General features: G+C 46.4%; 3 protein-coding genes and 1 long non-coding RNA gene across 13 annotated transcripts; 2 read left to right on the forward strand and 2 right to left on the reverse strand.

The window, feature by feature from the left end:
* The first annotated feature begins 45,381 nt into the window (after positions 1 to 45,381).
* On the forward strand, positions 45,382 to 142,869 carry SUPT20H (SPT20 homolog, SAGA complex component). Of its 9 annotated transcripts, none has more exons than XM_069758943.1 (25): positions 45,382 to 45,489; positions 53,421 to 53,496; positions 55,967 to 56,002; positions 57,566 to 57,624; positions 64,206 to 64,272; positions 66,027 to 66,153; positions 66,494 to 66,597; positions 67,863 to 67,979; positions 73,067 to 73,120; positions 76,441 to 76,580; positions 80,574 to 80,733; positions 80,876 to 80,932; positions 89,013 to 89,084; positions 97,987 to 98,144; positions 99,600 to 99,632; positions 99,820 to 99,937; positions 100,027 to 100,132; positions 108,856 to 109,011; positions 116,205 to 116,511; positions 120,957 to 121,123; positions 122,986 to 123,041; positions 130,522 to 130,650; positions 132,998 to 133,103; positions 140,155 to 140,282; positions 142,390 to 142,869. In XM_069758943.1, the coding sequence occupies exons 2-25, from the start codon at positions 53,494 to 53,496 to the stop codon at positions 142,489 to 142,491; spliced, it is 2,562 nt and encodes an 853-aa protein (XP_069615044.1). In that variant the 5' UTR covers positions 45,382 to 45,489; positions 53,421 to 53,493; the 3' UTR covers positions 142,492 to 142,869. The 9 variants fall into 9 exon arrangements, with proteins under 9 accessions (XP_069615044.1, XP_069615049.1, XP_069615048.1 ...); XM_069758944.1 differs by having other exon boundaries at positions 45,385 to 45,463; XM_069758951.1 differs by lacking the exon at positions 45,382 to 45,489 and adding an exon at positions 45,559 to 45,578.
* EXOSC8 (exosome component 8) lies at positions 142,797 to 199,401 on the reverse strand. Its single transcript, XM_069758952.1, has 11 exons — positions 199,253 to 199,401; positions 195,828 to 195,864; positions 194,096 to 194,159; positions 191,405 to 191,478; positions 191,187 to 191,232; positions 169,048 to 169,153; positions 168,813 to 168,858; positions 162,186 to 162,282; positions 155,654 to 155,774; positions 152,712 to 152,818; positions 142,797 to 143,008 (listed from the first exon to the last, which is right to left on the reverse strand). Exons 1-11 carry the CDS (start codon positions 199,267 to 199,269, stop codon positions 142,893 to 142,895), a joined length of 831 nt encoding a protein of 276 aa, XP_069615053.1. The 5' UTR covers positions 199,270 to 199,401; the 3' UTR covers positions 142,797 to 142,892.
* A 19,148-nt stretch (positions 199,402 to 218,549) lies between these two features.
* On the forward strand, positions 218,550 to 267,019 carry ALG5 (ALG5 dolichyl-phosphate beta-glucosyltransferase). 2 transcript variants are annotated; one of them, XM_069758953.1, is made up of 10 exons: positions 218,550 to 218,802; positions 224,808 to 224,979; positions 226,712 to 226,758; positions 238,278 to 238,346; positions 242,999 to 243,091; positions 247,286 to 247,399; positions 248,853 to 248,912; positions 255,553 to 255,704; positions 257,313 to 257,398; positions 266,493 to 267,019. In XM_069758953.1, the coding sequence occupies exons 1-10, from the start codon at positions 218,737 to 218,739 to the stop codon at positions 266,606 to 266,608; spliced, it is 975 nt and encodes a 324-aa protein (XP_069615054.1). In that variant the 5' UTR covers positions 218,550 to 218,736; the 3' UTR covers positions 266,609 to 267,019. The 2 variants fall into 2 exon arrangements, with proteins under 2 accessions (XP_069615054.1, XP_069615055.1); XM_069758954.1 differs by lacking the exon at positions 242,999 to 243,091 and having other exon boundaries at positions 218,587 to 218,802.
* LOC138671069 (uncharacterized) lies at positions 264,677 to 275,002 on the reverse strand. The gene is made up of 3 exons (XR_011319423.1): positions 274,948 to 275,002; positions 267,537 to 267,598; positions 264,677 to 264,786 (listed from the first exon to the last, which is right to left on the reverse strand). It is a non-coding gene; the product is annotated as an uncharacterized lncRNA (long non-coding RNA).
* Positions 275,003 to 288,358: the final 13,356 nt, after the last annotated feature.

Genomic DNA, 288,358 nt, shown 5'->3' on the forward strand with positions numbered 1-288,358 from the left:
TTTTCCCCTTGCTCTGATGTCAGAGCGCTCAGCTTGGTGCCGCCCACAATGACACGCCCCCTGCTGCTCCCACCCACCGCGCTCTGTAATGGCGGATTCTGAAGTTTTTCAGTTAGACTGGGGCTCAGGTGATGGCGTAGCTCAATTAACAGTCTCGTGCCTAACGGTTATGAAGTGATTACCTCAGGGGATGGCGGCCATCTTTACTCCATTATAACCAATGGGGAAAAGTCACTTTCAATAGTTTTCAATGGGGAATGGATTTTTCTTTAATAAAGTCAATTTTCAAGATTTTTCATCCCAGTTTTCACAGTTTTGGGCTCCAATCACGGCACACAATACCCGGTATACGGGCTGGCTAGATCCTGTTCGTGACGCCAATTGTGACGCCCAGGAGACCGGGATACCCAGCACCGGACCAATGGAGTCTGTCTCTTGAGGGGGATGTCACGGGTGGCTTGACCCGGTGCTGTGGCCTCAGGCAATGCACAGTGTAAGGGGTATCATGAGGGGACAGGCACTTACTTGATCAGCAGCAGGTTCTCCCAGCGGTGACGATCTCGATCCTGGATAGATGGCTATTGTCCAAATGAAAGACTGAGGCACTGAAACGTTTAACCAGTTTACTTTAACATAAAAGGATTTACAACCAGTCCTGTCACCGGAGTCTGTATGGGAACTCTGAGTTACTTTGACCCTGCCGGGGTCTTCGCCTCTTATTGTGCGCAATTTCTGTGTGGCCCTGCTGCTGTATGTGAACTGGCTGCCGGCCCAATCTGTCCCCTCCGGGTCCTGGTTCGACGGGCAACCCGAGTCCTTTTATCGGTTTACCCCCTCTGGGAGTACCGCTGAACTCTGTGTCTGTTGCTGCATCCGACCCTAGTGAAGCTGATATCACCTCACGTTTTTCCGGTTGCTGTATTATATATAATGAATACAGCCACGGATCCGGTATCCGTCTTTGCGCCTGTTCTGGGTAGTGATTAATGCTACCCGGTTCTCACAATGTCCTTTTTCTCTATCCCTCTTCTCCTCAGGCCGGTGATTTAGGTCTGGTAACAGTCACAGGGCTTTTAGAGATTCAACTGTATGACCTCTCACTATCAGCTCCTTGGCCCAACTGCCATTTCTTCTCTCAGACCAGAATGGATCAAGGGGAGTCTCTGGAGCTCCCCCTTCTGGCCGGAGGTGGTAGTGCAGTTTTGCTATCTTAATATTTGTATTTAGTGCCAGTAACTATTTTTGTGGCAAATACCCCTAGGGGTGCCACACAAGCACAGGGTTCTCAAGTACCACGGAGGCCAGGACCATGGATCGGCTCAAAGAAAAAGCAACAGGGAGAACCAGGGAGAAGAACTAAGAGGGAAGGAACGGAGGGAAGCCAGGCAAGGAAAGCAGGAAGGAAGAGACGGAGGAAAACCTGGGTGAGTAGTAATGGAGCTGAGGACAAGGGGAGCCAGGAACTGAAGGAAGAGACTGATGAGGAGATGAGAACCGGACTGAGGAAAGGAGAACGCTGGAACCAAGGAACATGGGAGCAGGAAATGTAAGAGAGGAAGGAACACGAGGGGTTAAACAACTAGACTGGCGAAGCACAAGGTAATAATGCAGCCTAACCATGGCAGAGAAAACACGATAATCAGGCGCCTCCACTATGGGAGGAAGGCCTGAAATATCTGACGCCTGTCACCGATTGGCCAGGATGTTCTGCCGGGTCAGGTCACGCAGGAAGAGAAGAGCAAAGGGAGCGCGCACATTCAGAACCTACTGCGCCTGCGCAACCCACAGGAGCGTGCAACCGAGTGCAGGGAGGACGCATGCCGGGATGTCAGCACCGAGCCCCGGAGTGAAGAGGATGCAGCGGGGACAGCTACTGACCTGGACCCGGCGGAAGCAGGCGGAGCACCAGGAACATGAGCCAAGGTAACACACAACTTTTTTTTCACAGACATCACAACATTTCCACTTGTTTAAAGAGGTTATTCAGGCTTGGGGTACAAGTCTGCAGTCACTTTATGTGACTGCAAACATATGAATCCTCACAGCACTCCCCTGTGCCGACCAGATGTGCGAGCCCAAATGTTATGATGGTTCGTGGCCTATTGCTACTCACACTGGTGAGGCTATCAACTATGGAGGTATCCTACTTAGGACTTCTAAGCCAGAGCAGAGCTACTAAAAAGAGGGCATTTTTTGCTCTTGTTTTATTTCTGCTGCTAATATGAATATTCAGAGTTTTTCCTATTTTTTTTAATTCGGCCATTTGGTTCCAGTGATATACAGTGGGCACGGAAAGTATTCAGACACCTTTAAATTTTACACTCTTCGTTTCATTGCAGCCATTTGGTAAATTCAAAAAGTTCATTTTTTTCTCTTTAATGTACACTCTGCACCCCATTTTGACTGAAAAAAAACAGAAATGAAGAAATGTTTGCATATTTAATAAAAATGAAAAACTGAAATATCATACCAGTTGTGATAAATCCTACCAAAAAATCTTTGTGAGGTCAAGGGTATCTAAATTATTACAAAAGAAAAGCTCTAAGGTCAGAATTTTGAGTATTATAATCCCATATGCCATTCTTTCTGATACGCTGGTTAAATTAACAACCAGTATGAGCAGTATTACAGAAACATTTTGTTATCTTGAACATAATATTCATTGTAAAGTAACACCATTTGCAAATTACCACACAAATGAGCCTTATATTCATCATATGCCAAGAACAAGGTAACAAACAAAGTGTTCTGTGCATTGTACGAGCCGAAACTGTTAACTTGAACATTGTGAACTGATGAGTGCATTTTACGTAACATCTGGCAGCGAGGGCCGGAATACACATCAGCATAATGACCTTTTTTAACATCTTTTTAAGTACAAGAATTAAAGTCAAATTTGGGAAACAATAAAGATCCCACCACCTTCTTCTAAGCTGTATTTTTTGAAGTGCTCTACATTGAATAGTCTCTAGTAATTGTGCTTCAGTACATGAAGAGTTTGCAAATAATAATAATAATTTTATTTCTATAGCATCAACATATTCCTCAGCACTAGTGCATGTACTGACAATAAAGACATTACAAAGTAACACATAATTCAACACTTAGGGTATGTGCACACGCTGCGGAAAACGCTGCGGATCCGCAGCATTTCCGCAGCTGCGGGTCCGCAGCAGTTTCCCATGAGTTTACAGTTCAATGTAAACCTATGGGAAACAAAAAACGCGTGCACATGCTGCAGAAAAAACGTGTGGAAACGCAACGGTTTACATTCTGCAGCATGTCACTTCTTTCTGCGGATTCCACAGCGGTTTTACAGCTGCTCCAATAGAAAACCGCAGTTGTAAAACCGCAGTGAAATCCGCAGAAAAACCGTGGTAAATCCGCGATTAATCCGCAGCGGTTTTCACTGCGGATTTATCAAATCCGCTGCGGAAAAATCCACAGTGGACCAGATTACGTGTGCACATAGCCTCATAGGAGGAGTGAGGATACTGTTCACAAGCTTACAATTTGTAAGGAAATAGGGGGGAACAATAGGTAGAAAGTCTTTGTCATGGTTCAGCCATTATTATAATACACTAGATGGTAGCCCGATTCTAACGCATCGGGTATTCTAGAATATGTATGTAGTTTATTTATGAAGATTTTAGAATAATACATTGAATACACAGGATTCGGCCGGTCGCGACCAATTAGCTGGACTGCGCCTGTCGCTGATTGTTCGCGGCCGGCCACGTAGTATTTAGCACAGCCACATAGTATATAGCACAGCCCACGGAGTGTATAACAGCCCACATTGCATATAACACAGCCACGTAGTATATAACAGCCCACGAACGCAGTATATAACACAGGCCACGTAATGTATAACACAGCTTACGTAGTGTATAGCACAACCACGTAGAATATTGCACAGCCAAGTAGTATATTGCACAGCCCATGTAGTATATTGCACAGCCCATGTAGTATATTGCACAGCCAACATAGTATACTGCACAGCCCACATAGTATATTGCACACGCCACGCAGTATATAGCACAACCCACGCAGTATATTGCACAGCCCACTGTTGTGAATTCTGTTTTCGAACTCCCTCCTGTGGTCATAAATGGTACTTCGGCGAGTTCTGTCCATGCACTCCCTCTGGTGGCTGTGAGTGGAGCTGCTGCTTCTGAGGTTCCTTCCACAGGTGACGTAGTTTATTCTTTGGCTGGCTGTTCTATTTAACTTCACTCAGATCGTTACTCCATGCCAGCTGTCAATGTTCTTGTACTGGTTCAGTTCGTTCTTGGATCTTTCTGGTGACCTGTCTACTCCAGCAGAAGCTAAGTCCCTGCTAGTTAATTATTTGTTCATTGTTTCCTTGTCCAGTTGGCTATCATGATTTTTCCTTGCTAGCTGGAAGCTCTGGGATGCAGAGTGGCACCTCCGCACCGTGAGTCGGTGCGGAGGTCTTTTTGCACACTCTGCGTGGTCTTTTGTAGTTTTTTGTGCTGACCGTAAAGTTACCTTTCCTATCCTCAGTCTGTTTAGTAAGTTTGGCCTCCCTTTGCTGAAACCTGTTTCATTTCTGTGTTTGTGACTTTCATCTTAACTCACAGTCAATATATGTGGGGGGCTGCCTTTTCCTTTGGGGAATTTCTCTGAGGCAAGGTAGGCTTTATTTTCTATCTTTAGGGCTAGTTAGCTCTTAGGCTGTGAAGAGGCGTCTAGGTCGTGTTAGGTACGCTCCACGGCTATTTCTAGTTGTGTGATAGGATTAGGGGTTGCGGTCAGCAGAGCTCCCACTTCCCAGAGCTTGTCCTGTGTGAGTTTAACCATCAGGTCGTTCCGGGTGCTCCTAACCACCAGGTCCATAACAGTACAGCTGGCCCAAAGTATTAATGCATCTCAATAGAGGGATAAGAGAAGTTCTGAGACCATTTTTTTTTCTCTGCAGTGTTTTTTGTCTTTCTTTTCCCCTTAACCTCTGGGTGGTTCAGGACACAGGTGTAGATATGGACATACAAGTTCTGTCCTCTTGTGTGGATCATCTCACTGCAAGGGTACAAAACATTCAAGATTTTGTGGTTCAGAATCCGATGTTAGAGCCTAGAATTCCAATTCCTGATTTGTTTTCTGGGGATAGATCTAAATTCCTGAATTTCAAAAATAATTGTAAACTGTTTCAAGCTTTGAAACCCCGCTCCTCTGGTGACCCCGTTCAACAAGTAAAAATCATTATTTCTTTGTTGCGTGGTGACCCTCAAGACTGGGCATTTTCCCTTGCGCCAGGAGATCCTGCATTGCGTGATGTAGATGCGTTTTTTCTGGCGCTTGGATTGCTTTATGATGAACCAAATTCAGTGGATCAGGCAGAGAAAATCTTGCTGGCTTTGTGTCAGGGTCAGGATGAAGCGGAGGTGTACTGTCAGAGGTTTAGAAAGTGGTCTGTGCTTACTCAGTGGAATGAGTGTGCCCTGGCGGCAATTTTCAGAAAGGGTCTTTGTGAAGCCCTTAAGGATGTCATGGTGGGATTTCCCACGCCTGCTGGTCTGAATGAGTCTATGTCCTTGGCCATTCAGATCGATCGGCGCTTGCGTGAGCGCAAAGCTGTTCACCATTTGGCGGTATTCTCTGAGCATAGGCCTGAGCCTATGCAATGTGATAGGACTTTGACCAGAGCTGAACGGCAAGAACACAGATGTCGGAATGGGCTGTGTTTTTACTGTGGTGATTCCACTCATGCTATCTCCGATTGTCCTAAGCGCACTAAGCGGTTCGCTAGGTCTGCCACCATTGGTACGGTACAGTCTAAATTTCTTTTGTCCGTTACTCTAATTTGCTCTCTGTCGTCCTATTCTGTTATGGCATTTGTGGATTCAGGCGCTGCCCTGAATTTGATGGACTTGGAGTTTGCCAGGCGCTGTGGTTTTTTCTTGGAGCCCTTGCAGTATCCTATTCCATTGAGAGGAATTGATGCTATGCCTTTGGCCAAGAATAAGCCTCAGTACTGGACTCAATTGACCATGTGCATGGCTCCTGCACATTAGGAGGATATTCGCTTTTTGGTGTTGCATAATCCGCATGATGTGGTCGGTTTGGGGTTGCCATGGCTACAGGTCCATAATCCAGTATTGGATTGGAAATCTATGTCTGTGTCCGGCTGGGGTTGTCAGGGGGTACATGGTGATGTTCCATTGCTGTCAATTTCGCCTTCCACTCCTTCTGAAGTCCCTGAGTTTTTGTCAGATTACCGGGATGTATTTGAAGAGCCCAAATCCGGTGCCTTACCTCCTCATAGGGATTGCGATTGTGCTATTAATTTGATTCCTGGTAGTAAGTTTCCTAAGGGCTGACTGTTTAATTTATCTGTGCCAGAGCACGCCGCTATGCGGAGTTATATAAAGGAATCCTTGGAGAAAGGTCATATTTGCCCGTCATCATCACCGTTGGGAGCAGGGCTTTTTTTTGTGGCCAAGAAGGATGGCTCTTTGAGACCTTGTATTGATTACCGCCTTCTTAATAAGATCACAGTCAAATTTCAGTACCCTTTGCCGCTGCTGTCTGATTTGTTTGCTCGGATTAAGGGGGCTAGTTGGTTCACCAACATAGATCTTCGAGGGGCGTATAATCTTGTGCGAATTAAACAGGGCGATGAATGGAAAACAGCATTTAACCCTGCTGTTCTGTTGGTCAAAAATGACCGACTTTGAACTTCAATATTCTTTAAAATATTCAAGATGCGGCTCTGAAACCCGTGGCCGACCGACCCATCCTCATTTAAGTCAATCAACCACAAGTTTCAGAACCGCATCTTGAACACCCCAAAAAATACCAAAGTTCAAAATAGGTCTCCCCAGACCGAACAGAACAGCAGGGTTAATACGCCCGAGGGCCATTTTGAGTACCTGGTTATGCCATTCGGGCTTTCTAATGCTCCATCTGTGTTTCAGTCCTTTATGCATGACATCTTCCGAGAGTACCTGGATAGATTCATGATTGTATATTTGGATGATATTTTGGTATATTCGGATGATTGGGAGTCTCATGTGAAGCAGGTCAGAATGGTGTTCCAGGTCCTTCGTGCGAATTCCTTGTTTGTGAAGGGGTTAAAGTGTCTCTTTGGAGTTCAGAAGGTTTCATTTTTGGGTTTCATTTTTTCTCCTTCTACTATCGAGATGGACCCTGTTAAAGTTCAGGCCATTTATGATTGGACTCAGCCGACATCTGTGAAGAGCCTGCAGAAGTTCCTGGGCTTTGCTAATTTTTACCGTCGCTTCATCGCTAATTTTTCTAGTATTGCTAAACCGTTGACTGATTTGACCAAGAAAGGTGCTGATGTGGTCAATTTGTCCTCTGCGGCTGTAGAGGCTTTTCAGGAGTTGAAGCGTCGTTTTTCTTCTGCCCCTGTGTTGTGCCAGCTAGATGTTTCGCTCCCGTTTCAGGTCGAGGTTGATGCTTCTGAGATTGGAGCAGGGGCTGTTTTGTCGCAAAGAAGTTCTGATGGCTCGGTGATGAAACCATGTGCCTTCTTTTCTAGAAAATTCTCGCCTGCTGAGCGCAATTATGATGTTGGCAATCGAGAGTTGTTGGCCATGAAGTGGGCATTCGAGGAGTGGCGACATTGGCATGAAGGAGCTAAACATCGCGTGGTGGTCTTGACGGATCACAAGAATTCGACTTATCTCGAGTCTGCCAAACGGTTGAATCCTAGACAGGCTCGATGGTCGCTCTTTTTCTCCCGTTTTGATTTTGTGGTTTCATACCTTCCGGGATCTAAGAATGTGAAGGCTGATGCCCTGTCAAGGAGTTTTCTGCCTGACTCTCCGGGTGTTCCGGAGCCGGCGGGTATTCTCAAAGAGGGGGTAATTTGGTCTGCCATCTCCCCTGATTTGCGGCGCGTGCTGCAGAAGTTTCAGGCTGATAGACCTCACTGTTTTCCAGCGGATAAACTGTTTGTCCCTGATAGATGGACTAGTAGAGTTATCTTTCAGGTTCATTGTTCGGTGTTGGCGGGTCATCCTGGAATCTTTGGTACCAGAGATTTGGTGGCTAGATCCTTTTGGTGGCCTCTTTGTCACGGGATGTGCGTTCTTTTGTGCAGTCCTGTGGGACTTGTGCTCGGGCTAAGCCCTGCTGTTCTCGTGCAAGTGGGTTGCACTTGCCCTTGCCGGTCCCGAAGAGGCCCTGGACGCATATTTCCATGGATTTTATTTCTGATCTCTCTGTCTCTCAAAGGATGTCGGTCATTTGGGTGGTTTGTGATCGCTTCTCTAAGATGGTCCATTTGGTACCCTTGTCTAAAATGCCTTCCTCCTCTGATTTGGTGCCATTGTTTTTACAGCATGTGGTTCGTTTGCATGGCATTCCAGACAACATCGTCTCGGACAGAGGTTCCCAGTTTGTTTCGAGGATTTGGCGGTCCTTTTGTGCTAAGATGGGCATTGATTTGTCTTTTTCTTCGGCTTTCCATCCTCAGACTAATGGCCAAACCGAACAAACTAATCAGACATTGGAAACATATCTGAGATGCTTTGTTTCTGCTGATCAGGATGATTGGGTGTCCTTTTTGCCTTTGGCTGAGTTCGCCCTTAATAATCGGGCCAGCTCGGCTACTTTGGTTTCTTCTTTTTTCTGTAATTCTGGTTTCCATCCTTGTTTCTCTTCAGGGCAGGTTGAGCCTTCGGTCTGTCCTGGTGTGGATACTCTGGTGGACAGGTTGCAGCAGATTTGGACTCATGTGGTGGACAATTTGACATTGTCCCAGGAGAGGGCTCAACGTTTCGCTAACCGCCGGCGTTGTGTTGGTCCCCGACTTCGTGTTGGGGATTTGGTTTGGTTGTCGTCTCGTTATGTTCCTATGAAGGTTTCCTCTCCTAAGTTTAAGCCTCGTTTCATTGGTCCGTATAAGATTTCTGAAGTTCTCAATCCTGTGTCATTTCGTTTGGCCCTTCCAGCTTCTTTTGCCATCCATAATGTGTTCCATAGGTCGTTATTGCGGAGATACGTGGCGCCTATGGTTCCCTCTGTTGATCCTCCTGCCCCGGTGTTGGTCGAGGGGGAGTTGGAGTATGTGGTGGAGAAGATTTTGGATTCTCATGTTTCGAGACGGAAACTCCAGTACCTGGTCTAGTGGAAGGGTTATGGTCAGGAAGATAATTCCTGGGTTTTTGCCTCTGATGTTCATGCTGCCGATCTAGTTCGTGCCTTTCATTTGGCTCATCCTGATCGGCCTGGGGGCTCTGGTGAGGGTTCGGTGACCCCTCCTCAAGGGGGGGGTACTGTTGTGAATTCTGTTATCGAACTCCCTCCTGTGGTCATGAATGGTACTTCGGCGAGTTCTGTCCATGGATTCCCTCTGGTGGCTGTGAGTGGAGCTCATGCTTCTGAGGTTCCTTCTACAGGTGACGTGGTTTATCCTTTGGTTGGCCGCTCTATTTAACTCCACTCAGATCGTTACTCCATGCCAGCTGTCAATGTTCCTGCATTGGTTCAGTTCGCTCTTGGATCTTTCTGGTGACCTGTCTACTCCAGCAGAAGCTAAGTTCCTGCTAGTTATTATTTGTTCATTGTTTCCTTGTCCAGCTGGATATCATGATTTTACCTTGCTAGCTGGAAGCTCTGGGATGCAGAGTGGCATCTCCGCACCGTTAGCCGGTGCGGAGGTCTTTTTGTACACTCTGCATGGTCTTTTGTAGTTTTTTGTGCTGACCGCAAAGATACCTTTCCTATCCTCTGTCTGTTTAGTAAGTCTGGCCTCCCTTTGCTTTTTCATCTTTACTCACAGTCAATGTATGTGGGGGGCTGCCTTTTCCTTTGGGGAATTTCTCTGAGGCAAGGTAGGCTTTATTTTCTATCTCTAGGGCTAGTTAGCTCTTAGGCTGTGAAGAGGCATCTAGGGAGTGTCAGGAACGCTCCACGGCTATTTCTAGTTATTGTGATAGGATTAAGGCTTGCGGTCAGCAGAGCTGCCACATCCCAGAGCTTGTCCTGTGTGAGTTTAACTATCAGGTCGTGCCGGGTGCTCCTAACCACCAGATCCATAACAGGAGAGCTGACAGATCCTCTATATACTACACCACACAGGAGAGCTGACAAATCCTCTATATACTACACCACAAGGGAGAGCTGACAGATCCTCTATATACTACACCACACGGGAGAGCTGACAGATCCTCTATATACTACACCACATGGTAGAACTGACAGATCCTCTATATACTACACCACACAGGAGAGCTGACAGATCCTCTATGTACTACACCACAAGGGAGAGCTGACAGATCCTCTATATACTACACCACACGGGAGAGCTGACAGATCCTCTATATACTACACCACATAATTCTTATGATCTGGTGGTTTAGGAACAACATGAGACAAGCTCTGAAGGAGGTGGTATCTGTACTGACCGCAGACCCTGAACCTAACAGCGCAACTAGAAATAGCCGTGGGGGGTACCTGACGCTCCCTAGACCCCTCGGCACAGCCTAAGATCTAACTTCCCCTAAAGATGGAAACAGGAAACCTGTCTTGCCTCAGAGAAAATCCCCAAAGGAAAGATAGCCCCCCACAAATATTGACGGTGAGAGGAGGGGAAAATAACATACGCAGAGATGAAAACAGATTTTAGCATAGGAGGCCAGTCTAGCTTGATAGATAGGACAGGAAAGGATACTGTGCGGTCAGTATAAAAACTACAAAACAATCCACACAGAGTTTACAAAATCTCCACACCTGACTAAAGGTGTGGAGGGTAAATCTGCTTCCCAGAGCTTCCAGCTAACAGAAAAAATCCATAATGACAAGCTGGACAAAAATAGAATGCACAGAACAATAAGTCCACAACATGTGGACTGAAATGAGCAAAGCCAGAACTTATCTTTGCAGAACTGGTCAGGAAACCAGGAGAATCCAAGCAGAGATGTGAATCCAGCCAGAGAACATTGACAAGTGGCATAGGCTGAAGACTAGAGCCAGGTTAAATAGCAGAGCCAGGAGAGACAATTAGTGAAAGCAGCTGCTAAAGCTAAACCCAAGGAGCAGCAGTTCCACTCAAAACCACCAGAGGGAGCCCAAAAGCAGAATTCACAAAAGTGCCATTTACAACCACCGGAGGGAGCCCAAGAACGGAATTCACAACAGTACCCCCCCCTTGAGGAGGGGTCACCGAACCCTCACCAGAGCCCCCAGGCCAATCAGGACGAGCCAAGTGAAAAGCACAAACCAAATCGGTAGCATGGACATCAGAGGCAACAACCCAAGAATTATCCTCCTGGCCATAACCCTTCCACTTGACAAGATACTGGAGCCTCCGCCTCGAAAAACGAGAATCCAAAATCTTCTCAACCTCATATTCCAACTCTCCCTCAACCAACACCGGGGCAGGAGGGTCAACCGAGGGAACAACGGGCACCACATATCTCCGCAACAAAGATCTATGGAAAACATTATGAATGGCAAAAGAGGCTGGAAGAGCCAAACGAAAAGAGACCGGATTAATAATTTCCGAAATTTTATAAGGACCAATAAACCGATGCTTAAACTTAGGAGAAGAAACCTTCATAGGAACATGACGAGAAAACAACCAAACCAAATCCCCCACACGAAGCCGGGGACCAACACGCCGACGGCGGTTAGCAAAACGTTGAGCCCTTTCCTGAAACAACGTCAAATTGTCCACCACATGAGTCCAAATCTGCTGAAGCCTGTCCACCACAGAATAAACACCAGGACAATCAGAAGGCTCAACCTGCCCAGAAGAAAAACGAGGATGAAAACCAAAATTACAAAAGAAAGGTGAAACCAAAGTAGCCAAACTAGCCCGATTATTAAGGGCAAACTCGGCCAACGGCAAGAAAGACACCCAATCATCCTGATCAGCAGACACAAAGCATCTCAAATAGGTCTCCAAGGTCTGATTAGTTCGCTCAGTTTGGCCATTAGTCTGAGGATGAAACGCCGAAGAAAAAGACAAATCAATGCCCATCCTAGCACAAAAGGCCCGCCAAAATCTAGAGACAAACGGAGAACCTCTGTCAGACACAATATTCTCCGGAATGCCATGCAAACGAACCACATGCTGAAAAAACAATGGAACCAGATCTGAGGAGGAAGGCAACTTAGGCAAAGGTACCAAATGGACCATTTTAGAGAAGCGGTCACAAACAACCCAGATAACAGACATCTTCTGGGAAACAGGAAGATCCGAAATAAAATCCATGGAAATATGCATCCAGGGCCTCTCAGGGACCGGCAAAGGAAAAAGCAACCCACTAGCGCGGGAACAGCAAGGCTTGGCCCGGGCGCAAGTCCCACAGGACTGCACAAAAGCACGCACATCGCGAGACAAGGAAGGCCACCAAAAGGACCTAGCAACCAACTCTCTGGTACCAAAAATCCCAGGATGACCATCCAACACCGAACAATGAACCTCAGAAATTACCTTACTTGTCCATCTATCAGGAACAAACAGCTTCCCCCCAAGACAGCGGTCAGGCCTATCAGCCTGAAATTCCTGAAGCACCCGGCGCAAATCAGGGGAGATAGCAGAAAGAATCACCACCTCCTTAAGAATGCCAACCGGCTCAAGGACTCCAGGAGAATCAGGTGAAAAACTCCTAGAGAGGGCATCAGCCTTAACATTCTTAGATCCCGGAAGATACGAGACCACAAAATCAAAACGGGAGAAAAACAGGGACCATCGATCCTGTCTAGGATTCAGCCGCTTGGCCGGCTCGAGGTAAATCAGATTCTTATGATCGGTCAGGACCACAACACGGTGTTTAGCTCCCTCAAGCCAGTGTCGCCACTCCTCAAACGCCCACTTCATAGCCAACAACTCCCGATTGCCGACACCATAATTGCGTTCCGCAGGCGAAAACTTTCTGGAAAAAAAAGCACACGGTTTCATCAAAGAACCATCAGACTCCCTCTGAGACAAGACGGCCCCTGCCCCAATCTCAGAAGCGTCGACCTCAACCTGAAAAGGAAGAGAAACATCCGGTTGACGCAACACAGGGGCAGAAGTAAATCGGCGTTTAAGCTCTTGAAAGGCCTCAACAGCCTCAGAGGACCAATTCGTCACATCAGCGCCCTTCTTCGTCAAATCAGTAAGGGGCTTAACCACAATGGAAAAGTTGGCAATGAAACGGCGATAGAAATTAGCAAAGCCCAAAAATTTTTGAAGACCCTTCACAGATGTGGGTTGGATCCAGTCATGAATAGCTTGGACCTTAACAGGATCCATTTCTATAGACGAGGGAGAAAAAACAAAACCCAAAAAAGAGACCTTCTGAACTCCGAATAGGCACTTAGACCCCTTCACAAATAAAGCATTATCACGAAGGATCTGGAACACCATCCTGACCTGCTTCACATGAGACTCCCAATCATTGGAAAAAATCAAAATATCATCCAAATATACGACCATGAATTTATCAAGATAATTGCGGAAAATATCATGCATGAAAGACTGGAACACAGATGGAGCATTAGAGAGCCCAAATGGCATCACAAGGTATTCAAAATGGCCTTCGGGCGTATTAAATGCAGTTTTCCATTCGTCACCCTGTTTAATACGAACAAGATTATATGCCCCTCGGAGGTCAATCTTAGAAAACCAACTAGCCCCCTTAATCTGAGCAAACAAATCAGTAAGCAAAGGCAAGGGGTATTGGAATTTGACCGTGATCTTATTAAGAAGACGATAATCAATACAGGTTCTCAAGGAGCCATCCTTCTTAGCAACAAAAAAGAAACCCGCTCCCAATGGTGACAAAGAGGGCCGAATATGCCCTTTCTCCAAAGATTCTTTAACATAGCTCCGCATGGCGGCATGCTCTGGCACAGACAGATTGAAAAGTCGGCCCTTAGGGAACTTACAACCAGGAATCAAGTTAATAGCACAATCACAGTCCCTATGTGGAGGAAGGGAACTGGACTTGGGCTCATCAAATACATCCTGGAAATCCGACAAAAACTCAGGGACCTCAGAAGAGGGGGAAGAGGAAATTGACATCAAAGGAACGTCACTATGTACCCCTTGTGTTATGTCTGCTAATGAAAGGTGTAATGAAGGCAATCCAGAGACACAGTGTGCCTAGCGATCCGAGCGCACACAGTGATCTGACAAATACCCAAAAACAAAAGAACGAGCTCTGAGACGTGGAAACTCTGTAGACTGCACACTGATCCTATCCTAAACACAACTAAAAGCGGCTGTGGATTGCGCCTAGCAACTACCTATGCAACTCGGCACAGCCTAAGAAACTAGCTAGCCTGAAGATAGAAAAATAGGCCTGACTTGCCCCCAGAGAAATACCCCAAAGGAAAAGGCAGCCCCCCACATATAATGACTGTGAGTAAGATGAAAAGACAAAACGTAGGGATGAAATAGATTCAGCAAAGTGGGGCCCGATAATCTTAGACAGAGCGAGGATAGTAAAGCGAACTTTACAGTCTACAAAAAACCCTAAAGCAAAAACCACGCAAAGGGGGCAAAAAAGACCCACCGTGCCGAACTAACGGCACGGCGGTACACCCTTTGCTTCTCAGAGCTACCAGCAAAACAAAAGACAAGCTGGACAGAAAAAAAGCAACAAAATAGCAAAAAAGCACTTAGCTATACAGAGCAGCAGGTCACAGGAACAATCAGGAGAAGCTCAGATCCAACACTGGAACATTGACAAGGAGCAGGGATAGCAGCATCAGGCGGAGTTAAGTAACGAAGCAGTTAACGAGCTCACCAGAACACCTGAGGAAGAAAGCTCAGAAGCTGCAGTACCACTTGTGACCACAGGAGTGAATTCAGCCACAGAATTCACAACAGTACCCCCCCCTTGAGGAGGGGTCACCGAACCCTCACCAGAGCCCCCAGGCCGACCAGGATGAGCCGCATGAAAGGCACGAACAAGATCGGGAGCATGAACATCAGAGGCAAAAACCCAGGAATTATCTTCCTGAGCATAACCCTTCCATTTAACCAGATACTGGAGTTTCCGTCTAGAAACACGAGAATCCAAAATCTTCTCCACAATATACTCCAATTCCCCCTCCACCAAAACCGGGGCAGGAGGCTCAACAGATGGAACCATAGGTGCCACGTATCTCCGCAACAACGACCTATGGAATACATTATGTATGGAAAAGGAGTCTGGGAGGGTCAAACGAAAAGACACAGGATTGAGAACCTCAGAAATCCTATACGGACCAATAAAACGAGGTTTAAATTTAGGAGAGGAAACCTTCATAGGAATATGACGAGAAGATAACCAAACCAGATCCCCAACACGAAGTCGGGGACCCACACGGCGTCTGCGATTAGCGAAAAGTTGAGCCTTTTCCTGGGACAAGGTCAAATTGTCCACTACCTGAGTCCAGATCTGCTGCAACCTGTCCACCACAGAATCCACACCAGGACAGTCCGAAGACTCAACCTGTCCTGAAGAGAAACGAGGATGGAACCCAGAATTGCAAAAAAATGGAGAAACCAAGGTAGCCGAGCTGGCCCGATTATTAAGGGCGAACTCAGCCAACGGCAAAAAGGACACCCAATCATCCTGGTCAGCAGAAACAAAACATCTCAGATATGTTTCCAAGGTCTGATTGGTTCGTTCGGTCTGGCCATTAGTCTGAGGATGGAAAGCCGAGGAAAAGGATAGGTCAATGCCCATCCTACCACAAAAGGCTCGCCAAAACCTTGAAACAAACTGGGAACCTCTGTCAGAAACAATATTCTCAGGAATGCCATGCAACCGAACCACATGCTGAAAGAACAAAGGTACCAAATCAGAGGAGGAAGGCAATTTAGCCAAGGGCACCAGATGGACCATTTTAGAAAAGCGATCACAGACCACCCAAATGACTGACATCTTTTGAGAAACGGGAAGGTCAGAAATGAAATCCATCGAAATATGTGTCCAAGGCCTCTTTGGGACCGGCAAGGGCAAAAGCAACCCACTGGCACGAGAACAGCAGGGCTTAGCCCTAGCACAAATCCCACAGGACTGCACAAAAGTACGTACATCCCGTGACAGAGATGGCCACCAGAAGGATCTAGCCACTAACTCTCTGGTACCAAAGATTCCAGGATGACCAGCCAACACCGAACAATGAAGTTCAGAGATAAGTTTATTAGTCCACCTATCAGGGACGAACAGTTTCTCCGCTGGACAACGATCAGGTTTATTCGCCTGAAACTTCTGCAGCACCCGCCGCAAATCAGGGGAGATGGCAGACACAATGACTCCTTCCCTGAGGATACCCGCTGGCTCAGATACACCCGGAGAGTCGGGCACAAAACTCCTAGACAGAGCATCCGCCTTCACATTTTTAGAGCCCGGAAGGTACGAAATCACAAAGTCGAAGCGGGCAAAAAATAACGACCAACGGGCCTGTCTAGGATTCAAGCGCTTGGCAGACTCGAGATAAGTCAAGTTCTTATGATCAGTCAATACCACCACGCGATGCTTGGCTCCTTCAAGCCAATGGCGCCATTCCTCGAATGCCCACTTCATGGCCAGCAACTCTCGGTTGCCCACATCATAATTACGCTCAGCGGGCGAAAACTTCCTGGAAAAGAAAGCACATGGTTTCATCACTGAGCAATCAGAACCTCTCTGTGACAAAACCGCCCCTGCTCCAATCTCAGAAGCATCAACCTCGACCTGGAACGGAAGAGAAACATCTGGCTGACACAACACAGGGGCAGAACAAAAACGACGCTTCAACTCCTGAAAAGCTTCCACAGCAGCAGAAGACCAATTAACCAAATCAGCACCCTTCTTGGTCAAATCGGTCAATGGTTTGGCAATGCTAGAAAAATTACAGATGAAGCGACGATAAAAATTAGCAAAGCCCAGGAACTTTTGCAGACTTTTCAGAGATGTCGGCTGAATCCAATCCTGGATGGCTTGGACCTTAACTGGATCCATCTCGATAGTAGAAGGGGTAAAGATGAACCCCAAAAATGAAACTTTCTGCACACCGAAGAGACACTTTGATCCCTTCACAAACAAAGAATTAGCACGCAGGACCTGAAAAACCATTCTGACCTGCTTCACATGAGACTCCCAATCATCTGAGAAGATCAAAATGTCATCCAAGTAAACAATCAGGAATTTATCCAGATACTCACGAAAGATGTCATGCATAAAAGACTGAAACACAGATGGAGCATTGGCAAGTCCGAACGGCATCACTAGATACTCAAAATGACCCTCGGGCGTATTGAATGCAGTTTTCCATTCATCTCCCTGCCTGATTCTCACCAGATTATACGCACCACGAAGATCTATCTTAGTGAACCAACTAGCCCCCTTAATCCGAGCAAACAAGTCAGATAACAATGGCAAGGGATACTGAAATTTAACAGTGATCTTATTAAGAAGGCAGTAATCAATACACGGTCTCAGCGAACCATCCTTCTTGGCTACAAAGAAGAACCCTGCTCCCAGTGGTGATGATGATGGGCGAATATGTCCCTTCTCCAGGGATTCCTTCACATAACTGCGCATAGCGGCGTGTTCGGGCACGGATAAATTAAATAATCGACCTTTAGGGAATTTACTACCAGGAATCAAATTGATAGCACAATCACAATCCCTATGCGGAGGTAGGGCATCGGACTTGGGCTCTTCAAATACATCCTGATAATCAGACAAGAACTCTGGGACCTCAGAAGGGGTGGATGACGAAATCGACAAAAATGGAACATCACCATGTACCCCCTGACAACCCCAGCTGGATACCGACATGGAATTCCAATCCAATACTGGATTATGGGTTTGTAGCCATGGCAACCCCAACACGACCACATCATGCAGATTATGTAGCACCAGAAAGCGAATAACTTCCTGATGTGCAGGAGCCATGCACATGGTCAGCTGGGCCCAGTACTGAGGTTTATTCTTGGCCAAAGGTGTAGCATCAATTCCTCTCAATGGAATAGGACACCGCAAAGGCTCCAAGAAAAACCCACAACGTTTAGCATAATCCAAATCCATCAGATTCAGGGCAGCGCCTGAATCCACAAACGCCATGACAGAAAACGACGACAAAGAGCATATCAGGGTAATGGACAGAAGGAATTTGGACTGTACAGTACCAATGACGGCAGACCTAGCGGACCGCTTAGTGCGCTTAGGACAATCAGAAATAGCATGAGTGGAATCACCACAGTAGAAACACAGCCCATTCAGACGTCTGTATTCCTGCCGTTCAACTCTGGTCATAGTCCTATCGCACTGCATAGGCTCAGGTTTAACCTCAGGCAATACCGCCAAATGGTGCACAGATGTACGCTCGCGCAAGCGTCGACCGATTTGAATGGCCAAAGACAAAGACTCATTCAAACCAGCAGGCATAGGAAATCCCACCATGACATCCTTAAGAGCCTCAGAGAGACCCTTTCTGAACAAAGCTGCCAGCGCAGATTCATTCCACTGAGTGAGTACTGACCATTTCCTAAATTTCTGACAATATACTTCTATATCATCCTGACCCTGGCACAAAGCCAGCAAATTTTTCTCAGCCTGATCCACTGAATTAGGCTCATCGTACAGTAATCCGAGCGCCAGGAAAAACGCATCAACACTACTCAATACAGGGTCTCCTGGCGCAAGAGAAAATGCCCAGTCTTGAGGGTCGCCGCGCAAAAAAGAAATAATAATCAAAACCTGTTGAATAGGATTACCAGAAGAATGAGGTTTCAAGGCCAGAAATAGCTTACAATTATTTTTGAAACTTAGAAACTTAGTTCTATCTCCAAAAAACAAATCAGGAATAGGAATTCTTGGTTCTAACATAGATTTCCGATCAATAGCATCTTGAATCTTTTGTACATTTATAACGAGATTATCCATTGAAGAGCACAGACCCTGAATATCCATGTCCACACCTGTGTCCAGAATCACCCAAATGTCTAGGGGAAAAAAAAAAAAATGAACACAGAGCAGAAAAAAAAAAAAATGATGTCAGAACTTTTTCTTTCCCTCTATTGAGAATCATTAGTTTGGCTCCTTGTACTGTTATGTCTGCTAATGAAAGGTGTAATGAAGGCAATCCAGAGACACAGTGTGCCTAGCGATCCGAGCGCACACAGTGATCTGACAAATACCCAAAAACAAAAGAACGAGCTCTGAGACGTGGAAACTCTGTAGACTGCACACTGATCCTATCCTAAACACAACTAAAAGCGGCTGTGGATTGCGCCTAGCAACTACCTATGCAACTCGGCACAGCCTAAGAAACTAGCTAGCCTGAAGATAGAAAAATAGGCCTGACTTGCCCCCAGAGAAATACCCCAAAGGAAAAGGCAGCCCCCCACATATAATGACTGTGAGTAAGATGAAAAGACAAAACGTAGGGATGAAATAGATTCAGCAAAGTGGGGCCCGATAATCTTAGACAGAGCGAGGATAGTAAAGCGAACTTTACAGTCTACAAAAAACCCTAAAGCAAAAACCACGCAAAGGGGGCAAAAAAGACCCACCGTGCCGAACTAACGGCACGGCGGTACACCCTTTGCTTCTCAGAGCTACCAGCAAAACAAAAGACAAGCTGGACAGAAAAAAAGCAACAAAATAGCAAAAAAGCACTTAGCTATACAGAGCAGCAGGTCACAGGAACAATCAGGAGAAGCTCAGATCCAACACTGGAACATTGACAAGGAGCAGGGATAGCAGCATCAGGCGGAGTTAAGTAACGAAGCAGTTAACGAGCTCACCAGAACACCTGAGGAAGAAAGCTCAGAAGCTGCAGTACCACTTGTGACCACAGGAGTGAATTCAGCCACAGAATTCACAACACCCTTGACAACCCCAACTAGTCACAGACATAGTTTTCCAATCCAGCACCGGATATTGTTCCTGTAACCATGGAAATCCCAGCACAACAACATCATGCAGGTTATGCAACACCAGAAAACGGCAATCTTCCTGATGTGCAGGAGCCATGTACATAGTCATCTGTGTCCAGTACTGAGGTTTATCCTTAGCCAAGGGTGTAGCATCAATGCCCCTCAAAGGAATAGGGCTCTGCAAAGGCTGCAAGAAAAACCCACAGCGCCTGGCGAATTCTAAGTCCATTAAGTTCAGGGCAGCGCCTGAATCCACAAATGCCATGACAGAAAAGGACGACAATGAGCAAATCGGGGTCACAGATAAGAGAAATTTAGGCTGTATCGTACTAATGGTAACAGACCTAGCGACTCTCTTAGTACGCTTAGGGCAATCAGAAATAACATGAGCAGAATCACCACAGTAAAAACACAGCCTATTCTGACGTCTGAATTCCTGCCGTTCTATTCTAGTCAAAATCCTATCACATTGCATAGGTTCAGGACAATGCTCAGAGGATACTGCCATATGGTGCACAGCTTTGCGCTTGCACAGACGCCGATCAATCTGAATGGCTAGAGACATAGATTCGTTCAAACCGGCAGGCGTAGGAAAGCCCACCATAACATCTTTAAGGGTTTCAGAAAGACCTTTTCTGAAAATAGCAGCCAGAGCCTCTTCTGTTGTGAATTATGTGGCTGAATTCACTCCTGTGGTCACAAGTGGTACTGCAGCTTCTGAGCTTCCTCCCTCAGGTGTTCTGGTGAGCTCGTTGGCTGCTTTCTTATTTAACTCCACCTGATTCTGTCTTCCTTGCTCCTTGTCAATGTTCCAGTGTTGGATCTGAGCTTCTGGATCTTTCCTGTGGCCTGCTGCTCTGCTTAGATAAGTGCTTCTTGCTTTTGTTGCTATTTTTTCTGTCCAGCTTGTCTATTCGTTTTGCTGGAAGCTCTGAGACGCAAAGGGTGTACCGCCGTGCCGTTAGTTCGGCACGGTGGGTCTTTTTGCCCCCTTTGCGTGGTTTTTTGCTTTAGGGTTTTTTGTAGACTGCAAAGTTCTCTTTGCTATCCTCGCTCTATCTAGAATATCGGGCCTCACTTTGCTGAATCTATTTCATCCCTACGTTTTGTCTTTTCATCTTGCTCACAGTCATTATGTGTGGGGGGCTGCCTTTTCCTTTGGGGTATTTCTCTGAGGCAAGCCAGGCTTGTTTTTCTATCTTCAGGCTAGTCAGTTTCTCAGGCTGTGCCGAGTTGCATAGGTAGTGTCAGGCGCAATCCACAGCTGCCTTTAGTTGTGTTTAGGATAGGTTCAGGTATTGCGGTCTACAGAGATTCCACGTCTCAGAGCTCGTTCTATTATTTTTGGGTTATTGTCAGATCACTGTATGTGCTCTGATCGCTGGTACACTGTGTCACTGGATTGCACTCATAACACTCTTCATTCCATTTAGTGAGCACAGACCATTTTCTAAATTTCTGGCAGTATAACTCTGCTGCTTCCTGACCTTGACACAGGGCCAACAGTGTTTTCTCAGCATGCTCTACAGAGTTAGTTTCGTCATACAATAATCCGAGCGCTTGAAAAAATGCGTCTACATTCAATAATGCCGGATTTCCTGTTTCAAGAGAAAAAGCCCAGTCTTGCGGATCACCACGCAGCAAGGATATGATGATTTTCACCTGCTGAATGGGATCACCTGAAGAACGGGGTTTCAAAGCAAAAAACAATTTGCAGTTATTTTTAAAGTTCAAAAACTTGGATCTGTACCCAAAGAACAAATCCGGAGTAGGAATTCTGGGCTCCAAAGCCGGAGTCTGTACAACATAGTCCTGGATACTCTGTACTCTTGCAGCCAGTTGATCCACACGAGAAAACAAACCCTGAACATCCATGCCAGAGCATATATCCTGCACCACCCAAATATCAAGAGGAAAAAAGAGGCAAACCAGAGCACAGAAAAAAAATGGTTCAGAACTTTCTTTTCCTTCTTTTGAGATAAATTTAATTCATTTTTGGCCACTTGTACTGTTATGATCTGGTGGTTTAGGAACAACATGAGACAAGCTCTGAAGGAGGTGGTATCTGTACTGACCGCAGACCCTGAACCTAGCAGCACAACTAGAAATAGCCGTGGGGGGTACCTGACGCTCCCTAGACCCCTCGGCACAGCCTAAGATCTAACTTCCCCTAAAGATGGAAACAGGAAACCTATCTTGCCTCAGAGAAAATCCCCAAAGGAAAGATAGCCCCCCACAAATATTGACGGTGAGAGGAGGGGAAAATAACATACGCAGAGATGAAAACAGATTTTAGCATAGGAGGCCAGTCTAGCTTGATAGATAGGACAGGAAAGGATACTGTGCGGTCAGTATAAAAACTACAAAACAATCCACACAGAGTTTACAAAATCTCCACACCTGACTAAAGGTGTGGAGGGTAAATCTGCTTCCCAGAGCTTCCAGCTAACAGAAAAAAATCCATAATGACAAGCTGGAGAAAGATAGCATGCACAGAACAATAAGTCCACAACATGTGGACTGAAATGAGCAAAGCCAGAACTTATCTTTGCAGAACTGGTCAGGAAACCAGGAGAATCCAAGCAGAGATGTGAATCCAGCCAGAGAACATTGACAAGTGGCATAGGCTGAAGACTAGAGCCAGGTTAAATAGCAGAGCCAGGAGAGACGATTAGTGAAAGCAGCTGCTAAAGCTAAACCCAAGGAGCGGCAGTTCCACTCAAAACCACCAGAGGGAGCCCAAGGGCAGAATTCACAAAAGTGCCATTTACAACCACCGGAGGGAGCCCAAGAACGGAATTCACAACAGTACCCCCCCCCCCCTTGAGGAGGGGTCACCAGACCCTCACCAGAGCCCCCAGGCCGATCAGGACGAGCCAAGTGAAAAGCACGAACCAAATCGGTAGCATGGACATCGGAGGCAACAACCCAAGAATTATCCTCCTGGCCATAACCCTTCCACTTGACAAGATACTGGAGCCTCCGCCTCGAAAAACGAGAATCCAAAATCTTCTCAACCTCATATTCCAACTCTCCCTCAACCAACACCGGGGCAGGAGGGTCAACCGAGGGAACAAAGGGCAGAATTCACAAAAGTGCCATTTACAACCACTGGAGGGAGCCCAAGAACGGAATTCACAACAATAGCAGAGCTGACAGATCCTCTATATACTACACCACACAGGGAGCTGACAGATCCTCTATATACTGCACCACACAGGAGGGCTGACAGATCCTCTATATACTACACTGCACGGGAGAGCTGACAGATCCTCCATATACTACACCACACAAGAGAGCTGACAGATCCTCTATTGTTGTGAATTCTGTGGCCAAGCTCCCTCCTGTGGTCGTGAGTGGTACTTCGGCTGGTTCTGACTATGAGCTTCCTTTGGTGGATGAGAGTGGCACTGCGGCTTCTGAGTTTCCTTCCTCAGGTGATGAGGTTAAGTCGTTAGGTGCTGCTCTATTTAACTCCACCTGGTGCTTTGATCCTGGCCTCCAGTCAATGTTCTAGTATTGGTCTTGCTTCCTCCTGGATCGTTCCTGTGGCCTGTCTTCCTGCATAAGCTAAGTTTTGCTTGTGTTATTTTTGTTTGCTATTTTTTCTGTCCAGCTTGCTATATTGGTTTTTCTTGCTTGCTGGAAGCTCTGGGACGCAGAGGGAGCACCTCCGTACCGTTAGTCGGTGCGGAGGGTCTTTTTGCCCCCTCTGCGTGGTTGTTTGTAGGGTTTTGTTTTGACCGCAAAGCAATCTTTCCTATCCTCGGTCTGTTCAGTAAGTTGGGCCTCACTTTGCTAAATCTATTTCATCTCTGCGTTTGTATTTTCATCTCAACTCACAGTCATTATATGTGGGGGGCTGCCTTTTCCTTTGGGGTATTTCTCTGAGGCAAGGTAGGCTTATTTTTCTTTCTTAGGGCTAGCTAGTTTCTCAGGCTGTGCTCGAGGCGCATAGGACTGGTCAGGAGCGCTCCACGGCTACCTCTAGTGTGGTTGGATAGGATTAGGGATTGCGGTCAGCAGAGTTCCCACGTCTCGGAGCTCGTTTTATGTTTTTGGTAATTGTCAGGTCACTTTGTGTGCTCTGTACTTCAAGGTCCATTGTGGTTCTGAATTACCTGTTCATATCAGTACTGGAGGCCCAAAGTGCTAATGCTTCTCAATAGAGGGAAAAGAGAAGTTCTGAGACCATTTTTTTTTCTTTGCACTGTGTTCTGTCTTTCTTTTCCCCTTTACATCAGGGTGGTTCAGAACACAGGTGTGGACATGGACATTCAAGGTCTGTCCTCTTTGATGGATAATCTCGCTATAAATGTACAGAATATTCAAGATTTAATGGTTCAGAATCCTATGTTAGAACCTAAAATTCCTATTCCTGAGTTATTTTCTGGAGATAGAGCTAAGTTTTTGAATTTTAAAAATAATTGTAAACTATTTCTGGCTTTGAAACCCCGCTCCTCTGGTGACCCAGTTCAACAAGTTAAGATCATTATTTCTTTATTACGTGGCGACCCTCAAGACTGGGCATTTTCCCTTGCGCCAGGAGATCCTGCATTATGTAATATTAATGCGTTTTTTCTGGCGCTCGGATTGCTCTACGATGAGCCTAATTCAGTGGATCAGGCAGAGAAAAATTTGCTGGCTCTGTGTCAGGGTCAGGATGAGATAGAGATTTATTGTCAGAAGTTTAGAAAGTGGTCCGTGCTCACTCAATGCAATGAATGTGCGCTGGCAGCTATTTTCAGAAAGGGTCTCTCTGAAGCCCTTAAGGATGTCATGGTGGGATTTCCTATGCCTGCTGGTCTGAATGAGTCTATGTCTTTGGCCATTCAGATCGGTCGACGCTTGCGTGAGCGTAAATCTGTGCACCATTTGGCGGTATTATCTGAGCATAAACCTGAGCCTATGCAGTGCAATAGGACTTTGACCAGAGCTGAAAGGCAAGAACACAGACGTCAGAATGGGCTGTGTTTTTACTGTGGTGATTCCACTCATGCTATCTCCGATTGTCCTAAGCGCACTAAGCGGTTCGCTAGGTCTGCCACCATTGGTACGGTACAGTCGAAATTTCTTTTGTCCGTTACTCTGATTTGCTCTCTGTCATCCTATTCTGTAATGGCATTTGTGGATTCAGGCGCTGCCCTGAATTTGATGGACTTGGAGTTTGCTAGGCGCTATGGGTTTGTCTTGGAGCCCTTGCAGTGTCCTATTCCATTGAGAGGAATTGATGCTACGCCTTTGGCCAACAATAAGCCTCAGTATTGGACCCAGCTGACCATGTGCATGGCTCCTGCGCACCAGGAGGATATTCGCTTTCTGGTGTTGCATAATCTGCATGATGTGGTCGTGTTGGGGTTGCCATGGCTACAAGTCCATAACCCAGTATTGGATTGGAAATCTATGTCTGTGTCCAGCTGGGGTTGTCAGGGGGTACATGGTGATGTTCCATTTCTGTCTATCTCATCATCCACCCCTTCTGAGGTCCCAGAGTTCTTGTCTGATTACCGGGATGTATTTGATGAGCCCAAGTCCAATGCCCTACCTCCGCATAGGGATTGTGATTGTGCTATCGATTTGATTCCTGGTAGTAAGTTTCCTAAGGGTCGACTGTTTAATTTATCTGTACCTGAGCACGCCGCTATGAGGAGTTACGTGAAGGAGTCTTTGGAGAAGGGTCATATTCGCCCGTCATCGTTGCCATTGGGAGCGGGGTTCTTTTTTGTGGCCAAGAAGGATGGTTCGCTGAGACCTTGTATTGATTACCGCCTTCTAAATAAAATTACGGTCAAATTTCAGTACCCCTTGCCGCTGCTGTCTGATTTGTTTGCTCGGATTAAGGGGGCTAGTTGGTTTACCAAGATAGATCTTCGTAATGCATATAATCTTGTGCGTATTAAACGGGGCGATGAATGGAAAACAGCATTTAATACGCCCGAAGGCCATTTTGAGTACCTGGTTATGCCATTCGGGCTTTCTAATGCTCCATCAGTGTTTCAGTCCTTTATGCATGACATCTTCCGAGAGTACCTGGATAAATTCCTGATTGTATACTTGGATGATATTTTGGTCTTCTCGGATGATTGGGAGTCTCATGTGAGGCAGGTCAGAATGGTGTTCCAGGTCCTGCGTGCTAATTCTTTGTTTGTGAAGGGGTCAAAGTGTCTCTTTGGTGTTCAGAAGGTTTCATTTTTGGGTTTCATTTTTTCCCCTTCTACTATCGAGATGGACCCTGTTAAAGTTCAGGCCATTTATGATTGGACTCAGCCAACATCTCTGAAGAGTCTGCAGAAGTTCCTGGGCTTTGCTAATTTTTATCGTCGCTTCATCAATAATTTTTCTAGTATTGCTAAACCGTTGACTGATTTAACCAAGAAGGGTGCTGATGTGGTCAATTGGTCTTCTGCTGCTGTGGAAGCTTTTCAGGAGTTGAAGCGTCGTTTTTCTTCTGCCCCTGTGTTGTGCCAACCAGATGTTTCGCTTCCGTTCCAGGTCGAGGTTGATGCTTCTGAAATTGGAGCAGGGGCTGTTTTGTCGCAGAGAAGTTCTGATTGCTCGGTGATGAAACCATGCGCCTTCTTTTCCAGGAAGTTTTCGCCTGCTGAGCGAAATTATGATGTTGGCAATCAAGAGTTGCTAGCCATGAAGTGGCATTCGAGGAGTGGCGTCATTGGCTTGAAGGAGCTAAGCATCGCGTGGTGGTCTTGACTGATCACAAGAACTTGACTTATCTCGAGTCTGCCAAACGGTTGAATCCTAGACAGGCTCGTTGGTCGCTGTTTTTCTCCCGTTTTGACTTTGTGGTTTCGTACCTTCCGGGCTCTAAAAATGTGAAGGCGGATGCCCTGTCTAGGAGTTTTGTGCCCGATTCTCCGGGTTTGCCTGAGCCGGCGGGTATTCTCAAAGAGGGGGTAATTTTGTCTGCCATCTCCCCTGATTTGCGGTGGGTGCTGCAAAAATTTCAGGCTAATAGACCTGACCGTTGCCCAGCTGAGAAACGGTTTGTCCGTGATAGGTGGACGAATAAAGTTATCTCTGAGGTTCATTGTTCGGTGTTCGCTGGTCATCCTGGAATCTTTGGTACCAGAGATTTGGTGGCTAGATCCTTTTGGTGGCCGTCTCTGTCGCGGGATGTGCGTTCTTTTGTGCAGTCCTGTGGGATTTGTGCTCGGGCTAAGCCCTGCTGTTCTCGTGCCAGTGGGTTGCTTTTGCCCTTGCTGGTCCCGAAGAGGCCTTAGACACATATCTCTATGGATTTTATTTCGGATCTCCCCGTCTCTCAAAGAATGTCGGTCATTTGGGTGGTTTGTGATCGCTTCTCTAAGATGGTCCATTTGGTGCCCTTGTCTAAATTGCCTTCCTCCTCTGATTTGGTGCCATTGTTTTTCCAGCATGTGGTTCGTTTACATGGCATTCCAGAGAACATCGTTTCTGACAGAGGTTCCCAGTTTGTTTCGAGGTTTTGGCGAGCCTTTTGTGCTAGGATGGGCATTGATTTGTCTTTTTCCTCGGCTTTCCATCCTCAGACAAATGGCCAGACTGAACGAACCAATCAGACCTTGGAAACATATCTGAGATGTTTTGTTTCTGCTGATCAGGATGATTGGGTGTCCTTTTTGCCTTTGGCTGAGTTCGCCCTTAATAATCGGGCCAGCTCGGCTACTTTGGTTTCGCCGTTTTTCTGCAATTCTGGGTTCCACCCTCGTTTCTCTTCAGGGCAGGTTGAGTCTTCGGACTGTCCTGGTGTGGATACTGTGGTGGATAGGTTGCAGCAGATTTGGACTCATGTAGTGGACAATTTGACTTTGTCCCAGGAGAAGGCTCAACTTTTCACTAACCGCAGGCGCTGTGTGGGTCCCCGACTTCGTGTTGGGGATTTGGTTTGGTTGTCATCTCGTTATATTCCTATGAAGGTTTCCTCTCCTAAGTTTAAGCCTCGTTTCATTGGTCCATATAGGATTTCTGGGGTTCTTAATCCTGTGTCTTTTCGTTTGACTCTTCCAGCTTCTTTTTCCATCCATAGCGTGTTCCATAGGTCATTGTTGCGGAGATACGTGGCACCTGTGGTTCCATCTATTGATCCTCCTGCTCCGGTTTTGGTTGAAGGGGAGTTGGAGTATATAGTGGAGAAGATTTTGGATTCTCGTGTTTCGAGACGGAAACTCCAGTATCTGGTTAAGTGGAAAGGTTATGGTCAGGAAGATAATTCCTGGGTCTTTGCCTCTGATGTCCATGCTGCCGATCTGGTTCGTGCCTTTCATGTGGCTCATCCTGGTTGGCCTGGGGGCTCTGGTGAGGGTTCAGTGACCCCTCCTCAAGGGGGGGTACTGTTGTGAATTCTGTGGCCAAGCTCCCTCCTGTGGTCGTGAGTGGTACTTCAGCTGGTTCTGTCTATGAGCTTCCTTTGGTGGATGAGAGTGGTACTGCGGCTTCTGAGTTTCCTTCCTCAGGTGATGAGGTTAAGTCGTTAGGTGCTGCTCTATTTAACTCCACCTGGTGCTTTGATCCTGGCCTCCAGTCAATGTTCTAGTATTGGTCTTGCTTCCTCCTGGATCGTTCCTGTGGCCTGTCTTCCTGCATAAGCTAAGTTTTGCTTGTGTTATTTTTGTTTGCTATTTTTTCTGTCCAGCTTGCTATATTGGTTTTTCTTGCTTGCTGGAAGCTCTGGGACGCAGAGGGAGCACCTCCGTACTGTTAGTCGGTGCGGAGGGTCTTTTTGCCCCCTCTGCGTGGTTGTTTGTAGGGTTTTGTGTTGACCGCAAAGCAATCTTTCCTATCCTCGGTCTGTTCAGTAAGTTGGGCCTCACTTTGCTAAATCTATTTCATCTCTGCGTTTGTATTTTCATCTCAACTCACAGTCATTATATGTGGGGGGCTGCCTTTTCCTTTGGGGTATTTCTCTGAGGCAAGGTAGGCTTATTTTTCTTTCTTAGGGCTAGCTAGTTTCTCAGGCTGTGCTCGAGGCGCATAGGACTGGTCAGGAGCGCTCCACGGCTACCTCTAGTGTGGTTGGATAGGATTAGGGATTGCGGTCAACAGAGTTCCCACGTCTCAGAGCTCGTCCTATATTTTTGGTAATTGTCAGGTCACTTTGTGTGCTCTGTACTTCAAGGTCCATTGTGGTTCTGAATTACCTGTTCATAACACTCTATATACTACACCACACAGGAGAGCTGACAGATCCTCTATATACTACACCACAAGGGAGAGCTGACATATCCTCTATATACTACACCACATAGTAGAGCTGACAGATCCTCTATATACTATGTTGTGAATTCTGTGGCAGAGTTCACTCCTGTGGTCACAAGTGGTACTTCGGCTGATTCTCTCTGGGAGCTTCCGTTTGTGGAGGAAAGTGGTACTGCAGCTTCTGAGTTTCCTCCCTCAGGTGATCTGGTGAGGTCGTTAGGTGCTTCTCTACTTAACTCCACCTAATGCTTTGATCCATGCTTCCTGTCTATGTTCCAGTGTTGGACTTGTTTTTCCCTGGATCATTCCTGTGGCCTGCTGCTCTGCATACTAAGTTCTTCTTTGCTATTTGTTTGCTATTTTTTCTGTCCAGCTTGTCTATTTGTTTTGCTGGAAGCTCTGGGACGCAAAGGGTGTACCTCCGTGCCGTTAGTTCGGTACGGAGGATCTTTTTGCCCCCTTGCGTGGTTTTCTTTAGGGTTTTGTGTAGACCGCAAAGTTATCTTTCCTATCCTCGCTCTGTTAAGAAAGTCGGGCCTCACTTCGCTGAATCTATTTCATCTCTACGTTTGTCTTTTCATCTTAACTCACAGTCATTATATGTGGGGGGCTGCATTTTCCTTTGGGGTATTTCTCTGAGGCAAGGTAGGCTTATTTTTCTATCTTCAGGCTAGTTAGTTTCTCAGGCTGTGTCGAGTTGCATAGGCAGAGTTAGGCGCAATCCACGGCTGCCTCTAGTGTTGTTTGGAGAGGATTAGGGATTGCGGTCTGCAGAGTTCCCACGTCTCAGAGCTCGTTCTAGTATTTTGGGATATTGTCAGATCACTGTATGTGCTCTGACCTCCATGTCCATTGTGATACTGAATTGCCTTTCATAACAATACTACACCACACAAGAGAGCTGACAGATCCTCTATATACTACACCACACAAGAGAGCTGACAGATCCTCTATATACTACACCACAAGGGAGAGCTGACAGATCCTCTATATACTACACCACATGGGAGACATTTATTAGCATCCTGGATAGGACCTGTGCACAGTATATACCGTATGGGAATAAACATACTAGAAATAGGAGGAAACCAATATCGCTAAATAGAGCTGTAAGGGGCGCAATAAGTGACAAAAAGAAAGCATTTAGAGAATTAAAGGAGGTAGGTAGTGAGGAGGCATTAAATAAATACAGAAAATTAAATAAATTCTGTAAAAAGCAAATCAAGGCAGCAAAGATTGAGACAAAGAGACTCATTGCCAGAGAGAGTAAAAATAATCCTAAAATATTCTTTAACTACATAAATAGTAAGAAACTAAAAAATGATAGTGTTGGCCCCCTTAAAAATAGTCTGGGTGAAATGGTGGATGAGGATGAGGAAAAAGCCAATATGCTAAATGACTTTTTTTCATCAGTATTTACACAAGAAAATCCCATGGCAGACAAAATGACTAGTGATAAAAATTCCCCATTAAATGTCACCTGCTTAACCCAGCAGGAAGTGCGGCGGAGTCTAAAAATCACTAAAATTGACAAATCTCCGGGCCCGGATGGGATAAACCCCCGAGTACTGCAGGAATTAAGTACAGTCATTGAAAGACCATTATTTTTAATCTTTAAAGACTCCATAATAACAGGGTCTGTACCACAGGACTGGCGTATAGCAAATGTGGTGCCAATATTCAAAAAGGGGACAAAAACTGAACTCGGAAATTATAGGCCAGTAAGCTTAACCTCTTCTGTGGGTAAAATCCTGGAGGGCATTCTAAGGGACGCTATACTGGAGTATCTGAAGAGAAATAACCTCATGACCCAGTATCAGCACGGGTTTACTAGGGACCGTTCATGTCAGACTAATTTGATCAGTTTCTATGAAGAGGTAAGTTCCGGACTGGACCAAGGGAACCCAGTGGATGTAGTGTATATGGACTTTTCAAAAGCTTTTGATACAGTGCCACACAAAAGGTTGATACATAAAATGAGAATAATGGGGATAGGGGAAAATATGTGTAAGTGGGTTGAGAGCTGGCTCAGGGATAGGAAACAAAGGGTGGTTATTAATGGAGCACACTCGGACTGGGTAGCGGTTAGCAGTGGGGTACCACAGGGGTCAGTATTGGGCCCTCTTCTTTTTAACATATTTATTAATGACCTTGTAGGGGGCATTCAGAGTAGAATTTCAATATTTGCAGATGACACTAAACTCTGCAGGGTAATCAATACAGGACAATTTTATATTACAGGATGAGTTATGTAAACTAGAAGCTTGGGCTGATAAATGGCAAATGAGCTTTAATGGGGATAAATGTAAGGTCATGCACTTGGGTAGAAGAAATAAGATGTATAATTATGTGCTTAATTCTAAAACTCTGGGCAAAACCGTCAATGAAAAAGGCCTGGGTGTATGCGTGGATGACAAATTCATATTCAGTGGCCAGTGTCAGGCAGCTGCTACAAAGGCAAATAAAATAATGGGATGCATTAAAAGAGGCATAGATGCTCATGAGGAGAACATAATTTTACCTCTATACAAGTCACTAGTTCGACCACACTCAGTTCCGGCGTTTGGCACAGGCAGACCAGGCAGTCGCCTGGGGCCCCCACCTAGAAAGGGGGCCCCCTGCCTCTGCAGCCCCTGTATGAAATGCCCAGAGGGTGTACAGCAGTGAAGCAGCAGTCCCAGAACATGTCTCCCAAACCCCCCTTGAGACCCCCTCAGTGCTGTGATTTACTCCTTTGGTCCCGGAGCTCTGTGATGATTGCTGTAGGATCAGGTTTCACAGTCACATACAGCAGGGATCAGCATGGGCTCTGACCAGTCACTAAATCATTGCTTGTAATCTGATAGGGCGATGTCCTGTCACTACTGTCTGGATGACACAAGACAGGAATATTGTCTGCTGAATCAGGGCATTTATTATATAGAAATAAATGAATTCCCACGTGAAATAATAAGGATAAACCATACACTTAGTACAGGTGTGCATAAGAATCAGCGTTTTTGGTGCATTTTTCTTTTTTTGCAGCCAAAGCCTGCTCTCTTGGCAGTAAAAACACTGCTTTCAAAACACCCATTTTTTAGGGTATGTGCAGAGGATCCGGAAATGGCAGCCCTTTGGATGCAGCGGACATGTGCTGCGTCCAAAGTGCTGCCATCTTTTGAACACTGGTGATTCCGCGTGTGTTCATTGAACCGTGTGGAATCCCTGCGTCCTATACATTGCAGGGGTGAGATTTATCTTGCGGAGACTCGCGTCTGCGCAAGATAAATTGACATGCTGAGGTCTGGAGAGACGCAGTTGCGTAATTTAGTCAACGGAAAATAAAAGGGTGTGCAGGAGATTTCTGAAATTCTCAGTTTTTGCTTATGTTGTAAACTGCTGTAAACTTATTATTTGCAGAAGAAAAAGCTGCAAAAATTCTGCCTATGAACATGGCCAACAGCTGCTTTTCAAATGTGCCAGCAGTGACCCTGCATACAGCTAATAGTGGCAGACCCATTGGCCGATATAAGGCCCCTAAATATGGGGGCCACAGTGCAATGTTATCATTTGGGGCCCCCACTTTAAATTTTTGCCTAGGGCCCCACTTTGTCTAAAACCGGCCCTGACCACACTTAGAATACTGTGCACAGTTCTGGTTTCCGCTGTATAAGAAAGACATAGCTGAACTAGAGCCGGTGCAGAGAAGAGCGACCAAGGTTATTAGAGGTCTGGGGGGGTCTGCAATACCAAGATAGGTTATTACACTTGGGGCTATTTAGTTTGGAAAAACGAAGACTAAGGGGTGATCTTATGTTAATGTATAAATATATGAGGGAACAGTACAAGGACCTTTCTGATGATCTTTTTAATCATAGACCTGAAACCGGGACTAGGGGGCATCCTCTACGTTTGGAGGAAAAAATGTTTAAGCATAATAACAGACGTGGATTCTTTACTGTAAGAGCAGTGAGACTATGGAACTCTCTGCCGTATGATGTTGTAATGAGTGATTCATTACTTAAATTAAAGAGGGGACTGGATACCTTTCTGGAAAAGTATAATGTTACAGGGTATATACACTAGATTCCTTGATAGGGCGTTGATCCAGGGAACTAGTCTGATTGCCGTATGTGGAGTCGGGAAGGAATTTTTTCCCCCAATGTGGAGCTTACTCTTTGCCACATGGTTTTTTTTTTGCCTTCCTCTGGATCAACATTTTAGGGCAAGTTAGGTTAGGCTATGGGTTGAACTAGATGGACTTATAGTCTTCCTTCAACCTTAATAACTATGTAACTATGTAACTATGCAGGGCCGGCTCCAGGTTTTCGAGGGCCCCGGGCGAAAGAGTCTCAGTGGGCCCCCCCCCTTTAACACATACCCCGATTTATGATGCACAGATACGGCAGAGAAATGTATAGTACAATGCCAGATTTCACTTCTTACATGAGTGACAGCTATTGTAGATTCTGCAGTGTATATATACAGGAGGAAAGGTGCTGTGCAGAGTATATATACAGGAGAGGTGCTTTTCTGTTTTGAGTTTTTCTATGAAACAAAGACTTTTCTACATAAACAACGTTGTTTGGTTTTGCGGCCCCGACAGATCTGTGCTACAAAGTAACAGGCGGCTCGGGCATTAATGAGGGACCTGATGCTGAATCCTTTCCACAAACCCTAATGACCCAATTAGTGCCCCGTCATTAGAAGCTCATTAAACGCCTCCCTGTCCTGAGTAGTCATGTACAGTATGGGGGGATCCTGCAGCCCACCCCCTGACTGCTCCATACCATACACTGCCCTCTGTCGCTCTCACTATTATCCTGTGCATTTCTCTGTCATCGTTACCCCATGTTACACTTGTCACCCCCACTTCAGAGTAGCGGGCAGCCAATGTCACCCCGTCCCGGACCCTAATGGCAGCAGGAAATGTCTGCTCCTCTATTGGGTTGGAACCTGATTTAATCAAGGAATAATGTGGACTTGTTGCCGGTGGCTGCAGGGGAAGGGTTAAGTGATGCCATGTCCTTGGTGGGAGCAGTGGCAGCTGCTGGGACCTGGACAGAGACAACCAATGTTGCTGTGACTGCACAGTGTGATGTGGAGGAGAGAAGCTGAGACTCCGGAGCAGAAATCACCCACATGCCAGCACTTGGCAGAGTCCCTCCAGTCACCAGCCTGGGGCCACGGGGCCCCAACCTACAGCCCACAGCTCAGATTTATCCATGGCAGCAGCTCCCCTTCCTCCTGGCATCTGGTTAACCCCATTTATGCGGGTCGGATTGTTATCTTTAAGGTTCAGCAATAACCTTCATACAGATGGGAAGGGGTTAAGCTTCTTCCTACCCCACTGGTGCAGGTTTGGTGCAGCATGCATGTATTCTGGGAGAGCTGGGTGGCTACAGGCTGCACCCCACCAGCTGCTCCTCCAGACATCACCCACACTTTTAGGCAGCGGAGACAGACAGCAGCAGACTGAGCCACAACTGCAACCACTGCTGGATACCATAGCACTCACTCAGGCACTGATAGGACGGAGCTCCTCTGGAATCTGCCTGATAAACTTCAGCACTGTCTGCAGCCACCCAGGGGGGAGAGCAGAGAACGTGCTCTCTCCGCCCACAATGTCACACTGGCTGCCTTCTGTTAACCCCTATGTGTGCCTGCCTGGCTGCACTGACTGAGTGAGAAGATGCTTGTGTCAGAGCTGGCACATAGGGGTTAAGAGAACGCAGCCAGCAGTGACTTTGTGGGGGGAGAGAGCATGTTCTCCTGCTCTGCTTTCCCAGCTGTATCTATGACAGCATTAGTGGGCCCCCCTCTCTCTCCAGGGCCCCGGCATTTGCCCGCTGTGCCGGGTGCTGACGCCGGCCCTGTAACTATGTAACATAGTAGAGCTGACAGATCCTCTATGTTCTACACCACAAAGGAGAGCTGACAGATCCTCTATATACCACACCACATAGTAGAGCTGACAGATCCTCTATATACTACACCACACAGGAGAGCTGACAGATCCTCTATATACTACACCACACAGGCGAGCTGACAGATCCTCTATATACTACACCGCACAGGAGAGCTGACAGATCCTCTATATAATACACCGCACAGGAGAGCTGACAGATCCTCTATATACTACACCACACAGGAGAGCTGACAGATCCTCTATATAATACACCGCACAGGAGAGCTGACAGATCCTCTATATACTACACCACATAGTAGAGCTGACAGATCCTCTATGTTCTACACCACACAGGAGAGCTGACAGATCCTCTATATACTACACCACATAGTAGAGCTGACAGATCCTCTATATACCACACCACATAGTAGAGCTGACAGATCCTCTATATACTACACCACACAGGAGAACTGACAGATCCTCTATATACTACACCACACAGGAGAACTGACAGATCCTCTATATAATATACCGCACAGGAGAGCTGACAGATCCTCTATATACTACACCACATAGTAGAGCTGACAGATCCTCTATGTTCTACACCACACAGGAGTATATTGATATTGCAATCAATATATTAAAACATTGCAATTACCCGCAATGGACTTTAGACCAGGCATTGAAAATTGTTAATCAAAAAAACAAGTGATGATCTTGTTATACCATCAAACAAAACATCTCAAAAAAACAATATTATTGGAAGTACACCAAAACCCTTTGTATGTGTGCAATATAGCCATCAATTTGGAGATATTAAAAAGATTGTCAATAAATGTCTTCCTATTTTATATGAAGATGAAAGCTTGTCAAAAATCTTACAGTCAGGAGTCAATGTGGCTGCCAGGAGAGCAGCTATCATTGGAAATAAAATCTTTCCGAGTTTATTTCAATCGGGAAATCGCAGAAAGACATGGTTAAATTGTACTGGTCTTTATAAATGCAGCACATATAAATGTAAAATTTGCAAACAGGCAGTGGTGACCAAAACTTTTAATAATCATAACAATTCGGCATCCTATAACATTAAACAGTATATAAATTGTAACTCTATTAATGTAGTATATAAGATAGATTGTACTGCTTGTCATTTATCTTATGTGGGATTTACATCACGCAAATTAAAAAAACACATTACTGAGCATTTGTATGATATAATTAAAACTAATATGTCCAATCATAGTGTTTCAACAATGTCAAAACATTTTATAACTCACTATGCCCGTAGTACATTACATGTTCAGGTTAGTGGTATAGAACAAGTCAGCAAGCCCCCCAGAGGAGGAGATGTCCGGTGGCGTCTTCTCACACGGGAGGCATTTTGGATCTACAATGTTAATAATAGATTTCCTACAGGACTTAACAAAAGGAATTGTCATGATCCAGTCCTGAGTTTGCTTTCAGCTGTCTTGTCTCTGGACTGGTCATGCGGGAGTTAATCCCCTCTGCCTTCTGCAGTCTGCGGGCCAGTGTCAGCTATAGTTCATGCTTCCTGGTTGAGCCCCTGACTTGTATACCTGTATTAGTGATCCTTGTGACTCTGACTGCCTGTACTCGTGTATGAGTCGACCTGATCTCTGGATTTCGCCCCTTGTTTTCCATCTCTGATACCATGCTCCCCAACTTGTTTTGACTCTGGCTTGTACCTCGTCTTCGTCTTATGTCTTACGTTTTGGTTACCACGTTCCCAGTAGGCTCTGACTTCTTGCTTGTCCCTGATTACGTGTTTTGTTATCTTTGGTACTTCGGCTCCTTACAGTTTTGGATTCGGCTTGTCTGACTACTCTTTCGTTACCTGTGGCACCTGTGCTGCTGCTCAGTGTTGCTACACTGTGTGTGCAACCTCTCTTCCCTCACCAGCACCCCCTGGGGGAGGTTACACTATACTGCACTGTATAGTAATTAATTAATGTTTCATTATTAATGTTATTTTAAGATGTATGTTCTTTGTATTTTCATGATTTGTTTTCAATTTACCTTACAATTTGTATTTTGCATGTTTAGTACCTTTATCTTGTCATGTGAACTGTAAAGCGATGCGAAATATGTTAGCGCTATATAAAAATAAAGATTATTATTATGTTTTGAGAGCATTTTCATTTTTGGATAATGTCTATATAACAGTGAATTTACCTAGGTAATATAGCTTGGATAAAGATTGTTACGGATTGAAATGTGTCACTCTTTCCCCGTGTTGGCATCATTTTGGGAGCATTCCACCATCCTTCTGGTTTTAATATGGATTGATAAAGATAAAGAATTAATTTTAAGGAGCTGGATCAACCCTTTTTTTCTTTCCTGCATTTTACTGACGTACAATCAATACGGAGATCCGTGCACCTGCGGTGGTTGTTGGTGAGCTGGCTTTGTGTGTGATTTAGACAGGTGGCTTCCGGGTCTGTGACCCCAACTGTACTTTATGGGAGTTGTGAAACATTAGACAGTAAGCACAAAACCCATGATCTATTGTAGAGCCATGTGCATTGCATGATTTATTCCACTTTAGGGCTAATTTCCACAGTTTTTATGAGGATTTTGAACCGGATTTACTGCAAAATCCCCTTAAAAATGGCTTCAAATACTTTCTGAAGAAGATTATTATTATTTTAACTGTCAAAACCAAGAAGAACAACAAGGATCCCTAAAATGTAACGTTTAATAGAACAAGTTAAAAGACTCTATTCTTTAAAAGATGGTCATCTTTACTACCCCATCTGTATTCCCGGGTTTTGTTGGAAAGCAGGATGGGACACCTCAGCAAATAGATGAGTATAGTGGTGTCATCACATATTGATTCTTTTCCTGAATAAGACGATTGTGTCTTCTTTTTAGATATGTGCAATGCTGGGGTGTGTTCTTTAAAGGGACTCTGTCACCTGAATTTGGCGGGACTGGTTTTGGGTCATATGGGCGGAGTTTTCGGGTGTTTGATTCACCCTTTCATTACCCCCTGGCTGCATGCTGGCTGCAATATTGGATTGAAGTTCATTCTTTGTCCTCCATAGTACACGCCTGCGCAAAGCAATCTTGCCTTGTGCAGGCATGTACTACGGAGGACAGAGAATGAACTTCTATCCAATATTGCAGCCAGCATGCAGCCAGCGGGTAAGGAAAGGGTGAATCAAACACCCGAAAACTCCGCCCATATGACCCAAAACCAGTCCCGCCAAATTCAGGTGACAGGTTCCCTTTAATATTGCTTCCCATCATGTTTGTCATTATTTTTCTGCTACCTGGAAAACCCACTTATGGCTATCATTTATAATCTTTGATTGACTGGTCACATCCTGTGGTGGCGAAATAAACGCCGATTAGTGCTCTGTATATTATCATATCCCGATATTTGATTGTTTTTTTCTAAACAGTATGGGCAATTATATGGGTGCATGTACATATTTATTTGTGATTGAGTGATTGTGCCTTCACATTGTGCACTCTCATGCAGCAGATGGGACTTTGCAGCAGATAGAGGGGTGCATGTAAAATATAAAAAAAAAATTTTGTGATTGAACAATTGTACCTTCACATAGTGGACTCTCGTGCTGTTTAATGTTTTACTTGGACAAATATATACATTTTTGCACTCTGCTTACCCGTGCATCCTTTTGAGTCAAGTTGTAGAACTTTGTATCATTTTGAGTATTATTACTCCCTGAGTGATATCTGTACTATTAATTTTTGTTTTATTATTTTTTTGGGTTACTTTTTCCATTTTTTTCTTTACGGGTACCAGAGGGGTATTTGGGACATTACTTTCTGTCTATCCTGATTGTAGGGATTGTGAGGGACCCTAGGGTCAGCCACCGCTGAGTGGGGGCACCTACCGCAGTAAATTAGGGGGTCTACCTCCACTGTCAGGCAGTTGGTACCATAGGGATTGCGCTTTGGGGCTCACCAGTTTTCCTGTATTGCAGGTACTTTTTAGGCCGGCTTCACACTTGCGAGTTTTACGGACGTAAGAGCGCAGAAACTACGTCCGTAAAACTCGCAAAAAATACGGCACAATTATTCTCTATGCCCCTGCTCCTATCTGCCGTATTTTACTGATCAGTATTATACGGCTTTCTACGGCCGTACAAAATCGCAGCATGCTGCGTTTGTCACCGTACTGCGCAAGAAATACGCCAATAAAAGTCTATGGAAGCCTGAAAAATACGGATTACACACAGACCAGCAGTGTGACTTGCGAGGAATACGCAGCGGTGTTAGAGAGAAAAGCCGGCAATTCAGTGCGGTGTACAGTAAAATCACACTGACAGCTTACAGTAGAATAGGTAGAATAAATGTGTACACATAGAATAGGTATATATATATATATATATATATATATATATATATATGTCAGTGAGACACATATATGTATATATATTAATATTTATTCCAGCGCGATATAGCAGAAAGCCGGTAATTCAATTACCGGCTTTTGCTCTCTCCTTCCTAAACCCGACATGATTTGAGACCTGGTTTACATACAGTAAACCATGTCTTCTCTCCATTTTTTTGCAGATTCCACACTACTAATGTCAGTAGTGTGTATCTGCAAAATTTGGCCGTTCTATCTACGAAATTAAAGGGTTAAATGGCGGAAAAAATTGGCGTGGGCTCCCGCACAATTTTCTCCGCCAGAGTAGTAAAGCCAGTGACTGAGGGCAGATATTAATAGCCTGGAGAGGGTCCACAGTTATTGCCCCCCCCCCCCCCTGGCTAAAAACATCTGCCCCCAGCCACCCCACAAAAGGCACATCTGGAAGATGCGCCTATTCTGGCACTTGGCCACTCTCTTCCCATTCCCGTGTAGCGGTGGGATATGGGGTAATGAAGGGTTAATGCCACCTTGCTATTGTAAGGTGACATTAAGCCTAATTAATAATGGAGAGGCGTCAATTATGACACCTATCCATTATTAATCCAATTGTAGTAAAGGGTTAAATAAAACACAAACACATTATTTAAAATTAATTTAATGAAATAAAAACAATGGTTGTTGGAGTATTTTATTCCACGCCCAATCCAGTCACTGAAGACCCTCGTTCTGTAAGAAAAAAAACATAATAAACCAACAATATCCTTACCCTCCGCAGATCTGTAACGTCCAACGATGTAAATCCATCTGAAGGGGTTAAAATATTTTGCAGCCACGAGCTTTGCTAATGCAATGATGCTCATGGCTGCAAAAACCCCGGAAAATGAAGGTAAAGTAGGTCAATGACCTATAATTACATTCATTTGCGGTGAGGCGCCCTCTGCTGGATGTTTCTAGATCGTGGGAACTTTCCTAGAAAGCTCCCAGGCTCGAGTTCATATGAGGACAACCAGCAGAGGGCGCCTCTTATGATCTCGAGCCAGGGAGCTTTCTAGGAAAGTTCCCACGATCTAGGAACAGCCAGCAGAGGGCACCTCACCGCAAATGAAGCTAAATATAGATCATTGACCTACTTTACCTTCATTTTCCGGGGTTTTTGCAGCCATGAGCATCATTGCATTAGCAAAGCTCGTGGCTGCAAAATATTTTAACCCCTTCAGATGGATTTACATCGTTGGACGTTACAGATCTGCGGAGGGTAAGGATATTGTTGGTTTATTATGTTTTTTTTCTTACAGAACGAGGGTCTTCAGTGACTGGATTGGGCGTAGAATAAAATACTCCAACAACCATTGTTTTTATTTCATTAAATTAATTTTAAATAATGTGTTTGTGTTTTATTTAACCCTTTACTACAATTGGATTAATAATGGATAGGTGTCATAATTGACGCCTCTCCATTATTAATTAGGCTTAATGTCACCTTACAATAGCAAGGTGGCATTAACCCTTCATTACCCCATATCCCACCGCTACACGGGAATGGGAAGAGAGTGGCCAAGTGCCAGAATAGGCGCATCTTCCAGATGTGCCTTTTCTGGGGTGGCGGGGGGGCAGGTGTTTTTAGCCAGGGGGGGGGGGCAATAACCATGGACCCTCTCCAGGCTATTAATATCTGCCCTCAGTCACTGGCTTTACTACTCTGGCGGAGAAAATTGTGCGGGAGCCCACGCCAATTTTTTCCGCCATTTAACCCTTTAATTTCGTAGATAGAACGGCCAAATTTTGCAGATACACACTACTGACATTAGTAGTGTGGAATCTGCAAAAAAAAATGAAGAGAAGACATGGTTTACTGTATGTAAACCATGTCTCAAATCATGTTGGGTTTTAGGAAGGAGAAAGAAAAAGCCGGTAATTGAATTACCGGCTTTCAAGCTGTATAGCGCTGGAAAAAATATTAATATATATACAGTGGGGCAAAAAAGTATTTAGTCAGTCAGCAATAGTGCAAGTTCCACCACTTAAAAAGATGAGAGGCGTCTGTAATTTACATCATAGGTAGACCTCAACTATGGGAGACAAACTGAGAAAAAAAAATCCAGAAAATCACATTGTCTGTTTTTTTATCATTTTTTTTGCATATTATGGTGGAAAATAAGTATTTGGTCAGAAACAAACAATCAAGATTTCTGGCTCTCACAGACCTGTAACTTCTTCTTTAAGAGTCTCCTCTTTCCTCCACTCATTACCTGTAGTAATGGCACCTGTTTACACTTGTTATCAGTATAAAAAGACACCTGTGCACACCCTCAAACAGTCTGACTCCAAACTCCACTATGGTGAAGACCAAAGAGCTGTCAAAGGACACCAGAAACAAAATTGTAGCCCTGCACCAGGCTGGGAAGACTGAATCTGCAATAGCCAACCAGCTTGGAGTGAAGAAATCAACAGTGGGAGCAATAATTAGAAAATGGAAGACATACAAGACCACTGATAATCTCCCTCGATCTGGGGCTCCACGCAAAATCCCACCCCGTGGGGTCAGAATGATCACAAGAACAGTGAGCAAAAATCCCAGAACCACGCGGGGGGACCTAGTGAATGAACTGCAGAGAGCTGGGACCAATGTATCAAGGCCTACCATAAGTAACACACTACGCCACCATGGACTCAGATCCTGCAGTGCCAGACGTGTCCCACTGCTTAAGCCAGTACATGTCCGGGCCCGTCTGAAGTTTGCTAGAGAGCATTTGGATGATCCAGAGGAGTTTTGGGAGAATGTCCTATGGTCTGATGAAACCAAACTGGAACTGTTTGGTAGAAACACAACTTGTCGTATTTGGAGGAAAAAGAATACTGAGTTGCATCCATCAAACACCATACCTACTATAAAGCATGGTGGTGGAAACATCATGCTTTGGGGCTGTTTCTCTGCAAAGGGGCCAGGACGACTGATCCGGGTACATGAAAGAATGAATGGGGCCATGTATCGTGAGATTTTGAGTGCAAACCTCCTTCCATCAGCAAGGGCATTGAAGATGAAACGTGGCTGGGTCTTTCAACATGACAATGATCCAAAGCACACCGCCAGGGCAACGAAGGAGTGGCTTCGTAAGAAGCATTTCAAGGTCCTGGAGTGGCCTAGCCAGTCTCCAGATCTCAACCCTATAGAAAACCTTTGGAGGGAGTTGAAAGTCCGTGTTGCCAAGCGAAAAGCCAAAAACATCACTGCTCTAGAGGAGGTCTGCATGGAGGAATGGGCCAACATACCAACAACAGTGTGTGGCAACCTTGTGAAGACTTACAGAAAACGTTTGACCTCTGTCATTGCCGACAAAGGATATATTACAAAGTATTGAGATGAAATTTTGTTTCTGACCAAATACTTATTTTCCACCATAATATGCAAATAAAATGATAAAAAAACAGACAATGTGATTTTCTGGATTTTTTTTTCTCAGTTTGTCTCCCATAGTTGAGGTCTACCTATAATGTAAATTACAGACGCCTCTCATCTTTTTAAGTGGTGGAACTTGCACTATTGCTGACTGACTAAATACTTTTTTGCCCCACTGTACATATATGTGTCTACTGACATATATATAGAGAGAGAGAGAGAGAGAGAGAGACAGTATATATATATATATATTTTTTTTTTTATTTTTGGGACACATGGATCACTTCTATAGCGGTATGTTGGTTTTGCAAGCCTGCGAGAAAACCATGCAGTACGGATGCCATACGGATTACATACGGAGGATGCCATGCGCAAAAGACGCTGACACACCCTGCCTACGGAGGAGCTACGGACCACTATTTTCGGGACTTTTCAGCGTATTACGGCCGTAATATACGGACCGTATTGTTTTACGCTGTGTGTGACGCCGGCCTTAGGGATTTAAAGGGTGAGCCGTCGAGGAGTGGGGGCGCCTACCGCAGTAAATTAGGGCTCCAACCTCCACTGTCAGGCAGGATTTAGTGTAGCATGACATAGGGTTTTGTGTAGGTACATTGATTGTCTTCTCACTTTTTTAACACGATTATGATGGATAGAGTCTTTTAACTTGTTCTATTAAAAGTTACATTTTAGGGATCCTTGTTGTTCTTCTTGGTTTAGATTTTTTTCTAGGATTCCGATTCATTACATTTTGTTTTTTTCTATTATTTTAACTGGGAAATGTTCTGAATAACATGAAACCCTCTCCCCCAGGTGTTGGTGCACTAAAGGAGCTGGGCAATTCAATCCGAAACTTAGTCACAGAATATTTGACACAGATTTTAATGTGGATTTCAAAGTAGAATTTATTGCTAAATCCTCGTAAAAAAAACAAACTGTGTGACCGTACCGTGAGGTTACATTCCGAGGATGAGCATGTGGTGAACCTTTGCTGTTGCAGATTTTCTGCAGTATTTTGTGCACTTATTAGATAAATTAGTAAGATGCAGCATTTTTGATACAGCGTCAAAAGCTCACCAAAAACTCATCGCGGGCACACAACCATAGGCTGGAATCAGACGAGCGTATGGCATCCAATGCGATATACTAATGACTCTCGGCTCCAGCTGTGCTGCGAGCGTAAGCCGAGTGTCTGTGCGCCGTGCTCTGATCCTCTCGCATGAGAAAATAGCAGCACAGGCGCGGAGGAGACGGCGAAAGTAATTTCTCCGTCTTCTCAATTGACTGTCTCGGCGTACATCGGACTCCACTCGGTTGACATCTGAGTGCAGTCCGATGTTTCACTCGCATCCATAGACTTGTATAGGTGTGTGTGAGCTCTCACGCTGCCGAATCGGCAAGAGAAAATAATCACAGATTTGATCTGCCCCATACAGTAACACTGGGCCGAGTGCTCTGTTTGTCAGCAGAATTTGTATGTATCAGACATTTGTTCTATATTCTTTTGATATTCCTCAAATGTCACAAATGGTAAAAAGATGGTAAAATCCCTTTCATTTTTAGTGCGGCCTCTTCATTGGTTCAGAATGACAATATGGACTAAAAAAAAGTTGTGCCCCTCAGGATTAAAAGGTGCTGAAAAGCCTGAACCTGTGAAGAGCAAGTCATCTTTTACAAAGAAATGTCTATGTTTAATCTTCGGATCGCTTTAGTTAGCGTTTTTTTCAGGAGCAGAATCTGCCTGAAAAAGACATAGGCCCAGATTCACCAGGACCTGTGAATTTCTCGCCAGTCTTGATGAGGGGGCGTGTAGGAATTAGGCGTTCCCGATTCATTAAGAGGCCTCCGTGTCCCACGCCACGGATCCTACTCCAGTCCCCCACATGCTGCGGAAAAAAACGCGCGGAAACGTAGCGGTGTTTATTCTGCAGCATGTCAATTCTTTGTGCGGTTTACACCTGCTCCATAATAGGAGTCCGCAGGTGGAATCCGCACAAAAGAAGCATGAAAACCGCGGTAAATCCGTAGAGCAGATTACCTGCGGATTTACCAAAACCAGTGAGGAAAAATCCGCAGAGTAATCCGCAACGTGTGCGCGTAGCCTCAATGTTTTGCGCCACTCTGAGCTGAGGCCGTTGTGCGCACAGACACTAGAGACTTCAGAAACATTCAGGCCCATGTACCTAGTCTGTCGCTCCCCGTCTCCCGCTTAGATTGTAAGCCCCTGTGGGCAGGAACCGCAGCGATCACAATGCAACAGGCGGCAGAAAACCAACCCTGCGGCCAGATTCCCAGCGGCACAATGCAGTGTCCAGACAGAGGTGCCATGCAGGACTCTAGGAAAGCTGGACGGCAGCACTTCAACCGAAATGAATGGTTTCTCATGGTTTTCCCAGGAATAAATGTACCTAATGCAAGGAAGTTTACTTGCAACTTTGCAAATGTTTTACTTTTGTTAAAAGAATATTTAGAAAATAGGAGTTAACTTTTTTTTACATTCATTCATTTCTATTTTGCTACGATGCAATTACTATAATTTACAGCACAATAAAATGATACAGAGAAAAAAACAGCGGCCTTCTCTTCATACAACTCTTCAGTGACTGAGCAGCAGCTGTGTACATGGAGGCACCTGGAGCTTAGTGTTGTCTTATTGTAAATAAAGCTATCCGCGTTTGACTGGTTCGCCGCAAGGCCTCTCGGGATATGTAGTCTACGCCATGTATTGTCTGCTGTTCCGCCTCTGCCTGCTAGACCGGGACATCACGGATCAGGAAGGCGGGCGGGCTGCCCACACTGGGAAGGTAAGCGGGATGTTACCCCCTATAACCGGCTCGGTGCCGCCTGTAATCGTACAGAGCAGATCTGCAGGCGGTCGCACAGAGGCGGCTCGGTCAGTGCTGTGCATTGGGGTTCCATTGGCCTCGGTAGTAATGGTGGCTTCATTCATCTTCTGCTGTTGGGTGAGCGGGTGTAGGTGGGGGGTCACCCTGATTAACCCCTCCGTATCCGGCGCAGGCAGGTCAGTGGGCTGTGTGTCCTGCCATGATCCGTGCGGAGCCCATTGACTTCTATGGGGGCGGCTCCTGTACAATCACACCAAGCGGTAACTTCAGGTTTTTCCTGGACCAGCCAGAAACATAACAACGCCTGCACCCGACCCCTACACTCTCCTAATGCAATCTCTTGATATCTGGCTACTAACATCACACCGTGGCTCCCGGAGTGTGCGGTAATCCATTAACCCCTCATATTCCCCATCTGGCGGGGGAATTTAGGCCTCTTGGTTCTGAAGTGTCGCCGCTTTCTGGGACCCGCTGATCCTGTGATATACCCCGGAGGTCTGCCCGGCCTGTATTTTGGGGTATATTAAAAAAACAAAACGTCAAAGACAGGTCAGACCGCTCATCGGGGGCCATAGATTGGGCAATCCGTAGACAAAGTCGCCCTGCCGTTAGAAAACTTTTATTTGTTTTTTTTTCCTCCCCATCTTTAAAGAGCCATAACTTTTATTTTTTTTGTTCATGAAGATGAAGGAGGGATTAATTTCTTTTTATTTGAGAAGAATAGTTGATAAAATGGTCATTGAAAACATTCTGTACTGAAGATGGGGGAAGCCAAGTGGGGTGAAAAGCAAAATGCAACTCCGACATTTGATTTCTGCAGTGTTCATTGTGCGGTAATAACGATCCGGTAATGACATGATTCTCCAGGCCAGCGTGACTACAGCAATCCCAAACCTGTTTTAAAATATATATATATATATATATATATATATATATATATATATATATATATATATATATATATATATATATATATATATTTTTTTAATATTGTGAATTTAGGAATTGATAACTAACCAAGCTTTTTTTTTTTTCATACAAAGTCCTATGACTTTTTTTTTTTCTTTTATTAATTCTCCTGTTAATTGTCTTATTACAGACCGCATGTTAATCTGCCCATGTATACCTGTCCTCCTCCTCTTCATCATTTTCTGCTTTCCGGACTGTATGGAACTCTTGCCTGTTGATGCTGTTGCAGGAGGTAGTTTGGATTTTTTGCAGGGTCATGGTTTTACCTTGCTTTCAGCCACTCTTTTCACACCATGGGGTCCTGTAGCTTTCACGCTTTGGACCTCCATGAATTCAGTTCATATGCAGATGTCGTCCCTCCTCCCCCTTATACAGATGTGATTAGAGGCTCGGGTTGTGTGTCCCATTTGTTTATCCTTCCACCAGAATACAATATTATTACAATGGCTCTTGTTTTCAAAACTTTGTGTTTTTAGAGGGATTGTTGTTTCAGGGTTTATTTGTCTTAAAGGGCGTGTCCTGCCTAACGACAAGTCTGCAGTCACTTTGACTGTAGACTTGCTAATCCTCTCAGTGCACGTACTACGCACTGTGAGGAATCGCTGCTGTACACGCCAGGAACAGCAAACACGTGACTGCAAGTATTCGTTGTGGAAACTGCCTCCCATAATCCGACTGGACTGATTCCAGTGAGGCTGGAGACAGTCTCGTCTCATTTTGGCCAGGAATATGCATATCGCATACTTGCAGTCACATGACCACCTTTCTCGGCGCTGACACCAGCGAATCCTCACAATGTGCACTGGAGGACTCGCAAATCTACAGTCAGTGTCTGCAGGACTTCCCCCTTTAAGGTCGCCATACACATTAGGCTAACGTTTGCCCAAACTCTCCATTAACACATGATGTTTGGGGAGACAAGGATCCGACATGTACGAGTTCTGATGGCCGATCCTTTCTCTCTGTGTGGTAAGTCTGGCAGCAGCTCTCTCATAGAGAACATGAACGCGCTCAGAGTGGTCACACTACGTCTTTTTTTTTTTTTTCAGGCAGATTCCCCCTGAAAAAGCTAAAAAGAAAATGCCAAAAATAATGATCATATGCACGGCAAAGTCAAACCGACCTGCTGTGCGCATGTTCCGTCTTCTCACTTCTTTTAACCACCTCAGACTTCGAAAGCCGCATAGCGACTAAGAAGTGACTGCTCCTTTCTTCAGGTGGCTTATATGAAATAATAATAATAATCCCGCAAAGGGTACACTTGAGGAAAGACACCGCCACTGTTTTCCTGAGGCATTTTCAGCTTGAAAAGCGATGCGGGTCCCCTCTTCTGAAAGACTTGGCGCGCACATACCCTTAGCTGACCTTTTCTGGGAAAGGCGGGAGAGACAGCCATGTGATGTGTATGGGGGGCTTTAATCTGACCATAAACATGATGAAAGGCAGCTGAAATTGGTAATTGTGACCCACTAGGCCGACCATTGTTTTGAAAGTACCAGTATTGTCTGACAAAAAAAGTGATCTGCAAGGTCAGAAATTTTCGGTCGTTAACTGAAAATACCTGGGAATAGCAGACCGATGGCGTCCGTGCAGGCCTACTGTGTTGCTTTTTCTTCCTTTTGCCCCCTATTCGGTCAGGTATTTGGTGGGCCGGCCATTTGTTTGACTGCAGTGAGGAAGAATTATTGGATTCTTCGGTTCATGCTGAGCACCAGGCTCGGGCCGCACGGTGACATCTGAAACACAATGTCGCATTGCAATCTGTGACGCCGTCATAAATCTTTCTAAATATCTGACTTTTTTTAAAATTTATGTCGCTGATCACAAGCCGCAAATAGACGTCCGTGCAGTGCGACTTAGACTTGCTGACAAGTTTCACTAATGCATATAAGAAAACAAAGAAAAAGGAGGCATGTACAAAGTGGGGATCACCACAATCTAATTAATACAAATATGATAAATTTTTATTAAAGACGCAAAGCACAAAACACTGCACAAAAACTTTAAAAACACATAAAATAACCATAAACATGGTAAGTACAAAGACCCATAATGGGGTCTATAACCCTGGTTCAAAAAACACACCCCCACATACAATAACGTGTTCACCACCAATATAATATACTGAAGATAGATACACCATGCCCTACCAGAGGCAAAGATAGTAAAATATGCGAACCTATACTTGCATATAAGCAATAAGTGCCCAATCCAATGTACCCATACAGAAAATATGAGCACAAGGGTAACCCCCAGTGAATCCTAGGGATACAGGTCTGGTGTAAGAGCACAGAAAATCTAACATACCAAGGTAGAAGAAGGTATCAACACTGTGTAAGGCTCGGCCCCGGTCCCAATAGGGTATCAAGGGATACTGAAGGACAGGCAAGGAGGGTGGAGAACCAGGGCAGAGAACCGCCCGACGCGTGTCGCCAGAGAATCTGGCTTCCTCAGGGGCAATGAATACAGTGCAAGTGCCCGCATTATAAATGCCCATTAATTATATGAGGCTAGGGACAGCTGGTACCTGATATCCAGCGTGTAAAACATAGCGGCGATGCTGGCCGGAGAAGACCGGAAATGATGAAGGACGCCGGCGTCTGCGCAGTGCAATGGAACTCCTAAAGTGAGAAGTTCTCTACATGCGGGCTGTCCGCAAGTGCGCATGCGCCAATCGGCGCTGAAGGATGCCGGCGTCTGCGCAGTGCAGCGCAGCTATAGAAGGGAAAAGGAGATTTCCTATGTGCGGACTGCTGGCAAATGCGCATGCGCCAGTCGGCGCCTGCGCACTAGACACAGTAAGTCCGTGTAAAGACTCTCGGCCGAGAGTGAAGAAGAGGAGGAACCCCTGATAAATACTGTAGGGAAAAGATAGCAAAATAGGCTAAATGTAGTGCACACAGGGCACAGAACTAGCACACTTCTACCAACAAAGGCATAGTGGTAATGATATTCAAATGAGGGGCAAACTACAAAGAGGTTTAAGGAGATAGCACCAAAAGACTCAGAGGAAAGTGTATTTACAGAATACAGTATTATAGACCCCATTATGGGTCTTTGTACTTACCATGTTTATGGTTATTTTATGTGTTTTTAAAGTTTTTGTGCAGTGTTTTGTGCTTTGCGTCTTTAATAAAAATTTATCATATTTGTATTAATTAGATTGTGGTGATCCCCAGTTTGTACATGCCTCCTTTTTCTTTGTTTTCTTATATACATGTACTTGTGGCATGTGATGGGAGATCCCTTGTAGTGGTGCCCGCCAGCTTTCACTTTTACAAGTTTCACTAATGCAGCGTGTGAGCGGGTAGCCCCGGCCTCATGGCGCCAATTTCCATCAGTCTTTGGTCGCTGTGTTGGTTATTACCATCCGTGTGAAACCAGTGATTTTTTTATGTATGCCAAAAATCAAAAAGAATTTGCAAAGCTTTACAAAGTTAAACACGGAGAACATGCGTGATTTTCACAGACTCGTAGAATTGTATGGGGGCTTTGATCCATGAGCGGATGATAAATGGATGCCTCTGTTTTTGGTCCGCAGAAAATTACGGACATGTCCGATGTAGATCCAATCCCGGGGTCGGAATTTCATGGATTTTCACAAAGGAGAAGACGGAGAACATTTTTTTTTTTTCTTCCATTTAAAAAAAACAAAACAAAAAAAAACGGACCACACATTGATCAAAATAATTGGTTCATCTTTTTGGTACCTGAGATAATCAGACACTTCTGTTTGAGGCCCGTCCGTTTTTTGTGTACAACTGCTAACTGTAGTTTTCACGGTTAGTCCCCCGTACCTGTTTTTTCAATGTGATTTTTTATTTTTTATTTTTATTGGCCAACTAATCATTGCAAAATCATGGAGAAATGTGATCTTCCATGGCATTACTGCAATGATTGATCTAGTGAGAGACTCTGCACAGCCCCTATTCTGACTAATAAAACATTTCTGTGTATTAAAAAAAACAGGTACATGCCTGCACAAGGCAATCTTGCCTTCCGCAGGAGTGTCCTATGGAGGACAGAGAATGAACTTCAATCCAATATTGCAGCCAGCGGGTAAGGAAAGGGTGAATCAAAAACACCAAAACCCCGCCTCCATGGCTGAAGATTGTTCCCTCCAAATTCAGGTGACAGTGTCCCTTTAAGGTCATGCCGCAGCATCTCAAAGGGATTAAGTCCTTAGTGACACCAGGCCAATTTATATTAATGTACAGCTGACAGCTGCTGGATTGTCACCCATCAGTAAAAATACATACTGGTGGTCACTAAGGGTTTAAGGTCATTGCTTGACTAGGCCACTCCAAAGTCTTAACTTTGTTTTTCTTAAGCCATTCAGAGGTGGACTTGCTGATGTGTTTTGGATCATTGTCCTGCTGCATAACCCAAGTGCGCTTCATCTTGAGGTCCCGAACAGATGGCCAGACATTCTCCTTCAGGATTTTTTTTGTTAGCTGAATTCATGGTTCCTTTTACGACAGTCTTGAAACAGCAAAACAGCCCCAGAACATCACACAACCACCACCATATTTTACGGTTCGTATGATGTTGCTTTTCTGAAATGCTCTGTTACTTCTATGCCAGATGTAATAGGACATACACCTTCCAAAAAGTTCAATTTTTGTCTTGTCAGTCCACAGAGTATTCTCACAAATATGTTTGGAATCATCAAACTGTTTTCTGGCAAAACTGAGACGAGCCTTTGTTCTTATTGGTCAGCAGTGGTTTTTCTCTTGGAACACTGCCATTCATTTTTCCCCAGTCTCTTTCATAGGCCCGGGGTCACACTTGTGTGCGCAATGTGAGAAACTCGCACGAGTCTCTCGCATCAATACCCGGCGCTGCCACCGGCACACGGGACCGGAGCATTCAGCTGCATAGAAATACATGTTCCGAGTGTTGGCCGCAGTGCTGGGTATTGATGCGAGAGACTCGTGCGATTTTCTCGCCTCACACTCGCAAGTGTGACCCGGCCTTATGGTGGAGTCATGAACACTGACCTTAACTAAGGCAAATGAGGCCTGCATTTCTTTGGATGTTGTTGTGGGGTCTTTTGTGACCTCTTGGATAAGGTGCCACTGCACTCTTAGGCTATGTGCACACGTTGCAGATTATTTGCGTTTTTTTTAGCGTTTTTGCGCTATAAAAACGCTATAAAACCGCAAATAATCTGCATACACTAAGCATCCTATCATTTTTAATGAAATCCGCAATTTCTGTGCACATGATGTGTGTTTTTCCGCATGAAAAACGCATTGCGGAAAAATAATGAACCTGCTCATTAATTTTGCGTTTTTTTTTTTCGCGGTTTTCCCACTGTCTAATGCATTGGGAAATGTCTGGGAAAAACCGTGTCAAAACCGCGCAAAAAACGCATGCGGATTTCATGCGGAAATCTGGCAGAAATGTCCGGATTTCCACAGGAATTTTCTGCATGAATTCCTGAACGTGTGCACATAGCCTTAGGGTATTTTTGGTCTGGCAGCCACTCCTGGGAAGGTTCACCACTGTTCCATGTTTTCGCCATTTGTGGATAATGTTTCTCACTGTAGTTCGCTGATGTTCCAATGCTTGTGAAATTGCCTTATAACCTTTTCTAGATTGATAGATCTCAATTACTGGTACTTTGTTTCTCATTTATTCCAGAATTTCTTTGGATCACGGCATGATGTCCAGCTTTTGAGGATCTTTTGGTCCACTTTACTTTGTCAGTCAGGTCCTAATTAAGTGATATCTTGATTGATAGTGTTTTAGTAATTTGGTACCAAGTGTGCTAGATGTGTTAGTATTCAGGCTTGCGTGTGGCTAGGCAATTTGAAAGCAGCTTCCCAAAGATTAACCATAGTTAATTTAGATGTAAAGGGGGCGTTTTCCCACAGAACCCTAAGGTTTGGATTTTGGACCTTCCTTTTAAAATCTTCATTTTGTGTTAACGTCTAACATTTACACTGGTTTCGTTATCTGAAACATTTAAGTGTGACAAACATGCAAAACAATAGAAAATCAGGAAGGGGGCAAACACTTTTTTCCTAAACTGTATTTCTGTGCAGCTGTCATGTTCGGGTCGGGAAAACCGTCGGCCAGTCTGTGCAGTGCGTTCCGATGTTGCCATGACTTATACGGCCGTCTGACTCTACCCATATATAGAGTTGTTTCCTTTTATTGAAATCCTGTCTGTGATGAAAATGAGACTGCTGAAACGTCACTAGTGTAAGACAGGAAGTCTATTAGACAACCTGTTTACTTCACAATACTTTTTAAAGGGTTGTCCTGTCCTAAACTCTGGTGATGGCCTATTTTTAAGATTGGTCGTTAATCAGTGGAGGCGCAACACCCATTCAGCTTGCGCCTGTGGCAGCCGGATGTGCAGAGCACTGCTCCATCAACAGACTAGTGCCTGCCAACTAGTACTACATGTCCACTCCCCAGTCACGTCTACATGGAAGACATGGGGTCCATTAGTAGCCCCAATTACAGCAGTGTGCAGGGGCTTAAACTGCTGTGATTGGAGCCATCTCTGATCAAAGCAGCTGTGCAACACACCCTATACCTGACGGAGAAGGCTGAGCTCCCCAGTTTGTCGACCGCTGGTGCCGGCTCTGGGATCAGTCTATATATTGACAATGTATGTATATGGGTCGTTCAGTCCTAGGAGCCAGGTTGGCAGTTCTTCTATTCTAGATGATATAGGAATGGATGACTGAAGGCTAGCTATGCTTTGCAAAATTGCTCTGCACCAGAAGGAAGAAGTCTCCGTAGTGCCACTCTGCACACACGACAGAAGCCATTTCTTCCTTCTGGGGGAGAGCTGGTTTGTTTACGATGAATAAGGAAAAAATGCATGGAGCAAGCCACAGAAACCAATGACTTATTACAGAAATGTCCTGTATACTTTGGTCTTACCTCTGCTTTTATTTCAGCACACTAATCACTAGAGCTGAAGGTGACCATGATGACCCACATAGTGTGACTTGTACCTCTGACCAGTTCACAATGGTGAGTAGCCTTATTGTATAGTTTTGTGACCCTACCGTGGATATAAAAAGTCTTCACACCCCAGTATAATGTCTTGTGTTTAAAAAAAAAAAATTAAAAAATCCTACCAATAAGAATTTCAGAATTTTTTCCACCTTTAATGATGACCATAATCGGTACAAATCTATTGAGGAATAAATTGAAATCTTTTCAATTGGGGGAAAAGAATAACAATGATGAACTAAACTATTGTGGTTGCATAAATATGCACACCCTTAAACTACCGTATTTTTCGGACTATAAGATGCACCCCAAATTTTCAGAAGGAAAATAGGGGGGAAAAAAATGTGTCAAATAGGGGTCCTTTTTAAAGTCTGAATTGAGCTTACCGGAGGGGGATCGGCAGTGCTGGTGGAGCGTGGTCACAGGGGGTGTTCGGTGGTCCGGCGATATGACTCTCTTCCCAGGCTGGTGCGGCAGGTGCGTTGGCCTCCGGGAAATCCCATCCCAGGCAGGTGCGGCTGGTGAGATGGCGATGCAGGGGGGCTCCATCGGCATTTTGTGAAAGTCCGGAGGCGCCGCACATCCATTTCTGCGATGTGGTGGCCTCCGGGATAATGGCCGCCGGGGGCGGCGCATGCTCAGATTGAGATCTCGATCTGAGATCTCAATCTGAGCAAGCGCTGGCCCCGGTGGTCATTTTTCAGGAGGCCACCACATCCAGAAATGGATGTGCGGGGCCTCCTGGCTTTCACAAAATGCCGGCAAAGCCCCCCCCTGCACCACCGCTGAACCTGCTGCACCAGCCTAGGAAGCGAGTGTGATCATTGCCCGGCAGCATCGGACCGGGACCGCCGCAGAATCGCCCGACTCCTGCTGCCACTTAAGTATTTGTAAGTATATTCCGACTATAAGACGCACCACCATTTTCCCCCACAACTTTTGGGTGAAAAAGTGGGTATTAGTCTGAAAAATACGGTAATACTTTGTTGATGTAACCTTAGACTGACTTCTTTCATAGACTCCTGCTGAAATTGAATTTTTTCAGCATGGCACATGTGGAATTGGTGATCAGTAGCGTCCAAAAATGTCTGAGATGATCTGTGTACAGCGCCCTCTTCAGATCAATTCCACAGGTTTTCAATTGGATTCTGGTCTGGGCTCTAGCTGGGCAATTCCAAAACCTTAATCTTCTTTTGGCAAAGCCATTCCTTTGTTGATTTGAAGGTATGCTTTGGGTCATTGTGCTGAAAGGTGAAATTCCTTTTCATCTTTTCAGCAGAGATCTGAAAAAACAGCCCAAACTATAATGCTGCATCCACCTTGCTTCCATGTGGGTATGGTGATCTTCTGGTGATGAATAGTGTTGGCTTTGCACCAAACTTACTTTTTGGAATTATGGACAAAACAATACCTTAATTGAACCTTGGTCTGATAAGACCTTAATACATTTTCCCACATGCTTTTGGCAGACTTGATTTAGGGATTTGGCAAAACATACCAAGGCTTAGATGGTTTTTCTTGGCAAGTTAAAGGATTCAATCTTGCCACCCTACCCCACAAGCCAGACATAAAACCAGTATTCTTCTTATCTCATACAGTGCACAACCATTACTTACAGAAATGCAGCTCCTTTAATGTTGCTGTTGGCCACTTTGCAGCCTCCCGGACCAATTTTCTTCTAGTCTTTTCATCAATTTGTTGTAAGTGACGTCCAGTTCTAGGTATTATCACTGTTGTGCCAGACTTAAACCACTTCTTTTTTTGACTGTCTTCACTAGTGATGAGCGAGTATACTCGTTGCTCAGGTTTTCCCGAGCACGCTCGGGTGGTTCATTACCAACAGGGCTGTCCACTGTGGTGGAGTCGGTATAAAATGGATTGACTATGACTTCCAAAATATATAATAAATTTGTACAGTAGTTCGGTGCAGGATGTGCTGTACATTTTTCATAATTGGGGAAAGTAATGAAATGTCCTATAAATATTTGTTCTGTTCCTGATCTGAGGATCTCGGCTTTTGGTTGACATGAATCTGTGCTGTACTTTATGTATATGCTCAGTAGTGATCAGGGCTGGGAAATTGGAATCTGGGAAATTGAGGAGTCGGAGGTTTGGCTTACTGACTCCACAGCTCTGATTACCGAAAGTGGGAACCTCACCGATATGATATTAATGGGTTGACCTAAGAACTGACCATCCATAACAATCTTCAGAAGCGACCTTTTAAAGGCACAGCCATTGGCTTTGTGTGTTGAAATAAATCTTGCTTCTGTGTCCTGTATGTTCTCGTTTGGTTTACATCGGTGATGGCCGCATGCAGTAATCTCGCTGTGGTATCGTACTGCCGTGGCTGCCCATCACTGACCCGTACAGTAAACCTGTATCAAGGATCCGAGATCAGTTGACAACTCCACAACTGAGACATTTTCAGAGTTAAAAAGCTTATTAAAATGTGAGTTTCTGACTGTTCATCTTATTTTGTTTCCAGCAACAGACGTTGGAGTTGGCCCTGGATCGGGCTGAGGTAATTCTTTTCTATTCTCTCCTTTCTTAGTATATATAGGAAGCCATGAACAGCAGCCAGTTTAGGAGACCTGTAAGAGTATAGACTTTAGGCGTTTCCCATATTGTAGGGCTGGAAGGATGTAAAGAAAATCTATATATAATATTAGGAAGTTGCATATAAAGCAATTCCCTTGTGTTACACCTGAGTTTCTCCCTATAGCAATGCTTACCGTATCTCAGTGTTTTGTAAAAAAAAAGCCTGTGACTTTGCTTCGATAACTCCCCCGAGCCCTGTAAGTGCAGATCAATCTACTGACCATAGAGGGATATTCTTATGCAACTATTGAATCGGTATATACACCGGGTGAAATAAGTATTCAACATGTCACCAATTTTCTGAGTAAATTTATTTCCAAAGCTGCTTCTGACATGAAATCTTCACCAGATGTTGGTAACTTCCCATCCAATCCACACAGTGCAGGCAATGAAATCAATCCATAGATGTCCATAAATTATGTGTAATAATAAGAAATGGCACAAGAGAAAAGTATTGAACACTCTTACTGAAATATATTTAAGCCTTTATTGATGATAACGGCTCCAAAACGTCTCCTGTATGGAGAAACTAGTCGCAGGCATTGCTTAGGTGTGATTTTAGCCCGTTCTTCCACACAAAAACGCTCTTAAAGTATTTCAGGTTCTGTGTGCTCCTTCTATGAACTCTGAGCTTTAGTTCCTTCCATGAATTATTAGATTTAGGTCAGGTGATTGGCTATTTTTTTTTTTTTTTTTTTTAGCAGCTTTATTTTCTTTCTCTGACGCAAATTGCGTTTACTTGGTTCTTTGTTTGGGATCACGGTCTTGCTGATAAGTCAACCCTCGTTTCATCTTCATCAGATGATGTACAGCTCCGCAAGTGAGAACTTGCGGACGCCGGTAACAGCTGATCATCAGGTTTGCTGGGTTTTGGACTTCGGCCCATCAAACATTGATGACTTATCCTGAGGATAGGTCATCAATCAAAAAGTAGTGGTCTTTAATAAATGAAGCATTCATACTTGCCAATTCCACCATGGCTGCTCCTCGGTACTGTTTCCATTGGGGGGGAGTCTTATGACATCAGCAGCCATGTTTTGTCCAAGCCAGAAGAGCATGTAGGGAAACAGTTTCTTGTGGCTCAGATGTAATGTGACTGTGACAGGCCACTGATTTCTGCATTGGTCACCTGAATACCGTGGAGACCGGTGGGGGACACTGGCCGCAGCATCGGGGAGCAGCCAGGGTCATGTTGGCAAATATGTGTTTTTGTTGTTTGAGTAACATAGACCTATTTTTAGGATAATAAAAAGTAGGGGACAACCCCTTTAATTCCTAGAATATCTGTAAAACCATTTTCCTCATATACTGAAAAATGAAGAATATTAATGTTCAGCACATGTGAAAGAGGAAAATTGCTCTCAGAGCTTAAATAAAGTGAGTCTCTTAAAAATGTTTTTACAATATGCTGATCTGACCAGAAGGAGAAAAAAAAACTTGACAATAATGAAATTTTATACCAGAGCTCCTTTTTACTATTTTCCAGTATGTCATCGAGAGTGCCAGACAGAGACCTCCAAAACGCAAGCATTCATCGGGGTCGAGGTGATTTCCAGTCTTCCTTGCCTTTAGTAATGTGTGATGGATGTGGCGGCTATTGTGGTGTACACAAGGAAGCGTCCGTTCCATGCATGTTGGGCCGTTTCCATTTTAAGCACAATTTGGTCCACAAGGTTCTCAGGCTAAAACCTCTTTTCCTCTTGCCTACCAGTTCTCAGGTTTCCTGCTTTTTTTTTTCTGGCTGGTTTCAGCTGCTCATATGGAAATCCAGTTATGTTCAGAGGGAAGCGAGCGCTGAGTGCCAGTAGATGTGTGTTAGTAAGACGCTGCTGTGTGCGGGCCAGGTGTGCACAGAAACAGATGTCACCGCGCTCGCTGGCACACTACTAAATGGGACACCGACCGGACTACGTGGGCTTGGCCTCATCTGGAAACCTCCTTATAGAGCCGTGTTATAATAGATGGCTCCTATATTGTACAAGCATCTGTATAGACCCCCGTGATCGTGCTTCAGAAACTAAGCACACACTCTTTGATCTATGATTTATTCAGTCGCCATGACAGCACAACGAGAGAGGGGATCCGCCCTTCAGGGACAGGAAACCTCAGACATAAAAGGGCGGCACCTCACTCACCCGCCAGTTGGTTTCCTGTCCCTGACAGTGGAACCTCTTCAGACAGGCCCAGAGAAGAGGGTTGAAGATAGAAGCTATCCCACTCCTGACAGGCCGATGCAGGTAGCGGGGGTCCCCTACCTCGGCCTGATCAGGGGGATGGAAGCACCACACGGCAGGGGGACTGTCTGTGTAGGTGACAGCAGGAGGAAGCAGCCCTAAGCGGGGGGCTTGACTTCTGTGGTGCCGCTGTTCACCTGGTACGTGAGGCCCAATGGTGCGCATCTGCCGGAGCTCCTGGGGTCGGTCCGCCGCTGCTGCTGGGGTCTGCGGTGGCTAGGTGAGCGCTGCCGTCCTTGCTCGGCGCGTCTGCTCTCAGCGCCGCGGCCGCGTCCGGAAGGGGCGTGTCCTGATGACGCGGGTGGGGCGATGACGCGGCCGCGCATGCGCGGTAGCGTCTTATCCTGGCTAATGGCGGCGCCCGGCGTCGCAGGGGGGGGATTTTGGCCTCAGGGAGTCTGGCGCTCTACGGGCGCTAGCGGAGGCAGTACCAATTAGCGGTGCACCGAGGGATGTCCCTGCTGACCCCCCATCCGGGGGTGGTACCCAGGGGGATGGATTTAAACGCTGCACTGAGGCCTCAACATTGTTCCTGTGCACCATCTTGGAATGGAGTCTCTGGAAGGAACACCGCAGCTGGGCGGTGAGCAGCAGCAGTTACCTGAACAACCTTTGAGCAGCTCCCAGCGGCGGTCTAGTGGCAGTAGTCGCGCTGGTAGAGCCAAAGAAACTCAGAAGTCAACTAAGTCCTCTGGCCGTAAGAAATCTCCGGCTAAGAAGGACCCCCCGATCACGGTACCATTCACTGCAGGGATGGGTAAGTGAGCTTCGTGAAAGTACATTTCTGATAGCTGTCCCTCCTTGTATTCCCTCTCTCCTTATTAGGGGAGGAAATCTGTGTCCAAATCCAAACATAGAGAGTGTGCCATCTGTACGGAACCTCTTCCGGATGGACATAAAAAGAAATTGTGCAGCATCTGCATTCAACAATTAATTGAGGGTTAACCGCTTAGTCAAAGCTGTCAATAGCACTATGGGCATTGAGGAGACCCAGGCGGAATGTTCCATCCAGGATATAATGGTTAAGGGCATAGATCGCAAATCCAGAAGAGTATTTCCCGTAGTTGATAAAGTTAAGTCTCTGATTACGAGAGAATGGAAAAAACCCGAAAGGAAGGGGTCTCTCCCACCAGCGTTCAAAAGAAGATATCCCTTTGAGGAAGAAGCTTCTTCCCCCTGGGACAAGGTCCCGAAACTGGATGCGGCGGTGGCTAAAGCATGTAAAAAGACGTCTCTTCCGTTTGAGGATCTGGGGAGCCTAAAAGACCCGCTTGATAGGAAAGCTGAGGTATTCCTTAAAGGAGCTTGGGAAACATCAGCGGGTTCCCTGAGACCAGCGATTGCGGCCACCTGCACTGCCCGGTCGTTGATGGTATGGCTGGGTAATCTAGAAAACCAGCTCAAGGATAAGGTTCCTAGGAGCGAGATCCTATCATCTATGTCTATGATTCAGGATGCAGCAGCCTTCCTTGCGGATGCGTCAGCCGATTCTGTTAGGCTAGCGGCAAGGTCATCAGCACTGTCCAATGCGGCCCGTAGGGCTCTTTGGATAAAATGCTGGCCAGGAGACTTGCAGGCCAGATCAAAACTATGTGGCATCCCCTGTGAGGGGGTTCATTTGTTTGGCCCAGTGCTGGATGAGCTTCTAGAAAAAGCAGGTGACAGTAAGAAGCGATTCCCTCTCCTAGCAAGACCCTTCTATAGACGGGACTATAATAGAGGAGGGCCATATCGCCGAAGATCGGACAGGGATTCAAATAGAGAATCGACCAGATACAACTCTTACAGGGGAAGAGGTAGAGGTTACATGTTTAACTCTTCTAGAGACTCTAAAAAGCATCAATGACTGGCGGCCCAGGTGGGCGGTAGGCTTTTGGCCTTCTACCCAGCCTGGGTAAAAATCACCAATAGTCCATGGATACTCAGTATCATTAAAGAGGGGCTAAAGTTCCAATTCCACCATACCCCCCTGGAAAAATTCAAATTAACTCCTATCCGTTCTTCTCCCGCAGAACAGTTGGCGTTGGAGTCAGAGGTTCGAGATCTCCAAAAAAAGGGGGTTCTCGTTAAAGTACCTACGGAGGAACAAGGTACGGGGTTTTACTCCCCTTTATTCCTGGTAAAGAAGCCAGATGGATCTTATCGTACCATCATCAATCTGAAGGGCCTGAATGTATTCCTGCTGGTCCCATCCTTTAAAATGGAATCTGTGAAGTCGGCAATAAAGCTTCTTTTTCACAATTGCTTCATGGTTGTCTTAGATCTGAAAGACGCCTATTATCATGTCCCGATACATGCAACTCATCAGCGCTTTCTCAGGGTGGCGATTTCTCTTGCCGGCACAGTGGAGCACTTTCAATATCGGGCACTCCCCTTTGGTGTTGCAGTCGCACCTCGGGTGTTCACTAAGATTATGGTGGAGGTTATGGCACACCTTCATGAGCAAAATATACTAATAATTCCCTATCTGGATGATTTATTGATCGTTGGGCGCTCAGAGGTACACTGTAAAGAACAGTTGGGGAAAGTGATGGCGGCGTTACACAACTTAGGATGGATTATCAATCTCAAAAAGTCGCGTCTTCAGCCCTCAACATCACAGCAGTTCTTGGGTCTTACTGTGGATTCAGCTCAGCAGGAATGTCGCCTGCCAGACTCAAAAGTTGATACTATTCACCGGCTGGCCTCCAGGGCAATTAGTAATCCCGTAGTTTCCCTAAGAAGTGCTATGTCACTCTTAGGTTCACTTACTTCTTGTTTTCCGGCGGTGATGTGGGCACAGTTTCACTCCAGGGCTCTGCAATGGGATGTTCTGCATAATTTTCGGCGTCTGGGCGCTAACCTTGACAAAAAATTTTCCCTATCTGTAGAGGCCACGGGTTCACTAAGGTGGTGGACACACATCCCTAATCTGCGTAAAGGGGTACCTTGGACATATCATATATCACGGGTAATAACAACGGATGCTAGCCCCACGGGGTGGGGAGCACACTGGGAGGGCAATTGCATTCAGGGTCTGTGGTCCCATTCTGAGCGAGACACGTCCTCCAATCTGAAGGAATTGATGGCGGTGGAACGCGCCTTAGATAGGTTCCTTATACCTCTGCAGGGTAGACATGTTAGGATACTCTCTGACAACCAGGTGACCGTTGCTTATGTGAACCACCAAGGAGGTACACGGTCTAGGTCATTAATGAACGTTACAAATCATATCTTTCAGATGGCCGAAAATCACCTGCTCTCCCTTACGGCCCTTCATATAAAGGGAAATCTAAATACCATGGCCGATTACTTAAGCCGCAACGAGCTCAGACAAGGGGACTGGTCTCTAAAACCGGCTGTCTTCAATCAGATCGTGCGGTTGTGGGGATGTCCAGAGATAGATCTGTTTGCCAGTCGAGGAAACAAGAAACTCCATCAATTCTGTTCCCTAGACCCAAGGGACAACCCGTACGCAGTCGACGCTCTTCTGATCCCCTGGAATTTCAATCTCGCCTACGCTTTCCCTCCTCTGAATCTCATTCCTATAGTTCTGAGGAAAATTCGCGAAGACGGAGCCCGAGTGGTTTTAATAGCCCCATTCTGGCCCAGAAGGTCTTGGTTCCCATGGTTGAGAAGCATGTCCATTTCCCAACCATGGATCCTCCCAGAAATACCGGACCTCCTTTCCCAGGGTCCAGTCTTCCATCCACGAGTAACCAACTTGCACCTGACAGCGTGGAACTTGAGAGGTCACTTCTGAAAGGAAAGGGATTCTCCCAGAATCTTGTAAATACTCTACTTAAAAGTAGGAAAGCCTCCACGACTAGCATTTATGTTAGGGTATGGAGGAAGTTCCTATCAAGTTCAGGAGCACAAATCGATCAAAAACCTGATATTGCTCAGATCCTAGAATTTTTACAGAAGGGCCTAGAGTTAGGCTTAGCCACCAGCACCCTTAGAGTTCAGGTTTCAGCTCTAGGGGCACTATATAATTCCAACATAGCCAGTAATCACTGGATAACAAGGTTTTTCAAAGCGGTCACCAAATCCAGGCCGGTTGTTAAACAGAGAATAGTTCCATGGGACCTAAATCTTGTGCTCTCAGCTCTAACACAAGCTCCGTTCGAGCCTATTGACTCTGTCCCGATCAAGATCCTGTCGGTCAAAACAGCCCTCTTAGTTGCTCTTACATCGGCAAGAAGGGTTAGTGATCTTCAGGCATTATCCAGGCAACGTCCATATATGCAATTTTTGGAAGATAGAGTGGTGATGAGGCCTGACCCTCTTTATCTTCCAAAGGTTGCCTCAAAATTTCATAGATCCCAGGAGGTGATCCTACCTTCATTTTGTCCTAATCCCTCTAACAATAAGGAGCAGAGATTTCATTGTTTGGACGTACGTAGGTGCCTTCTTAAATACATTTCAGTAACAGACACCTGGAAAAAAGACCACGCATTATTTTTATCCTACCAGGGGGTTAGGAAGGGACTTAGAGTGTCAAAAAATACCCTAGCCAGATGGATTAGGGAGGCGATATCTCTTGCTTATACCGCAGGTGGCGTGGAGATTCCAGAAGGTATAAAGGCTCACTCCACTCGTGCGGTAGCCACATCCTGGGCTGAGAGAGCAGAAGTATCGATTGAGGACATCTGTAAGGCGGCCACATGGTCTTCTCCATCCACCTTTCTTAGACACTATAGATTAGATCTAGGTGGCTCCTCCGACCTCACGTTTGGGAGAAGGGTGCTGGAAGCTATTATCCCTCCCTAGTCACCTTTTCACTTCTCTGAAAGTCTCTCGTTGTGCTGTCATGGCGACTGAATAAATACGTACGCTACTCACCTGGTAGCAGTGTTTTTTCAGGAGCCATGACAGCACCCTTATATTCCCTACCCTCTTTGTTTATGGGTTCAACACTTCCTTTAGAAAATTCCTAAGTTTATTCACTGGGTGAATTGTACCATATATTAATATTGTTTATGTGCTACTAACCTAGAAGGTCCTTTCATACTCTGTAAACCAACTGGCGGGTGAGTGAGGTGCCGCCCTTTTATGTCTGAGGTTTCCTGTCCCTGAAGGGCGGATCCCCTCTCTCGTTGTGCTGTCATGGCTCCTGAAAAAACACTGCTACCAGGTGAGTAGCGTACGTATTTTACATATTTGGACGTAAAAAAAAAACTCTGATCCTTTTAGAATGTCTTAAAATTAGACCACTATAACCTCAGATGAAGAACCCATGAGAAATTACACAGTGTCATAATTTATTTAAAGAAAACTAATTGCAGAACGGTGCATGAAAAATCTGGTACAAGTTGCAGACAATCAAAAGTCCTTGATTCATTTTTCATCAGCAAGTGTGACCCCCCCCCCCTCTATAAAAGCAGAAGTTTAGGCATTTTGCTGGTCTGGAGTATGCGGGCGTGTGGTTAATGCAATGCCAAAGAGGAAAAACAGCAGTGATCTTAAAGAAGTAATGGTTGCTAACCATCAGTCTTGGGAGCATTATGTGGACATTTTCAAACGACTTGGAGTCCATCTAGAAGTTCGTTTCTACAGAAATTGCACCATGAACAGTTCCAGTCCATCTTACGAACCAAAATAATGTATTTGATAAAAGGCTGGTCCTGAATATGCAAACAGCCTTTCACGTCTGCAGATGTGACTGTCTCATTTTTGGATACAGCGATCTGAACCCTGCCCAAGGCGGTGGTGTCCAAACTGTTGGTCCTCAGCTTTTCCCAAAAGCTAAATTGCCAGCTTCTTTCTGTGTGCTGTTTTGGGTTAGTGGCTTTGAGGTCCTCTCGACAACATCAGATGTATGTGATATATAATGCATGTTCCACTTTATTAGTGATATATGAAGAAGATAAAAGTCTTTTCTGTAAAATGTCGTCTTTATTTTGTCCCTAGGAAATCTTTGTTCCATAAGCTATATGACCTGTACATCGAAGAATGTGAAAAAGAACCGGAAGTGAAGGTAAACGGGCAGGAATTTTGTAGATGACTCTAAGGAATATAAAACTTTTTGGAAACGTCCTTCAGCCCTTGTTAAAGTTATTGTGCACGAGTGGTGCAAGGTGTCGGAGTTGTTCTTGGACCAGAGCGGTCTTCATGTAGAAGTGCAGTATGAGCTATTTCTCCTGTGCATTAGATTGGGAACATTTCTGTCTGGAGCGTGCTTTCCTCTTCTCCTGCCATTAAATATGATTTCATCTCCTCTCAATGTCAGGCTAACCTCTAGCTCACGCTTTCCCCTTATTGTCGCTGGAAACCATTACTCCCACTGCTTCACCGTGTACATTAATTCAATATATCAGGCATGTATTTTATTGTCTCCCAGGTACTAAGTGAGGCACATATGGACCAGATTAGCTGGACAGGCAGTCACCATTTGGCCCCAGATAGCCACGGGTGGTCTTTAGCTTTTCCTTTCCTTTTTTTTTTTTTTTTTTTTTGCCTGTTCATATTATAACCTTTATGAAAAGTAAGAATATGCAGGGTTTTTGTTTGTTTTTTTGTTTTTTGTCATTCTGTGAGGCCAAATACTTGCTGATGTCCATTGTTTTTGTTTTCTTTTTTTTTTTTAATACAAAAATAGTACAGTTCTGAAATATTAGAACATAAGTTGACTGGCCGATTCGAAGTCATTGGGATCGATTTCAAAATGGATCCATCCGCCAAAGCTGTCTTGGCGCAGAAGAATGGAAGTCAATGTAAAGAGGCTAAAAGGCCTTTTATAAAAGTAACCTGTCGCATTGAACCTGGTGTCTGATCCTCCAGGAGGAGATGATTATTTGGGAAAGCTTGTATATTATTCATTTAAGCCCTTGTTCATTTTGAGCCCAGCAGATGAAAATCCAGGTTATATTGAAAGTTTGTCCAAAGCACTGCGTATCCATCTCCTCCGCACCTCCAGCCCCACTACAGATTCCAATATAATCCACAACTTCATAGATCTGTTATTTAGCTACGACATTATACCTATGGTAGTTATAAATAATAATCTTTATTTTTATATAGCGCTAAGATATTCCGCAGCGCTTTACAGTTTGCACACATTATCATCACTGTCCCCGATGGGGCTCACAATCTAGACGTTATACAGACTATACCATATCTGTGACCGAACGGAAGGCTATAAAGCATCTCTCTGTTCACTGCAACTTAAACCTGAGTGCTGGAGAATGAATGCCGTGAAAAAGCTGGATCAGGCACTCCTTTGATGCCTCGTATTGTGGCAGTATCGCCACACTGTGAGAGCGTTGTGCCGTTTGTACACTTATTACAACTTGAGCATTTACTATATCCGGACATAACCAAGATGAGTCTGGCGTACATTGAAAACATGTCTTGGTTTCCTCCAACATAGCCTGAGCTCCTCAACGTCCTCCCAGCTGCTGAGATCTCACACTGCTAAGTACAAGCTGCAGCAGTCCAGTCAGGCTGGGTGGTCAGAGACTGAAAGCACTTGGACTCACAAGCTCTTACTCTGTAGTTGGACTTTTTAAATGCTCATTTTGATATCCTTAAAATGCAGCAATTTTGACATGGATTTTCCCAGTAAATACACCAACCTCATAGGGTCTAAGAAATCTATTTAATGTATACTATCTGTGTTGTGAAATCTGGTTTCAGATCCGTTTTAAATTGTAGGGCAAAGTGTTAATTTAAAGAGAAATGTTACTTTAACCTAGATGAGACAGTCCCTTTCTCTGAATTTTTCTTCTACAGAAGCTAAGACGAAATGTGAATCTCCTGGAGAAGCTCGTAGCGCAAGAGTCTCTCTCCTGCTTGGTGGTCAATCTTTACCCTGGAAATGAAGGCTACTCCCTAATGCTCCGGGGCAAGAACGGATCAGGTATCCGACTTGTGGAAAACCACTAATGGCAACTGACTTCATGTTTCTCTCAGTGATCTAACTTCGTAGAATTCGAGAGCATGTCCTGTACGGCTTATACAAAGCGGCTGGATTTTTGGAATGAACTATTATCACCCATCTGTTTATTGCAGACCTTTTTTATTACTGAAATGGCTGATAGCATGGGACTAACTCTAATATGAAGATGAATATGGCTTTATTTTATGTCTCTTGTAAGATAAAGCTAATATAATTTGAAAGTAGAATGATTTCTTTTTTTTTCCCATTGTTAATCAAGTTGCATGTTTTTTTTTTTTGTTTTTTTTTTTCTTCTTTTCAGATTCGGAAACCATCAAGCTGCCTTATGAAGAAGGAGAGCTGTTGGACTACATAGATGCAGAAGAATTGCCACCAATTTTAGTAGACCTTCTGGAAAAGGCTCAGGTTTTTAATCTTTTGATATTCTTTTGGCTATAGATTATGATTAGATGCTGCCGCCATAGAACTTTCACAAATGAGTTGTTGTGTACATCCAGATTTTAAAAGTTTCCCAATAAAGTGTCTATTTTTTTCTTTCTAAATCTTTGGGTCCCCGCTAGCTGCTTGAGGAGGGATTTTTTTTATTTTTATTTTTTTATCGCTTTTCAAATTTTATCGCTATCCAGGCAGGTGTCTAGAGAATGGGACTCTGACCAGTAAATTAAGTTCCTCACCTCCACTGCTTTTTAGGCAGTTGTCATGGTATGTAGCTATGCACCCAAATATTTACCTCGCTGTGCCGCCTTTGATGCAGTCAAGATGCAGTGACGACATCCGAATCCAGTAGGAGAATAGCTGTGGGCAAATCAACAATGAAGTCACTGGACAAGGTCTTCATATTGAAGAACATTTCACTGGCGATGAAGCCAGGGCTCGGACATAGTCTGCTCTTATCTGTGGTAACGGGTTTGTTTGAAACATGGACGATAAAGAAACAAGACAGAAGAAGAATTGATGCCATTGAAATGTGGTGCTGGAGGAGGATGTTATCAAGACCAAGGATGGCAAGAAGAACAAACAAATCAATGTTGAAACAAATCTAGCCAGACATGTCACTTGGAGCAAGGATCACCAAGCTACGACTTGCCTACTTTGGACACCTGGTATCAAGTGGGCAATCGCTGGAGAAGAACATCATGGAGGACTAGAAGGAACAAGGTGAAGTGGAACACCAGCAACCTGATGGCTTTATACAATCAAGAAAATGGTCGAGAAGACCTGGTGGACTTATCTAGGCTTGCACAAGATTGATCTTGCTAGAGTTCATTGATCCATCGAGTCACCGTAGCTCGAGATCAAGCTAAAGGCTGTTAAAAAAAAAAAAAAAATGCCTTTGAAACTTTTGTACAGTCAGATAATGCCTATATAACAATGACCGGTTTCCCCAGTAAGAGCACCATGTGATTATATAGTGAAGGGGTTAATAATAAAATTCCTGGTGGTCTTGGGTATTAAAATATGCAAACTTCATGTTCCTGGGATTCCAGATTTTGAGGAAATGCTGTGCTGGTAAGCACCTAGTATGACGCCCGTAATGCCAGGCTTGGCATGAGGCTACTAGATGCTTGGTTCACAATTTACCAAAGTATGAAAAAGAACAATGGGGTGTAGGTTGGTAATATTTACATATATTATTGAGAGGTTAAAAAAATAACATAATTTCTATCCAGGTAAATATTTTCCACTGTGGGTGTGTAATCGCTGAAGTACGGGACTACAGGCAATCTGGCAACTTAAAATCACCAACGTATCAAACCAGGCACGTTCTTCTGAGGCCGACCATGCAGGTGAGCGTTCCATGTGCAAGAGCTTCTCGGATCTCCTATTGTGCAGACACGTTTCATGGTCCCTGGCTGCGGGACGGTAGGATCTGACGTTCATGGATCAGTAACAAAATAGTAATCTGAATTATAAATTAATAGACCAAGATGAGTAGAAATAAGATTTTGTTGACTAGGCATTAATTCAGTTTTCCTGCATAGATGACCAGTGAAGTTGTTTGAAGTGGACCTTTCACCAGGTCGGCTCCGTTGGTAAAGACGTTAAAAATGAATGGGGTGACCGTTCTTAAAGGGAACCAGTCACCAGAAAAACGTTAATCTGTAGGTTAATAGTGTTACCAACCAGCCCACACTTAGCCGAATGCTGCGGGGAGAAAATGATCTTTATTCTCCCCGACAGTGTTTCAGTTACAGGTCCGGCGCAGGTCTAGTCGCTGCGTAGTGTACAGAGCGTCCGCTGCAACCGCAGCCCCGGCCCTGACTGGCCCTGCATTGGGGCTGGCTGTCAGTCAGAGCCGGCCACCACCCTGTATTCTCAGAGCAGTGATTGAACCAGCACCACTTGACTGACTGAAGCCGGACCGTTGCCAGGGAGAATAAAGCTAATCCCCCTGCAGTGTTCGGGTAAGTGCGGGCACCGAGCAGATTATTAACACTGTTAACCCGGACCCCCAGATTGCCCCAATATTTACAAGTTGGTAGTGTTTTTTTTTTTCTGGAGCCCAGTTCAAGACTAGACCGCTTCACCCGCTCCCTTGTTCCTGACCAGGCACATTTTCAGTATATAGAACTATTTCTCTATCGCTGCTCATTGGGGGACACAGGAACCACGGGTGTATGCTGCTGCCACTAGGAGGCTGACACTATGGCTCCTCCTCTGCAGTGTACACCCCACCGACTGGCATTATGAACCTCAGTTTAGCTTAGTGCAGGAGGACACGGGTCTTTCATTAGACCCTTATCTACCTCCATGTGCGTCTTTTTTTTTTTTTTTATACTCTCTTCTCTTATTATTTATTTATTTGCCGATTTCTAGCAATACCCATGAGAGAGGAAAGGATTTGTGTTTTTTCTTATGTTATAATGACTGCAAAGGGCCACTGAAATGCATTTGAAAACATGTCCCTCTTTCTCTAACCAATCATTTTACATATTGGACATATGTTTGGGGGGGTTTTGGTTTCAACAAGAAAAGGGCTAGTAACAGATTTTTTTTTTTTCCTGTATTGTTCCCCCCTCAACTCCACCGCCCCCCCACCCCCCTCCCAGATTATACATTTCTAAGGGACTTTTCAATTATTATTATTTTTTTTTTTACCTGACTTCCCCTACCTATTCTCCCCAGTTACAGGAGACGTTCCGCTTCCTGGCTGTATAGCAGAGCTGATCTGGTTTTCTTTGGACTCGACAGCTAAGGCTACTTTCACACTGTCGTCGTGTGACGTACGTCGCACTGCGTCGTTTTGGAGAAAAAAACACATCCTGCAAAGTTGCCGCAGGATGCGTTTTTTCTCCATAGACTTGCATTAGCGACGCATTGCGACATATGGCCACACATCGCATCCGTCGTGCGACGGATGCGTCGTGTTTTGGCGGACCGTCGGCACAAAAAACGTTGCATCTAACTTTTTTTTGTGCGTCGTGTCTGCCATTTCCGACCGCGCATGCACGGCCGGAACTCCTTTTCTCCTCCCCGGACATTACAATGGGGCAGCGGATGCGTTGTCAAACTGCATCCGCTGCCCCCTTTGTTCAATTTTTTTTCGCAGTTTGCGTCGGTACGTCGGGCCGACGCATGGTGACGGCCCCGTACCAACGCTAGTGTGAAAGTAGCCTTACTCTTCTTCCTTTCACCCAGCCATCACATGACCCCTGGGTTCAGAGGAGGACGCACGGTTAGCACTTTCTATATGCTGTGCTTACATCACTTGGGACAGTAATAAACCATCTCTGCCTTCTCTATAAGGAGTCTGGCTGTGTCTAGCAGTCATTGCCTCCATTGGATAAGTGATCATTTTGTTATTCCCAAAATACCCCTTTTATCTCTAGTCAAAAGCTCCTACAGATGTGAGTTTTCTGTGTAATTGGCATTGTGCATTCATAGAATTTCGTAAAGTGATTTAAGAAGTGTCCTCTATTATTTTTCTTTTTTGCTTCCATCCAATGGAAAACCTAAAATCAGCAACTCGATGTATTTTTATTAGAAACAGTGAGCCTCTAATCAATTTCCTGCGTGACTCTTCAGGCATGAAGTTCTCGGAAACCAGTAGGACCACTACCATATTTCTTCCATCAGTGGTGTCTGTAGCCGTACATTAGTCCATAAGTTCATGTACCTTGGAATGTGAGATCTACTTGTGTAATCCATTTAGCTTCTATTCTTTCAGTCCGGGAGCCGGCAGTGAAGGATGGTGCCAATATTTTGAAACGAAAATATTTCCTTAGTGTGGATTTTTTTAGTTTTCCATAGGGATTATAAGGCCCTGAGGAATGTTCCATGCAGTGTGTGATTCACTGCCCTGAAGTTTGGGACCGCAATTGTGGAAGGGAAGAAAATGAGCCGTTGTGTGAACGTCATTTTTTTTTTTTGGTTGCAGGACACCTTCAGTTCATTATAGATCTGTGTCCGGCAGTCCTATTTCCAATGTATAAAGTGGTGGTGGCGGCCAACACTAAACTCAAGCAGGACTTCAGGTCTTTGTGCTCTCGATCGGTGGGGTTTGTAGTAGTGATGAGCGAACGTGTTCGGATAAGGTGTTGTCCAAGCATGCCCAGGTGATAAGAGTGTCTCCGGCATGCTCGAATATATTTTTGAGGCCCCGTAGCTGAATGTCTCGCATCTGTCCATTAGGCAATCCCTGAATGTCTCGCAGGTATCGGACAATCCCTGCAGCTGTTGTGGCTATCAAACAGCCCCGGGGACTCGAACATATCATTCAAGCACACCGAAGACGCACTATTAGCACAAGAGCATGCTAAGATAACACCTTATCCCTGCACGTTTGCTCATCACTAGTTTCCAGAAATCAGAAACTAATTACCCGTCCTTTGATTATTTGCTAAAGGTACCGTCACACTTAGCGACGCTGCAGCGATACCGACAACGATCCGGATCGCTGCAGCGTCGCTGTTTGGTCGCTGGAGAGCTGTCACACAGACTCCTCTCCAGCGACCAACGATGCCGGTAACCAGGGTAAACATCGGGTAACTAAGCGCAGGGCCGCGCTTAGTAACCCGATGTTTACCCTGGTTACCATCCTAAAAGTAAAAAAACAAACAAACACTACATACTTACCTACAGCCGTCTGTCCTCCAGCGCTGTGCTCTGCACTCCTCCTGTACTGGCTGTGAGCACAGCGGCTGGAAAGCAGAGCGGTGACGTCACCGCTCTGCTTTCCGGCTGACCGACGCTCACAGCCAGTACAGGAGGAGTGCAGAGCACAGCGCTGGAGGACAGACGGCTGTAGGTAAGTATGTAGTGTTTGTTTGTTTTTTTACTTTTAGGATGGTAACCAGGGTAAACATCGGGTTACTAAGCGCGGCCCTGCGCTTAGTTACCCGATGTTTACCCTGGTTACCAGCGAAGACATCGCTGGATCGGTGTCACACACGCCGATTCAGCGATGTCTGCGGGGAGTCCAGCGACCAAATAAAGTTCTGGATTTTCTTCCCCGACCAGCGACAGCACAGCAGGGGCCTGATCGCTGCTGCCTGTCACACTGGACGATATCGCTAGCGAGGACGCTGCAACGTCACGGATCGCTAGCGATATCGTCTAGTGTGACGGTACCTTAACTTTATGCAGCCCCTTTAACTTTTTATTCCGTACCAGTATAACTAATAATGCATTCTTTAATGGAATCCCATTAACATCTTAAGGACACAGCCAATTTTCATCATGATAATTTTCAAGGTGTGTATGTATATGTATGTATGTATGTGTATATGTGTTATATATATATATATATATATATCTATCGCACACACACACACACACACACACACACACACACACACACACACACACACACACACACTTACTTAATTTTCTCTTTTTGTATGTGGCCAACATATTCCACAGCGCTTTAAGTTTTGCACACATTGTACAAACAAATATATGTGTGCATTGTTCTTTGCAGGATGGTTTGTAGCTTTTAATAATCATGTTATATACAGAAAAGCAGGAAGAAAAATTCCAAGGCTGTAGTGTTATTTTTTTTTATTTTTACTGCATTCATTGTATGGGAAGAGACTGGGCAAGCTGATTCTCCAAGTCAGTATGATTCCACCAATACCAAGCATTTATAGTATGTTGGGGGTTTTTTTTGGTTCTTTTTATGCCACAAAAATATTCGGAATGAAAAAAAACAATAAACTAAATGTTTTTTTTTTTTTTTTTGTGTAACTATGCAATCGACTTTTCTTTTTATCATTATCATCATTCTGGCATACAATAAGTCTACTGTAATCAGTCGCCATCAACACTGGCATTTATACAAATTGTAGCTGTAGGAAAAATTCCCCCCTTCCTGGAGGTCCAGTTCGGACATTCTGATGCCAAAATATTGATAGCGACTGGTCTGTTTGCTGGGTTATGTGTTCTTTGGAGGGAAGATCGTATTAGATTTTTTTTTCTTACAGAATGGATTTCTGAATTTCCAGCTAAATTATAAATGTGTGTAAAATTTACACTGTAAGGAATCATCAATGTTTGTCTGTTATTTGACGCCAGTCATATATGATTTGCATAGTTCCAGTCACAGGCCAATTAGCTCCTCTTCCTGTGGTGTGTGTGTTTTTTTTTTTTTTTTTTTGTCGGCTCATTGAGAAGCCAGAAAAGAAGCGATCTGGCATGTGACTGCAAGTATGCAAATTTGTTATGGGTCAAGAATCCTAACAGTGTGAACATTGCACACTGTTGGGGTTCGACATGCAACAGTGCTTGCCAAAACGTTGCCCTGGCATGGAAAAACCCATTTAACCTCGAATATTAACAGAAAAAGACATAAAAAGTGCAAAAAATCTTGTAATCTTATTTGTTAATGTAAACATGTTGTTTTTTTTTTTTTTTTTTTGTCTTCTTTGCTCCCCAGACTCTAGTTTCTGACATACATGCTATCACCAGTGACAATCATAAATGGACTCAGGTAAATGTTTCCACCTCTGAATCTGACATTGTACCATATCGTGTCTCTAGACCGGTCCAGTGATAACTGTGTCCTTTCTGTAAACGGTTATTGAAGATTATTGTAGAAAGTATAATTTTATTTAGACTTCACGGTTCTCTTTGTGACTCAGGTGTTCTGCACAAGCAACAGTTTACCAGTCCTGATCCTTTTAGCAGCGAGTAGCAGTTTTCTTCTGATGAAGGAATGAAGCTGTGTATACAGTATAGGAAGCACTGCCAGTGCTTCCTTCTCCAACACCCAGTGATCATGTGATCACCGATTTCTGAGTAGGAGGAGAAGCTGGGTCCTAACACACTCAGGTCCGCTCTGCTGTCCAAGCATGAGGCTAAATTTACTCTAACTGGAGCTGAAATACCAGACTCCATTACAGGAAAAATCCACAATATAAAAATGGATTTAAATGTTGAAATGCCTACCAATTTTTTTTTCTAATTTTATGGGGGGCATAAATGTGTGAAATTAATAAGCAAATAGAAAAAATATAATAAAGGAAAATGAATTTAAAAAATAGCCTTTCCCAGTCAAAATGGCTTTTTCTAGCACTGCTTTTTCTAGCCCTATGCACCTTTTGAGAATAAGGTCATGTTCACACGTTCCTGATTTCCCTGCTGTTTTTTCTGCACTAAAAACCGCAGCTCTTGGCAGAAAACGCAGGTGCGTTTTTGGTGCGTTTTTTGATGCGGTTTTTAGTGCGGTTTTTTTTATGCAGTTTTCTCTGCAGAGTCTGTGTTTTCTAGGAAGTTTTTTTTAGGGTTAAAATGGCTGAAAATACCCTACCCCTAACCCTACCCCTACCCCCTACCCCTAACCCTACCCCTAACCCTACCCCTAACTGTAGTGGGGGGGGGAAAAAAAAAAAAAATTCTTTATTATTGTTACTACCTATGGGGGTGATAAAGGGGGGGGGGGTCATTTACTTTTTTTTTTTTTATTTTGATCACTGTGAGGTTATCGGAGCATGGGGGGGTGTGATTGGGGCACGGGGGGACAGCCACACTCCGCCCACGCACTTCCTGCTGCAGCGGTTCTGCACCACAAACCGCAGAAAACCCGCAGATATTTTTTTCGTCTGCGGGTTTTACTGCGGGTTTGACCCTCACAATGGAGGTCAATGGGTGCAGAACTGCTGCAGTTCCGCAAAAAGAAGTGACATGGTCCTTCTTTTTTACCGCAGCTATTCAGCGCGGCTTTTTTAGAGAATTTCCGCAATGTGGGCACAGCGGTTCCTGTTTTCCATAGTGTACATTGTACTGTACCCTGCATGGAAAACAGCTGCGGACCCGCAGCGGCAAAATCGCGGCGGTTCCGCAGTAAAAAACGCATTGTGTGAACATGGCCTAAAGGGTCCTTGTTGCAAAAAAAAAAAAAAAGGAATTCCCGTTTTCAATTATTTTCCTGCTATAGTTTTAAAAATGTAAGATGAAGCTCATGGCTTATTAAAGGGAACCTGTCACCCCCCAAAATCGAAGGTGAGGTAAGCTCACCGTCATCAGGGGCTTATCTACAGCATTCTGTAATGCTGTAGATAAGCCGCCGATGTAACCTGAAAGAGGAGAAAAAGAGGTTAGATTATACTCACCCAGGGGCGGTCCCACTGCGGTCCGGTCAAATGGGTGTCTCAGATCCGCTCCGGCGTCCTCTTCTGGTCTTCACGCTCCGGCTCAGGCGTACTTTGTCTGCCCTGTTGAGGGCAGAGGAAAGTACTGCAGTGCGCAGGCGCCTGGCCTCTCTGACCTTTCCGGCGCCTGCGCACTGCAGTACTTTGCTCTGCCCTCAACAGGGCTCTGGACTCACACACAGCAGAGGAGCCGGGAGACGAAGCCGCACGCAGCGCTGGAACGGAGGACAGGTGAATATACTTACCCTCCCTCCTGGCGCGTCCACGGTCCCTGACTCTCCGGTGGAGATCGCGGTGTGCGTTCAGTGCTCCTCCTCTCCTGGGAGCGTCACTCTGTGGGGGCCAGACTGCGCCGGCGCTTGCGCCTGCGCAGTCTATAAAGGCTTCGGACAGAGTGACGCTCCCAGCGTTATATTATTGATTGAGCCCCTGGAAAGTTTCTCTAGACTTCTACAACATTTGATAAATGGCAAAAGATTTATCAAGCTGAATGTAAAAATAAACTCACTCTTACTCATCGCAACCAATCACTGTGCAGCTTTCATTTTACAAAAGTAGAAGGCAAAACAAAAGCTGCGCTGTAATTGGTTGAAATGAGAAATTAGAGCAGGTTTTTCTTTTTGATGGGGAACATTTATGAAACTGTATTTGTCGCCAACCGCAACCAATCACAGAGCTGCTTTCATTTTGTTTGCTTATGTCCTTATATGGTTGCTATAGGCAATAAGACCAAATTTTTCTTTAAGACATTTTTTATAAATCTTCCCCAATATGTTCGGGGAATCGCGTACGTTTCCAATATATGGGAAGAGAGATGACCAAACCAATTTGTGGTGAATCGGATTCATTGCACACTTTTCACTATTTGATCTGAGAACATGACGGCTGACTGGCGGCCTACCAGCTGCCATTTTGCTTCATTACAAGGACTGGAAATGGGTTAAGAAATTCTGTTCTTCTCGGCCCTCCCCGTATCTCTGCTGCCGCCATCGCCGGTGTTCTCGTCCGCTCCCCTGTCCATGTCTTCGCCAGACCTTCTGTTAATCTTTAGGCGTCGTGTGGGGGACATTGACATTAATCCATATGTAGAGTCCCGTGTGAGGCCGTTTCTCCAGCCTTCTCCCTTAGGCTGTGTGCACACGTCACGTTTTTGCCACGCGGATTTCATGCTTTTTTAGATCGTTAATAGACCTAATTGCTCGAACCCCCCACACATAATAAAATGGCGCCCAATGGAGCTTGTTGGACAGCTTTTTATGATTAAATAATTGAAAAAAAAAATGATGTGGGGGTCCCCCCGTGTTTTTTTTTGTTTGGTTTTTGGAACCGCGTGTGTCACTCTGTATTTTGCATAGTCTATGATGAATAAAGACAACATGCATGTGGCTGATCGGCTAGTGGAGGACCACTGGCTACCCCTATCTAAGGGTCAGTGGGATCTCAGTTGATGTACCCCAGTAATCAGAATTAATGATAACTCTTCCCAGTGACACTGTGCATGTACAATGGAAAAACACCGACTATGATGACTAGGGATTCAAGGCAATCTTATCTTTTATTTTAGTGTGTTGTCGTTTCTTTTAAACTATATTTTTAATGTAGTCTGGAATAAAAATGTCGACATTAAATATTTTTCTACTCCATTGTACTCCCCATCTAGGAGGACAAGCTGCAGTTGGAGAGCCAGCTTATCTTGGCCACGGCCGAACCATTATGCCTTGACCCGTCAATATCCGTTGCCTGCACTACAAACCGCCTGCTGTACAACAAACAGAAGCTGAACACGTGGCCCATGAAACGGTGGGAACTGCTTTTCTGGTATTCAGTGGCGTTCTGTGCATGTCTTGTACCGCGCTGTATACATTACGTTGTATGCATACATATACAGGTCCTTCTCAAAAAATTAGCATATAGTGTTAAATTTCATTATTTACCATAATGTAATGATTACAATTAAACTTTCATATATTATAGATTCATTATCCACCAACTGAAATTTGTCAGGTCTTTTATTGTTTTAATACTGATGATTTTGGCATACAACTCCTGATAACCCAAAAAACCTGTCTCAATAAATTAGCATATTTCACCCATCCAATCAAATAAAAGTGTTTTTTAATAACAAACAAAAAAACCCATCAAATAATAATGTTCAGTTATGCACTCAATACTTGGTCGGGAATCCTTTGGCAGAAATGACTGCTTCAATGCGGCGTGGCATGGAGGCAATCAGCCTGTGACACTGCTGAGATGTTATGGAGGCCCAGGATGCTTCAATAGCGGCCTTAAGCTCATCCAGAGTGTTGGGTCTTGCGTCTCTCAACTTTCTCTTCACAATATCCCACAGATTCTCTATGGGGTTCAGGTCAGGAGAGTTGGCAGGCCAATTGAGCACAGTAATACCATGGTCAGTAAACCATTTACCAGTGGTTTTGGCACTGTGAGCAGGTGCCAGGTCGTGCTGAAAAATGAAATCTTCATCTCCATAAAGCATTTCAGCCGATGGAAGCATGAAGTGCTCCAAAATCTCCTGATAGCTAGCTGCATTGACCCTGCCCTTGATGAAACACAGTGGACCAACACCAGCAGCTGACATGGCACCCCACACCATCACTGACTGTGGGTACTTGACACTGGACTTCAGGCATTTTGGCATTTCCTTCTCCCCAGTCTTCCTCCAGACTCTGGCACCTTGATTTCCGAATGACATGCAAAATTTGTTTTCATCAGAAAAAAGTACTTGGGACCACTTGGCAACAGTCCAGTGCTGCTTCTCTGTAGCCCAGGTCAGGCGCCTCTGCCGCTGTTTTATGGTTCAAAAGTGGCTTTACCTGGGGAATGCGGCACCTGTAGCCCATTTCCTGCACACGCCTGTGCACGGTGGCTCTGGATGTTTCCACACCAGACTCAGTCCACTGCTTCCTCAGGTTCCCCAAAGTCTGGAATCGGTCCTTCTCCACAATCTTCCTCAGGGTCCGGTCTCCTCTTCTCGTTGTACAGCGTTTTCTGCCACATTGTTTCCTTCCAACAGACTTACCATTGAGGTGCCTTGATACAGCACTCTGGGAACAGCCTATTTGTTGAGAAATTTCTTTCTGGGTCTTACCCTCTTGCTTGAGGGTGTCAATGATGGCCTTCTTGACATCTGTCAGGTCGCTAGTCTTACCCATGATGGGGGTTTTGAGTAATGAACCAGGCAGGGAGTTTATAAAAGCCTCAGGTATCTTTTGCATGTGTTTAGAGTTAATTAGTTGATTCAGAAGATTAGAGTAATAGGTCGTTTAGAGAACCTTTTCTTGATATGCTAATTTATTGAGACAGGTTTTTTGGGTTATCAGGAGTTGTATGCCAAAATCATCAGTATTAAAACAATAAAAGACCTGACAAATTTCAGTTGGTGGATAATGAATCTATAATATATGAAAGTTTAATTGTAATCATTACATTACGGTAAATAATGAAATTTAACACTATATGCTAATTTTTTGAGAAGGACCTGTATACGCTCACTCATCAAAGCTATACTGATGTTTCAGGTGAATGCACTCGGTGGAGTTTGGCACCCTGGCATTCCATTCTGAAAAAGCTGATGGCCCTCAATTTATTAAGACTCGCATTTTGTACGCCAATCTATAATGAGGGACTTGCAAGAGTACGCTGCACCAAATTCATTCGTGTTGTAGGACTTTAACATTGGCCTATTTTCAGGATAGGTCATTAATGTCTGATCGGTGGGGGGGACGCGGCTGGGTACTACACATCTGCCCCCTAAACAAATCAGTAGTTGGCAGATGTGCAGTACCCGGCAACGACCACTATTCCGTTGACGGGACTGTGCTGTGCAGCTACATAGCTGAGCAGCTCCGGGTGGTGCAGACATCGGGAACAGCTGATAAGCGACGGTGGCGAGTGTCGCACCCCCTCCGATCAGACATTGATGACCTATCCTAAGGATAGGCCATCAATATTAAAGTCACGAAATGGCTCTTTAAAAGGCGCATGCAGCAATATTACTACATCCCCAGCTCCGCCCCATTGTGTAAAAACTTCTGCAACTTTTCAAAGTGTTTTGTGCCAGTTTTCTGATCAGGCCCCCCTCCTTGTATAACAGTGTTTGGAATAATTATTATTATTATTTATTATTATAGCGCCATTTATTACATGGCGCTTTACATGTAAGGAGGGGTATACATAATAAAAACAAGTACAATAATCTTAAACAATACAAGTCATAACTGGTACAGGAGGAGAGAGGACCCTGCTCGCGAGGGCTCACAATCTACAAGGGATGGGTGAGAATACAGTAGGTGAGGGTAGAGCTGGTCGTGCAGCGGTTTGGTCAATCGGTGGTTACTGCAGGTTGTAGGCTTGTCTGAAGAGGTGGGTCTTCAGGTTCTTTTTGAAGGTTTCGATGGTAGGAGAGAGTCTGATGTGTTGTGGTAGAGAGATCCAGAGTAGGGGGGATGCACGAGAGAAATCTTGTATACAATTGTGGGAAGAGGAGATAAGAGGGGAGTAGAGAAGGAGATCTTGTGAGGATCGGAGGTTGCGTGCAGGAGAGTACCGGGAGACGAGGTCACAGATGTATGGAGGAGACAGGTTGTGGATGGCTTTGTATGTCATGGTTAGGCTTTTGTAATGGAGTCTCTAGGTGATGGGGAGCCAGTGCAGGGATTGACAGAGGGGAGAGGCCGGGGAATAGCGGGGGGACAGGTGGATTAGTCGGGCAGCAGAGTTTAGAATAGATTGGAGGGGTGCAAGAGTGTTAGAGGGGAGGCCACAGAGCAGGAGGTTACAGTAGTCGAGGCGGGAGATGATGAGGGCATGGACTAGGGTTTTTGCAGATTCTTGGTTTAAGAATGTACGGATCCGTGAAATATTTTTGAGTTGGAGGCGGCAGGAAGTGGAAAGGGTTTGGATATGTGGTTTGAAGGAGAGATCAGTGTCAAGGATTACCCCAAGACAGCGGGCTTGTGGGACTGGGGAGAGTGGGCAGCCATTTACTGTAATGGATAGGTTCGTTGGGGAGGTCGTGTGAGATGGGGGAAAGATGATGAATTCTGTTTTGTCCATGTTAAGTTTTAGAAATCTAGTGGAGAAGAAGGATGAAATAGCAGACAGACATTGCGGGATTCTGGATAGTAGGGAGGTGATATCTGGAATAATGTAGTCGTCCTCGCGTATATACATTAAACTCATGGGTACATGGCAAAAAAATGTATCGCCTTTTAAAGAGGTTCTCCAAGTATGTGATGTTGAAAAGGGTTCTCTGGGCAAATTGTTTCACGTTTATTCGAACGTATGAGGCAAATTCTTTAACTGAGAGCGGCTGCAGGGTGACAGCAGTGGTGGTCCGTTCTGTTTACATCCAGCCGCTGCCGAGGCTGCTGGACACTGAACAATGAGGCTGCTAGGTGCCGCCACTCCACCTATATTGGAATGTTGGGTCATTCGTAGAGATGAGCGAATTTGCTCGGGCTCCCTCTTATTCGGCAAGCGCTATAGCTGCAGAGGAAACCCGGCTACCTGGATCGCGCCGTCTAATGGGCGCCGCAGCTGCATGTGTCGCGGTTGTGTGACAGTCCCGACACATGCGTGGAGAGCCCAACAAACAGGATCTCCATACAGGACTCGAGCATATTTCTCGATCACGTGCTCTGATAGCACATTGTTCGAGCATTTTCACTCATCACTAATGGTAATCCTTTTGTACAGGCCTCAGCAGCCAGGGTAAGCACTCGTCCATGATAATTGCTGCCAGTCTCTATTGCTGAACGTGGCCTTATATTTTAGGTGTCTGAAACGCTACTCCAGACCAGCTCTGAACCGGCAGCAAGAATTGTCCAACTGTCCCATCCCACCACAGCTCAAACTTCTAGATTATCTACATAAGAGGAAGGAAAGGAAAACTACACAACCTCAGTTTGACCTAAAAATATCCAAAACTGGAAACGTAAGTCTCTGGGATTTATCTTTGATGCTATGAAGTTTGATATCAATAAACAGTCTGTGATTTCACTGACCTATTTTAGGGATATATTCTTATTCTTTTTTTTTTTTTATTTTTTAATTTATTTATTTTTAATTTTTTTTAGTATGTCGATTTATGGAAACAAAATTCTTGCTCCCTTGCCGTGCCCTCTGAAGTGGATGTGAGTATGACCTAGGTCCTAGACTGATCAGCTTCACCAGTGTGGACTTGCTGTATCCAATTAATTTAAGTGTCTCAGTAGGTACACGTAAGGGGTTGTGTAGGTGCTTAATCCGGATCAATCTAATATTTAGAATTCTCTAGGCTTCAGAGATGAAATCTCCCATGATCCTTACTGGCTCAAGGTTCCAATAAAGTTTGCTCTGACGACTTGCATTCTGGTATATGTCCAATTTAACATCAGGTGTATAGTAATCTAATATAGGAAGAGCTAAAGGTGCATGCAGACGGGCTAATCTTGTCTTGGTAACAGGTGTTGGCCGACTGTATAAAGGTTTACCGGCCCTCCTTTGCTGGTCTGTTACCATATGCCAATGAGTACTTATGGAAAGAATAATTAACAGGATACTGTAGGTGAAAAGAACTATCCTATTATCGGCAGCAGATCACCTCTTGGGGTAATGAGCTGCCGAAAATGATAATTTTTTATGCCGGCATAAAAATTATCCTCTCATCACCTGACGATCGAGCATTTTGCACGTTTGTTGGACGATCACCAGCATGTTTACATGGGCCGATACTCAAGGACCAGCAATTCTCAGCCAGTCTACGTGCATCACGACTCTCCACTTACTTCGGGTGTTACTCTTAACCAACTTGTTGGTGGTTTTCTGCAGAAATCGGTATAATATTGGTCTTTGGACTAGAATGCAGCCTAAGAGCCAGCACAACATAAGTAATGCAATGTGTTTACAAAGAACCCTTAGTAATTGCTGATTGTAGCTGTATAGGCATGCAAGTTGTTTCAAGTATTTTCTTATTGCGTCCAACCTCTTCTAGAAAAGGGTGCCGCAGCAAGTCAGACAGGGGAAAGATTACTCTAGCTCATAGAGGTATCCTAAATGGGAAAGCCCCCTTTAACACAACCATATGCCCCTTATGGGGGATATGAATGAGCGTGCCGATCTGGTGTAAGCACTGTTTCTATATTCCTACGTGGATCCTTTTAAAGGGAACCTGTCACCCCGTTTTTTGAGATTGAGATATAAATACTGTTAAATAGGGCCTGCGCTGTGCGTTACTATGGTGTATGTAGTGTACCCTGATTCCCCATGTATGCCGAGAAATACATTACCAAAGTCGGCGTTTTCGCCTGTCAATCAGGCTGGTCTGGTCAGGTGGGCGTGTTCACAGCGTTCTTTTCTTCCCCAGGTTTCCGTTGGTGGCGTAGTGGTGTGCGCATGTCCAAGGTCCGGATTCCCTGTGCCCACGTGAAGACACAGCGCGCGATCTGCGCTGTCATTCCTTTCATCGGTGCGGGCGGCCATCTTCCTGGGGCCGCGCGTGCGCAGATGTAGTGCTCTGCTGCACGGGGCTTCAGGAAAATGGCCGCGGGATGCCGCGCGTGCGCAGAAGAGATCGCGGCGGCCATTTTCCCAAAGCCGAGATGCAAACTCGGCTTTGGGAAAATGGCCGCCGCGATCTCTTCTGCGCACGCGCGGCATCCCGCGGCCATTTTCCTGAAGCCCCGTGCAGCAGAGCACTACATCTGCGCACGCGCGGCCCCAGGAAGATGGCCGCCCGCACTGATGAAAGGAATGACAGCGCAGATCGCGCGCTGTGTCTTCACGTGGGCACAGGGAATCCGGACCTTGGACATGCGCACACCACTACGCCACCAACGGAAACCTGGGGAAGAAAAGAACGCTGTGAACACGCCCACCTGACCAGACCAGCCTGATTGACAGGCGAAAACGCCGACTTTGGTAATGTATTTCTCGGCATACATGGGGAATCAGGGTACACTACATACACCATAGTAACGCACAGCACAGGCCCTATTTAACAGTATTTATATCTCAATCTCAAAAAACGGGGTGACAGGTTCCCTTTAAAGGGAACCTGTCATGTGAAAAAAAAAATGATATAGGGTTAATCTGTAGGTTAATAGTTCTCTGAACCTGCCCGACGCCAACACTTAGAGCCCCGCTGCCAGGAGGAAATGAGCTTTATTCCTCCCGGTAGTGTTTGGGTTTCAGTCCCAGAGCCGGCACTGGTTCAGTCACCGCTCTGTGTATAGAGAGCGGCAGCTGTAACCACACCCCAAGCCCTGACTGACAGCCAGCTCTGATAGTGATCCTGCTGTCAGTCGGTGGGGGGGCGGTGTTACAGCCGCAACTCTCCATACACAGAGCGGTGACGGAACCTTCGTCGGCACCACCCTCTTGACTAAAACCTGAACGCTGCCACATGGAAAAAAGTTAATTTACTCGGACTCCCATGACAGCACGACGAGAGAGGGGATCCGCCCATTAGGAACAGGAAACCTACAGATACAAAAGGGCGGTACCTCTCCCTTGCCTCAGTTGGTTTCCTGTTCCTGAGGGGACGGGTGCCTACAGACAGAAGGCCCAGGCCGGCCGGCCGAATACGGTAGCGGGGGGGTCTCCTACCTCGGCCGGTGCGGAGATCCCTGGAGACGCCACGGTGGTCCTTGCTGGACTTCACGGCAGTGGCGTTCACAGCAGGGAGAGGAGTCCGGAGGATTTCCTGCCTCCATCATGTCAGCGCAGGTAAGTATTCCCATTGGTGGTGCAGCGGTATGGTGGGGCTGCAGATGCCGGGTTCAGGCGTGTGGGTGAGCTCCCGGAGCGCCGCACTCCATCCCCGGCGTCCTGCACAGCTCTCAGCGTGTGCTGGAGCATTTCCGGTGCAGTGACGTGGGGGGGCGGGGTTAGCGGCCGCTTCCGGGTCGCCGGACGTCTGCGCATGCGCAGTCGTTCCAAAATGGCGGCGCCCATCACGTCTGTATGCCGGTCTTCTGTCGCAAGTCCTCCTGCCCTCTGCTGTATCCTTGACCAATAGGGACAGCGCTGACCCATCTGCTGACCGGATCCAAGGGGTACTTATGCAGGTGGAGATGACAATCCCTGCTTTTGGTCGCATTTCGTCATGGAGAGTGGTGGTGAGCAGCAGCAGCTGCCAGACGAGGTACGTCAGAAGCCCAAACAGAAGGAGAGAGGCGACCAACCTAGTCGTAAGAGCTCTTCCGAACAAGGATCCAGAGCTTCGGCTAAAGAGACCCCTCGGATTCCGGTACTATACTTTGGCGCACGGGTAAGTGAGCTACGTGAAAGTTCACTCGGTGACGCAGGCCCCTTTATACTTTATCTTCTAGGGGAAGAAGAGTACGGGGAAGTCTAAGCATAAGGAATGTGCCCTCTGTGGAGTCCCTCTACCTGACTCTTGTGCAAAAAAGTTATGTGCCCCCTGTATACAGCAGACGGTGAGGTCTACAGGAGAGGGTTGGTGGTAGTGACATTAGGTCAGATATTAGTTATCTCCTATATTGTCCTCCCCTAGGTAGCAGAAGAGTCCGTAACTCCGGCAAGTCTGAGGGAAATGATCCGGCTGGAAGTAAGGGAATCACTACGGTCCCTATCCCAAGCAGAAGGCTCAAAACATAGGACTCCCTTGGACTCTAATTCTTCAGGAGAAGGAGAGGAGAATTCCTATCTCTCAAGTCCTCTCTCCTCTTCATCTGATGAGGAGTCAGGACGATTCTGTCTACCCTTGGATAGAATCGACAAAGTTGTCAAATCAGTCAGAGGCACCATGGGTATAGAGGAACCTAAACCACAACCCTCGAGACAGGAGATGATGTTTAGCGGACTTGATCGTAGGAAACATAGATCCTTTCCGGTAAACGAAAAAATTCAGGACTTGATTCTTAGAGAATGGAAGAAACCTGAAAAAAAGGGAGCCTTTCCACCAGCGTTAAAACGCAGGTATCCCTTTGACGATCCGGTTGTAGAGACATGGGATAAAGCTCCTAAATTAGACGCGGCTGTGGCGAAGGCGTCAAAGAAGGCCTCTTTACCCTTTGAGGATATGGGGACCCTCAAGGATCCTCTGGACAGGAAGGCAGACATATTCCTTAAGGGTACCTGGGAGATGGCGGCTGGGTCTCTCAGACCAGCCGTGGCGGCAACATGTACGGCCAGATCTTTAATGGTCTGGCTAGATCAGTTAGAATCTCAACTTAAGGACGGTGCATCCAGAGACACTATTCTGAAGACCCTACCAACTATTCAGAATGCTGCAGCCTTCCTATCGGACGCATCGGTGGACTCTGTCAGAATGGCGGCCAGAGCGGCAGGACTATCCAACGCTGCTCGCAGGGCCTTGTGGCTGAAATGCTGGTCAGGGGACATTCAGTCTAGAACCAAGCTCTGCGCCATCCCGTGCGAAGGTCAATATCTCTTCGGTCCAACACTGGACGAGTTGTTGGAAAAAGCAGGGGATGATAAAAAGAAATTTCCCAATCTATATCCATCTTACCGCCGGCCGTTCAGTCGAAGGAGATTTGGTCGCGGGAAGAAACGCGGGTCCTCTCCCACTAGAGAAAGTTTTAGATGGGAGGACAGACGCGGTAGAGGTACGGGCTATATGTTTCGCCGTTCCTCAAAGGAGCAGAAAAAACCGGACCAATGACTAGCGGTTCCGGTGGGGGGCAGGCTGTCAGCATTTTCTCCAGCCTGGCTTAACATTACCAACAGTAAATGGGTCAGAGGCATCATTACTGAAGGTCTAAAACTGGACTTCAATCTCTGGCCTCGTGACAGATTTAAATTGACCCCATTACGTTCCTCCCCCCTTGAGCAAGCAGCCCTGGAAGCCGAGGTTATCAACTTATGTTCCAAAAGAGTGTTGATTGAAATTCCGGAATCAGAAAGAGGGAGGGGGTTTTACTCTCCTCTTTTTCTGATTAAGAAACCAGACGATTCGTTTAGAACGATCATTAATCTCAGATGTCTTAATGAGTTTCTGGTCAATGAGTCATTTAAGATGGAAACAATCAACTCAGCAATAAAGATGTTGTTTAATCACTGTTTCATGGTAGTGGTAGATCTAAAAGATGCATACTATCATGTTCCAATACATGAACACTTCCAGAAATTCCTGAGAGTAGCTGTGTCAATGGGGGGCCAGGTTCGCCATTTCCAGTTCAGAGCTCTTCCCTTTGGCTTATCATCAGCTCCTAGAGTGTTTACAAAGCTAGTGGCCGAAGTCATGGCACACTTACGAGAGTCTGACATCCTAATTATTCCCTACTTGGATGACTTTCTTATAGTAGGGAGCTCTGCAGACCATCGCCGTTCTCAGCTAGAGTCAGCCACAGCCAAACTCGAGCATCTGGGGTGGATCATAAATTACGAAAAATCTCGTTTACAGCCCCAGAAAATACAAAGATTTTTGGGATTATTATTAAACTCAGAATCCCAACAGTGTTGTCTTCCACCTGACAAGTTGTTACATATCCAACAGCAGGTGTCTAGGGCAATTGACAAACCATCCATGACCCTTAGACAGGCTATGTCTCTACTGGGTTCTTTAACCTCTTGCATTCCCGCCGTCCGTTGGGCCCAATTCCACACCAGACCTTTACAATCCGAGGTGCTGGTTAATGATAGAATCTTACAGGGGTCCCTGCAGAATCAGATTACCTTAGGTCCAAAAGCTCTCACATCTCTTAGGTGGTGGCTGGATAGTAAGAACTTATCGGCGGGAGTTCCCTGGGTGTCTCAGGCTACGCGTGTTGTAACTACAGACGCTAGCCCTACGGGTTGGGGAGCACACATAGATGACATGACAGTTCAGGGCCTATGGTTCCCTCCCCTGACATCAGCCTCTTCCAACCAGAAAGAGTTAATGGCAGTAGAGCTATCAGTGAAAAAATTCCTCTCATATCTGCAGGGTCATCATGTCAAGATCCTATCGGACAACCAGGTGGCGGTCGCATACATAAATCATCAGGGTGGAACTCATTCAGAGTCACTGATGAAAGTGGCGGATCGTCTGTTCCAGACAGCAGAAAGTTACTTCTTATCTCTAACTGCTTTGCACATAAGAGGAAAAGAAAACATCAAAGCGGACTTTCTAAGCCGCAACACCCTGAGACAAGGGGAGTGGTCCCTAAACAATGGCGTGTTCGATCAGATCGTCCACAAATGGGGTCATCCAGAAGTAGACTTATTTGCTACCAGGGACAACCGGAAGACAACAAAATTTTGTTCCCTAAATCCCAGAGAAAATCCTCTGTCGGTAGACGCTTTTCTGATCAGTTGGGATTTTCGACTGGCATATGCATTTCCTCCACTGGGCCTGATTCCCTTAGTAGTCAGGAAGATAAGGGAAGATCGAGCCAGAGTTATATTGATTGCCCCATTTTGGCCCAGAAGGGCCTGGTTCACTTGGCTCAGGACCATGTCTGTGGAGGACCCCTGGGTACTTCCGGACATTCCAGATCTGCTCTACCAGGGGCCGATCAGCCATCCTCAAGTAAAGAGTCTCCATTTAACGGCATGGATTTTGAAAGGGCGTTACTAAAAAGCAAAGGGTTCTCCTCGAGTCTAATTGAGACCCTTATGAAAAGTAGAAAACCGATAACTACAACAATCTACGCTAGGACCTGGCGGAAATTTCTGGCCTCTTCTGATTTTAATTTAGAAGAGGGAATACCTATAAAACAAATCTTAGAGTTTCTGCAGAAGGGCCTAGAATTAAATCTATCCACTAGTACCCTAAGAGTACAGGTCTCGGCCCTAGGGGCTCTATTTTCATGTAACATCGCCAATAATTATTGGATCTCAAGGTTCATTAAAGCTTCTATTAGAGCTAGACCCATACATAAGGATAGATCTATGCCTTGGGATCTCAACCTAGTCCTGTCAGCATTGACTAGAGAGCCATTTGAACCATTACAAACAGCTTCAATTAAGGCCCTATCTCTTAAAACAGCCTTTCTGGTGGCAATTACATCTGCTCGCAGAGTTGGAGACATACAAGCGCTCTCCAGGGTAGCCCCTTATACGGAGTTTCTACCAGACAGAGTAATCCTCAGACCGGACCCAGCCTATTTACCAAAAGTGTCATCACAGTTCCACAGGACACAAGAGATAGTTTTACCATCCTTCCTTCCCAATCCTTCCAACCCTAAAGAAGAACTTCTTCATACATTAGACGTTAGGAGATGCCTGCTAGAATACATTTCTATTACTGACACATGGAAGAAGGATAATGCGTTGTTTCTATCCTTCCAAAACCCTAGAAAGGGACTTAGGGTATCAAAATACACTCTAGCAAAGTGGATTAGGGAGGCTATCTCTTTGGCTTACACTGCAGGTGGAGGTCCGGCTCCGCAGAATCTGAGGGCGCATTCCACCAGGGCCATGGCTACATCCTGGGCGGAAAAGTCTGGAGTATCAATCGACCAGATATGTAAGGCGGCCACATGGTCATCCCCGTCCACCTTCTTTAAGCACTATAGGTTGGATTTGGGGGCTTCCTCTGATCTCACATTCGGGTTAAGGGTGCTACAGGCCATAGTCCCTCCCTAAGGTACCTTACATCTCTGTAATTCTCTCGTCGTGCTGTCATGGGAGTCCGAGTAAAGCATTAAGCTACTTACTGGTAGCGGCATTTCTCGGAGGCCCATGACAGCACCCTTAGTTCCCTCCCTATTCACTGGGGGTTGCACTTCCTATAAATGTATATATTTCACAATACGATACCACTCCCAATAGATGTCTGATATTTTGTATATAATCTGTATATAGTGTATATTTTTGGGTACCACTAACTGCGGTAGTCCTCTCAAGACTCTGAAATACAACTGAGGCAAGGGAGAGGTACCGCCCTTTTGTATCTGTAGGTTTCCTGTTCCTAATGGGCGGATCCCCTCTCTCGTCGTGCTGTCATGGGCCTCCGAGAAATGCCGCTACCAGTAAGTAGCTTAATGCTTTCCTCTCGGCAGCGGTGCTGGCGCCGGGCAGGTTCAGATCGCTACAAACCTATAGATTAACCCCATATCTGCAGGTTAATAGCATTTTTTTCACTTGACAGCTTTCCTTTAATGTGTAATTTTATGTAATATTTGAAAGAATGTCTTGCAAATTTCAACACCCAAAGTTGGTCTGTATCCATATGACCGGATCATCGTTCTGAATGTTCAGCCGTCCCTTATATTCACAGCCTAATTGGCTCTTGGCTCCTATTTTTTTTTTTTTTTTTTCTTTTAGGTTGAAAAATATGCAAAAGTGGAAAAATCTATCAAACTTGATGACTCGCAAACTACAGTCTGGCCAGCAGATGTGAGTAATGCGTTCCCTTCTCTTGCCACGATTTGCTTTATCACTGGTGTTATAGTGGAGGGCATCTGTACAGTGTGAAGCCTCTTGGCTGAACGGACACGTTTTCCCCCCTGGTTACGTCACCTAATTGATATCATTGGTGTTTCTGGCGGTGGTAGCTGCTATGTAAGCAAGACCATTTACATGCTGTAATCGGTTCAATCACAGGTTTTATGGGATTTTACAAAAGGCCTGTGAAGATTTACAGTTTAAAGGTGAGATCCAGTTATAATGGCAGTTTGGCTACGCTGACGAGATCACATTAGCGAAGCCTGATCTCAGACGACCACTGATTTCCAGAGTGAAAAGGCTACACTGAGAGATAAAGGCCCTTTGACACGGCTCGGCAATTACTGTGACTGAAAGCCTGACCTTACCTGGAATGGTTAAATAAAATTTAAGGCAGTGTTGGCCCTCCGGATTCATGCATCAGCTGTATGTACCAGTGGCCATTATTGGAGGGGTGGCTGCAGCAGGAGTCGGGCAGTACTGCGGGCCCTGGGCTTGGAGGAGGGGGTGTTTGGAGGTATACGCTGCGGGGTGATGCTGGTAGGAGGGGGTGTTCGTTGGTGCGGGGGCTCTGCCGACATTTAGTGGAAGCCCTGCACTTCTATGGATGCTATGCGGTGAACTATGAGAAAATGGCCGTCAGAGGCGGTGCATGAGCAGATTGAGATCTCATCTTATAATCCGAGAACTACGGTGTATGTTTATGGTGAACCTGACGGCTGATGTATGCTGGTCATGGATCCTGCAGAACGTATCGGACACCGACTGTATGATTTCAACCAGGTGTTTGGGGAAAAACCTACTGTAAAAGCAGCACCGGTGACAAGTCAGACATCCGGGTCCTCGGCGGCTTCTCCACACCCGATGCGCTGAAGGGATGGGTCTCTTCCTATACACGCGCACACACAGAGAAACCTGTCATTCAAGGGGAGCAGGCAGTAAGAAGCTGCCAGGGACTCGCCTGTCTGACTAGTCACCCATGCGGCTAAATAGCCCTTCTGTTTTTAAAGTAGGCTTTTCTCTGGAATTCTTCCGCTTTTCAAACATATATGACTGTATCCGCTGTTAGGTTCCCTTTAAATGCTTTGGTGTGGGAAGATTAAGGCTAAGTTCACACTGCGTTGGCAGCAGCCCATTCAGCACACACGCTAACTGGCTGCTGTAACGCAAGTGCCGGCATTTGCATCGCGCTAGGGCAGATAGAGCTAGCAGATGCTCTATCTGTGCTAGCAGTGACGGACCCGGAAATGCTGCAGCCCGCGTCTCCGGGTCCGTCACTCAATGACGGCACATCCCTAGCGCACGCCCATTGTGGGCGTGCGCTAGCGATGCGTCCGACATTGCAGTCAATGGCGGCCGTAACGGGCTACGTTACACCGCGTTTATGCCGCGGTGTAACGTAGTCTGTCTAACGGACACCATTGACGCATTGTGAACCCAGCCTAACAACGAGATCGTGGACATTGGATCATGGCTTCTCTCACCAGTGATTCTCATTAGTAAATGCGTTTTCCACAAACTCGAAATATTTTACAAAGCTTCTTATAGTCGACTGTAATCTGATTTATGTAATTGGAGAAATATTCTTGTTTCTCCATTTATGAGCCACTTCTCCCCCACTCTACTAAAATCTATTTTGGAATACTAGCTTACTAAGGGATTAGATTACAGCAGCCTAATAAATTTTAGGGGAGGATCTTAGTGAGAAATGCACTGACATGTATAGACCCACCCGCCTGCTTTCTACTAAGTGTCAACCCAGAGCTGGATTCACAGCTGCACAACTAAGTACTGCTGTATAATGTCCTCGATACTGCTGCTTCTTCTAAACTTGTGGTACAAAGAGAAGAGCAGGAATCTCTTCTGTCTGGGCATGAGTGACATTATAGCAGCTTGTCTCCATTATTTCTCTGTATAGAGAATAAAAGCCCTTTGGAGATGGGCAGCTTGGATGGAAATAAGCCTCTTGTTTCAACGCTGTACCGTCATCTTTTTTAAGTAATTTTAAAGAAACACAGTACAGAGGGGTATTTATAGCCTTAATAATAATAATAATAATCTTTATTTATATAGCGCCAACATATTCCGCAGCGCTTTACAGTTTAACAGTTTCAAACACAAAAGTCATAAGTAACAACGTTAACAATACAATAATTAAAGCAAAATAAGACGACCCTGCTCGTGAGAGCTTACGATCTACAATGAGGTGGGGGAGATACAAAGTACAGGTGTGTATTTACAATGATGTATTTAAATGGGTGCCAAGTTACATGTGGACCACCCAGCTAGAGGTGGGTACAGAAATTGTCAGGGAAAGATATAGTCCAGCTCACCCCGCATGCACTGTTTGAAGATCTGGAGCAAAGGAAGCATCCATGACGTGAATGATTTCATAGAAAGCAAAATCCCAAAGCTCTTCTTTAGATAAGACACCCATCCATTACTAATCCTATAGTTGTATTGTAAATAAAGACACAGCCGGAATGAAGTCCTTTATTAGCAATAAAACAAAACACACTTTTACTTGTTTGTTATTTTTAAATAAAAAAAAATAAAAAAAAACCATTAGGATACTTCTACACGTCAATTTTTCTCCTACGCCTCATTGGGGGACACAGGACCATGGGTGTTATGCTGTTGCCACTAGGAGGACACTAAGTAAACAAAAGATTAACTCCTCCTCTGCAGTATACACCCCTCCATTGGCTACAATTTCACCAGTTCTTGCTTAGTGTCTGTAGGAGGCACTTGGGTCTTTTTCAGACCCCAACTTTTTTTTTTTTTTTTTAATTTTATTTAAATTTTAATTTTTTTTATCTAACGGAGTGAAGGGGGTGACGGAGTCCTTTTTTTTTATAGGGCCCGCTCTCCCCCGAACCAGCGACAGGCGAGCACGGCGAGTATATCTCCCCGTCCCTCTCCTGCGACGCTGGAGCACGCCAATTTTTACTGGGGCAACTGTTCCCATCCTGGGTCCGATCTCCCTTCCCCCCTGCTAAACGGCGAGCACAGAGCCCGCTCTGACGTGTCTCTCCGAGGGCCCCACAGACAAGGCCCACACTATGGCGATGCATACGGCTATTCCAGCGCCCTGCAGGACCTTTAGGCAGGTGCCAGCGTTACCTGGCAGAGGATCTGAGTGGAGCACACAGATGACAGGGGGACCGCCGACCGGAGGGCTCTGTAAGTATACATCCCTCCTGCCCCCCGAAGCTCCAGGGAGGCGCCGGCGTTACCTGCGGGAGTCCCTGGGGAGAAATGCCGGCGGTCGGGGGCCTGCGGTGTCAGCGTCGCTCCTTGCGGCCGCCTCCGCCGCGCATCGCCGGGCAGGCTAAAAAATTTAGTCCCCGGCTTTTCAGCCGGAGTAGGCCGCAGTGGGCAGGTCCCTCCCACGGCCGTAACCCCGCCCCCTCATATCGGCGCTTCTCGTCTGGGACGAGAGGCGCCCTGCAGATCTCGGGGGCCATATTGCTCTACCTCTCTGCAAGGAGCCCACGCGTCCACAGCACTCCAGGAACCGCCACGGCTAATTCCTCCCCGGAGGCACAGGATCGTGGGTAAGCTGCTTCAAGAAAGCTTAACCCCTTCCCTGCGTATACTGCCCGCTCTGTCGCCAAAGACACGATGTCTCAATACAAGGAGACTAAAAAGGGTAACAAGAAGCACACAGTATTTTTCACTGTATGTGCCACTTGCAATGCGGCCCTGCCCCGAGCTCACACTAGTCCTTTGTGTGCGGATTGTGTCCCGGCCTCTGTGCAGCCGCCTCCCGCCGATGATGCCGCCGACCCTGTGGAGCCTAGTCTCCCTGAGTGGGCAGCTTCTCTGTCACGATCTATGGATTCTCTAGTCAGGGTGGTTGAATCCCTCCGGGCCCCCCCTTCAGGTCAGTCCGCGGTGGATACAGGCGACGGTACGGATCCGTCCACCAGCAGGGGGCATACGCCATCTCCTCCTTCTCGGGGTTCCAGAAAACGGGCCCATGTTTCTTCCCCTGACCACGGGCCACTTGGTTTTTCAGCGTCGGCGACCTCTGCGTCCCGGTCCCCTTCCCCAGACAACCCGAACAACTCTGAATATGAGTCTGACGATTCTTACGTTCAGGATTTCTCCCCCTCCCAAGAGACACTCGACTCTCTCATAGAGGCGGTTAACCAGACCCTCAAGGTGACCGAGGAATCCGTGGCTACGCCCGAACACGTGGTGTCGTTCAAAAGACTAAACGTGTCCAAAAGCTTTTTGTCACTCATCCTGAGTTCAAGGAAATTGTACAAAAACATAGAGATCGTCCCGATAAACGTTTCATGGGTCAAAAGCCCATAGAGGCCAAATATCCTTTTTCTCAGGACCTAATCAAGGACTGGCTGCAGTCCCCCTCAGTCGACCCTGCTGTGTCACATCTCTCTTCCAATACCATCCTGTCCCGGTCAGACGGCTCCTCTGTTAAGAACCCCTCTGACCGCCATATTGATTATCTGGCTTGCTCCGTCTTCGAGGCCACAGGAGCTTCCCTCTTTCCTTCCTTCGCTGCCTCTTGGGTGGGTAAGGCTATGACCGCTTGGGCCGAGACGCTCTCCTCAACCATGCAAGCTAGAGACCTTCCTCCTGAAGCGGTCAACCTGGCTAACCAGATAGCCCAGGCTGGGGACTTTGTAGTCAATGCCTCAATAGACGCAGCCAATTACGCGGCACAAGCATCCGCGAATGCAATCTCCATCAGAAGAGCTCTGTGGCTCAGGGATTGGCAAGCAGATTCGGCCTCCAAGCGCTCCTTGACATCTCTGCCTTACCAGGCTGGTCGTTTGTTTGGAGAAAAACTAGACCAAATCATCTCGGATGCCACCGGGGGAAAAAGTAAATTTCTTCCCCAACAAAAGCCTGCCCGGCCGTTTCGGTATCAACAACAATCCCGATTTCGGCCTTTTCGTAACAATACCAACTGGTCTTCCACTCCCTCTACCTGGACAGGGCACGCGCGGCGGCCGAGGCTCCCAGGTCTCTTACAGACCTAACCATAATTGGAAACCCAGACCAAGACCACCCGGGCCTAAGGGATCCACATTCCATAGATCCCCCATGTAAGGACTCCTTGCGTCCTCCGGGGGGCACCAACAGGGTAGGCGGGCGTTTACTTTTGTTCCGCCAGGCCTGGCACTCAGTCGTCTCCAACGAGTGGGTCAGGGAACTGGTATCCACCGGAAACAAAATAGAATTTTCCACCATGATCAGGGCTAGGAAACCTGTTTCCATGCGCTGTTACCACCGTACCTGGCGAATTTTCTTCTCATGGTGCGACGCACAGGGGCGATCCCCTCTGGTATTTTCTATCCCTGCCATATTGGAATTTCTTCAGTATGGACTAGAGTCGGGACTTGCCCTTAGCTCTCTAAAGGGTCAGGTTTCGGCATTCAGTCCTTTTCCAGCGAAAGATTGCCAATAGATTGCTGGTGAGGACTTTTTTCCAGGGAGTCTCCCACGTGGCGCCTCCCTAGAAAATGCCCTTGGATCCGTGGGATCTTAATTTAGTTCTCAGAGCTCTCCAGGAGGCTCCCTTTGAACCGCTACAGGACGTGTCCCTGACCTTCCTCTCCTGGAAGGTAGTGTTCCTAGTGGCCATTAGGCGGGTTTCGGAGTTGGCTGCACTCTCCTGCCGCCCTCCATTTCTAATTTTTCATTCGGACAAGGCGGTATTGAGGACTTCTCCCGCTTTTCTGCCCAAGGTCGTCTCTTCTTTCCACCTCAATGAGGAGATTGTTCTGCCTTCGTTCTGTCCGGCACCGGTCCACCGCATTGAAAAGGCTCGGCACACTCTTGCTGTGGTAAGAGCTCTTCGTCGGTACGTCTCGCGTACGGCTCCCTTCCGCACGTCGGTTGTCCTGTTTGTTCTTCCAGAGGGACCAAGGAAGGGTTCTCCCGCTTCCAAAGCTACTCTGGCAAAATGGATTCGGTTGGCCATTGAAGAATCCTATCGTGCCAAAGGTGTTCCTATCCCAGCTAGGATCAAGGCCTATTCTACCCGGTCGGTGGGCGCCTCGTGGGCCATTCGGCACCAGGCGTCGGCACAGCAGGTCTGCAAGGCTGCGACATGGTCCAGTTTGCATACTTTTACTAAGCATTACCACATTCATTCTCTCTCTCCTGCAGACGCCGCCCTTGGCAGGTGCATTCTGCAAGCGGCAGTTCCTTAGCCGTAAGCCAGTGGTACATGGGGTATTGGCATATTGCTCCCCACCCAGGGACTGCTTTTTGTAAGTCCCATGGTCCTGTGTCCCCCCAATGAGGCGTAGGAGGAAAGGAGATTTTTGTGTACTCACCGTAAAAATCTTTTTCTCCGAGCCAATCATTGGGGGACACAGCACCCACCCTGTTAGCCTGTTTGGCTTGTTGTTACTCCTTGGTTTTGACAGTTTGTCATTTGTTCATGCTCCTACTGCTTTACTACCGAACTGGTGAAATTGTAGCCAGTGGAGGGGTGTATACTGCAGAGGCGGAGTTAATCTTTTGTTTACTTATCCTGCTGCCACTAGGAGGACACTAACACCCATGGTCCTGTGTCCCCCAATGATTGGCTCGGAGAAAAAGATTTTACGGTGAGTACACAAACATCTCCTTTTTTGACGTCAGGCTCAATCTGGCGAATTTTGAAAAAAAAAACTGATTTGTCACAAATTGTGGAAAACTGATGCGATGGATCCGGGGTTTTTTGTTTTGTTTTTTTGCCAGATCCGACTAGCCGATATCCGGGGAGTAGGAGAGAAAGAGAGACAGTCATTATTAGCAATGGATTTCCTCAAGTTTGACGGACTCAAAAACCGTTAATATGTCCATTTTTTCCGGCCGCCGGAAACACTTTTTTTGATGGATCCGGCAAAAAACGGATGAAACTTAAGACAATTCATTGCTAATACAAGTCTATGAGAAAAAAAAAAAACGGATCCGGCGGCAACTTTTGCCAGATCGTTTTTTTTTTTTTTTCAAAATTCGCCAGATTAAGCCAGACAGCAAAAAACTGATGTGTGAAAGCAGCCTTATACTCAACAAAACACCTATTCCACCGAAGCCCTCATTCTCCTGTAATAAACCAAAAATAAAAACAACAATATCCCTCACCTATCCATCGTTGTCCCACTTCGTAATCCATGTCTGGGGGAAAAAACGTTTTTAACCTGGACGGTGCCAAGATTCCCGTCCAGGCTGAGCACCACTGGGGAATAAGCTACTGGGAGCGCAGCATCAGTGACCGGCGTTGAAGTCATAGAGGTTACCTCCGGTCACTGAGGCTGCATTCCCAGTAGGTCTGAACTGCGGTGCTAGCGGGGATCTCACCGAGGTCATGGTCAAGTTCTAAGCCTGGACGGTCGCATCTTGGCACCGTCCAGGTTAAAAACTGTTTTTTTCCCCTAGACATGATTTATGGCGTGGGACAGATCGACGGAGAGGTGAGGGATATTTTTATATTTTTGGTTTATTACAGAAGAACGAGTGCTTTGGTGGAATAGGCGTTAGGGGAGTATAACTGTGTTTATTATTTTTAAATAAAAAAGTTTGTGTTTTGTTTTATTTCTAATAAAAGACTTTATTCTTGATGTATCTTTATTTACAATATAACTATAGGATTAGTAATTGATAGGTGTCTTATAGATGCTTCTCCATTACTAATCCGTGGGCTTGATGTCACCTGATAATATAAAGGTGACATCAACCCCACAAATATGAACTCCACTTGCCACCACTACTTGGTAGTGCGCCTTTTCTTGGCAGCTGCAGGCTGCTATTTTTAGTCTGAGTGGGCAATATCCATGGCCTCTTACCAGTCTGAGAATACCAGCCCCCCATCTGTCTGCTTTAGCAAGGCTGGTTGTCAAAAATTAAATATGGCGTGGGGACCCCTCTATTCTTGATAACCAACCTTGTTGAAGCTGACCGCAGAGGGTTGCAGCCCCCAGCTGTGAATTTTGCCTGGCTGATTATCAAAAATACAGGGGAACCCACATTGGGTGCAGGAGCCGGCTACTGAATATGCCCATCAGCCGCTCTTGCTGTTATTAGCGGCAGCAGGTGTCGGATGATGGGAGCAGTAGTCTCATCTGCTGACACCAGTGACCGAAGGTAAACTTTTATACCTCTGATCACAGCTGAATGCTCACGCTGTCTTTTCAAAGCGTGGAAACCGTGGCTCTCTGACCGGCGGGGATGATGTCACCACCGATCAGAAGCGATGTTTGCTGCACTGTCATGCACATGACAGCGTGGCAAACGCTGGATGTTCAGGCCCCCATTCAAGTGAATGGAGTCTGGGTTCTTGTCCGGGTACTGTTCTGGTACCCGAATCCAAACTTTTTGTAACTGTTCGGCCGGACCCAAACATCCCAAGTGTCCGCCCATCTCTAGTAGTTAGTACAAAATGCAAGAAGAGGAGTTAAAATGGAGTAAAAAGTTTAAAAGTAGTGTATAGAGTGGGAAACGAACTAGAGCATGGTAGTGGAAGAAAAGAGTATAAAAAGTGTCGCTTCTCAGGTAGAGCCACAGAGTGATTAGAGGTAAAGTGAATCCGTAAGATTGTGAAAAAGACAAGAAGGAATTGAGAGATACAAGGGACAGATGGAGGTATAGTCAGTTAGGGAGAGAGTTGGAGACGAGGGTAAATGGATGGGAACTAAACTGGTGTGGAAAAGGGTGGTTCTAGTCTCATGGTCAGCCTGCAATACCAGAGACAACCCATGGACTAGGTCGGTGCTGTTCCTGGAAAGAAAGAGCAGTCTTAATTATTTTTTGTTTTTTTTGTTATCTTGGACAACCTTTTTGGTTGACTGTATCGGATATTTTACATTGCTTTTTGTTTTCACTTCCACAGGAGACTAAAGAGGACTACATCTTTGAATGTGAGAACAGTACTCCTTTCCAGAAGGCAAAGTTAACCGTTTTTCAGAATGTAGGCAATCCTTTGTATTTTGGTAAAATGCAGGCCTCTACAGCTGACGAAGACGATGCCTTCCACAGCCCTCATTCTCAGTGAGTTCAATCCATTAAGAAGTATAATAGGGAGGATTTCCACCCAACATGTAAAAGTGACCAAATGCTAGGAAATGGGCTACAGCCGCCCTTGTAAAACTTGAATTTGAGATGGGGTGTGTTTAGTGAATTAGCTGCTCAGTACCTTGACTACTTCTGTACCTCGCTGATGTCTGGCCATTGGTTGTGTGAAGGATATTCTATTGGAATTACATGGGCTAGTCCCATCTGGGACATTTTGGGCATGGCCACTGATGATGAGCTGTGATTACAGCTGTAGATGTTACCGTCCAGCTCCTGACACTACAGATAATCAGAATCTTTTCAATTTCCTCTTTATAGATGACCAAAAAAATGGTTTTACCTTATCAAAATCTCCTTACTTCCCTGAAACTGCAGCTGTCTTCTGTTTGTCGTTTTTTTTCTCTTCGTTGCCAAGTTGAAGTTTAAAAAAAAACCAAACAAACAAAAAAAAAACCCTCTTCTTTTGGCCCCAAATATGCTTGTGGTCCAACAGGGTGTTAACCAGAGATTTCTCAAGGGACATAGTCCTTCCCCCTGGTTGAACAGTGATCTGACAAACTGAAAACTGTGGCAAGATCAGGGAAGTACGGGAATGTTGGCAAGATGGCTAATTAGATATATATTAATAAAAAAAAAAAAAATATATGTGTATATATATATATATATATATATATATATATATATATATATATATATATATATATATATATATATATATATATATATATATATATATATATATATATATATAATATATTTATTTTGTAATTTCATGACCGGTCCTTTTTTAAATGTGTTTTATGATTCATGGGTGTCTGACTTCTGAAACCTCCACCAATCCTGAGACTGCAGTAAACGCATCGTCTGTTTAGCTCTGGTCCCCTTTCAATGTTTTCCATGCCCCGCGTGGCCTTTTAAGTGCTGCAGCCTATGTTGGATTTAAAATAATGCTTCCATTTAATTTTCAGAATTGGAGGGGGTCCCAGACTTCAGACCTCCACTGATTTATAAAAAAAAAAAAAGATGGCTAGTAGGGATGAGCGAACGTGCCGAGCGACTTCCGCGTGCTCGAATAATATGTTTGAGTTGCAGCGTCTCGCAGGTTTTCGACTGCCACAACACATGCAGGGATTGCCTAACAAACAGGCTGTTGAACAGCCACGAAACATGCAGCCGCGGGGACTCGAGCATGCCGAACACGCTCACTCAGCACCCGAGCATGCTCAGATAACACCTTATCGGAGAATATTCACTCAACACCAATGGCTAGCCATATGTCTTTACTTTGTCATATATTAGGAGTTTTCTCATCTCGCTCTATGTAATCTAATTATATACATTTATTATTCTGCGTAGGAAATTTTGTTTCCACCTTTACAACAAATAACTGAGCCGCTATATATTTTTTTTTTTTTTTCTCCCTTTTCTCAGATTTCTTATTGGATCTAAAAATGACATTGACCGGTGAGTGCGCTTCTTGTGAATAACTCCATGTCTTTAGGATTCATAGTGGATGCAGCTGAGAACCTCTTTTTGTCATTTTCTCTATTAATTATAAACCGTCTTGCATTGTAATCATTAATGATTTCCATCACATTCAGTCCAAGAGTTCGATCCGCATTCACTGAAATCTCAATTTCTCTCCTGACAGAGTGGTCAGTCAGTACCAGGACTTATTTAAAAATGAATCCAAAGGGTTTGTGAAGATGACGTGTTACGCAGGAGGGGTGTCCAGCCACAACCCTCTCTCCCCTGGCAAGGAGATGGAGGTATGTCAGGTGTATACTGTGATCTGCACTCGTGTCCTTTAGCAATAAAATACCAGCAATGACTTTTCATGCCCGTCTTTGTTGTTTAGTCAGATGGCATCACCAGCTCCATCCAGTCCTCTATGCTGGGAAAAGGTGTGAAGCACAGACCACCCCCCGTCAAACTCCCCTCCAACTCTGGGAGCAATTCTTCCGGTAAAATCTTTTTTTACTTTGATCAGTGACTTATATAATGATATGTTGGCTTAGTTCTTATTAGCCCTTATCTACGATGATGGGTCTCATTCGGACATCTGCTTTTATTTTTTTTGTCTTGCCTGGGGAAAAAAAATGCAGATCATTTTTCATAGTGTGCAGAATCCAATTTTCATCCGTTTTTCATCAGTATGGCATGGTTTTTTTTTTTTTGGTTTTTTTTTCTTGTCCGCAAAAAAAAAAAAATTTGTAAGCTTACCCAACCCATTAAAAAGTTAACAGGCTGCAGTCAGATGTCACATGGATGGCATCAGTGTCCTTTTTATTCAGGGACCCGTTGATATAAGTGGGCGAGTTTGATACGTGACTCGGATAAAAATTGGATATGTGGAAAATGAAAGTCTGAATGAGGCTTTAATCTGATGAATCATGTAATGGAATGGATGGTGGGATTGTATAGAGCGAAGGCCGGGAATGCATGCAGGTGTGTATGCATTTATTCAGGTAACCTCTCCTGCCTCCAGATGTTATTTACGGGCAGATATATAGCGTTTTAGTGGAGTTCGGCCGCCTAACTAAAGGCCACTGGGAGGAAATGGTCTCTATTACTCCTGGGCGCCACCGACTTTGTTTTAGAGGCTCGGCCGGCGTGGCTTTAGTCACGGCTCTGTACATAGTGAGTGGCGGCTGAAGGCACACCCTGGACCCTTGACTGACAGCTCACTCTGAAGCACGTCAGTGCTGGGGCGTGATTACAGCCGTCATTCATTATGGACTGAGTGGTGACTGTAGCCACGCTGGCTGTGCCGCTATGACTGACAGCTCCCGGGAGGAATAAAGTTCATTTATCTTGCTAGCGGGCTTTCAGTAAGGCGTCTATTACACTATTACCCTGCAGATTTGACCCTATATCCGCAGGTTAATAACATTTTTGGGACATGACAACCTATGACAATCTATGCAGCAGTTAGTACAACGTGCATGCAGATAACTATACTATATATACACGTGTACAAACCTGTCTATTCACCATGGTAAAATCTGTTTAGTCTGCATCTATTGGGCATTGTGCTAGATAGATTTCCCAATATAAACCCATACATCATCGAAAGGCTTCCATGGTTAAAAACAAACAAACACCCTGAAGGTATCTAATCTCAAGCCAACCACTGTGGTCGCCGTACTTGTGCCTATATTTGACAGCTCACTACATGTTGGATTATGTTCATATCTTGCAAAATCCATAGTCTTGGTAGATATAAAGTTAGCTTGTCACATCAAGCAAATGCTAATTTATGGTTAATCTGGTATTAAATAGCATTACAATGCTGGTCAGCCACACTTGGGAGAAAATGGACTTCTTTCCTCCCATGAGCCGCCGGCTTTCAGTCATTGGGGCGTGCACGGAGCAGTTAGTCACTGCTCACAATAGTGTAAGCACATGCAGCAGATCTGTGCAGAGCGAGTTTTCACCGTACCGGAGAAAGCTGCTGCTCACAGAACAGTGAGCCGTGATAGTAGCCACTCCGTGCACAACCCTATGACTGAAAGCTGGCGGCACTTGGGAGGAATTTAGTTGATTTTTACCCTGGTAAAGGTGGTCAGACAGCATCGTAATGCTATTTACTTCAGAAATCAACCACATATATGCAGGTAAAAAGAAAAAAAATCTTTCCTCAACTTTGACAGCTTCCTTTTAAAGGGAATCTGTCACCCCCAAAATCGTTTGAGCTGCAGCCAACGGCATCAGGGGCTTATCTACAGCATTCTGTAATGCATTCTGTAATGCTCTAGATAAGCCCCCAATTTAACCTGAAAGATGAGAAATAAAGGTTATATTATACTCATCCAGGGGCGGTCCCGCTGCGGTCCGGGTCCGATGGGCGTCCAGATCCAGCGCCTCCTATCTTCATATGACGTCCTCTTCTTGTCTTCTTGCTCCAGCACAGGCGTACTTTGCCCTCTTGAGGGCAGAGCAAAGTACTGCAGTGCGCAGGCGTCACGAAAGGTCAGAGAGGCCCAGAGCCTGCGCACTGCAGTACTTTGCTCTGCCCTCAACAGGACAGACAAAGTGTGCCGGAGCAAGAAGACAAGAAGAGGACGTCATCGTATGAAGATAGGAGGTGCTGGTCCTGGACGCCCATCGGACCCGGACCGCAGCGGGACCGCCCCTGGGTGAGTATAATATAACGTCTTACTCTGTCGCCTCATTGGGGGACACAGGACCATGGGTGTTATGCTGCTGTCCACTATGGCGACACTATGCATAATCTGAAAAAGATTAACTGTGGCTCCTCCTCTGCAGTATACACCCCTGGATGGCGTCAGCCTTCTCCAGTTTTTGCTTAGTGTCGCATAGGAGGCACACCTAAAGATTTTTTTTTTTTACTCCGTTTTTTCCGACGGGATTACAGATGGAAAAAAAGAGGGTCTCCTGTGAGACTCCCGGCATGGCTTCTTCCTCGGCCCTCTATTATGGGGTGCCCAGTTGAAGTACAGATGGCTATTCCCCATGTAGCTCCTTCCCCAGTCCCTCGGGTGCTGGTTCTAAGTCGAGACCCCCCCCTCCTTCCCCAATTCCCTTTGGTTTATGGGTTGAGGTCGAGGCGAGGATAAAGGCCCCTGAAGGTGTGACAACAGCACCCTCCCTAATCCCCCTCTGGGGGCATTAGCTTGAGACACCTCAGGTAGGGCCTGTACAGGCAGCACTCTACAGCTCCCAGCAATGGGCCAGCACACTGCGCCTGCATCCATTGACTCCAGCCCAGCTGCGGGCTCCTGTTGGGGCCGGGGGGAGTGCAGGCAGGCATGGCACAGACAGACACAGGGCTCCCTGCACCCCTGTCTCTGCGGCAGCATCAGCTCTTTACTGCCTCAGGGAGACCCCAACCAGGCTCCCCCTTCCGCTTATAGCCCCACCGCCATCCTGCCTTTAAATCCGGGGGAGTCAGGTTCAGATCCGACCCCCTCCCGGACTTTCGTGCCGGCCTGGAGCCCTTCTGGGCATCAGGCATCTAATTTAGGCCCCCGGCTTCGGCCTAGCTAAAGCCGCCGCCTCCTCTCCGCCCCCCGGCCTGCCCCCCGGATGACAAATATGACACTCTATAGTGTCATAAAGGGGGTGGATCGAGACAGAAAGGGCGCGTTTTCACACAGCCTTGCCGCCTTTTTCCAGCTCTCCGCCCCCTTCTCCTCCTTCCTCTCCTTTCTCAGCAGCCATTTTTCTGCTGTAGATTAACCCTGCATCTCCCGTTCTTTAGGACCAGGACCAGGCAGCCAGTCTCCGGGGGGCACAGGACTGTGGATCTTCGGCGCTGGGCCTAGGGGCACACTGGTGGGGTAAGATCACAGCTGGGTTCTTTACTCAGCTGTGAATTCATATTACCTATAAGGCTCCCCTATAGGTTTTCTCTACCCCTGTAAGGTCCTCTGCCGGCAGCCCTTCTGCACTCTGTGCACTATGCCGGGCTCAAGGTCCAAGAGAACCAGGCAGAACTGCTATTATGCATTCTGCACAGCCTGCGGGACCGCTCTCCCCAGTGGCAGCACGTACCCGCATTGCCAGAACTACATAAAAACTGTGTCAGAGCCCCAAGAAGCCCCTGCCAATGCCTCGATGTCTAATGCCACGCCGGAATGGGCTACTCAGATATCGCAATCTATGACGCAGTCTATAGATAACCTAACCTCCACATTGCTTCAGGCTCTGCAGGGTCATGCCTCGACTATGACCGTTACCCAGCAAAGGGAGAGCTTGACTCAGGAACAAGATGACCCTGGCACATCCACGTCTAAGTCAGGATGCAAGCGGACCCATAGATCGAGTCCATCTGCGTCATCCCATAGCACACGGTCATCCCCCTCGCGGGAGAGACACCGTAGCTCCAGGTCATCTAGACCGTCCCATTCCAGGGACAGACAATGCAGATCTCCGCAGTCCCCGACCAGAGAAGGCCTCCTCCCCAGCTCACCCAGCAGGGGACACCTCAGTGATGCACAGGATTCGGAAGGCATCTGCGACTCTGACTCAGACAGGGAAACGGAAGGGTCCCTGATCCCAATTCCTCCTAGCAAATCAGCGCTAGTTGAGGACATAATCTCTTCCATCCATCGGGTGCTGGACATTTCTGATCCGCCACCAGAGGCCCCAGAACATAAGATTTCCTTTGAAGGACCTCTGAATCTGCCTACGGTTTTCTCTAAATACCCAGAGTTGAAGGCGATCCTTAAGAAGCAGCTCTCACAGCCTGAGAAAAAATTTGCTAATCGCAAATATCTGGAGGCGAGGTACCCCTTCCCACAGAAGGACACCAAGGAATGGACAGATCCACCTTAAGTGGACCCCCCAGTTTCTAGGCTAGCAGCACAGACCCTCCTTTCACTGCCAGATAGCTCAACCCTCAGGGATGCAGCAGACCGGCAGGTAGAACGCATGGCTCGTTCAATTTTCGAGGCAGCAGGAGCATCCCTGGCTCCCGCGTTTGGTCTTGGCAGCCCAAACTGAGGCATTCTGGCCTGGGCAAAAAATTTACAAGCTCTCCAAGCATCCGCTCCTGAGCTGTCGGACCAAGCGGTTCAAATAGCAGTTGTAGCAGACTACATGCTTCATGCAGCTCTGGATTCAGCAAGGGGAGTAGCGGGGATAGCATCAAACGCCATCACAATTCGGCGTATCCTCTGGCTACGGGAATGGAAAGCGGACGCAGCCTCAAAGAAGTCCCTCACGCACCTCCCCTACCTCAGTGGGATACTTTTCGGTGAACAGTTGGACACTATGATATCCAATGCTAACCAGCGTAACCAAACTCGATTCCGATCCTTTCAGAATTCCTCGGGCTGGTCCGTCTCGCGTCCAACACAAAATCGTAACCATTCCCCACGCAGGGACATCTCGCTATCGACACAAAGGTCGGACAAGACCTGGCAGTCAAAAGCAGGCCAGCCTAAGCCCAGAGGAGGAAAATCTCTCAGACTTTCTCCTCATCATGACTCACGGACTCCGGAAGACACCACACCAGTAGGCGGCTGACTTTTGCTCTTTCATCAAGGCTGGCTGCCTATTACAGAAGACAGGTGGGTCAGGGAACTAGTGTCTTCCGGATACAAAATAGACTTCACCTCCAACCCACCAGACCGATTCTTCCTCTGTCCCCCCCAAAACCGCCAGCCAAGGCTCGTGTCTACCACCAAGCGGTCTCCTCGCTTTTTCAAGCAGGAGTCATAGTACAGGTCCCCACGACCGACCGCTTCCGAGGGTTCTACTCCAATCTGTTCGTAGTTCCCAAGAAAGGAGGCAGCGTACGGCCCATACTGGACCTAAAACAGCTCAACAAATATGTACGTGTCCGTCACTTCCGTATGGAGTCCCTTCGGTCCATCATTGCGTCCATGGAGAACAGAGAATATCTCGACTCCATAGACATACAAGACGCATACCTGCATATACCCATTGCACCTGCCCATCAGAGGTTTCTCAGGTTCGCAATAGGCCAGGACCACTACCAATTCGTGGCTCTCCCTTTCGGACTTGCCACGGCTCCCAGAGTGTTCACCAAAGTCATGGCAGCCACCATGGACGTCCTGCACTCCAGAGGCATAGTAATCGTTCCATACCTGGACGATCTACTCATCAAGGCTCCCCCCTTCAAGGACTGCGAGCTCAGTGTCTCAATCACAACCGATACTCTGTCGCATGGGCTGGTTAATCAACCTACAAAAGTCATCACCAACCCCGAGTCAGTCCCTGACCTTCCTGGGAATGCTATTCAACACCTCCAGGGGTCTAGTGCTCCTTCCCAAGGACAAGGCACTGGCTCTCCACCTAGGAGTTCGCACCCTCCTCCGCAAACCCCCTCGATCTCTCCGGTTTGCCATGAGAGTCCTCGGCAAGATGGGGGCAGCAATAGAAGCGGTCCCATTTGCCCAGTTTCACCTCAGGCCTTTCCAACTAGCCATTCTCAAGTCCTGGGACAGGAATCCCTTTTCTCTCGTTCCAGCTAACGTCGTCAACCAGGAGGTCCCTGCACTGATGGCTCAAGCCAACTTCGCTAGCAAAGGGGAAATCCTTTCTCACAGGTCAATGGAAGGTTCTGACCACCGACGCGAGCCTGACGGGTTGGGGTGCGGTGCACCTACATCACAGGGCACAGGGCAAGTGGTCCCCAGTGGAAGCGACCATGCCCATCAACATCCTGGAAACTCGTGCCATCCTCCTGGCATTGAGGGCCTTCCATCACTTACTGACAGCCTCTCACATCAGAATACAGTCGGACAATGCCACAGCCGTAGCATATGTGAATCACCAAGGGGGGACCCGCAGTACCCAGGCGATGCGAGAAGTGTCACACATCCTCCGCTGGGCGGAGGACACAGGGTCGGTTCTTTCAGCGGTCCACATTCCGGGTGTGGACAACTGGGAAGCAGACTTCCTCAGGCGACAGGGAATAGACTCGGGAGAGTGGTCTCTCCATCCCGAAATTTTTCGCCAGATCTGTCACCGCTGGGGAACCCCAGATGTGGACCTAATGGCATCCCACTTCAATGCCAAGGTCTCCAACTTCATGGCCAGAACACACGATCCGCGGTCGCTCGGAGCAGATGCTCTGGTTCAGGACTGGACTCAGTTCCAGCTCCTGTATATTTTTCCACCTCTCCCCCTGATATTCAGAGTGGTGAGGAAGATCAAACAGGGAGTTCCAACCATCCTAATTGCACCGGACTGGCCCAGATGTACATGGTACGCCGACATCGTACAATTTGCAGCAGACGCCCCCTGGCGTCTCCCCGACCGCCACGATCTTCTATCACAAGGCCCGTTCTACCACCAGAACTCAGGGGCTCTCAATATGACGGCATGGCCCTTGAGACCTGGGTTGTAACCCAGGCAGGGCTCTCGCCGGACGTCATTGGAACCATGATCAGGGCACGGAAACCAGCCTCTGCCAAGATTTATTACCGTACCTGGAAAGCTTTCTTTACCTGGTGGGAACCTCGTGGCCAGATCCCACTCCTTTATTCTCTACCCAAAGTACTTGGTTTTCTCCAATCCAGTCTGGAGGCCAGGCTGTCGCTGGGCTCGCTTAAGAGCCAGGTGTCAGCCCTCTCAGTGCTTTTTCAAAGGTGCATTGCTACCAAGCCGCAAGTAAGGACTTTCCTTCAGGGAGTTTCCCGTTTGGTTCCCCCTACAGACGACCACTAGAAACGTGGGACCTTAACCTGGTCCTGACAGCATTGCAGGAACCACCCTTCGAACCCCTTAAGGAGGTCCCGCTCCGCCTTCTCTCCCAGAAGGTGGTTTTCCTAGTGGCAATTACCTCGCTACGCAGGGTGTCTGAACTGACAGCACTCTCCTGCAGACGGCCCTTCCTGGCTTTTCACCAGGACAAGGTAGTTCTTCATACGGTACCATCCTTCCTTCCGAAGGTTGTGTCCAACTTCCACCTCAATGAGGAAATTTCACTACCATCCCGTTATCCGGTCCCGGTTCATAGTGGAGAAGGCTCTGCAAACGCTTGACCTTGCCAGGGCATTGCGTATATACGTGTCTAGGACTGCGTCCTTCCGGAGGTCTGATTCTCTTTTCCTCCTTCCGGAAGGCGGCCACAAGGGTCTGCCAGCTTCCAAAGCTACCCTTGCCAGGTGGATAAAATCCACCATACAAGAGGCCTACCGCCTTAAGAATTCTCCTCTTCCAGCCGGTATTATGGCACACTCTACACGGGCGGTAGGGGCCTCCTGGACCATTCGGCACCAGGCTTCGGCACAACAGGTGTGTAAGGCGGCCACTTGGACCAGCCTACACATGTTTGCTAAACACTACAGGGTTCATACCCAGTCCTCAGCGGACGCAAGCCTGGGTAGATGTGTCCTGCAGGCGGCGGTGCCCTAAGTATAGGGGCCTGTCTGCACAATATTCGTCCATTGCTTCCCACCCAGGGACTGCTTTAGGACGTCCCATGGTCCTGTGTCCCCCAATGAGGCGACAGAGTAAAGGAGATTTTTGTGTACTCACCATAAAATCTTTCTCTTAGCCTCTAATTGGGGGGTACAGCTCCCACCCTGTTTGCCCCTTTCGGGCTGTTGTTACTGTTGAGTTCTCATAATGTTCCTTGAGCTCGTACATAGTGGCCTTCTTATAGGCATGCCTATGTTGTTCATGTTACGTTCCTCCTACTGCTTTTGCACAAAACTGGAGAAGGCTGACGCCGTCCAGGGGTGTATACTGCAGAGGAGGAGCCACAGTTAATCTTTTTCAGATTATGCATAGTGTCGCCTCCTAGTGGACAGCAGCAGAACACCCATGGTCCTGTGTCCCCCAATTAGAGGCTAAGAGAAAGAGATTTTTACGGTGAGTACACAAAAATCTCCTTTTTTCTCATCTTTCAGGTTACATCGGGGGCTTATCTACAGCATTACAGAATGCATTACAGAATGCTGTAGATAAGCCCCTGATGCCGGGTGCCGCAGCTCATATACGATTTTGGGGGTGACAGATTCCCTTTAACAGCTGTGAAGTATTCCTACCATCTACCATACCTCTATGTTGCATCATTGGCAGGACAACCCACCTGCCTTGCGTGGTTCTTTCTGCGATGATAAAGGATGTTGAAGCTAGGCGTTACAATACTGCAGACAGTAATTTGCCTGTAACACTTCTGTTTAGCCCTAGGCTTATGGTGATTTAAGGCCATCACTCATATATAATATTCTTACATTATTTTCAGGTAATATTTTTAGTCCCCAGCAGTCAAGTGGTCACCTGAAGTCCACAACTCCTCCACCGTCCAAACCTCCCAGCATCTCTCGTAAACAGTCCGTGGACCTTACCCAAGTCGGCATGCTCTCCCCCGCAGCTATGTCACCTGCAGGCTCTTCACAAAGTGAGTCACGACCTAAATTCTCCATTAAATCTCCATAGGCCTTTGGTGTAGAGGTCCTCAAGATTAAGCTCTCCTGTCTAATGGATTGGTGACGCCATCGTGTGTGCTTGTGTGCGCTCCAATGCTTGTAAAAGCCTCGTAGACTTTCTAGCAATGTGTTCTTGTGAACTGTATGTATTTGTGTTTAATGTAATTGTCGTCATGTTTTATATATACATTTATATATAATTTTTTTTTTTTGTGTACGTATTTATAACCGTATGATGCCAGAATGACTTGTGTTTTTATGCTTTAAAAAAAAAAAATACAATGCAAACCAGGTATTCGACATGACAAAATGAAGCGTGCCATTACTCCCTTTTGTATGATGATTTGATATTTAGATGCTGCCGTTTTTTAACGAGATCTCGGACTAAGCTTTTCCAGCTTTGCTGTTTTATACATGTGTAACCTGGGTGGTGCAGCATCCTCCATTACGACAATTTGAGCGCTGTCACTTTAATATGTCTTTTTAATATTATTTTAAATCGCCTCAAAAGTATTATACGAGAGCATGAAAGCTGCTGGACATGTGCAAAAATGACTGCAAGTCATCGTAAAATTTTACTACTTCCATATATATTCATTTATTTTTATTTTTTAAAAAAATACTTTGGTTGCATTGAAGTCTGCCAACCGTTTGTAATGCTGTATGTCGCAGGCAAGACTGGCTTTTAATTATGATAGGATTGAAGTGATTTCATGGTTGTATCTCTGAATTTTTAAAGTTGCATGCATTGTGTGAAAATTATTTTGGAAATTGTCATATTTAAAAAAAAAAAATACGAGTGAATTTTTTTTTTTTTGGGGGGGTGGAGGGGGGTTTGGAAACTGAAATGTTTGCTTCAGCCTTTACTAAACAAAACATTATATTCCTATGATTTGTTTTGCCATTAAATGGGTTTGAAGCATTTGCAATCTGTTAACAAGGTGTTTTCTTTCTGTCTTTTTGTTCAGCAAAATTCAATGATGTTACATAAAAAAAACCTAAAAAACACAACCTAAAAAAAAACAACAAATGGTAGATATTCTAGAATAATTAGATATATCCTATAAGGCACATAATTGAAGAACACTCTGTACTGTGTTTTTTTTTTTTTTTTTCCTCCACTTTTAACATTGTGTTTTCTCTAGCGCCTTTCATTGGGGGACACAGGAACCATGGGTGTATGCTGCTGCCACTAGGAGGCTGACACTATGCAAATAAAAAAGTTAGCTCCTCCTCTGCAGTGTACACCCCACCGACAGGAAGCAGGATATTCAGTTTAGCTTAGTGTCAGTAGGAGGTGGACACGGGTCTTTCATTAGACCCTTATCTACCTCAATGTGCGTCGTTCCTTTTCAGGTTTCCTGGAGGGATACAGGGTGAACAGTCACACCTGTAGTCCCACAATGCGGACTATGAGTACGGCGTGTACTGCCACCCCGTATCCTCATAGATCCCACAGCAGGACCAAGACCCTAGCACACAAGCGTGCTCAGAAGTCCGGTCCTGGCTCCGTCCCCCACCCACTCGCCCTCCAGAGCCTGTCGGTTGGAGGAGACGAGGACGTCCATCAGCTCCATGGACGTCTGATATTTTCCCCAGGATGAGGTTAGTAAGGACGGCGTGGGATGTTTTAGGTGAGTATTCCAGTACCTCTGAGTCCTTCCTCAGTTCCAGGGCGTTCATTTGGGGGTCCCTTGGGATATTTTTCCAGGCTGGTTTTTCATTTTCACATGGGGCGGGGGTCTTCGCCCCATTCACATGGCAGCCGCGCTATGGCGGCCGCGCTGTTCTTGGCCTTACAGGCGGCCGCGCTGTCCTTTTTTCCCCCGGCCGCATTGTGCTCTGGCCTCGTGCGGCGGCTGTGTGGCAGCCGCTGCCTCTTTTCCCCTGCGGCCGCACTGTTTCTGCCCCGGCGCGGCGGCTTTAGGTAGCCGCGCCGATTCCCTCTTACGGCCGCACTATTCTGCCCGCTGGCAGCCGCGCCGTTTTCTACGGAGGCACCGTTTCTTCTGGCGCGGCGGCTTTGCTGGCACTGCGCCGCTTCCTCCTCCGGCCACACTGTGCACTTTTGCCTCGGCGCGGCGGCCTTGCAGGCAACCGCGCCGCTTTTTCCGGCGTCGGCACTTTTTCCCGCCGCCGCGGCCCTTCCTGGCGGCCACCGGCCTCAAATTTAGGCCCCGGCTTCTACCGGGGCCTACTTCCGGCTTACTCCTCCGGCCACACCGTGCCCATTTGTCGCGGCAGCTTTGCAGGCAACCGCGCCGCTTTTCCCGGCGTCTGCAATGTTCCCGCCACCGCGGCCCTTCCTGGCAGCCACCGGCCTCAAATTTAGGCCCCGATTATCACGGTAAGCTCCGCCCACCGCCGCCATCTTGGTGCTCCTGGCCTGGCAGTTAAGCCCGCCCACCACTCCCAGGCAGCCACAGATACTTATTTCTGTGCCAGGAACGTTTTTCTTCGCCCATCTTAAGAGCGCAAATTTCTGGCGTCCTCACAACTCCCCACTGGCCTGCAGGCAAGCTACATCGGACAAGAGAGTGCATCAGATGTGTCTGCCTGTTCTCCTAGGGGCTATCGTTCCTGAGGAGCATCTTCCAAGCCGTGCAGCCTTCCATCCGGAAACCGCAGCGTCTGCCGTGAGTACCTCTGCACAGACACCCCCCCCCCCCCCCCCCCGTCCCCTACTCTCCATACATTTCCCTCAGGGGCCCCTTTGGGCTAATTTTAAAGGTGGTCTCTCCCGGCCTCCTACTTTTTCCTGTGCCTTACTGAAACACTTTCAGGGTTCGTCTTGTAACCCCAAGCTTCCCTCAGTCAGGCCCGCAGCAACCCACATTATGTTCACCGCCTAAGACTCCCCTGCTGCTCCGCCTCAGAGCGAAGTCCCCTCCCCAGGCTGGGCCTCCCCTCTATCTCTATCAGTAGCGGATCTCACACGGGTGTCCCAGACCCTTGTGTCCGTGTTCGATCAGTTGCCCCTGCAGACTTCCGTAGTAGCCAGCGGGTCACTAGAAGCTCCGTCCGAGTCTTCCATGCAGGCCGCGAAAGATCCAGACGGGAACGCCGGTCTGAGTTCTCTTCTCGGTCCATCTCGCCCCACGGTCCTTCTCTGTGGTCGACTTCCTCCTGATCCCCTCCCCGGAGTCAGGCGAGGCCTCAGAGGATAATTTGGGGCCGAAGTTGAACCAAATCATAGCATGAGGGATATGGTTCAAAGCCTCATTGGAGCGTCCATTCTGACCTGTGGCATCAAAGATACCTCTACGGAACCTGCAGATCAGGCGGTTTCGTTTAGACGGTCTAAACTACCTCCCAAGGCATTCGCTCCTCATCCTGACTCGAGGAGCTACTGGCCAGAGAAAGAGAGAATTCGACCAGACGTTCTCAAAGAGACGAGCGTCTTGGAGTCTCATATTTCCTTCCTCCGGATCTCATTGCCAACCGGAACGAGAGGCGTTAGAGAACGACCTCTCCCTCTGTGGATCCGCCGACTGCTAGACTTGCCACCAACACAGTCCTCACGCTGTCCGGTGGGGCGAATCTGACAGATTCCATCGATAAAATCATGGAGTCCTTCGCGAATTCGGTTTTCGAAGCTGCCACATCATCCCTGTGCCCGGCTTTCGCTTCCATTTGGGTTTCGAAGTCTATCCAAAGGGGCTAAACAACTCCGTTGGGGAATTCAAGCCGGAGCTCCACCAGACTGGCTGGCGAAAGTTGCCACCCAGATTACTCGCTCTGTTTGGCTCAAGGGTCATCAAGAAGTCCCTTACGAGCCTGCCTTTTTCAAGGATCACGTCTTTTCGGTTCCAAGCTGGACTAAATTATCAAGGACGCCACTGGTGGCACCAGTTCTCTTCTTAGGCAGCAACTTCGGTCCTTTCGGCCCTCTTTTTCGTCGTTTTCACGGCATCTGACCCCTTTTTCGCAACAGCAGAGGCCACAGGCACGTTAAGAGAAGAAGGTATTCTTCGACTCACTCCTTCCTGGCGTTCCCGCTACTCCTAAGGTGGACTCTCCAGGACTGGGAATTCCACCTAGGCAGGACCCACGACTAGGCCCCAGCCCGTCTCCTAGGCCGGGCAGCCGTTCTCCTGTTCCCCAGGGACGTCTTTGTTTCCTCAACAGAGAACGCATGGGCCAGGGAACTTGTATCCTCTGGAGACGAAATAGATTAATTTCACGGTCCTGGGATCGTTTTCTCTAATCCCAACCTCCAAGAGACCCCGTTCTAGTCCTGGGTTTCTTTACAACCATTGTTTCCCTCCTTAAATCCGGGGTAACATTCCCGTTCCTGAACAGGAACGGACAGTTCACAGGCTTCTCTTCGAACCTATTTGTACTGAAAGAGGACGACAAGGTTCGTCCCAGTGCGGATCTCAAATTGCTGAACAGGAAGTTTCGTCTGAGACACTTCAGGATGATATTCCCTCGTTCAGTAATCACTTCCATGGAGGCTCAGGAATTTCGGTTTCAGGCTCCCGAAAGTCTATCCCTCTTTCCCGACACTCTAGCCGTTGCGGTGGCTCGTTAATAGGAAGAAGTTCCGTCTTGTTGCTCCAGGGTTCTCGGCTCCCCTCTTTTCTGATGGACCATAAAGGTCCTAAGGAGGTTGGTTGCAACATCGGAAGCAATTTTTCCCTTCGCCCGTTTCATTCAAGACTTCTTCAGCAGTCTATCCTATCACAGGAGGACAGGTCTGTCTTCTCTTTGCATCGTCCGATCCGTCTTTCTACCGGGATCAAACGGTTCCTCCACTGGTGACCGAGGTCTCTGCTTTTATCCCAGAGCAGATCCTTCCCAGCTTATCCTTCCTTCCAGTTTCCTGGCAGGTGGTGACGACGGTCGCCAGCCTTCTCGGCGGAGGCGTGGGGTTTTGTCACCTGTTCTTTTCATGGTTGTTGGTCGGCACAGGAGTACTCTCTGCCGATCAATGTCCTCGAGTTCCGGATCTTCTTCTTGTCTTTCCTTCACTGGGTAAAGATTCTCAGCAGCCTGCCAATTCGAACCCAGACAGACAATGACACAGCTGTGGCATATGTCAACCACCAGGGGTGGACGTGGAGTTCTCTGGCCTTGGCCGAGATTCCAGGATCCTCCTTTGGACTGAGTCAACGGTCCTGGTGAGATCCTCAGTGCAGGTCACCGGCGTGGACATTTTGGCCGCCGTCTTCCTCAGCCGCGAGGGCCTCGTGGCAGGGGAATGGTCCTTACTTCAGGAGGTCTCTTATCTGATTGCTCTTCGTAGGGGGACTCCAGAGGTGGTCCTCACGGCGTCCCGATTGAGCAGGAAGGTCCCTCGGATCGTCCCAAGGTCCCGCGATTCTCTCGCAGTGGTGTTGACATTTTGGCCATTCCTTGGTCGCAGTTCCTGCTCCCCTATCGGTTCCCACCCCTTCCCTTGCTTTCCAAGCTGTCGAAAAAGATCAGGTGGGATGGGTGCCGGTCATTCTGATCGTCCCAGATTGGCCCAGGAGGTCTTGGTTTGCAGACATCGTCAATCTTCTCGCGGACACCCCTGGTGCCTTCCAAACAGACCCGATCTGCTGTCTCAGGGTCCAATCTGCCACCCAAATTATCGGTCGCTCAGTTTAACGGCGTGGCTGTGGACTCCACAGTTTTAACAGCGTCCGGCCTTTCGGGCTGGATGAGTCACACTATAATCCAGGCTAGGAAGCCTTCGTCTTCTTCCAGGATCTACTATCGTACCTGGAAGGCTTACTTTCGTTGATGCGAGTCCAACTACTTGTCACCTATGTCCTTTTTCCCTGCCTTCCATTTGGTTTTCCTTCAGGCAGGACTGGATTCGGGCTTCGCTCTCAGTTCCCTAAAGGGCCAGGTTCCTGCGCTCTTCTTCCCTTTAAGAAGACTTTATCTTCTCAGCCACAGGTTAAGACCTTCCTTCAAGGAGTAGTCCACGCTGTCCCTCCATACAGGGCCTCTGTGGATTCATGGGATTTAAAGGTTGTTGTTCTTAGGGGTTCCCCCCTTTGAGCCTCTCAGGGAGTTTTCCCTGTCAGTTCTATTTCGGAAGGTGGCTTTTCTCAGGTCCATCTCTTCGATCCGCCGCGTTTTTGAGTTGACGGCCTTTTCCTGCCGACCTCCTTTCTTGATTTTCCACCAGGACAAGGTGGTCCCAGGCCTCCGCCTTCCTTCCATTTCTCGAGATGGTTTTCATCTTTCCACCTCAATGAGGACATCGTTATACCTTCCCTTTGTCCAGCTCCGACTCATCCTCTGGAGCGATCGTTTAACAGGCTGGACCTCGTCAGGGCAGTGAGGATCTCCCTGGCTAGCACGGCCGCTTTTCGAAAGATGGATTCTCTTTTCGCCATCCCTGATGGCGTGCGTAGAGGCCTGCCGGCTTCCAAGGCGACTATTGCTCGCTCTATCAGAACGGCAATTTTGGAAGCTTACCGGGTCAAGCACAGAGGGCCCCCTCCTGAGATGAAGGCTCACTCTACCCGGGCAGTCGGCGCTTCCGGTGCGGTAAGTCACAGGGCTTTCGCTGACGGCTTTGCAAAGCGGCAACCTGGTCTTCCATCCACACGTTTCGCCGAACTACGGTGGACTCCAGCCTGGGCAGAAGGATCCTGCAGGCGGCAGTGATGAATCCTCGGACCTGATGGAAGTCTGTTTTTCCCACCCCAGGGACTGCTTTGGGACGTCCCATGGTTCCTGTGTCCCCCAATGAAAGGCGATAGAGAAAACAGGATTTTTGGTTGCTTACCGTAAAATCTGTTTCTCGGAGCCTTCATTGGGGGACACAGCACCCTCCCAAGTTGAACAGCTCTGTTTACTGGTTACGTTTGAGTTCTTTGAACACTCTTTGGGTGTTTGAATCCGTTAATCTGTGAAGCGCCGTGGATTTTGTTGGCGCTATATAAAGTTTATTATTATTATTATATTATTATTATTTCTCTTTTACATGTTGCTTCTCCTACTGCTTTCTCACTAACTGAATATCCTGCTTCCTGTCGGTGGGGTGTACACTGCAGAGGAGGAGCTAACTTTTTTATTTGCATAGTGTCAGCCTCCTAGTGGCAGCAGCATACACCCATGGTTCCTGTGTCCCCCAATGAAGGCTCCGAGAAACAGATTTTACGGTAAGCAACCAAAAATCCTGTTTTTGTACTAGTGCTCTTTTATTTTTCTCAATGAGCAGGATCTGGAACTCCCAAACCATCTACTCCTACACCAACCAACACCCCTTCATCGACACCGCACCCACCCGATGTTTTGAGCTCCACTTCTCTCACTCCTTCTGTAACCCCCACACCCCAAGATCCAAGTTTTAATTCCCAGCCTACTTTGATAGCACCGTTTGCTCAACAGCAAATGTCTCTGGGTCAGGGGTTACCTGTCATGACCATTCCACTGTCCACCATGGTAACATCTATAACAACTGGAACAGCCTCCACCCAAGTAATGACAAACCCCGCAGGACTTAATATCATCAATGTGGTCGGATGGTAAGTTCTCTGTACTTCTTGACTCCTGTAGTTTTTTGTTTGTCCGTATTTATTGTTTTATCCTCTTATCTTCCTCTACTCCTGTTCCACAGCCTCTGAACAGATATTTAAGACCTATCCCATGAGTATGCCATAAATGTCTAAAATACAGTTGAGGTCACCTGCCTTTGCCACCTAAAGGGTTTTTTTTTTATTTTAAAGTTGACTAACTTTTTTTAAAGCTCCCTTTGCAAAGTAATGATTCTTTACAATGTAATCCATTGCCTTTTATTTCTTCTCTCTCAAACACCATCCTGAAAGTGCTGTTTTAGCTGACCACTTCATGTTACTTTAGAAGCTGCTTTGAACTGCTGCTCTATCAAGAATCCATACGTTATAAAGTGTTTGAGTATTGCTTTTTGCTAGAGCAGCAGTTCAAAGCTGCTTCTAAGGGAGCATGAACTAGGCAGCTAAAATGGCACTTTTAGTATGGCAGAGAGAAGCTAAATGAGTAATTACCAAAAGTCATAACTTTACAAAATATAAAACATTTAGCTACTTTTCAAGTCTAGGTCTATCAAAGATATCTGAAGCACTGTATCATAAAAATACTCTTTGCAAATATGGATTAAAAAATAAATGCATTTTCAATATTGGATATTTTTTTTTTATATAGAAGGCAACCACCAACAAACTAACAAGTCTAGTGGAAGGTGGCGTGTAGCTATGGAGCAGGATAAGCTCAGCAGGGCGATTAGTGTTGTGGGAAAAGATTCTGTATAGCTTGTCTTTTACACATTGAAAACACTGCTCATTCTGGGCCTAGGAGTCCAGTGGGCGGTCCTAATGGGCGATCTTTTCCTCTTAAAAGGAAGGCTGTCAAGCCTTAGTTGCAACCGCCCACAGGGCTCCTAAAGCCAGAATAAGCCGGCATTTCCCACCATATGTTCAACATTCAAGCTCAATGCTCTTATTTTTTTTATTTTTTTTGTTTGCTTTTTTTTAATCTTTTCTAACTCCTTCAACACCAGATGGGTGTTATAGAGTGTTATATAGAGAACTCTCATGGATCGGTTCACTACACATTACATAATCCTCTAGGGCTGTTGTGTGTTCTGTAGAAATAATATTTCCATCAATAAAATTGCCATCGTCTCTCTTCTGGTCTTATTTTCTCAGACTTTTAAGACTTACTGTGTCCTCCTAATAAAACAAGCCTTCCTTCTGTTAGCGTTTCCTTTTATCCTTGCATTTCATTTCCATCTTCTGCACTTGTATGTCCGCTTTCTGGTTCCTCCACCATGGTAGTGTGTGCCTGGCCTATCTCGTCATGGTTCTCCTCAGTCTGCCCTTCGTCTTCCTTTTTACACTTTATATTTAGATACATTGATTTCCTTACTTATCTGCTTTGGTGTGTGTGTGTTTATATTATTTAAAGGGGTTGTCCACTTTATCATAATGTATAAAATGTCCATATGTGGACATTATTTTGTGGCACTTATTAATATATTGCAAGTTCTCCTGTCCGTGCTAGTACAGCCTTCATCACAGACTGGTCAGATCTCATTTTCAATATGGCCGACAGTGGAGGACGTGACCAGTCCTGTCAATCAGCCTCCTCCAATTGGTAAGCGGTTTTACCATGTGCGATGTCTTTTAATTGGAGAAGTCAGATGGAGAGGTCTGGCCGCATGTTCTTCTACTAGCGGCCATATTGAGAACAGCTGAGCTATGCAGTCTGTGAGGAGGTTATACAAAGAAGTGCAGGAGGAGAACCTGTCATGCTTATATATCAGCAAGTGCCATAAAAATAGACAAAGGTTGAGAGTTCAGACCACAATATAATCTAAAGTATTATTTATATAGCACCATTGAGTCCATGATCCTGTACATGAGAAGGGGTTACATACAAATTACAGATATCACTTACAGTAAGCAAACTAACAATGACAGACTGGTACAGAGGCGAGAGGACCTTGCCCTTGCGGGCTTTACTCTACAGGATGGAGACAATAGGTTGGGGGTTGCAGTAGCTCCGATGGTGTTGAGGTGGCCGTGTGGTCTTTACAGGCTGTAAGCTTCTTTGAAGAGATGAGTTTTCAGGTTCCGTTTGAAGGATCCAAATGAGGTGGATAACCAGATGTGTTGGGGCACAGAATTCCAGAGGACGGGGCATATTCGGGAGAAGTCTTGGGGATAATTGGGTGAGGAGCGAATAAGCGTGGAGGAAAGAAGGATCGGAGATTACGTGAGGGAAGATATTGAGAGATTACGGTAGTTTGGAAATAAACGGAGGAGAAAGGTTATGGATGGCTTTGTAGGTCAGTGTTCGTAGATTAAACTGGATACGCTGGGAAATTGGGAGCCAGTGAAGGGATTTGCACATAGGAGAAGCAGGAGTGTAGCGAGGAGAGAGATTAATTAGCCGGGCAGCAGAGTTAAGGATGGACTGGAGGGGTGCGAGAGTGTTAGAAGGTAGGCCACAAAGGAGGACGTTGCAGTAGTCGAGGCGGGAGATGATTAGGGCATGCACAAGTATTTTGGTAGAGTGATGGATGAGGAAAGGACGGATTCTGGAAATATAAAGTAGCATATATAAATCCCTTTAGTCATATGCCAGTTGGTAAGTATGTGTTTTTGGAATTTTAGTAGTTAAAGCAGCATATAGAACTGAAAAGAATAACAAGGTGTCGACCAATTGAAGGTTGGTAGACCACTACATTTTTGGATATAAATAGTGCAAATTGAGTGTAATTTAAATCGGTTGACAGTATTTTAGGGGGACAACCAGACTTAATGATGTATAGCTTACTGTTGAACAATTAAAATGATACCCATGTTGTCCTGATCCATTGCAGAGAAATCCATACTTTTATCCATATGTAAATTATACTGCAAGTGCATGGGACTGGACCACTCTTGGCTGACTGGCAGCTGAGGTTGCGGGGTCTATAGATAATGTCCTAGTCAACAGCTTCTGTCTCTGCTGTCGGTGAAGCAGCATCGGGCTTTGGTGGGCAGGGAGATCTGAATAAGGGTTGTGGGCTGCAAGTGCGCTCATTCAAACATCCGTGCAAGTCGGACTTCAATGCACAGACTGGCCCAACCTGAGTGCGACAGCCTTATCGAAATACTTGAAACTATCACGCTCTGGTTGGGAGAGTCGCGACCAGTCCGTTCTCGGACCAACGTGCTCAGACGTATGAACGAGCCTTTAGTCTGTCAGTCCAATTTGTATATGGAAAGTACAGATTTCTATGCGATGAATCTGGAAAATATAGGTGGTGTTTTAACTGTTGAACAGTGAGTAACTTCTACATCTTTACCTCTGCTTGCCCCACTGAAAAGCTTCTGACAAGTTATCTTACCTTTCTAGTTTTCCAGTTTTTAGTCGGGTACAATTTAAGTTCACAGGATTCAGTGAGGGGAACTAAGAGTCTATAGTACATTTTTTACTTTACACCATAGGGGATTTATTTGTACCATATGGCTCTCTCGTATGGCAGCTCCTGGTACTTTGTTGAAAATCAAAGTGTTAGATGCCCTATTATGCAGGTGTTCTATTCTACAATCATGTATTACTACGGTTTATTTCCAAATTGCCATTTTAAAGGGAATTGTCAGCAGGTTTTTGCTATGTAATCTGAAGACAGCAGGAGATAGAGACTGAAACATAGAATTCAGGGATGTGTCACTTGTCACAGTGAGTGCTGTTGTTTACTAACTGTGAAGGATTTATCACTAAGAAATGATAATACCAGACTAGTCCGACACGCCCCCTCCTGTGATAAGCAGCGCACTGTCTATGGACATTATACACTGAGAGCCTGTGTGGGCGGGGCTAGCTTCCTCAGCTCTGCTTCATTCCAAATCTAAAAGCTCAGAATGTGTCAGAACGGCTGCACCCAGTAATCTAAGTGATATATCGTTGGATCCAGCTTCTCTTTACCTACTTCATGCTGTTCTCAGATGAGGTTGCAAAAACCTGCTGACACATTCCCTTGAACGTTGCATATGGGTCTGATCCTGTGCACCACACCCTCCAGTAAAAACCATACAAATTTGCACTAATTAAAGTCCGTATCTCTGGAAATGTAAGGTGGATTTACAAAAAAAAAAAAAAAAATAAACCTAAATACTAGGCAGAATAAAATAAAGGGAAAAACTGTCCACTTTTGACCCCAAAAAATCAGGTCCCATTTTAAAAACGTGTGTGTATGAAATATGTTTGTCTCAAGGGTGTGTGCTTAGTACTTAGGTTTTTTCTGTTCTGAAAAAATAACACACAAATCAATCTGACTCCAGTGGTGAGACAAGCAAGAGCTCCGTCACCAGTAGCCACACGACACCAGTAGCCACATGTCTAGCACAGACTACACGTAATAAAGTAGAGCTTTAAAACAAACAAAAAATAGAACATTTTGGAATTCTATAGATATTAATTCACTTTCTTTCCTGTTCCACAGTGGCCCACAGGCATTGATGAATGGCTCAAATACCATGCTGGGGTGTAGTACTGGTGCCATTACCCCTGCAGGGATAAATCTGAGTGGCATGTTACCATCAGGAGGCCTGGTGCCAGGTACAATGCCGGGCACATTGCCAGCTACCATGCAGTCTGCCTCTCAGGCAGGTCAGTATCACTTAGTTTTTGGTGATTTTTTTTTTTTTTTTATTTATTTTTTTTTATTTAAAGAAATTATCACTTTAACATAAGCATTCTTCGACAGCAAAATTGACCTTTTTTGTTTTTAGTTTTTTGTTGAATTTTCACCTTGGTTTTTGTTTTAGGTGCCACACAACATGAGTTGTTATGGAGATTTTTGCATAGTCAAATTCCGCCATCACATCGTGGGTTATTTCCTTTATTTAGTGCAAATCTCATATCTAGTTTTTGTTTTCTAGATGTTGGAATATAAGGACATTAGTTAAATCATACACAATAATCAAAAATTGTGTCTTCTTCCTTTAAAGGGAAAAAATAAAATGCAAATTAAAACAAATTTTGATTTTGATTTCTTTATAGTCACTGTAACAATAAAATAATTTCAGTGGCGCATGTAGGGAACAAAATATAACACGATGGTGGTATCGGCTTTTTCAGATTTTTCTCCCCCACCCATCCCTCCAAAGAAAATAATATTAATGTGTTAATATTGATTTCTAGTAAAATTTGAAATTTCACGCATCTACATAAAGAATGTTTATCAGACTAAGGCCGGTTTCACACGTCAGTGGCTCCGATACGTGAGGTGACAGTTTCCTCACGTACCGGAGACCCTGACTCACGTAGACACATAAAAATCAATGTGTCTCTGCACATGTCAGCGTGTTTTCACAGACCGTGTGTCCGTTTGGAAAACACGAAGACATGTCAGTGTTCGTGGGAGCGCACGGATCACACGAACCCATTAAAGTCAATGGGTCCGTGTAAAACAAGTACCGCACACGGATGCTGTCCGTGTGCAGTCCGTGTGCCGTGCAGGAGACAGCGCTACAGTAAGCGCTGTCCCCCCCCGCGTGTGGTGCTGAAGCCCCATTTATTTCTTCTCTCAAGCAGCGTTCGCTGGAAAGAAGGAATGAATATTTTTTTATTTTTGTTTTTAAAATAAAGTTGCCGGTAATCTGCCCCCTCCCACCCCCTGTGCCCCCCCAACTGGCATTAAAATACTTACCCAGCTCCCTCGGTGCTTACATCCTTTCAGCTGCTTGTCCTGTATGAGCGGTGACGTGGTGCGGCACATTAGTGATGAATATGCGGCTCCACCTCCCATAGGGGTGGAGCCACATATTCATTACTGTAATAAGCGGCACCACGTGACGGCTCATACAGGACAAGCAGCGACGCTGAGAGGATGTAAGCGCCGAGGGAGCTGGGTAAGTATTTTAATGCCAGCGGGGGGGGGTGGGAGGGGGCAGATTACCGGCAACTTTATTTTAAAAACAATAATAAATAATAAAAAAAAGATTATTCATTTCTTCTTTCCAGCGAACGCTGCTGGGAAGAAGGGATGAATACCGGCTTCAGCACCGCACGCAGGGGACAGCGCTTAACTCTAGCGCTGTCTCCTGCACGGTCCGTGTGGTCCTCAGTCGGCACACGGCTGCCCCACGTGTGCCACACTGATGTTCAACGTAAGCACACGGACACGGATAATTCCGGTACCGAAATTATCTGGACGTGTGAGACTGGCCTAAAAGCAGGAGCAAAAAAAAAAAATATTTTTTTTTGTATTAGAACATGTTACTTTTGACATTCAGTACTCACCTGGTTGGCATAATAGAAAATTACCAGAATATAATATAAAGCCTATTCTACACAGAAGACACCAACAAGCCAATGTCCTTCTTGCCAAAGCCGGCATAGAAGTAATGGCGCAGTATTGACTGACACGCGACGTTCCAGGCGATCGCGTTGTTTAGAATGCCACTAGAAAGCTTTGCCTTTTCTCAGCCTTTCTGCCGCATTTCTAAACAGACACTTTTCTCCAACAGGTGGTCCTTATGGTATAAAAAACAGTCCCAACCTGAGACCATTAAATCTGCTTCAGGTAATTACGGCCATGTATTTCTTTTTGCATTTTTTGTTTAATGAGGACGCTTTTTCGTTTTTTTTTTTCTTTCCTTTAAAAAGTAAAACTAAAATTCGGGATTCCTTTAAAAAATGTTGGAAATATATACCCCCTGATTCTTGTTAAACCATCTGAGAGCAGCATGATGTAGGGACAGAGACCCTGAATCCAGCGATTTCAGTGTAACCCTTACTTTTTAGTGTTGATAAAATCTCAGTTTTATCTACAAGTTCTCTGAATGTTGCGCTCTGTATAACCCCGCCCCCATCACCGATTGGCAGCTTGCTGTGTACTGTGCATAGGCAGAAAGCTGCCAATTGGTGGTGGATGTGGGCTTATACACAGCTAATGAATATGGAGGACTACATGGCAGCAGGTTTGCTAGTCCTTTAGTGACGATCTCTTGATGATTTAAAAAAAAAAAAAATTAATCTGCACTCAAACAAGCAGTCCAGTAAGTTACCCATCTCTGGAATTGGGGTCTCTGCACCTACATTTAAGGTTGATGTATACATCTGTAATTGTAAGCACTCCCTTTTAAGGCTATGTGCACACGGTGCGGATTTGCAGTTGGTTGGCCGCTGCGGATTCGCAGCAGTTTTCCATCAGGTTTACAGTACCATGTAAACCCATGGAAAACCACATCTGCAGTGCCCATGGTGCGGAAAATACTGCGCGGAAAAGCTGCGTTGTATTTTCTGCAGCATCTCAATTCTTTGTGCGGATTCCGCAGCGTTTTACACCTGTTCTTCAATAGGAATCCGCACAAAACGCAGGAAAACCGCAGTAAACCCGCAAGTAAGACAGTGCGTTTTACCTGTGGATTTTCCAAAAACAGCGTGGAAAAATCTGTAACGTGGGCACATAGCCTAAAGGAGTTGTCCATTATTGGCCAACTCCTTGTTAAGACCAATGGCCACTGATTGGCTGCAGCGGTCACATGATATAACAATGTCATGTGACTTGGAGAAGTGGCAGTGGTTCGGGAGGTTACTTTAGAATTTTTTTATGGTAGGCACTTCAGTTATCAAGAAGGGGTTGTGGTGTTTATACATAATGGAGCAAGACTGGCCAACCCAACTGCCTTATACATACGATACAGGGAATAGAAGAATCGGGCATGTTTCCTTTCAGTGCTCAGTTTTGTTTTGTTTTTCTGGAGACTTATCTTCTACCAGATGCGTCTGGCTGTGTCTTCTTTCCCTCTCTAGAAAATGTATTCTCAGTGAAATGCCAAACCGGGTGTGCGTATGTATGAAAGAATCAGGAGGAGTAAATATCAAAGGTGTAAAGGAGTCTTTTGACAACAGGTTAATTTGCTCCACAAAATAAACATGCACACTTGGCCGATCTGATAGCGTGGAGGACATCTTATACTCCATCTTGGTGCACTATGACCTATATTTTTATTATACGTTGCTACTTTATACTTTTTGTTGGAAAGGATGGAGCTGGCTCATGAACTGAACTCGTGAACATGCCAGGTAGATGCAGGTATTACGTACCCGGTCTCTGCCTGAAACTACTGTGACCACAGTTGGCTCCAATCACTGCAGTATAACCATTTATATGCCAGCATCTGACATTATTGACTGACCTGCATGAGCTCCAACGGCACTACCATAAAGAACTGATGGACTAATTGCTAGAAGGCTATCATAGTGCCATCTGACTCCACCTGTGAAGCTCAGCCCCGGGCTGAACTTCCAAAGATAACGGAGATTTCACTAGATATGATAATACTGTGGTTACTGATAAACCTACCCTAAGGTTACTGTCACACAGTGGCATTTTGATCGCTACGACGGCACGATCCGTGACGCTCCAGCATCGTAACAATATCGCTCCAGCGTCGTAGACTGCTGTCACACTTTGCAATGTACGACGCTGGAGCGATAATTTCATGACGTATGTGCGATGTAGAAGCCGTTGGTTACTATGCGTATATCGTATACAATATCGTGCACACCTTTGTTACACCATGCGATCATGCCGCCACAGCGGGACACTAGACGACGAAAGAAAGTTTCAAACGATCTGCTACGACGTACGATTCTCAGCGGGGTCCCTGATCGCAGGAGCGTGTCAGACACAACGAGATCGTAAGTATATCGCTGGAACGTCACAAATCGTGCCGTCGTAGCGATCAAAATGCCACTGTGTGACGGTACCCTAAAAGAACAAAAAAAAAGGAAACCTATAAACAAAAAAAAAAGTTGGGGAAAAAAATATATATAAATTAGTACAGAGCAAAATTTTGGACACACCTTCTCATTTAAAGTTTTTTCTGTATTTTCATGACTATGAAAATTGTACATTCACACTGAAGGCATCAAAACTATGAATTAACACATGTGGAATTATATACTAAACAAAAAAGTGTGAAACTGAAAATATGTCTTATATTCTAGGTTCTTCAAAGTAGCCACCTTTTGCTTTGATGATGGCTTTGCACACTCTTGGCATTCTCTTGATGAGCTTCAAGAGGTAGTCACCGGGAATGGTCTTCCAACAATCTTGAAGGAGATTCCAGAGATGCTTAGCACTTGTCGGCCCTTTTGCCTTCACTCTGCGGTCCAGCTCACCCCAAACCATCTCGATTGGGTTCAGGTCCGGTGACTGTGGAGGTCAGGTCATCTGGTGTAGCACCCCATCACTCTCCTTCTTGGTCAAATAGCCCTTACACAGCCTGGAGGTGTGTTTGGTCATTGGGTGTGTTGGGGTCATTGTCCTGTTAAAAAATAAATGATGGTCCAACTAAACGCAAACCGGATGGAATAGCATGCCGCTGCAAGATGCTGTGGTAGCCATGCTGGTTCAGTATGCCTTCAATTTTTAATAAATCCCCAACAGTGTCACCAGCAAAGCACCCCCACACCATCACACCTCCCCGTCCATGCTTCACGGTGGGAACCAGGCATGTACAGTCCATCCATTCACCTTTGCTGCGTCGCACAAAGACACGGTGGTTGGAACCAAAGATCTCAAATTTGGACTCATCAGACCAAAGCACAGATATCCACTGGTCTAATGTCCATTCCTTGTGGTCTTTAGCCCAAACAAGTCTCTCCTGCTTGCTGCCTGTCCTTAGCAGTGGTTTCCTAGCAGCTATTTTACCATGAAGGCCTGCTGCACAAAGTCTCCTCTTACCAGTTGTTGTAGAGATGTGTCTGCAGCTAGAACTCTCTGTGGCATTGACCTGGTCTCTAATCTGAGCTACTGTTAACCTGCGATTTTTGAGGTTGTTGACTCGGATAAACTTTTATCCTCAGAAGCAGAGGTGACTCTTGGTCTTCCTTTCCTGGGGCGGTCCTCATGTGAGCCAGTTTCTTTGTAGCGCTTGATGGTTTTTGCCACTGTACTTGGAGACACTGTCAAAGTTTTCCCAATTTTTCGGACTGACTGACCTTCATTTCTTAAAATAATGATGGCCACTCATTTTTCTTTACTTGGCTGCTTTTTTCTTGCCATAATACAAATTCTAACAGTCTATTCAGTAGGACTATCAGCTGTGTATCCACCAGACTTCTGCACAACACAACTGATGGTCCCAACCCCATTTATAAGGCAAGATATTCCACTTATTAAACCTGACAGGGCACACCTGTGAAGTGAAAACCATTCCCGGTGACAACCTCTTGAAGCTCATCAAGAGTGTGCAAAGCAGTCCTCAAAGCAAAAGGTGGCTACTTTGAAGAACATAGAATATAAGACGTTTTCAGCTGTTTCACACTTTTTTAAGTATATAATTCCACATGTGTTAATTCATAGTTCTGATGCCTTCAGTGTGAATTTACAATTTTCATTGTCATGAAAATACAGAAAAATCTTTAAATGAGGTGTCCAAACTTTTGCTCTGTACTGTATATTGTACTTGTTTGTTTTTATTTTTAGTGTATTTTTAGTATTGTGTGTATTGGTATCATGGTGGCCCAAAAATTCCAGTCTACCAAAATATAAAATTTATGCCTTACTTTACATGTCAAAAAGAGAAAAAGAAAAACTGAATACTAGAATTACCATTTTTCAGTCTCCACACTTCTACAAAAAAAATAGAGAAAAAAAAAGCAATCAAATGTTTAAACCAAAATTGTATAAATGAAAGCGTCAGCTCATGGCACAAAAAAACGAGCTCAAATTGCTTCATTGATAACACATTCTAAAAATGTATTTGCAAAAAAAACCTTCCACATTTCTTTTACACCTCTAAAATATCAAGAACGTTGGACAGGTTTGATATTGCAGAGAATCATGTTCCCGGGTCATTTTTTCCCCCCTACAGCGCAGTTAAATCAGAGTCCCAAATGTTAAGCTTACATTGTTTATTTCTTCTACTACATAAAATACTTGAGTTATTGATTTTCCTAATTAATAAAACCAACTAGAGGTATTCAGTTTTCTAGGTTGCTATACCTACATTATTTGCTACTGTTTTGTACCAACTACTGATTGTTATACAAATATTCATCTATAAAAGTTGCTATAGTAGTATAAACTATCTACGCTGCGTACGTAGATCATATTTGTCTTCTTACCTTGTTCTTGTCCCTTCCCGGTGTCCTCATGTGCCTCCCCTTCTCTCTAGCCCCTCGACCCCCACCACTTCCTCCCCTCTCGTGTTATGTCTTGTGTTATGTCTTGTTGATATGGTTGAGAAAATTTTCAATAAAAATTACTTGAATGAAAAGCTATAAAAAAAAAAGTTTTCAAAATCAGAGTCCCAAAAATCAATGGTGGAAATGCAGGAATAATTTTACAATTTCGCAGTGCTTGAAATTTGTTTCCCATTTTTGACTACATTATGTGGCAAAATGCACGCTGTCATTCGAAACTACTCGCCCGAGGAAAAAAAATAATTGATGTTGCATTGCTGATGAGGCAAAAGCTGAAGGCATTTCATGGTTTTCCTCAGATATTACCTGGGTAGCTGGCCATCAGTACAGTAATTTTTATTGAAAGTACACTTCAACTGTGAGAGACAGAATCTTTAAAAAAAAAATCCAGAAAATCACATTGTATGATTTTTACATTATTACAGTATATACTAGTGTATAAGCCAAGTTTTTCATTACATTTTTTTTATGCTGAGAACTCTCCCCTTGGCTTATACTCGAGTGAGGAGCGGAGCACCGGATCACAGGAGGCAGGAGCCAGCTACTGTGGCTAACACCTGTACCTGGTGCTAAAGAGAAATTAATATTCACTGCTCTCCACACCAATGGGAGTGGAGAGAAGTGAATATTCATTTGTCTTTTAATAGTGGACAAGCTGTTGGCCGCAGCCACCTACAGCTGCTGGGTTCTAAAGTGTGCCCATTATGCAAGGGAATGAATATTCAGAGCTGTCCACTCTCATGGGCATGAAGAGCAGTGAACATTCATTGATCTTTAATAGCAGACACACTGTTAGCCACAGCTTCCTGCAGCTGCTGGGCTCTATAAAGTGGACCCGCTAATTAAGGGAATGAATATTCATTGCTCTCCACGCCCATTATCCTGGTGTGGAAAGCAGTGAGTATTTCTGCAGTTGTCCTCTGCTTCTAAGCAGCGCATTACGTCACTGCCATGCACTGCTTACAAGCATATATCGGCTACTGGCATCAGAACAGGATGCTGCAAGGGAGCGCAGGGAAGGTAAGTAGAATTTTTTTTTTTTGTTTTGTTTTTTTTGTGTGTGTGTTTCTGATGGTAGGCCATGCATACCAGGATGGGGGGTGATAGGGCCATACATACCAGGATGGGGCTGAGCAGGACATGCATACCAGGCTTATACTCAAGTCAATAAGTTTTCCCTTTTTTTTGTGTGTGTGTGTGTGGTAAAATTAGGTGTCTTGGCTTATATTGGGGTCGGCTTATACTCGAGTATATATGGTAATTTGCATTTTATTGCATGAAATAATTAATACAAAAGAAAAACAACTTAATATTTGGTACAGAAACCTTTTGTTTGTACACATTGCAGCAGGAACTGCGGACCACTCATACAGATCTTCTCCAGATCTTTCAGGTTTCAGGGCTGTTGCTTGGCAACATGGAGCTTCAGCTCCCTCCAAAGATTTTCTATTGGGTTCAGGCCTGAAGACTGGCTAGGCCACTCCAGGACCTTGAAATGCTTCTTACGAGCCACTTCTTACTTGCCCTGGCTGTGTGTCTCTGATCATTGTCATGCTGGAAGACCCAGCCACAACCCATCTTCAATGTTCTTACTAATGGAAGGAGGTTGTTGGCCAAAATCTTGCAATACATGACCCCATCCATCCTGCCTTCAATACGGTGTAGTCATCCTGTCCCCTTTGCAGAAAAGCCCTCCCAAAGTATGATGTTTCTCCCACCATGCTTCACGGTTGGGACGATGTTCCTGAGGTTGTACTCCTCCTTCTTCCTCCAAACACGGCAAGTGGAGTTGATCCCCCAAAATTCTATTTTGGTCTGCTCTGACCACATGACTTTCTCCCTTGCCTCTTCTGGTTCATCCAGATGGTCATTGGCAATCTTCAAACAGGCCTGGATATGTGTTGGCATGAGCAGGGGAACCTTGCGTGCCCTGCAGGATTTTAATCCATTATGGCGTAGTGTGTTACTAACAGTAATGTTTGAGACTCTGGTCCTATCTCTCTTCAGGTCATTGACCAAGTCCTTCCATGTAGTTCTGGGCTGATTCCTGGTTTTTCTCAGAATTATCCTTGCACCACAATGAGAGATCTTGCATGGAGCCCCAGACCAAAGAAGAGTGACAGTCATCTTCTGTTTCTTCTTATTGTGCCAACAGTTGTTGCATTCTCACCAAGCTGATTGCCTATCATCCTGTAGCCCATCTCTGCCTTGTGCAGGTCTACAATTTTGTCCCTGGTGTGCTTACAGCTCTTTGGTCTTGGCCATGGTGGGGAGGTTGGAGTGTGATTGACTGAGTTTGTGAACAGGTGTCTTTTATACAGGTAACGAGTTCAAACAGGTGCAGTTAATACAGGTAATGAGTGCAGAGTAGGAGGGCTTCTTACAGAAAAACTAAGACATCTGAGAGTGCCATAGTCCTTGCTGATTGGTAGCTGATCAAATACTTATTTCATGCAATAAAAATCAATTATTTAAAAATCATACAATGTGATGTTCTTGTTATTAGTTTTAGATTCTGTCTCTCACAGATGAAGTGGACCTACAATTAAAATTTATAGCCCTCTTCATTCTTTGTAGGTGGGCAAAATTGGCAGTGTATCAAATACTTATTTTCTCCCTTGTATATAACCTAGGGTACCCGGCTATTAGTACTGCTTGGCGCTTACTATAAAGATTTGGTTAGGACAAGGCTTTGTTCATGAGTACAGCTTCACTTGGTAAATAAATATAAAAAAAAATGGTGAAATTGTTAAGACATCAGCGTGTTTCCTATCCTATTACACTATTACATACACTTATTGAAATACGCTGCACTTTTCTGAAACTGGATGTCATCTTTGAAACAGCTTCCCGGTGCTTCACTTATATTCAATCCAATGCAACAACAACAGCAGCCGCAGCTGTCCCAGTATTCTCCGCAGCAGACGGCCACCTCCAGCCCCCAGCAAAACGACCAGCTGGGGCTGATGCCATTGGTAAGAATTTCTTAATTCCTAGATCATTTATATTAAGAAATCGTTCTGGTTCTTAGATGAATGTTCAGATTACTAGAATTCATATTTTGCAAATCTTCCATATGAAGTTAGTGGACAACAGCAGCAAAATGGATAAAGGGGGATAAGATTTAAAACCATGGTACCACCATGCATTTTTTTCCCCAACGTTTTTAGTGCAGAGTTGAACTACACAGCACAGAAGTGTGCCGCTCTCCTGTTAATATTTCCAGAAGTGCTGTGTAATATATCATCAGGGCTTATTTAGGTGGCACACTCCTGCTGACGGGATCTGTGAACCCTGATGACATCACAAGTTCTTCTGCACTTCTATGTTGCTGTCTGCTGGTGATTGGTCAATATCATAAAGGAGGCAGAAGAACACGCCCCCGGTGAACAATAACTAAGACCAACATGGATAGCTAACTCATTAGGTGACAAATATCTTTGCAACGGAGTGGCGAAGTTTAAAAAATAAAATAAAATTGTATTCTGCTCTGCAACGACTATTACATTTTGTATCCAGCTCAAGATGAATAATTTAGTGAAAAGTCCTCTTTAAAGTTTTTATTTAGTTCAAAGCCGGGATTCTACAGTTATAAACAAAACCACGTTACTTGCATTTTTGCAGGCACCCCAACGAAGCAGAAAAAAAATGCACAGTGGGCATACGTTTTTATGAAATTCCCTCCACTTTGCTTAAATTTGTTAATCCAGCAGATTTTGTGCACAACAAAATGAAGCAGAAAAAGCATAGGGCTTATGCAATGTGGGAACATGGTCTTCTGCTAAATGTCTACAGTCATTCTATGCGGCTGTAGCCTTCTGAATCCTTACAGCGCTTGCACCGCATGCTCTCCATATTCCCCAGTGTTGCTGGTGAGAGTGGGTGGCCATGGGACTGCAGGTATGCACTTTGCCTACTACTTCTTGCCACATTCCAACTAGACGTGCGCGGCCGGGCCTGACTCAATTCACATCTATTGGGCGAGGCCAAGCATGTCTAGTCTGCACATGATCACTGGCGACATTTTAGAATCCTGACTACATTCACTGTATGGATTCATCAGTCTGCAGGTGCGCGGAGTGACTGCTGACTTTTTTTTGAGAGGACCGGACAACCCCCTTTAATTTTTCATTCTACAGTATGTCCATACTTTTTTTTTTTTATTTAGATTTCACGCTTTTTCAATAAATCTGGTGACATCTGCAGCAAAAGCTAATGAAATACCAGTCAGATCTGCAGCATACTTCACGACGTCATGTACTTTGCTTATTCAGATTCCACTTTTGGAAATGCGTTTTTAGTTTTCAAATGTGACTGGCATGATATAGATCATAAGACAGGCACTTAAGGCCTTTTTCCATGAGCCGATAATCCGCACATGAACCTTTATAAGAAATGTTCCTGATTATCTATTGGTGTAATCATCTTAGTGTGCAAACCAACGAAATATAAAAAATGGTCGTTAATTAGGCGATTCATTGTCGGCAGCCCTGCGCCCCTTGTAAACGTGTGATGGGCTGCTGATCACAGATGAGGACAGAACGATCGTATTGGCCATTTGTTCTATCTGCATCATTGGTCATAGACTTGTGTAAACAATCGCCAAACGACTAATCTATTCTATCTGCACTTGTTCCAAGTCGGACATTGGCCTGTGTAAACGGGCCGTTAGTCTGGTATGTTATTTATTATTAGCGCCAGCATTAATCTCCTGTTACCAGACTTGTGGTCTACGTGGCATGTTTACACTGGCTTTCCGAAAACGCCTACCCCCGAATCGGCAGAATAGATTGTTTTGACATTGGCTTATCAAGGACACATTTTATACGACACCTGCACGCTGCATTGCTGTGACTAAAGTTACCCCCTCATCGCTGTCCAGAAGATGAACCCTTTGGAGGGGTCTTCACAATGTAGGACAGCTGTGCCTGCCTTGATATGGAAGGAACGCTGCAGTAACCAGAGATTTTCGGCAGGTTGTGAAAAAAAAACGCACTAATTGGATCTGATCTCTGGGACCATGACTCACTGAAAGTTAGGGTCCTCAAGTTCATTTCCAAGTGACTGTGAGAAACGGGCGCGAAGAGTCAGCTGTTCAAATGTTGTATCGGAAATGGCAAAATGTGAGTAGTCGGCACTTTCCGAAGGTCCCATCGTTCTTATGGAAAGTAGCTGGACACGTGGCCTACCCCTGGTGACAACCGTGACTACAACTTTTTTTTTGTTTAGGACTCTCTTACAAACTATGAGATGTAGATGTATATGTGCTATCCATTGTGTCCTTCACTTCAGTCTTCTGCTCTGTTCATGTGTTCTTCGCAGGGAATGGAGCAAGGCCCTAACGGTCAGGAGCAGACATTAACATCTCAGCAAGCCGCAGTTATTAACCTGACCGGAGTAGGTGGCTTCATGCCTCAACAGACAGCTGGTATGTATCCGTACACCCCATCCCCTCAGTGTCTACTCCTAACCATCTCATCTCCGCACACCTGGCCTCCGACTCTAGTCATGCAGCACAAGTGGGAATCCATTACAAGGAACAATCACCACCTGATCTTCACGGTGCGCGGTTATCAGCCACTATCGTAGCCACAAAGTTCTTGAGTAAGATTTTGAAGAAAAGGTTACCTTGCTGACGTCACGAGGCCTAGAACTGTTCTAGTATTGGGCAAAGGTTGCCGTAAATGGTGCAATCTGTTCATGTGACTTGTTACGGATGGCTGTGTTCACACGTTGCTTTATTTCTGAAGCCAAAACCTGATCTCTTGGCAGTGAAAAAAAAAAACCTGGCTAAAATGCAGGTTTTTCTGCTATTCTTGCTTTGTTTTTCAGTATCTCAAAGTTCAGCTTTGCTTCCACCATACAGGCATAATTTGTGCAAGGTCTTAGGTCACCAATGCAAGATGTATATGAAACAATAAAATATTTTTGGGGAAAAAATGCAATTTGATCAAATTATTTAGTGGAGAATATTTTTTTTTATGTCTGAAAAAATAGTGACTATTCTGAACAAAAAAGTTCATATGAGTTCATGAAAAGCGGGGGGAGTTGAATAGGTCAGGCATAGTTTACCGAAGGCATCCAGGTGGTAGACATTCAATTTCACACATTGGTCAGTCAATATTCACTTTCACACATTGGTCAGGTAATGTTCACTTTCACACCTTGTCCACCATTGAGGTTGTCAGGCTTTGTGTACTTTCACACGTCACTAATTTTAATTCAACTGCACTAATACGAACTGCAAAGCTCCGGTGAGCAGACAAAGACATTTTTGATTTTAGGAAAATCACAAAAAATAGTTTCACATCCTGCTCTACCTTTTTTTTCCCCCCTCGCACGAAAAAAGCTGCACAACCTCCTGATGTTTTGGTGCGTTTTAGCTGCTATTTTTGCACTTACTCTTTGCTGTCAATGGGTGAAAAAAGCTGCAAAAAATGCTGAAAGCAGTGACATGCTGCAGTTTTCAAAAACTGCAGCAGTTTTCCAATATTGTCAGGAGAAAAAAAGAAATGTGCGTGCATGAGATCTCATAGCTTTTGTTGGTACTGTAAAAATAAAAAGCACCAAAAATGCAATGTGTGAACATAGCCTCAGGCTTTAGCTGGAGTCACATTCGACGTATAAAAAATCAGTCTGATTTTGACAGCCGAGAATTGCACCAATCTTCTCCGTATGGTCATCTGTGTGTAATCTGTCTGCAATGCGAGGATGCGATTTCCTCGCATCTTGTATCCGTATGACATCTGTATGCAATGCGATTAACATGAGCTTTTACATACAGCAGTTCTGTCATTGACACATAGTTTTAAAACGAAATATTATTCAAAATATATATATGTCTGTCTGTCTTTATATTTCATAGTGAGATAGATAGAATATTAGCCAGTAATTCATTTGTCGGCTTCTGTAAAATCTCTGCAGGAGCCGACAGAAGACATGGATTACATACACTAAATAGATGCAGAATAGGTAGATATATAGATGTCAGTGACCAATACAATTACCGTATTTTTCGCTTTATAAGACACTCCGGATTATAAGACACAGCGCAAATTTTGAGGAGAAAAATAGGAAAAAATTTATTTTTAATAAAAGGGTGGTGCTTCTCATAATCCATGCGTCTTATTGCTTACCTGGGGTGGTGACTGCGGTGAAGCGAAGACCCAGGGTCGCTGCTGGAGGAGGCAGTAGTGGGGTGAGTCTGCAGGCCACAGGATGGGATGAAGTGCTGCTGGTGTCTGGCGCTGCTGCCCGGTGCTCTGCAGGTGTCTCCGGTGCCTGGCACTGCGGGGGGGGGGGGGGGGTAGTCCGGCAGTAATGCAGCAGGTGCCTGGATGGCGCTACCTGGTGCTGCTGCGGCGGTCTCCGATGTTGCCGGGGATCTGCCGACATTTTGTGAAAGGCCAGAGCCCTGGCAGTCCCATGATTTCCTGTGTGGTGGACTTCAGGAAAATGGCTGCCGGGGGAACTGCGCATGCGCAGATGAAGATCTCGGGCGCTGAAATCTCATCTCCCGAGAAGTGGGTCGAGATTTCCATCTACTGATGCGCCGCCCTGCCCGGTGGCCATTTTACCTGAGTCCACCGCGCAGGAAACCATGGGACTGCTGGGGTGGGCCCCGGCAGCATTGGAGACCGCCGCAACAGAATCGAGCAGCGCCGGCTCTGTACCTTCAGCACCGGAGACACCAGCAGAACACCGGGCAACAGCGCTGGACACCCGCAGAGCAATGGGTAGCAGCGCCGGACACCCCTTCATCCCGGCCTACAGGAATGGTACCGGTAAGGTACATTTGCATTATAAGACATACCCCCATTTTCCCCCCAATGTTTTGAGAAAAAAGTGTCTTATAATCCGAAAAATGTAGTGTGTGTGTGTGTGCAAATTAGGGGACATGTATTTAATAAATTATTTTATTTTTTTTTGGGGGGGGGGAGTGGTGGGGGGGGAGTGGTGTGGGCCCCCGTGCAATTTTCCAAACCAGAGAGGGAAAGCCAGTGACTGGGGGCAGATGTTTATAGCCTGGGAAGGGGGTAATACCCATGGAGCTTCCCAGGCTATTAATATCAGCTCACAGCCGTATACTTAGCCTTTACTGGCTATTAAAATAGGGGGAACCCCCCAAAAAATGACGTGGGGGTCCCCCTATAATTAATAACCAGAAAAGGCTATGCAGGCAGCTGACTGATATTCATAGCCTAGGAAGGCCATGGATATTGTCCCCCAACCCCCGGCTAGAAACGCCAGCTCTTAGCCGCCCCAGAAATGGCGCATCTCTAAGATGCACCAATTCCAGCACTTAGCCTCTCTCTTCCCACTTGTCCTGTAGCGGTGACAAGTGCGGTAATAGTTGTGGGGTTCCCACACCTCTCCATTACTAATCCTATTGTTGTTACAGATTAAATAAAGACACAACCAGAATAAAGTCTTTTAAATGCAGCAAAAATGCAACGTGTGAACATAGCCTTAAAGAGCCAGAAGACAGACCAAAAGCTATTGTAGTTAGTACACAAAAGTCACATTGGGGGAATCCAGTATTTTCATGGATGAATTATCGCAACAACTAGAACAAGTTCAGCAAATGGTATTTGCACCCTTAAAAAAACCTTAAATCCATTAAAAAACTTTTTTTTTGTAGACCTGTGTTATAAATAAAAACTAAAAGTTCCATTCCATACTTGTATGGAATGTTATTCTAACTATATCAAGGTATAGGGACAGATTTATAAATACTGCACCTTCTTAAATGCACATTTATTATAGTAGTTCACGCAGTTTAATACATTTGGTGAACTTTTTTTTTTACAGTAATTTAGGCAGATACCATCTATTAGTTGACTTCCTTAGCTCCACAAATGTGCACCACAATTTCTCTTACATTTTTAGCACACAGTGTGAAACATTAGACTATGCCCCTTTGCAGCGAGGTCGTGTCCCCTTGTCAGGGGCAAAACACAAAAAGTGTGAATTATGAGATTTGCACCAGCATTATGGCACATGTAATGTTTGCGCTCCAGTGTTTGTTTCTTATTGTAGAGCTGGAGTGGTGCTACTAATAATGTAAGTTCCCTGCCACTAGTATTATACTCACCCACCGCCCTCTTCTGTTACTGGCGCTGCTCCGCTCCGTCTCCGGCAGGTTGGGATTGGCTGGAGCGAGTCAGAAGTCATCAGAATGAACATAGTTTTGTCTTTTTATTTGTTTACTGATCTTACTAATTTATATCTTGATTGTACTTTTTATGGAACCTGTTTTAGCTTTTTTTTTTTTTTAATGAGCGAAAAGGGCGATTTGAGTTTGTTTTAATTTAACATTTACAGTGAAAAGTTGTCGCTTAGAGAACTTGAATCTGCAATTGTCTTGTACTCTGTGTATGGCTGTGCTTCGAAAGGAAACAGACTATTGTAATATACAGAAATACTGTATTATTGCTGCACAGAGTTTCCTTAGAGCTCCCCGTGATGGCAGGCATAGAGGCCCAGCATAGACCCCCAGCTATCATGGCAACTTATCGAGGGTCTTGTCCCTTGATCACATAGATGATGGGAACATGGACAAACGCAACCTCATGCCAACGCATTAATGTTGCTGTTATAGATTGATAATGGTGTTTAATAGGTTTGCAGCAGCTGGAGCTGAAGTCAGATGCTGGCTGTGCCACACAGGGGTGGGCTCTGCCTGTTAGCCACCTGACTGGCTCTGAACATGTACGGGGGATTTCAGAAAGTGCTTAACAAGTCTATGTATCCTGTGATTTCCATAAGTTCGCAATGTTTCCTCCTTGGTATAACACTGGATCCATCATCCATAATAGAACATTGACTGTAGCTAGAGCCGTCACCTTTCATGGTCATCCTGTCTGTTCCGATAATGAGACCGCTGAATAGCTATCTGTACAGAACAGGAACTGCACATCCACTGATCAGTTGCCCTCTTCCACAGTTTTCAATCACATGACCACATTTATGACCGCCAGATCGCAAAGCGTCTTCAGTATGGACTGGAGATCAGTCAGACGTCCAGTGTAGTCCTCTAACATTTTGATCAGTCCACTGCCAAGTCATGGCAAACCTTTTGGCTCCTAGGCCTAGCGCCATGTGGTGACCACTGCTGCATCAACACCACACAGGGGACAGACTATGCAATCTAACATGTCTGTGGAAAACACATGGACCGCACATCCATATATTATTAAATTGAACATGAAGTTTTTTGCTTAACATTTTGATCATAACCTGTCCGGGCTTCTACATTCTGAACAAAATGGTGAAGGTTGTCCGGCTAGTCTGCAGTCACTATTGACTGCAGACTTGTGAATCCTTATATCGAGTGCTGTGAGTATGCACCAGGAGCGGGTGGTCGTGTGTTCGCAAGTATGTGATGTGCGTTCCAACTAGACGTGTCCGGCCTCCTTCAATCCACTTGTATTAACTGAGGCAGCAGCCTAGATCTAGTTGGCACAATGTGAGGATTAACAAGTTTGCAGTCCGTTTAAGGTGGGACAACCCTTGTAACGAAGAACCTCAGATTCCGTTTTGGTACACAGCACTGTATACTGTTTGGATGTGCGGTACCTTGTCTTTTCCTACAGTTAATCTAGGCTCACAATATGACAAAGGCCTTGTGGCCAGTGTGAAATGTGCAAGATTTCTAGTTTTTGTGTTTTTTTTTTCCCCTCTGATATGTTTCATGTTTTGATTTTTCCATTTCCTGAACAAAAATATAAGGAAAAAAAACTACTGAAATAATTTTCTGATGACATTCCTTTTAAGTGACATTAAAATTGGTTGTATATATATAAAAAAATCAATATGGTCGTTAGAGGGGAGGGGGGGGGAAGGAGATTATTTGTCAAGGAGCTGCTCAGTTACCTTAAAGTGAATGTGTCACCAGGTTTGGCTGATATAAGACACGGCTCGCCCCTTTCAGGGCTGATATACGGCATTCTATAATGCTGTAGATAAGCCGCAACCCGACCTGTAATAGAAGAAAAATAACTTTTATACGGCCAGGTTCACATTGTGTTAAACAGCAGCCCGTTCAACACATGCGTAACTAACGGGCTGCTGTTAACGCAAGTGCCAATGTGTCACATCGCTAGCACAGATGGATCTAGCAGATGCTCTATCTGCGCTAGCAGTGACGGACCCAGAAACGCTGCAGCCCACGTCCCAGAGTCCATCACTCAATGATGGCACATCGCTAGAGCAGACAGATCTTGCAGATGCTTTATCTGTGCTAGCAGTGACGGACCCAGAAACGCTGCAGCCCGTGTCCCAGGGTCCATAACTCAATGACGGTACATCGCTAACGCACGCCCATTGTGGCTGTGTGCTAGCGATGCGTCCGACATTGGACTCAATGGCGGTGTTAACAGACTACGTTACACCGAGTTATGCCGCGGTGTAATGTAGTCGTCTAACGGATGCCAGTAACATAATGTGAACCCAGCCTAACACTCACCTGAGGGGGGGACGGGACGGTCCGGTCAGATGGGTCTCGCTGGGCTTCCTATCTTCTTGTGATGCTGCCCTCCTGGCTGCTACAGGCCCCCCCAGCATCACGCTCCTGCGCAGCTGTACTTATCTTCCCTGTTGAGGGCAGAGTAAAGTACTGCAGTGCGCAGGCGCCGGGAAAGGTCAGAGAGGCCCAATAAGTACACCTGAGCAGGAGCGTGATGTTGGGGAGCCTGTGAAGCAACAGAAGGGCGGCATCGCAAGAAGATGGGAGGCACTGGACCCCGACCTGCAACATCCATCGGACCGGACCGCCCTGCAGGTGAGTATTACTAGTTATTTTTCTTATCTTGCAGATCAGACAGGGGACATGTGTACATCATCATAGTATGCGGTAGATAAGCCCTGAACGATGGTGGCTGCATCTTATATCGACCAAACCTGGTTATCGCTTCCCTTTAAAGGGGTGGTCCACTACTAGGACAACTGTGTCTTGATCTAAATGTTTGGTGCTGATAAAATAAAGCTTATACTCGCCTACTGTGCCAGCTCTCGTGAGGTTATGACACGTGACCCCTGGCGCCCAATCATCACTGATGTCTCGGTCTTCAAACATCAAGAGGAAGTGAGAGGTTCATTTGAAGGCGGAGACAGTGACGTCAGCAATGATTGGGCGCCAGAGGTCACATGTCATAACCTCACAAGAGCCCCGAGAATGTGAGTGCTGACACTGCTGCAACAGCGCCAGCCATGGGAGGGGAGTATAAAATAAAAAAAGCTTATCGGGACCAAGCGTGGAGTATGAGAAGGGGTTGTCCAAGTGGTGGACAACTTCTTTAATCCAATGGTCTTCAGATCTGCTGGGAATTTTAATTTTGGAACTGATGGGGACCAGTACCCTAATCTAAAAGCCCTACAGACACCTGCCCAGCAGATTAGAGGTGGCCCTTTTGGTCTTTTACCCTTTTCATTCACTGCTCCCAGTTTATGTTCCTGCTCTTCCCTTCTCCTCTCTATAGTGTTATCTCCGCTCGGATCTGCTGTGAACAGACCCGTGCGCAGACGGCCCCACAAGAGTACGCGTCTATCTCCTGCCTTACCACTGCCAAAGCCGCAAGCCTTGCAACAGCAGCATCCACCCATACAAGTAATCAAACCAGTGTACATATATAGGAAATATACAAAAAAAAAAAGAGGTAGAATGAATAAAATTGGCCAAAATCAGACTTGTGCTTTTATGGTACAGTAAGATCATGCATGTGAAGTGCTGCATGTGGAAAGCTCTGGCAGGACTGTGGCTGCGATTCGTGAGCCGCTACATTGCATACATTATACCGCACCAGATGTGCTAATGGACCGAGCCTGGAAGAGACCGCGCAAGAATAACCTTGTGGGTGTGATCTACATAAACCTAACACTGCTGTGAACAGACTGATGGAACTATACTGTATATGTAAACCTTAAAGGAGGGACTTGTTTTTTAAATGCATGCATCATTAAAAATGTACCTTTTAGGCTCTGTACACACATTGCGGATCTACAGCAGTTTTCCATGCGTTGTACAGTACCATGTAAACGTATGGAAAACAAAATCCACAGTGCACATGCTGTGGAAAAAATGCGCGGAAACGCAGCGTTGTTTATTCCGCAGCATGTTAATTCTTTGTGCGGATTCCGCAGCGTTTTACACCTGCTCCATAATTGGCATCCGCACAAAAAACGCAGTAAGTCTGCAGGTAAAAGGCAGGGCGTTTTACCTGCGGATTTTTAGGAATCTGCGTGGAAAAATCCGCAGCAGATTCCGCAACTTGTGCACATAACCTTAGTCATCTAGTTTTTATGTATCACAGTACATACTGTTCCCATAAGAAGGATCCTCATCTATTCATTGTGGATATGCCATTAAAGGGAATCTGGGAGCAGCATGATGTAGGGCAGAGACCCTGATTCCAGCGATGTCACTTAGTGTGCTGCTTGATGTAGTTTATTGATAAGCTAGTATACTCGTTGCTCGGGTGGTCTCCGAGTATTTGTAACTGCTCAGAGATTTAGTTTTCCTTGCCGCAGTTGCATGATTTGTGGCTAATAGACAGTTTGATTACATGTGGGGATTCCCTAGCAACTAGGCAACCCCCACATGTACTCAGGCTGGCTAGCAGCTGTAAATTATTCAGCTGTGTCAACAAACGAAATCTCCGAGCAGTCACAAATACTCAGAGACTACCCGAGCAATGAGTACACTCGCTCATCACTATTGTAGTTTCAATAATATCGAGTGTTTCATGAGCAGGAGATTATCTCTATAAGATTAGTTGTCTTGTGTCATGTAGTCATCCTGCTCTTTTTAACAATTCTCCAACCCCTGTCTGGCAGCTTTCTGTGTAATCAGTGGTGGTATAGTCTGCAGCAGATCAGTGATTTTATCAAAACGTCACTAAAGTAGACCAGGAAGTGACACGATTGTAGAATCAGGGTCTCTGCCCCTACATCATACAGCTTAAACGGCAAAAAAAAAAAAAAAGGTAGCAGATTCCCTTTAATGTATGAAAAGGGAATACTGTAAATCACTCAGTGGCTGGATCTGCAACACTAATCTCCTGCCCTGATTTATGACCACATCCATGGTGATATTTGAAGCTCAAAAAGGAAAGCGAGAAGCATTACAGATAAGCTCCCAAGTTACCTTTAATGTAGGGCAGCAGCACGGTGGCTTAGTGGTTAGCACTGTTTCTTTGCAGCAGTGGGGTCCTGGATTTCACCCAGGACAACATTTGCAAGGAGTGTGTATGGTCTCCCCGTGGGTTTCCTCCTACTCTCTAAAGATATATTGAAAGGGAATGTAGATTGTGACCCCCAATGGGGACAGTGATGATACGGTCTACAATGTGCTATACACTATGTATTGTGATACATAAAGGCTGTAGAAGTTAAGCTGGATGACATTGTTAATAAAAAAACACTTCTCCCCAAACTTTAAAGTAAACAGAAGAGGAAATCAGAAAGTTGTTGGTAAGGGGTGATTAGACTGATAATTGGGCTACATGACCGATGTGTACTGCGCCTCTAACAGGTCTAATGCCTGACCCTGTATCCTCACCATAACTTGCTTTGGTCCCACTGATGCTGCATGACTGCTCATTCATGTCTTTGTTGTGTATCGCATCCACATTGTTTACTGTAAAAAAAAAAAAATTTGCATAGAAATTGTGTTGACTATTGTCTTTTTTTTTCCCCCTCCATTGAAATGTTCACAGTTGCAATTCTTGCAACATCAAATGCACCAAATGGCTATGGCAGCAGCACAAGCTCCGGCACACCAACGGCCTCATTCAGACAGCAGATCAAAAAATAAGTGAAGAGGAAGAAGCTCTGATAAACCAGCCTGGACTCCGGCCTCTCCGGTCTACCACTAACCAATCCACGACACTGAATGGACTCAGCAGCCAAAAATTGCCTTTTCTACAATAATTTTAAGTGTGTTTTAATATTATAAATGACAGAATTTTAGAAAAAAATAGTTTATGAAAAGATGAACTTTGCATTATGACAGTGACCATAGATACTTCACAGCCGAGGAGGTTTAGAAGTGTTTTCTATTTAGATGCAGAAAAGGACTGTGGCATCCCACGTTCCCATAATGAATGTATAGAAGAGACCGTACACATAGCAGAGGGATTGCTTTATTTAGTACAAAATGTGTCCGTCTCTAACAAATACAACTTTTTACATCGTCATTAATGAAAAACAAAAGGTTTCTTTACTGTGTCTTGGCGCTGAGCAGAATTTCATCCAGCAGAGCTTGCACTTCTTTATGCCTGGAGACCGCCCGACTGATGCACTCCTGAAGCTTGTCTGCAGAAAGGGAGCTCCCGCCTGAGCGGGGAGGACATGTTAGACGCAGCAGGAACATGGTGGATATTGTGCTAATCCCCTAATGCGAGGTCACCCTGTGCTCAGAGGTGCGGTCAATATGCCAGGACTACAGCAGTATAAATGGCCGATAACTTAGGATCCACTAATACCAAGTTAAGACAATGTCTTACCTAGTGCAACCACCACGTGGAAGGAGGGCAGATTTATTTATGAAGAAATCAAAAATACAATGTTACCCATTCTGTAATTTCAAGCAAGTTGGTCAATGAAAGCAGGAACATGACTAAGGCCGGGTTCAGACAGCAATATTTCATGAGCCACATTTGGACCACAATGCCAGAGGACTGGCCACTGATCTGAACCAACCATCTCGTATATGCTTGTGAAACTAGTTTTGGTCAGAAGACTCATGATCAATCAGGGCAAGCTGGTCTGTACATGGCATGTGAATATTTGCCATCTGAACCCGGCCTTAGTCATGTTGCTGCTTTTGTTGACCAACTTGCTTGAGACTACAGAATGGGTAACACTTTTTTCTTGGGCTGCCTGAACCCGACCTACAGGCAAGCGTAACTCCACCCCTATTTCTAAAAGTCCCCTGTTGCCCGTATGTTACATGGAATCTTTCTTTCTATAGGCTAACCACAAGATCTTAGAAAAGATCTGTAAATTCTGATATTGGATCGATGCTCAGATCTTCAGGACCGTTCTCCACCTGTGAACAATAAAAAAGTTGCAATCCGGCACCAAAATATAAACAAAAAAGTCAAACTTATTTTCTCCTTCGCCGCATTGGGGGACACAGGACCATGGGTTATGCTGCTGTCACTAGGAGGCTGACACTAAGCTGAGACAAAAAAGGGTTAGCTCCTCCCCTGCAGTATACACCCTCATGCTGGCATGCAGAGACCCAGTTTAAGCTTAGTGTCCGTAGGAGGCACACTGATTTTTTCTCTCTTTTTTCATCTATTCCGGACGAAGGGGGCGACGGATTCTTCTAAGGTCCGATCTCCCCCGAACCAACAACAGGCGAGCACGGGAGTTTCACCTCACCGTATCCTCTCCTGCGACGTGGGAGCCACTGCCTGAGCTGTCCTTTTTTTTTGGGCGACGGTTTCTCCCCTAATGGGCCCCGATCTCCCCTTATACAGACGAGCACTGGTGTTCCTACCTCCAGTATCCTCCTCTGCAGCCAGGCCTTTTTATTGCCGGACATCTGCCCTGTCCACCAGGTTCTACCCTCGGCTGTACAGTGGCTTTATCCCAGTGGCGTCCGTGCAGACCACACTGCATCACCAATGTGACTTGTGACTCAGGTGGTGGACGGTTCCTCTCCACCCCCCATGTGGGGTAGGTGGATAGAAGGCTTCCCAACCCCTGCACCGTTCCTATATATGGCACCATGGTTCCCTCTCACCTCCATCTTCAGGGTAAGTGCCCGGTGGGGGGACTGGGGGGGGGGTGTCGCCGGCGGTCAGGAGGGCTCCTCATCCCTGGGCTCCATCTGCAGGCTTTTTGGGCGGTCCCTGTCCCTTTCCGGCGCTCGCGACCGCGCGCCGGGCCGAGGCCGCAAATTTAGTCCCCGGCTTCGGCCTAGCCGCTGGTCGCCGCCGCTAAGCTCCGCCCACTCCAGCCAGTGTCTGTGGCGCCGCCCCCCGCTCCTGGCGCTTCTCACAGCCGCCGAGATTTCTCTTCCTGATCTCGGCGGCCATCTTGGTCCCTCTCCTCAGCGCCGCAGCTCCTGCCTGTCGCATCTCTGGCGCGTCAGTGGCCCACGTGCAGCCGGCTTCCTCCTCTCAGAGTGAACACCCCAGCAGTTCGTCTCTCCTGGATAGCGGGACACAGGACCGGGGTAAGGAGACATCGTTAGCTCCCCTCTGCAGCGCCCTCTCAGTCACTGGTCACCTCTATATAGACCCTGTAATTTTGTCTGCATTAGCATCACGTCGCAGTCAAGGTCTAAAAAATCTTCTAAGGTGCATACAACCTTCTTTTCTGCGTGTACCACCTGCCAGGCCCCTCTTCCCAGGCCTCAAAGCTCTCCCCTGTGCTCTGCCTGCGATGCCCCGTGTGCCCTCCACCGCCGCCGACCCTGGAGTACCTAGCCCCCCCCCGTGGGTCGCCTCGCTTTCTCAGTCCGTGGATTTTTTAGCTAACGCCATCAAGTCCATTCAAAATCCTCCCGGGGAACGGGGCAATCCGCTACAGGTGCTAAGGGATCTCTCCATAGCAGGGGAATCGTCGGCCAGCAGGGGCCCCTCGCCTCTTAAAGAGGCACGGTCGTCCAGAAAACGGACCCGTACTACCTCTCCGGAGCGTTCTCCTCGTCACTCAGACTCTGGCAGCTCCACCTCTCGCTCACCCTCTTTGGGGGCTCGAAGCGTTCAGGACTCTGAACATGAGTCTGAAATTTCTTTGGATCCGGAGGCTCCGGAGTTCAGAGCCACGGTTGACTCCCTCATCGTAGCAGTCAATCACGCACTAAAGGTGGATGACGATTCTAATTCCGCTCCGGAACATGCGGTCTCCTTTTCCAGAACCAAGCGTTCTCACAAAGCTTTTGCCTCTCATCCAGCCTTCCTGGACATAGTCAGGCGTCACAGGGAACACCCAGACAAGCGCTTCACGGGTAAGAAGGTCTTGGTTTCCAAGTATCCCTTCTCAGCTGATCTCGTGAAAGACTGGACGGATCCCCCCACGGTAGATCCGCCGGTCTCGCGCCTGGCTTCTAAGACTCTTCTCTCAGTCCCGGAGGGCGCTTCAATTAAGAGTCCCACCGAACGCCAGATAGACTCTCTAGCTCGCTCGGTGTACGAAGCCTCTGGCTCGTCCCTGTCTCCCTCCTTCGCCGCGGCCTGGGTGTCCAAGGCTATGGTTTCCTGGGCGGATGCCCTAGCGAAATCCATTAATGAGCAGGACCTCCCCTCGGAGATGGCGGACCTGGCTAAGCAGCTAGCCATGGCCAGCGATTATGTTATGTTCGCATCTCTCGACGCGGCAAATTGCGCTGCTTCGGCGGCTTCCAACGCCATCGCTATTAGAAGGGCCCTTTGGCTCAGAGATTGGCGCGCAGACTCTTCCTCTAAAAAATCCCTGATTTCTCTCCCTTTTCAAAGCGGGCGTCTTTTCGGCGAAAAGCTTGACCAGCTTATTTCCGACGCCACAGGGGGAAAGAGCAAGTTTCTTCCCCAACAGAGGCCCAAGGCGGCTTTCCAGCGCCAGCCTTACTTTCGTTTTCGGCCTTTTCGTACCAACTCTGCCTGGTCCAATCCCTCTGGCCTTCCCAGATCGGACCGCTCCGCCCGCGCAGACAGAGACGTTCGTCCATCCTTCAGACCTAATCCCTCCTGGCGCGGGAAACCGAGGCAGCCCCGAACCAGAGGTTCCAGACCTCCCAGATTCCCTTCTCAATGACTCGGGAACAGCGCCAGTCGATCCCAGAAGAGTAGGCGGTCGTCTACTCCTTTTTCAACAAGCCTGGCTCTCCGTCGTTCACGACGAATGGGTCAGAGATCTGGTATCGTCTGGCTACAAGATAGAGTTCTCCTCTCCCCCTCCCACTCGGTTCTTCCCCTCTCGTCTTCCCAGTTCGGGAGCTCAGTCTCGCGCCCTTCTTTGCGCCATCCACTCCCTCCGCCAGAGCGGGGTCATCGTGCCGGTCCCGGAACACGAGAGGTTCAGAGGCTTCTACTCAAACCTCTTCGTCGTGCCAAAGAAGGACGGGACCGTTCGTCCCATTTTGGATCTGAAGCTTCTGAACAGGTGCGTGAGAGTCCGGCACTTCAGGATGGAATCGCTCAGATCAGTCATCTCCTCCATGGAAAGAGGGGAATTTTTGGCCTCGATAGACATCAAGGATGCCTATCTTCACATCCCGATCTTCCCGCCTCATCAGAGGTTCCTTCGCTTTGCCATTCGAGAGGACCATTTTCAGTTCACAGCCTTGCCCTTCGGTCTCGCCACGGCGCCCAGGGTGTTCACCAAGGTCATGGCGGCTGTCATGGCCATTCTTCACTCTCGAGGAGTCGTCGTATTACCTTACTTAGACGATCTCCTCATAAAGGGCCCGTCGTTTCAGGCCTGCGAGTCAAGCGTCCACATTACCCTGGATTCGCTTTCTCGCCTGGGCTGGCTGATCAACTTAGACAAGTCATCTCCCGTTCCTTCCCGTCGGATCTCCTTTCTGGGAATGATCCTGGACACTTCAAGGGGGCTGGTTTTGCTTCCTCGGTCCAAGGTCCAAGCGCTCCAGCAGGGAGTCCGTACACTCTGCCATCCTCGCCCGCGAACCATTCGGTTCGCCATGAAGATCCTGGGAAAGATGGTTGCGGCAATCGAAGCTGTTCCCTTCGCTCAACTCCATCTCCGCCCCTTACAACAGGCTCTGCTGGACAACTGGGACAGGAGTCTCTTTTCTCTTGACCTCCCTTGTCCCCTGTCTCCTCGGGTCAGACATTCTCTCATTTGGTGGACCCTGGGACCATCTCTTCTCCAGGGGAAGTCCTTCCTCCCGTTCCGCTGGCTAGTGGTAACCACCGACGCCAGTCTTCTTGGCTGGGGGGCGGTGTTTCTTCACCACTCGGCCCAGGGTCGTTGGACTGCTCGGGAATCCAGCCTCCCCATCAACATTCTGGAGATTCGTGCTATCAGACTTGCTCTGATTCACTTCCACGCTCTGCTTGCGGGTCACCCAATAAGAGTCCAATCGGACAACGTCACGGCGGTGGCTTACATCAACCACCAGGGGGGTACCCGCAGCAGGGCGGCGATGAGGGAAGTCTCTCTCATCCTTCGTTGGGCCGAGACCAACCACTCCATCATCTCGGCGGTGCACATTCCGGGAGTCGAGAACTGGGCAGCGGACTTCCTGAGCCGCCAGGGCCTTGCCTCGGGGGAATGGGAACTTCACCCAGAAGTTTTTCACCAGATCTGTCTTCGCTGGGGGACCCCGGACGTGGATCTGATGGCATCCAGATGGAACGCCAAGGTCCACAACTTCATCGCTCGATCTCGGGATCCCCAGGCCATTGGAGTGGACGCGCTAATTTCTCCGTGGCATCATTTTCAACTCCCATACGTGTTTCCTCCTCTTCCCTTACTGCCGAAGGTCATCCGAAAGATCAGGACGGAGGGAGGACCGGTCATTCTGGTCGCCCCAGACTGGCCTCGTCGCGCTTGGTACGCGGAGCTCGTTCAGCTCGTAGCCGACGTCCCCTTGCGGTTGCCAGACCGCCCAGACCTACTTCGCCAAGGACCGATCTACCATCAGAGCTCAGGGGCCCTACGTTTGACGGCGTGGCTGTTGAAACCTGGATTCTAGCTCGTGCTGGTTTCTCTCAGCAGGTCATTCCTACCATGCTAAGTGCTCGCAAGGCGTCCTCTGCCTCTATCTACCACCGCGTCTGGAAGACCTTCTTTTCTTGGTGCAGGCTCCGAGGGCTCCTCCGCTCAGCTTCTCCATCCCTTGTATCCTGAATTTCCTTCAGTCCGGTCTGGATTCCGGTTTGGCCCTGAGCTCTCTTAAAGGTCAGATCTCAGCCTTATCCGTGCTGTTCCAGCGTAGGATCGCCACCAACCTTCAGGTCAAGACTTTCATTCAGGGAGTCTCCCATGTTGTTCCTCCTTACAGGATGCCTTTGGAGACCTGGGATCTCAATTTGGTCCTGGGGGCTCTCCAGGAACCGCCGTTCGAACCCCTTCAAGACGTTCCGCTCTCTGTTCTCTCTTGGAAGGTTGCCTTCCTGGTAGCGGTGACGTCCATCAGAAGGGTTTCAGAGCTCGCCGCTCTATCCTGTCGGGCACCTTTCCTTGCCTTTCATCAGGACAAGGTAGTCCTACGTCCTTCTCCCGCGTTTCTTCCAAAGGTGGTCTCATCTTTCCACCTTAACGAGGACATCATCCTTCCCTCCTTTTGTCCGCAGCCTAAACATAGGGTCGAGAAGGCTCTCCATACTCTGGACGTGGTACGGGCTCTCAGGAGGTACATTTCCAGAACGGCACACTTCAGAAAATCGGACGCCCTTTTCGTGCTCCCGGAGGGTCACAGAAAGGGTTTGGCGGCGTCTAAATCCACGATAGCTAGATGGATCCGATCTGCTATCCAGGAATCCTATCGGGTCAGGGGCAGTCCTATCCCGGCGGGGATTAGAGCTCACTCCACTCGGTCGATGGGTGCTTCCTGGGCCATCCGGCACCAGGCATCAGCGGAGCAGGTTTGCAAGGCCGCAACGTGGTCCAGCCTGCATACCTTCACAAAGCATTACAATGTGCATATCCAATCCTCTGCGGACGCGGCCCTTGGCAGGCGTATCCTGCAGGCGGCCGTTGCGCATTGGTAGTCAGATGGTACATGAAGTTACGTGGTTGTATTGTTTCCCTCCCAGGGACTGCTTTGGGACGTCCCATGGTCCTGTGTCCCCCAATGAGGCGAAGGAGAAATAGGGATTTTTGTGTGTACTCACCGTAAAATCCTTTTCTCCGAGCCACTCATTGGGGGACACAGCACCCACCCTGGTAGCCTTACGGCTAGTTATCTTTTTTAGTCTTTGACTGTTGTTTGACATGTTATGTTCCAATGTTTTTTGATATATTGTTCTCATTATCCTACTGCTTTTGCACTTAACTGGGTCTCTGCATGCCAGCATGAGGGTGTATACTGCAGGGGAGGAGCTAACCCTTTTTTGTCTCAGCTTAGTGTCAGCCTCCTAGTGACAGCAGCATAACCCATGGTCCTGTGTCCCCCAATGAGTGGCTCGGAGAAAAGGATTTTACGGTGAGTACACACAAAAATCCCTATTTAGCTTCATTTAAAATACAGGGCGATCCACTCGCTACTTTAACCCCCAAAAGTGTTGGAACTTCTAAAAGAGACCATGTATCTTACTGAAACTTAGACTGTACACGCCTTGGTTCATGAGAAACTGATGTTTAAACCAGCTGTTGAAAATGTCCACTGTTCGCATCCACACAGTTCAGGATTGTTGGGCATTTTCCACAGGACGTCTGGGGTCATAGCCTGAATTTCTCGCTGTATGTTCTCTTAGAGCACCTGTAATGTCCATGGCTTCTGACTGTGCCCCTGACCCTTCAAATGGCCCCAAAGGGGGAAAAAAATATCCAGCAGCGTTAAATCAGGCGATCTTGGTGGCCACAGTCCCCTTGTCATCAAAGAAGGCAGTGGATGGTGGATTCTTTTTTTTACCTGAAAACTTCTGTAGAAACTCCTTTTTCACAAAGAAAATGTGCTCTGCCAAACTGTATCTGTACATTAACAACTGATGATGTAATTTGACAAGAGAATTGCATCGCACCGTCACTTCTCATAATCCAAAGTATGAGTCTAAATTTCAGTAGGGTCCACTTGTCTCGTAGAATTTACAGCATTTTTTCCAGGTAAAGTAGCGAGTGAATCACCCTGTATGAGCAGCGAAAAGAGGAGTTCCAAGACCTGCACGCTGCGCGTTTCGGACAGTAATGTCCTTACTCATAGGACTCCTCAGACGTAAGGACATTGCTGTATGAAACCCGCAAAGTGTCAGATGTCTTGATACTCTCGATTTTACTTCCTTGTATTTTTAAATGAAGCTAAAATAAGTTTGAATTTTTTGTTATATTTTTAGTTCCGGAATGCAATTTTTTCATTATATGATACATAGGAGAGAGACCATAGACTCACATTTAGTAACGCCGGCTAACGGACAGTGTAATTTTGATCTTACAAGATGGGCTGAGTTTATCAATTTCTGAGCAAATTGTGATAATTCATTGAGTTAAAGGCCTATGCCAAATTCATCAATGTTATACACCATTTATTTTAGTACCTCTGTCAAACTTAAAAATTACAAAAAAAGCAGACATTGTTAACCTTTTGTTGTAAAGTACGCTATATTTGTGGCTGCTTTAGCTACAGGTCACAAAAAACTCCCACGTTCTAGACAGGTCATAGCGGTTTAAAAAAAAAAAAAGTGTTGAAAGAAATTTGTCACAACCATTTTTAACATACATAGTTACAATTGGTGAAAAATACTACATTAATGTGTGACATTTGTCACACTGGTCTTCCACGACGGTCTAAGGCTACGTTCACATTTGCGGCTTTGGACGCAGCGTCGTGGACGCAACGCACGAAAGACGCAAGTAGAACGCAGGCATTTTTGACGCATGCGTTCAACCCTTTAATATATAGTGTCTCTATTTTTAAAGTAAAGAACGCATGCGTCCTACAACGCAAGTACTTGCGTCTTCTGCGTTGCCAATACACTTCAATGGAGGTTTTGAAGCTTCGACGACGCAAATACAATGCGAGTGCGACGCAAGCGTTTGTTTTTTTTTATTTTGGGCGCAGAAAAAATGCAACATGTTGCGTTTGCAACGCACTGCCAGGTGCGTCGAAACGACGCATGCGTCACGAAACGCACCGAAACGCATGAAAACGAACGCACATGCGTCCCCAATGTTAAAGATAGGGAAGCATGACGCGTGCGTTGTTTTGCGGCGACGCCGCTGCGTCCAAAGCCGCAAATGTGAACGTAGCCTAAGATTGGGTAGTGTAAAACTTTTTTCATTGTCTTGCAACATTTCGGTCCTTAGACTCCTGCTTTTAAGTAACAATAGGAAGTGCACTACCATATTTAAAATGTTGCTCTGGTGTAATTTGCACCAAATTTATCATTATGGTGCGGCATTCGATAAATTTGGAGTAGCGTAGTATTTTAAAGATTTGTTGTAAATCACACCATTTATTATAAATGGGGTATGTGTGTTAGATGTGGTCCATCTTGCGTGATGTCAGACACTTTCCCTTCTGTGCATTTCTGGACTCTCCACAACTCTGCACCTTCTCTAAATGAAGCGTTTGCCGACCGTCTTACTAGTGGTAGCCAGACCTGGAGATCAGCCGTGAAGGAAGGAAGGGTCAGCCAGGCTGGGCCATGTCAGTTAGGTGGTACCTAGTGAAAGTTCCCTTACACGGTCACAAGAGTGCAGATGACCCATGTGGCCCTGTCCCTGGAACATGGCGTTAAACAATCTGTCCTCTTGTTCATGTGTAACGTTCACCACATGTATTGTTCCGCCATCCATGACCATCAACATTGTGCAGAAGAAAACAGCCGATTTCCCGCTTCCCTCTGTACACAAGTTTTTTTTGGTCTTTCTACAAACTTGTCTGGTTTCCTCATCATGGGTTTAAATGGGTCTGGCACCATGCAAATTGTGGCAGAGCTGAAGGTGTCCACAGCAGCAATACAACCACGCATACCCGGCCAGGACCCCCATTTTTATGTAATGTGCCGTTGTGTGGAAGAAGAGTACATCGGCCCCGGCTACAGCCCTGCGTCACGTTACACAATCACTAAGTGACTGCAGGATGTAGGATTCTCTGGTGTCCGGAGTGGGTGGTCATGTGACTGCAAGTATGTGATTTGCACACTTCAAGCCACATTCCAACTAGACTGTATACGGCCTCCCTTAATATACTTATGTTGAGTGACACCGCGCCCATCTAGTTGGCACGTGACCGCATGAATACAAGTAACGTTCCTGGTGTCACAGAATCCTTACAGTGCAAACTGCAAGCGATGTGAGGATTCACAAGTCTGCAGTCTAAGTGATTTGTAGCCTAACGCCAGACAACCTCTTATTGTCACCTGTGCCTTTATAGTGTCTTGTTTGTTTTTTTTTTGTAAAGATGTCCACACATTACCTGGTTTTCGAATAGTACATAACTTTCCATCCTCGTCTGTCACAACAGTCAGAAGTCCTGTGGCGAATCGTTCTTCTTCACCAGTTGGGTCCACAATTATGTTCATACTATAAATGAAAGAAACAAGTCCAGGTTGATCTATAGCAAGAGTCCCCAGCCTGTAGCTCTAGACACACATGTGGCTCACGGGCCCCTGATATATGGCTCGCGCAGAAAACCGCGATTAAGAGGAGATCTCTAGATGGAGACTTTTCTGTCGTCCTGCACAGAAGAGCAGATCTCAAGATGGAGATTTGTGTGTAGCCCCTCATAGAAGAGCAGATCTGAATGGGGCTAAGATAGGAAACCATGGAGCTTGGCGTACTGCCTTGGCTTTGGCAGTCATTATACCAGTAATGGGGGGCTGTGAGTGGGGTGGAAGCTGGATATGGCTCAAGGTTGGGGACCTCTGGTCTATAGTACGTATACATCAGCCAGCATCATAAGTGAAAAGCACCACAACAATTGAGAAAACCCACATTCGACAGTATGCTGTGTATATAATACATTTTATCAGTAATTCCAATCTCTGCTGCAAGTTACACCTCCAGACATTGCGGAGCGAATATGCAAAAAAAAATAAAGACTCCTCTGTTTTATTCAGCTTTAAATCCGAATAGCTCGTTAGCACCTTAGTAACCTCAGCAGTCAGGATCTTTACCAGATCGAACTATCTGGAGTCTCGCCAACCTGCGGTTAGACTATATGGCAATGCAACGTGAAGCCTCCTTGTTGTGTTCACCATGTGGGATGCAGCAGAAAATCCATTGCAAATTGTATATTTTGTTGTTGCAGATTTAATTGAGGGTCTGTCACAGAGTTTCACCCTTTGCATGCAGTGAAAATCCACAGCATAAATCCGCAGCGCAGGTTCATTGACGCTGAAGATTTTTCTTTCCAGAAGCCTTGTATCATTTTGGTGCGGTTATTGTAATACGCTGTCAACTACCCCACACACAAACATCCACCCACCCCTACAAATCCTGCAACAAATTATTAATGTGGAAACACACCTTAACATGAGATCTTTACAGTTTCTTAAAGGGTTGGTCCAGGCTTATAAAATATTGATGACCTTTCCTTACGCTAGCTAATCAATATGGAAATCAATGAATCGGGACCCAACATCCCCACTGATTGTTATTGGCTCCAGCAGCGACTGGATGTAAACAACGAGTGGAGCTGAACAGCACAGCACATTGTGTAGCGGCCGCTGCCGAGTGCTGCAGAATATGAGCTGATCAGCAGTTAACAGCGGGAGCTACATAGTGTGTGGAGCTGCGCTGTTAAGTATCTGCATCTAGCCGCCACCAGAGATAATAACTGATCCTGAGGATGATGATATATGAGGCCAGTCTCACACATCCAGATAATTCCGGTACCGAAAAAAATTGGTACCAGAGTTATCCGTGTCCCTGTGAGCTCACGTAGGCCATCCGTGCGGCACACGTGTGCCACCCGTGTGCCGACTGTCTGGTGCTGAAGCCGCCATTCATATCTTCTCTCCAGCAGCGTTCGCTGGAAAGAAGATATGAAAAATCCTTTTTTTTTGTTTTTTCGTGTTTTAAATAAAGATCCATGTCCCCACCCCGTGCGCCCGCCCGCTGGTAATAAAATACTCACCCAGCTCCCTCGCAGCGTCCTGTCCTCACCGCACCTTCTCCTGTATGAGCGGTCACGTGGTGCCGCCCATTACAGTCATGAATATGCTGCTCCACCGCTATGGGAGGTGGAGCCGCATATTCATGACTGTAATCGGCGGCCCCATGTGACCGCATACAGGAGCGCTGCGAGGGAGCCGGGTGAGTATTTTATTACCAGCGGGCGGGCGCACAGGGGGTGGGAGGGGGATGGGGACATGGATGCTTATTTAAAACAAGAAAAAAAAAAAAAGGATTTTTCATATCTTCTTTCCAGCGAACGCTGCTGGAGAGAAGATATGAATGGCGGCTTCAGCACCACGTGGGGGGGACGGCGCTTACAGTAGCGCTGTCTCCTGCGTGGCACACGGACAGCGTCTGTGTGCGGTACGTGTTTACACGGACCCATTGACTTTAATGGGTCTGTGTAATCCGTGCCCTCCCACGAACATGTCTCCGTGTTTTGCACACGGACACACAGTCCGTGAAAACACGCTGACATGTGCAGAGACACATTGATTTTAATGTGTCTACGTGAGTCAGTGTCTCCGGTACGTGAGGAAACTGTCACCACACGTACCGGAGCCACTGACGTGTGAAACCGGCCTAAAGGGACATCTGCCCTTCAGTATTACTGGTTGTGTGCTGTCCATACACTCTTTATATAGAGATCATACAAATGTTAGCTTTGATTGGTTATGGCACCTTTTACAACAAAAAGTGATTTTAAAAAGTACTAAGTTATAAAAAAGAAATAATATGGGCGAGAAGTTGAACATCTGGAAAAATAAAATAACCTATACACACCCATTCAATACTCCCTAGTCCCAACTAGTCCTGTAGCAATAGTGTGACATGACTAATTCATGTGATCTATCAATCATTGGCTTCAGTGATCCCCCGCTTTATATCCGAGAGTCATTGCTGAGGTCAGGGATTGGTTGCAGTGGTCATGGGAATGACGTATGTAATATCTCAACACCTTTCCTGCTCCTCACCTTCCAAAAATGAAGAGGACAGGGTAACTTAAGGCTTTTTTGTTTATTTTTTTTACATCTAGATTAATACTAATCTGCAGCACTATTGTAGCACCTAAACCTTAAAGGCCCCAGTTAGAGACTATTGACCGCTTGTATCCGTCAGATGAGAGCACAGTCAGGGCAGCCATGGCTGTAATGTGGACAGAGACCCGATGTTGCTCCAGATGGACAATCGGAGCTATGGAAAGTTTGTAGCAGAGGTCCGGTCACATAAGATACTTACTCATCAAATACAGCAAACGATGTGGACACCGGATGTTTCAGGATGTTCAGGGGACTCTTGGACGATAACTGGACTTGCGCCAAACCTGTGTCGTCACTTATTTTAACAGCTGGCAATCGTACTGTGTGAGGAGAGACCGACCACAGTCAGCGAGCAGGATAGCGTTTATTATGTCTAAACACAACTACTTTCTACATGATTAAGGTGTGAAGAATGCCCTGAGCTGGCCGGGAATATTCACATACAATGTGTTACACAAATCAGTGATCCTCTGGAGTGACCTACTCTGTGTGACTCAGAAGAAATTAAAAAACATGCTGCGCTGTAAACCTCTGGGAAAAGTCTCAGCAGGATACGTGATAAAATGCTTAAAAAAAAAAAGTGCATATAGCAAAGCTTGTGGCATTTTCTAAGCTATGCAGATCTTCTTTAAAAAACAAACAAAACAATTGTTCTTACATAATATGTCCGTCTAGACACATAATAATAAGGCGTCCTGACTACGTCCACAGCAGGTGACATTTAGAGAGCCTTTATTATTTTTCTATAAAATCAGCAGATCTGAGAAGGTACATGTGAGCTCTGGTGGTGGTACAAATGCACAGATGAAATCAGGGCAGGAGGAGCAGTACGCCACGGAGAAGCCGGGACCGGGGAGTAGTATATCTGGCGCTATAATGGGGAGCACGGAGCGGCCAGTGGGCAGCTGTATATCTGGCGCTATAATGGGGAGCACGGAGCGGCCAGTGGGCAGCTGTATATCTGGTGCTATAATGGGGAGCACAGAGCGGCCAGTGGGCAGCTGTATATCTGGCGCTATAATGGGGAGCACGGAGCGGCCAGTGGGCAGCTGTATATCTGGCGCTATAATGGGGAGCACGGAGAGGCCAGTGGGCAGCTGTATATCTGGCACTATAATGGGGAGCACAGAGCGGCCAGTGGGCAGCTGTATATCTGGCGCTATAATGGGGAGCACGGAGAGGCCAGTGGGCAGCTGTATATCTGGTGCTATAATGGGGAGCACAGAGAGGCCAGTGGGCAGCTGTATATCTGGCGCTATAATGGGGAGCACGGAGCGGCCAGTGGGCAGCTGTATATCTGGCACTATAATGGGGAGCACAGAGCGGCCAGTGGGCAGCTGTATATCTGGCACTATAATGGGGAGCACAGAGAGGCCAGTGGGCAGCTGTATATCTGGCGCTATAATGGGGAGCACGGAGAGGCCAGTGGGCAGCTGTATATCTGGTGCTATAATGGGGAGCACAGAGCGGCCAGTGGGCAGCTGTATATCTGGCACTATAATGGGGAGCACAGAGCGGCCAGTGGGCAGCTGTATATCTGGCGCTATAATGGGGAGCACGGAGCGGCCAGTGGGCAGCTGTATATCTGGCGCTATAATGGGGAGCACAGAGCAGCCAGTGGGCAGCTGTATATCTGGCGCTATAATGGGGAGCAGAGCGGCCAGTGGGCAGCTGTATATCTGGCGTTATAATGGGGAGCACAGAGAGGCCAGTGGGCAGCTGTATATCTGGTGCTATAATGGGGAGCACAGAGCGGCCAGTGGGCAGCTGTATATCTGGCGCTATAATGGGGAGCACAGAGCGGCCAGTGGGCAGCTGTATATCTGGCGCTATAATGGGGAGCACAGAGCGGCCAGTGGGCAGCTGTATATCTGGCGCTATAATGGGGAGCACAGAGCGGCCAGTGGGCAGCTGTATATCTGGCGCTATAATGGGGAGCACAGAGCGGCCAGTGGGCAGCTGTATATCTGGCGCTATAATGGGGAGCACAGAGAGGCCAGTGGGCAGCTGTATATCTGGCGCTATAATGGGGAGCACAGAGCGGCCAGTGGGCAGCTGTATATCTGGCGCTATAATGGGGAGCACAGAGCGGCCAGTGGGCAGCTGTATATCTGGCGCTATAATGGGGAGCACAGAGCGGCCAGTGGGCAGCTGTATATCTGGCGCTATAATGGGGAGCACAGAGCGGCCAGTTGGCAGCTGTATATCTGGCGCTATAATGGGGAGCACAGAGCGGCCAGTAGGCAGCTGTATATCTGGCGCTATAATGGGGAGCACAGAGCGGCCAGTGGGCAGCTGTATATCTGGCGCTATAATGGGGAGCACGGAGCGGCCAGTGGGCAGCTGTATATCTGGTGCTATAATGGGGAGCACAGAGCGGCCAGTGGGCAGCTGTATATCTGGCGCTATAATGGGGAGCACAGAGCGGCCAGTGGGCAGCTGTATATCTGGCGCTATAATGGGGAGCACAGAGAGGCCAGTGGGCAGCTGTATATCTGGCGCTATAATGGGGAGCACAGAGAGGCCAGTGGGCAGCTGTATATCTGGTGCTATAATGGGGAGCACGGAGCGGCCAGTGGGCAGCTGTATATCTGGTGCTATAATGGGGAGCACGGAGCGGCCAGTGGGCAGCTGTATATCTGGCGCTATAATGGGGAGCACAGAGAGGCCAGTGGGCAGCTGTATATCTGGCGCTATAATGGGGAGCACGGAGCGGCCAGTGGGCAGCTGTATATCTGGCGCTATAATGGGGAGCACGGAGCGGCCAGTGGGCAGCTGTATATCTGGTGCTATAATGGGGAGCACGGAGCGGCCAGTGGGCAGCTGTATATCTGGTGCTATAATGGGGAGCACGGAGCGGCCAGTGGGCAGCTGTATATCTGGCGCTATAATGGGGAGCACAGAGAGGCCAGTGGGCAGCTGTATATCTGGCGCTATAATGGGGAGCACAGAGCGGCCAGTGGGCAGCTGTATATCTGGCGCTATAATGGGGAGCACAGAGCGGCCAGTGGGCAGCTGTATATCTGGCGCTATAATGGGGAGCACAGAGCGGCCAGTGGGCAGCTGTATATCTGGTGCTATAATGGGGAGCACAGAGCGGCCAGTTGGCAGCTGTATATCTGGCGCTATAATGGGGAGCACAGAGCGGCCAGTGGGCAGCTGTATATCTGGCGCTATAATGGGGAGCACGGAGAGGCCAGTGGGCAGCTGTATATCTGGCGCTATAATGGGGAGCACACAGCGGCCAGTGGGCAGCTGTATATCTGGTGCTATAATGGGGAGCACAGAGCGGCCAGTGGGCAGCTGTATATCTGGCGCTATAATGGGGAGCACAGAGCGGCCAGTTGGCAGCTGTATATCTGGCGCTATAATGGGGAGCACAGAGCGGCCAGTAGGCAGCTGTATATCTGGCGCTATAATGGGGAGCACACAGCGGCCAGTGGGCAGCTGTATATCTGGTGCTATAATGGGGAGCACAGAGCGGCCAGTGGGCAGCTGTATATCTGGCACTATAATGGGGAGCACAGAGCGGCCAGTGGGCAGCTGTATATCTGGTGCTATAATGGGGAGCACAGAGCGGCCAGTGGGCAGCTGTATATCTGGTGCTATAATGGGGAGCACAGAGCGGCCAGTGGGCAGCTGTATATCTGGCGCTATAATGGGGAGCACAGAGCGGCCAGTGGGCAGCTGTATATCTGGCGCTATAATGGGGAGCACGGAGAGGCCAGTGGGCAGCTGTATATCTGGCGCTATAATGAAGAGCACAGAGCGGCCAGTGGGCAGCTGTATATCTGGCGCTATAATGGGGAGCACAGAGCGGCCAGTGGGCAGCTGTATATCTGGCGCTATAATGGGGAGCACAGAGCGGCCAGTGGGCAGCTGTATATCTGGCGCTATAATGGGGAGCACAGAGAGGCCAGTGGGCAGCTGTATATCTGGCACTATAATGGGGAGCACAGAGCGGCCAGTGGGCAGCTGTATATCTGGCGCTATAATGGGGAGCACAGAGCGGCCAGTGGGCAGCTGTATATCTGGCACTATAATGGGGAGCACAGAGAGGCCAGTGGGCAGCTGTATATCTGGCGCTATAATGGGGAGCACAGAGCGGCCAGTGGGCAGCTGTATATCTGGTGCTATAATGGGGAGCACAGAGCAGCCAGTGGGCAGCTGTATATCTGGTGCTATAATGGGGAGCACAGAGCAGCCAGTGGGCAGCTGTATATCTGGCGCTATAATGGGGAGCACAGAGCGGCCAGTGGGCAGCTGTATATCTGGCGCTATAATGGGGAGCACAGAGAGGCCAGTGGGCAGCTGTATATCTGGCGCTATAATGGGGAGCACAGAGCGGCCAGTGGGCAGCTGTATATCTGGCGCTATAATGGGGAGCACGGAGAGGCCAGTGGGCAGCTGTATATCTGGCGCTATAATGAAGAGCACAGAGCGGCCAGTGGGCAGCTGTATATCTGGTGCTATAATGGGGAGCACAGAGCGGCCAGTGGGCAGCTGTATATCTGGTGCTATAATGGGGAGCACAGAGCGGCCAGTGGGCAGCTGTATATCTGGTGCTATAATGGGGAGCACAGAGAGGCCAGTGGGCAGCTGTATATCTGGTGCTATAATGGGGAGCACAGAGCGGCCAGTGGGCAGCTGTATATCTGGCACTATAATGGGGAGCACAGAGCGGCCAGTGGGCAGCTGTATATCTGGCACTATAATGGGGAGCACAGAGCGGCCAGTGGGCAGCTGTATATCTGGCGCTATAATGGGGAGCACAGAGCGGCCAGTGGGCAGCTGTATATCTGGCACTATAATGGGGAGCACAGAGCGGCCAGTGGGCAGCTGTATATCTGGCGCTATAATGGGGAGCACAGAGAGGCCAGTGGGCAGCTGTATATCTGGCACTATAATGGGGAGCACAGAGCGGCCAGTGGGCAGCTGTATATCTGGCGCTATAATGGGGAGCACAGAGCGGCCAGTGGGCAGCTGTATATCTGGCACTATAATGGGGAGCACAGAGAGGCCAGTGGGCAGCTGTATATCTGGCACTATAATGGGGAGCACAGAGCGGCCAGTGGGCAGCTGTATATCTGGCGCTATAATGGGGAGCACAGAGCGGCCAGTGGGCAGCTGTATATCTGGCACTATAATGGGGAGCACAGAGAGGCCAGTGGGCAGCTGTATATCTGGTGCTATAATGGGGAGCACAGAGCGGCCAGTGGGCAGCTGTATATCTGGCACTATAATGGGGAGCACAGAGAGGCCAGTGGGCAGCTGTATATCTGGTGCTATAATGGGGAGCACAGAGCGGCCAGTGGGCAGCTGTATATCTGGCACTATAATGGGGAGCACAGAGAGGCCAGTGGGCAGCTGTATATCTGGCGCTATAATGAAGAGCACAGAGCGGCCAGTGGGCAGCTGTATATCTGGCGCTATAATGGGGAGCACAGAGAGGCCAGTGGGAAGCTGTATATCTGGCGCTATAATGGGGAGCACAGAGCGGCCAGTGGGCAGCTGTATATCTGGCGCTATAATGGGGAGCACAGAGCGGCCAGTGGGCAGCTGTATATCTGGTGCTATAATGGGGAGCACAGAGCGGCCAGTGGGCAGCTGTATATCTGGTGCTATAATGGGGAGCACAGAGCGGCCAGTGGGCAGCTGTATCCAGGTCCAAAAATCTTTATTTCAGCCATAGTAAACAGCAACGTTTCGACCGTACAATCGGTCTTTTTCAAGCATGCTTGAAAAAGACCGATTGTACGGTCGAAACGTTCCTGTTTACTATGGCTGAAATAAAGATTTTTGGACCTTAAAACACCCGACTGGAGCGCTGTCCCTTCTACCTTGAAGCTGCTACAATATCCAGGAAAAGTTCCCTGGACGTGGAACGAGAGCCCTAACAAAGTGAGTGCTGTCAGCCTCTTTTTACTTTAGTGGGCAGCTGTATATCTGGTGCTATAATGGGGAGCACGGAGCGGCCAGTGGGCAGCTGTATATCTGGTGCTATAATGAGGAGTACAGCACGGCCGTATAAGCTCTATTGGAAGTAACTTAAGAGTAGTCGTCCAAGCAAAACTGTTCCCTTGCCTAGTACAGGCCTGAATGGGGTCACTTTAAATCTCTCATGCACTGGCCCTTCATACCCAGCTCTAGATTTTGAGTGTAACTCAGAGTATTCATTTTAAGCGATATTCCCATCTGAGGCATTTATGGCATATGCACAGGTTGTGTGTCAAATGTCTGGTTCCATTACTGGGACCACCATATATTAGAAGAGGGTCCCCTGGCTCCCATTTGATAGATTAGGTGAATCCCTGATCCAGAGGAGTGTGTCCTCGGAGGTTTAGCAGTTTTCTATAAAGTATAATACCTGGAGAAAAGTACACATTCGTAAACCCACAACCAAATCACCAGCACATGCTTGATACAGGCACTGAACAAGCAAGGGTGCAGAAAAACTAAAGGTGCGTACAGATGTGCCGATCGACTACGTGCAAGTCGATCAGTGCTGGTTTACTGGCTTGATGGTGGCAAAAGTATTGTCAAGTCAGTCCCAATTCAGCACTGGACTATCGGCAGCACATCTCCTAACGATGATTACTATGCCGGCATGAACGAGTAAGTCGCCTAACGCATATTTACATAAGACAATTTAAAGAGTTATTCTGCTTTTTACGTAGATAAACTGTAAAATGATGATGGCCCTACATTAAAAATTGTAATTGATAACTTACCATTTCGTAAGGCAGCTACTAATGCACATACACAGGCGTCAAGGAGGTTCCCGTCATAATCCAAACAGATGAGATCACAATACAAAACCCATGCCAGCTACAAAAAAGAAAATATACAACCGATGTTATAAGTGAAGCATGCAATACTAGTCATTCTGCTTATCTGCAAAGCATCATTACATACAGGTTCTGACGCAGAAGGTAATCTGTCTCCTCTGTATAGCTCCGAACTAATCTCCCAGCACGCAACCTCCGGTCCTCCCCAAGACCTCCTCCTCGCCTCCGCACGCATACGTTCCTCACTCAATCGCCTCCAAGACTTCTCCCGACTATCTCCCATCATCTGGAATTCTGTGCCGCAACTTATCCGATTATATTTATCACACTCAGAACTTTCAGACGGAACCTGAAAACCCATCTCTTCAAGAAAGCTTCTAGCCTGCAATGACCCTGTTGCCTCCCACCACCACCGGAGCTGCCGTAACCCCCGCCCTACTGTCTCCTTCCCCGTTATCCTCTAGACTGTAAGCCCACAAGGGCAGAGTCCTCTTCCCTCTCTACGGTCTGTCTCTGGATTTTTTATGTAACCGCTGCTCATGTACAGTACCATGGAATCAATCGTACTATGTAATAATAAGTCACAATTAGAACATTGTAAAAGCATTTTGTCCACTCAGCAGAATAGCCGACATTTTATGTCTACAAGTCCAAAAAAATAAGTGTGAGGCAAAGAAGCTCGGTCAAAGCGTAAACCCCCAATAACCAAGTCACGGTAAACCAGTAACTGTATTTTTTTTTTTTTTGCCTCAGTACTTCACAAACTATATTTTTTTTTTCATTCACATGATTGTATGAGGGCAAGTTGTGTGAGGGAGAAATTGTTTTCACATGAACAAAGTAAATTTGAATCAATAGATCTTGGAATAATAATAATTTCCACAATTGGATGTGTTTAAATAAAATATTTCTGTGCGGAGATAATCTTATAAATGTGTCCCTGCTGTGTACTGTGTAATGGCCGTGTCTGACCGTACAGGGAAATGGTCTGATCATATCACAGCTCCTGGCCAGGGGAAGAAGGAAAAGCGTATACAGTCAGGACAATATGGGATCAGTGCTGTGAGGTAAAACATTTCCAGGTCTGTTTAAAAACATATTTTACCTCACAAAAAGAATCATCTGTGATCCCCGGCTGTAATGTCTGTATACTCATTTGCTTCCTCCCTTGCCCAGTAGTTGTCGTATGATCACTCCATACAGTACAGTGGGCCCCACATAGTCCTCCATGCAGTACAGTGGGCCCCACACAGTCCTCCATACAGTACAGTGGGCCCCACACAGTCCTCCATACAGTACAGTGGGCCCCACACAGTGCTCCATACAGTACAGTGGGCCCCACACAGTCCTCCACTCAGTACAGTGGGCCCCACACAGTCCTCCACTCAGTACAGTGGGCCCCACACAGTCCTCCATACAGTACAATGGGCCCCACACAGTCCTCCATACAGTACAGTGGGCCCCACACAGTCCTCCATACAGTACAGTGGGCCCCACAGTCCTCCATACAGTACAGTGGGCCCCACACAGTCCTCCATACAGTACAGTGGGCCCCACACAGTCCTCCATACAGTACAGTGGGCCCCACACAGTCCTCCATACAGTACAGTGGGCCCCACACAGTCCTCCATACAGTACAGTGGGCCCCACACAGTCCTCCATACAGTACAGTGGGCCCCACGCAGTCCTCCATACAGTACAGTGGGCCCCACGCAGTCCTCCTCGGGACAAATTTGGCCCATAGGCCAGAGTTTGACATGCAAGCTGTATGGTCAGACACAGCCATTACACAGTACACAGCGGGGGCACAATTACCGTATATGATTATCTCATCACAGGAACATTTAAAAAAAAAAAAAGTAACATCCAACTTATTTTTATATCACAATCAACTGATTAAAATGAACTTTGTTCATTGGACAATGCCTTTAACCCCAAGGGTTGTTTGCACGTTAATGACCAGGCCAATTTTTACAATTTTGACCACTGTTCTTTATGAGGTTATAACTCTGGAACGCTTCGACGGATCCGGATGATTCTGACATATTGTACTTCATGACAGTGGTAAAATTTCTTTGATATTACTTGCGTTTATTTGTGAAAAAAACGAAAATTTGGCGAAAATTTTGAAAATTTCACAATTTTCCAACTTTGAATTTTTATGTCCTTAAATCACAGAGATATGTCACACAAAATACTTAATATGTAACATTTCCCACATGTCTACTTTACATCAGCACAATTTTGGAACCAACATTTTTTTTTGTTAGGGAGTTATAAGGGTTAAAAATTGACCAGCAATTTCTCATTTTTACAACACCATTTTTTTTTTTTTTTTTTTTAGGGACCACATCTCATTTGAAGTCACTTTGAAGGGTCTATATCAGGGGTCCCCAACCTGTAGCTCGGGAACCACATGTGGCTCGCGGTCCCATGAATTGTGGCTCGCGACTGTCTGCCAGCTTGGTGCATTAGCTCAATGTCTAGCAAACTGGTATGAAGAGCACATCTCAAAATGGTGAATTTTGGGAGCAGCCATGCACAGAAGTGCAGATCTGGATGCACATTTACTGGTCTTAGGGGTTTAGAGATGTTTTAGGTATGGTACACTAGAAGATGGTACTACCTGTTAGAGGAGATGCTCAAAGCTGGACGTGACAGTGTGTTGGGAGTCTTTGATGGGAGAATACTGAAAGGTGGTATTGTGGGAACCCTTGGATCTCAGTTTACTGCTCTGGAGTGATTTCTGTGCAAAGCTTTGGTTATCATTATACCTGTAATGGGGGCTTTGGTTGAGACTACTTTGGAGGGGAGTGGGAGCTGGATGTGGCTCGTGACCCTCTCTCTAAGCTGAATGTGGCTCTCAAGGTCAAAGGTTGGGGACCTCTGGTCTATATTATTATTATTATTTATTTACATAGCACCATTGATTCCATGGTGCTGTACATGAGCTGATAGAAAATAACCAAGTGTGACACCATTCTAAAAACTGCACCCCTCAAGGTGCTCAAAACCACATTCAAGAAGTTTATTAACCCTTCAGATATTTCACAGGAATTTTTGGAATGTTTTTTTTTTTTAAAAAATGAACATTTAACTTTTTTCCAAAATTTTTTTACTTCAGCTCTAATTTGTTTTATTTCACCAGGGGTAACCGGAGAAATTGGACCCCAAAAGTTGTTGTCCAATTTGTCCTGAGTATGCTGATACCCCATATGTGGGGGGGAACCACCGTTTGGGTGCATGGCAGAGCTCGGAAGGGAAGGAGCGCAGTTTGGAATGCAGACTTAGATGGAATGGTCTGCAGGCGTCACGTTGCATTTGCAGAGCCCCTGATGTAACTAAACAGTAGAAACCCCCCACAAGTGACCACATATTGGAAACTAGACCCCCCAAGGAACATATCTAGATGTGTTGTGAGAACTTTGAACCCCCAAGTGTTTCACTACAGTTTATAACGCAGAACCGTGAAAATAAAAAATCTTTTTTTTTTTCCCACAAAAATTATTTTTTAGCCCCCAGTTTTGCACTTTTCCAAGGGTAACAAGAGAAATTGGACCCCAAAAGTTGTTGTCCAATTTGTCCTGAGTACGCTGACACCCCATATGTGGAGGAGACCCACCGTTTGGGCGCATGGCAGAGCTCGGAAGGGAAGGAGCACTGTTTTAGGATTGGCTGGAATTGAGATCGGACGCCATGTCGCGTTTGGAGAGCCCCTGATGTGCCTAAACAGTGGAAACCCCCAAATTCTAACAAACCCTAACCCAAATACACCCCTAACCCGAACATGCCCCTAGCCCTAATCCCAACCACACCCCTAACCCCAACACACCCCTAACCCTAATCCCAACCCTATTTCTAACCGTAAATGTAATTCAAACCCTAACTTTAGCCCCAACCCTAACGGGAAAATGGAAATAAATACATTTTTTTAAATTTAATTATTTTTCCCTAATTAAGGGGGTGATGAAGGGGGGTTTGATTTACTTCTATAGCGTTTTTTTTTTGCGGATTTTTATGATTAGCAGCTGTCACACACTAAAAGATGCTTTTTATTGCAAAAAATATTTTTTGCGTTACCACATTTTGAGAGCTATAATTTTTCCATATTAGGTCCACAGAGTCATGTGAGGTCTTGCTTTTTGCGGGACGAGTTGACGACGTGACATTTTTTGATCGCTTTTTATTCCGATTTTTGTGAGGCAGAATGACTAAAAACCAGCAATTCATGAATTTCTTTTTTGGGGGGGCGTTTATACCGGTTCCACGTTTGGTAAAATTGATAAAGCAGTTTTATTCTTCGGGTCAGTACGATTACAGTGATACCTCATTTATATAATTTTTTTATGTTTTGGCGCCTTTATACGATAAAAACTATTTTCTAGAAAAAATTATTTTTGCATCGCTTTATTCTGAGGACTATAACTTTTTATTTTTTCGCTGATGATGCTGTTTGGCGGCTCGTTTTTTGCGGGACAAGATGACGTTTTCAGCAGTAACCTTGTTATTTATGTCTTTTTGATCGAATTATTCCGCTTTTTTGTTCGGCGGTATGATAATAAAGCGTTGTTTTTTGCCTTTTTTTACGGTGTTCACTGAAGGGGTTAACTAGTGGGACAGTTTTATAGGTCGGGTGGTTACGGACACGGCGATACCAAATGTGTACTTTTAATGTTTTTTTATTTTAGATAAAGAAATTTATGTATTGGAACAATATATATATATATATATATATATATATATATATATATATATATATATATATATATATATATTTATTATTTAGGAATATTTTTAGTTTTTTACACATGTAATTTTTTTTTTTTTTTTACATTGCCCCAGGGAAAGACATCACTGTATAGTGACAGATCGCTGATATGACACTTTGCAGAGCACTGTGTCAGATCAGCGATCTGACAGGCTCTGCAGGGAGGCTTCCAGGCACCTGCTCGGAGCAGTGACCATCGCAAGTGGTGCACGGTGGTGCAGTGACCATCGCAAGTCAAATTCCTGATGAGCAGCGTCGTTCACTACGCCACTAATCTTACTCCAGCAGGGACTGCGGTAAGATTTGTAATGAAGGCACATGCCACTCGCCAGACGTTCCCGATTCAGAAAAAGGCATTCGCCACTTAATAACCTCACACTCTGCTTGAAAAATAAAAAAAAACTATTCGTTTTGCTCAGCCATTTTCTGAGAATCATAACTTTAATTCTTCACGACCTCTGATGTACACTTGCGTCAAAGATCGTGTCCCTTCCTTTAATGTGGGTTCGCAAGCCTAGTCCCCCATCTTTCTCAGCACTTTATGACTCATTTAATTAGCCATGAAGAACCTTTAACAGCCGCGGGTGGACCGGTGCTCCGCCCCTGGATGTTAACTGTTTACTGACAACAGGATTTAACAAACGCTGGCCGGAACCGAGTTACTTAATCCCACCCATCGCCACCCATCACGTGATCACAGAGCGCCGATGGGTTGTCATGACACATGGGGTCTGTTTATGACCTCCATGCCTGTCATTGTGAATCTCCTGTGACCGACGTTCATAGGAAATTATGATTTCTGCTATATATAAGCCTCCTAAGGGGACTATTGAAGTCGGTAAAAAAAATGTTAAATAAAAAAAAAAAAAACACACAAGTTCACCCATTGAAAATAAAACAATAAAAAAAGAAAATAAATTCACATATTCGGTATCACCAAGTTCAGAAATGTCCGTGTTATCAATATATGAAAACAATTAATCCAAATCCGTAAACGGCGAAACGAGAAAAAAAATAAAAACACCAGAATTGCGTTTTTAATAAAATACAATAAGAAGGAAACAAAACATTATATCTACCCCCAAAAATGTATAAAAAATGTCAGCTTGGTGCGCAAAAATTAGCCATCACCCAGCCCCAGATGCCGAAAAATTAAAACGCTGCAAGTCTAGGAAAGTGGCCAAATAAGCGGAAAAAAAAAAATACTTACATGTTACTGGATTTTTTTTCCACTTAAATAAAAAAACAAAACCTGTAGATGTTTGGTATCTGCATACGCATACTGACCTGACAATCATAATGGCAGGCCATTTTTTACCATAGAGCGAACATGGAGAGTAAAAAAACAATTGTGGGATTGCGCTTTTATTGCAATTTCACCACATTTGGATTTTTTCCCCGTTTTCCAGTACACTATATTGTAAAAATCAATGGTGTAATTCAAAAAGTACAACTCATCCCCCCAAAAAACAAGCCCTCATATAGATATATCGATGGAAAAAAAAAGTTATGGCTCTGGGAAGAATAGAAGAAAAAAAAACGAAAGCTTATAAACGAAAAATCGCAAGGTCATAAAGGGGTTAATACTTTTTGGAAACAGATTTGTGACTTATTTTTTACGTGACAAAATGTGGTTTTAACCCGTGTGTTCTCTGCTTTATGCAACACTGCTTCAGGAACATACATGAAATGCAAACTGACAAAGGACGAGGACAAGATTGTTTTTTTGGTTACTTTTACCCTTTATTTCTAGATTTCGTGTTGCATACATCAATATAAAAAAAATAAAATAAAATCCATACCTTGCCACTTTCAATACACAGGTCTTCTTTCTGTATGATCTGTGAACTAAATATATAAATTGACGGTAAATTATGATTCGTTTTACCATTCTGGACTCTTATCTTTCCCTACCCGGACTCCACAAGATATATATATCGTCATATCTCCGCCATGTAGGTAAATCACAGATCTGCTACCACTTATAAGACCACTTAATATGGTTCATTTCACCTTCTATTCTGAACTCAGTCTTACGTTTCGATGACGTCCGCTATGAACTGACTGGCGACCTGTGCCTCCTCTCCTGGCGGTCCGGGGCGAAACCGTGAAGAACACAGCGGTGTGAGATCCACATTAGGTACTAAAAATAGAATTGTGGAAGTCTGAATAGAAGCTTCGCAATCATTAGGTCCAATGTAGAATCGCTTTTCATCTGATATTTCAATAATAAGATTAGAACGGATGTTACTGGTTTGTTACTTGATTTGTAAATGACACCCGAATCCCGAAAACTCGATTATTGGTTCCATTAAAAGCTATAAATGGAAATAATTGTTGATACTGTCACCTATTAAAACATGAAAGGGTCATCAAAGGTTCATGAATATATGAAATTAATGAGCAGAATCAGGTAAGTGGGTCTAGAATTCCAGGTCACATTGCAAACGATTCATACAAGTTTTTTGCCACTTTTGGTCCAGTAATGTAGTAGTAACCAATGCCAAGTATAATCTGGTACGGATCATTACCTGCAACTTCTCATCAAAGTATAATACTTTAGAAAAAATGGCACAGAACACACTTTAATAAGATAACGGTGTGTTAAAGGGAACCTGTCACCTGAAAAACGCCATTAACCTGCAGACATGGGGTTAATCTGCAGGTTAATACTGTTATTAACTGCCAGGTGCCTGCACTTAGACCTACGTTGCCAAGAGGAAATGATCTGTACTCCTCCCGGTAGCGTTCCAGTTTCAGTCACCGAGCTGTCAGTCAGTGCCAGGAGCACAGATCCGGTTTCAGTCTCGGCAACTTTATCTGTGCTTCTGGCGCTGACTGGAATTTATAATAATTATATATATTCCAGACCGAAAGTTTGGACACACCTTCTCACTTAAAGGAGAATGAATTACCTTATATACTCGAGTATAAGCCGACCCCCCTAATTTTGCCACAAAAAACTGGGAAAACTTATTGACTCGAGTATAAGCCTAGGGTAGGAAATGGAGCAGCTACTGGTAAATGTCAAAAATAAAAATAGATGCTCTGCACTATTCATTATGGCCCCATAGATGCTCCATATAAAGCTGTGCTATATAGAATGCTCTGCACCATTCATTATGGCCCCATAGATGCTCCATATAAAGCTGTGCCCCATATAGAATGCTCTGCACCGTTCATTATGGCCCCATAGATGCTCCTTATATAATGCTGCTGGTGCTGCAATAAAAAAAAGAAAAAAAAAAAAAAAAAAATCACATACTCCCCTCTCTTCGCTCAGGACGCCAGCGCTTTCAATATTTACCTGCTCCTCGTGCGGCTCCGTCTCCAGCACTGACGCTCAGCAGAGGGAGCGCACTGACTACGTCACCGCGCCCTCTAACCTGAGCGTCACTGCTAGAGGACACTGCAGACGGAGCCGCACCAGTGCGAGCAGCAGGTAAATATCGCGCAGCGATCCCCTCCCCGTATACTTACCTGCTCCTGGCGCGGTCCCTGCAGTCCCTGGCTTCCCCAGCGCTGCAGCTTCTTCCTGTAATTGAGCGGTCACAGTTACCGATCATTTACAGCAATGAATATGCTGCTCCTCCCCTATGGGGGTGGAGCCGCATACTCATTGCTGTAATGAGCGGTGCCATGTGATCACTCAGTACAGGAAGAATCTGCAGCGCCGGGGAAGCCAGGGACTGCAGGGACCGGGCCAGGAGCAGGTACGTATAATTACACAGCCCCCACTCCCCTTCCCCTGCCGACCTCCCGGTATATGACTCGAGTATAAGCCGAGAGGGGGACTTTCAGCCCAAAAAAATGGGCTGAAAATCTCGGCTTATACTCGAGTATATACTTAAAAAAGTGTGAAACAACTGAAATTATGTCTTATATTCTAGGTTCTTCAAAGTAGCCACCTTTTGCTTTGATGACTGCTTTGCACACTCCTGGCATTCTCTTAATGAGCTTCAAGAGGTAGTCACCAGGAATGGTCTTCCAACAATCTTGAAGGAGTTCCCAGAGATGCTTAGCACTTGTTGGCCCTTTTGCCTTCACTCTGGGGTCCAGCTCACCCCAAACCATCTCGATTGGGTTCAGGTCTGGTGACTGTGGAGGCCAGGTCATCTGGCGTAGCACCCCATCACTCTCCTTCTTGGTCAAATGTCATTGTCTTGTTGAAAAATAAATGATGGTCCAACCAAACTCAAACCGGATGGAATAGAATTCCGCTGCAAGATGCTGTGGTAGCCATGCTGGTTCAGTATGCCTTCAATTTTTGAATAAATCCCCAACAGTGTCACCAGCAAAGCCCCCCCACACCATCACACCTCCTCCTCCATGCTTCACGATGGGAACCAGGCATGTAGAGCCCATCCGTTCACCTTTTCTGCGTTGCACAAAGACACGATGGTTGGAACCAAAGATCTCAAATTTGGACTCATCAGACCAAAGCACAGATTTGCACTGGTCTAATGTCCATTTTTTGTGTTCTTTAGCCCAAACAAGTATCTTCTGCTTGTTGCCTGTCCTTAGCAGTGGTTTCCTAGCAGCTATTTTACCATGAAGGCCTGCTGCACAAAGTCTCCTCTTTAACAGTTGTAGAGATGTGTTTGCTGCTAGAACTCTGTGTGGCATTGACCTGGTCTCTAATATGAGCTGCTGTTAACCTGCGATTTCTGAGGCTGGTGACTCGGATAAACTTATCCTCAAAAGCAGACGTGACTCTTGGTCTTCCTTTCCTGGGGCGGTCCTCATGTGAGCCAGTTTCTTTGTAGCACTTGATGGTTTTTGCCACTGCACTTGGGGACCCTTTCAAAGTTTTCCTAATTTTTCGGACTGACTGACCTTCATTTCTTAAAGTAATGATGGCCACTCGTTTTTCTTTACTTAGCTGCTTTTTTCTTGCCATAATACAAATTCTAACAGTTTATTCAGTAGGACTATCAGCTGTGTATCCACCAGACTTCTGCACAACACAACTGATGGTCCCAACCCCATTTATAAGGCAAGAAATCCCACTTATTAAACCTGACAGGGCACACCTGTGAAGTGAAAAACCATTCCCCGTGACTACCTCTTGAAGCACATCAAGAGAATGCAAGAGTGTGCAAAGCTGTCATCAAAGCAAAAGGTGGCTACTTTGAAGAACCTAGAATATAAGACAATTTCAGTTGTTTCACACTTTTTTGTTAAGTATATAATTCACATGTGTTAATTCATAGTTTGATGCCTTCAGTGTGAATGTACAATTTTCATAGTCACAGCTCTGTACTGAGAATATATATATATATATATATATATATATATATATATATATATATATATATATATATATATATATATATATACGTATATACGTATATACACACACACATACATACAGTTAAGTCCATATATATTTGGACAGACAGCATTTTTCTAATTTTGGTTATGGACATTACCACAATGAATTTTAAGCAAAACAAGTCAGATGCAGTTGAAGTTCAGACTTTCAGCTTTCATTTGAGGGTATCCACATTAAAATTGGATGACGGGTTTAGGAATTTCACCTCCTTAACATGTGCCACCCTGTTTTTAAAGGGACCAAAAGTAATTGGACAATTGACCCCAAGGCTATTTCATGGACAGGTGTGGGCAATCACTTCGTTATGTCATTCTCAATTAAGCAGATAAAAGGCCTGGAGTTGATTTGAGGTGTGGTGCTTGCATTTGGAAGGTTTTGCTGTGAAGTAAACATGCGGTCAAAGGAGCTCTCCATGCAGGTGAAACAAGCCATCATTAAGCTGCGAAAACAGAAAAAACCCATCCGAGAAATTGCTACAATATTAGGAGTGGCAAAATCTACAGTTTGGTACATCCGGAGAAAGAAAGAAAGCACTGGTGAACTCATCAATGCAAAAAGACCTGGGCGCCCACGGAAGACAACAGTGGTGGATGATCGCAGAATAATCTCCATGGTGAAGAGAAACCCCTTCACAACAGCCAACCAAGTGAACAACACTCTCCAGGAGGTCGGCGTATCAATATCCAAATCTACCATAAAGAGAAGACTGCATGAAAGTAAATACAGAGGGTTCACTGCACGGTGCAAGCCACTCATAAGCATCAAGAATAAAAAGGCTAGACTGGACTTTGCTAAAAAAAACATCTAAAAAAGCCAGCACAGTTCTGGAAGAACATTCTTTGGACAGATGAAACCAAGATCAACCTCTACCAGATTGATGGAAAGAGAAAAGTACGGCGAAGGCGTGGTACAGCTCATGATCCAAAGCATACCACATCATCTGTAAAACACGGTGGAGGCAATGTGATGGCTTGGGCATGCATGGCTGCCAGTGGCACTGGGTCACTAGTGTTTATTGATGATGTGACACAGGACAGAAGCAGCCAAATGAATTCTGAGGTATTCAGAGCCGCCATACGGTGTGCTCAGATTCAGCCAAATGCAGCAAAACTGATTGGTCGTCGTTTCATACTACAGATGGACAATGACCCCAAACATAAAGCCAAAGCAACCCAGGAGTTTATTAAAGCAAAGAAGTGGAATATTATTGAATGGCCAAGTCAGTCACCTGATCTCAACCCAATTGAGCATGCATTTCACTTGTTAAAGACTAATCTTCAGACAGAAAGGTCCACAAAAAGCAACTGAAAACCACCGCAGTGAAGGCCTGGCAGAGCATCAGAAAGGAGGAAACACAATGTCTGGTGATGTCCATGAGTTCAAGACTTCAGGCAGTCATTGCCAACAAAGGGTTTTCAACCAAGTACTAAAAATTAACATTTCTCTATCGCCTCATTGGGGGACACAGGAAACCATGGGTGTATGCTGCTGCCACTAGGAGGCTGCCACTATGCAAATAAAAAAGTTAGCTGCTCCTCTGCAGTGTACACCCTACCGACAGGAAGTAGGATAATCAGTTTAGCTTAGTGTCAGTAGGAGGTGGACACGGGTCTTTCATTAGACCCTTATCTACCTCAATGTGCGTCGTTTTTCTTACAGGTTTTTTCGGAGGGATACAGGGTGCACAGTCACACCTGTAGTCCCACAATACGGACTATGAGTACGGCGTGTACTGCCACCCCGTATCCTCATAGATCCCTCTGCAGGACCAAGATCCTAGCACACAAGCGTGCTTAGAAGTCCGGTCCTGGCTCCATCCCCCACCCACTCGCCCACCAGAGCCTGTCGGTTGGAGGAGACAAGGACGTCCATCAGCTCCCTGGACGTCTCATTCCCCTCAGGTTGGTAACGGCGTGGGATGTTTAGGTGAGTATTTTCCCCTCCCATTCCCAGATCACTCGGTGGGGGAGAAGGTCGCTTTAGAAATGCGCTGCACGATTTTTACCTTTTATTTTTATTGGGGATCCCAGAGCCACACGGGCAGAACCGCATCGCACAAAGGCCGGTCAGGCACCCGCGCTCCCTCCTGAGCTGCGCCATTTTTTTCCACCGTGAAGGCCGGCTAGGGACGCTGGATCTGTCCCCTTCTTCGGCGGCCGCAGTGCTCTCCCTTCAGCAGCACTGGTCGGCGGCCGCAATGTCTCCACTTTCAGCGCGACAGCCTGGCAGGCCGCCGCACCACTTCCCCCCGCGGCCGCACTGCTCGGCGGCCACATTGCGTCCTGTTTCTGCTGCTTAGTCCCTGCGGCGCACTGCTCCGGCGCCGCGATTCTCTTCTCCGGCGGCGCTGGCCTCTAATTTAGGTCCCGGCTTCGGCCGGGGCCTACTTCCGGCGCCGCGACTCCACCACTTCCGGTTTGTTCGGGCGGGCTTTTCTCCCGCCCGACAACCTTTTCCCCGCATTCTCCGCCCACCAACGCCATCTTGGTGCTCCTGGGCGCTCAGCAAACTCCGCCCTCCCCACTTCGCTGGTGCCACACATCGCCACTCCAGCGCGCAGTCTGGCGTTTTTTTCCTGCGGTTCCTCTTCTTGAATTGCGGCAGGAGCTCATATCGCCTCCGTTTTCATCTGCTGTGAGTAGCTCAGCACTGTAGACCTCTGTCCCCCCCGAAACCCCGTCTCCTAACCCTCTAAGAATCCGTGCAGCCACTGGCTGTGGAGCATAGTGGTATTGTACAGCCGTGCAGTCACTGGCGTAATGCGTAATAGTACTCTAAAGCAGTGCAGTCGATGGTGTATCAGTACTCTAGTCCGGTGCAGTCACTGGCATAATACGTAATAGTACTCTGGACCCGTGCAACCACCGGCGTAATACGTAATAGTACGCTGGAGCCGTGCTATCACTGGCGTAGTAGCACTCTAGAACCGTACAGTCACTGGGTAGTGGTACTCTAGAGCCGTGCAGTCGCTGGTGTAATAAGTGCTCTAGAGCCGGGCAGTTACCAGCGGGGTATGGCAGTATGCCCCACGCTGCCGTCATCGGTGCCACTGTCCACCCCTCACTCTCCACAGGGAGAGGGATCATTATAAAACCTGCCATATGGCATTCACTTCGTAGAAGGTTTTCCGTTTTGTCACACTACTGTTGTGGTTTCTGCTATTGCAAATCTGTGCCTTGATCTTCAGCAGGGCGAGGCTCGGCTATTTCTCTAGACATAATGATGCTAGAGCCCAGGCATATCGAAAGTTTCCTTATCTCCTGCTCAGGAGCACTCGCCTTCCATCTCCCTGCAGCCCCCTCTGGATGCAACCATTACTCTGCTCTAAGCAGAGAGGGGAGCGGCTCCTACCCACTTCATGACTGCAGTGTTCGGACCTAACTTCCAGCTGGTTAAGAGTCCGTATTTCACAGCAATGTCTGCCGTGGCTCAGTGGATAAAGAATCTGACCACATATCGCAGGCGCAAGGTTTGAACTCGGGTTCACAACAGAGAGTAGAGTTTAGTCTCCCTGTTGACAAGCCTACTGTCCTACCTTCAGGAGAACGAGCACGGCAGGACATACTTCAAGACAGACTCCGTGGTGCGGCTTACTACACGGAAGCTGTTATTCTGCCTAAGGCCGTCAGGTATCATGACCTAGACCGCTACACAGAATCATCTCTCTCCTATACCCTTCTCCAGGGTTCTCTCCATGTTGATTTAGTCAGGATACCGAGAGCCGATCGCAGCAGTACTCTATCCGCCATAGTCTCAGGATACGGAGAGCCGATAGAGTACTGCTGCGATCGGCTATAGTGCTGCTATCTGCCATAGCCGCAGGATACTGAGAGCCGATCGCAGCAGTACTCAATCCACCATCCAGGTTGCTCACGCACCACCTTCCAGGTACAGTACGGTATTTGAAGCTGTCGTTACTTCATCGGATAAGACGTTTCTTGGATTGACCACTGCAGTGGTACTGGCATTCTGTACTGTATTCAGGTAAACATAGTAACATAGTAACATAGTTAGTAAGGCCGAAAAAAGACATTTGTCCATCCAGTTCAGCCTATATTCCATCATAATAAATACCCAGATCTACGTCCTTCTACAGAACCTAATAATTGTATGATACAATATTGTTCTGCTCCAGGAAGACATCCAGGCCTCTCTTGAACCCCTCGACTGAGTTCGCCATCACCACCTCCTCAGGCAAGCAATTCCAGATTCTCACTGCCCTAACAGTAAAGAATCCTCTTCTATGTTGGTGGAAAAACCTTCTCTCCTCCAGACGCAAAGAATGCCCCCTTGTGCCCGTCACCTTCCTTGGTATAAACAGATCCTCAGCGAGATATTTGTATTGTCCCCTTATATACTTATACATGGTTATTAGATCGCCCCTCAGTCGTCTTTTTTCTAGACTAAATAATCCTAATTTCGCTAATCTATCTGGGTATTGTAGTTCTCCCATCCCCTTTATTAATTTTGTTGCCCTCCTTTGTACTCTCTCTAGTTCCATTATATCCTTCCTGAGCACCGGTGCCCAAAACTGGACACAGTACTCCATGTGCGGTCTAACTAGGGATTTGTACAGAGGCAGTATAATGCTCTCATCATGTGTATCCAGACCTCTTTTAATGCACCCCATGATCCTGTTTGCCTTGGCAGCTGCTGCCTGGCACTGGCTGCTCCAGGTAAGTTTATCATTAACTAGGATCCCCAAGTCCTTCTCCCTGTCAGATTTACCCAGTGGTTTCCCGTTCAGTGTGTAATGGTGATATTGATTCCCTCTTCCCATGTGTATAACCTTACATTTATCATTGTTAAACCTCATCTGCCACCTTTCAGCCCAAGTTTCCAACTTATCCAACTTAGGTAGGTCAAACGAACTCTCCTATTCCTCCCGTTCGATTGCAGCAGTACTCTGTCCGCTAGCCAGGTTTTAGATGTCATCCTCCAGACACATTTAGTCTATACCTGCCGTCTTTCCAGTGGTCTAGATGTGCCCGAGATCGAGTACTGCATTGGTCCTGCTCTTTTGCCCCAGAGTCAGGTGAGTCAGTAACGCTCTCTATCACGCTCTTATGGGTCCTTTGCAGATTCTGCCTAGGCTCCCCTCTAGTCACCACTCAGAGGGAGGTGCCCGGTATCCATCACTTCTGGCTGGCTGCCGCAGCGGTTACAATCCGCTTTCAGGTGAGCCAGAGGCGCAACCTTTGCCGTGTGTTTCAGGGTCAATAACGTCTGTAGTCTATTAACAGTTAAACAGAAGATCTACCACATACCACAAGGTGGACCTCAGTGCCACAGGGTCGACCACAGTGGCAGCATAAGTGGCCTGTCCACTTTCAGGTAGGTCGGACACGCTGGTCTCGGGTACCGACTGGTCGCAGCCTTTCTTCAGCCACGCACTGGGCCTTAATTACGTGTTGTTCCCCAGGGGCCTTCCTCTCCATCTGGTTATTCGGACCTACCACTACCTATCCAGTAGGTCAGTTTACAGTGCGGTCCTTGGTCTATCTGCACTATCCAGTGCGTTACTCCTATCAGTGCATTACTCCCATCATATATGATTTACAGTATTATACGTTCGGGCTGTCTTACGGAGTCAGAGCCCATATAATACCTTGACTCATGATTGTTCACGGCACTATTCTAGGGGTCTTTGAACTTCCTCAAAACAGAGCTTCGCTTTTATGTGTCAGCACTTACCTCTTCTTTCTTACAGACACTGGATTAAACCTCGAGCAGCTCCAGGATTTTATTTCCGACCGTGGCAGGAACAGGTTCTCCCACCTCGGATAGGAATGGTATCTTACTCTGTGCAAGCATCATCCAGTGTAGAAGGCTGCTCCACGCCTGGATCCGATGATAGGGTTTTGGTGATAATACGTTCCTTCCTTCAGCAGGATTCGTATCCTTTTCACCGTTATTCTCCGTTGTGTGGGGTCTTATACCTAGGTAAGTAGATCCACACGCTAGAACCCTCTCCCCGTTCCAGAAGGTCCGGGTCGGATAGAGTCACTCATGTCGTCATAGGTAAGGATCTTCCTTTTGGCAGTCAAGTTTTTTTCTGGGGCCTATGTACTTCTTCCTAGGGCCAACTTCCCATGGAATTGACATTCTCCAGGCTTTCCATGGACTATCCTCCTTTGACTGCTCATACAGTTAGGGCCAGAAATATTTGGACAGTGACACAAGTTTTGTTATTTTAGCTGTTTACAAAAACATGTTCAGAAATACAATTACCGTATATACTCGAGTATAAGCCGAGATTTTCAGCCCAAATTTTAGGGCTGAAAGTGCCCCCCTCGGCTTATACTCGAGTCACGGTAGCGGTGGGGTCGGCAGGTGAGGGGCTGAGGGCGCTGGGGTATACTTACCTAGTCCCAGCGATCCTCGCGCTGTCCCTGCCGTCCCACGGGCTTCGGCGCTGCAGCTTCTTCCTCTCTTCAGCGGTCACGTGGGACCGCTCATTACAGAAATGAATAAGCGGCTCCACCTCCCATAGGGGCGGAGCCGCTTATTCATTTCTCTAATCAGCGGTGCCGGTGACCGCTGACAGGAAGAGCTGCAGCGCCGAAGACAGGAGGGGACAGCGCGAGGATCGCCAGGACTAGGTGAGTATAGCATATTCACCTGTCCTCGTTCCAGCCGCCGGGCGCCGATCCATCTTCCCGGCCGGCGCCTCCATCTTCCCGGCGTCTGCGCTCTCTGACTGATCAGGCAGAGGGCGCGATGACGCACATAGTGTGCGCGGCGCCCTCTGCCTGATCAGTCAGAGCAGAGACGCCGGGAAGATGGAGGCGCCGGAACAAGACGCTGGGAGCTGCAATCAAGGGAGGTGAGTATGTGTTTTTTTTTTTTTATTGCAGCAGTAGCAGCAGCAGCACAGATTAATGTGGAGCATCTATGGGGCACAGTGAACGGTGCAGAGCACCGTATAAGGCACATCTATGGGGCACAATGAACGGTGCAGAGCACCGTATAAGGCACAGCTAGGGGGCACAATGAACGGTGCAGAGCACCGTATAAGGCACAGCTAGGGGGCACAATGAACGGTGCAGAGCACCGTATAAGGCACAGCTAGGGGGCACAATGAACGGTGCAGAGCACCGTATAAGGCACAGCTAGGGGGCACAATGAACGGTGCAGGGCACCGTATATGGCACAGCTAGGGGGCACAATGAACGGTGCAGAGCACCGTATAAGGCACAGCTAGGGGGCACAATGAACGGTGCAGAGCACCGTATAAGGCACAGCTAGGGGGCACAATGAACGGTGCAGAGCACCGTATAAGGCACAGCTAGGGGGCACAGTGAACGGTGCAGAGCACCGTATATGGCACAGCTAGGGGGCACAATGAACGGTGCAGAGCACTATATGGGGCACAGCTATGGGGAAATATGAATGGTGTAGAGCACTATATGGCACAGCTATGGGGAAATAATGATCTATTTTTATTTTTGAAATTCACCGGTAGTTGCTGCATTTCCACCCTAGGCTTATACTCAAGTCAATAAGTTTTCCCAGTTTTTTGTGGCAAAATTAGGGGGGTCGGCTTATACTCGGGTCGGCTTATACTCGAGTATATACGGTATATATATAATATGGGCTGAAAGTGCACACTCCCAGCTGCAATATGATAGTTTCCACATCCAAATCGGAGAAAGGGTTTAGGAATCATAGCTCTGTAATGCATAGCGTCCTCTTTTTCAAGGGACCAAAAGTAATTGGACAATGGACTCTAAGGGCTGCAATTAACTCTGAAGGCGTCTCCCTCGTTAACCTGTAATCAATGAAGTAGTTAAAAGGTCAGGGGTGGATTCCAGGTGTGTGGTTTTGCATTTGGAAGCTGTTGCTGTGAGCAGACAACATGCGGCCAAAGGAACTCTCAATTGAGGTGAAGCAGAACATCCTGAGGCTGAAAAAAAAAGAAAAAATCCATCAGAGAGATAGCAGACATGCTTGGAGTAGCAAAATCAACAGTTGGGTACATTCTGAGAAAAAAGGAATTGACTGGTGAGCTTGGGAACTCAAAAAGGCCTGGGCGTCCACGGATGACAACAGTGGTGGATGATCGCCGCATACTTAATTTGGTGAAGAAGAACCCGTTCACAACATCAACTGAAGTCCAGAACACTCTCAGTGAAGTAGGTGTATCTGTCTCTAAGTCAACAGTAAAGAGAAGACTCCATGACAGTAAATACAAAGGGTTCACATCTAGATGCAAACCATTCATCAATACCAAAAATAGACAGGCCAGAGTTAAATTTGCAGAAAAACACCTCAAGAAGCCAGCTCAGTTCTGGAAAAGTATTCTATGGACAGATGAGACAAAGATCAACCTGTACCAGAATGATGGGAAGAAAAAAGTTTGGAGAAGAAAGGGAACGGCACATGATCCAAGGCACACCACATCCTCTGTAAAACATGGTGGAGGCAACGTGATGGCATGGGCATGCATGGCTTTCAATGGATATCCTGGGCTGTGTACAGCAGTGCAGGACACCCACGGAAACTAGTGAGAGGAGGACTGGTGTGTTTAGTGTCTGCAACATGTGAAGCTGTGATTGGAGACTGTAATCTAAAAGCCATATGATGTGTAGTGCTATGAAATGGGCACTGAGACGAGATGCAACTGTGTGTATTGAATTTTGATAACGCGTACAATAAAATGCTATCCACCCTTATGTGTGAAGTAACACATTAAAGAGACTTTTAAGTTTGAACTTTGTGGGTCACTGCCTCTTCACTGCGTATGGTGCTACCGCAGCATCACAGTGTATATGTATATACAGCTCTGGCAAAAATGAAGAGACCATCACATCAAAACCCAGTCATGGGCAGCCCAATCTCCAGACCTGAACCCCCTCTGAAAACCTCTAGAATGTAATCAAGAGGATGATGGATAGTCACAAGCCATCAAACAAAGAAGAACTGCTTACATTTTTGCGCCAGAAGCAGTGTGAAAGACTGGTGGAAAGGATGCCAAGACGCATGAAAGCTGTGATTAAAAATCATGGTTATTCCACAAAAGAGGGATTTTTGGTACTCACCGTAAAATCTCTTTCTTGAAGAATTCATTGGGGGACACAGGTAACCATGGGTGTATGCTGCTGTCGCTAGGAGGCTGACACTATGCAAAAAAGGAAGATTAGCTCCTCCTCCACAGTATACACCCACCGACAGGCACAAAGTACCTCAGTTAGTGTTAGAGCAGTAGGAGAAGCAACCAAAAAACTCAACATATGTACCAATCCAACAACGAAGGCACATAGATCAAATAATGGTACAACATATGTACCCAAATAATGGTATAAACAGTTAGGGAGGGTGCTGTGTCCCCCAATGAAGGCTCCAAGAAAGAGATTTTACGGTGAGTACCAAAAATCCCTCTTTATCGCTTCATTGGGGGACACATGTAACCATGGGACGTCCCAAAGCAGTCCCTAGGGTTGGAAACAGGAAGATTCAAGGAATAAATTGACTCAGGTCAGCCGGTGCAAAACTGCCGCCTGCATACCTTCCTTTCCAGGCCTGCAGACGAGGCATGGGTATGAACCCCGTAAAAACTCGTAAAGGAGTGCAAAGATGACCAGGTTCCGGCCTTACAATCTGGAAAGCCAAATCCTGGTATCGGACAGCCCAGGAAGCTCCCACCGCAGAGCGGAGTGAGCCTTCACTCCCGGAAGAGCCTTCACCTCCCGATGAGGCAGTTTGTCCTGAACGCGGAATGCGTCCACGGCAATAGTGAACTTATAAGCTAGGAGCCCATTAAGAAAACCCTCACAGATGATCCAATTTCACTTGTCAGAAGTGTAGACTAGTGGCCCTTTTAGAAGAGAAGGTGCGGGGTCTGGAAGAAAGAATAGCAACTTTGAAACTCATCAAAGAGAATGAAGACTTTCTAGACAGAACAGAAGCATCTCTACTGGTCACAGAAGGTGCAAAAAGTGTCAGAGAACCTCCAAAAGCAGATGAGTGGAAGCATGTGACCAAAAGAAGCAAGAAGACCATGGAGAAATCACCAACCACACAACTGAAGAACCGATATCAAATCTTTGTAGAGGATGAAGATGGCACACCTAAGAATGAAGCAATACCAGCAAGCAAAAAAGAAAAGGGCACACAGCAACAAGTGACAGCAAAAAGTACAGCCAAGAAGCAACGAAGAGTGGTGGTGGTGGGAGACTCACTACTGAGAGGCACAGAAGCAGCCATCTGCAGACCGGACATAACTGCAAGAGAAGTATGCTGCCTTCCAGGTGCGATGATCAAGGATGTGACCGATAGGATACCAAAGCTCTTCAGCTCCAAGGACGTCCACCCATTTCTTCTGATACATGTTGGCACCAATGACACGGCAAGGAAGGACCTACCGACAATCTGCAAGGACTTTGAAGAGTTGGGGAAGAAAGTAAAAGAACTGGATGCACAGGTAGTTTTTTCTTCTATCCTTCCAGTAGATGGGCATGGCACCAGGAGATGGAACAGGATCCTTGATGCAAACAACTGGCTAAGACGATGGTGCAGACAACAAGGATTTGGATTCCTGGACCACGGTGTGAATTACTGGTATGATGGACTCCTCGCCAGAGACGGACTACACCTCAACAAACCTGGGAAACACACATTCGCCAGAAGACTCGCTACACTCATCAGGAGGGCGTTAAACTAGAAAAAGAGGGGACGGGAAGAAAAACATTAGACTCGTACAAAGACGACCCAGGAAAACATACTCAGAAGGGAGGTAAGAACATTTCTAAAACAATCCACAGTGAGGAGATTGGAACAAAACAAAATCCTCTAAACTGCATGCTCGCAAACGCCAGAAGCCTGACAAACAAGATGGAAGAACTAGAAGCAGAAATATCTACAGGTAACTTTGACATAGTGGGAATAACCGAGACATGGTTAGATGAAAGCTATGACTGGGCAGTTAACTTACAGGGTTACAGTCTGTTTAGAAAGGATCGTAAAAATCGGAGAGGAGGAGGGGTTTGTCTCTATGTAAAGTCTTGTCTAAAGTCCACTTTAAGGGAGGATATTAGCGAAGGGAATGAAGATGTCGAGTCCATATGGGTTGAAATTCATGGAGGGAAAAATGGTAACAAAATTCTCATTGGGGTCTGTTACAAACCCCCAAATATAACAGAAAGCATGGAAAGTCTACTTCTAAAGCAGATAGATGAAGCTGCAACCCATAATGAGGTCCTGGTTATGGGGGACTTTAACTACCCGGATATTAACTGGGAAACAGAAACCTGTGAAACCCATAAAGGCAACAGGTTTCTGCTAATAACCAAGAAAAATTATCTTTCACAATTGGTGCAGAATCCAACCAGAGGAGCAGCACTTTTAGACCTAATACTATCTAATAGACCTGACAGAATAACAAATCTGCAGGTGGTTGGGCATTTAGGAAATAGCGACCACAATATTGTACAGTTTCACCTGTCTTTCACTAGGGGGACTTGTCAGGGAGTCACAAAAACATTGAACTTTAGGAAGGCAAAGTTTGAACAGCTTAGAGATGCCCTTAATCTGGTAGACTGGGACAATATCCTCAGAAATGAGAATACAGATAATAAATGGGAAATGTTTAAGAACATCCTAAATAGGCAGTGTAAGCGGTTTATACCTTGTGGGAATAAAAGGACTAGAAATAGGAAAAACCCAATGTGGCTAAACAAAGAAGTAAGACAGGCAATTAACAGTAAAAAGAAAGCATTTGCACTACTAAAGCAGGATGGCACCATTGAAGCTCTAAAAAACTATAGGGAGAAAAATACTTTATCTAAAAAACTAATTAAAGCTGCCAAAAAGGAAACAGAGAAGCACATTGCTAAGGAGAGTAAAACTAATCCCAAACTGTTCTTCAACTATATCAATAGTAAAAGAATAAAAACTGAAAATGTAGGCCCCTTAAAAAATAGTGAGGAAAGAATGGTTGTAGATGACGAGGAAAAAGCTAACATATTAAACACCTTCTTCTCCACGGTATTCACGGTGGAAAATGAAATGCTAGGTGAAATCCCAAGAAACAATGAAAACCCTATATTAAGGGTCACCAATCTAACCCAAGAAGAGGTGCGAAACCGGCTAAATAAGATTAAAATAGATAAATCTCCGGGTCCGGATGGCATACACCCACGAGTACTAAGAGAACTAAGTAATGTAATAGATAAACCATTATTTCTTATTTTTAGTGACTCTATAGCGACAGGGTCTGTTCCGCAGGACTGGCGCATAGCAAATGTGGTGCCAATATTCAAAAAGGGCTCTAAAAGTGAACCTGGAAATTATAGGCCAGTAAGTCTAACCTCTATTGTTGGTAAAATATTTGAAGGGTTTCTGAGGGATGTTATTCTGGATTATCTCAATGAGAATAACTGTTTAACTCCATATCAGCATGGGTTTATGAGAAATCGCTCCTGTCAAACCAATCTAATCAGTTTTTATGAAGAGGTAAGCTATAGACTGGACCACGGTGAGTCATTGGACGTGGTATATCTCGATTTTTCCAAAGCGTTTGATACCGTGCCGCACAAGAGGTTGGTACACAAAATGAGAATGCTTGGTCTGGGGGAAAATGTGTGTAAATGGGTTAGTAACTGGCTTAGTGATAGAAAGCAGAGGGTGGTTATAAATGGTATAGTCTCTAACTGGGTCGCTGTGACCAGTGGGGTACCGCAGGGGTCAGTATTGGGACCTGTTCTCTTCAACATATTCATTAATGATCTGGTAGAAGGTTTACACAGTAAAATATCGATATTTGCAGATGATACAAAACTATGTAAAGCAGTTAATACAAGAGAAGATAGTATTCTGCTACAGATGGATCTGGATAAGTTGGAAACTTGGGCTGAAAGGTGGCAGATGAGGTTTAACAATGATAAATGTAAGGTTATACACATGGGAAGAGGGAATCAATATCACCATTACACACTGAACGGGAAACCACTGGGTAAATCTGACAGGGAGAAGGACTTGGGGATCCTAGTTAATGATAAACTTACCTGGAGCAGCCAGTGCCAGGCAGCAGCTGCCAAGGCAAACAGGATCATGGGGTGCATTAAAAGAGGTCTGGATACACATGATGAGAGCATTATACTGCCTCTGTACAAATCCCTAGTTAGACCGCACATGGAGTACTGTGTCCAGTTTTGGGCACCGGTGCTCAGTAAGGATATAATGGAACTAGAGAGAGTACAAAGGAGGGCAACAAAATTAATAAAGGGGATGGGAGAACTACAATACCCAGATAGATTAGCGAAATTAGGATTATTTAGTCTAGAAAAAAGACGACTGAGGGGCGATCTAATAACCATGTATAAGTATATAAGGGGACAATACAAATATCTCGCTGAGGATCTGTTTATACCAAGGAAGGTGACGGGCACAAGGGGGCATTCTTTGCGTCTGGAGGAGAGAAGGTTTTTCCACCAACATAGAAGAGGATTCTTTACTGTTAGGGCAGTGAGAATCTGGAATTGCTTGCCTGAGGAGGTGGTGATGGCGAACTCAGTCGAGGGGTTCAAGAGAGGCCTGGATGTCTTCCTGGAGCAGAACAATATTGTATCATACAATTATTAGGTTCTGTAAAAGGACGTAGATCTGGGGATTTATTATGACGGAATATAGGCTGAACTGGATGGACAAATGTCTTTTTTCGGCCTTACTAACTATGTTACTATGTTACTATGACGAACAGGGCATCAAATTGACGTAAGGGAGCAGTCCTTGAAAGGCAGACTTGGATAGCTGTGACGGGATCCAGCTTGTAGAGGGACTTCTCCAGGAGATGGACCGGAGAGACACAGAAGGAAGGACAATGTCTTCATTAATGAGCAATGACAAGACCACCTTGGGTAGAAAGGAAGGAACAGTCCTGAGAACTACCGTGTCCCAATATAGAACTAGGAGAGAGGAACGGCAGGACAATGCCGCTGAGAAACTCTCCTGATGGACGTAATTTAACGACGACAACTGTCCAAGAGAGGAGAAAAAACGTCATGTCTTGAATGGGCTCAACAGGAGCGTGCTGCAGTGCGCCAAAGACAGGGTTAAAAACCCATGGATCTATAGGAAGATGATAAGGAGGTACCCGGTGGGCGACACCTTGAAGAAAGGTCCTTTACCTGGGAACGAGAAGCCAGACTTCGTTGGAAAAGAATTGGCAGAAACGTTAGAGCCAAGTCAAGACCCGCTTGTAGAAAACCAAGAATGGACGGAAGAGAAAAAAGGACATAGGGACCAAACCCTTGTCCACACTCCACCGGAAGAAGGCCTATCAGTGTTTGTAGTAGATATGCAAGGATGCTGGTTTCCTGGCCCTAATTAATAATGGTCTGAATGACCAGACTGGTCTCAACCGCCATGCTGTTAAACTTCGAGACTATAAACTCTGGTTGAAGAGGGAACCTTAAGAGAGAGCATCTGGATGGCCTGGAAGCTTCCAAGGGGCGTCCATGAACATGTTTACCGGGCCCTTCTTGGCCAGTACGGAGCTATCAGAATTATAGGGATCCTTTCTTCCTCTATCCCTTTCACGAGACTCAGACAAGGGGAGAGACAGAAAAAGATAAGGCAGTTGGAATTGTGACCACGATATTACTAGAGCATCTCAAGAGCTGGCTAGCGGATCCCGGGACCTGGCTACGAACCAAGGAATCTCGTGGTTTATCCAAGACGCCATAAGGACGACGTCCGAGGAGCCCCATTTCTATGGATGAAGACGGCGGGGCTGAGCAATAACCCGCGCGAAGCGAGACCCTGATGGCTCAGAAAATCGGTTGCCCGACTTTCTACCCACAGAATGTGCACGGCTGACATAGCGGAAATGTGACGTTCTGCCCATTTCAGAATCCTTGTTACCTCTATCTTAACTTGTTTGTTTATGTAAGCCTCGGCCGTGGCATTGTCCGACTGTATGCAGACCGGCTGGCTTGGAAAGAGAGAATGCCAGTGGCGAAGAGCAAAGAAAAAATTGCCCTGATCCTCCAGGAGATTGACGGGGAGAGAGGCCTCTTAGGTGTTCCAGTGGCCCTGCGCTGTGTGATGAAGAAAAAAGCGGCTCCCCAAATGAGGAGACTGATGTAGGTGGTGATGAACTACCATCAGAGAGGAAGGAAGGACTTCCTTCATAGGACTGATGCCAACAGAGTCACCAAGTGAGGGACTGCATCACCCTGAGAGATAGAAGCACGGGATCATCCAGGGAGACGACCAGATGGCCAGCTGAAGAGGACAGGCATGGAACTGGGCAAAAGAAACAGCTTCCATGGCGACAATCTCTTTCCCCTAGAACTCTCATGCAGGACCGTACGAAGAGAGAAGCTGGACGCTTTAGAGTACAGATTCCCAGGCAGAGGGATGAAAGACCTCTCCTTTGGAAAGAAATCACGGGCTTGGGTCGTGTTGCACCTTATACCTAGAAACACCAGATGCTGAGCAAAGGTGAGGGAGAACTTCTCTCTGTTATAATCTAGCCGAGATGGTCCAGAGTATCCAGAGTAAACTGAAGACTCTGGTTGTAGTCTCGGCAGGACGGCTCCTTGATCAGAAGATCGTCCAAGTAGGGAAATTATGAAAAAAACCCTGGAGAGAAGGATGTCCATGACCGCTGCCATGACGTGACTAGTCTGGGAGCAGAGGCCAGGTCGAAAGGAAGGGCCGTGAACTGATAAAGACTCTCCTGGATCGCAAACCATAGGAACCTCTGATGCTAAACACAAACAGGAATGTGAAGAATTCTCCAGAGTCCATGGAAGTGATAAACGAACGTAGGGACTCGGTCCTGAAAAGACAGAACCAAACGTGACAGGTAAAGCGCTCGAGGTCCAAAAACGGAGGGAGCGGTCCATCTTCCATCGGGACTATGAAAAGAATAGAGTAGAACCCCGAAAATCGTACGTTTCAGGGGACGGGTACAATCACTCACTCCTGTGCGTGCCTGAAGAACTCCTGGGGCCTGCAACGTATGACGTGGCGGGCAAAACAGAAGGTAACTTCTAACTGGGGAAGAAGAAAAGTCGGTTTTGTAGCCAAGGCCATCTCTCTCGAGATTGAAACAACCTTTTCCTATTAAAAGGACATTTAGACTTGGACCAAAGTTATTTGATCCAGCTTGGATCCAAAAGGTTTAGAGCCTTGGAGTGTATAGCAACAATGTTGCTGGTAGCCGTCGTGGAACAACCAGCCGCATCAAAAGGGAGAGGTGACGAGATATTTGCCAGCATGGGCAATCTGATATGCCAGATCTGGCATCCCATCCGGGGAAGCTGCCGTTAGAATACCCTGAGTAATCATTCTTGCCCCGGCAGACATGGATTTTGACACCCAGGTGTAGGCAAATATGGGACAGAGAGAGGCGCCAGCTGCTTCAAAGGCTGACATAGCAAAGGATTCAATCTGTCCATCTGTAGAATCCTTAAGCGATGCACTGATCGGTAGAGACAAGTCTGTCTTGGAAGACAGGCGAGAAGCAAGCGGATCCACATTAGGGATTCTGCCCATTTATCAAGAAGGTCTGGGCTAAAGGAGTAGAGGATGTGTAGCGTCTTCCTACCTGGGAATCGCTTTTCAGGGTGTTCCCAGTGTCTAGAAATAATCACAACAACTTGCCTGAGATTAGGGAAAACTCCGGGAAGGACAGTGCTCCTGAGCAAGTGCCTCGTCCTTCCTTAGGTTCAGAATTTTGGAAATTTGCCAAGATGAGGCTATTGAGCATATCTTGCATCTTTCAGGTCTGGTCCGTATCAGACTCAGACTGGGAATCCATATCCGACCCTAAAAACCGCCTCCGAGGAGGGGGCATGGGATGAGGAATGCATCCAGGAGAAAGTAGAGGGACCCGCAGCTTCCTTTGTACCCGATTTGTCCCTATGAAAGTCGCGGTCAGGTGTGTGCGAATCACCGCGAGAGGTGTTCGAGCACTGGTGGCAGAAAACAAACGTGGAGGTCGCTCCAGGACCTGGACCGAGGACTGCGGGACTTTAGTCAGATCTGAGACTGACTGTGATATGGTAACAGCCCACTCCGGAGGGAGGGGAGTGCTCTCATCCCGGGCGTTAGAGGGTTTCTCTGAATGCCACTTTTCTTTTACAGATGGCACAAGCGTCACGGATATAGAGACAGGAATGGGCCTCCCTGAGATTGGACATAAGTGATGGACTAGGGCTACAGCTGGGGAGAGCTATGCCCTTGTGCAGAGAGAAATTAACCAGTCTGTGCTGGTCCTACCTGATAACAGAGACGGCGCTGTCACTGCTCAGGCTGCAGTGTCTCCCAGATCTAGTGCAGGTTAGTGATGGACGCCTGTTGTGCCCTTTAGATGATGATGATGAATGCACGATTCTTCATACGCTTTCGAATCTTCACACACTTTGCAGGCAGATACACTATGTCCCTCCTGCGGGGGGCATCTCGGGAGAGAGGGATAGAGAAAACACACTCTCTTATTAGGCCAGGAGACGGGGCCTCAGCGTATGGCGTGCCCTAATTAGCCGAAAGTCCAGCAAGGGGGCGTGGCTAAGCAGATGGTGATTGCTTATTGGTTGGGGCCCGGTAAGTGGGCGTGGCTACACAGAGTCCAGGAGAAGGCCCAAAGCTGGGGGCTAAATTAAGAGGACATGCAATTATGCGATGCCTTGGCACCTGCAATGACAGGACCGGAAAATGGCATTAACGTCCTAGTCCGGTATGGCCACGTCTGACGGTATCAGGGAGTAGGGGCTCTCCTATTGGCTGTGCCGCCGGAGGAGTGCACCGGGAAGGAAGAGGAGGCCCCTGATAGGGAAAAAAGTGTGCGATAATTACGCTTGCTTAATGCAGGGGCGTTAACTAAGCACTAGCATGAAGAAAAAGATGGCCACTGTCGTTCAGAGACCCATATTCTGTGCGCGGTTCTTCACGGGTAAACAGTGAGGCAGGCGGGTAGCTGCCGGGCACAGAGAAAGGGACATACCTGTAAAAGGTGAGTCCCGAATCTCTCTTCACTGACAAAGATCACATCAGGAGCCCTCAGGGTGGGTGAGGGTCACTGGAAACTGGGATCCTCCTTCGAGCACCGTCTCTGGACTGTGCAGAAGACGGCATCAACCCCTTACAAGAAGAGGGAAGGTCACCGCTGGTGACCACCGTCTTCCTCTCAGTCCTCTCCGAGGAGAGGGTGAGGAGAGGAAAAGGCAAGGACTTGCCACCAGTAATCACCCTGAAACACCAGTAAAGGTGACAAGGGAAAAAGTCCTGCCTGCGGATCCGAGAGTGGACGATGTGGGTGACACCACACTGCTCTCTCGGTCGCATAAATGTAGGAAAACGGGGTGAGACATTAAACCCCGTTACCCTGAAGCTAAAGATCCTGAAAGACAAAGGAAAAAAGATTAATAAAACACAACAGGTGACCTGAAAAGGAAAAGATGGAATCTTGGATCAGATCCACATCTGCTTCCTACAGACACTAAGCTTAAACTGAGGTACTTTGTGCCCGTCGGTGGGTGTATACTGCGGAGGAGGAGGAGCTAATGTCAGCCTCCTAGCGACAGCAGCATACACCCAGGTTACCCGTGTTCCCCAATGAAGGGATAAAGAAATATTGATTTCTGAACTGTTCCCGAGTTAAAACATTAGTATTGTTGTTTCTAAATCTAAATGATTATGAACTTCTTTTCTCTGCATTATTTGAGGTCTGAAAGCACTGGGGGTTTTTTTGGTTTTTTTTTTGACCATTTTTCCTTTTCAGAACAAAAATACAAAATGTGTGTGTGATTATATATATATATATCGGTGCACATGGTCAATTTTCTACAAAAAACAATGGTCTAGAAGATATGACATTATTACTTTTACTAACCAATGTATCCTTTATTGGGAGCATCTGTTGGGGGGCTGGTAAATTCCTAAAATGAAAACCAAATAATATTCAATGAGTTCACAAAGTTTATGAAGCGCTTAGGAAAGTAACTTGTGAAGAGGAGCAGTGAGAATAATGTGGCAGATTACACATCCTGACAACTGGGGCAGGTCCCCGAGGAGGGAACACTCCCTTCCCAAACACTTCCCAGGACTTACTGCTTTAATGCCGCATATTACTGTGCAGTTCCCAAGCTTCACCAGAGCTGATCCGTCTGCTGTGGTAATGGAGCCTGTAATAAGACAAAATATATCATACCAGGAATAAACCAGAAATTACACAGGACACAAAGTACTATCGCTGCGGTGACCACAGAGGCTTCACATGAATATTACAAATAAATGAGAGGGATGAATTCATCATCTACGGTGACAGATCCTGATCAACCATTTGGCTCCACCAATATCCAAGATAATGCTGGGAACTTATGGATTAAGCCTTCAAGTTCATGGAGTTGAAGCTCATGGTGGCATGAAAGATTGCATGGTTTATCCATAAATATTACATGACTAGGTAGATGCCACCAGAAGATGAATACCAGGAACAGAACTTCTACATAAAACTTATTGAAGGACGTATGTATATAGATTGTACATTTTTTTTTTAGGCAAGAGTCCCACGAAGGTTAGGTCAAACTTCACAAAACTGGCTTCTATGGCTGCCATTCAGAAACCATCTGTATCAAAGCTCAAAGATATAAGGTAGATGTTTGGAACCCAAGCCTAGACTGTTGAGTAATGGATTAATATATTATGGTCTCATTTAATACTTTTGCAACAAGTTTGAACGAAGCCAATCCTTCAACATGTTCAACATTCAAGAACCTTACAATTCAACGACCTTAAAGTCCAAGGGACTTTCATTACGTGTGGAGGACAGGCGATTCAGGCAGCTAAAAGGAGAAGGTTCCTTCCAGTTAGAGCAGTCAGACTGTGGAATGCCGACCACAAGAGGTAGCAATGGCAATCGGGGATTCAAAAAGGGCTGGATGCTTTTATCACAACAAATAGCATTGTGGGTTATAAATGACCTAGCGATAGAAAATGTAGAACTGGTGGAGAAAGATCCAACTTCATGGACCGGAGTCTTTTTTCAGCCTTTGCAACTTACATATCAAACGACAGTTCTTAAAAGATTAAGACCGGTACTCGATTTTCACAGAACTTCCGTTGTACTTTTCATTGAAATGAAGGAAGTTTCATATAAGGCGATATGGTTGGGCTCTACTTGAGCCTTTCTTTTATGTGAAAACAGCCAAGGCTCATTCAGAAGTCAAGATTTTCTCATGTACGAGAAATACAGACCACTTAACTGTGAACAGAGTGTGGTCCGAGTGTCATCAGTTCTTCATGTACATGGAGCAAAAAAAACAAAACAAAATGTCTTCACCTTCTCTTTTCTGATGGCATCTTAGTACAGTCCGATTTTTTCCCGGACTTGCTTGGCCCATTTTGATATGACATTTGGATCAAATTCAGATACGTCTCTGCTTTTTTAAACAGACCAGATCTGAGAAAAAAAGATCAGACATGTGCACAACCCCATAGATTATCATAGGTACAAGTGCTATCTGTGAAAAACCTGCATAGCATTCATACGAGAAATACTTGTGTCTGAATGATCCCAAAGGAAGAGTCAAAACGCGTCACGTTATATGCTGCTTCATTCGTTTGAATAAAAATGACAATGAGTTCTGTGAAAAGCGAGTTGCGGTCTTCATTTTCTATATGCTTATAGGACTCTGTCCCCAGCCGCACACCATATTGAAAATGCAATATTCGCCGGCGATCGTAATCCGGACCGAATATTGAAAAATTCACTCAACTCTAGCTATAAGGCTACGTTCAGACTAGCGTTGTGCGCCGCTGCGTCGGCGCCGCGACGCACAACACACTGAAAAACGCGGCAAAACGCACGCAAAAACGCTGCGTTTTGCGACGCGTGCGTCGTTTTTTGCCGAAAATCGGACGCAAGAAAAATGCAACTTGTTGCGTTTTCTTGGTCCGACGCTTGCGGCAAAAAAGACGCACGCGTCGCAAAACGCAACAAGCAAAAACGCATGCGTCCCCCATGTTAAACATAGGGGCGCATGATGCGTGCGTCGCCGCTGCGTCGCCCGACGCGGCGCCGACGCAGACTAGCACAACGCTAGTCTGAACGTACCCTAAGAGAAGTCCATAAAACGGCCCCAACCGAGGGTGAAGAGAAGGGAGCTGCACATGGAGTCCTTGGCATCGGCCGTCAGTCCACCTAGCAATCATTACTTGTTAGTATTTTATAAGACAGATGTAAGAAAGTCTACTAAAAAATTTAAAAAAACCAATCACTTGTCATAAGTCCCTTTACTTATGGACGGTATTTGTGGCAGTAAACTGAAAAGACGGATTCAGAATTGTGGAGAATCTAAGCTGCTACTGCCATCTACATACCATCCATGCTCTCAGGATGTGTATATGAGACAATACTGATGATTCTCCTGCTGGAGTTTTGTAATAATATATTAAGCAGCACTTTTTTTTTATGGGTGAAACATTAAAAAAATGTGTGTAGAAAACAAGCAATGTAAAGATATCCTTATGGCTCTCCATGAAAGGGGTCCTCTGCTCCATAGGTAAGTGTCCCTGTTGGCAGGCCTCGGATTAAAGCAATAAAGATGGCACTTTTCTCCCAGTTTCAGTGCTGCCGTTCCGCCAGTGTCTGCTTGTCCGGCCACCAGTGACTTGCCCGCTGCAGCCGCCGGTTAGTGTCTAATATTGTCAAAAGCAGCGCTCCAATCAGGTAATAAGAACAGTAATGGTGACATTATAGCCGCTTTTGTACCCCGACCTGTCGGCCACATTACAACCTACCAACATTTATTGTGGTTGTCCTAAACTCGCTCACATCCCGTCCGTCTGGCCGACAATTCTGCTTCTGCAAAAGAGAACATTGATCACACTCTTATGTAAGTTTAGGCTCTGATCGAGCAAACGCCTGACAGCCTCGTCATTGGCCGGTCTGTACCTGCGGCTGCATACACAGGCTGCCATAAACAGCAGGATATTCCGACTCCGAGGAGAAGACACTACAGGACCATTAAAATCTGCAAGTGTCTTCCACTCCTGAGGTTTTTTGCGCGTTTTTTATTGCGTTTTTTTCCAAATGCATAGAATAGAGAAAAAAAAAAAAAACACAAAACTAATGAACATGCTGCTTTTTTTTACCGCAATGCGTTTTTTTCGCGGAAAAAAACGCATCATGTGCACAAAAATTGCAGAATGCATTCTAAGGCTGTGTGCACACGTTGCTGATTTTTCGCGTTTTTCTAGCGTCTTTTCCCGATAAAAACGCTATAAAACCGCAAAAAAAAACAGCATACATTATGCATTCCATCATTTTTAATGAATTCCGCAATTTTTGTGCACATGATGCGCTTGTTTTTCCGCGAAAAAAAACGCAGCATGTTCATTAATTTTGTGGATTTTTTGCGGATTTCCCACTATGTAATGCATTGGGAAATGTCCAAAAAAAAAAAATTAGCAAAAAAAAAAAAAAACGCAGTAAAAACGCATGCAGCTTTCCTGCAGATTTCTTGCAGAAAATCTCAGGATTTTCTCAGGAAATTTCTGCAATAAATCCTGAACGTGTGCACATAGCCTTAATGATAGGATGCATAATGTATGCGTTTTTAATGAGTTTTTATTGCGAAAAAAACTGAACGTGTGCACATACCCAGAAGGTCAGAACTGATCATCAGACTCCCACCGCCAGATGCTAATTCCACTGGACCAGCGGGGGGAGCAGTAGACAGTGTGGAGGAGCGACACCGGTCAGAGATCACTGTACATTTTCTTTTTACACCGCCCGGGCACATTAAGATTTACGGTAACTTTATTGTAAGTAGAGAACCTTAAACCCTTTAAAGGGACACTGTCACCTGAATTTGGAGGGAACAATCTTCAGCCATAGAGGCGGAGTTTTTGGGTGTTTGATTCACCCTTTCCTTACCCGCTGGCTGCAATATTGGATTGAAGTTAATTCTCCGTCCTCCATAGTACACGCCTGCACAAGGGAAGATTTCCTTGTGCAGGCGTGTACTATGGAGGACAGAGAATGAACTTCAATCCAATATTGCAGCCAGCATGCAGCCAGCGGGTAAGGAAAGGGTGAATCAAAAACCCCAAAACCCCGCCTCCATGGCTGAAGATTGTTCCCTCCAAATTCAGGTGACAGTGTCCCTTTAAAGGGAACCTGTCACCTGAATTTGGCGGGACCGGTTTTGGGTCATATGGGCGGAGTTTTCAGGTGTTTGATGCACCCTTTCCTTACCCGCCTTGCGCAGGCATGTACTATGGAGGACAGAGAATGAACTTCAATCCAATATTGCGGCCAGCATGCAGCCAGCGGGTAAGGAAAGGGTGAATCAAACACCCGAAAACTCCGCCCATATGACCCAAAACCGGTCCCGTCAAATTCAGGTGACAGGTTCCCTTTAAAGGGATTGTCGCCTTTCAGGAAAGTTTTTCCTATAAAAAGGGGCCTCGGCCGTATGGGACAAATACTTTTCCAATTTCTAAGTCTGGAGAAGAGCGTTTTACTTACTAGAAACTTCCTGTAATATTCTAACGGCTCCACTGTTCTGTTGGAGGCAAGACAACGAGAGTAGATTAGAAATGACATGTACATCCCTGCAGGACAGCTTACACCGCTGAGGAATACACAGCAACAAAGAACTCACAATATAAACTGCATACAGTATGAAAACCTTACACCCAGTGAGATGGGTGTACTTACTTTGAAAATCTATGTTAGAAAGGCCGTATATTAAAGCGAACAAGGAGTTTAGACAATAAGACGAAAAACTCAAAAAGGATTAGTCAAACATTGATATGGATTTTCAAAGTGAGTACACCAGTCTCATCAGGGCTGAGATCTATTTAATAAATATATACAGTTTGTACTGTGAAATCTTTACTATTTCTTTAATCCAACATGACTGAGCTGATTAATGATGAATTACCATCAAAACCGTATCAAACAGGCAGGTGGGCTGACTGATGGGGTCTCTCCTGATGGCAGCATTGACCCAATGTTTTCTCTCATGGAAGATAAATCACTGCCAGAGATGTCTAGCAGCGGCTTGCTCCCGATGAAAACACAAGTAAGCGCTGTATGAACCTGGTCTAGCCTTAGCTGTTTGGTGACCGCTGCCACTGTTCTGTGGATCAGGCTCAGGATTGAAGCCCCCCCAAGTGACACGGATACGATCAGTGCCAGCTCAGATCACAAGAGGTCAACCTTTTACATGTTGCTGCCAAGAGTCAGAGCAGAATGTAAAAAGCCTTAGCATGGTGGCCTTCACTGCTGATGACCATGGCCCTTTCCCTATTTAACACGGTGACCCGCCATAGTAGCTGGGGGCCACAGTGACTGCCAAGTTAGCCCCCCTGAGAAGTGCAGCCTGTGGCTGGGCTTCATAAGGAAGCGGCCATTTCACAATACTATCTTAGTGCAGTGTATTGTATAAGTGATCGAACGATCTGAGGATAAAATCACCTAAGGGGACTAATTACAAATGCAAAAAAAAAAAACATTAAAAATATGTTTTAAAAATATACATTTATAAGAAAAATATTAAATCGTCCATTTTCTTCAATAGCAAATAATAAAATGTAAAAAATAAAAAAAATTACAAATTTCTAAATACCACTATGAATGTTTATCCATAAGGTAAATGTCAAAACGGGGGTGGGTGGGGAATAAAATGGCAGAATTTGAGTTATCAGGATCACCTCCCTTTCCCTCTAAAAATGCATTAAAAAGCAATCAAAACATTGTATTACTGCTAAATGATATCATTGGTCCTTAGAGGGATCCTCTCATGTGAAGACGTGATGAAGATATAGGGTTAATCTGCAGATTAATAGTGTCCTGAGCCTGCTTGGTGCCTGCGCTTAGACTCCCAGCAGTGGTCGGCTTCCGTCACCACTCAGTGCATAGTCAGCGACGGGTGTAACCGTGGCCCCGCCACTGACTGACAGCCAGCACTAATGTTTAGCCAGTGTCGGTCAGGGCCGGGGTTACAGCCGTCACTTACCATACACAGAGCGGTGACTGAAGCCTATGACTGAATGCTGAGGAGTTATGGTCATTTCCAGCCACCAGCGGGGCTCTATGTGCCGGAGCCGGGCAGGTTCAGAACACTATTAACCCCATATCTGCAGGTTAGTAGTAGTTTTCCATGTGACAGGTTCCCATTAGTCTGCAGACTTGTGAGTCCTCACAGGGCGCACTGTGTGAGATGTGAGGATCCACAATCCGCAGTCACATAGAGCCACGAGCCCGGGCAACCTTCACGGGGTTTAAAGAGTTTTTGTAAAAACAAACACCCAACTGTAACCAGGGCCTATGGCAGCCTCGCTGGCTTTTACCCTGTAGTCACTGCTGTAGCGGATATCCAGCATTACATGGCGGCCATTCAGGCAGATGGCACCACGGCTCATCATACGGAGCAGCGGCCCCTCTGTGACCCCATATTGGCCGATACCACTACAAACCAGCTTCTCTGCAGCTACAGGCTGAAATCTGGGACGTATTGTGCACCTGTAGATAAAATATTGTATCCGGATCACTGCGGCTACGAGGCGCGTACATAGGATCTGTACAGTGAGATCCTACAGTAAAGATTGCGCCACAGCCATGCAGACCAATGACTGCAGATCTACATGAGGCATCGTCACTAGGATCGACCGCAGCTACATGAGGCATCGTCACTAGGATCGACCGCAGCTACATGAGGCATCGTCACTAGGATCGACCGCAGCTACATGAGGCATCGTCACTAGGATCGACCGCAGCTACATGAGGCATCGTCACTAGGATCGACCGCAGCTACATGAGGCATCGTCACTAGGATCGACCGCAGCTACATGAGGCATCGTCACTAGGATCGACCGCAGCTACATGAGGCATCGTCACTAGGATCGACCGCAGCTACATGAGGCATCGTCACTAGGATCGACCGCAGCTACATGAGGCATCGTCACTAGGATCGACCCCAGCTACATGAGGCATCGTCACTAGGATCGACCGCAGCTACATGAGGCATCGTCACTAGGATCGACCGCAGCTACATGAGGCATCGTCACTAGGATCGACCGCAGCTACATGAGGCATCGTCACTAGGATCGACCGCAGCTACATGAGGCATCGTCACTAGGATCGACCGCAGCTACATGAGGCATCGTCACTAGGATCGACCGCAGCTACATGAGGCATCGTCACTAGGATCGACCGCAGCTACATGAGGCATCGTCACTAGGATCGACCGCAGCTACATGAGGCATCGTCACTAGGATCGACCGCAGCTACATGAGGCATCGTCACTAGGATCGACCGCAGCTACATGAGGCATCGTCACTAGGATCGACCCCAGCTACATGAGGCATCGTCACTAGGATCGACCCCAGCTACATGAGGCATCGTCACTAGGATCGACCGCAGCTACATGAGGCATCGTCACTAGGATCGACCGCAGCTACATGAGGCATCGTCACTAGGATCGACCGCAGCTACATGAGGCATCGTCACTAGGATCGACCCCAGCTACATGAGGCATCGTCACTAGGATCGACCCCAGCTACATGAGGCATCGTCACTAGGATCGACCGCAGCTACATGAGGCATCGTCACTAGGATCGACCGCAGCTACATGAGGCATCGTCACTAGGATCGACCGCCGCTACATGAGGCATCGTCACTAGGATCGACCGCAGCTACATGAGGCATCGTCACTAGGATCGACCGCAGCTACATGAGGCATCGTCACTAGGATCGACCCCAGCTACATGAGGCATCGTCACTAGGATCGACCGCAGCTACATGAGGCATCGTCACTAGGATCGACCCCAGCTACATGAGGCATCACTGGTACAGCAGCAGTGTGACCGCTGACCTATCAGTGACTATGGCACAGACCCCTTCAGGTTGCGCCCTGCCCTATCTGCCCAGAACAGGGGGTCACTCACTTGTATCCGGCAGCCATCTCTTCACTTCCAACATGTGTCAGCTGAGAACACGCGGGTGAGGAGAGGACATGTAATGTATGTGGAGGCGCTACATGCACTGTACACACAGCGGCCGCCGCTGCTCACAGGAAGAAGTCACCGCACGTGTGCTGCCTGGAAACACGCACTACCACGCCGGCCATATCCTGCGCCGCACTGCTCCCTCTGCTGGACACATGCCGGAACTGCGCCCCCACACAGCACAGAGCAGGTTGTGTGATCACTAGAGTTGAGCGACCTTGACCTTTTTAGAGTCGAGCCGGGTTTTGCGAAACCCGACTATGTCCAAAGTCGGGTCGAGTGAAATCGGCCGATTATGACGTAAAGTCGGGATCGACCGAAACACGAAACCCAATGCAAGTCAATGGGGCAGCATAGTCGGCAGTGAGTGGGGGCCAGGAAAACACCTAGAGTGGCCATTTTAATGTCAAAACCATCCATTCTTCTTAATGAAGCTTGTCAAGCGTAATTTACCTTATAATAATTGGAAGGCATTTGAAATTGGGGGTCATTTGGCTAAAGTTGTGGGGGGTAGGGCTGGTTCAAGTAATTAGTGGGCCCAGGAAATCTGGACCACGTCACGGCAGTGGAGCAGGGAGAGGTAAGTATTTCAACTTTGCAAGTGCTGTGAACCTGAGCAAGCAGGGGGGGCCCACTCGTTGGCATTGGCACTGGCACAGGGCCCCTCAAAGTACAGCGGTGTGTTTGCACGGCGGGGGCGCCTCCCACCGGCAGCAACACTTTTGCGTACTATGAGAGGCCCTGTGCCAGTGACGTCGCCAACTAGTATTCCTCCCCCCACCTGATGAAGGAACCTGCACTTTCATCTGCACCTTCCTCTTTGTCCCCGTGTAAGGTGGTATGGTATGCGGGAAGAGCAACCTGACTTTCAGCAGGGTCACAATGTTGTTGTGTAGCGTGCACGGGGAATGTTGCGTTATGGGTCAATGTACCAGCAGACTCATCTATCACTGGCTGGGCAATGGGCACGATGAAGTGGAAACACAGATATAGGCCCAAAGAAGAAAGTGGGCTAAATGCAGTTCAAAATTGGTAACACAGGAATAACCAGGGGGCATTGCAGTGGAGGACAACTGGAATGAGAGGCTGACACAGAGAGTAGGGCCAAATCAGTAAGTAGTCGAAATGCAGTTCAAAATTGGCAACCGTAGTAAACAGGCGGCACAGCTTTGTTCAGTGGAGGAGAACAGCAAGGAGTGGCAGACACCGATAGTAGGCCCCAAACCAACTAGTACGCCAAATGCAGTTGTTCCATTTAACCACAATTTAATGAGAGCCTGAAGATAGAAGCTCAGGAAAGGCAACCTGGGGAACACCTTGGAGTGTAACACACCATCTCTCTCCACCCCATACCCATTTTGTATGGCCTAATGCAGTGTACTTTTCTACAACTACTAAACGAGAGTCGGAAGACCGAAGCAATGGCAAGGAAACCTGGGGAACACCTTAGAGTGTAACACACCCTCTCTCTACACCCCATACCCAATTTGAAGGCCTAATGCAGTGTAGTTTCCAAGAACTACTAAACGAGAGCCGGAAGATCGAAGCTCAGGAAAGGCAACCTGGGGAACACCTTGGAGTGTAACACACCCTCTCGCTACACCCCATACCCAATTTGAAGGCCTAATGCAGCGTAGTTTCCAACAACTACTAAACGAGAGCCGGAAGATCGAAGCTCAGGAAAGGCAACCTGGGGAACACCTTGGAGTGGAACACACCATCTCTCTACACCCCATACCCAATTTGAAGGCCTAATGCAGAGTAGTTTCCAAGAACTACTAAACGAGAGCCGGAAGATCGAAGCTCAGGAAAGGCAACCTGGGGAACACCTTGGAGTGTAACACAACGTCTCTCTACACGACGGAAGGGCTGATTCTTAGGAAGGAAGGCTGTTGGAAATAAGCATTGCGCGTCCGAGGGTGATTATATTCTTATTAGGTATATACTCACCCTCGGACGCGCCCTGCTTCTTTATTTGGAATGAATGTTTATTTGCAATGTGGTGTTGACTTTCTCTATTATTTTGGTAATTAATGATTTTATTATTTTCATTATTTTGCATCTTCTCGGCAATAATATAAAGAAGACGCGACAGGACAACACTCGGTGGATGCCATATGTGTGTTTTCAATTTAAAAAAACTTTCAGTTAACTACTTGCAGGAGAAAGTAATTGTAGCTGGTGGCCATTTTTAGTACTGTACCAGATTAGAGTTGTGTGTTTGTTTTTAATGTTAAAATGTCTGCATTTGATATCTCACCAGTATTTTCTTTTTTATAAGCAAAATACTTATTTTTATATTTTCTGATGTTGGTTCCAGGGGTACACGGCCAGCAGTGCCCTGGTCAGTGTAGTAGTAGTTGAAAGAATGGACCGCAGACAGGCATCGAAGGCCTAAAATAATAACACATGGCTGTAGGCAATTTTAAATTGGTTCCAGGGGTACACGGACAGCAGTGGTGTGGTCAGTGGAGGCCTAGTGGAAGGAGTGACCGCAGACAGGCATCGAAGGCCTAACATAACAAACTTGGGCTGGCTGTAGGCACTTTTAAATTGGTTCCAGGGGTACACGGGCAGCAGTGGTCTGGTCAGTGGAAGTCTAGTGGAAGGAGTGACCGCAGACAGGCATCGAAGGCCTAAAATAATAACACATGGCTGTAGGCAATTTTAAATTGGTTCCAGGGGTACACGGACAGCAGTGGTGTGGTCAGTGGAGGCCTAGTGGAAGGAGTGACCGCAGACAGGCATCGAAGGCCTAAAATAATAACACATGGCTGTAGGCAATTTTAAATTGGTTCCAGGGGTACACGGACAGCAGTGGTGTGGTCAGTGGAGGCCTAGTGGAAGGAGTGACCGCAGACAGGCATCGAAGGCCTAAAATAATAACACATGGCTGTAGGCAATTTTAAATTGGTTCCAGGGGTACACGGGCAGCAGTGACCTGGTCAGTGTAGTAGTAGTTGAAAGAATGGACCGCAGACAGGCATCGAAGGCCTAAAATAAAAAAATTGGGCTGGCTGTAGGCAATTTTAAATTGGTTCCAGGGGTACACGGCCAGCAGTGCCCTGGTCAGTGTAGTAGTAGTTGAAAGAATGGACCGCAGACAGGCATCGAAGGCCTAAAATAATAACACATGGCTGTAGGCAATTTTAAATTGGTTCCAGGGGTACACGGACAGCAGTGGTGTGGTCAGTGGAGGCCTAGTGGAAGGAGTGACCGCAGACAGGCATCGAAGGCCTAAAATAATAACACATGGCTGTAGGCAATTTTAAATTGGTTCCAGGGGTACACGGACAGCAGTGGTGTGGTCAGTGGAGGCCTAGTGGAAGGAGTGACCGCAGACAGGCATCGAAGGCCTAACATAACAAACTTGGGCTGGCTGTAGGCACTTTTAAATTGGTTCCAGGGGTACACGGGCAGCAGTGGTCTGGTCAGTGGAAGTCTAGTGGAAGGAGTGACCGCAGACAGGCATCGAAGGCCTAAAATAATAACACATGGCTGTAGGCAATTTTAAATTGGTTCCAGGGGTACACGGACAGCAGTGGTGTGGTCAGTGGAGGCCTAGTGGAAGGAGTGACCGCAGACAGGCATCGAAGGCCTAAAATAATAACACATGGCTGTAGGCAATTTTAAATTGGTTCCAGGGGTACACGGACAGCAGTGGTGTGGTCAGTGGAGGCCTAGTGGAAGGAGTGACCGCAGACAGGCATCGAAGGCCTAAAATAATAACACATGGCTGTAGGCAATTTTAAATTGGTTCCAGGGGTACACGGGCAGCAGTGACCTGGTCAGTGTAGTAGTAGTTGAAAGAATGGACCGCAGACAGGCATCGAAGGCCTAAAATAAAAAAATTGGGCTGGCTGTAGGCAATTTTAAATTGGTTCCAGGGGTACACGGCCAGCAGTGCCCTGGTCAGTGTAGTAGTAGTTGAAAGAATGGACCGCAGACAGGCATCGAAGGCCTAAAATAATAACACATGGCTGTAGGCAATTTTAAATTGGTTCCAGGGGTACACGGACAGCAGTGGTGTGGTCAGTGGAGGCCTAGTGGAAGGAGTGACCGCAGACAGGCATCGAAGGCCTAAAATAATAACACATGGCTGTAGGCAATTTTAAATTGGTTCCAGGGGTACACGGACAGCAGTGGTGTGGTCAGTGGAGGCCTAGTGGAAGGAGTGACCGCAGACAGGCATCGAAGGCCTAAAATAATAACACATGGCTGTAGGCAATTTTAAATTGGTTCCAGGGGTACACGGGCAGCAGTGACCTGGTCAGTGTAGTAGTAGTTGAAAGAATGGACCGCAGACAGGCATCGAAGGCCTAAAATAAAAAAATTGGGCTGGCTGTAGGCAATTTTAAATTGGTTCCAGGGGTACACGGCCAGCAGTGCCCTGGTCAGTGTAGTAGTAGTTGAAAGAATGGACCGCAGACAGGCATCGAAGGCCTAAAATAATAACACATGGCTGTAGGCAATTTTAAATTGGTTCCAGGGGTACACGGACAGCAGTGGTGTGGTCAGTGGAGGCCTAGTGGAAGGAGTGACCGCAGACAGGCATCGAAGGCCTAAAATAATAACACATGGCTGTAGGCAATTTTAAATTGGTTCCAGGGGTACACGGACAGCAGTGGTGTGGTCAGTGGAGGCCTAGTGGAAGGAGTGACCGCAGACAGGCATCGAAGGCCTAAAATAATAACACATGGCTGTAGGCAATTTTAAATTGGTTCCAGGGGTACACGGGCAGCAGTGACCTGGTCAGTGTAGTAGTAGTTGAAAGAATGGACCGCAGACAGGCATCGAAGGCCTAAAATAAAAAAATTGGGCTGGCTGTAGGCAATTTTAAATTGGTTCCAGGGGTACACGGGCAGCAGTGACCTGGTCAGTGTAGTAGTAGTTGAAAGAATGGACCGCAGACAGGCATCGAAGGCCTAAAATAAAAAAATTGGGCTGGCTGTAGGCAATTTTAAATTGGTTCCAGGGGTACACGGGCAGCAGTGGTGTGGTCAGTGGAGGCCTAGTGGAAGGAGTGACCGCAGACAGGCATCGAAGGCCTAACATAACAAACTTGGGCTGGCTGTAGGCACTTTTAAATTGGTTCCAGGGGTACACGGGCAGCAGTGGTCTGGTCAGTGGAAGTCTAGTGGAAGGAGTGACCGCAGACAGGCATCGAAGGCCTAAAATAATAACACATGGCTGTAGGCAATTTTAAATTGGTTCCAGGGGTACACGGACAGCAGTGGTGTGGTCAGTGGAGGCCTAGTGGAAGGAGTGACCGCAGACAGGCATCGAAGGCCTAAAATAATAACACATGGCTGTAGGCAATTTTAAATTGGTTCCAGGGGTACACGGACAGCAGTGGTGTGGTCAGTGGAGGCCTAGTGGAAGGAGTGACCGCAGACAGGCATCGAAGGCCTAAAATAATAACACATGGCTGTAGGCAATTTTAAATTGGTTCCAGGGGTACACGGGCAGCAGTGACCTGGTCAGTGTAGTAGTAGTTGAAAGAATGGACCGCAGACAGGCATCGAAGGCCTAAAATAAAAAAATTGGGCTGGCTGTAGGCAATTTTAAATTGGTTCCAGGGGTACACGGGCAGCAGTGACCTGGTCAGTGTAGTAGTAGTTGAAAGAATGGACCGCAGACAGGCATCGAAGGCCTAAAATAAAAAAATTGGGCTGGCTGTAGGCAATTTTAAATTGGTTCCAGGGGTACACGGGCAGCAGTGACCTGGTCAGTGTAGTAGTAGTTGAAAGAATGGACCGCAGACAGGCATCGAAGGCCTAAAATAAAAAAATTGGGCTGGCTGTAGGCAATTTTAAATTGGTTCCAGGGGTACACGGGCAGCAGTGACCTGGTCAGTGTAGTAGTAGTTGAAAGAATGGACCGCAGACAGGCATCGAAGGCCTAAAATAAAAAAATTGGGCTGGCTGTAGGCAATTTTAAATTGGTTCCAGGGGTACACGGGCAGCAGTGGTGTGGTCAGTGGAGGCCTAGTGGAAGGAGTGACCGCAGACAGGCATCGAAGGCCTAAAATAATAACACATGGCTGTAGGCACTTTTAAATTGGTTCCAGGGGTACACGGGCAGCAGTGGTCTGGTCAGTGGAAGTCTAGTGGAAGGAGTGACCGCAGACAGGCTTCGAAGGCCTAACATAACAAAATTGGGCTGGCTGTAGGCACTTTAAATTGGTTCCAGGGGTACATGGGCAGCAGTGTATGGTCAGTGGAAGTCTAGTGGAAGGAGTGACGGCAGACAGTCTTCGAAGGCCTAACATAACAAAATTGGGCTGACTGTAGGCACTTTTAAATTGGTTCCAGGGTAACACGGCCAGCAGTGGCCTGGTCAGTGTAGTAGTTGTAGAAAGAAGGGACCGCAGACAGGCTTCGAAGGCCTAACATAACAAAAATGTCAAAACAATGGTATTGTCAGTGCCAGGCATTGAAGGATGTCAGCGGCTAGACTACACATTGGTGAAGCTGTGAGAGATAATTTTGCTAGTGGTAGAGCACTGTTTGAGCTGGGGGGGGGAACTGTCTTGTGGCCGGCGGTACAGGCACAGGGCCCCTCATATTACAACGGTGTGTCTGACGTTGGGTGCGCACCACCACCGCCAGAGACACTTTATTGTACTATGAGGGACCCAGTGGCAGTGCCGTCGACCAAAAGCGGCCACACCCACCTCTTCAGACAAACAGCACTCTCAAGGGTCCAAGCGCAAAGTGGCGATAGCACGGCCCCGTGTGGGGAGTTTGGCCATTTCGTGAGGTGGAAACATGTCGTATGCTGGACAATCAGGTGAAGAAAATTACGAGATTGGAAAAGTCATTCAGAATAGTCCACAGGCAAGACCTTTTCATAGGAAAGCTAGGTGTCAGCCGGGCAGGGTGGGGCAAAAGATTTTGAAATCCAGTTGTGGTTCATTTTAATGAAGGTTAGATCATCTACATTTTGGGTAGCCAGACGAGTCCTTTTTTCTGTTAGTATTGAACCTGCAGCACTGAATACTCTTTCTGATAGGACACTAGCTGCCGGGCAAGCAAGCTCCTGCAATGCATATTCTGCCAATTCTGGCCAGGTGTCTAATTTGGATGCCCAGTAATCAAATGGGAATGACGGTTGAGGGAGAACGTCGATAAGGGATGAAAAATAGTTTGTAACCATACTGGACAAATGTTGTCTCCTGTCACTTTGAATTGATGCTGCAGTACCTGTCCTGTCTGCGGTCATAGAAAAATCACTCCACAACCTGGTCAGAAAACCCCTCTGTCCAACGCCACTTCTGATTTCTGCCCCTCTAACACCTCTGGTCTGCTGGCCCCTGGAGCTCGTGTGAGAACGATCACGGGCGCTGTGTGCAGGGAATGCCAGAAGCAAACGGTCAACAAGAGTTGATTGTTTTGTTGCTAATATTAGTTCCAAGTTCTCATGTGGCATAATATTTTGCAATTTGCCTTTATAGCGAGGATCAAGGAGGCAGGCCAACCAGTAATCGTCATCGTTCATCATTTTTGTAATGCGTGTGTCCCTTTTGAGGATACGCAAGGCATAATCCGCCATGTGGGCCAAAGTTCCCGTTGTCAAATCTGCGGTTGTGCTTGGTTGAGGGGCAGTTGCAGGCAAATCTACGTCACTTGTGTCCCTCAAAAAACCAGAACCCGGCCTTGCCACGCCACCAATTTCCCGTGCCCCCGGGAAAGCTTCCTCATTAAAAATATACTCATCCCCATCATCCTCCTCATCCTCCACCTCCTCTTCGCCCGGTACCTCGTCATGTACACTGCCCTGACCAGACAATCGCTGACTGTCATCAAGGCTTTCCTCTTCCTCTGGTGCAGACGCCTGATCCTTTATGTGCGTCAAACTTTGCATCAGCAGACGCATTAGGGGGATGCTCATGCTTATTATGGCGTTGTCTGCACTAACCAGCCGTGTGCATTCCTCAAAACACTGAAGGACTTGACACATGTCTTGAATCTTCGACCACTGCACACCTGACAACTCCATGTCTGCCATCCTACTGCCTGCCCGTGTATGTGTATCCTCCCACAAAAACATAACAGCCCGCCTCTGTTCGCACAGTCTCTGAAGCATGTGCAGTGTTGAGTTCCACCTTGTTGCAACGTCTATGATTAGGCGATGCTGGGGAAGGTTCAAAGAACGCTGATAGGTCTGCATACGGCTGGAGTGTACAGGCGAACGGCGGATATGTGCGCAAAGTCCACGCACTTTGAGGAGCAGGTCGGATAACCCCGGATAACTTTTCAGGAAGCACTGCACCACCAGGTTTAAGGTGTGAGCCAGGCAAGGAATGTGTTTCAGTTGGGAAAGGGAGATGGCAGCCATGAAATTCCTTCCGTTATCACTCACTACCTTGCCTGCCTCAAGATCTACAGTGCCCAGCCACGACTGCGTTTCTTGCTGCAAGAACTCGGACAGAACTTCCGCGGTGTGTCTATTGTCGCCCAAACACTTCATAGCCAATACAGCCTGCTGACGTATGCCAGTAGCTGCCCCATAATGGGAGACCTGGTGTGCAACAGTGGCAGGTGCGGATGGAGTGTTTGTGCGACTGCGGTCTGTGGACGAGCTCTTGCTTCTGCAGGAGGACGAGGAGGAGGAGGAGGAGGGGGTGCGAACGGCTACAGACAACTGTTTACTAGACCGTGGGCTAGGCAGAACTGTCCCAAACTTGCTGTCCCCTGTGGACCCTGAATCCACCACATTTACCCAGTGTGCCGTGATGGACACGTAACGTCCCTGGCCATGCCTACTGGTCCATGCATCTGTTGTCAGGTGCACCTTTGTGCTCACAGATTGCCTGAGTGCATGGACGATGCGCTCTTTAACATGCTGGTGGAGGGCTGGGATGGCTTTTCTGGAAAAAAAGTGTCGACTGGGTAGCTCGTAGCGTGGTACAGCGTAGTCCATCAGGTCTTTGAAAGCTTCGCTTTCAACTAACCGGTAGGGCATCATCTCTAACGAGATTAGTCTAGCTATGTGGGCGTTCAAACCCTGTGTACGCGGATGCGAGGCTAAGTATTTCCTTTTTCTAACCATAGTCTCATGTAGGGTGAGCTGGACTGGAGAGCTGGAGATCGTGGAACTAGCGGGGGTGCCGGTGGACATGGCAGACTGAGAGACGGTGGGAGATGGTATTGTTGCCGCCGGTGCCCTAGATGCAGTGTTTCCTACTACGAAACTGGTGATTCCCTGACCCTGACTGCTTTGGCCTGGCAAAGATACCTGCACAGATACAGCAGGTGGTGCGCTAAATGGTGGTCCTACACTGCCGGAAGGGATGTTGCGTTGATGACTAGCTTCATTGGCCGAGGGTGCAACAACCTTAAGGGACGTTTGGTAGTTAGTCCAAGCTTTCAAATGCATGGTGGTTAAATGTCTATGCATGCAACTAGTATTGAGACTTTTCAGATTCTGACCTCTGCTTAAGGAAGTAGAACATTTTTGACAGATGACTTTGCGCTGATCAATTGGATGTTGTTTAAAAAAATGCCAGACTGCACTCTTTCTAGCATCGGATACCTTTTCAGGCATTGCAGACTGAGCTTTAACCGGATGGCCACGCTGTCCTCCACCAGGTTTTGGCTTTGCCACGCGTTTTGGGCAAGATACGGGCCCGGCAGATGGAACCTGTGGCGATGTTGATGCCTGCTGCGGCCCCTCCTCCTCCTCTGCTTCAGAACTGCTGCCGCCTGCACCCTGTTCCCCCAATGGCTGCCAATCGGGGTCAAGAACTGGGTCATCTAATAACTCTTCTTGTACCTCCTGCGCAACTTCGTCTGTGTCACCGTGTCGTTCGGTGGTATAGCGTTCGTGATGGGGCAACATAGTCTCATCAGGGTCTGATTCTTGATCAGCACCCTGCGAGGGCAATGTTGTGGTCTGAGTCAAAGGACCAGCATAGTAGTCTGGCTGTGGCTGTGCGTCAGTGCACTCCATGTCAGATTCAATTTGTAATGGGCATGGACTGTTAACTGCTTCACTTTCTAAGCCAGGGACGGTATGTGTAAAGAGCTCCATGGAGTAACCCGTTGTGTCGCCTGCTGCATTCTTCTCTGTTGTTGTTTTTGCTGAAGAGGACAAGGAAGTGACTTGTCCCTGACCGTGAACATCCACTAACGACGCGCTGCTTTTACTTTTACCAGTTTCACGAGATGAGGCAAAAGAGCTAGAGGCTGAGTCAGCAAGATAAGCCAAAACTTGCTCTTGCTGCTCCGGCTTTAAAAGCGGTTTTCCTAATCCCAGAAAAGGGAGCGTTCGAGGCCTTGTGTAGCCGGACGACGAACCTGGCTCCACAGCTCCAGACTTAGGTGCAATATTTTTTCCCCCACGACCACCTGATGCTCCACCACTACCACTACCCTCATTACCAGCTGACAATGAACGCCCCCGGCCACGACCTCTTCCACTAGACTTCCTCATTGTTTTAAAAACGTAACCAAACTAACGTTATTTGTTGCAGTCACACAACTTACACGGTGAGCTATAACTTCAGTATGATTTAGCTACCCCTTTACAGGTTGGTGAGACCACAGCGAAAATCAGGCCCAATGTTACACACTCTTTTTTTGGTGGCTGCAAATTAGAGAGATGCCCCACACGCAGGACTGTCACTGAAGCACAAATGTTAATATTAATGTCACACTATTATTTTTTTTTTATTTTTATTTTTTTCAGGAACACTTTAGAAACCCCCCAAAAAAAAAAAAATAGATTTTTGCAGGGAGAATTTAGAAAACAAATGTAACAAACTATATGCTTTCTATGGGCCACTGAGTGAGAGATGACGCACACAGGAATCAGGAGTGGCACACAAGCCCAGAGGCCAATATTTTTCTACCAATGATTGATGGAGTTATTTTCTCTGGTAGATTTTGGAACCCAAATCAAGGAAAAAAAATGTAGGCTTTCTATGGACCACAATTGGAGAGAGAGAGAGAGAGAGATGGCACACCCAGGAGTCAAGACTGGCACACAAGCAGAAAGGCCAATATTAATCTCCCACTGTTTTTTTTGGTTGTTTTTTTTTTTTTTTTTTTCAGGGAGACTTTAGAAAAAAAAATAATAAAAAAAATATGATTTTATCAGGAAGAATTTAGAAACCAAATAAAATAAAATGATTTTTTCAGGGAGAATTTAGAAAACAAATAAAACCAAAAATAGGCGTTCTATGGCCCACTGACTGAGAGATGACGCACCCAGGAGTCAAGACTGGCACACAAGCAGAAAGGCCAATATTAATCTCCCACTGTTTTTTTTGGTTGTTTTTTTTTTTTTTTTTTTCAGGGAGACTTTAGAAAAAAAAATAATAAAAAAAATATGATTTTATCAGGAAGAATTTAGAAACCAAATAAAATAAAATGATTTTTTCAGGGAGAATTTAGAAAACAAATAAAACCAAAAATAGGCGTTCTATGGCCCACTGACTGAGAGATGACGCACCCAGGAGTCAAGACTGGCACACAAGCAGAAAGGCCAATATTAATCTCCCACTGTTTTTTTTGGTTGTTTTTTTTTTTTTTTTTTTCAGGGAGACTTTAGAAAAAAAAATAATAAAAAAAATATGATTTTATCAGGAAGAATTTAGAAACCAAATAAAATAAAATGATTTTTTCAGGGAGAATTTAGAAAACAAATAAAACCAAAAATAGGCGTTCTATGGCCCACTGACTGAGAGAGAGAGAGAGATGGAACGCTTAGTACTGGCACACAAGCCCAAAGGGCAATATTAATCTCCCTTTTTTTTTCCAGGGAGAATTTCTGAAACCCAAAAAAAAAATAAAATAGGCTTTCTATGGCCCACTATTTGTGAGAGAGATGGGACGCTCAGGACTGGCACAGATGGCACGCTCAGGACTGGCACAGAAGCCCAGAGGCCAATATTAATCTCCCTTTTTTTCTGGGAGAATTTATAAAACCAAAAAAATATTTAAATAGGCTTTCTATGGCCCACTATTTGTGAGAGAGATGGCACGCTCAGGACTGGCACAGATGGCACGCTCACAACTGGCACAGAAGCCCAGAGGCCAATATTAATCTCCCTTTTTTTCTGGGAGAATTTATAAAACCAAAAAAATATTTAAATAGGCTTTCTATGGCCCACTATTTGTGAGAGAGATGGCACGCTCAGGACTGGCACAGATGGCACGCTCACAACTGGCACACAAGCCCAGAGGCCAATATTAATCTCCCTTTTTTCAGGGAAAATTTATAAAACCAAAAAAAAAATTAAATAGGCTTTCTATGGCCCACTATTTGTGAGAGAGATGGCACGCTCAGGACTGGCACAGATGGCACGCTCACAACTGGCACACAAGCCCAGAGGCCAATATTAATCTCCCTTTTTTCAGGGAAAATTTATAAAACCAAAAAAAAAATTAAATAGGCTTTCTATGGCCCACTATTTGTGAGAGAGATGGGACGCTCAGGACTGGCACAGATGGCACGCTCAGGACTGGCACAGAAGCCCAGAGGCCAATATTAATCTCCCTTTTTTTCAGGGAGAATTTATAAAACCCAAAAAAAAATAAAATAGGCTTTCTATGGCCCACTATTTGTGAGAGAGATGGCACACTCAGGACTGGCACACAAGCCCAAAGGCCAATATTAATCTCCCACTGTATTTTTATCAGGGAGAATTTATACACCCCACAAAAAAAAATACAGAAAAATGAAAAGGCTTTCTATGGCCCACTATGTGAGAGAGATGGCACACACAGGGATGGCACTCTAGCAGAAATGCCAAATTGCCAATCTTAATCTCCCACCAAAAAAAAAAAAAAAAAAAAAACAGGGAATGTCCTACAATTACTATCTCCCTGCCTGCAGTAATCTCAGCCAGGTATGGCAGGCAGCTACTATCTCCCTGCCTGCAGTAATCTCAGCCAGGTATGGCAGGCAGCAATAAGGAGTGGACTGATGCACAAATGAAATAAAAAGTGTGGACAAACAAAAAAGATAGCTGTGCAGAAAGGAAGGAACAAGAGGATTTGTGCTTTGAAAAAAGCAGTTGGTTTGCACAGCGGCGTACACACAGCAATGCAGCTATCAGGGAGCCTTCTAGGGCAGCCCAATGAGCTACAGCGCTGAGGAAAAAAAAAAAAAAAAAAAAATTCCACTGTCCCTGCACACCGAGGGTGGTGTTGGACAGTGCAAATCGCTGCAGCACAAGCGGTTTTGTGGTTAATGGACCCTGCCTAACGCTATCCCTGCTTCTGACAAAGCGGCAGCAACCTCTCCCTAAGCTCAGATCAGCAGCAGTAAGATGGCGGTCGGCGGGAACGCCTCTTTATAGCCCCTGTGACGTCGCAGACAGCAAGCCAATCACTGCAATGCCCTTCTCTAAGATGGTGGGGACCAGGACCTATGTCATCACGCTGCCCACACTCTGCGTTTACCTTCATTGGCTGAGAAATGGCGCTTTTCGCGTCATTGAAACGCGACTTTGGCGCGAAAGTCGCGTACCGCATGGCCGACCCCGCACAGGGGTCGGATCGGGTTTCATGAAACCCCGACTTAGCCAAAAGTCGGCGACTTTTGAAAATGTTCGACCCGTTTCGCTCAACCCTAGTGATCACCATATATGTGTCCATCATCCATCCATATATGTGTCCATCATCCATCTATATGTGTCCATCATCCATCTATATGTGTCCATCATCCATCCATATATGTGTCCATCATCCATCTATATGTGTCCATCACCCATCCATATATGTGTCCATCATCCATCTATATGTGTCCATCATCCATCTATATGTGTCCATCATCCATCCATATATGTGTCCATCATCCATCTATATGTGTCCATCATCCATCTATATGTGTCTATCATCCATCCATATATGTGTCCATCATCCATCTATATGTGTCCATCATCCATCTATGTGTCCATCATCCATCTATATGTGTCCATCATCCATCCATACGTGCCCATCATCCATCCATATATGTGTCCATCATCCATCCATATATGTGTCCATCATCCATCTATGTGTCCATCCATCTATATGTGTCCATCATCCATCCATATGTGTCCATCATCCATCTATGTGTCCATCATCCATCCATATATGTGTCCATCATCCATCCATATATGTGTCCATCATCCATCTATATGTGTCCATCATCCATCTATATGTGTGTCCATCATCCATCCATATGTGTCCATCATCCATCCATATATGTGTCCATCATCCATCCATATATGTGTCCATCATCCATCTACAGGTCCTTCTCAAAAAATTAGCATATAGTGTTAAATTTCATTATTTACCATAATGTAATGATTACAATTAAACTTTCATATATTATAGATTCATTATCCACCAACTGAAATTTGTCAGGTCTTTTATTGTTTTAATACTGATGATTTTGGCATACAACTCCTGATAACCCAAAAAACCTGTCTCAATAAATTAGCATATCAAGAAAAGGTTCTCTAAACGACCTATTACCCTAATCTTCTGAATCAACTAATTAACTCTAAACACATGCAAAAGATACCTGAGGCTTTTATAAACTCCCTGCCTGGTTCATTACTCAAAACCCCCATCATGGGTAAGACTAGCGACCTGACAGATGTCAAGAAGGCCATCATTGACACCCTCAAGCAAGAGGGTAAGACCCAGAAAGAAATTTCTCAACAAATAGGCTGTTCCCAGAGTGCTGTATCAAGGCACCTCAATGGTAAGTCTGTTGGAAGGAAACAATGTGGCAGAAAACGCTGTACAACGAGAAGAGGAGACCGGACCCTGAGGAAGATTGTGGAGAAGGACCGATTCCAGACCTTGGGGAACCTGAGGAAGCAGTGGACTGAGTCTGGTGTGGAAACATCCAGAGCCACCGTGCACAGGCGTGTGCAGGAAATGGGCTACAGGTGCCGCATTCCCCAGGTAAAGCCACTTTTGAACCATAAACAGCGGCAGAGGCGCCTGACCTGGGCTACAGAGAAGCAGCACTGGACTGTTGCTAAGTGGTCCCAAGTACTTTTTTCTGATGAAAGCAAATTTTGCATGTCATTCGGAAATCAAGGTGCCAGAGTCTGGAGGAAGACTGGGGAGAAGGAAATGCCAAAATGCCTGAAGTCCAGTGTCAAGTACCCACAGTCAGTGATGGTGTGGGGTGCCATGTCAGCTGCTGGTGTTGGTCCACTGTGTTTCATCAAGGGCAGGGTCAATGCAGCTAGCTATCAGGAGATTTTGGAGCACTTCATGCTTCCATCGGCTGAAATGCTTTATGGAGATGAAGATTTCATTTTTCAGCACTACCTGGCACCTGCTCACAGTGCCAAAACCACTGATAAATGGTTTACTGACCATGGTATTACTGTGCTCAATTGGCCTGCCAACTCTCCTGACCTGAACCCCATAGAGAATCTGTGGGATATTGTGAAGAGAAAGTTGAGAGACGCAAGACCCAACACTCTGGATGAGCTTAAGGCCGCTATTGAAGCATCCTGGGCCTCCATAACATCTCAGCAGTGTCACAGGCTGATTGCCTCCATGCCACGCCGCATTGAAGCAGTCATTTCTGCCAAAGGATTCCCGACCAAGTATTGAGTGCATAACTGAACATTATTATTTGTTGTTTTTTTTGTTTGTTATTAAAAAACACTTTTATTTGATTGGATGGGTGAAATATGCTAATTTATTGAGACAGGTTTTTTGGGTTATCAGGAGTTGTATGCCAAAATCATCAGTATTAAAACAATAAAAGACCTGACAAATTTCAGTTGGTGGATAATGAATCTATAATATATGAAAGTTTAATTGTAATCATTACATTATGGTAAATAATGAAATTTAACACTATATGCTAATTTTTTGAGAAGGACCTGTATATGTGTCCATCATCCATCCATATGTGTATATCATCCATCTGTGTCCATCATCCATCTGTGTCCATCATCCATCTGTGTCCATCATCCATCTGTGTCCATCATCCATATGTGTCCATCATCCATCTATATATGAGTCACTCATCCATCCATATATCTGTCCATTATCTACAGTACAGACCAATAGTTTGGACACACCTTCTCATTTAAAGGTTTTTCTGTATTTTTATGACTATGAAAATTGTACATTCACACTGAAGGCGTCAAAACTATGAATTAACACATGTGGAATTATATACTTAACAAAAAAGTGTGAAACAACTGAAAATATGTCTTATAGTCTAGGTTCTTCAAAGTAGCCATTTTTTGCTTTGGTGACTTCTTTGCACACTCTTGGCATTCTCTTGATGAGCTTCAACAGGTAGTCACCGGAAATCTAAAATGCTTTGAAAACCAGATCCGCAGGCCGGATTCATTGTTTCACATCTCCGTTTCATGCGTTTTTGGCTGGTTCAAAAAAAAAACAACAAAAAATAAATAAGAAGGGGGCACCACGGGCTATACAGTGGGATCACCCTGACCTACAACCAAGTATATCAAACAAAAACAAAAGAAAAAAAGCGAAGGTCATACAGATGGGGATCACCACGCATTGGATTTAGCCAAAATAGAACAATTTTTATTACACTGCAATATACATGAAACAAGCAATACAGAAAACAGACAGTTTAAAAACAATTAAAAAAGGCAACACACTTGTTCCTTAGAAACAGGACCCCTGACGAAGCCTCCTTTGTGGGGCGACACGTGTTGGGTCTCCGCTTCACCTGCACTTTCGACTGTGTCATACACGTTATTGGTATTGTATTATATGGCTGCACATGGGACTTTGTGCAGGCTTAGTTACCTGCAGTCTTATCTGGTGATATGTGTGAGGCTTTTTGCCTCTGTGTATGCCAAAGCAAGGGACATGTCGACATGAGGGTTAGCATTTATGGCTGTATTTACGGCAGCATCTTGTGGTGAAAACCGTGCAAGTGCGATTATGTTATAGGATTGTCCTTTATTTTGTCCATCTATACGTACCTATGGGTCTATTCTATTGTATTACAAGTGTATGCACAGTGGTGTCCATATAGGCATTTTTCCTATTGGGTATAGCCTGTTTTGCTTTAGCGCAGGTGTAGGCCTTATTATGGGCTCTGTTTCTAAGGAACAAGTGTGTTGCCTTTTTTAATTGTTTTTAAACTGTCTGTTTTCTTTATTGCTTGTTTCATGTACCGTATATACTCGAGTATAAGCCGACCCGAGTATAAGCCGACCCCCCTAATTTTGCCACAAAAAACTGGGAAAACTTATTGACTCGAGTATAAGCCTAGGGTGGAAATGCAGCATTTACCGGTGAATTTCAAAAATAAAAATAGATCATTATTTCCCCATAGCTGTGCCATACAGTGCTCTGCACCGTTCATATTTCCCCATAGCTCTGCCCCATATAGTGCTCTGCACCGTTCACTGTGCCCCCTAGCTGTGCCTTATACGGTGCTCTGCACCGTTCACTGTGCCCCCTAGCTGTGCCCCATATAGTGCTCTGCACCGTTCATTGTGCCCCCTAGCTGTGCCTTATACGGTGCTCTGCACCGTTCACTGTGCCCCATAGCTGTGCCATATACGGTGCTCTGCACCGTTCACTGTGCCCCATAGATGCTCCACATTAATCTGTGCTGCCGCTGCTGCTGCTGCAATAAAAAAAAAAAACCACATACTCACCTCCCTTGATTGCAGCTCCCGGCGTCTCGTTCCGGCGCCTCCATCTTCCCGGCGTCTCTGCTCTGACTGATCAGGCAGAGGGCGCCGCGCACACTATATGCGTCATCGCGTCCTCTGCCTGATCAGTCAGAGCGCAGACGCCGGGAAGATGGAGGCGCCGGCCGGGAAGATGGAGCGGCGCCCGGCGGCTGGAACGAGGACAGGTGAATATGCTATACTTACCTAGTCCTGGCGATCCTCGCGCTGTCCCCTCCTGTCTTCGGTGCCGCAGCTTCTTTCTCTATCAGCGGTCACCGGCACCGCTGATTAGAGGAATGAATAGGCGGCTCCGCCCCTATGGGAGGTGGAGCCGCTTATTCATTTCTGTAATGAGCGGTCCCACGTGACCGCTGAAGAGGGGAAGAAGCTGCAGCACAGAAGACCGTGGGACGGCAGGGACAGCGCGAGGATCGCTGGGACTAGGTAAGTATACCCCAGCGCCCTCAGCCCCTCACCTGCCGACCCCACCGCTACCGTGACTCGAGTATAAGCCGAGGGGGGCACTTTCAGCCCTAAAATTTGGGCTGAAAATCTCGGCTTATACTCGAGTATATACGGTATATTGCAGTGTAATAAAAATTGTTCTATTTTGGCTAAATCCAATGCGTGGTGATCCCCATCTGTATGACCTTCGCTTTTTTTCTTTTGTGTTTGTTTGATATTTTTGGCTGGTTCTGTCGCTGTGCGCTTTTTTCCGCCGGACAAAAAAAGTTCCTCTGGATGTTTTCTCCGTTCGCCGGAAACGACTATTTGGACGGATCTGGAGAAAAATGGATGAAACGTGTGGCCATCAGGCGCAATCCGGCACTAATACAACTCTATGAGAAAAAAAACAGAGCCGTTTTATTCAAAACTTGCTGGATTGTGCCTGAGACAAAAAACCCGATGTGTGAAAGTAGCTTAAGTCTCATGTTAATATATCTGTCTATGTAACTATATAGTAATCTGGTAATAGCAATGGGGAAAATACGAAAACCCTGTGTGTCATATTTGTCTGTATCTATGCCTATGGTAGATTTTTAGTCATATTTGTCTGTATCTATGCCTATGGTAGGTTTTTAGTCATATTTGTCTGTATCTATGCCTATGGTAGGTTTTTTACTGCACAAATAACGCTGTAAAAATGAAACCCAGAAACATTGGCAGAATTGCATTTTTCCCTGATATTTCCCCTGATTTTCAGCACAGTACAGCACAGTGTGCGCCTCATTCACATCTTCCGGTACAATAACAAAAAAAAAGTTGTAGGAGGAAAAACCGAAAGAGCAAACGTGACTCAGTCAGGAAGGGGTTAACGAGGCGATCGCTAGTCTGCACTACGGCCATGATGTTCCATCCCTCCACAGCACCGGGCAGTGATTGGCTCCAGCGCTGCAGATCTATGTACTTTATTGATCACAACATTGCGGCTCCCCTGCCTGAGCCGGCGCCGATATTCCTGGTCACTTCCTGCCCCGCACCGCTGCCGTATATGTACAGTCCTGCACGACCAGAAAATCATTGAGCCGCTATACTCCCTCCGGACGCACGGTGGCGCTCCTAGCACGCCGCTGGACTAGCGAGGCTGAGCGGTCTGCTCTTGAATCAGAGCCTGCAGTAGAGCGTTGACAGCTTCACTTCCGCATAGGTGTAACTATGCTATAGGTTCCGGCAGATGCAGCGCTGGTGTGTGCCGGGTACCGGAAGACAGTGGTTCCGGGCTGTAGACTTTGCTGACAGCGCTCGGTTTTAGCTGTGTGAGGACGGGCATAGTGCGGGGATCATGCTCTGCTGCCTGTGTGATCTCCTGCAGCTGCTGGCTGTCCTGGCCGCGGTGCTGCTCGTCCTGGTGAGTCCCGACCACACGTCAGGCATCTAGATATGGCACATACTGTACAGCAGCGGCTCAGACACCGTGCTGCGAACTACAGGTAGATGTGGTGACAAATACCCCAACAGCATGTGTGCACAGCTCCAGTGCAGGCTGTGTGTCTCCATAGTGACAGAAACAGAGCCAGGGTAGTCTGAGCCTGCAGTAGTTCCATCAGTCTGCTCCTCACTGTGCCTGTCTGTCCCTATGCCCGACCATCACGGTGCCCGTCCATCTCTCACTGCACCTGACCCTCCGTCCCTCCCCGCGCCCGTCGGTCCCTCCCCACGCCCGTCGGTCCCTCCCCGCGCCCGTCGGTCCCTCCCCGCGCCCGTCGGTCCCTCCCCGCGCCCGTCGGTCCCTCCCCGCGCCCGTCGGTCCCTCCCCGCGCCCGTCGGTCCCTCCCCGCGCCCGTCCGTCCGTCCATCTCTCACTGCACCTGACCCTCCGTCCCTCCCCGCGCCCGTCGGTCCCTCCGCGCGCCCGTCGGTCCCTCCCCGCGCCCGTCGGTCCCTCCCCGCGCCCGTCGGTCCCTCCCCGCGCCCGTCGGTCCCTCCCCGCGCCCGTCGGTCCCTCCCCGCGCCCGTCGGTCCCTCCCCGCGCCCGTCGTCCGCCCGTCCCTCCCCGCGCCCGTCCGCCCGTCCCTCCCCCCGCCCGTCCCTCCCCGCGCCCGTCCGCCCGTCCCTCCCCGCGCCCGTCCGCCCGTCCCTCCCCGCGCCCGTCCGTCCGTCCCTCCCCGCGCCCGTCCGTCCGTCCCTCACTGCACCTGACTCTCTCTGCGCCCGTCCGTCCCTCCCTGTGCCAGTCCACTCCTCCCTGCACCTGACCCTCCCTGCGCCCGTCCGTCCCTCCCTGCGCCTGAACCTCCCTGCACCCAACCGTCCCTCTTTTCACCCACCTGCTTGTCCATCTCTGCGTCCGTCCCCTGGGTGCGCACCTGCTCGTCCTTCCCTATGTTGTGACTTTTTAAAGCAATTTACACCATGATTGTGGCAGATCTGCTTTGATGAATCGAAGCCTTAGTCGCTATATTAAATATTCAGACGATGGACTTAATGGGAGTTGATCCCTGGCAAGTAAGCGGGGGGGGGGGGGGGGGGTGCAGCAGGCAGTGAGCCACTTCTCTGGTAGTTTCCTTTACCATTTTCTTCTTGCTTTTCTCAGTGTTTGCTTCTATTTCTGTCATATGTCAGGAAGTAAATAGTGAAATAGTGATTGCGCCCTATAAGTGTCATATTAATAGTACATTCCCTAAAGCACAATGTGGGTGTACTGTGGCTATATCGTCTTTCAGAAATTAGTTTGACACAAGTCTCCTGCCTAACTTTGCCCTCACCTTCCCCTCGAGCCTTTTCCACGCCGCAGTATCTATATGTATAGATAGATTTGGTATAAATACATATAGGAACATTTAGGTCAGCACCTGAGGTTACAGAAATGGGTGAGGACTGGAGATGATTAGTGGGTTGTGTCCAGTGTTCCATCCAAGTGAAGTGGGGTGAGCTGCAATGCCAGCACAGCCCATGTACAATAGTGGCTTCACTTGCGCGGAAAAACAAGAGTAAATCCTTGATTTTATTACTGTGTGAGCAGGAGTTACCTAGCACCATTCACTTCTACATCTGGAGGTGAGCAGTGCTGATGGCATCGTGTCTGCACGTACCTGTTGGGGTCCGCTTGCTGGTAGGTATGTGTGAATGCGATGTCATTAGTGTGCGGCACTGCTGGATAACATTTTATTCGGTTTCAGCTCCTCCATGTTTTACATATCCACATACAACTGTTGAAATAAGTACTGAACTCGTCACACATTTTCTAAGTAAATATATTTCTAAAGATGCTGCTGACATGAAATTCTCATCAGATGTCGGTAATCCATCCAGTTACTTACTGAAATGTATTTAATATTTCGTACAGAAGCCTTTGTTGGTGATGACAGCTTAAATACACCTCCTGTATGGAGAAACTAGTCGCATGCATTGCTCAGGTGTGAATTTGGCCCATTCTGGGATCCTTCTATGGACTCCGAGCTTTAGTTCCGTCTATAGATTTTCTACTACAACCCCTAGCAAAAATTATGGAATCATCGGCCTTGGAGGATGTTCATTCAGTTGTTTAATTTTGTAGAAATAAAGCAGATCACAGATATGGCACAAAACTAAAGTCATTTCAAATGACAACTTTCTGGCTTTAAGAAACACGAAAAGAAATGAAGAACAAAAAATGTGGTAGTCAGTAATGGTTACTTTTTGTAACCAAGCATAGGGGAAAAATTATGGAATCACTCAATTCTGAGGAAACAATTATGGAATCATGAAAAACAAACAAACACTCCAACACATCACTAGTATTTTGTGGCACCACCTCTGGCTTTTATAACAGCTTGCAGTCTCTGAGGCATGGACTTAATGAGTGTAAACAGTACTCTTCATCAATCTGGCTCTAACTTTCTCTGATTGCTTTTCCCAGATCAGCTTTGCAGGTTGGAGCCTTGTCATGGACCATTTTATTCAACTTCCACCAAAGATTTTCAATTGGATTGAGATCCGGACTATCTGCAGGCCATGACATTGACATTGTGTCTTTTTTCAAGGAATGTTTTCACAGTTTTTGCTCTATGGCAGGAAGCATTATCATCTTGAAAAATGATTTCATCATCCCCAAACATCCTTTCAATTGATGGGATAAGAAAAGTGTCCAAAATATCAACATAAACTTGTGCATTTATTAAAGATGTAATGACAGCCATCTCCCCAGTGCCTTCACCTGATATGCAGCCCCATATCATCAATGACGAGAAATTTCCATGTTCTCTTCAGGCAGTCATCTTCATAAATCTTATATATATGTATGTGATCGCGCTGGAGGTGCCGATAAACCTGTTATATAAGGAAAAGCTTTCTATTTGAAAGAACGTTCACACTATGCTTAATTACCTAGTTAGCATTTGGCGTCTGTTTCCCACATGTTTGCGGTTGTCGGGTTTTCCTATTAGTTCTGATGGTCTTCCCAGATAGATACGAAATGCTATTACTTAAAAATATATGCGAGGAAGTGGGTATTAAACTGTCCCGGCCGGTGACAGTCACCCGTTACCTCACACGCGGTGTGTTCCGGGTCTTCAGCGATGAAATCGCGCTTCAGTAAGCAAATTGCCGGCGAGGTGCAGGACCTCGCGTGATGTCACATGCACGTGGTGCTCCACGTGATCGGCTGACGGAATGCACCTAGGACCAAAAAGTCTCTCCAACGCGTTTCGAAGTCAACAGACTTCTTCCTCAGGGATCCCTCCAAAAAAGTCTCTCCAACGCGTTTCGAAGTCAACAGACTTCTTCCTCAGGGATCCCTGAGGAAGAAGTCTGTTGACTTCGAAACGCGTTGGAGAGACTTTTTGGTCCTAGGTGCATTCCGTCAGCCGATCACGTGGAGCACCACGTGCATGTGACGTCACGCGAGGTCCTGCACCTCGCCGGCAATTTGCTTACTGAAGCGCGATTTCATCGCTGAAGACCCGGAACACACCGCGTGTGAGGTAACGGGTGACTGTCACCGGCCGGGACAGTTTAATACCCACTTCCTCGCATATATTTTTAAGTAATAGCATTTCGTATCTATCTGGGAAGACCATCAGAACTAATAGGAAAACCCGACAACCGCAAACATGTGGGAAACAGACGCCAAATGCTAACTAGGTAATTAAGCATAGTGTGAACGTTCTTTCAAATAGAAAGCTTTTCCTTATATAACAGGTTTATCGGCACCTCCAGCGCGATCACATACATATATATAGTCTTTGTGTTTTTACACTTGGTATTGGACATTCTTGTAGTTGTGTCCATGTACTTGCAGCAGGAGGAGGACCGAGGAATGTGCAGCGCCTTTGGTTGTTTTTAATTTTATCTTCATAAATCTTATTGGAACGGAACCAAACAAAAGTTCCAGCATCATCACCTTGCCCAATGCAGATTCGCGATTCATCACTGAATATGACTTTCATCCAGTCATCCACAGTCCACAATTGCTTTTCCTTAGCCCATTGTAACCTTGTTTTTTTCTGTTTAGGTGCTAATGATGGCTTTCATCTAGCTTTTCTGTATGTAAATCCCATTTCCTTTAGGCAGTTTCTTACAGCTCGGTCACAGACGTTGACTCCAGTTTCCTCCCATTTGTTCCTCATTTGTTTTGTTGTGCATTTCCTGTTATGGAGACATATTGCTTTAAGTTTCGGGTCTTGATGCTTTGATGTCTTCCTTGGTCTACCAGTATGTTTGCGTTTAACAACCTTCCCATGTTGTTTGTATTTGGTCCAGATTTTAGACACAGCTGACTGTGAATAATCATCTTTTGCAACATTGCGTGATGACTAACCCTCTTTTAAGAGTTTGATAATCCTCTCCTTTGTTTCAATTGACATCTCTCGTGTTGGAGCCGTGATTCATGTCAGTCCACTTTGTGCCACAGCTCTCCAAGATGTGATCACTCCTTTTTAGATGCAGACTAACGAGCAGATCTAATTTGATGCAGGTGTTATTTTTTGGGGTATGAAAATTTACAGGGTAATTCCATAATTTTTTCCTCAGAATTGAGTGATTCCATAAATTTTTTTCCCTATGCTTGGTTAAAAAAAGTAACCATTACTGACTACCACATTTTTTTGTTCTTGATTTCTTTTAGTGTTTCTTAAAGCCAGAAAGTTGCCATTTGAAATGACTTTAGTTTTGTGCCATGTCTGTGATCTGCTTTTTTTTCTACAAAATTAAACAACTGAATGAACATCCTCCAAGGCCGGTGATTCCATAATTTTTGCCAGGGGTTGTAGATTCAGGTCCGGTTATTGGCTGGGCCTTTCCAACAGCTTTATTTTCTTTCTCTAATACCAATTTAAAGTTTCCTCGGCTGTGTGTTTGGGATCATTGTCTTGCTGAAATGTCCACCCTTCATTTCATCTTCATCATTTTGGTAGATGACAGCAGATTTTTATCAAGAATGTCTCAGCACATTTATAAATTCATCCTCCCTTCAATTATATGAAGTTTACCAGTGCCGTATGCTGAAAACAGCCCCACACCATGATGTTCCCACCTCCAAACTTCACTGTTAGTATGGTGTTTATGGGGTGATAGGCAATGCCTTTTGGCCTCCAAACAGTTCAATTTTAGTATCATCTGAGCAGACTATATTGAACATGCTTTTTGTTCAGCAATGGAGTCTTGCTTGTTGAGCGTGCATACAGGGCCATGGAGGTTGAGTGTATTACTTTGAAACAATTGTACCTACTAATTCCAGGTCTTTCTGTAGCTCTGCACAGGTGGTTCTTGGCTCTTGGACAACTCGTCTGTTAATTATTTTCACTCCACTGTCTGAAATCTTGCTGGGAGCACCTGGTTGTGGACGGTTTATGGTGAAATGATGTTCTTTCCATTTCTGGATTATGCTCACTGGAACCTTCAGGAGTTTTAGAACTAGCAGTATGTTTTACAACAAAAAGGTTGTGACGGTCTTGAGACAGTTTACTGGTTTTACCCCTCTTGAGATGCTTCTTGTGTGTCTCCTTGGTAATGAGACACCTTTTTATACATCATCAGTTGAACCAGCTGATATTATTTTTCACTAAGTGGCAGGATTGCTTTCTAATTACTGATAGATTTCAGCAGTTGTCATGACTTTCAATTTTCTTTTTGCTCCTCTTTCTTCATGTGTTGAATACTTTTTCTCTTGTCATTTTTCATTTATTACACATAACTTAATTTATGGAAATCTATGATTTGATGTCTTTCCTATGTAGATTGGATGTGTTGTTACCGATATCTGGTGAGACTTTCATGTCAATAGCACCTTTAGAAATATATTTACGTAAAAAATTGGTGACGTGTTCAATGCTAATTTCACCCGCGGTATCTCCCTCTTAGTATATAATATGTTTATTAATCCTTTTACTTATTATATCTGGACATTGTTTTTTGTGTTTGTTTTTTTTTTACCAGGTTGCTATTATAGCACATGTGACTGCCAGAAAGATGCCAAATCTACATCGCCACGAGGCAGAGAAGTTCTTTGTTGCCAGTAACGGAGAAAAGAAGCCTTTCCCAAGTATTTACGACCGGCCTGAAAAAGATCTGTCTGTTGTTGTCCCTGCATACAATGAAGAAGAGCGGCGTAAGTGTGATCTGATCATTAGGGCTACTGGATGAGTCCGATGTAGATCTGCAGATATATTTCTCTGTTTCTCTGTTAGTTTCTCTGTCAACATTACCCACCGTGCAGGAAACTGCAGCGCCGCCGGTGCCATAGTGGAGGTCATCCCTGCCCTGGGAGGCAAATTTTTGGGAGTGCAAAATTTACCGCCCTTCTCCCTATCGAAGGAACTGGGGCTGAGGGATCCACTTACTGGAAAGCACCAGTTCTTCACCCACTGAAAGTGGCGCAGTTATTGTCTTGTTCCCAGCTGGTTAGACGGAGTGAGGTAGCAGCCTCTTTTTCATCTCTGTTGCTGCCTATGCAGAGTGCAACAAAAGAGAAGACTGCTGTGCTCTGACTGAGATGACGAAACGCAGTATAGTGAAGTATTGACTCTGCAATTTCTTCACACTGAACTTTGTCATCTTAGTCGCTGCCTGTGCAGAGCACACAAGGAAATAAGAAAGTCTTCTCTACTGCTGCGCTCTGCATGAACAGCAAACTGGATGACAGACTCTGATCTCTATATAATGAAGTATTGAATCGTGTGCAGAGCAGCCGAGGATGGTCATCTCGGCTGCTGCACTCAGGGTATAATGCTGGAGGACCAATATACAATTCCTTTATCCTCAAAATTCAATATAGATTTTAAGAGTTTGTGAAAATCCTTTAGCAGGCGACTTTAAATAATTTTGAATATCCTAGCATTAAATACATTTAATTACGTCACAATTTTCTTAAAATACACTGCATTTTCTAGGGTGACCAGGGGTTCAATACTGGACTAATCGGAGGAACTCAGGAGTGGGTAGTGGGGACTCCACCACTCAGACAACCCCTTCTCAATGCTTGTGTTTCCCGTCCAGTAAAATGTTAACACTTATATTCACTGGTCCACCGGTGTCAGCACTAGCTCTCCCAGGGATTGTGTGACATTTTTATGTCAGGTAATCCCTGCGGCCATTCAGTGCTGGCTTCACTCTCCTCTCACAAGGACCTATTTGGCATCCAGGGCAGGTAGGAGCTGCGGCTGTTCTCTCGCTTCCTCTGAATGCCGTGATCGTCCACAATGATTGGGTAACATAATGTCATGTGATCTCCAGGAGAGCCAGTGCTGACAATGCTGAAATGGCGCCTGCATCGGAGGTGAGTATAGGTGTTATTATTTTACTGGGGGAGGAACGTAAGGATTCAGTAGAGGTTGTCCTAGTAGTGGACAACCCCTTTAATGCTTGCGTTGCCTCAATGCAACCCACGCCACGCCACTGAACTCTGCCAGAGTAGGGAGTCTTGTGAAGGTTCGCAGTCTGCATCCCCATGATAATTAATTGGGGTCCTGTCTGTTCCACTGTGATGCCAAATGCTCATAGATATTAGTTATTTTCCATTTAAAATGACCGGGAACCTGGGGGACCCCAATGTTGTAGCGGGGGTCCTGTCAGATGTCGTCATTGCCTGATGTGTATCAGATCTGGCACTGCATGGCGGTTTCTGTGTGTAACAGATCAGGGCCTTAGACGATGGCTCCCTATTATTTGTCTCCTGGACTCTCCTTTCGGTACAGATCTCTACTGTTACTAATCATCTCCATCAGCCGTAGAGGACGGTTCCCTTATAAATGGATGAGTAATGATTGGGGGTGACGTAGATGCATGATTCTTGTAATTTGCTGGTATTTTACCATGTAAAGTGATATGTTTCTCTCTTCCAGTGCCTGTTATGATGGATGAGGCATTGGAATTTCTTGAAAAAAGACAGGTTTGTATGAAATAAAGCCCTGCATCTGTTTTATTATTAATAATGTATTTTCACAGATCGGTTTATTAAGCTCCTACCTGCTTGTGCCGCGTGCATTCCTCCAGGAACCCGGGCGCCCGGAAGGAAAGCAGCGGCCATCAATGTCAGAGCACATTCACATGGGGCACAAATCAGAGTGATGACCATTTATCATCCCATTAGTCTTCAGAATTGACATTAGCTGCCTTTTCAGCTTAAAAGGAACCTGTCAGAGAGTTTTGCCCCTCCTAATCCATTATGATCATTTAACCCTTTACAGGATAAGCCAGTCGATCCCTTTATGACCCCCAAGCACTGCTCCAGCAGCAAGAATTCTGTATACATGTGTCTGGAGTGTAAGGATGCGCTTCCAGCTCCTCTGCCTCACGCTGTGTCGTTTGCTCTGGTTCATGGCCGCCGACCGGCCATTCCACCAGGGTTACGGAGCTGCTAGGTAGGAATTAAAGTGTGTGCAGCGAGAAGTGCAGCGTGACGCCCCAGTGCACCTCCAGACTCCTGAGTACAGAGCCCAAAAACACAATCTCTCACTGTTTGAGCAACACTTTGGGGCCATAAAGGGATCAACTGGCTTATCTTTTAACCCCTTCATGACCCAGCCTATTTTGACCTTAAAGACCTTGCCGTTTTTTGCAATTCTGACCAATGTCCCTTTATGAGGTAATAACTCAGGAACGCTTCAACGGATCCTAGCGGTTCTGTTTTTTCGTGACATATTGGGCTTCATGTTAGTGGTAAATTTAGGTCAATAAATTATGCGTTTATTTGTGATAAAAACGGAAATTTGGCGAAAATTTTGAAAATTTCGCAATTTTCACAATTTGAATTTTTATTCTGTTAAACCAGAGAGTTATGTGACACAAAATAGTTAATAAATAACATTTCCCACATGTATACTTTACATCAGCACAATTTTGGAAACAACATTTTTTTTTGCTAGGAAGTTATAAGGGTTAAAATTTGACCAGCGATTTCTCATTTTTACAACGAAATTTACAAAACCATTTTTTTTAGGGACCACCTCACATTTGAAGTCAGTTTACGGGGTCTATATGGCTGAAAATACCCAAAAGTGACACCATTCTAAAAACTGCACCCCTCAAGGTACTCAAAACCACATTCAAGAAGTTTATTAACCCTTCAGGTGCTTCACAGCAGCAGAAGCAACATGGAAGGAAAAAATGAACATTTAACTTCTTAGTCACAAAAATTATCTTTTAGCAACAATTTTTTTGATTTCACAATGGTAAAAGGAGAAACTAAACCACGAAAGTTGTTGTCCAATTTGTCCTGAGTACGCTGATACCTCATATGTAGGGGTAAACCACTGTTTGGGCGCACAGCAGGGCTTGGAAGGGAAGGAGCGCCATTTGACTTTTTGAATGAAAAATTGGTTCCACTCTTTAGCGGACACCATGTCACGTTTGGAGAGCCCCCGTGTGCCTAAAAATTGGAGCTCCCCCACAAGTGACCCCATTTTGGAAACTAGACGCCCCAAGGAACTTATCTAGATGCATAGTGAGCACTTTGAACCCCCAGGTGCTTCACAAATTGATCCGTAAAAATGAAAAAGTTTTTTTTTCACAAAAAAATTCTTTTAGCCTAATTTTTTTCATTTTCACATGGGCAACAGGATAAAATGGATCCTAAAATTTGTTGGGCAATTTCTCCCGAGTACACCGATACCTCATATGTGGGGGTAAACCACTGTTTGGGCACACGGCAGGGCTCGGAAGCGAAGGCGCGCCATTTGACTTTTTGAATGGAAAATTAGCTCCAATTGTTAGCGGACACCATGTCGCGTTTGGAGAGCCCCTGTGTGCCTAAACATTGGAGCTCCCCCACAATTGACCCCATTTTGGAAACTAGACCCCCCCAAGGAACTTGCCTAGATGCATATTGAGCACTTTAAACCCCCAGGTGCTTCACAGAAGTTTATAACGCAGAGCCATGAAAATAAAAAATAATTTTTCTTTCCTCAAAAATGATTTTTTTAGCCTGGAATTTCCTATTTTGCCAAGGGTATTAGAAGAAATTGGACCCCAAATGTTGTTGTCCAGTTTATCCTGAGTACGCTGATACCCCATATGTGGGGGTAAACCACTGTTTGGGCGCACGGCAGGGCTCGGAAGGGAAGGCACGCCATTTGGCTTTTTAAATGGAAAATTAGCTCCAATCATTAGCGGACACCATGTCACGTTTGGAGAGCCCTTGTGTGCCTAAACATTGGAGATCCCCCACAAATGACCCCATTTTGGAAACTAGACCCCCAAAGGAACTAATCTAGATGTGTGGTAAGGACTTTGAACCCCCAAGTGCTTCACAGAAGTTTATAACGCAGAGCCATGAAAATAAAATAAAAAATTATTTTCTCAAAAATGATCTTTTAGCCTGCAATTTTTTATTTTCCCAAGGGTTACAGGAGAAATTGGACCACAAAAGTTGTTGTCCAGTTTCTCCTGAGTACGCTGATACCCCATATGTGGGGGTAAATCACTGTTTGGGCACATGTCGGGGCTCAGAAGGGAAGTAGTGACTTTTGAAATGCAGACTTTGATGGAATGGTCTGCGGGTGTCACGTTGCGTTTGCAGAGCCCCTGGTGTGCCTAAACAGTAGAAACCCCCCACAAGTGACCCCATTTTAGAAACTAGACCCCCAAGGAACTTATCTAGATATGTGGTGAGCACTTTGAACCCCCAAGTGCTTCACAGACGTTTACAACGCAGAGCCGTGAAAATAAAAAATCATTTTTCTTTCCTCAAAAATGATGTTTTAGCAAGCATTTTTTTATATTCACAAGGGTAACAGGAGAAATTGGACCCCAGTAATTGTTGCGCAGTTTGTCCTGAGTATGCTGGTACCCCATATGTGGGGGTAAACCACTGTTTGGGCACACGTCGGGGCTCGGAAGTGAGGGAGCACCATTTGACTTTTTGAATACAAGATTGGCTGGAATCAATGGTGGCGCCATGTTGCGTTTGGAGATCCCTGATGTGCCTAAACAGTGGAAACCCCTCAATTCTACCTCCAACACTAACCCCCCCACACCCCTAACCCTAATCCCAACTGTAGCCATAACCCTAATCACAACCCTAACCACAACCCTAATTCCAACCCTAACCCTAAGGCTATGTGCCCACGTTGCGGATTCGTGTGAGATTTTTCAGCATCATTTTTGAAAAATCCGCGGGTAAAAGGCACTGCGTTTTACCTGCGGATTTACCGTGGATTTCCAGTGTTTTTTGTGCGGATTTCACCTGCGGATTCCTATCGAGGAACAGGTGTAAAACGCCGCGGAATCCGCACAAAGAATTGACATGCTGTGGAAAATACAACGCAGCGTTTCCGCGTGGTATTTTCCGCACCATGGGCACAGCGGATTTGGTTTTCCATAGGTTTACATGGTACTGTAAACCTGATGGAACACTGCTGCGGATCCGCAGCCAAATCCGCACCGTGTGCACATGGCCTAATTCTAAAGGTATGTGCCCACGCTGCGGAAAACGCTGCGGATCCGCAGCAGTTTCCCATGAGTTTACAGTTCAATGTAAACCTATGGGAAACAAAAATCGCTGTACACATGCTGCGGAAAAACTGCACGGAAACGCAGCGGTTTACATTCCGCAGCATGTCACTTCTTTCTGCGGATTCCACAGCGGTTTTACAACTGCTCCAATAGAAAATCGCAGTTGTAAAACTGCAGTGAAATGCGCAGAAAAACCGCGGTAAATCTGCCATAAATCCACAGCGGTTTAGCACTGCGGATTTATCAAATCTGCAGCGGAAAAATCCGCAGAGGACCAGAATACGTGTGCACATACCGAAACCCTAACTCTAACCCTACCCCTAACCCTACCCCTAACCCTACCCCTAACCCTACCCCTAACCCTAACCCTACCCCTAACCCTAACCCTACCCCTAACCCTAACCCTAGCCCTAACCCTAACCCTAACCCTACCCCTAACCCTAATTCGTACCCCAACCTTAGTGGAAGAAAAAAAAAAACACATCAATGTTTCCAGCCATGGCCGATGATATTGCAGCATCGGCCATGGCTGGATTGTAATATTTCACCAGTTATAATATGTGAAATATTACAAATCGCTCTGATTGGCAGTTTCACTTTCAACAGCCAATCAGAGCGATCGTAGCCACGGGGGGGGGGGGTGAAGCCACCCCCCCCTGGGCTAAACTACCACTCCCCCTGTCCCTGCAGATCTGGTGAAATGGGAGTTAACCCTTTCACCCGATCTGCAGGGACGCGATCATTCTGTGACACAGCATATGCGTCACAGGTCGGATTGGCACCGACTTTCATGACGCATACGCTGTGTCACAGGTCGGGAAGGGGTTAAAGGGCTAGACAGTCATACAAATACATTATTTGGGGGGGAGTTAAAGATTCTGACAGTTTTCTTTTAAAAGGAACCTGTCACCATGAAATTTCAGTCGGATCTGCAGGCACCATGTGATAGAGCAGGGGGAGCGGAGGAGATTGATATATAGTTTTGTAGCATTTTCTATCCAGTGGGTGGTCCTATCAGTGACTGACAGCGTTCTTTTTATGTTTGTGTGTCTATAGACATAGCTGTCACTGATAGGACCGCCCACTGGACCGAAAATGCTAGAAAGAGCAGAGGTGTAAATGAATAAAGCACGGGTTAGAATGAATCTTTGTTTGTTTTTTTTTCTTAACAAAACTATATATCCATCTGTTCCGCTCCCCCTGCTCTATCACATGGTGCCTGCAGATCCGACTGCATTCTCCTATCAGTCCATGGTGGTGCCTGCGTTAGTTAGAACAAACACTAGGGGGCAGTATTGTTATTGCAATAGAATAGAACTGCTGTAAGAACTAGTATGGAAATAGTGTTTGCGTTCCACTATGGCTGACTCCAGAATTCCTGCGCCACTTTACTTATTTAAAAAAATATTTCTCTCTGTGGTAAAAACAAGTAATGGCTAGCAAAAATACAATAAATGATTGTACAAAGCAAGCTGTGGAGACTTCTTGGGTTCCTTTCTCAGGCATGGTATAAAAAAGTATATTAAGAAGCACAAATATACGCACAAAAAACAAAGGCATAACATAATAAATGGACATTCAAATATACAAACTGAGCTCAGAAATGTACGAGCCCCTGGTAAATGTTTTTTTTACCTGTAATCGTGTGCCGATGATCATCCTGGCTCTGTCTCCGTCCTGTTTCTCCAATATAGAGACCCCCAGTGGGACACATCGTGCACACAATATTATTTTGATTGTCCCACTGAGAGCATTCTTTTTTCATTGATCTAACACGGAACCAAACCCTTTTTTTTTTCTTTTTGCTTATTTAAGCTGTAGTTTGGAAAAATAAAAAAATCCTCAGGTTATCTGTCTTTCTTCAGTGCCAAATATAAAAAAATAAATAATAAAATGTGTAATATTTTGGTTCTTTATGAAACCTAAAGTAAAGTGATCCCATTTTTCTCCTTCGCCTCATTGGGGGACACAGGACCATGGGTTATGCTGCTGTCACTAGGAGGCTGACACTAAGCTGAGACCAAAAAAGGTTAGCTCCTCCCCTGCAGTATACACCCTCGTACTGGCTTCCAGACACCCAGTTCAAGCTTAGTGTCCGTAGGAGGCACACTGATTTTTAATCTCTCGGATTTTTTCTTTTTAATCTATTCCGGACGAAGGGGGCGACGGATTCTTTCAAGGTCCGATCTCCCCCGAACCAACAACAGGCGAGCACGGGAGTTTCACCTCACCGTATCCTCTCCTGCGACGTGGGAGCCACTGCCTGAGCTGACCTTTTTTTGGGCGACGGTTTTTTTTTCCCTAAAAGGGCGCCGATCTCCCCGCTCTATACAGACGAGCACTGGTGTTTTTCCTCCAGTATCCTCCTCTGCAGCCAGGCCTTTTTATTGCCGGACATCTGCCCTGTCCACCAGGTTCTACCCTCGGCTGTACAGTGGCCCTATCCCCGTGGCGTCCGTGCAGACCACACTGCATCACCAATGTTCTGTGTGACTCAGGTGGTGGACGGTTCCTCTCCACCCCCCTGTCTGGGGCTGGTGGATGGAGGCTTCCCAACCCCTGCACCGTCCCAGCCATCCTAAGGCTCCTCTCACCTCCTCGGGGTAAGTCGCCGGCGGTCCGGAGGGCTCCTCCTAACATGGCACATTGGGGGCTGTAGCGCAGTATCGGTGGGCTGAAGCGTCGGCACTTTTCGGCCGCGCGCCGGGCCGAGGCCGCAAATTTAACCCCCGGCTTCGGCCTAGCCGCTGGTCGCTGCCGATAGGCTCCGCCCACTCATGCGCGTCATCGGCGGCGCCACCCCCCGGTCCCTGGCGCTTCTCGCAGCCGCCGAGATCTCTCTCCTGATCTCGGCGGCCATCTTGGTCCTCACTACACGCCGCAGCTCCAGCTCTGCCGCATCTCAGTGTCACAGCGCCCACGTGCAGCCAGTTTCCTATCTCAGGCTACACAGTCCGGCTTCCCAGGACAGCGGGACACAGGACCGGGGTAAGGAGACATCGTCAGCTTCTCCTCTGCAGCGTCGCCCTCTGCTTCCCAGGCCAGTTTATAGCCCCTGTGGGTTTTTTGCATTAGAATCATGTCGCAGTCTAGGTCTAAAAAATCCTCTAAGGTGCATACGACCTTTTTTTCTGCGTGTACCACCTGCCAGGCCTCACTTCCTAGGCCTCAAAGTTCTCCCCTCTGCTCTGCCTGCGATGCTCCATGTGCCCAGGAGCCCTCCACCGCCACCGACTCTGGCGTACCTAGTCCCCCCCCGTGGGTCGCTTCACTCTCGCAGTCCGTGGATTTTTTAGCCAACGCCATCAAATCCATTCAAAATCCTCCCCGGGAACGGGGTAATCCGTTACAGGCGTTAAGAGATCCCTCCATAGCAGGGGAATCGTCGGTCAGCAGGGGCCGCTCTCTCCATAAAGAGGCTCGGTCATCCCGAAAACGGATCCGCACTACCTCTCCTGAGCGCTCTCCTCGCCGCTCAGACTCTGGCGGCTCCACCTCTCGCTCACCCTCTTTGGGGGCTCACAGCGTTCACGACTCTGATCATGAGTCCGAGGTATCATTGGACCCGGAGGCCCCAGAGTTCAGAGCTACGATTGACTCCCTCATTGTTGCAGTCAATCACGCACTTAAGGTGGATGATGACGCTAATACCGCTCCGGAACACGCGATCTCTTTTACCAGATCCAAACGTTCCCACAAATCTTTTGCCTCTCATCCAGCCTTTCTGGATATAGTCAGGCGTCATAGGGAGCATCCAGATAAGCGTTTCTCGGGTAAGAAGGACCTGGTATCAAAGTATCCCTTCTCAGCGGATCTCGTGAAAGACTGGACGGATCCTCCTTTAGTAGATCCGCCGGTCTCACGCCTAGCTTCTAAAACGCTTCTTTCAGTTCCGGAGGGCGCTTCAATTAAGAGTCCCACTGAACGCCAGCTAGACTCTCTAGCTCGTTCAGTGTATGAAGCCTCTGGCTCTTCCCTGTCCCCCTCCTTCGCCGCGGCTTGGGTGACCAAGGCTATGGTTTCCTGGGCGGATGCTCTAGCGAAATCCATTAATGAACAGGACCTCCCGTCTGAGATGGCAGACCTAGCCAAGCAGTTAGCCATGGCTAGCGATTACGTGATGTTCGCATCCCTCGACGAGGCGAATTGCGCAGCATCGGCGGCTTCCAACGCCATCGCTATCAGAAGGGCTCTTTGGCTCAGGGAGTGGCACGCAGATTCCTCCTCTAAGAAATCTCTGATCTCCCTCCCTTTTCAAAGCGGGCGACTTTTCGGCGAAAAGCTTGACCAGCTTATTTCCGACGCCACAGGGGGAAAGAGCAAGTTCCTTCCCCAACAGAGGCCCAAGGCGGCGTTCCAGAGCCAGCCTTACTTTCGCTTTCGGCCTTTTCGTACCAGCCCAGCCTGGTCCAACCCCTCCGGTCTTCCCAGATCAGACCGTTCCGCCCGCACAGACAGAGACGCTCGTCCCTCCTTCAGGCCGAATCCTTCCTGGCGCGGGAAACCGAGGCAGCCCAGAACCCGAGGTTCCAGACCTCCCAGATTCCCGTCTCAATGACTCGGGAACGGTGCCAGTCGATACCATCAGAGTAGGCGGACGCCTACTCCTTTTTCAGCAAACCTGGCTCTCCGTCGTGCACGACGAATGGGTCAGGGATCTGGTATCGTCTGGCTACAAGATAGAGTTCTCCTCTCCTCCTCCAACTCGGTTTTTCCCCTCTCATCTTCCCAGTTCGGCAGCTCAGTCTCGCGCTCTTCTTTGCGCCATTCACGCTCTCCGCCAGAGCGGGGTCATTGTTCCGGTCCCGGAACACGAGAGGTTCAAAGGTTTCTACTCAAACCTCTTCGTCGTGCCAAAGAAGGACGGAAAGGTGCGACCCATTTTGGATCTCAAACTCCTGAACAAGTGCGTAAGAGTCCGGCACTTCAGGATGGAATCCCTCAGATCGGTCATCTCTTCGATGGAAAGAGGGGAATTCTTGGCCTCGATAGACATCAAGGATGCCTATCTTCACATCCCGATTTTCCCACCTCATCAAAGGTTCCTCCGCTTTGCCGTTATGGAGGACCACTTCCAGTTCACGGCCTTACCCTTCGGTCTTGCCACGGCGCCCAGGGTATTCACCAAGGTCATGGCGGCTGTCATGGCCATCCTTCATTCTCGAGGAGTCGTCGTGTTACCTTACTTAGACGATCTCCTCATAAAGGGCCCATCTTTCCAAGCCTGCGAGTCAAGCGTCCACATTACCCTGGATTCTCTTTCGCGCCTGGGCTGGCTGATCAACTGGGACAAGTCCTCTCCCGTTCCTGCCCGTCGGATCTCCTTTCTGGGAATGATCCTGGACACTTCAAGGGGGCTGGTCTTGCTTCCCCGGTCCAAGGCCCAAGCGCTTCATCAGGGAGCCCGAGCGCTATGCCATCCTCGTCCGCGAACCATTTGTTTCGCCATGAAGATCCTGGGGAAGATGGTTGCAGCAATCGAAGCGGTTCCCTTTGCTCAACTACATCTCCGTCCCTTGCAACAGGCTCTGCTGGACAACTGGGACAGGAGTCTCTCATTTCTCGACCGTCCTTGCCCCCTGTCCCCGCGGGTCAGACAATCTCTCGTATGGTGGACCCTGGGCTCGTCTCTTCTCCAGGGGAAGTCATTCCTCCAGATCCGCTGGTTAGTGGTAACTACCGACGCCAGTCTTCTTGGCTGGGGGGCGGTGTTTCTTCACCACTCTGCCCAGGGCCGTTGGACAGTTCGGGAATCCAGACTCCCCATCAACATCCTGGAGATTCGCGCTATCAGACTTGCTCTGAGTCGCTTTCACGCCCTGCTCGCGGGTCACCCAGTACGAGTCCAATCGGACAATGTCACGGCGGTGGCTTACATCAACCACCAGGGGGGTACCCGCAGCAGGGCGGCGATGCAGGAAGTCTCCCTCATCCTTCGTTGGGCCGAAACCAACCATTCCATCATCTCTGCGGTGCACATTCCGGGAGTCGAGAACTGGGCGGCGGACTTCCTGAGCCGCCAGGGCCTTGCCTCGGGGGAGTGGGAACTCCACCCAGAGGTTTTTCACCAGATCTGTCTTCGCTGGGGGACCCCGGACGTGGATCTGATGGCGTCCAGATTGAACACCAAAGTCCACAACTTCATTGCTCGATCTCGGGATCCCCAGGCCATAGGAGTGGACGCGCTGATTTCTCCGTGGCATCAATTTCAGCTCCTACGTGTTCCCTCCCCTTCCCTTACTGCCGAAGGTGATCCGAAAGATCAAGACGGAGGGAGTTCCAGTCATCCTGGTCGCCCCAGACTGGCCTCGTCGCGCTTGGTACGCGGAGCTCGTTCAGCTCGAAGCCGACGTTCCCTTGCAGTTGCCAGACCGCCCAGACCTGCTTCGCCAAGGACCGATCTACCATCAGAGCTCAGGGGCCCTACGTTTAACGGCGTGGCTGTTGAAACCTGGATTCTAACTCGTGCCGGTTTCTCTCAGCAGGTCATCCCCACCATGTTAAGCGCTCGCAAGGCGTCTTCCGCCTCCATCTACCACCGCGTCTGGAAATCCTTCTTCTCATGGTGCAGGCTCCGGGGTCACCCTCCGCTCGTTTTCTCTATCCCTTGCATCTTGAATTTCCTTCAGGCTGGTCTGGATTCCGGTTTGGCCCTGAGTTCCCTCAAGGGTCAGATCTCAGCGTTATCCGTGCTTTTCCAGCGTAGGATCGCCACCAACCTTCAGGTCAAGACCTTCATTCAGGGAGTCTCCCATGTGGTTCCCCCCTACAGGATGCCGTTAGAGACCTGGGATCTCAACTTGGTCCTGGGGGTTCTTCAGGAACCTCCGTTCGAACCCCTTCAGGACGTCCCGCTCTCTGTTCTCTCTTGGAAGGTTGCCTTCCTGGTAGCAGTGACGTCCATCAGAAGGGTTTCAGAGCTCGCCGCTTTATCCTGCCAGGCTCCTTTCCTTGCCTTTCATCAGGACAAGGTAGTCCTACGTCCTTCTCCGGCGTTTCTTCCGAAGGTGGTCTCTTCTTTCCACCTCAATGAGGACATCATTCTTCCCTCCTTTTGCCCGCAGCCCAAACATAGGGTCGAGAAGGCTCTCCATACTCTGGAGGTGGTAAGGGCCCTCAGGAGGTACATTTCCAGAACGGCTCACTTCAGAAAATCGGACGCCCTTTTCGTGCTCCCGGAGGGTCACAGAAAGGGTTTGGCTGCGTCTAAATCCACGATAGCCAGATGGATCCGATCTGCTATCCAGGAATCCTATCGGGTCAGAGGCAGTCCTATCCCGGCGGGGATTAGAGCTCACTCCACTCGGTCGATGGGTGCTTCCTGGGCCATCCGGCACCAGGCAACAGCGGAGCAGATTTGCAAGGCCGCAACGTGGTCCAGCCTGCATACTTTCACAAAGCATTACAATGTTCACATTCACTCCTCTGCGGACGCGGCCCTTGGCAGACGTATCCTGCAGGCGGCCGTTGCGCATTTGTAGTCAGATGGTACACGGAGTTATTTGGTTGTATTGTTTCCCTCCCAGGGACTGCTTTGGGACGTCCCATGGTCCTGTGTCCCCCAATGAGGCGAAGGAGAAATAGGGATTTTTGTGTGTACTCACCGTAAAATCCTTTTCTCCGAGCCACTCATTGGGGGACACAGCACCCACCCTGGTTGCCTTTCGGCTCGTGATCTTGTTTTTTGATCTTGACTGTTTGTTTGACATGTTATATTCTAATGTTAATTGTTATATTGTTACTATCCTACTGCTTTTGCACTGAACTGGGTGTCTGGAAGCCAGTACGAGGGTGTATACTGCAGGGGAGGAGCTAACCTTTTTTTGCCTCAGCTTAGTGTCAGCCTCCTAGTGACAGCAGCATAACCCATGATCCTGTGTCCCCCAATGAGTGGCTCGGAGAAAAGGATTTTACGGTGAGTACACACAAAAATCCCTATTTTTTCCTGTTACACAGAAGCAGCGGTCGTCTTTCAAGTACGAGGTGATTGTTATAGATGATGGAAGTTCTGATAAAACAACTCAGGTAAGACGACTTTATAAGGTGACCGTTTATGATCTGTTTTAGTTTTAGGGCTTGTTCACACTCTGCAGATGTGGTTAGTTTTTTTGTTGCGTTAACGCCATGCAGATTTGCTAGCAAAACCTGAAGCAATCCTTATGCCTGCAACACGTATGACAAACCAGAAGTGTCATGCACGCCAGGGCTGTGGAGTCGGTAAGCCAAACCTCCGACTCCTCAATTTCCATGACACCGACTCCACCAAAATGGGCTCTGACTCCACGACTCCGACTCCACAGCCCCAACAGGACTGTAGTCAGTAAGCCAAACCTCCGACTCCTCAATTTCCATTGCTCTGACTCCTCCAAAATGGGTTCTGACTCCACGACTCTGACTCCACAGCCCCAACAGGGCAGTAGAGTCAGTACGCCAAACCTCCGACTCCTCAATTTCCATGACACCAACTCCACCAATATGGGCTCCGACTCCACTACTCCGACTCCACAGCTCCAACAGGACTGTAGTCAGTAAGCCAAACCTCCGACTCCTCAATTTCCATGACACCGACCCCGACTCCACCAAAATGGGCTCCGACTCCACAACTCCGACTCCACAGCCCCAACAGGACTGTGAAGTCGGTAAGCCAAACCTCCGGCTCCTCAATTTCCATGACACCAACTCCACCAAAATGGGCTCCGACTCCACGACTCCGACTCCACAGCCCCAACAGGACTGTGGAGTCAGTAAGCCAAACCTCCGACTCCTCAATGTCCATGACACCGACTCCAACTCCACCAAAATGGGCTCCGGCTCCACAGCCATGATGCACACCTTGAGTATTTTTGACTTACAGATTTGGTGCAGAAAATAATCTACAGCATGTCAGTTCTCTGTGCGGTTTTGCCAGCGTTTTTCACCATTGACCTCATTCAAATCAGTCAAAATTCGCCAAAAAATGCGCGTTCTTGCAGCTGCATTTTTCCTGCCAAGAGATGCTGAAATTTGCATCCATTTACATGTGCCCACACCCTTATAGTTTTTCTTTTTAAATTAATTATTTATGTCTATAGCTCTGATACTTATATGATGGCATTAGCAGAATTTACTATAAACTATGAAATTTAAAATTTGCATTCTTTTTTTTTTTTTCCTAAACTGCCCATTAGGACCGTATTTGTGGTCCGTTAGAAAAAATGTGTCACATGTGGAACGATGTTATTCAGTGAGGAAGAGCAGATGAGAAAATCTTTTTTTTATATTTATTTATTTTTTTAACTGATTCGGTTTGTGAAAAAAATTACATCATGCCTGATATTCCTCTGGAAATGAGATGAGACTCACCCATTCTAGTCTATGGGTGCACACAAAAGAATCGTCCCGCTTTTGTTGGTGAAACACTGAAGACTTTTTCTCTCTACATTCTTGTGAACCCTCTGAGGTTATTTCTGTGCAGGACGTCTCTAAAGGTACCGTCACACTAAGCGACGCTGCAGCGATACCGACAACGATCCGGATCGCTGCAGCGTCGCTGTTTGGTCGCTGGAGAGCTGTCACACAGACAGCTCTCCAGCGACCAACGATGCCGGTAACCAGGGTAAACATCAGGTTACTAAGCGCAGGGCCGCTCTTAGTAACCCGATGTTTACCCTGGTTACCATCGTTAAAGTAAAAAAAACAACCACTACATACTTACCTACCGCTGTCTGTCCCCGGCGCTGTGCTTCTCTGCTCTGGCTGTGAGCGCCGGTCAGCCGGAAAGCAGAGCGGTGACGTCACCGCTCTGCTTTCCGGCCGCTGTGCTCACAGCCAGAGCAGAGAAGCACAGCGCCGGGGACAGACAGCGGTAGGTAAGTATGTAGTGGTTGTTTTTTTTACTTTAACGATGGTAACCAGGGTAAACATCGGGTTACTAAGCGCGGCCCTGCGCTTAGTAACCCGATGTTTACCCTGGTTACCAGCGAAGACATCGCTGAATCGGCGTCACACACGCTGATTCAGCGATGTCAGCGGGAGATCCAGCGACGAAACAAAGTTCTGGACTTTCTTCCCCGACCAGCGACATCACAGCAGGGGCCTGATCGCTGCTGCCTGCCACACTGGACGATATCGCTAGCCAGGACGCTGCAACGTCATCGTCTAGTGTGACGGTACCTTAACTGCTTGTATAGAAAGTGGGGGGTGAAGATGGGATGAAAAAAAAAAACCTTAAACCAAAAGGAAAAGGTAAGGAACAGTATAAAACTTCTGGATTTCTACCTTTTAAGATCAGTCAGCAGATTCGCGCTCCCGTAACCCAGGGCGGGGAGGAATAGTCTCTTTCACTACAATGAATTATGCTTCCCTTGATGTGCGGTGGAGGTTAGCGAGAGTCCGGCTCCCCCCTGACGTCTCTCCTCGGCTTGATTAACAGCACCGCAAGCAGGGAGAAGAGGGCGACCATCTTGCCCACACTGATCATAGCATGCACAGCGTTCAGAGGTTTGTTGTGGAGCAGCCTCATGTTTTCGGGACAAAAGAAACTGGAGATATATTGACTTCTTTGTGAGGGCGTTTTATGGATATGATCTGTGTAAGGAGGGGGAGGAGGTGAGCTGTGACATCACCTATAACGAATGCTTGACTGTGTACACAATTGCTAGACAATTTGTATTTTTGAGTCATTTTATTCTTGAACAACTACAGTGCTGTCAGTCAGTCCAAAAGGTGAATAAACCTGCACATTTAACAAGGTAAAAATGAGATTTTGTCTTTAAAAGAATATAAATTATATTAGATAATAATATTGGGCAACATTAACCTCTCAACGACCGCCAATACGCATTAAAACGGCAGTCGTTAAGGGGCCTTATTCTGGATCACTCCCTTTTAAATGGTGGTCAGGAATAAGTGAATAGCAGCACACCGTGGGTACGGATCCCATGTGTGACAGCTGACACCATGCGGCATCAGCCCCCGGCCGGCTTTGGGGCTGATTGGGGCCGATTAACCCCCTTAAATTACTCTGTCAATTGCAACACCAGTAGCTAAGTAGTTTAAAGAGGGTTAAAAGATCCCCTCTGACAGGATAGCCCCCCGTGATCGTAATCGTGGGTGCTGATCATTGTCATGCTACCCTGATGTCATCTTTTGACCCCTGGGTGGTACTGTGGCCTATGAGATCTCACTGACTCAGAGTCTAACCGGTTTAGACAGAGAGACATGACCGGTCTCATTAATTACAATTTGCCAATGAACGGAACTGATCCCTAACTAAAGACTATTAGAAATTAACTTTTAGTGAACTATTTAAAGAATAAGATTAAAAGATACGACAGTCGGTGTGTATAAGGGGACACCGGGATATAACCCCTTTTCCGCAATGCTCACAATATAGTAATTCCCTATATACCACATTAGTGAATATTGATATGTATTAGCTTGGTGCGGCCGCTACCAACTGCTTTCTAATATTGTTGCCAATTACACAGACTGGCTGAAGCTGGTAAAACCTAAAGTCTCCGCAACGTGTTTCACCAGGAATCTGGCATCCTCATCCTCTGCCCCCTGATGACGCCAAAATGCATCAGGCTTGTTTACATGTTCTTTTGCACACTTCTGACACTGAATTTTATGGTGAAGATGCAGGAGAGGTTTTCTTCTGATGACCCTTCCATGAAGGCCATATTTGTGCAGGTGTCTCTGAACAGTTGAACAATGTTCCACAACTCCAGAGTCTGCTAAATCTTTCTGAAGATCTTTTGCAGTCAAGCGGGTGTTCTGATTTGCCTCTCTAGCAATCCAACGTGCAGTTGTCACTGAAATTTTACTTCTTCCTGACCTTATCTTGACCTCCACTGTTCCTGTTAACGGACATTTCTTACATTTCGAACTAAGCAAATGGCAACTTGATAATGCATTAGTGCGGCCAAGTATATATTTTTCTCTGAAATGTTCTGGTGTTTCAGAGAAAATAGGGTTTGACGATCTGGCCAGAAACTATATTAAAAAGACCTGAATAGTCCGGCACTACCCCCAACTGGCTTCTCCCTGCACCGTTCCAGGTGATTGACAGGTCTCTCCTTATGTACGTAAGTGTGTGAGACCTGTCAATCACCAGGATCGTCACAGGGAAAAGCCTTCCAGGGGCAGCGCCGGACGTTTCAGGTCTTTTTCCTGTAGTTCCTGGCTGCATCCTTTAAACTATATTTCCTCTGAAAGACAACATTTCAGCAAAAAAATATACCTGGATGCAATCATGTAGTCATGCTGCCTGAAGCTTGGGCAGCATGAATCGGGTGACTGGTTCCCTTTAACTATTTTCACCCAACTCTATGGGTGACAGATGCCAATGTCCAGCATTCCCACAGGTCTCCGCCATCGGGTTTGAGCGCTGTGTATCCAGATCAATTATTTGTTTTCACACTACGTAATAAATGAGACTGGCAAGGAATGCAATTCATTATGTATACAATAGAGGAGGACAAGATGACCTGTTCTCGGCCTCCAGTCCTCCCCTGACCTGTCTCCTTACATTGTTAATTGGCCTGATTTAGGAAGGTGATGTATAATTCTACAAGGGAAATATTTTCCCTTTCATTTATGGGGCTTGTTAAACAGCACTGTTCGCTTTGATTTGTCAGTCTTTTCTGAAATCTGGCGCATTCTCCAACATATCTTATTTTTCACTTTCCGTGCAGGTTGCCTTGAACTATTCCAAGAAATATGGAAGTGATAAAGTTCGGGTGTTGACGCTGGTGAAGAATCGAGGGAAAGGTGGAGCCATCCGGATGGTGCGCAAATGTATAGTTTCTGTGTATTAACCATTTGAAGTCACGTATTAGGTATATTCTTTGACATTTTAAGGGTCGTTTTTGGTCCTGCAGGAAAGCACCTTGACACCCTCCTATCTTCTGTTTGTCACAGAATTTTTTTACATTTTTCAAACACCCTATAGTCTAATAACCTCTATCAAATACCCCAACCATGTCCTCATACACCCAGTGGATGATTTCTCACAACTTTTTTCCTGCTCCATAACCTTCATAATTGCGCCTCTGTGAAGTCAGTGTTACCTTTCTGACCACTGTAAACTACATTTCCCACAACCCCCTGCTTCTTCGCTAGGCTCCCTGTTCCCCCACCGGCACAGATAACATTAGCTGCTCTGTTACAGATATTTTCCACTATGCATCTTCTCCTTCCTCCAAAATCCATGTTGTTGTCCATAGCAACCAATCACAGCGCAGCTTTTGTTTTACCAGATCTGTTTAAAAAATGAAACCTGAGCCCCGATTGGTTCCTATCGGCGACAAAATCCATTTCACTTGCAGACCGTATAGAAAATGGCCCAGTCTACAATGTCCCAGATTCATCAAAGCTTTTAGCCAGTATGCTGACGTAAAAAGCTTTTGAAAAGTCTCAAAATTTTGGTGCAACTCGAGGCTACACTAAAATTGTGCGATTGACGTTCTCAGCTCCAAGAAAGTAGTTGGACGTGGGGCACAATGAACGCCGCTCTCCAAATTCATGACGAACAGCGACATTCGCTACACCACAAATCCTATTCCAGCAGGGGCGAGGCGTGCACACCACTCGTCCAACACTCCTGATTCATGAAAAGGCATATTCCTTCATGAGTCGGGAGCTTTCCATTATAACAAGTATGCACATAAATATTCACGCTGTCCAGAGAGGGCGGTGCAGTCGTACCTACTATGGAGGGGGAGCAGGAGTCTGCTGGGCACGTGCGACCTGTCATGAAGGACCTACAGGACGTATTCACGTGCAACTAGCTAGGCAAAAGCTTCTGACACGCGGGTTTTCACCTCTGCTGCCATGTCTGTAATAGATCACAGAATTGTGGAAATAACTCTATAACAGCAATGTAGCAGTTTTTTTGCCTGAATAGTGAAGCATAGGCTATTAACACTTTACTGCTTCATGGCGGATGCATACATCATGGAGCGAGGCCGGGTGTGTGGAGTAAGCTCAGGAGCTGTGTTACATAGCCAATAGCTGCTCATAACAGCAGCAATCTGCCAATCTCCTCTCCCCAAGAATTATTTTCTTAGTGGCGGTGGGTTGCCATGTCCGCTGGGGGCCTTCTGAAGTTACCATTGCTAGCGTAGGAGACTGTGATTTTTGCTGCCATATTGTCACAAGGGTGTCACGTCCCCCTGGGAGACCTGGAGTTAGAAGGTCACAATGGGTGATGATTCGCAGGTCCTCTTTAGTGATGGTGTGATTCGTGTCATATTTTAAATGTATTTCCTTTCAATCAGTGCTGAAATGGTTAAGGACTCTTTCCATGCTGGCTGGAAATTTACAGGTGGTTACTTCCAGCAGCAGCTGCTAACATAATCTCACCTCCCTATATAAACTAGCTCTGGGCATTTCTTCTGTGCCGGTGAAAGATTCTTCTTCCTGTGCTAAATTGAGTAGAAATTGTAGTTGTAGTGATCTGTAGTTTACTGTAGTAGGTGAGTGTTTAGCTCCTGGTCCCTATTCTTATTTAGTTTATTCCTCCCTGTCCCTATCCTCCTCCCTATTTTGGTGAGTGCTTTTTTAAGATAATGTTTTCTATTATCCCTGTTTTGTCTTTGTGTCTAGTTTGCATTACATTTCTGTCCCATGCCTCGTGGGGTACGGGAGTTTACAGATCAAGGTTTAACAGGAGCATGTTAAGGTCGGAGACCTGGGCCTCTCTACCTTCAAAAGTATCCCCAGGACAGGGATCGTTAGGGCCCCAGTTCCAGGGACAGTTTGAGGCCCCTCTCTCCTACTTAAGACCGTCATAACCTGACACATATATACCCCAGTACCATAGTATTGCAGTATATAGTGTGAATGATCAAATAATAGCAGGTTCAAATTTCATAGTGGACTAAAAAAAAAAAAAAAAAAAAAGATTAAAATAAAAATATGAATATTTGAATCACCCCACCTTTTTCCCCAGTTAAATATAGATGTTAAAAAAAAAATACACCTACAGTGGGGAACATTAAGTATTTTATACACTGGATTCTGACTCTCACAGACATGTTACCCCCCTCCCCCCTGCTCTGCACTCATTACCTGTGTTAATTGCACCTGTTTGAACTCGTTACCTATATAAAAGACATCTGTCCTGAAAATCAATCACACTCCAACCTCTCCACCATGGCTAAGACCAAAGAGCTGTCTAAGGACACCAGGGACAAAATTGGTAGGCTTTCACAAGGCTGGGATGGGCTACAGGACAACCATCAAGCAGCTTGGTGAGAAGGCAACAGCTGTCGGAGCAATTATTAGAAAATGGAAGAAACACAGTCTTCCTCCGTCTGGGGCTCCATGCAAAATCTCGCCTCGTGGGGTAAGGATGATTCTGAAAAAGGTCAAGAATCAGCCCAGAACTACACAGGAGGACATTGTCAATGACCTAAAGAGAGTTGGAACTACAGTCTCAAATATTAGTGTTAGTAACACCCTAAGCCATCATGGACTAAAAATCTGCAGTGCTCGCAAGATGCCCATGCTCATGCAAGCACATGTCCGGGCCCGTCTGACGTTAGCCAGTGACCATCTGAATGATCCAGAGTACTCAAGGGAGAAGGTCATGTGGTCAGATGAGACCAAACTAGAATAGATGATCAGTACAACCTCAAAAACACAGTCCCATCTCTGAAGCATGATGGGGGAAACATCATACTTTGGGGGTGTTTGTCTACAAAAGGAACAGGATGACTACACCGTATTGAAGGGAGGATGGATGGGGTCATGTATCGTGAGAATTTGGCCAACAATCTCTTTCCCTCAGTAAGAGAATTGAAGATGGGTTGTGGCTGGGTCTTCCAGCCTGACAATGACCCGAAACACAGTCAGGGCAACTAAGGAGTGGTTCCGTAAGAAGCATTTTGAGGTCCTGCAGTGGCCTAGCCAGTCACCAGACTTGCACCCAATAGAAAATCTTTGGAGAGAGCTGAAACTCCATGTTGTCCAGCGACAGCCCCGAAACCTGAAATATTTGGAGAAGATCTGTATGGAAATATGGCCAAAATCCCTCTTGAAGTGTACCTACGATAAAAAATTACCAACCTCTCCATTCTTTGTAGGTGGGAAAACTTGCAAAATCGTCAGTGTATCAAATACTTATTTTCCTCACTGTATATTGTTTCATATGTAAAAATCTCATCTATCAATATATAAAATTGATTAATCTCTTCAGTGAATGTCATTAAAAGAAAAAATGAAAACTCCAAAATTGGTGTTAACTTTTTGCACAGCACCTCACTGAAAAAATTGCAGTAAAAAATTATCAAAATGTAATGTGTACCACAAAGTAGTATCAATAAAAAGCCAACGCACCATTCAAAAAAACATGGCATCGCACAGCTCCATTTGACTACAAAATAAAAAAGTTAAACGTGGTTGGCATCACCATTTTACGAGACTTATAACTTTTTTTTAATTTAAATTTTGTTTACCTCAATTTTTTTTTAAAGCCACTAAATTAGTAAAATAAAAAAAAAATGTCTACAAATGTTTATCGCCGCAGTTGAACTGCCCTAGAGAATCATGTTCCCAGGTCATGTTTACTGCACAAATAATACCGTAAAATGAACCCTAAAAAACAATTGCAGAATTGCATTTTTTTTTTTAATCGCCATTTATCAGCACTTGAAATTATTTACCATTTTGCCGTATGCTATATAGTAAAATGATATTTTTCAAAGCTACATCTTGTCCTACTAAAAAACGAGTCCTCATGTCGGTCAATGGAAAAATAAAAAAAAATATGGCTCTTTGAAAGAGGGGAGAAAAAAATTAAAACACAAATTAAAATTGTCCTCGTATTTAAGGGGTTAATATAGAATGATGTAGAGGTTCTTGTATTTGCCTTGTGTATACCTGCTATGTGTACATGAAGGACGTGCAGCAGGCACCATGTGAATTTCGGCAGTGATACATTTTATAAATCTGCTTTTCCTGTTGTATTGTTTCATCAGGGAGTTCTTGTATCCAGGGGAAAGACTATATTGATGGCTGATGCTGATGGAGCTACCAAGTTTGCAGATCTGGAACTTGTAGAAGCTGGACTTGACGGTCTGAAGCCCTGGCCAGTAAGATGTACCTTGTTCGTACAGTTCAAGGCTATGCAACCTTCTGTTTACTGCACTGCTGTTGGTGAGGCGGTCTGGGGAGGAAAGGTGGATATACACATTAGAGGAATGCCGATATCGTCAGGACTGGAAAAATCATATTTATTCCTCCAGTCTTTTGTTGCCTTGTAATGTTATTTCTGCTGCTTGTCTTGCTTTCTCCTATTATTACATGAAGCCACAACTGGGAGACAGTGTTGGGCTAGGTTCACACACATAAAGAGCTTTGCTTTGGGGATTCCACTGAAATCCTGTTTTTTTTCTGGGATTCCAACTGAAAGCCCAATGGCTCCATACTTTATTATAAGGCATTACTTTGGACTCTGTTCAGCCTCCATCCCCAATGGTCTTTGTCTTTTTCAGACATGCACAAAAAATGTGAACGACAATGTTTTTGTGCACATCTGTTAAGAAAGAGTCCACACAGTGTCCAAGCGACTGGGTTGGCCTTAAAATAATGAATGGCTGCTTGGGTTTCCTTTGGACTTTTTTTCGAGGGGGCAATTTCAACAGGAATCATTGCTCAGTGGAGATTATTTTAGATGTCTGAATCCATCCTTATGCAGCTCCTACTAAACATCATAATTAGTTGGAGCTCCAGTCTCAGAATTTGGGTTCCCTTCCTTTAGAGTTGGTGCGAATCGAACCAGTCCATTGACCACTTGAGTAGTTACTGGCCCAAGGACAAAAGCTCTGAGAACCTCCTTTTACCTCCCAGCACCCACAGCTCTTCTTTTGATTAGTTGGCCTGGTGCAACATCATCATGAGATGAAGAACCTAGTTGTCGGATGAAGAACCTAGTTGCCGGATGAAGAACCTAGTTGCCGGATGAAGAACCTAGTTGCCGGATGAAGAACCTAGTTGCCGGATGAAGAACCTAGTTGCCGGATGAAGAACCTAGTTGTCGGATGAAGAACATCATCGTCATGTGGCCGGCTAATGGAAAAAGAGACAGCTTTCCTGTCCAGTGGCCAAAGATTGCTGATGTGGTAAATAGACCGGCTCCTGAAAATCAGTTTGCACCAACTTTAATTTAACTTCCATGCCTGATGCTTATTAGCACACCATGAACATCCAACAAGGTTTATTGTATTAGTGTTTACACATGTTGAGCACAATGCCTGGTGCACACGGATATTCTATACTTGCGTGTTTTACCGATTGGCAATACGGTGCTCATAGAACTCTATGGCCCACACTGAGCCTCTTCTGCATACTTTTACATATGTAATATGATCCCTCTTGGTCTCCATGCTCAGCAATACAAGGTCCATGCCAGAGACATTGTAGTCTTAAACCCAATGCTCATTTACTTGTAGTTATTTCACTCCTTTTAAACATTGATCTGTTTTTTTTTCTGAAATGTATATAGTTATATAATGGCCTGTTCTTTTTTTTTTTTCCTTGCTTCAGGACAATCTGGCAATATCATGTGGATCACGAGCTCATCTAGAGAAAGAATCCATTGCACAGGTAAATCTTAGTTTCCACATCAGCACTTGGTCACGTCAATTTTAATAGGCATATGCAGTTTTTAAACGGGTTGTTCGAGAAGATATAAATTCCCCAAAAGGCAGATAATGGTCTAAAAGAAGTGATGAGGTCTCGTTCTTCTGTCACCTGGCCGCTGCCACTTGTGATTGACTGCATCGATGAGGTGACTGTAACCAAATGTCATCGTGTGGGCATCTGTTGACGGCCCAGAGCACCAGAAGGGTCTGCACCGGAGCCCCTAGGGTTCGACCTGAACAGTATAGCGTCATTTGTTATTTTAGACTTATTACAGCTTGGAAACAAACCTTATTTAATGCAGACAATTTTTTTACATTTACATAGATGGTATTAAATAAATAAAACCCATTTTCTCAAAAGCTTGTTAAAGGGGTTTACCATTTTCTTTTATTTTACATACTGCATGATAATGGCCACACCTCCTGTTAGTAACACCCAGTTGTCTATTTATTTATACTTTTCTAGGAGGAATAACAACAGAATTACACAATACATAGCTACAAGAAAAATAGGGATTTTTGTGTACTCACCGTAAAATCCTTTTCTCCGAGCCACTCATTGGGGGACACAGGACCATGAGTGTTATGCTGCTGCCATTAGGAGGCTGACACTAAGTTAATACAAAGAAAGTTAGCTCCTCACCTGCAGTATACACCCTCATGCTGGCTCCCAGAGAACCAGTTCAGTGCAAAAGCAGTGGGAGAACATTAACAATACATAAGAGTACAACATATCAAACTAAAGAACAAGCACAAGCCATTAGGCTAACAGGGTGGGTTTTTGTCCCCCAATGAGTGGCTCGGAGAAAAGGATTTTACGGTGAGTACACAAAATTCCCTATTTCTCCTTCGCCTGATTGGGGGACACAGGACCATGGGATGTCCCAAAGCAGTCCCTGGGTGGGAAAACAGCCGAAAACATCAGGTTTCACGTAACAACTGCCTAGATGTGCGCCACCGCAGCCTGCAGAATTCTTCTGCCCAGCCCTGCATCAGCTGAAGCTTGAGTATGAATATTACAGTGCTTCGAGAAGGTATGTATGCTGGACCAAGTCGCGGCTTTACAGACCTGCTCCGCTGATGCCGAATGGCCCAGGAAGCTCCCACTGACCAAGTGGAGTGTGCTCTGATCCCCACTGGGATAGACTTCTGATGCGGTAGGACTCCTGAATGGTGGAACAAATCCTTCTAGCTATCGTGGCCTTTGAAGCAGCTAGACCCTTCCTGTGACCTCAGGAAGCACGAACAAAGAATCCGACCGTCGGAAGGACCCCGTCCTCGAGACGTACCTTCTCAGAGATCTGACTACATCCAGAGTATGGAGAGCCCTTTCCACCCTGTGGACTGGAGTAGGACAAAATGAAGGAAGAACAATTTCCTCACTAAGGTGGAAAGATGAGATCACCTTGGGCAAAAAGGATTGGGACGGCCTAAGGACAACCTAGTCCTGGTGGAAAATAAGGAAAGGCACTCGACAGGACAGAGCAGCCAGCTCTGAAACCCGCCTGATTGATGTGATTGCAATGAGAAAGGCACCTTTCCAGGACAGAAAGGTGAGCAAAATGTCCTGAAGTTGTTCAAAAGGAGCTTCCTGTAAGACTCCCAGGTCCAAGTTAAGGTCCCAAGGGTCTCAAGTCATGCGATAGGGGGAAGCACATGTGTAACCCCCTGAATAAACGTCTTCACATGAGGTTTTGTCGCAATCCTACTTTGGAATTAGACCGATAAGGTGGATATCTGGTCCTTGAGCGAGCTGAGCGCCAGGCCTGAGTCCAGGCCAGTCTGTAGGAACTCTAGAATGGCGGGAATAGAGAAGACGAGGGGAAGATATCCACGATCCTTGCACCAAGCAAAAAAATGTCTTCCAGGTACGGTGATAAATGTGTACCGACGCAGGCTTACGAGCACTGATCATTGTGGACGCGACCCGTTGTGAAAAACCAGCCTGGGTCAGAATCCAGGATTGAATGGCCAAGCCATTATACACAGGGCTGCTGAATTCTGGTGGTAAATCGGTCCCTTGGAGAGCAGATCTGGATACTGGATCTGGTACGTTGGTGACAAGGTGCACCAACTCTGCGAACCACGCCCGGCTTGGCTAATCCGGAACGACTAGGATGACTGGAACTCCACCCGCCTTGACCTTCCTGATGACACTCAGAAGAAGCGGCATTGGGGAAAAATGTACAGAAGACGGAACTGGCGCCACTGAAGAGCCAGAGCATCCACTCCTATGCCTCTTGGATCTTGAGACCGCGCTATGAATCTGGAGACTTTGGCGTTCAGTCTGGACGCCATCAGATCCACATCCAGGGTCCCCCAGCGAAGACAGATCTGTTTGAAATCTTCCGGATGAAATTCCCACTCCCCCGAGGCAAGACCCTGACGGCCGAGGAAGTCTGCCGCCCAGGTTTCCACGCCTGGTATGTGCACTGCTGAGATTACCGAGTGGTTCCTCTCTGCCCATCGGAGAATGCGAGTTACTTCGCACATAGCCGCCTTGCTGGCCCCTTGATGGTTTATGTATGCCACAGCCGTGGCGTTGTCCGATTGAATTCAGATGGGGTGACCCTCTAGGAGATAATGAAACTGCAGTAGCGCTAGCTATATTGCTCGGATTTCTAAGACATTGATTGGAAGTTTCGATTCCTGAGATGACCAGTGGCCCTGAACGGTGTGACAAAAAACTGCTTCCCAGCCCAGAAGACTGGCATCGGTAGTCACCACTAGCCATTGAACCGGGAGAAAGGACTTTCCCTGGTTAAGGGAAGAACTCAATGTCCACCATCTTAGTCTGCCTGACCTGCACAGATAGGCGGTACCGGTATTCGAGGGAGAACGGGTTCCTGTCCCAAGCCGCTAGAAGAGCATGCTGTAGGGGACGGAGGTGCATCTGTGCGAAAGGAATCGCTTCCATTGCAGCCACCATTTTCCCCAGTACCCTCATCTCAAAGTGGATGGAATGAGGGGATGACTAAGAGAGTGCGCGGGCTCTTTGCTGAAGGGCTAAGACCTTGTCTCGAGGGAGAATCACCAACCCTCGAAAGGTGTCCAGGGTCATGCCTAAAAAGGATATCTGCTGGGCTGGAACTGGGGAAGACTTGGCTAAAATTGTCAGCCAACCCAGACGAGAGAGTAAAGCCAGTGATACGAACGGACTCCGCACGTCGTGGAAAGACGGACCCTTGACTAGGAGGTCGTCCAGGTAGGGCAGGACGACCACACCCCGAGAGTGAAAAATGGATATGACGGCCCCCATGACCTCTGTGAACACCCTGGGAGCGGTAGCGAGACTGAAGGGCACGGCCGTCAATTGAAAATGCTGTTCATGAATGGCAAAATGCAGGAATCTTTGAGGGGGGGAATCGGGATGTGCAGTTAAGCATCTCGAATATCGATGAGGTGACGGACCTTGACAAAGTTGTTTAGAAGTTAGAGTTCTAGTATGGGTCTCACATTTCCGTCCTTTTTTTGTGACAACAAATAGGTTGGAGTAGAATCCTCAAACCTTTCCTTTTCCGGAAAAAGGACAATGACGCTATTGTGGCTCGAAGAATCTATAACTCGGGAAAGAGCTTTCGCCCTTCTCCTTGACACTGGAAGCCAGGAAGGAAAGAAACGAGCTGGGGACGCGAAGAAAAATCGAATTTTTTTTTTTTGTATCCGGCAGACACTAGGTCTCTGACCCATTTGTCGTGAACGACTGAGAGCCAGACCTGGTGAAAAAGAAGCAGGCGACCGCCTACTCTGCTGGTGTCGAGTGGATAACTCCATGAGTCATTGGACGGAAAATCTCTAGGACTTAGATCCCTTAGATCCAGACTGTTTGGGCCGATCCTTCCATTGCTGACTGGACCTATAAGATGTCTGGGGACCTCTGTTCCTGCGTGGAGAGCATCCTGATCCTGAAGAGGTAGTGGTAGTGGGCCAAACTGGATTGGTACGAAAGGATCGAAAACAGATTTGTTGTTGACGCCAAAAAGGATGCCTAAGCCTCTGCTTTGGAAGAAATTTGCTCTTCCCTCCCGTAGCATCTGAGATAAGCCGATCCATTTTCTCTCCAAATAAACGCCCACTCTGGTAAGGAAGAGATGTCAGAGACTTTTTTGACGCAGAATCCGCTTTCCATTCTCTTTGTCATGAAGTTCTTCTGATGGTGATGGCATTTGCCGCTGACAGAGCAGCACAGTTAGCCGCATCCACAGAAGTTTGTACCAGGTAATCTCCTGCCTGAGAAATTTGGCTAGCCAGCTATGCTGCCTCCGGAGGAAGATTACTGCTCTGAATGGAATTAGCCAAAGTCTCCTGCCAGGAAACCATTGCTTTAGCTACCCATGCTGCAGCGAAGGAAGGATATAGAGCCGCACCTGAGGCCTCGAAGACAGATCGAGCCAAATTTTCTGTCTGGCGGTCTGTGGGATTTTTAATAGATGATCCGTCCGGCAGGGATAGAAGGGTTTTGGATGCCAGGCGAGAGACAGGCGGGTCTACTACATGGGACTCCGCCCAATCTTTTCTCAGATTGGCTGAGAAAGGGTACTTTGCCTCAAGCGTTTTTGGTCCTGTAAAGCGCTTATCCAGTCGTTCCCTGTGCCGATTAACTATGGCCAGAAACTCGGGGTGAATAGCGAATGTTCTATGAGGACGCTTAGCTTTTTTGAAGCACACAGGGTGATCCGGCACAGAGCCGGAGTCTTCATCAACCTTCAGAGTTTGTTTGACGGCCCCAATCAGAGAATCAAGCGTCCTCTGAAAGTTTAGCGAATTCAGATCTAAGGAGACATCCGATTCATACTCCGAATAGAGTTCGCTACCAACGTCTGGAGAGGGAGAACGCGAGACGGAGCTCACGGACGCTATGGTACGTGATTGTACGGGAGATGCACTACGTATCCGTTTCCTGGACGCTTGTTCGTTTCTAGATTGTGTGCCGCCCCTGCTAGCCGACTGTGACGATTGTGACCCTCCCCTCTGCGTCAGATGTGCGAACGCCACAATCCCCAGAAGGAACACTGAAGGTTTCAAGCGCTTAGGCCAGAGAAGTCATAGATTGTGACAGACGAGACCCACTCAGGGGGACTAAGGACACTGGGCTCGGTGTCAGCGGGGGGCTCCTGAGCGCATTTGGGGTCACAGTCTTTGCAGAGCGGCGAACTCTGAGCTTTTGGAAACGCAGACTGGCAGGAGTTACATGAAGTGAAGAAGACTGTAAGAGTCTTATGGGATTTTTCAGATGCCTGAGGCTGGGACATGATGTACTCCTATGTGCCCCTTTAATCAGGGTTCCCACAGAGAACTGGATACTGAAAGGGAGAGAGAGCTAATGCAGCGCTCCTTACCCAGGTCCTGTGTCCCAGCCACCAGAATCACCCTCCGCCTCGTTATCCGGGCAAGCAGGAGGCTTCCTGAGTATCCGGAGGCCCTGTCAACTTGAGACCGGGTGTAGGAAGATGGCCGACGAGATTTCATGGGTGCCTCTTTCAGAACGAGAAGCACCATAAAGTGGGCGGGGCTACCTGAACAAGTTATAGCAGGGGCGGAGCTTCGGCTTTGTCAAGGCCAAAGCCAGGGACTAAAGTGCCTCCCCCTCGAGGAAAAGTCTGCTGCCCGTGCCTGGACTGCTTAGAGCTCCCCTCCCTTCTCAGCGCTTACCAGGAGAGGCTGGAGATGTCCTTCGGACAATGCTGCAGGTATTTTCGCTGTAGTGCAGGTACCTCTGTTGTGCAGCTGGTGATTTTTGGATGGTGCAGGGATAAGGTTAAAAACCCTTAATCCACTCTCCCTTTCATAGGGAGATGGAGAGGAACCGTCCGCCTACTTGTTTCATCCGCTAGACAGTGGTGGACCAGTGGGAGCTGCACGGACGCCAAAACAGAGGGTGCCTCTGTGCATCCAAGGGGTTCAATCCTGGTGGACAGGGCTGGTTGTCCGGCATTAGGACTGGCTGCAGAAGAGGATACATGGAGGCGACACTCCATGTGCTCATCTGTTGATGGTGTGAGGAGATCGGTGCCCTTTAAGGGACCTGTCACCCCTAAAACTCAGCCCAGGCGTGGCATCCCACGTCGCAGGAGAGGATACGTGGAGGCGACACTCCACGTGCTTGCCTGTTATTGATTCGGGGAGATCGGAGTCTTGAAAGGATCCGTCGCCCCTTCATTCAGGTAAAAAAATCTTAAGAATTTGAAAATTAAAAGTAAAAATAAAAACGTTTTTGGTCTGAATAGCAGACCCGTGTGCCTCCTACGGACACTAAGCATGAACTGGTTCTCTGGGAGCCAGCAGGAGGGTGTATACTGCACACGAGGAGCTAACTTTCTTTGTATTACTTACTGGCAGCCTCCTAGTGGCAGCAGCATTAACACCCATGGTCATGTGCCCCCCAATGAGGCAAAGGAGAAAATAGGATTTTGTATTTTTCATGGAACACAATTATTTACTGGAGATTAGGACAAGTGTGTTACCCTGAATATTACACTTAGAGATTTGAACCTAGAATTAAAATTGGAGAATTTAAATAACTAAAATAAAAATCCAGACCCAGAAATTGTTTGGTCGTGATGATAAAGGCTTAATTTTGTCAATGTTTTTTTTCCCCCCAGCGTTCCCTTTTCAGAACTTTCCTCATGTACGGGTTTCATTCCCTTGTCTGGTTCTTGTGTGTCCGGGGGGTTAAAGACACCCAGTGCGGATTCAAGCTGTTCACACGAGAAGCTGCTGCGCGCACATTCACAGCTCTACACGTCGATCGCTGGTAAATTCACACATTTTCTATAAGTTATAACATTTTTTTTTTCTCGTAATTTACTTAGTAAGGTCTTCCCCACACTGGAACTTAGAAATTAAGGCTCCGTATCTCGCTCAGGTCCCTGGGCTCTAACTGAAGCTTCATGAATTTATTTTTATTTTTACTAGCAAATTGTTAGCATTCCTCATCCCTAGGATTATCATGTGCAAGTATTCTCTAAATATTAAGAACTTTTCTGTCTCCAGAAGCTGACTTGCAGCCTTTATCCAAACATTGATATATTCAGACATCCTGCACTGTGCGCCATTCAGATGTGAGCTGTTACCGCAGCTGCCGTCTGCAACCATCAGTAAGATTATATCATCTACAGGCTTCAGAGCTGAACTCCAAGTACTACTTTGTGCCATTGTCTGCACCGAGCATTTTGAGGAACGCTAAGCATTCACTCTGGGCAATGTATAGTAATTTTATGGAGAAGGCATTAGTTTTGCGAGAACGGAGTCCTGACGCACACTGCTGTTACTGGAGAGGTAGTTGGAATACCCACGCGTTTCACACGCCATTCATTTGTATGGGAATTTTGACCACCTCTCCACTGACTGTTTTGCCCTTTTCTGAATATTGATGCGGATCCCATTGGGAATCGCATCTTCTATACATTTAATAACTGTACAAGATGGGAATACTCGTTTAATACAGAGGCACCATGTAACTGAGAATTCTCTGATGGAGTATCTGGAGATTCGTTTTCTATACCATATAACATTATTCATCTGTAAGGGAGGGAGATATCTGCTGACAGCCTTGTTGGTTCTTTCCAGGCTGTTGGAAAACAAATGTATTTATAGTCGACAGTGACAAGATCATTTTGGGTTTTTTCTTAAATGAGTATCCCACACTAGACACTTCTGATTCACCCATAGGATGTGCCTGCACCTATGTGAAGAACAGGGTTCAGCAACCACCAACCTGCCTGATGGGGCGACTGATGTCACCCAGGTGAATGGAGAGATTGTCTCTCTCTACTTAGTCTTACAAGAGTTTTTGGAACAGCACAGAAGCCATGTTTGCCACAGTCAGACACCTGTATAAATCGTACCGAGATGGGAGCATGGTGGCTGGCGGCTCTCCCGATGCGAGTGTGACATCTGCATCGAAATACATTACATGAAGCTGTCACAATCTGGTCAGGAGAGCCACCGGCCAGTCCTAGCACCACGGTCCGATTTATACACCTGTCCTGACTGCTGTCTTCTAGAAGTGAATGGAGACAGTGGAACAAACTCGCAACCACCTCTCCGTCTACATTTACCGGCAGTCCACCACTCTAACCCATCGGGGGGGTCGCACCTTTTATGGAATTTCCCTTTTAAATGTCCTTTTCACATATATTGTATTTGTCCACCAGACTGGAGGCTGTTTTGATTATGCTGCCATTAGACCACAGGGTGCATTGACCTTCTCCTCTATGTAATTAACCTTCCTTTTATAAGAAGATGGTTGTGAGCCGATAAGCCACATGATTTGTAAATGGCCTCGGCACAGGGCCGTAATGACATCTGCAGTAGCTTTTGTAAAGCACAGATCAATATGCCGTATCTCCGCTTTATGCAGGGCGTTTGATGTGGAACTGCTATATATAGCTCAATGTCTAAAGATCCCGATTGCAGAAATTGCAGTAAATTGGACAGAGATTGAAGGTAAGCTGAATTCTTCTGCTTTATACAAATCTGACAGACTACAAGAGCCTAAAGCGGATGGCATAAAATTATTACTATAATGGGAGCGTGATTGCAAAGATGATGGTGGGAGGGGGAGGACAACAGGCGACATGGTGTCCACTCTACTATATGGAGGAGGAAAGTTGATCTTCAACATGTATAGGGATTGTCTGAGCCTCTTTAGTAGGGTCTGTTAGGACATGTAGACGTCATAGGTGGAATCTCTTTTTCTAGCCATTGTTGAGAGCCTCAACAGATTGCACTTAATGGTCAGACATTTATGACTGGCCAACATGATTACTGGATCAACACCTGATAAATGGACTTTCTTCATTTCATCTTGATGTCATCAAACCCCAAATGTCTGAATCTTCAGCAATCTAATATTTCTGGAGACTTCCAGACATTACCAAGATTGTTGAATGATGTCCAGTCTGGAAGCCATGTATTTTCTTATTTGCCCCTTGAAAAATGCAGGTGACTACTCTTGTTGAAGGCTTTATTTTGGCTTCTTCATGGCTCTATTTACTCCAAGAATCAATCATGAGTCCGATTCCTTTAATCTAGTGATTGGTGGATACATTGGGGTACATTCCCATATGTCATCTGTGCTGCAGACCTGCCGTAGAGACTTCCCGCAAAGATGCCACAGCGATATCCACCGCAGTATTTATCGCCATAAGAAAATTTGCAGGGAAGCCTTACACTTCACCGTTTGCATTGCAAAAGCAGGAATTTCGCCGTGATGTCCGGAGCATAAATTGACATTCTGTCGACTCACACTGCAGCTCTTGTCAATTTTTGCTGCTGATATCCAGTGGAACAACTGCTGCATTTTCACATAGTTGTTAGATCATATGTTCTGGATAATAGGATGGTCATGGCAGTTTATGAACTTTAAGACTGCACACTCCTTGTGACAGAACTTGTCCTTCTACCTGATTGGGACATATGGGCATTTGAGAAAAATTTTCAATTGTCCCCTTTTTCCCATTCTGAAAATAGAAATTTAAATAAAATAAGCATATATGGTATTGCCGTGTCTGTAAAAGTCAGGTCTATCAAAATATAAATTAAACTATATGGTAAATTTTTTACAGTTCTGAGTCAGTAAAATATACAAACCTTTTTTTCTATAAATTTGATATCTTTAGAATTTGACTGACCTATAGAATCCTGTTCTCAGATCATTTTTACCACACATTGAACACCATAAAAAGGAAACCCCTAAAAAAACTAAATTCAGGGGTTTTTCATCATTTCACCATACCTTTTTTTTTTCCCCCCGTTTTTCAGTGCATTTTGTGGTGAAATTAATGGTATCGTTCAAAACAACAACTCTGCTTCAAAACAACCCCTTGGATTTTTACCTAATTTGTTACATTACAACCTGTGTTTAAATATTTTTGTAGTTCAATTTGTGTGTAAGGCTACTTTCACACTGGCGTTTTTTGCAATACGTCGCAATGCGTCGTTTATGGGAAAAAACGCATCCTGCAAAGTTGTTTGCAGGATGCGTTTTTGCCCCATAGATTATTAGCGACGCATTGCCACACGTAGCAACCGTCGTGCGAGGGTTGTGCCGTGTTGTGGCGGACCGCCGGGAGCAAAAAACGTTAAATGTAACGTTTTTTGCTGCCGACGGACCGCTTTTTCCGACCGCACATGCGCGGCCGGAACTCCGCCCCCACCTCCCCGCACCTCACAATGGGGCAGCGGATGCGCCGGAGAAATGCATCCGCTGCACCCATTGTGCGGCGCATCAAACGCTAGCGTCGGAATCTCGGCCCGACGCATTGCGACGGGCAGATTCCGAAGCTAGTGTGAAAGTAGCCTTATTCATCAGCAATAAATAGTCTAAGTTGGCGAAGTGAAGTGAGAAGGATATAGGCATAAATTACATTTATGGGATCAAATAACTAAAAATTGCCATATGCATATGTATTCACCCATTTTGGTATGGAGCACCTAAACATTTCTGGTGAAAGGAAGCCCAACTTTGTGCAATCTAAGTGTCACATAGTTTGTCAGTATATATACACCTTTTCTGAAGGGCCACAGAGGCTGCAACACCATTAAAGAGGTATTTCCATCGCCAAGATCCTATCTCAAAATATAGTAGGTGTAATAATATTAGCAAATACCTCCAATTAGAAATGTAGTATAGGTATCCTGATTCACTATGTCTCTTTCCTCATGTGCATGCATTGCAGAACCTTGAGTATCCATGGTTACGACCACTGATAGTGACAGTTAGCTAGTTGCTAGTGGTCGTAACCATGGATACCTAAAGTCCTGCAATGCCTGCACACGAGGAAAGAAACATAGCGGAACAGAACTATTCATTTCTAGATGGAGGTATTGTCTAATAATATTATACCTACTACATATTGGGATAAGATCTTGGAGATTGTAATACCCCTTTAAGCAAGAGGCACCACTAACCAAACAACACCATGAAAACCAAGGAGAATGCCAAACAAGTCAGGGACAAAGTTGTTGAGAAGTACAAGTCAGGATTGGGCTATTTAAAAAAAAAAAAAAAAAAATCCCAATCTCTGACAATCCCGTAGAGCAGAGGTCCCCAACTCCAGTCCTCAAGGCCCACCAACAGGTCATGTTTTCAGGATTTCCTTTGCATTGCACAGGTGATGCAATTATTACCTGGGCAAGACTAAGGAAATCCTGAAAACCTGACCTGTTGGTGGGCCTTGAGGACTGGAGTTGGGGACCTCTGCCGTAGAGCACCAAATCCATTATGATCAAATGGAAAGAACATGGTACCGCAAAAAACCTGCCAAGACGGGGCCCACCAAAACTCTCTGCTCAGGCAAAGAAGGTATTAATCAGAGAGGCAACAAAGAGAACAAAAGTAACCCAGAAGGAGCTGCAGAATTCCCAAGCGGAGACTTGAGTATCTGTCCATATGACTGTTGAGGGAGGATCTGGAGTGACCCTTCACGGTTGACTTAGTGATTTTCAAATTGATCCACAGAGCGTTGCCGGCAACTGAAAATCACCAGATGGAGACGTGTGTCTCTGTTTGGGAGGATCGAGCAGATCTCTAAGCCCCGTTTATTGTGTCGCACTTTTCATAATCTTAGCAAGTTACACTTCAACCAATAGTATAAAATCACACTTGCAACACTTGACCTTAAAGAATGCAGGAACAGCCTGTACGTCAAGGTCTCGTAGAACAATACACCTTCAGTCTCATGCTCTTGTTCAAACTAGAACAATCAAGGTCTCTTAACAGCTATGAACTTTTACCTAGTAACATAATTTATATCAAAACAGCAAAATGGAGTCAAAAAGCACAAATGAAGCCTGCTTTTATTTTTCTTAGTTTAACCCTTCACATTCCCCCCTAGATAAATTTTGGTAACTAATATGCCGCATCAGAGGTACTATACAAGCTATAGGCTCGAGGGGTACGGTCTTCCCATGACTGGTGACATGTTACCAGCCATGGCTGTTGTGGCGCACCCGTCCCCCCTGTATACTACAATTTACGGATAGAGGAATATCTATGGAGGATATCCACTAAGTTAAAACATAACCTTTAATAGATATGACTAAAAGCTCGGATCCTAACAAGACTCATACATAAGCAAAACAAAAAAGTGCTCAAGTGAACCAGTGCTCGAAATAAAAAATTGGATCGGTCTTACCAATTCAGACGGACATATGGAAAAGATCCCTCAAAATCCATGAGGGTGGTGGTTCCAGATAACTAAGGGCCAAGGGTAGGGAAAGGTACACCGCCACTATCTTCCCTGTAAACCCTTAGAAGGACTCCTGTCCTAACAAGGACAGGCCCCAAGTGAGCCCTACTATGGGAATCCACCTACCAAAGTGTAGCCCTAAATGTCTCTCTTCTCCCTACGCGTTTCAACTCCGATGGGGGAACATCATCAGGGGAGTTATCTGGTCAGAGGGAAATACCAATGGGTCCCCTCAGTAGTCCTAGAAGGACAGTCCAAAAGGTCCATACACATCCGTATGCGTATAAGTCCGTATCAAATGGGTCCCGCAGTGCTTAAGGACTTACTCAAGCTTCAGACACAGCTAGAATCTTTGAGCTTCCTGGGATTTCCCAGCCACTGCGGGACCCATTTGATACGGACTTATACGCATAACTGTGAACCAAGCAGCATCCTGAGGTATCTGGGACAAAAGAGTATGTGGATTAGGCACCACCGGAGATTCTACAACAGTAGCTGCATTAACTGCATGTAGATCTTGTACCAGCCGGTGCACAGGGGGTTGGCCGGGTGGGGTCTTTTTCTTAACTGGAAACAAGGGCGTGTTACATGGGGAAACAGAGTACCAGGGCAGCATTAACGAGTAACATTTGTATTTGCCCCTTGAGGCCCCGCTCCTAATCATGTCTCAAAGGGTACTGATGGACTTTTCTGAAAAGGGGCACCAGGTTTGAGAAACGCTTTTACTGGTTCTACAGGCATTTTCCCTATATCATCTGGCCCTTTTGACCAGAGTTTGGGTGGTATCTCTGAGAGATATGGGGTGAGTCGCTGGTCCTCAGGCATTATTGGGGGTGGATCTGGGCTTATCAGGGCCATCATAACCATGGGAAGGGCGTGTAGGATACAGATTTCCTCATTGTGTTCATCTGCATAAAGGTTATGTAACGTAAGAACCATATAACCATCATCTTGGAATTGTATTCTGGAGCGGAAGTGTGATAATAAATCTGCCCCCAGTAAATTTACCGGACATGTGGGAGAGATTACGAACTGGGCAGTAACCTCAGGGAAGGGTCCCACGAGGATGGGTTTTGTAAAAGTATGTTTATTGGGTCTGCCATCTACTCCAATTAAAACAAACTCTTGGTCTAAGAATTGAATAGGGATATCCGTAGGTACATCTGATGACTTGATTATGGAATTGGCCCCTCCAGTGTCTATCATAAACTTGACGAGGGTGTCTCCAACAGGAAGCGTGACTGATGAGCATGCCCCAGGTTTGGTGGAGGACATTGTGATGGCAGACCCTGGTTGGCCACCCCGTCAGTATGGGCGATTATCAGGATTTTGAGGCTGTCTGTAACCAGAGTATCCCCCATAGTTCCCAGTATTCAGGTTACGGGTGGAAGGGGGAACCTGAAGGTAGCATCTGTCAGCAGGGGTATGACCATCTCTCTGAAAGTGACCGGGGCGGCCACAGCGCCAGCACTGCAAGCGAGAATTGGCACAGCGGGGCTGGGGAGTGAGATTCCCAGACATGGGGTTAAAAGGGATATTGGAATAGGGAACTGAATTTGTGTACGGTAGGAGGGCAGGAACTGAAGTCTGCTGCGCAGGCCACTGATAAGGAACGAGTTGTGTGCTTGCAGCTGGGGTCAGGGCTGAGGTTGGAGCAGGAATCGCTACAACTACTGGTTTAACCTTTGCTTTTCCTGCTGATGCAGAGTGGGCTAAATTCTTCTGAAAACTTTTTACTATTTTCAATGCATCATCCGGACTGTAAGTCTCGATGTCAGGTCTAACTGACATTATTGCCTCTTTCAATTCAGATTTAAGGCCGGACATTAAAGCTGCCACAAAAAGGTGTTAATGGGCTTTTATACAAGGAGAATCCCAGATCTTTAAATACTACCATAAGACGCCCATAGAACGTCTCGGCAGTCCAGGATATATTGGTGCCTTGGGGTTAAGGGGCATAGGGCTTACAGTCGGGAGAAGAGGTTTATTTCCTGGGGAGGGACCATATTATCTGGCAGGGAGACCCCCTGCCCCAGATCTTTATTTTTAATTGTTCGTTTCTCTGGCACATTAATCTCAGTCACTTTCTCAGTTCCTTCTTGCACCACAAAACATCCAGTCTTTGTCATAGTAGTAGACCGCTTTCCTTTTTCAATGTAACAATAACAGAAACAATCAGAACTCACTTCCTCTGTTGATCCTCAATTTGCTATATATCAATCACTCAACTTGAAGCAGGTTAATAATTTACTAATCTTTCAATCACAATGATAACCAAACAATCACTTTTAAAATTTCCTTCTAAAACTAGGCACCATATTTTACTTTCAACTTCAACTTACAATATTTCTTTCTACTTCTATACAGTACTGTTACTTTAAACAAAACATAGATCTCCCAGCACGTACTACACCAATGACCGAATATACAGAGAATCTTGAGCGCAGCTACATGCCCCCTCCCATCCGAGACTTTAGCGGAGATAAGAACTCAGAGCATTCCTCAACACGGAACGGAGAAACTCAAAAGCAATCGCGCAGCTGCTTAGACTGGCCCTCCCATCAGATTTTTAGAAATTTTGTGTCTTTCACACAGAAACAATGCAGCAGTTCTCAGACTTTGTTAATTTCTAAAAAACCTTCATCACACAAATCCAAACTCTTCTTTTTCTTCCACGGAAACAAGATTCTCCTTTAGAGCTAAATATCTTTACTCCATTTGTGCACAGTACTGGAGCGGCCGTTCAGTCTGTTCCACCGGGTCTATCTGCCCCCCACTGGGACAACCCAAAAATTTAACGCGGTACTCACTGAAAGGAGGAGGGTGTCTCCACCTCTGGATATAGAGATGTGTGTGTATGTATATATGTATATATGTGTATGTATATATGTATATATGTGTGTATATATATATATATAATATATATATATATATATATATATATATATATATATATATATATATTTTGGAGCAGCATCCAGTACAAACTCACATGTTTGTGCAAAGCTCCCCAATCAGCAATCCAATGGTCTCCAAATACAAGGTAAAAAAGAGAAAGCAGCACAAGAAAATAGAAAAAAGGTGGACTTTATTGCCTGAACGGCGTGGCGACGTTTCGGATGTAGTATCCTTTCTCAAGCCATTCCTGAGTTACGTATCCTACCCAATCTTCGATCACCTCACCGCGCCTGATTCTAACAGTGATCAGGATTTCAGGATATTTTGACTAGAAAGAGAATTACAATCACTGGTCAATCCAGGGCGTCCGTCCCTTATGAGGTACGGTTCGAGCACTGGGCCCCCAACGGAACTACACGTCTATATGATTCCACCCAAAAATCACCCGACCATCGGGGACAACCTCAGATCTTCTTTGCAGCAACAAACACAGGAAAACCACACCAAACGGTCAGTCTGAACAGTATAACTGTCAACTTACTGTGGTTATCGTGGGGGATGATCAGTCCCAATTTCCAGTTCCTGTGTCCGGTCCGAGGGTTCTTTGTCTTGTCCTCCGGGGGGCAGAAGCATTCCTATTTGGGGGCCCTACGTTGGGCGCCAAGCTGTTGAGGGAGGATCTGGAGTGACCCTTCACGATTGACTCAGTGATTTTCAAATTGATCCATAGAGCGTTGCCGGCAACTGAAAATGACCAGACTGAGATGTGTGTCTCTATTTGGGAGGATCAATAAGCCATACATGCCATAGAGGTGGCCTTTATAGAACAGTGGACAGAAAGAAGCTTTTACTTACACACAAAGATTGATTGATTGTAAGGCTCGTATTGAGTTTGCCAAAAGATATGTGGGAGACTCCCCAAATGTATGGAGGAAGGTGCTGTGGTCAGTTGAGACCAAAACTGAGCTTTTTGTCCACCAAGGTAAACGCAATGTCTGGCACCAAACCAACACAGCTCATCACCCCAAAAACATCATCCCCACAGTGAAACATGGTGGTGGCAGCATCATGCTCTGGGGATGTTTTTTGGCAGCAGGGACAGGGAAAATGGTCAAGGGGAAGATGAATGGTGCGGCATACAATGATATTCTTGAGCAAAACCTGTTTGTCAGTAATTTGAGACTTGGATGGAGGTTCACCTTCCAACAAGACAATGACCCAAAGCCTACTGCTAAAGCATCATTTGAGTGGTCTAAAGGGAACCTGTCACCTCAAATTGGCGGGATATTTAAATGCGTTTTTACCTGTCCGATGGGTGGCGTTTCATCTTCTTTTCTGCACCCCGTCCGTCCCTGTTGTCCGCAATATGTTAGTGAATTAGAGTACGTGTGCTCCATAGTTGGTGCGTGTGCATTGCAATCTTCAGTCGCGCACACGCAGTATGCTTTCCCAACTGCGGGCAAAGCCGAAAAGCATTACTATGCATGCGCCCGCGCACTATGTCCGGAAGTATTTTGCTGTGTTGCAGGACATAGTGCGCGGGCGCATGCGCAGTAATGCTTTTCGGTTTTGCCCGCAGTTGGGCAAAGCATACTGCGCGTGCGCGACCGAAGATTGCATTGCGCACGCGCCAACTATGGCGCACACACACTCTAATTCACTAACATATTGCAAACAACAGGGACGGACGGGGTGGAAAAATGAAGAGGAAACGCCGCCCATCGGACAGGTAATAAGTCATTTAAATATCCCGCCAATTTGAGGTGACAGAGTCCCTTTAAGGGGAAACGTTTAAATGTTTTGAAGTGGCCTAGTCAAAGCCCACACCTTAATCCAATTTAGAATCTGAGGTCAGACTGAAGATTGCTGCTCATCGGAGGAACTTGAAGAAGCTCCATTGTCCATTCCTTAAGGAATGAACAAAATTCCCAGTAACCAGATGTTGAAAGCTCATAAAGACTTATCCAAAGCAATTTGCAGCTGTAATTGCTGCAAAATGAGGCTCTAGAAAGTACTGACTTTATGGGGGTAAATAGTTATGCACACTGAAGTTGTCAGTTATTTTGTCCTATTTGTTTGCTTCTCAAAAAAAAAACAAATGTTCACAGCTGTAGGTATGTTCTTTACATGAGCTGATGCAAACGCTCAATGAAAAAAAGGGAAATGCTAGGTTGTGAGGTAGCAAAACATGGAAAATGCAGAGAGGGTGGGTTAAGGAAGGGTTAAATACTTTTGCAAACCACTGTATATTGTCTAGATAAATAAGTTATTACTCTTGGAAGAGGAAGAAAAAACAAAAGCACAAAAATAAAAAATGACTCTTGATGGCCAGGGGTTACTAAAGCCACAATTTCATCAAAATATTGTTTTGTCTTATGAATATGCCTATGTGTATGCATAAGATAAATCAAATAGTACATTGCACCAAATTTATGTTTGTGTACATACAGGATCTAAACTGGTGCCTTTCTGGAGCTGGTTGCAGATGGGAAGAGACCTCCTTTTTATACGGCTGCGCTATCTCACCGGTGCCTGGAAGTTGGATACCACTGGAAAGTTGGATTAAATTTCATAATAATTTATAGAAACTTTAATTTGAGAAGAGTCAATCTTCATGGACAACTCGGGAGGTTCTGGGTTGATATGGGACTATATTTAATGGTGTACTGAAACCATCTCATGTTTCATAATCTCTGGTGGTAGCGTAACTGACCGATGGCCGTATGTTATTACCACTGGTGCAGGCATCCTTGTTTGAGGACAAGTCCACTCTGTACAAACTTCTTATTTTTTAAATTTCAGACCAAACCTCTGACAAGTTTATCATGTCGAGTAAAAACAGTGAAACACGGCAGACATTACTTCAAATGGCTGTCATGTATTTTTTATGTTTTGTTTTTTTTTAACATATAATTGAAATTCTGTATGATATGTCTAATGGCATAAACACGATTAAAAATGTCCCTTTTTACATTTATTTGTTATCCATTGTTTACTTTAAGGTTTAATGGGCTCGATGGTGAAATGCAATTTATGTCTTCAGTTAATGTTATAATTAAAGGGGAATACCCTTTATTTATACTTTGCACTGTCGGCAAAAAAAAAATGTTTTACAGTATGAGGGCTCGGCACTGGCTGACTCGAGAGGTCCGTGTATTAAGTGGATGACTATGTATCTAATATGCTGGCTTGTAATGCTACATTTGTCTGACCAGTCGAGGCAACGAACAAAGCAGAAATTTGCAGAAAGTGCTAATTCTTGAACACCTTGGTTACTTCCTATGCTGTAAAAAATATATTTAAGAGTCTTTCAATTTTTAATGTTGACTTTGAGCAGAATGCATCAAAGTATTTGGCACCTGAAGAGTTAACTTTTGTTAAGTTGACGTGGATGCTAGAAGATACTCTTCACTAGGTACCGGTACTTCTTCTTTGAATGATGTTGACCAATCATAAGCATGCAGCAACACAGCAGAAAAAGAACACGTACTGACCTTGGCTTAGGGTAGGTTTCCCAGTGTGTGAGATGTGTGATAGACAGCCCTGGTCTAACCTCCTGTGAGATCAAAGCAATTAACACCTTTCAGACAAAGTTCCTGTGGCGGAGGAGTAGAACATCTGAGTTTAGCTGTGTGACATTACAAACCCTTATATCACCTCTGCTCTCATAGCTCTGTCCTCTCTGCTGTTATGTCCCCTTTCCACACTGTTTGTCCGGGGATGTCCGCAATCACAATTACCAGCATGTCTGCTGTGCTCGGGCAACTTGTACTCACACTGCAGTGAGATCAGGGCTGTCATTACATCTCACACAGGAGTAGCCCAGAACAGACTTCTCCTGTGTGAGATGTAATGACAACGTGATCTCACTGCAGAATAAATACAGGTTGCTTGAGAACCGCAGTGTGATTACATCATAAAAGGAGAAGCACTGTCTGAAAATGTACTGTCTGATAACTCCAACTTGGACTTGGCAATAAAAAGGTTTAGCATGAGTTAATTTTTAATATCTCTGCAACTGAGAAGCAACATAAAATTATCCTGTGAACAATCCTCTTTAGTTAGTTTGTCTAGGACTTGGCTATTGATGGCCTATTAATATTGGATTAGTACGGGCCCAACCCATGACACCAGCTTCCCCAGTGGTCGGAAGCACACAATGTATGCAGGCAGGACACAGCCGCTCCATACACTGTATAGTGGCCATTCTCATGTACAGCAGCAAAGATATCATTAGAATGAATCAGAGTGCAGTACCTGAGTATAACCACTACACCATGTTGGGAGCTGTGGTCTTCTGCATGCATACCACCTTGAAAGCTGCAAACATCTGGTTGGTGTGTCCAGTATAGAACCCCCACTGATCTGGTAAGGAGGAGTACTATTACAACTCCTTTTAAAGGGAGTGTCTCTTGAAAACTATTTCTTTATAATTGTAAGACCAGCTGCTCAATCCATCCCCAAAATTGTTTATATGGTCATGTTAATCTCTTAAAGATAATGTCATCCATTCCTTTACCAATGCAATTTGTTGCTCCCTGAACGAAGAATCATTGTTTTAATTCATATGCAAACAAAGCTTAGTCAATCTGTCAGGTCATTTCTTTGTGGTATACTAATAGTATTCTGAAATCGGGCTCGGGCAGCCCTTTCAGGATATGTAACTTTTATTTTTCTATGTGAACTCCGGACAAATTTATTGCCACCCTATTTCAGGATACTATTCATACACTACACGAAAATGAACTGATAGATTCCCTTTAAACAAAGTACATTTTAATCAATCATTTTTGGGACAAAAAAATAAGTTGCTTTTATCCAGGCATCATGACTCCTAGGATCTGCTTTGGAATATCCTCTAATACCTCCTGATGAAGCTATATCAAGGAAGCACACAATGTCTCCTCCTGTCTCCTCCATACTGCATCTGTGACATGGTCTCCCGGTACCTACCTACACGCAACCTCCGATCCTCTCAAGATCTCCTTCTCTACTCCCCTCTTATCTCTTCTTCCCACAACCGCATCCAAGATTTCTCCTGTGCTTCCCCCATACTCTGGAACTCTCTACCCCCAACACATCAGACTCTCTACTACCATAAAAACCTTCAAAAACAACCTGAAGACTCACCTCTTCCGACAAGCCTACAGCCTGCAGTGATCCTCAACCTACTGAACCGCCACACAACGAGCTCTACACTCTCTTAGTGTATCCTCACCCATCCCCTGCAGACTGTGAGCCCTCGTGGGCAGGGTCCTCCCTCCTTGCATACATGTGTGCCTTGTTTTTTGCTCATGTTTAATGTATTTGTCTATATTTGCCCCCTTTTTCACATGTAAAGCGCCATGGAATAAATGGCGCTATAAAAATGTATAATAATAAAAATGGATAAGGAGTGTGAATGTTTTATTGTCCTCTTATTGGGGTCTGGTTCTGTTTTGATGACCCCACACGGTCTGAGGAGCAAATTCCTTAGTTAATGTAAAAAGACATAAATCCATGCGACACATTCATTCCTGCACTGAGAGTGTCAAAGGTCATCATCAGCTTATACTCCCAAACTCTTCTGTCTCTCTGAGATTTGAAGTTACCTTTTAATACAAGTAATTTCATGTCATAACGCTATGATCGGAGAGACAATAATGTATTGCCACCGATAGATCCATTCTTTTTTCTCTTATTGACACTAAATGACCAACTGGGAGGTCTGTATATGGGGGAGACAGGGCAAAATCTTAGAACAAGAATGAATTCTCATTACCACACAATAAGAGAAAAAAGAATGGATCTACCTGTGGCAATACATTTTTGTCTCCCCGATCATAGCATTATGGACATGAAATTACTTGTATTAAAAGGTAACTTCAAATCTCAGAGAGACAGAAGAGTTTGGGAGTATAAGCTGATGATGACTGTCACGGATCCCTACTCCGTGGTGTCACTTATTTGTCACGTGCCTGCTCTCACACGTGACTTGAGGTTGTGCCTGCAAGGGTTAATCTATCTCCCCACTCAGTCCAGCATTCAACCTCTGTCCTATGCTGTAATGGGAGCATAAATCACACACCGACCCAGGCCACACACCCGCTCATACGCACTGCCACCACTCATCGAATACACAGGCGATGAGTCCTGGAACTAATAATACTAATAAAAATATGTCTATCACTCATAAGGCTCACACGCCTTTTGGCTATGGATTCCTTTAGAACATTCAAGGTTCAACTTGTTAAAGTTTTATACTTTAATAGCAAAAAGTTCAATGCTTACAATAAGAAAAAGGTATAAAAAGATGATAATAGAAAGACATACAACGTATGCAAACAATGTCAAAATAAACAGGAGAAAACTTACAGAAATTATCTAACTGGTAGTTGCTTTCTGCTCCCTGAGGGAAGGAAGAAGGTAGATTGGATCACATCAGCTTCTCAGGCTGCCCCCATCATGTGAACACAATTCTCTGTCTGCGGCCTAAATTTATAACTTTGGTCTGAGGTCAGGTTTCTAGACCGGCCTCCCAGGTTAATATCATAATTGTGGTCTGTTTGATTGGGCACGGCCGCTCTACTAATGAATATATATTATTTTCCTCTGGAGACACGTGTGAGATGGTTCCCAGGGATAGCTTCCCTCAGGCCGCAATTTAGCATCTCCCCTCCAAGACCTCAGGTGCCTCTAGCTAGACCTCCTGGTGAGATCTGGAGACAGAATTTCTACTATTCCCAAGGAAGTACCTATTAACACCTAGGTGCGACTTGCCTTCAGGACAGATGTTACATTATCCCTAGTCACACATATAACCCTAGACATATGTCCCCACACACATATAGATATATAAATATATACATATAGTTCACCAGACCTCCCTCCTTATGAACGTGCATGGGGGTTGACTTACAGGTCCGCTACCGAGCACGTTTCTGGTTCTGCCCCATCTTGGCGAGACAGGCCATCAGCATTGCCATGATCAACTCCCTTCTTGTGCTGAATTGTGAAATCATATTGCTGAAGTATCAAACTCCATCTAAGCAATTTCCCATTGTCCTCAACTACTCTATGGAGCCAACTCAATGGGTTATGATCTGTGATCACGGTGAAGTTGCGCCCATAGATGTATGGTTGCAGCTTCTGCAGAGCCCACACAATTGCCAAACATTCTTTTTCAATAGTGGCATAAGCCACTTCTCTGGGCAAGAGTTTCCTGCTTAGGTACAGAATTGGGTGTTTTTTCCTTGTTGGTTCACCTGGCTGAGAACTGCACCTAGCCCATAGGTGCTGGCATCTGTTTGCACTACAAACTGGTGAGTGAAATCTGCAGGACGGGTGAACTAACCAATGCCGACTTTAGGGCAGAAACTGATTCCTCACACTGAGGACTCAAGGAGACAATTTTAGGAAGTCTCTTCCTGGTCAGATCAGTTAACGGTTTGGCCAGAGCACTGTAGTTTGGTACAAACCTCCTATAGTAGCCAGCCGTACCCAGGAAGGACAGTACCTGCTTCTTGGTTTGTGCGGTAGCCCAGGCTGTAATGGCCTCTACCTTCCCTGGCTGAGGTTTTAGCAGTCCTCCCCCCACCCGGTGTCCTAGGTATTGTACTTTCCGCATGGCTACCTGACACTTCCCTGGCTTAACAGCTTTTGCAACACCTGAGAGAGATGTACGAGGTGTTCCTCCCAAGAATCACTAAAGATGGCTATATCATCAAGATAAGCGACGGCAAAACCATCACATCCTTCCAATAAGTGATTGACCAACCTCTGGAAGGCCGCATGGGCATTCTTCATACCAAAGGGCATCACCAGAAACTCAAAACAGCCCGAATGGCGTTATAAAGGCAGACCTCTCCTGAGCTTCTCTGGTCAAGGGTATCTGCCAGTATCCCCTACTCAGGTCCATGATGGTAAGGTACGATGCTTTAGCTAGCTGCTCTAACAGCTCATCTATCCTAGGCATGGGGTAGACCTCACATGTAGTCAGTACATTTAATTTCCTGTAGTCTACACCGAACCGGGTAGTACGGTCCTTTTTTGGGACAAGAACCACGGTTGAGGCCCAGGCACTCTGGGATTTTTGTATCACCTTGAGTTTCAGCATCTCCTCTACCTGTCCCCTCATGTACGCAGACTGCCGTACTGGGGGATTAGTACCAGTGTCCACATGGTGAACTGCTAAGTGTGTCCTCCCAGGATCCCCTGTGAAGACTTCGGTGAACTCGCTGAGCGCCCCCATCAGCTCAGACCTCTGACTGTGGGATAGCTCAGGGTTAAACTCTGCTGACTCCAGGGACTCCATGTACTGAGTCCCAGCCCCCACATCTAGTAACAGATCAGCCTCCCCCTCTTCAGGCAGGCTACAGACAGGTAAGACACAGGCTTCCCTGGCATGATGTGCTTTCAACATATTTGCATGAAACACTTTCTGACGCTTTACATGCTCATCTAGTGTCACCACATAATTAACATCATTCAGCCGCTTATGTACAGTATATGGTCCCTCCCATGCGGCCTGCAATTTATTCTGTAACATAGGAACCAACACCCAAACCTTCTGCCCTTCCTCGTAGGCCCTTAGTCTGGCATTACGGTCGTACCAGACCTGGTTGTTTTGGGCCTGGGTCACGTTCTCATGGGCCAGGTTGCTCAGTTTTTGCATTCTCTCTCTGACCACAGTACATATTCGACCACTGAGACTCCAGTAGTTCTGGGGTCGTCCTCCCAATAATCAAATCAAGTGGCCCCCTGACCCTCCTCCCATAAACCAGTTCAAAGGGGGAGAATCCAGTAGACGCCTGGGGTACCTCTCTGTAGGCAAACAGCAGATGGGGGAGGTACCGCTCCCAGTCTCTCCTTTCAGTCTCCACCAGCATTTTGAGCATTTGCTTGAATATTCCATTAAAACGCTCGCAGAGTCCGTTGGTTTGGGGACGATAGGCGCTGGCCACAAAATGCTGTACATCCGCCACTTTGTCTGCTCGGATGGAGGATAGTGCCACAGCTTCCGGGTATCATGTAGCATAGTCCACCGCTGTGAGGATGTACTTTTTGCCAGAGCTGCTAGGGATTGCAAGTGGCCCTATGATATCCACAGCCACTCGCTGGAAAGGTTCATCGATCACAGGCAGTGGTATCAATGGAGCTTTCTGTATATTCCCAGACTTTCCAACTCTCTGACAAACTACGCACGATCGGCAGTAATTGGCAATATCTGTCCCCATCTTGGGCCAATAGAAGTTATGTGTCAGGCGAGCTTTAGTCTTTTGTATTCCAAGGTGTCCGGCCAAAGGAATTTCATGGGCAATCCTCAATAATTGTTCCCTAAATGGATAAGGGACGATCAGCCGCAGTTCATAGTCCCAAGATTCTGTAGTATCCGTGGGGATAGTCTCTGTATACAGTCTGCCCTGGTCCCAGTATACTCTCTCTTTGCCAGAGCAGCAGGGGGTTGGTCTGCAAGACATCTGAGCTCTTCCAGACTGATATCTGTCTGCAGGGCCTCCTGGAAGCTCTGACGGTGAGCCTGCAGGCCCTGGCCTAGTGTGACTGCCAGGCGCTGGTCGGAACCTGAGTTTTCAGTGTCTGTTATCATGGACCTTGGTGGGTCTGCCATGTATGGAGGCTCCGGGACCACAGTATGGGCCTCCTGTCCTGGCAGTTCTGTCTGAGACTCATCCTCTAATCTCTGGGCCTGAGTCTGAGCCGCAGCCTGACTCCGGGTCACAGCTGCCACATAATTACAGTCCTGGGCATTGGGACATTTTCCCTCCTCGCATGGGATCTCAGGTGGGTCTCTTTCTTCCACCTTCTCTGCATCATTTACTTGCAAGGGAGGAACATAGTGGGATACCATCCTCCCCAGGTCCGTGCGTAGCAACACATTGGTGGGAATAGCCTCTGATACTCCCACTTCTCTCAGTCCTTTCCCTGCTCCCCAGTCCAAGTACACATGGGCACGGCAGGGCTGACCCCTCCAATCCCGGTTATAGACATAGCCTTTCCTGGTATGATATCATCAGGGGTTATCATGGCTGGACGCAGCAGGGTCACCTCTGCCCCAGTGTTTCTGAGACCAATGGTGACTTTGTTGCCAACAGTGACAGATTGACAGTTCTCATTTGCCCTCGCATCAGAGCCGGCAACAAAGAGGACAGACGGTGGGGACACAGACGGCTTTGTGGTTTCTCCCTATCAGGGCAGACAGCGCTAACATCATACCTCCCAACTTTTGAAGCTGGGAAAGAGGGACAAAGTTTGCGGCGCGCCACGGCAAATTTTAGGCCACGCCTCTGACCACACCCATTCACTAGTCCCACCCATATCCACATCTCAACCACACCCATTTAGCACTGCTGATCACACTGTTCATAAAGAATAATTATAAACAAAAATATGGCCACACAGTGCTCCATACTGTATAACGGCCCCACATGATGCTTCGTACCGTATAATGGCCACACATAGCACCTCGCACACACGCGGCTGTGCTCCGCACACCTCGCACACACGCGGCTGTGCTCCGCACACCTCGCACACAAGCGGCTGTGCTCCGCACACCTCGCACACACGCGGCTGTGCTCCGCACACCTCGCACACACGTGGCTGTGCTCCGCACACCTCATACACACAAGCGGCGTACACAAGGCTCCGTACACCTCGTACACAAGGCTCCGTACACCTCTTACACACGACTCTGCTCCGTACACCTTTCACACGCTGCTCCGCTCCGTACACCTCGTACACCCGCGGCTGCGCTCCGTACACCTCATGCACACGGCTCCATACACATCTTACACACACGACTCCGCTCCATACACCTTTCACACGCTGCCCTGATCCATACACCTCGTACACACATGGCTCTGCTACATCCACATTGTAAACACCTCCTGACCTCACACACTGCCTTACCCTCTTCCGGCGCCATGGCAACCAGCAAAGTCCTGTACACGGAGGTTCTTCTCCCGATCATGTGACCCCCTGACTCCTCCCATCCTGTGACCTCATCACAGGTCCAGTGCACAGAGCAGCCATTATGTGGTGTGCTGCTGGGTGCAGGGACTCAGGGAGCTCTCAGCTGACCGGGTGATATCACATACCTCCCAACCAATTAATGTCCCGCCCGGGATCGCGGGGCTGACTGTCAAAATCAGGACAGTCCCGCTGGATCCGGGACGGTTGGGAGGTATGCTAACATGTCCCACTTTGTTGCAGGAGAAGCACCGGCGTGCATCGCCTAGAGAATGTCTATTTCCCGGGGCCCCATAGAAGGTGGGCTTGGACAGCACTGGTGATTGGCTGGCAGAGGGAGAAGGGTCCCCGTTTGGCTTACCTCCCCTCCAGCTGAATCCCGATGGCTTCCGCACCTCAGGCATCCTGTTAGCCACATAGCAGTCCGCAATCCTTGCAGCCTGATCCGCAGTTTGTGGCTCCCGATCACACACAAATTGTACATCCGTGGAGCACATGTGAAGAAATTGATCCTTGACCATAAGATCCGTTAAGTCCTCAAAACTGTTAACAGAAAGTCCCCTAATCCATTGGTGGAACGTGGTCCTCAAGGTGCTCACAACATCCGCATAGCTTTCAGTTGATCCACGTTGTAGGTTCCGGAACTTTCTACGATACACTACTGGTGTCAGGTTGTATTTCCTGATCAGGGCCTCTTTTATGGCCTCATAGTTTACATCTAGCTCTGGTGGGAGGCCAGCAAAAACTTCCGCCCTGGAAGTTTTTGCCTCTCAACCCTGGGGTTTTTGCCTCTCAACCCTGGGGTTAGATATGGTGCCCATTGCTCACGGGGTAGATGGTACTGCCTGCAGGTTTTTTCAAATCCCCGCAGGAAAGTATCTAAGTCCGTATCCTTCTCCATCACAGGGAAGTTTTCAAGATGTGGCCTCCTTGGATTTATGTCCTGGGAGGGGGTTATCTGAGGACTGATACCCCGTTCTATTCGAGCCATCTGAAGCTGGAGCGCTCTGTCCCCCCGGCGTTCTGCAGCCTTTCTCAGCCTGTCGGTCCCGGCGTTCTGCAGCCTCTCTCTCAGCCTTTCGGTGCTGTAGAATAAGCTGCATGCGCAGATTGGGATTACTTGTTCCCAGCTGTTGTAAGTCCATTTGCAAAGTACAGTCCATAGGCTCCTCAGCACTGGCATTGCTGACATTTCCATCAGGTATCTCCGGTGCAAGAGCTGGCATTGCTGGGTCTCTCTGAGGTGGGCTCTCTCCTTGCCCAGATGTTCCAGCACTTTGCTCTATGTCCTGCTCGACCAAGGCGCGTATCAGCATTTCCTTGGATTTGTCGGCCGTCTCTATTCCTCTCTGCTCACAGAGGCCGGTCAGAGCTTCCTTGCTCTGCTTCTTGTACTGGGCTGCCATATCGATGAACAGCCTTTGCCAAATAAGAGATAGAAAAAAAAAACGGGGAGGGAAAACGGTTTGCAAGTATGTCTAAGTAAGCACTCAGTTGAACCTAGAAGAACTGGTGCACTCCTCGCAAGGATACCAATTCTTTAGTACAGGGAATAATTGCTTAAACCATGCACTAATGCTCTAATAGAAATAATTCTATCTCACCGCTCGCCACCAATTGTCACGGATCCCTACTCCGTGGTGTCACTTATTCGTCACGTGCCTGCTATCACACGTGACTTGGGGTTGTGCCTGCAAGGGTTAATCTATTTCCCCACTCTCAGTCCAGCATTCAACCTCTGTCCTATGCTGTAATGGGAGCATAAATCGCACACCGACCCAGGCCACACACCCGCTCATACGCGCAGCCACCACTCATCGAATACACAGGCGATGAGTCCTGGAACTAATAATACTAATGAAAATATGTCTATCACTCATAAGGCTCACACACCTTTTGGCTATGGATTCCTTTAGAACATTAAAGGTTCAACTTGTTAAAGTTTCATACTTTAATAGCAAAAAGTTCAATGCTTACAATAAGAAAAAGGTATAAAAATATGATAATAAAAAGACATGCAACTTATGCAAACAATGTCAAAATAAACAGGAGAAAACTTACAGAAATTATCTAACTGGTAGTTGCTTTCTGCTCCGTGAGGGAAGGAAGAAGGTAGATTGGATCACATCAGCTTCTCAGGCTGCCCCCATCATGTGAACACAATTCTCTGTCTGCAGCCTAAATTTATAACTTTGGTCTGAGGTCAGGTTTCTAGACCGGCCTCCCAGGTTAATATCATAATTGCGGTCTGTTTGATTGGGCACGGCCGCTCTACTAATGAATATATATTATTTTCCTCTGGAGACACATGTGAGATGGTTCCCAGGGATAGCTTCCCTCAGGCCGCAATTTAGCATCTCCCCTCCAAGACCTCAGAGGTGCCAAATGTTGCTTTTCTTTTCGGTCCTAGCTAGACCTCCTGGTGAGATCTGGAGACAGAATTTCTACTATTCCCAAGGAAGTACCTATTAACATCTAGGTGCGACTTGCCATCAGGGCAGATGTTACATTATCACTAGTCACACATATAACCCTAGACATATGTCCCTACACACACACATATATATATATATATATATATATATATATACATACACACACACATAGTTCACCACAATGACCTTTGACACTCTCAGTGCAGGAATGAATGTGTCGCATGGATTTATGTCTTTTTACATTAAGGAATTTGCTCCTCAGACTGCGTGGGGTCATCATAACAGAACCAGACCCCAATCAGAGGACAATAAAATATTCACGCTCTTTATTTATGAACTGTTCCAATATTTATGGACATGACTGTTAATCACTCACATAATGGTAATTCTGCTTCACGTCACCTGTCTTATCTATGGCATTTATCTGTGCTGTGTTGTGCATAAATATGTGATTCTTCAGAATTTCTATTAGTCTATGCCTGATGAAGAGACCTGAGTAGTCTCGAAAGCTTGCAATTTACCATCTTTTCAGTTAGCCAATAAAAGGTATCAACCACTGAAGACTGTCAATTCTAAATATTTTTCTAACACTGACCTACAAAGCCATCCGTCCATCTCCAAATGAATCTCCCTGTAGCCTTCCTCACATAATCTCCAGTCTTCCCAAGATCTCCTTCTCTCCTCCACACTTATTCGTTCCTCATCCAATCGTCTCCAAGACTTCTCCCAAATATCCCCCATCCTCTGGAATTCTGTGCCCCAACACGTCCAATTATCCACCACATTTGGATCCTTCTGATAGAACCTGAGAACCCATCTCCTAAATAAAGCTTACAACCTGCAATGACCACGCCGCCACCTCAACACCACCGGAGCTGCTGCAACCCCCCCGACCTACTGTCTCCTTGCCCATCATCCTGTAGACTGTAAGCCCGCAAGGGCAGGGTCTTCTTCCCTCTCTACCAGTCTGTCATTGTAGTTTGTTTACTGTAAGTGATATCTGTCTTTTGTATGTAATGCCTTCTCATGTGCAGCACCAGGGAGTCAATGGTGCCATATAAATACATAATAATTTTAATGTTTATACTGCAGCCTCAAGGCTATGAGTTCCTGCACTTCTTCTGGACGGAGTTAATTTCCACTTGCTACTCCTTACACAGGGTGCTTATAGCTTTGGTTTAGGGTCATGAATGGGATGGGTCTTTCCCCCTTTACCCATTTTAAAAATTCTAAGCAGGTCCATGAATTTTACTAGAAGCTGACAGGGCAGCTCCAGAACCTCCTGTGGTCTCCTTTTAAAGGTGTTGCAATAGGCTCAAGAAAAAAAAATTACTATTGTGTGTTATCTACCGTGTACATTAGTATTTTAAAATCTTACAATAAAGGGCATACATTTGACATTTCTACGGGCTTTCCATTTTCGAGTCTATCCAGCCCATGTAATACGTCTCTAGAATTTTTTTGGACGTTCTTCATACCTTTGCGCACTACCAGTAATATTGTGGCACTAGCATAAATCACTTTGGAGTCCAAACACATGAAGAATTTTAGTAGCATACACTGACAATTTATGCAAACATTTTGTAAATTCCAGACACGTCTGAGCCTTAAAGGGAAGCCCGGAGAACAACAAGTGTCTACCACACTCATGCCACGTATCCTAATTAGACTGATTGTTCTCAGAGGCAGAAATGAAATAATAATCTTGTAGTTATGATACTTTTTAATAGCTTAACAAAATTTAAATAAATTATTACAAAACAATCTTTCGAGACTACTTGGTTCTCTTCATCAGGCATGGTATAACAAAGTATCTGAATATGTAAATTGCTTCTTCAGAGTGCAAGAGGACTTACAATCTTGCACCACCTATTGGATGTAGTAATCCTAAAAGTCAATATTGATTCTTTCATAAGCCTTGCCACATGGAATCCCAATTTGCAGACATGGTGTTTCAGGGTATTGCCCCTAGTCAGTGCAAAGTATGAGATCTGATTTGACAAGGTGAGAGGCTTAAGACTGGAATCTAAGGGGTAACGTTTTTCCTTGTGGAGAGTGGCAAGCCAGACCTGACATGTCAGAGTGAGGAGACTTGTATACGGAATGCATGCTCCTCTGTGAAGTTTAATATGCAAAATGACTCTTCAGAGGAGAAGAGGGCTTGAACTCTAGTGCCACCTACTGGAAGTAGCAATCCTAAAAGTCAATACCAAACCTTTAACAAACCTTACCTTATATCCTAAAACTATGTGTCTGCAAATTGAGATTCTGGTTTGGTTTTTTTATTCCAAATCATATGGCAAAGCTCTTTAAAGGGTCACTATTGACTGTTAGGGTCAATACTACTACTAATAATACTACTACTACTTCCAATAAGCGGCACTAGAGTTAAAGTCCTCTTCCTCTCTGAAGAGGCAATTTGCATATTTAATTTCCCAGTGGAGCATGCATGGTGTACAAGTCTCCTATACTCTGACATGCCAGGCCTGCCTTGTCACTTTCCACAATGAGAAACCTTACCCCTTAAATCAAAGTATCTGAACACACACACACATATATACACAAAAAGAGCTGAGATGTGGCAAAACAAATGGACATTTAACTAACAGACCACCTGGGCTTAGAGAGTAAAGGTACCTTCACACTCAGCAACTTTACAACGAGAACGACAACGATCCATGACGTTGCAGCGTCCTGGATAGCGATCTCGTTGTGTTTGGCACGCAGCAGCGATCTGGATCCCGCTGTGCCATCGCTGGTCGGAGCTAGAAGTCCAGAACTTTATTTGGTCGTCAGGTCGGCGTGTATCATCATGTTTGACAGCAAAAGCAACGATGCCTGCAATGTTTTTACATGGAGCTAACAACCAGCGAGAACGATAAGTGAGTCGCCGTTACGTCACTGGATCGCTCCTGCATCGTTCTGGAGTTGCTGTGTTTGACGTCTCCTAGCGACCTAAACAGTGACGCTGCAGCGATCAGCTCGTTGTCTATATCGCTGCAGCGTCGCTGAGTGTGCCGGTACCTTAAATCCCAAATTAGATTAGACAAGTGGTGTGACAGTTTTATTGTCCCAATATCCATGTAAAGGTACCGTCACATTTAGCGACGCTGCAGCGATCCAGACAATGATCCCAATCGCTGCAGCATCGCTGTTTGGTCGCTGGAGAGCTGTCACACAGACAGCTCTCCAGCGACCAACGATGCCGGTCCCCTGGTAACCAGGGTAAACATCGGGTTACTAAGCGCAGGGTCGCGCTTAGTAACCCGATGTTTACCCTGGTTACCAGCGTAAAAGTAAAAGAAAAAAAAAAACTACATACTTACATTTCGCTGTCTGTCCTCCGGCGCTGTGCTTTCCTGCACTGACTGTGAGCGCCAGCCGGAAAGCACAGGTGACGTCACCGCTGTGCTCTGCTTTACGGCCGGCCGGCCGGCGCTCACAGTACAGAGAAGCACAGCGCCGGAGGACAGACACCGGAATGTAAGTATGTAGTGTTTGTTTTTTTTACTTTTACGCTGGTAACCAGGGTAAACATCGGGTTACTAAGCGCGGCCCTGCGCTTAGTAACCCGATGTTTACCCTGGTTACCAGTGAAGATATCGCTGAATGGGCGTCACACACGCCGATTCAGCGATGTCTGCAGGGAGTCCAGCGACGAAATAAAGTTCTGGACTTTCTGCTCCGACCAACGATGGCACAGCAGGATCCTGATCGCTGCTGCGTGTCAAACTGAACGATATCGCTAGCCAGGACGCTGCAACGTCACGGATCGCTAGCGATATCGTTCAGTGTGACGGTACCTTTAGATCAGAGACCTGGTGCCCTCACTGTCTGTGGAGCAGATTCCTCAAATTTTGTAGTGAATCATAAATCCTTGTGACAGATTTACTCCAGTTTGGAGGATGTCTAAAGCTGCAATACATTTTTGTTCCCAGACCTTTCAGTTTTTTTGTGATTTGACGTTGCCTTCTAATTAGTGTTGAGCGATACCTTCCGATATCGTAAAGTATCGGTATCGGATAGGATCGGCCGATATTCAAAAAATATCGGATATCGCCGATACCGATACCCGATCCCAATGCAAGTCAATGGGACCAAAATATCGGAATTAAAATAAACCCTTTCTTTCCTTGTAGGTTCATTCTACATGAAGGAAAACAACTAAGAATAATGCAGGATGTATTTGGGGAGGTGGCGGAGACATTAAAGTCATAGAGGTTTAGCCCAATCAAATAGAATAGCATGTTTTTTTTTTTTAAAGACGTTCGGAGTGACAAAGATATTGACTATGTAAATTTTTTTTTTATTTTGTCAGATATTGATGTTTCACTATTCCACGCCCTTCCCCTTCTTTTTTTTTTACTTTTCCCACACTTTCATCTTCATCATCATCAGCATCTTTGACATCAACTTCTTCTTCACCTTATTCATCTTCTTCTTCATCCTTTACCTTTTTTTTTTTTTTGAATACATTCTTCATATTCATTTTATTCAACTATTATTATTCTTCCTATTCTACATATTCATTTTATTCAACTGTTATTATTCTTCCTATTCTACTTCTTCATCATATTCTCATTTGTGACAGGCATTCCCGTAGTTGTTATCTATAAAAGTTGGAAGATTATACCTTCCGTTCTGCCAGTCACAAAAGTTACATTTGTCCGCGTTCAGTTTGGCCTGCAGCATCAGGCTTTATCCAGGGGCACCACGAGGAGGAACGGACTCACCCCCATACACTGCTTAGTCTTCTGCATATAATTTAGATAATATCTTTTGCTCTGATATTAAGTGTCATGCTTAATGTTCTTCTGCTCTTTGTTCTGCAGCCTCTTGTTCTTCTGCTTCTCGGTCTTCCATGTCGTCGTCTCCAGGGTCGTTGTCTCCAGTGTCGTCGTCTCCGCCGTCGTCGTCTCCGCTGTCGTCGTCTCCGCCGTCGTCGTCGTCGTCATCGGGGTGGTCTTCCGGGTCGTCGACGTTAGGGTCTTCAACTTGGAAATGTAGCAGAAGGTACAAGAAGGCTGAGAAAATGAAAAGAACCAGCTGATGGAACTGGAACTCGGATGGCTACCCGAAGGTTCAAGAGCCTATGGAACTACCGAGGACCAGCTGACGTTACTGGAACCCGGTTACTAAGCAGGAGGTACCCGTGCTAAAAAGCACTACCAAGGACCGCCTGACGTTGGCGGAACTCGGATACCCAGAAGGAGGCACCTAAGCCAAAGGCTCTGCCCGGAACCAGCTGACGGTACTGGAACCAGGATGGGGAGCAGAAGGTACAAGAGCAAAAGACACTGCCGAGAACCAGCTGACGGTACTGGAACCCGGATGGGTAGCCGAACGTCCAAGAGCCAATGGAACTACCGAGGACCAGCTGACGTTACTGGAACCCGGTTACTAAGCAGGAGGTACCCGTGCCTGAAAGCACTACCAAGGACCACCTGACGTTGGTGGAACTTGGATACCCAGAAGGAGGCACCTAAGCCAAAGGCTCTGCCCGGAACCAGCTGACGGTACTGGAACCAGGATGGGGAGCAGAAGGTACAAAAGCAAAAGACACTGCCGAGAACCAGCTGACGGTGCTGGAACCAGGTGGTGGACCCGAAGGGCCACAGGAGAGGAGAGAACAGCTAGGCCGCGAGGCAGCCGCAGTTACCGAACCCCAACAGTCCTACAGGGGGAGCTGGGCCTACTGGCACTACAGAACCAGCCTTGACTACCAATTCATGCAGCCCACATAGGAAGTTCCTAAACTGGAGGCACCCTGGAGTTGGCTAACTTGACCGCAACACGACGGGGCAAGCATAGGCGTCTCAGCGAGCTTGACACAACCCGGAAACAGCTGACGGTGCTGAAACCAGGTTTGGCACGAGGGAGTACCTGTGACAAAAACACTGCCGAGAACCAGCTGGCGGTGCTGGAACCCGGATGCGTTGCCCCAGTGTGCAAGAGCCAATGGAATGACCGAGGACCAGCTGACGGTGCTGGAACCCGGTTACTAAGCTGTAGGTGCCCGCGCTTAAAAGCACTACCAAGGACCGCCTGGCGTTGGCGGAACTCGGATACCCAGGAGGAGGCACCTAAGCCAAAGGCTCGGCCCGGAACCAGCTGACGGTGCTGGCACCAGGTGGTGGACCCGAAGGGCCACAGGAGAGGAGAGAACAGCTAGGCCGCGAGGCAGCCGCAGTTACCGAACCCCAACAGTCCTACAGGGGGAGCTGGGCCTACTGGCACTACAGACCCAGCCTTGACTACCAATTCATGCAGCTCACATAGGAAGCTCCTAAACTGGAGGCACCCTGGAGTTGGCTAACTCGACCGCAACACGACGGGGCAAGCATAGGCGTCTCAGCGAGCTTGACACAACCCGGAAACAGCTGACGGTGCTGAAACCAGGTTTGGCACGAGGGAGTACCTGTGACAAAAACACTGCCGAGAACCAACTGGCGGTGCTGGAACCCGGATGCGTTGCCCCAGTGTGCAAGAGCCAATGGCACGACCGAGGACCAGCTGACGGTGCTGGAACCCGGTTACTAAGCTGTAGGTGCCCGCGCTTAAAAGCACTACCAAGGACCGCCTGGCGTTGGCAGAACTCGAATACCCAGGAGGAGGCACCTAAGCCAAAGGCTCGGCCCGGAACCAGCTGACGGTGCTGGAACCAGGTGGTGGACCCGAAGGCCCACAGGAGAGGAGAGAACAGCTAGGCCGCGAGGCAGCCGCAGTTACCGAACCCCAACAGTCCTACAGGGGGAGCTGGGCCTACTGGCACTACAGAACCAGCCTTTACTACCAATTCATGCAGCCCACATAGGAAGCTCCTAAACTGGAGGCACCCTGGAGTTGGCTAACTCGACCGCAACACGACGGGGCAAGCATAGGCGTCTCAGCGAGCTTGACACAACCCGGAAACAGCTGACGGTGCTGAAACCAGGTTTGGCACGAGGGAGTACCTGTGACAAAAACACTGCCGAGAACCAGCTGGCGGTGCTGGAACCCGGATGCGTTGCCCCAGTGTGCAAGAGCCAATGGCACGACCGAGGACCAGCTGACGGTGCTGGAACCCGGTTACTAAGCTGTAGGTGCCCGCGCTTAAAAGCACTACCAAGGACCGCCTGGCGTTGGCGGAACTCGGATACCCAGGAGGAGGCACCTAAGCCAAAGGCTCGGCCCGGAACCAGCTGACGGTGCTGGAACCAGGTGGTGGACCCGAAGGCCCACAGGAGAGGAGAGAACAGCTAGGCCGCGAGGCAGCCGCAGTTACCGAACCCCAACAGTCCTACAGGGGGAGCTGGGCCTACTGGCACTACAGAACCAGCCTTTACTACCAATTCATGCAGCCCACATAGGAAGCTCCTAAACTGGAGGCACCCTGGAGTTGGCTAACTCGACCGCAACACGACGGGGCGACGCATAGGCGTCTCAGCGAGCTTGACACAACCCGGAAACAGCTGACGGTGCTGAAACCAGGTTTGGCACGAGGGAGTACCTGTGACAAAAACACTGCCAAGAACCAGCTGGCGGTGCTGGAACCCGGATGCGTTGCCCCAGTGTGCAAGAGCCAATGGCACGACCGAGGACCAGCTGACGGTGCTGGAACCCGGTTACTAAGCTGTAGGTGCCCACGCTTAAAAGCACTACCAAGGACCGCCTGGCGTTGGCGGAACTCGGATACCCAGGAGGAGGCACCTAAGCCAAAGGCTCGGCCCGGAACCAGCTGACGGTGCTGAAACCAGGTGGTGGACCCGAAGGCCCACAGGAGAGGAGAGAACAGCTAGGCCACGAGGCAGCCGCAGTTACCGAACCCCAACAGTCCTACAGGGGGAGCTGGGCCTACTGGCACTACAGAACCAGCCTTTACTACCAATTCATGCAGCCCACATAGGAAGCTCCTAAACTGGAGGCACCCTGGAGTTGGCTAACTCGACCGCAACACGACGGGGCGATGCATAGGCATCTCAGCGAGCTTGACACAACCCGGAAACAGCTGACGGTGCTGAAACCAGGTTTGGCACGAGGGAGTACCTGTGACAAAAACACTGCCGAGAACCAGCTGGCGGTGCTGGAACCCAGGTGCGTTGCCTATTAAAGATTGTCTTCCTAGAGCCCCAACTAGCGGTGCTGGAGCAAAGGGTAAGCAGGGGGAGCAGAGTGTAGGCCGAAGCCTGCACTGGAGGCAGCTTTGTGTCTGCGTTGCGTTTGCAGGACACGTTGCCGGCTACACAGTGGGGGAACAGCTGGCGTTGCTGAACCCCACTAACACAATGGCGGGTGTTTTTCTCTGTGCAGCTAGCACTTGCGGGCAAAAACTAGCGATGTTAGAGCCCGTGGTGAAGCAGGAGGAGGAGGAGAGGAGCAGAGTGTAGGCCGAAGCCTAGTTGAACCAATTTCAAAGGAAACCTTTAACCCCCCCCCTCAGGTGTTACAAAGTATAAGAGACACACCTTGTGCAGTATTTATGCTGCACAAGTGAAAGGTTGCTCTATTAATTTGTCTACTTGCACACGCTGAATGAAAGACATACACAATTTAGACCATTCTACAGTCAAACTGTAGTGGATGCGTGACTTGTCTTTTTAAGGAGACGCAGCACAGGTGTCCCAAATAACGCCTTGGTGCTTGGCGCAGCTTCCTGAGCGTTGTTATTTGCTGTACAGGAGTCTGCGCTCTTGTGTTATCCCTTGGCAATGCCCTGTTAGCGCTGCCCGTCTTATGACTTCATTTCATGTTGGCCGGTGCGGTTAACGATGGCCATAAATCCCAGACCCACAGTGCCTTTTCATAAAGTCACACTGCGGTGCTGGGATTCGTGGCCTTGAGCAGTAAATATTTTGGCCGCTCACACACGTCCTTACACCTGCTTCAGACTGGGCGGCCTCTGCTGATCCCTTCTCGCATGCCGCGGCCATGAGGCTGCACAGTCTGAAGAAGGCGGAAGGAGATGAGTGACGACAGGCTAACATATGCACTGCTCGTGCCCATAAACCACACCCTCGCTGACAAAATAAATAAGAAACCGAGGGGCGTTGTTTGGAGTAGGGCGGACGCACAGGCGCAGCCAGCTAACCAATGATGTCAAAAGACGGGAAGCGCTACCAAGGGTGGTGCTGCGTATCATTAGAAAGGAAAGTCACACCTCAGGGACAGTGTAATGGTCTCAATGAGACACATTTTGTACGTGTTGAGTTCCACGTGGGCAAGGAGAAAAAGTCAGCCACCTTGTACAAATGCAGCAGTACTGCTGTACAAGGTAGCTGTTATACATAGAAACACCTGGGGGTGGGGGGCAGGCTCCCTTCAATTTCAGTTCATGTGTCTGCGTGGCGTTTGCAGGTCACGTTGCCGGCTACACAGCAGGGGAACAGCTGGCGGTGCTGAACCCCACTAACACATTGGCTGGTGTTTTTCTCTGTGCAGCTAGCACTTCCGGGCCAAAACTAGCGGTGTTTGAGCCCAGGGGCAGCAGCAGGAGGAGAGGAGCAGAGTGTAGGCCGAAGCCTGCACTGGTGGCAGCTTTTGGTCGGTTGTGCCAGCGTGGCTTGTGCTGGACACGATGCCGGCTACACAGCAGGGGAACAGCTGGCGCTGCTGAACCCCACTAACACATTGGCTGGTGTTTTTCTCTGTGCAGCTAGCACTTCAGGGCAAAAACTAGCGGTGTTAGAGCCCAGGGTCAGCAGGAGGAGGAGAGGAGCAGAGTGTAGGCCGAAGCCTAGTTGAACCAATTTCAAAGGTAACCTTTAACCCCCCCTCAGGTGTTCCAAGGTACAAGAGCCACACCTTGAACAGCATTAATGCTGCACAAGTCAAAGGTTGCTCTCTTAATTTTGCTCCTTGCACACGCTGAATAAAACACGTACACTATTTAGCCCATTATACTGTCAAACAGTAGTGGAGGCGTGACTTTTCTTTTGAAGAAGACGCAGCACAGGTGTCAAAATTTACACCTAGGTGCTGGGCGCTGATTCCTTACCGTTGTTATTTGCAGTACAGGAGACTGCGCTCTTGTGTTATCCCTTGGCAATACCCTGTTAGTGCAGGCCGTCTTATGACCTCATTTCATGTTGGCCGGTGCGGTTAACGATGGCCACAAATCCCAGAACCACAGTGCCTTTTCATAAAGTCACACTGCGGTGCTGGGATTCGTGGCCTTGTGCAGTAAATATGTTCGCCGCTCACACATGTCCTTACACCTGCTTCAGACTGGGCGGCCTCAGCTGATCCCTTATCGCCTGCCACGGCCATGAGGCCGCACAGTCTGAAGAAGGCGGAAGGAGGGGAGTGAAGACAGGCAAAGATATGCACTGCTCGTGCCCAGCAATCACACCCTCGCAGTCATAATATATGAGACAACGAGGGGCGTTGTGTCGGGCAGGGCGGACGCACAGGCACAGCCAGCCGACCAATGATGTCAGAAGACGGGCAGCGCTAACAATGGGGGTGATGCGTGTCATTAAAAAGGAAAGTCACACCTCAGGGACAGTGGAATGGTCTCAATGAGACACATTTAGTACGTGTTTAATTAAACGTGGGCAAGGAGAAAAAGTCAGCCACCTTGTACAAATGCAGCATTACTGCTGTACAAGGTGGCTGTTATACATAGAAACACCTGGGGGTGGGGGCCAGGCTCCCTTCAATTTCAGTTCATGTGCCTGCGTGGCGTTTGCAGGTCACGTTGCCGGCTACACAGCAGGGGAACAGCTGGCGGTGCTGAACCCCACTAACACATTGGCTGTTGTTCTTCTCTGTGCAGCTAGCATGTCTGGGCAAAAACTGGCGGTGTTAGAGCCCAGGGTCAGCAGGAGGAGGAGAGGAGCAAAGTGTAGGCCGAGGCCTGCATGGGTGGCAGCTTTTGGTCTGTTGTGCCAGCGTGGCTTGTGCTGGACACGATGCCGGCTACACAGCAGGGGAACAGC

This window comes from Ranitomeya imitator, chromosome 3 (genome assembly GCF_032444005.1).
Source record: "Ranitomeya imitator isolate aRanImi1 chromosome 3, aRanImi1.pri, whole genome shotgun sequence".
Classification (NCBI taxonomy): domain Eukaryota; kingdom Metazoa; phylum Chordata; class Amphibia; order Anura; family Dendrobatidae; genus Ranitomeya; species Ranitomeya imitator.

Coding starts and splice junctions, on each gene's coding strand:
- SUPT20H (XM_069758943.1), top strand. Junction 76,581..80,573: donor AACACGTGGCCCATGAAACG/GTGGGAACTGCT, acceptor CTTATATTTTAG/GTGTCTGAAACGCTACTCCA. Junction 121,124..122,985: donor GCAGTCTGCCTCTCAGGCAG/GTCAGTATCACT, acceptor TTTCTCCAACAG/GTGGTCCTTATGGTATAAAA.
- EXOSC8 (XM_069758952.1), bottom strand. Junction 169,154..191,186: donor TCCCAATAAAGGATACATTG/GTTAGTAAAAGT, acceptor TTCTATTTTTAG/TACCTAATGTGGATCTCACA. Junction 168,859..169,047: donor ATAGCGGACGTCATCGAAAC/GTAAGACTGAGT, acceptor TTATATATTTAG/TTCACAGATCATACAGAAAG.
- ALG5 (XM_069758953.1), top strand. CDS start 218,737: ATGCTCTGCTGCCTGTGTGATCTCCTGCAGCTGCTGGCTGTCCTGGCC. Junction 218,803..224,807: donor CCGCGGTGCTGCTCGTCCTG/GTGAGTCCCGAC, acceptor TTTTTTTACCAG/GTTGCTATTATAGCACATGT. Junction 248,913..255,552: donor AGAAAGAATCCATTGCACAG/GTAAATCTTAGT, acceptor TTTTCCCCCCAG/CGTTCCCTTTTCAGAACTTT.